This window comes from Xiphophorus hellerii, chromosome 3 (assembly GCF_003331165.1).
Source record: "Xiphophorus hellerii strain 12219 chromosome 3, Xiphophorus_hellerii-4.1, whole genome shotgun sequence".
NCBI classification, from domain to species: domain Eukaryota; kingdom Metazoa; phylum Chordata; class Actinopteri; order Cyprinodontiformes; family Poeciliidae; genus Xiphophorus; species Xiphophorus hellerii.
The window spans coordinates 14,211,644-14,427,389 of record NC_045674.1 but is presented as its reverse complement, the minus strand read 5'-3'; the positions used below and the strand labels follow the sequence as shown (position 1 = coordinate 14,427,389).

General features: G+C 39.2%; 16 protein-coding genes across 28 annotated transcripts; 6 read left to right on the top strand and 10 right to left on the bottom strand.

The window, feature by feature from the left end:
• Positions 1–1,644: 1,644 nt before the first annotated feature.
• On the bottom strand, positions 1,645–8,536 carry prpf31 (PRP31 pre-mRNA processing factor 31 homolog (yeast)). The gene is made up of 14 exons (XM_032559460.1): positions 8,382–8,536; positions 6,793–7,008; positions 6,649–6,709; positions 6,457–6,540; positions 6,266–6,363; positions 5,600–5,706; positions 5,304–5,473; positions 5,047–5,204; positions 3,877–3,966; positions 3,643–3,770; positions 3,283–3,355; positions 2,194–2,322; positions 2,008–2,106; positions 1,645–1,926 (listed from the first exon to the last, which is right to left on the bottom strand). Exons 2-14 carry the CDS (start codon positions 7,006–7,008, stop codon positions 1,822–1,824), a joined length of 1,518 nt encoding a protein of 505 aa, XP_032415351.1. The 5' UTR covers positions 8,382–8,536; the 3' UTR covers positions 1,645–1,821.
• Positions 8,537–9,186: 650 nt separating this feature from the next.
• lmtk3 (lemur tyrosine kinase 3) lies at positions 9,187–35,080 on the bottom strand. Of its 3 annotated transcripts, none has more exons than XM_032558591.1 (16): positions 34,586–35,080; positions 31,333–31,481; positions 29,809–29,956; positions 27,806–27,879; positions 27,484–27,602; positions 26,112–26,199; positions 25,031–25,179; positions 24,852–24,936; positions 23,983–24,104; positions 23,145–23,294; positions 17,200–22,978; positions 16,968–17,125; positions 15,509–15,642; positions 12,978–13,312; positions 12,809–12,893; positions 9,187–10,585 (listed from the first exon to the last, which is right to left on the bottom strand). In XM_032558591.1, the coding sequence occupies exons 1-16, from the start codon at positions 34,674–34,676 to the stop codon at positions 10,455–10,457; spliced, it is 7,797 nt and encodes a 2,598-aa protein (XP_032414482.1). In that variant the 5' UTR covers positions 34,677–35,080; the 3' UTR covers positions 9,187–10,454. The 3 variants fall into 3 exon arrangements, with proteins under 3 accessions (XP_032414482.1, XP_032414483.1, XP_032414485.1); XM_032558592.1 differs by having other exon boundaries at positions 31,348–31,481; XM_032558594.1 differs by having other exon boundaries at positions 16,998–17,125; positions 34,586–35,079.
• A 977-nt stretch (positions 35,081–36,057) lies between these two features.
• leng1 (leukocyte receptor cluster (LRC) member 1) lies at positions 36,058–43,961 on the bottom strand. 3 transcript variants are annotated; one of them, XM_032559344.1, is made up of 5 exons: positions 43,836–43,961; positions 43,356–43,547; positions 38,988–39,167; positions 37,446–37,735; positions 36,058–37,355 (listed from the first exon to the last, which is right to left on the bottom strand). In XM_032559344.1, the coding sequence occupies exons 2-5, from the start codon at positions 43,485–43,487 to the stop codon at positions 37,136–37,138; spliced, it is 822 nt and encodes a 273-aa protein (XP_032415235.1). In that variant the 5' UTR covers positions 43,488–43,547; positions 43,836–43,961; the 3' UTR covers positions 36,058–37,135. The 3 variants fall into 3 exon arrangements, with proteins under 3 accessions (XP_032415235.1, XP_032415234.1, XP_032415236.1); XM_032559343.1 differs by having other exon boundaries at positions 43,831–43,955; XM_032559345.1 differs by having other exon boundaries at positions 43,860–43,925.
• A 480-nt stretch (positions 43,962–44,441) lies between these two features.
• Positions 44,442–53,446, bottom strand: tmc4 (transmembrane channel-like 4). Its single transcript, XM_032558762.1, has 16 exons — positions 53,251–53,446; positions 52,934–53,129; positions 51,657–51,805; positions 51,417–51,581; positions 50,889–50,965; positions 50,469–50,626; positions 50,221–50,368; positions 49,198–49,356; positions 48,970–49,127; positions 48,613–48,733; positions 46,599–46,696; positions 46,014–46,197; positions 45,807–45,937; positions 45,474–45,629; positions 44,978–45,056; positions 44,442–44,858 (listed from the first exon to the last, which is right to left on the bottom strand). The coding sequence occupies exons 1-16, from the start codon at positions 53,279–53,281 to the stop codon at positions 44,772–44,774; spliced, it is 2,097 nt and encodes a 698-aa protein (XP_032414653.1). The 5' UTR covers positions 53,282–53,446; the 3' UTR covers positions 44,442–44,771.
• A 274-nt stretch (positions 53,447–53,720) lies between these two features.
• On the bottom strand, positions 53,721–65,151 carry mboat7 (membrane bound O-acyltransferase domain containing 7). Of its 2 annotated transcripts, none has more exons than XM_032558763.1 (9): positions 65,010–65,151; positions 62,357–62,436; positions 61,718–61,847; positions 60,167–60,293; positions 59,895–60,051; positions 59,311–59,506; positions 58,615–58,767; positions 57,883–58,059; positions 53,721–57,036 (listed from the first exon to the last, which is right to left on the bottom strand). In XM_032558763.1, exons 2-9 carry the CDS (start codon positions 62,430–62,432, stop codon positions 56,634–56,636), a joined length of 1,419 nt encoding a protein of 472 aa, XP_032414654.1. In that variant the 5' UTR covers positions 62,433–62,436; positions 65,010–65,151; the 3' UTR covers positions 53,721–56,633. The 2 variants fall into 2 exon arrangements, with proteins under 2 accessions (XP_032414654.1, XP_032414655.1); XM_032558764.1 differs by having other exon boundaries at positions 56,634–57,036; positions 65,064–65,138.
• A 412-nt stretch (positions 65,152–65,563) lies between these two features.
• rps9 (ribosomal protein S9) lies at positions 65,564–68,456 on the bottom strand. Of its 2 annotated transcripts, XR_004338736.1 has the most exons (6): positions 68,365–68,456; positions 67,314–67,425; positions 67,105–67,227; positions 66,742–66,928; positions 66,483–66,642; positions 65,699–65,827 (listed from the first exon to the last, which is right to left on the bottom strand). XR_004338736.1 is itself a non-coding variant. In XM_032558773.1 (5 exons), exons 2-5 carry the CDS (start codon positions 67,408–67,410, stop codon positions 65,650–65,652), a joined length of 585 nt encoding a protein of 194 aa, XP_032414664.1. In that variant the 5' UTR covers positions 67,411–67,425; positions 68,365–68,454; the 3' UTR covers positions 65,564–65,649. The 2 variants fall into 2 exon arrangements, 1 of the variants encoding a protein (XP_032414664.1); XM_032558773.1 differs by lacking the exon at positions 66,483–66,642 and having other exon boundaries at positions 65,564–65,827; positions 68,365–68,454.
• Positions 68,457–68,841: 385 nt separating this feature from the next.
• Positions 68,842–89,574, top strand: rbfox1l (RNA binding fox-1 homolog 1, like). 2 transcript variants are annotated; one of them, XM_032558772.1, is made up of 12 exons: positions 68,843–69,220; positions 74,086–74,316; positions 83,816–83,995; positions 84,503–84,556; positions 84,636–84,728; positions 84,819–84,888; positions 86,153–86,212; positions 86,306–86,441; positions 87,289–87,328; positions 87,409–87,476; positions 88,583–88,664; positions 88,746–89,574. In XM_032558772.1, the coding sequence occupies exons 1-12, from the start codon at positions 69,134–69,136 to the stop codon at positions 88,788–88,790; spliced, it is 1,146 nt and encodes a 381-aa protein (XP_032414663.1). In that variant the 5' UTR covers positions 68,843–69,133; the 3' UTR covers positions 88,791–89,574. The 2 variants fall into 2 exon arrangements, with proteins under 2 accessions (XP_032414662.1, XP_032414663.1); XM_032558771.1 differs by having other exon boundaries at positions 68,842–69,220; positions 86,153–86,441.
• A 1,296-nt stretch (positions 89,575–90,870) lies between these two features.
• leng8 (leukocyte receptor cluster (LRC) member 8) lies at positions 90,871–101,197 on the bottom strand. Its single transcript, XM_032558770.1, has 16 exons — positions 101,153–101,197; positions 100,880–101,034; positions 100,034–100,157; positions 99,113–99,247; positions 98,377–98,454; positions 97,714–98,134; positions 97,431–97,602; positions 97,193–97,363; positions 96,758–97,006; positions 96,506–96,664; positions 95,675–95,969; positions 95,189–95,290; positions 95,024–95,092; positions 94,805–94,934; positions 94,514–94,721; positions 90,871–94,298 (listed from the first exon to the last, which is right to left on the bottom strand). Exons 2-16 carry the CDS (start codon positions 100,918–100,920, stop codon positions 94,136–94,138), a joined length of 2,517 nt encoding a protein of 838 aa, XP_032414661.1. The 5' UTR covers positions 100,921–101,034; positions 101,153–101,197; the 3' UTR covers positions 90,871–94,135.
• A 5,927-nt stretch (positions 101,198–107,124) lies between these two features.
• On the top strand, positions 107,125–111,758 carry cdc42ep5 (CDC42 effector protein (Rho GTPase binding) 5). The gene is made up of 2 exons (XM_032558672.1): positions 107,125–107,285; positions 107,915–111,758. Exon 2 carries the CDS (start codon positions 107,932–107,934, stop codon positions 108,823–108,825), a length of 894 nt encoding a protein of 297 aa, XP_032414563.1. The 5' UTR covers positions 107,125–107,285; positions 107,915–107,931; the 3' UTR covers positions 108,826–111,758.
• A 2,474-nt stretch (positions 111,759–114,232) lies between these two features.
• grwd1 (glutamate-rich WD repeat containing 1) lies at positions 114,233–127,863 on the bottom strand. 2 transcript variants are annotated; one of them, XM_032558662.1, is made up of 12 exons: positions 127,336–127,863; positions 127,082–127,126; positions 126,882–126,988; positions 126,553–126,624; positions 126,117–126,263; positions 123,797–125,931; positions 123,583–123,700; positions 120,477–120,639; positions 119,549–119,759; positions 118,333–118,478; positions 117,638–117,829; positions 114,233–114,777 (listed from the first exon to the last, which is right to left on the bottom strand). In XM_032558662.1, exons 6-12 carry the CDS (start codon positions 124,017–124,019, stop codon positions 114,469–114,471), a joined length of 1,362 nt encoding a protein of 453 aa, XP_032414553.1. In that variant the 5' UTR covers positions 124,020–125,931; positions 126,117–126,263; positions 126,553–126,624; positions 126,882–126,988; positions 127,082–127,126; positions 127,336–127,863; the 3' UTR covers positions 114,233–114,468. The 2 variants fall into 2 exon arrangements, with proteins under 2 accessions (XP_032414553.1, XP_032414552.1); XM_032558661.1 differs by lacking the exon at positions 127,082–127,126.
• Positions 127,864–129,203: 1,340 nt separating this feature from the next.
• On the bottom strand, positions 129,204–143,230 carry flcn (folliculin). 2 transcript variants are annotated; one of them, XM_032558659.1, is made up of 12 exons: positions 143,018–143,229; positions 142,645–142,851; positions 142,410–142,556; positions 141,044–141,265; positions 140,774–140,940; positions 140,602–140,693; positions 134,352–134,509; positions 134,071–134,184; positions 132,290–132,413; positions 132,093–132,206; positions 130,664–130,766; positions 129,204–130,204 (listed from the first exon to the last, which is right to left on the bottom strand). In XM_032558659.1, exons 2-12 carry the CDS (start codon positions 142,849–142,851, stop codon positions 129,997–129,999), a joined length of 1,656 nt encoding a protein of 551 aa, XP_032414550.1. In that variant the 5' UTR covers positions 143,018–143,229; the 3' UTR covers positions 129,204–129,996. The 2 variants fall into 2 exon arrangements, with proteins under 2 accessions (XP_032414550.1, XP_032414551.1); XM_032558660.1 differs by lacking the exon at positions 129,204–130,204 and adding an exon at positions 130,458–130,570 and having other exon boundaries at positions 130,650–130,766; positions 143,018–143,230.
• A 217-nt stretch (positions 143,231–143,447) lies between these two features.
• leng9 (leukocyte receptor cluster (LRC) member 9) lies at positions 143,448–153,569 on the top strand. 2 transcript variants are annotated; one of them, XM_032558657.1, is made up of 8 exons: positions 143,448–143,509; positions 143,662–143,869; positions 147,518–147,611; positions 148,915–149,051; positions 149,165–149,494; positions 150,549–150,792; positions 151,839–151,962; positions 152,044–153,569. In XM_032558657.1, exons 2-8 carry the CDS (start codon positions 143,725–143,727, stop codon positions 152,668–152,670), a joined length of 1,701 nt encoding a protein of 566 aa, XP_032414548.1. In that variant the 5' UTR covers positions 143,448–143,509; positions 143,662–143,724; the 3' UTR covers positions 152,671–153,569. The 2 variants fall into 2 exon arrangements, with proteins under 2 accessions (XP_032414548.1, XP_032414549.1); XM_032558658.1 differs by lacking the exon at positions 143,448–143,509 and having other exon boundaries at positions 143,599–143,869; positions 149,168–149,494.
• A 902-nt stretch (positions 153,570–154,471) lies between these two features.
• Positions 154,472–184,243, top strand: ttyh1 (tweety family member 1). Of its 2 annotated transcripts, none has more exons than XM_032558655.1 (15): positions 154,472–154,976; positions 163,229–163,393; positions 165,029–165,258; positions 168,242–168,353; positions 170,925–171,262; positions 172,288–172,383; positions 172,488–172,560; positions 174,933–175,008; positions 175,177–175,232; positions 176,348–176,440; positions 176,527–176,619; positions 176,700–176,839; positions 178,552–178,719; positions 182,674–182,752; positions 183,446–184,243. In XM_032558655.1, exons 2-15 carry the CDS (start codon positions 163,259–163,261, stop codon positions 183,527–183,529), a joined length of 1,773 nt encoding a protein of 590 aa, XP_032414546.1. In that variant the 5' UTR covers positions 154,472–154,976; positions 163,229–163,258; the 3' UTR covers positions 183,530–184,243. The 2 variants fall into 2 exon arrangements, with proteins under 2 accessions (XP_032414546.1, XP_032414547.1); XM_032558656.1 differs by having other exon boundaries at positions 154,474–154,976; positions 178,552–178,612.
• A 1,938-nt stretch (positions 184,244–186,181) lies between these two features.
• Positions 186,182–189,535, bottom strand: josd2 (Josephin domain containing 2). Of its 2 annotated transcripts, none has more exons than XM_032558664.1 (5): positions 189,146–189,535; positions 188,927–189,055; positions 187,631–187,756; positions 187,066–187,260; positions 186,182–186,884 (listed from the first exon to the last, which is right to left on the bottom strand). In XM_032558664.1, exons 2-5 carry the CDS (start codon positions 189,046–189,048, stop codon positions 186,773–186,775), a joined length of 555 nt encoding a protein of 184 aa, XP_032414555.1. In that variant the 5' UTR covers positions 189,049–189,055; positions 189,146–189,535; the 3' UTR covers positions 186,182–186,772. The 2 variants fall into 2 exon arrangements, with proteins under 2 accessions (XP_032414555.1, XP_032414556.1); XM_032558665.1 differs by having other exon boundaries at positions 189,269–189,535.
• Positions 189,536–191,803: 2,268 nt separating this feature from the next.
• Positions 191,804–196,209, top strand: ube2s (ubiquitin-conjugating enzyme E2S). The gene is made up of 4 exons (XM_032559459.1): positions 191,804–191,997; positions 193,294–193,441; positions 194,205–194,395; positions 194,706–196,209. The coding sequence occupies exons 1-4, from the start codon at positions 191,995–191,997 to the stop codon at positions 195,072–195,074; spliced, it is 711 nt and encodes a 236-aa protein (XP_032415350.1). The 5' UTR covers positions 191,804–191,994; the 3' UTR covers positions 195,075–196,209.
• Positions 196,210–198,019: 1,810 nt separating this feature from the next.
• shisa7a (shisa family member 7a) lies at positions 198,020–212,981 on the top strand. The gene is made up of 6 exons (XM_032558571.1): positions 198,020–198,498; positions 203,069–205,184; positions 207,669–207,823; positions 208,145–208,210; positions 208,500–208,685; positions 209,683–212,981. Exons 2-6 carry the CDS (start codon positions 204,427–204,429, stop codon positions 210,624–210,626), a joined length of 2,109 nt encoding a protein of 702 aa, XP_032414462.1. The 5' UTR covers positions 198,020–198,498; positions 203,069–204,426; the 3' UTR covers positions 210,627–212,981.
• Positions 212,982–215,746: the final 2,765 nt, after the last annotated feature.

The following is a 215,746-nucleotide window of genomic DNA, read 5'->3' as shown; positions in this document are numbered from 1 at the left end:
GGACACTCTTGACCAATAGCTCGGGGTGAAACGGAGAAGAAAAATATGTACAAGCTGCCTCCGATCTTATAGTACAGTATGGCTGACTACCTAAGCGCGTCCACCATGCAGCAGCTTTACAGTTTGAAATCTATTGACTCATGCAATCAATGTTTAAACGGATTGTAAAGGACGTGCGAACCCTTCACGTGAATATCAAGGTTCCGGCGAAAGGCAGAGTAAGTTCATGTAGCAACAAGTCCGCCTTAGCTTGGAGATAAGAGCTACAGTTAATTTTGCTAGTTCGACAGTGAGTTTAATGTATTTATTTTTATATATATTGCATAAAGGATGGCTGGTTCGAGAGCTTCTGGCTTGTTTATTGTTGGCATGGCAACCACTAACAGCTGCCATGGCAGTGTCCATAGTAATATTGCTAGGGAAATAAAACTATATTCAGCAAAAAATATTACAGAAAGTACCACAGTAAATATCACTGTGGTGAATACCACCGTACTTGGTACTTAAACTGTGATAGTTACACAGTATCACTATCGATCACAATCAAAATTCATAAGTGAGTAATTGTAACGTACTTATATTGTAGTTAGACACGGAGAGAGAGAAATAGCTATAAGTCTAATGCCAACCCTCCTAGAATTAGGGTTTGTAAGGAGAAATGAAAAATTCAAAAATACTTTATTAATCTCAAAGGGAAATTAAATTTGGGTTGGAAGGAGGGTTCGAATTAAGGTTTGAAAAAGGTTTAGAATTAGGGTTTGAAAAAGGTTTAGAATTAGGGTTTGAAAAAGGTTTAGAATTAGGGTTTGAAAAAGGTTTAGAATTAGGGTTTGGTCGTGTTGTTTCGGTAGCATGATAGCAAATGAGTATGTATAATGAGAAGGACTGTTTAAGTACCGTTTCTGCTTGAACTAGGACATTTATTCATGGATCAAACACCTGTTAAGTCTTGCCGTTAAGCTCCTTGTTAGAGAACAGCAAGTTGTGCAAAAAGTATTGAAACACCAGACAGTTGGATATGTGCATTCAGGAGTTTAAAGGTCACAAGGTTCACTCTTAAAGGTTGTACTGTAGTTTTGGCTCATCTGGAAATTTAACCAAAAAGCCAAATATTCTTTTTTTGATGACTTATTGGCTGAAAAAAAAATCCTTAAATACAAATAACCAATTAAATTTCTTTTTTTCAATAAAAAAATGATTGAATAAAATGCAATAACGTATCATTCCTTTAGTGAACGCCTGATAATTTGTAGAAACTAAAAAAATTACTTTTAGTATCAACATGTGAAACACTCTGACTTATGAATGTAGTGTTGACCTTTTTTTCAATTAACCAGTTAATAATTGAAGAGCAAAAGGTGATTAATAGAATTTCTTTTTTCACAGAATTTCAACTAAAACCTCACACTTGAGTTTTTGATAGCAAATATTTAAAAAGTTTTTTAACATTTAATCTTAAATGCAAAATGTACTTTTGTACAGTTTTGGCTTAATTACTGCTTTGAATATGTGGCTCTTTTAGCAAATGGCATATTTTAGAGTTTGTGTGCTGCAGTTAATTGATTACTAAATTAGTTGACAATTATTTCAGTAATCAATTAATCTGTTTAACCATGATCTATTTACAACCATTTCAAAATAAGCTAGGGTTAAACTCTTTAATGAAGATCATTAAAAAAAAAAAAAGAAAATTCAAATTATTACAGTTTACATCATTTTAGACCAAACTCAAGACTCTAAACATTTTATTACAATGGTAAAATAAAAATAAACAGGGTGGAGCACATGGGAGAAAATGACAAATGCACAAGGTTACATCTTTCATTCCTTTTTCACTTTGAGGAACTCTGCCATGTTGGAGAAATATTTCTGGTTGGCTTCAGCCACCTTCTTCTCTGCAGCCTGAGGGTTTACGATCTCCAGGCCCTGCAGGGGAAAGCAGAATGAGCCGAAAAAGGAGAATAAAAAAGATAAAGCGCGCCACTCACCAAAGGTCACACTTCTTACCTGAAGAGGAGTAAAAGCGACACTGGAGCTGGTTCCCGACGAGCGATCTCTGACTGTGGACTTTCCTCCATATGTCATGCTCTGCTTCTGCAGCGTCCTCTGTCGGCGATAAAATGGCGCGCACAGATATGAGAGACAACATAAATCAAGCAGAGCTGGAAGAATAAAGGAGCAGCGAGCGTTTACCTGCAGGGATTTGGAGATCCTCGCCTTGGTGGCCTCGTTGACCTGAGCCTGTCTGACTCTGCCGCTGCCGCTTTTTCCCAGCTGACCCAGACTGAAGCCCAGATCCTCCTGATAAGCATCATCTTCAATCTGCCACACAAAGTCAGAGATGAGCTTAAAGCCTCACCACATAAAGTGACTAAATAATAAATAATGAGCAAAGATAAAAACCATTTTATCTCAACTAAAAACAAACATGCATGTGTATTTAAAGACTTAGCTGATCAATGCATTTAACCCACAAACCTCAACTAGTTTTCACCATTTGAAACTTTTCACATGAGCTAATTAAAAAGCAACAGGGTTGGGTAGAAGCTAGTTAGATTCACTTGGGTAACATTTTGGAAAAATTTTTACTTTTAAGAGTATTTTTACGACACTGTACTTTTTACTTTTACTTGAGTACATTTTCTGGACACTCAACCCAGAAACTTCAGTGAGCAACTTCACTGAACGAAGTACAAAGCTTGTTTTAACAAATAAACAACATCTCTGTCGTGTTTCTCTTAAAGCTTCATAAGTTTTATCTCTAAAGAAACTGATTTTTTAAAAATTCTCTTTTCCCTGACTTTGTAATTAGCTTATTTATATTAATTATTTTCATTTTGGTCCTTAAAATAAGAACATTTTAACACAACTTTATATTTTGGACTGCCTGACGACATAATTTTTAAATATAAATGATGCTTTATGCATGTAGAGTCAAACAGAGGTTATAAAGTGTGATTTTTATATTACCTGACTGCATGTTGAACTCTTTTGACTTTAGCAGAAATTTACCAATGTGGGGTAAAATAGTTTAAAACGATGCAGATTTCTTTTTTTACCTTCCCTTTCCATCTATTAATGTTTTGGCACATTGACGCAACGAGACACTCAGCATGGAGTTTTATTTTTATACAAACTGTTTCCACATTCTCCAAGAGAAATATTTTGTAGTATAAAGACAGAATGTAAGCTGATGGGAAGACGCTGCAGCAAGATTACGAAACAACGCAACAAATCTAAAAACAGAGCCGAGAAGAGAAAATAAAAAAATCACACACACACCTCTGCAAAGGTCATTCTGTTGGCATGTTTCCTAATCTCCGTCAGCCCGAGACGCTCCTTCATCTTTCGATACCTGCAGGGAAAGAGAAGAGAACAGTTAGCTTGGAAATGGGAGCTATATTTATAGCTGCTGGCATTTAAAACTTATAAGTGTGAGTTATGCCAGATGCTTGTCTTTGCTTTCAACGTTCAGGAAGCTTTTTTCATTGGAGTCGCCTGAATTTACTTAACCAGATATTGCCTGATTTAAGGAACATAGGATTATGATTTTAGTTGTTGCTCACTTTAGGGCTTCGTAGCTTTTTATGTCTAAAAACGATAAATTGGTTGAAAATCAGGCCTTCCTGATGGATTCTCTACCTTCTCCCTCCTCTCTTCTTCCTCTGTCCATCCAGCGGCGCCGGCAGAGGTTTGACCTGCTTCACTGGCGGCGGCTCCTGCCATTTATCAAACTTCCTCTCGATCTCTTCTTTTAGATCATACCCAACCTGCAGAAGAAAAATAAAAATAAAACGTTTACAATAAACACAATCTTAAGTCGTTCTTATCATGATTGTAAAGTAAAAATGCATCAACTGTGCATGTTTCTAAGACCTTTCCATCTGAGCTCTCATGAAAACTGTCCACTCGTGAAGCCAGGGTGCATTTTGCTGCCACCAGACGGGCCGCCTTCCTCCTCAGGTCCTGAGTGGAAGGAGAACAGAAAGTTTTAACCAGTTGGACCAGTGGATCATTTTCAATTGACAAACTCGATAAAAAACATCCATTTTTTTATCTGCTTTTGAATTGTATGGGAACAAAAACATCTTCTATTTTAGACTTGGATCAAAAATGCAAAATAGGCCAAATTAGATTTTGATATTTCTTTACATAATGCTGGAATTGCTCTTCATAAACGGTAGGATATTCAGTGATGTTATGGTGACACTGGGTAACCAGCACTCTTTCATTTTTACCAGCAGAACAATTTCTGGGTCACATAAATTTGAGCAATGACATGTAAAAGTCAAACTGGGTCCTGCGGCCGCTCCGGGTACCATTTGTTCAATTGATCATCAAAAATTTTAAAATTAACAACTTGTTAATTTTTCAATTTAACAAGTAAGCTGGAGAAAGGTTTTAAGATGTACGCCTCATTATACATTCACAGATACGAAGATGACTTTTTCTTTCTTTAAACGACTAACATTAATGCTAGTAGGTAACATTCTCTGACATTTTCATTATAAAAATGTAAAAATGTGCCATTCAAGTATCTAAACATTTCTCATCCATTCTTAACGAACAATGTTTTTACCTTATTTTGTGTTTATTTTCAAGTATTTTGCTGTAATGTGCGTTTGTTGTCGTTAGTGTCAGAAACCAAGTAACGGGGGAGATTACGGTTTGGGCGTTTCATAAAAGGTCTGATTTTTGATGTGAGGATAAAATCTAAACTACAAAAAACATCAATGTATTGTGTGTTTTGAAGTAAAAATGAACACTTCTTTTTTTCAAATTTTGACTCTGTTATGAAACAATTGGACAAAAAGTACACAGACTGCAGCCCGCTTTTCCATTTTGTATTTTTGATCTGAGACTAAAATTAAAAATACAAAGACGAAAAAAAGTAGAAAGTAGTCTTGGTTTTTTTTTGTATCCGAAAACAAATAACTTTTTCATTTTTTGTTGTAAATTAAAATCGGAAAGAAGAAGTGATATACAGATTGAACAAAGCTTCAGCTCAGAGGGGAAAGGACCGACGGATCAACACGATCAGCTTACAGGCGGCAGCGACTGCACGACGTCACAGTGGTAGATGAATCCTGTGTGTGGAAGCAGAGACGTGCTGCTGAAGCCAGACAGCGTTCTCCTCTGAGCCCCCAGCAGCATCAGGTTACAGGCCGGCATCTTTGAAAGGTTAGTGAGACCGCCAGCGATTCCTGCAGCCAGGACGAGGAAAACAAAAACATCAGCAACAAGTGAAGGGCGCGTTCGTAAAATGCTTGTTCTGGTTCTATTTGGCTTTTTTCCCCTCTCACCCATAATCTTGGCAGCAGTTGATGCTCCCACGATGATGGACAGGTTCGGGGCTATGAAGGACATTCTGGACTCCACGTACTCGTATATCCTGTGTTTGGATTGGTTCAGCTCCAGCGCCATGTCGCACGCCTCTTCAAGCTGCTTCAGTTCATCCTCAGTCAGCAACGATCTGCAAGCCCACAAAGTTCAACTGAGCTCTTTACAGCATCATTTTAAATAGGAATATTGAACGACTGTGAAGCTGCAGCTATAGAAGCGGGTTTAACGTTCATATGATTAAATATGAGAGACTTGCCCTTGTGTGGTCGAAGCTGTGACGCTGACCACCATGATGGTAGCATTGGTCAGGATTTGCTGCAGAGTCTCATTGTTCTTACATTTCTCCAGATTGTTTCCCAGTTCCTTCAAAGAGACAACAGGAGAGACGAAATGCAGTTAAATTACACCATGTAGAAAAGAACAGCAACCTTTTCGTCTCTCCCTGATGTTAAATCTGGAAAAACTTTTCCTGTTTTAGGACAGACAGGATTATCAAGGCCACCTTCATGACAGGTAGTTTAATTTTTCTACTTCTTTAATTTCAGAACTTTACACACAGTTATTCTGTATTTTCTAGTGTTGCTTTAAACTGTACGACTCGAGTCAAATGTTTTCGGTTTCCTATGCCTGCTGGGATTCTGGCCCGTTCCTCCTGTCAGAACTGGTTTAACTGGGTCAGGTTTGAAGGCCGTGCTGCAGCTCTTCAGCTCCGACCGCAAATGTTCTTTGGTGTTGGGATCAAGGCTTTGTGACAGCCACTCCTCAAAAAAAGGACGTTTAGCAAACAGAAAAATTTTTTTTTAATCCTAACTGATATAAAACAGAAAAGATCTGGTCCCATTTAAATGTGTTTCCAAGTGAAGCCCTGTCAAAGTACAAGTTGAAAATGTGTTTTTTGTTGTTTTTTTAAATCCCGGCGTACCTTGACTGTGCGGATGTAATCCAGAGAATCTGGCACCAAAGACTCGAGCTCTGGAAACCTCTTGGAATATTTGTCTCTAGTGAATTTATGAATTATGTCTGAAAAAACAGGAGACAAAACTCTGATTATTAAAGAGGGACACACGTTTCTTCACACTTTTAAACAATATTTCTCGTTTTACAGAAACTCACTGAGCTCATTGTCGATCTCCACGGTGAGATTATTGGCTGCTACAATCAGCCTGTATTCTGGATCGGCCTCAACTGGACCTGAAACTAAGAAGAACCACAAAAAGATAATATTTTACTTCCAAGTACAACCATTAACAATATTACGCAATGTAATACTTTAACAGTCATTTGAGTTTTAAATATGTCACTCACCGTCTGAGTTTTTGCGCTGCTTTCCAATATATTCTGAGATTTTCTCCATAATGTCTGAAAACTTTTAAAAGACACAACATGATTATAAACCCAACTAGGTTTGTTTACACCAAATATTACTTTATATAAAGCCAAAATAAATACCTGTTTGCTATTGCGGAGCTTAGCGATGGACGCCACGCTCTCAGCTTTACTGTAATCCACCTCCATCTCCTCTGGAATATCTTCCAGCGCTCCCTCCATCCTTCCCTGACTCCTCTCTCCATCGCTATCCCCCTCCTCTTCTTCCGGATACAATCCATCTTCTCCCTCATCTCCGGCTTCCTCCAGATCAGCCAGGAGCTCGTCAGCGAGAGACATCTGAAAGGAAATCGTTATGAAGCAATAGACAGTGGTGAAATAAGGGATGCATTTTAGTGAAAAGCATGAATCACAAAGAGATGAAAGAAAACTGATTTTAGTTTGTATAACAGTTTGCCTTAAAAGTGAATATATAAAGAGGCTTCACCTCTCACCTAATGAAAAATAATTTGTTCAGGGAAGTTGAGGTGTTATTCAAAGTATCACCAAAAATGAATACAAACACACATTGTTAACTTGGCATCTACTTGAACTTCAATAACTTGTTCTTAATTACAATTTTTTTTCATTTGATTCCATTTTTAATTGGATCCAAAACACTTAAATGTTGAGAGATCATCATAAATAAAGTGTAATTTAGTTTTTAATCATTACTTCTCTAATAGTTAAAATACCTTGTCTGGTGCTTTATATATTTTTACATTTCTTAATTTTATTTTTTTAAACTTAGTTTTGCATTTTTAGTGATTGTTGTTTGCTCCTTTGTTTTTAACTTGTGTTAAGCACTTAGTTCTTATATTCAACTGCATTAAAATCCCCCATGAATAAAATCTGATTGATGCTTAAAAAAGATTAAAAGTGGATCTTATCAAAATAGCTACAAATACAGCATAAAGACAAAATTTAAAATATAAAAATATTATTTCAATCACATTGAAAGAATATCTTCTTTCAATTTGATTTTAAAATACTAATCTTACACATGTAGTAGACCAAGTTCAACAATTAAATGCAAATGTGTTTTAAGCATAAAAACAGTTTGTGTGAGAAACTGCATGCAGAGGTGGGTCTACAAAAATCGTAATAATGTTAAAACGACAAAAAAAAAAATTATTAAAGGAATGTATCTAGAGATGAAAATGTTTACCATTAAGTAAATAATGAGCGAGAGCAATTTGAGAAAATTAACCATTAATAACCACCATTAATATACCAAATGTCAGTTTTAAACTGGTCAAAAGTTTAGACAGATTAAAGATTCCCTTCATTCAACACAACAATGCAGGACGAAATTACGTTGCACACGCTCCCATAAAATATTAAAACGTTGGTAAAAGTTAAAATAGAACGAATTAATAAATAAATATTAAACCAGCTGGTAATACATATTATACAAAGTGTCAGGTTGAATAGAAATACCCCTAATCTAACAGATGTTAAATAATGATAACGCCACAGTACCGTTTCCAGCCCTCTGAACCACAATAGAAACACCAAAAATGCCATAAACACCGAGACAAGACTTGATGTTTGCATACAGCAGAAATGCACCAGCGTTTATTCTGGCTGTAACTCTGTTAGCCAGTTAGCTTCAGTAAACGTTGTTGAACGTCACCCGGAGTTTATAAAAATAAAAAAATACATAAACTTACCTCCGAGGCTCAAAATAGGCCCGAATTAGTGACCAAAACGCTGCGTGATGAACCAAAAATAATCTGTTTTAAGCGAATAAGCTGAATGTTTAGTCGCTGCTGTCCTCCTGTGCGAAGTGCTTCAGTTCTGGTCGCAGACTAAATACGTCATCATGACTTCCTGCTGCTTTGTGGGAAATCGAGTCTGTCAGGCACACAAACTCAGATGATCCATTCCGGAGGGACATCACCATGTTTTTGTTGACAGACACGATACAGGCGTCATCCCGTGACTGCCTCCTTTATTAATGTTTTTCTTCTGGAGCTGCGTCTCAATTTATGAGAACTGCGGCTTGATTAGCCCGAGGTGGCAAAAATGTAGTCATCCATATTCATTTCTTTTGGTAAATTATCATTTATATTAACATTCCCATCATTATGTGAACGGATTGTTGATTTAAGCAAATAAAAAAGTAAAGAAAAACAAGAAGAAGTTGTAGAAAGTTTCCTTGTTGCCATGGCGATGGTGTTTTCAACGAGTACTAGATCTTTTTTTGTTGTCATATGTTGTTTTTTAAGCAAATCCAAATAAGTTTGCAGGTGAGCCCTCACTACTGAGGGTGTCATTGATGCCTTATAAACCTCTGATTTAATTTGTTGCCTTCCACGCATTACGTTTAAAGAAAAATTATAAAAATGAAGCACATCCCTGTATTGGACGGGTCGTCTTCCCACAACTTCAACATGCCCCACTGTAATTCTTACTGTAACCCAGAACAGAACTGTTAATTTAAGGGTTAGAAACCATGTCATGAGACAGTTCAAATAAAAGATTCACATTTCTTTCAACCTTTATTTCCCCCCTTATTTATACATCATCCCCTCTGAAAAGCCTTTTTAAACAACACAAGTTTAAACCAACATTTAAACAGATCGAACAAACAGACTAGCAGGACCTCTGCTGCGTGATCGACTGCCGTTAGTAGAAAATGGGATAAATTAACAGATACACAAACAAATGGAGCTAATTACTCATGAGAAGCTTCGATTTGTGGAGCTATAAGCTACATTAACTGTCATTAAACTATACAAAAAAAAAAAAAGGAATGACAAGACTGCTAAAATTTTCTAAAAAAAAAAGTAAATTAAAAAAAAGATACAGGACTTAGATCCATACAGTACAGATTGGCATATATTAACAAGTAAAATTATACAAAATACTTATTTTTTATTTCTTCTTAGCAATTAAGTCGTTTGGGAAAATATTTTTTATTTATTTGTTGTGAAGACCGTAGAGATGGTAAAACCTGGATGCATTCCGTCTCAAAATAATTAACAGTTTATCAAGGTTTAATAAGTTAGACAAATAAATAAATGAAAAATAAATAAATAAATAAATAAACAAACAAATAAATAAAAAGTAGTTTGTTTAATTTTTCGTGCAGTCCAAAGTTTACATCTAAAAGTAAAAGCCCTAAAACAATATTGTATACACTCGCGTTATGGTATTTGTACAAATGCTGAGGAATATTTCTTAAATACAGGAGTCAGTTTCAAACTGCTGGATCAGCTGCTGCAGGAAGAAAAACCTCTTAAATTAGGACTGGTCTGGAATCCAAGCATTTACATGGACAGATGAACGACTAAAGAAAGTGCATCCCCCTCCCCTCTCAGTCGGGGAACTGTACAACAGAATAAAGCAGAAATAGAGAAAGTAAGCTGGTACACAGCAAGATTCCCACTGCATAGCTGTCAGATTTGTTTCACATTTTTCAAAGCTCCAGGTTCCTTTTGCTTTATTTATTTTTGTTTTCTTTTTCTCCCAACGCAAGCAGTCTTTTCCAAAGACGTTTGCAGCCAAAGGCTACGGATAAACTCTGTAAACAGTGACAGGCAGGAGCTCAGCAACCCCCCTTTCATACAAAATCCAGTCACTGGCAAAACCTGGAATGTGTCCAGCTGGTAAAATCAGAGTCTTGTTTCTTTCAGTTCCCAAATCAGTAAAAAAATATCTTCTGGGTAAATGGCTGGCTGTTGGGTGAATTCACTGCTCGCTCTGAGAGTGTATGGATTCAAAGGCTCCCGTTTTTCGCCTCACACCAGATGGGGGTCGTCGGCGGGGCTGACGGTGAAGCGCGATGACGTCACTGGGCCGCTTCCGATGGGCGACCGCGGTTTGATCGGTAGATCCTCTTTTCTTTTCGATTCTTTGCTTTTGTTTGGCCCTGATGGAGAGAAAAACCAAACAACAGTTAGACAAGAAGGCTCAAACATAAACAAACCCCCTCACTAATATCTGGTTAAATTTCTTAGTAAGTGGTATTTCCACCACATGCTTTTATAACTTAATTTTTTAATATTACAGTTTGACCTCACAAATTTCTGTTTAATGATCCTTTCTTCCCTTCCAATCTTCAAAATGCACTTATTGATATTTCCACACACGACAACTTGGTCACAAACAACATCAAGCACACAAAGTTTTTGGATAGGAAGCGTTTTAGTTTCGATTGTTGCAACAAGTTCAGTATTTTTAACTTTGACATCCATAAAGTTTTCATGACTATTTGTCTTTTTATGGTTTGAAATGGAAGGATTTCATAGCTCATATCATCCATGTGTCTTCAAAGGTTGTGGATGGTGAAGTCGCATCAAGTCGGGTAGGAAGAACTTCTGGTAGCAGTCAGTCTCGCATCAAATCTAAAAAAGTCTCTAACTGAAGACTGTTGCTGTACGACAGTCTCATGCTAACAGCTCAACATCTGGGCTGCAGAGATGATATTTCACAGAAACATGTCCTGGATCACATCATTGGTTATTGGCAAGCACTGCTAATCCACCTCATTTGCTTTTGCCACTCCTCTGAACTCTGGCTGCATAGAAAGCCAGGCAGAGATGTTAGAGTTGGTTCTTGCCTGTTACGATCGATAAAAGAAATGGTTTTAACTTCACTTTAGAGTGAGTGTGTGTTTATATTTGAGTCTGGATGTTTAACAAAAAATTAAACCTTTGCTCTAGTTCCTGTTGTTGTAAATGTTATTTACTCTTTTCTCCATGAAAGAAAAAAAAGCAAAAGATGACTTTGAATATGTGTGTAAACTTCTGACTTGAACTGCATGTTCAGTAGCATCAGTTATGCAACAATGTGTTTGTGCAAGAATAAATCTTATGAATCCATGTCTGTTAAGAGGCTTGACACAAAAAAGACACTTTAAAAATAACTCAAAGGAAACATGGACTCTTCTCTCTCTCCCGAGTTTTAAAATCTCCACTCCAAAAAGCTCTGAGAGATGATCTGAGTGTCTAATTTTGGAGCATCTTTGAGGGTAAAAGAAACTCTGAGCTCTGACTTTCATTTTGCTGTGAAATGAGGTAATGAGTTTACAAGATGGAGAGCGCAGTTTAAACCAGAAAATGTGTTGGAGGGGGAAACGCGGCTTAGGACGTGCATTGTTGAGCGCAGGATTAATGTCCCGGCTCAGCTCCACATGCCACAGCATCGAGGGAGACGGTTGATTATGGGAGATTAATTCTGGCTGCACACTGGAATAAAAGATGGGGGGAAATGAAGCTGTTCTGTTTAAAGTGCGAGGAGATGAGTTAGATGTCAGATTTTATTACTATGGTAACCACCTCAAGGTGAAACTTTATTAAAGTGAGACACGTTGCACTGATGTGCGAGTCAGCTGTTGGATTGTCAGCACAGACTGACCTGCAGGGTGACAGTGACCATTTCCCCAGTACCAGAACCAAACATGGGGAAGCAGCATTCAGCTTCTATGTACCACAAATCTGGAACAAACTTCCAGAAAGCTGCAAAACAGCTGAAACACTGAGTTCCTTTAACCCCATAGGTCCTAAACGTAGTGCCGTCGATCCAGCCAAATTTTCAGTACCGTAATTCTGCCACACTTTGCGCTTACTGAAAAATCCCAACGGTTTCTGAAAGACGTTGGACTTCCCAGCCAATATCAGGTTATTACGGTAATTTACGGTAATTTCACCCCCGCCGTAGCAGGAAGTGAAATTAATCTGAGGTGCGCTCTTTTAATAGACGGTAAATTGCGAAAATAACTCGCTAGATACTGAAAGTTCCAGTTTGTTCTGAACAAATGGGAAAATATATATTTGCCCATTGAATTAAGATAAGCAAAAATATCCAGGCAGAGATTTTAAATTTAGGACATAGAGGGTTGAATCTAGATTAAAACCCCACCTATTAAGAGTTGGTTTTCTACCATAATAAATGAAACACTGACATGATGTGTAATGATGGCTAAATGTAATGTCTACTGGTTTTCTCAACTGTTGGCCGTGTTTTATTTTCTATGACTTTGTATTTTTATGTTTTTTATGGTGTAAATAATTTTGAACTGCCTTCTTATACAAATCAACCTGATTGATTTGCTCTGGATCTTTTCAAGGCCATGAGATGTTTATGAGCTCACCATGAAAGTCCAGCTTGCTGCTTTTCACAGAGACTGAACCTGGACTTGTAGGAGCTGAGCTGCTCAACTCATTGGTTGGAGTTTCCTGTAGCAAAGAAACAAACACTTAAATCACTTTTAATTCAAACTCATCATTCAAGGTGTTGACTGTAAAACAAACAGGAAGTACCTGATCAAACAGATAGATTGTTACGTCATCGAAGAAGGACACATTCCTCCCTCTGTCCCGCTCTCTGTCCAAAGGCTCCTTGGGTGATTTTAACAGACTCCTCAGCCCGATCCGTTTGTCCACGTCCGTCTCCGTGACAACAATCACCCTGCGGGAGCTCTCGTCCTCCTGCTCATCCTCCTCCTCCTCGTCGGGGTCGATTCCTGACGACAGGCCCCTTCGTCTTCCGATGCGATTTCCGATCGAACTGTCCCCGAATCCGCCTTTCCCGCTCGGGGTGAGAGGGAGATTCAGAGCGAGAGGAGGGAGGGCGAGAGACAGGCGAGCGAGTTTGGCTTTAAAGCAAGAAAGGAACAGAGTTTAGATAATAAACTGAGTCAAATGGATATGCAAGTTTTGCAGGAATTATCAAAAATATGTTTTACTTGTGGAAATAAAACCAACATTAGCTAAAGATGTATCATTATTATACCTTCGGCTCATAACTCTACAGAAATCCATTCATCTGTTCAGACTATTTCAACTATCTGTTGTATGCTTTCAAAGAACTCTTCCTTTTTAATTGCTTTACTAATCACCTATAAGTGATTTTTCTGCTTCAACTAGTTTCTAGTAGGACAGTTGTAAGACTTGCTATTTAGACAAAAGTTACGCGTTTTGCGCTTTTCTAGTTGAACAAAACCTTTGCAGCTTTTTGCTATGAAAGTGTCATTTTCATAGCAGCTTTTGCCATTTCTTTAGCTGAACAAAAATGTTATATTTTGCACCTTTTTGAGGGAAAAAGTTACTTTTTAAAATATTTTCTTCTAGGACAATGGTTGAATTTGTTAGATGGACAACAAATTCAACAGACTGTATGATTTTGACATGCTTTGTAATTGTAACAATTCCAGGGTATCACAAAGTGTGACCTGCAAGTGTTAAACTTATTGCATCCAAAATGTAAAACCAGCTGTTATGAATTTGTAAAGGAAAAGGACACCTGATACTACTAGTATTTAATAAATACACTAAAAGCTTGCCTTAGAGTTGGCTAGCAGCAGGTTTAGTCCATTAGTCAAATTAACAAATTTAATTTAAACATTATTCACTGATATGTCTACACTGTTGCACTTTTTACTATTTATTGATGTTCAGAGCAATTCTGGCTGCAGTCAGCAGTGATTCTGTAAACCTGATTGAGGACCAGAAGCTAATTAAAGAAGATTGTCTAATTTGTTGGCTTAAATTATTTATATAAGGCTTTATCTAAGAAGTGGATGTGATTTTGACTCGGGCATCAGATTTACTTGGACCAAGAAGCACATCCCAAAAGCTGAAATGTAAAAATTTACATTTTAATAAATAATCAAAGCAGAGAAATTTAAATCAAGTCCACTCTGTTACTATCGTTTACTAAATTAGTAAAACTGGTCAAATATTTTGCAAGGAGTACATTCATTAAGAAAAAATATTTTGAGAAAAAACTGCTTTTTTTACTGTAAAATATTGTTTTTATAAAAGAAAAATGATTCAACAGTAACTCTGTCACAGCTCATGAAGATGCTTTATTAATATAAGAAATATAATACAACAGACTTTACTGCAGGTTAGAAACAGCTGATAATTTACTGCCTGGTCAGATTCACTTTATAAATATATAGTTGCACAACAGTTTATTTTATTTTATGCTGCACTGATGTTTTATTGTCATTATCAAGCATTCCCACCCATATTTCTGCCTAATCCTATTTCCATTTCACACAATCTGTTTCACAAACTTTTCTTTTACCCAACGCAAATCAGCTTACTTGTCTGAGTGGTCAAGTAGATGGGAAATAATGGAGATAAATGATTGTGTCAAATGTAAACTCTCACATATAGGTTTAGCCTAATTGTGTATTATTCTCCTGAAGATTTAAGATTACACAATCGTTCCATCAACTTTGGTTCTGATTTAGACAATTCGACTTTTGACTCGAGGTCAAACCAAAATGTTTCTCAGCAACATTCTGCTGTACAAAATGACCAAAACATCCAAAAGTATAAAAATGTCTGTCACACCTTCATCCTTCAGTAAATGTCACGCCTGGCTTTCTTTACTAATTATCAGATCGTTGCTCTCTCTGTCAGCTACTTTGTGCAGCTTTACTAAAGAGTTTTTTTGTTGCTGTTTCTTTTTTTTGTCTTGTCATTATTCTAAGGTAGAATTATGAAGCTCAATCAGAGGTAACAAAGTAGAAAGACTAAAATGAAAGTATGATGTTTATTTCCTTGTGAGAAACATCAAATAATGAGCACACGTGCATTAAATCTAAACTTAACTCGTCTGTGAGATAACCTGACTTCCCAAGAATAGGATAAGTTTACTTTACGTAACGTTTAACTTTAACTTTGCAGAAACAAGTAGGAGACACAATGTCCAGGTTATAATCTGGTTAAATGAAGAGGAGATTTTAGAAGAAGGAAAAAATTAAAGCAAACTGAAACCATGTCAGCAGAGAAAAGGACTAAAGGAAAAAGTAGCTTTTTGTGTTGCAGCATGACGATACCTTTCATTGCCTGGTTTGCAGCAGGTTGAGATGCAGTGATCTCAGGTTGTTCAATCACAGTGAGCGGCTCAGGTTCAGTTTTATCAGACTCAATGGGAGGAACTTGTTTAAGGGAAGCCTCCTGCTCCTCTTGGCTGTGAAGAAAAATATATATTACACCCTAAATATACCATGACACTGTTTGTTTACCAAGACATTTTTTGTTTCAAGCTTTTAGCAGATAGTTTTAGCTTTATTTATCAAAGTTTTGATACATAAATTTGTAAGAAATTGCACTAAACAATCATGCAAGAAAGCCCTTATTAAAAGGAAATTTCTTATTTGTATTTCCTTTTGACAGTTCAGCTAAAGAACCAAGTCTCAGATGCTGATTGCAGGATTCAAATCTTAATCAAAAGCTGTAATTTACAGATTGTGGGTTGCTGCTAAGGGGTCGCTGCTTCCCACAGAGACACAGAGCGGGACAAATGGGAACATGCTGACTGCAGAAGGAAGGAAGAGCAGCACTTGAAACGAGCAGATAATTTTCAAGATTATCACAGAGTTCACATCAGTGGCATGTGTAGTGCTCTCAGCCTTATATAATACCTCAGACAAAAAACCCATCTATTTTAAAATCACAGAAATACTCTACAAAAGCAATCGTCTTATCATCGGTGTACAAAGTGTTGCAAGAATAATTACATCACTTTAACTTCACATGTTGTCATTGCTAAACTCCACAAACTTCAATGTATTTAGAGGTGATTTCACTTGACAGAGCAACACTAACCACAGCATGATTGTAAACTGGAAGGAAAATGGTACATGGTTTTCTTTATTTTTTGGTAAATAAAAATCTGAAAATGGTGGCATGCGCTTTTATTGATCCCCTCTGAGGCATAATTACAAGAGCAAATACTTTGGGCTTTGTCTCTTTCATCACTGCAAATCCAGAAACTGAAGTTTTTACCATCTCTCGTCGTAAATTAGCCAAAGTTCGGACTGAGAGCATCTGTGAAATTAATTTGAATTTAGGTCAGGACTTGTGGACCTTTCCAGCAAAGTTACATCAGTGTGTGTGTGTTCAGGGTGATGTGCTGCTTGTTTGCCACAAAAAGCACTGTAACTCTCTGGAGTTCCTCCAGAGTTACAAACCTAAAAGAACAGCTTTATGCTGAGTACAAAAAGGTGGCATGACTAGTTAGGTGCTTTCCAAAGGCAGTAAATCTTATTTAGGAGTATTAGAGTTAAAGGGATCGGATGCAAATACAGCAATGTTAAGTTGAGGCAATGTAAGCATATTTGTGCATGTATTTAATTAATCATGACTTTGATTTGATCTAGCATACAAAATAAACTGAAGTTTGTGATGATGTAAAAATATGACACCACAAAAAGTGAAATTAGTCAGAGGGAGTCAAGCGTTATAATCTAATTTCCTCCATTCCTCTGTATGTGTTTCCATCTGCCTTCATACCTCTCATCCTTTCTTTGGTCTTCCACTGACCTGCTGCAGCTTTCCTTGACTTGTTCCCCCCACGGCCGAAGTGTCACGGTCTCTTTCACAGCTGACCCCCAAAGCATGTTTGTTTTCACATTTTCATTGAGGGAGAACTGTAGTCTCTCCTCACACACCTGCAACATCAGAGTAACCCAGTAAGGGAGCTGAGTGAACAGAAACCATGTAAGAAGTTAGATCACACACTCACCTGCATCATGAGGCCATTTCTGGTTGTCATCTTGGATAAAGATCCCTGATCCTTGACATCGGGTGTTTGACCTGGTGACCTCTGCTCATCAGTCTTCTCCACTGATTGTGACAAGATTGTTTGCTCTGATTCAATCAACTTATTGCAGTTATCAGAGACATATTCTGCCTTTAAATCCCCTCTGTCAGCCTCAGGAGTTGAGAAGTCATCACCTTCTTCTGTATCACTGCCCTTCTGATCAGCTGTTTTCTTTAGAGACTCCAGAAGCTCCAGATTCCCCAAGAAAAGTTCCTCCTCATCCCCAGAGATGCAACAGAGTTGTTCGAGTTTTTCAAAATCCTCCAGCGGCTCCTCGTCCAGGTCTTTCCACTCGGATATTAGCAATGCTGGGATGTTTTTCAAGAGATCTTGCTGTGTAGAAGGACCTGCAGGTGAGGTTTTCTGGGTGAAGCTATGACAAACATCTTCAATATCTGAAGTAAAGTTGTTGTCATCGGTCAGTGTTATGTGTACAGACGGGGAGTGCAGGTTGGCGGAGATGCCTTTATTCTGAGTTGTAGCTGGTGGTAGCTCTTGCAGAGATGGCGCCGAGACAGCTGTGCTGTTCGCTGGGGAAATATACGACTCTGTCTCTGGACCAGCACCGAAGTCTTCCGGATTTATGGCAGTAATAAATTCCTCTGCTTCTATAACAGACGGTGGCGGACTAGGAAAAGAGTCATCTAAACTCTCCAGTTTATCATCTTGCACATCGAGGTCTATGCTTGGCGGCGGACTAGGGAAATCAACAGAGCTGAAATTGTCTACCTCTTGATATGACTGATTAAGCTCCTCCACTCCGGACTGAAGGGCAGCGTCTCTGTAATCCTCATTAACTTTTTGGAGACTTTCCTCTGAAGACTGTGTAGCAAGCCATGGGCTATGCTCGGCTTCTTGTTTGAAGCTTGATTCATCGTTTTCTAGGTCGGAGGAGTTACCTTGAGGAGGTTCAGTGATGCTGATGAATATACTTGAGATGTCATTCTGGAAAGAATGGCTGAAGTGGTTCTCAGAATCAACATGTTCAGTTGATGCTTGTCCCTCTCTGTAGAGTTGATTCTGTGTCAATCTGTTGAAGTTTTGATTCTCCTCCATGTCTGTCAGACACCCTCTGTCCTGAATCTGCTTCTCTACAAACCTCTCTTCTTCTGGAGTTTCCATATTCTCTACTTCAATATCACAGATTTTATTCATTGTGTCGCTCTTAAAATCATCAATTTCCGCCAGATTCTCAATATTTTCCTCTTGTTGGATATCTGCTGCAGACCGCTGGGTAACTGGTCTTTCAGAGTCTCTTACGTTTTCACATGCAGCGATATTGCAGCTCAGTTCTTGTGTTTCATTGGTCCCAGTTTCATTTCTGGACTCTGCTGAAGAAGGGTGAGGCTCCCTTCCTGCATGTTCATCGTTTTCTTTAGATTCCCAATACTTCTCCTGAATCCCCCAGTTCCTATTGCTAAACCCCGCAAAAAATTCTGATCTTAGCTCTACTTCTTGTTGTTTTTTCTCTGGAGAAGCCCACTGATTATTTTGTTCTCCTGATTCCATCAAACGGTGGCAGTCAATTTCCCCAGTAACAACTCCAGAGGGTGGTGCTTCATCATCCTCTTCCACAGCACTCCACCAGTCCTCAGCCATCACATCTTGGCCCTCGCAAGACTCTGCAGAGGCTTGATGTATGTCCAACTCCGTTCTGACCTCCCCATCTACTCTGTGGTCTGAGCAGTGAAGGTCTCCCAGCTCATTGTGGTCCAAACAAACCATTTCTTCAACACCTTGCTCAGTACACAGATTAGTCAGACTAACTTTATCCTCTCTGTGCAAGTTATCGTTTAGAAATTCACTCATTTTGGACAATCTGGACTCAGATTCCACTGTTGCATTCCCAGATTTCAAAGACCTTTGAGCAGCGAGATCTCTCTCTGTCATATCTGGTTCAGCAATGCCAGACACGGAGTTGATGGAGTTGATCAAGCTCTTTGTCCCACTGGGACTCTTAGAGTGCAGATTCAAGTTGCTCTTTTCAGACTCTGTGCATTTATAATCCGTTATCTTGGAAATTATGCCATCTGTGTAGTGGCTGTCTATCACATACCCACCACTGTGTGAAAGGTTCTTCAGAGGTTCTTCGTCTAACTTTGAAAACAGCTCATCAATTAAGTCAACACAGTCCTTGACTTGATGATCATCATGCAGCCATGTGGATTTTTTGCTCTCGTTGTGATTGTGAAAAATGCCTGAATCGTCTCTGTGCACAGCCTCTAGCCCTTTGTTTAGTATGTCTTTTTCACAATGTAAGTAGTAAGAGTCATTTTCACAATTCTCAACAGTCTTTTCATTTCCACTTTCTGTTTTGGTACGGGATGCATGTGAAGTACTTCGTAAGGGGCTTTTTTCTCCTGCTTCCCCCTCCTCTTCAGTCTTCTCCTCTATCCCTGTGAGTGCTCCCCGCTCGCCCCCTCGGCCTCCACTTTGTCTGGACCCTGGTCCATCGCTGCTCTTCCTGTTCATCACATCACCCTCTAAGTCATTGTCGGAGAAATAGGCAGAGTCTCTGTGTGGGGTTTCGTTTCCCAGGACCCGTAACCCACTGCCGCTTCCTGCTCCGGTCCAGGAATCACTGGGTGTGAGGCCGTCCACCGAGCTGGAGGTCATGGGTGACAGGACAGAGTCAGTGGGAGTGATGATGTCAGAGGACAGGTCTTGATCTGGAGTGTTCGGAGTTACTTCACAGTTAGTTTCGTTTTGAATGACAGACTTTTCCAGATCATTGTACTTGTGCTGAAAGAAATTTTCCCCATTTCTCTCCAGAGCAGCTGCGTTCCCACCACATTTCCCCTCCGTTTGATCTTCTATCTGAGAACTGCAGACCTGTAGGTGCTCTTTCATCATTTCACCATTCTCTACAACAACAACAGTAGTCTTCGTCTGATTTAAAATGAGAGACTTGTTCTCCTGTAGTATCATAGTGTTGGACTCAGTGGATTCAGAAGGGGATAACTCTGGAGGGTCTATTAGTTCCCCTCTGGCAGGTAAGGCAGGTCCATCTGAACTGTCTTCCTCCTCCTTCTGACATTCATCAGTTTCACTGTGCAATAAACCATTTTTGGGCATTATTTCTGAGAGCACAAACTCTCCAGTCTGGCAGTGATCAGCATTGTTTCCTTGGTTGCACGGTTTAAGCGGTTGTTTGTTTGATCCTATGTGGAGAATTGGGATCTCGGGTCTTATGGTGACCTTAATCTCGCTCTTCTTTGCACGCTTGGTCACTTGTGCATAGATGGCCTCAGTGTGTATCTCTTCTTTCCCCTTGTTGGATGCTCGTATGGAGCTTTCTGACTGGAATGTGATGGTCTGAGCAGAGTTTGGGTCGATGCATATGGATTCATATTCAGGTGACAATGGAGTAGGGGAGAAGGATGGATCTGATTCATCTTTATTTGTGGTAGCGCTTTGTCTGGATATGATTTCAGTCAAAAATGTTTCTGCTGATTGGATCTCTTTCAGGAACTCCTCTCTAGTCATTTCTGTTTTCTCAACAAAATGTATTTCAGATTCTTGTTTCTCCCTCTCGGACAGAAGAGATCGGGATCTCCGTATACCTTTTGTGCTGCCGTCTTCAGTGTCTTTGTTAGATGAAAGGTCGGGAGAGCAGACATAGGGGTGCAAACTGGATCCTGCAGGATACAGGTATTTAACTGGATCGCTTTCCTCATCCTTGTCCGTGTCCATTCTGTCTGTGTCAACCTCTGTGAGGAACAGATCCCCTTGAAGTGATGCCTTGTCCTCCTCAACTCCTGTCCTTTGGAATTCCTTCTCCTGTCCCGATGACTGCCTTGCTGAGTCTATCTCAGTGATCAGTGATTGGGAACGGCGCATTCCCTTGTTGTGCAGCAGAAAGTTCCCCCATCGCTCTCCATCATTCTTTTCCTCTTTCTCCCCATCCCACAGGGTCTTGGACTTGGTCTCACTCGACTCTGTCACGCTCGATATCTCGGTTAGAAACAGGTGCATTGGAGACTTTTTGGCTGCTGAAACTCGTTCTGCCTGAAGTTCGGCGTCTTCCCTCCAAATGGTTGGCAGAATAGTGTCTAGCCGTGACTGGGTCCTTTTCATTCCCCTGGAGAAGAGCTCAGATGTTGCTGGGTCTGCATCTTCTGACAGGCTGGAGTGAGCGACTGTGGTCCGACTGCTGTGTCTCTCAGGGGAGGCAAAAGGAGAGTCATCCTCATCTGAGTAGGTAGGACTAGACGAGGACTGCCTCTCAATCTGGGAATTTGCATGCTGAGGACGGGGTGGGTTTCGATAAATGGGCCGCAGAGGATTTTCCCTACGAATGGGGTAGTCAAAGTCTTTCATACGGGGATGAGATTCTTCCTTGGAGGTGTGGCTTGATGGTGCATGCCTCCTGTCCTGCTCTCTATCAGACATGTCACAGGATAGCGGGTCTCTATTGGATCTCTGCATCTGTATCTTTGTGTATCTTGAGTATCTGTCAGCTGTGTTGTAGCTTGGGATGCTGCGTTGAGGTTTGGAGTGTGGGGGTAGAGGTGGAGGACACATCTGAGGGTAAATGGGATGGCTGGATGGTGGGATGGAGGGGGAGAGAGACGGGGATGGGGGCAGAGTTTGTCGGGACCGATGGAGGCCGAGGTGATCAAAGGTGGAGGACGGGCAGGAGCTCATGTGGAGGGGGTCCGTCTCAATCTTTCCACCGATGGTGTAGTGAGGCAGTCCTCTGTATCCAAGTGGAGGCGCGGGGAGAGGGCGGGAGTGAAGGTGATTGGAAGAGGACATGGACATTGAGCGGGGTTTGGGAGGGAGGACTGGAGCCTGGAGCACTGTGGGAGATTTTTTATCTGTTTCCCTGCTCTTTTTCTTCTCCACATCATCATCATCATCACCCAGATCCACCACTGAGAAGTCTGTCACTCTGCTTGAAGTGTCTCTGAACTCGGCCACTCCTGTGTTGGGCACCTGGATTTTCACCTCGCTAGATCGGATAGTTTGCAGCGTCTTCCCACTGTTGTCTGCAGAGCGATAGGGGACTCGCTCTTTTCCCAGCATTCCACTTCGGATTTCCACAAGCTCCACATCTCCAGGACAAACCGAATCAGATGGTACGGAGGACTGAGATTTGCCTTTAAGAGTTGGAGACTTGTCCTGGGGAGTGTGCTCCTCTAGGCGGATGTAGTACTCACTGGCGAGCGAGGGGCTGCGGGCACTGATCACCGGCACCACAGTGGGCGTGTCTAAAGATTGTCTGTGGTTATTGTTCACAGTTGGGATCGGCTGAGGGGGAGGGAGAGGTTTGTAACCTCGTCTGGCGTGAGCCTTCTCCCAGAAATACTCAAAGTTCAAGCCTTTGCTGGTTTCTGTAACTGTGAGGATGTCGTCCAGTTCAGAGGAGGATGGGGTAATGCAGTTCCCCACAGGGTCCAGCAAAGGGTAGGAGTTGTCTCTGCTGTCCCTGCTGTACTCTCTGTCTCTGTGCCGCTCGTTTGCTGCACTCTGAAAGGCGGGTGGACGAAGTAGATCCCAACGTCTTTCAAATGACTCGTCGCTCTCTCCTCTCCTTCTTCTGCCCTCCTCATACTCTTCATCCTCTTCTTCCTCTTCCCCCATGCTCCTCTTTGACAATCCCCGCTCTGCGGCCAGGAGAGATGAGAGGAGGAGGAAGATTTCGGCTACAGAAGGCCGCTGGGACGGAGGGAGCCAGCAGGACTGCATGATCTCATACCTTATGGGAAAAAAAACAATAAATAAACATGAGTTTGGTTTGTAAAACAGAATTTGGCTGCATTATATCACAACTTTGAATGTGTGAATTAAATCTGTCCATATGATATGATTGCATTGGAACGATTTGTGACATTTATAGATTCAAGCAGCAATTAAGTACTAACCAGTAATCCGCATGTGAGAGTTTAAGTCTAGGCTGGGCCAGAGTGATCTGTCGCTCCCTGATGACGAAGGTCAGCACCTCTTCATCGCTAAGGTGTCTGTGGGGCTGAGCACCAAACTCAAAAAGCTCCCAGATCACCACCCCTAAAGACCTGCAAAAATATTAAAAGTATTAGAAAGTAGTCAGAGAAGAGAGTGATTATTTATACAATCTAGACATTTTTTTTTAAAAACTTTGATACTTTGCCTTTTAGTTTTTATACTTGCTGTAACATTAATTGCCCATTTAGGACACAAATAAGTTGGAATCTGAATCTGTTCGCAACTCAAAAACTGGACAAAATCTCAGGTTGCAATGCAAAAAAAAATTAAAATAAAAAAATTCAAAGAAAAATGTTAGAATCTAAATGCAAAGTTGTTTTTTGTATAACATAACAAAAAAAAGTCTGGAAACTCAAATCATTCTCTAGAAAATGGCTAAATGTCCAAACTTGAACATATCTATATTGAAAGCAATGATTGTAAAATTTAAAGCTGATCCAGTTAGGAGCCGTGGTTTAATTTGCAACCATGAACATAGAGCAGGAAAGCGAAGGACTCCTAAAGGTCATTAATAGAGAACTAACAGCAGTAATATTTCTGTTTCAGAATATGCTGATGCTCAGTAAACAAAATTATTTTGAGGCTTCTTGCACATCTTCAGCCGTGTTGCCAATAAATGTGAAGGAGCTGTAGTGAATTGTTATAAGATGATTGTCTCCAACATGTCAGGGGTCATCAGCTCAGGTTTTCTTTCATACTTTTTTCTTTTCTTTTCATAAAAAAGAAAAGCTTGCTTACCACACGTTGCTGGTTTTGGTTTGATCCGTAACAATCAGGGATCCTCTGTACTCCTCCAGCAGCTCAGGAGCAATCCACCGCAGAGGGATCCACAGCTTGTCTGGAGTCAGGTAATAGTCCTCCTTTAGAAACAAATGCACCAACATGTGTTATTTACATGGTTTAATTTAGGGCTGAAACCAATTATTATTTTATTTACTGATTATTCTGATTAATTGTTTAAAAAAGTTGACACATTCTGCAGAATTTTCATTTAGCCAATTAACCTTATTTTATACAACATTAGAAATATTTATAAATACAAATAAACAAATAATTTAATAATTGTTTAAAATAATAAAATTTTCTAAAATGTGACAACATTGCATTCATTTAGTGATCATTTGTAGCAAAGGAAACATCTGAAACTATCAGATCAACATCTGAAAAGTTCAGCCCTTTCTGTTTGACTCAACATCAATAAAGTGCAGAAATAATCTGTTAACAGTTTCTTTTGGATTAACAGATTCATAATTGGAGAGCTAAAGGTGCTTAATAGGAGTTATTTTTTGCAGAATTTTAGACGGGTGAAGCAAAAACTATATTCTTTGAGGAGGTGTGGGTAGAACACAATTACTGACAAACAAAGGGATTTGTTTTTATCTTAAATCCAAAATGTATTTGTGACCTAATTACTTCTCTGAATATGTTTTCAGAGCAAATGGCCTTTTTTTAGCCTGTATATTCAGTTAACAATTAATTAATTAACTGATTACTAAATTAGTTGGCGTTATTTTATTAATCAATTCATCATGATTAATCAGATTAATTGTTTCAGCTTAGTTTAATTTGTCCACTTCTGAAAAACATACAAACATAGATTAACGCACCTTGTAATGGTTGTGTGAGAGCCCGTAGTCGCCTATTCTGACAGTGAGGTCAGAGGTCAGAAGGCAGTTTCTTAAAGCCATGTCGCTACAGAGAAAACACACACAAAAACCTGATCAGAAATTCCCCCTTCTTCTGCGTTGCTTTAATGAAATGAAGTGAAAGGAAACTCCTGACTGACCTGTGAATGTAGTTGTTTTCGTGGAGATGCAGCAGACCCGAGGTGATCTCGAAGGCCATCCTCTGAAGAGTCAGCAGGTCCCTGGTTGGCAGGTCTGGAGTCATCCCATCTGACTTCCTCTGGGCCCGCAGGTAGCGCTTCAGGTCTCCCTAAGTTGCACAACATTAGCGCTGTACGTTTAGCAGGAGGATGAGTCAGCTCCGGTTTGTTTGTGTGTGTTTTGACGCAAAGTAAAAAGCTGCAGCAATGCTGACTGTGTATGTGAATCCTGCAGTAAAATCATACATTTTTAGACGTCTGCCATCCCAGAGCGTCAAAAAAAAAAAAAAACAACAACTGGGGAATTTGGTAATGAGCTGGCAACCTTTTTAGTATTCATTTGTGTTACAAGAACTGAAAGAGAATAAAATCAGTATGGAGAATATGTGTGAGAGGCAGAAAACAGGAGAGTTTCTTTCTCTTGAAGCCGTCTAAGAGGACTTGGTGTTGTTTGGCTTTTCTCCCTGTTGTCATCAGGATTGATCTGCTTGTGTCTCTGTTTGGCCTGAGAGTCACTCCTAAGGTTTTGCTAATGAGTCACAGATTGTGCCAGCTGAGAAACGGGAAAACAAACCGACCAAAACATTAGATCATCCACAGTTTTCCTGACACGGACACAGCAGAGCGTTCCTCGAGTAATGACTTTAAAAGATGGTTACGAAATGCAAAAAGTGACGTAAATGATCTATAAATTGCTAAAAATAAAATCCAGCGGACCTTAAACTTAAAGACTTCTCTGGCATTTCATTTAAGTTATTTATTTTGTATAAAAAGTATAGGTAAAGTATTCATATCCCTTGTAATTTTTTACATTTTGTCACAATGCAACTCATTTTATTCTATTGGGATAAAAGTATGGAAATATTTGAAGCTGGCTTATTGTGCAACAGTCTTAGTCAGACATCCAACATTGGATCAAAATCTCCCCAAAAACTTACAAATTATAATATAGATTAAAGTTTCTATTTGTGACTAATAAGGTTATGTACTTTCCATGACATCGACGGTAGTGTTTTCCCATTTCCATGATATTTGAACTTACCAGCTGACAAAACTCCATAACCAGGAGGAAGGGGATGCTCTCGCTGCACTGCCCCAGACACTGGAGGATGTTGGGATGCTTCAGGCTCCTGCAAGAAGAGCGTCAGACGAAGCAAAAGAAAAATCTCTTTAAGAGACAAAAACAAAGGCAACAAAGACAAAGCTGTTCATAGATAAATCCCAAATGTCTGGGTTAAAGCCAAAATGTTACCCAGATCTATCACCCTGTAATTACTCAGCTCTTACTGTCAAGTACAAGTTTTATTATGATATAGCTGCAGTAAAAACAAAACTCTGAAGGTTATTTCACTTTCTGGCTGGTTTTATTGATTAATAGTGATGGTGGCTGTTTTTTCTAAAGAAAGGTGGAAGCAAATTTAGATTTACTGCAGTGAGAGTTGTGATGAACGTTAAAAATATGTATCGTATTTCTATTATTTTAGTTTCCCTTCATTGGCTCCAGAATATAAGTAAAGATTCTCCTTCTCATATGTAAACCCCTGAATAATGAAGCTCCATCATACATCAGAGATCTGATGCTTCCTAACAGAGCACATGAATAGAAATTACTTTTTTGTAAAGTACCTTGAGATGACATTTGTTGTGAACCGGCACTATATAAATAAATTTAATATATTAAAGAGTAGAGTAAAACCAATAATTTTTTATCATGAATATTTTTTGTTCCACATCAGAGTTCGATTGCACATTCACACCTCATGTAACAAACAAACAAATTAGAGTTTGATTAAAGCAGACTAAGCAGGCCTGGTTTGAATACACTCCATGTCTCACAGTGGGGACGGCGTCCTTTTCCTGGCTTGCTCCGTTTTTGTGTCTCTGGACATATGTGTCTTGTCAGAAAGCTCCAGTTTTGTCTCGTCTGTCTAAAGGACATTCTCACAGAATCCATGTGGCTTGTCAATATGCATGGTGGCAATTTCAGTCTCATTCATTTCTGCTTTGCTTTCCTCCTTTATTGTCTCCCGTGAAGTCCACTTTGACTCAAACAACAACTGAAGGAGCGATTTAACACTGATGAACCTTGACCTTGGAGCTCATCTTTAGTTTCTTTGGAGGTTGTTCTGGGTTCTTTGGTTACTATTTATATTATCCTTCACTTCAATTTGTCATTAATTGAAACCGACAATCCAGTGAACCTAAAAACTCTGAATAAGTGCAACTGTAATCACAGGAGCATCAAGCCAAATTAAATTAAAGGCATTTTTATTATTATTTTCAGTGACATTTTGCTTCTGCTATGCCTTTTAAGACTTTATTTTCACGATGGGTGACAGTAAATGTGGCCGTGGATTATAAATCTGACTCTGCAGCCTCCAGACAGTGTTGTCATCTTGTGCAGCTGCTCCCACCTGTACGGCTCCGATTCAGCCAGGAACTTCCTCTGCTCCAGGGGGCTGGCGCTCACACGCAGCTCCTTCACCACAGCCTGAGACGAGCCGCAGTCGCACAGCACTTCAGCCAGGATCACCTGCAAACGACAGATGGACCAGGATGTGGAAGAGAGCCAGGAGCAGAAGCAGAGTGGCGATAAACGCAGTCGCCTGACTTATGATTTGTGATCTAATCAGTGGACGGGATTAAACATCAGAGAGGAGAGAGAACGCCGGGAAGGATCAAAACTCGTGAATAACGGAATAACTTTGAAGTGTGAGGTAAAGGCGGTCATCTTACCTTCCCAAACCAACCGTTTCCTATTTCCTGAAGGTAATTTAAAGCGTGCCTTTTAAAGCACTGAGATTTGGGATCTGTGGAAAAAAGGAACACAAACGATTTTATTATACTTTTGCTAGAAACAAAAACAATTTCTGAAATTGATGAAGATATAAGAACACATAAAAAATTAGACATATTTTCTTCTGCAGAACATTGATTGTTATGGAAAATATATAAAAGATACCTACAGTTCAACCTACAGACAAGAAAAATATTTGGTATTTGGTACTTTTAGTGACATTCTGTAGTGGAAATTCAATGTAATTTTTCCATGAAATAATGCTAAAACCCACATTAGTTGTTGCATCTATATTTAAATATTTTGGCTGGTTTATTATTTTTACCCATTATACTAAAAGCCACTGCGTAAAGTCCAAAGAACCATTTTTCAGACCCCTGGTCTAGACATTTAAAACATAAAATATGCATAAATAAAACACAGATAATAAGAATGATTCATAATCAGTACAAGTAATATTATTGCATTCTTCCTGTTAAAGGGGGAGTTTTTCCTCTCCACTGTCGCTGCATGCTGCTCAGTATTAGTGATTGCTACATAGAAGTGTGGGGGATATGGACTTACAGTTTTATTACAATATTTTGTGGTAACATTGTGAAAACGATAAAAGTGTTAGACGTATTTATTACTTTTTTTTCAGGTATCTGTAAGGATGTGGAAGCACGGCACAGCAACAAACACAAATACAAATACTACTCTAAAAAAATCAACATTCAAATCAACACCAGTCTCATAGAAAACTGTAATTTGCATTAACTGCATTAATCATATTTTCAAACTTATAGATATTTATTGATGCACTTTTATTGAACAAACAGCGATAAGGACAATTTTGGGAGGGGTTAAACATCATTAGTTGAAATTTATTGTGACAATAATGAATCAAAATCTTATCATAATAAGAAATTTATCACGATAAATAGTAAATAATATGATCAATGCCCACAGGTATCTGTAAAATCAATAATATAACAAAAGCAGCTGTCCACTGCTCCCCTGGACGGGTCACCGGTCCATCACAGGGCAACGCAGAGACAAACAAACATGCAGTTTAAAGAGACCAATTATCCTAACATGCATGTATCTGGGAGGAAACCAGAGTTCCCAACATCTGGACTTCCTGCAGAAAGGCAGCAACAGTTCTAACAACTGGAAATATGTTTCTCCTTATCATATGTTAAAGGTCAAATATCCAGGTCAAAGTACAATCTTTTAAACACAATGCCCTTTAAAGAAATGCATTCTGCCCAAATGTCTGACTTGTTCAGCTCAAACTGACCACTGATGCAGAAGTTTCCCAGATTTCCACTTCACTTAGAGGTGAACTGGGCGAACTACTGGGTCAGCACTCGCTTTGAGACCTTTGAATTATCCAGCCCAGTGACTCGGGAGACAGCCAACCGTGAGGGAGTGCTGAACGAGCTGAAAAACTTATCACGATTTAAGCGTTTCATATCAGTCGATATCAATAATTATTGTTTAGTCTTTTTTGTTTTAAACATCTGAAATACAGACAAACTAGGAGCGTGACTTTTCCTGTTTTATCCACTGTGTTAAGCAGTTCTGAGGCACACAGCTGCTCATAACTGCTAACTGGACAAGTTGTTGCTAGGTAACCAAAGAGTGAGTGAGTGAGTTGCTAGGTAACCAAAGAGTGAGTGAATCAGTTGATTCCACCAACTTAACTTATCTGGTCATGAGAGGTTGAGCAACTAACGTCTTTCCTCTGCCTACATCTCCCAGAATGCTGTGCGGTTCTGGTTCAGAGTACAGTGACTACTCTATAAAGCGAATATTGAATATTCCAGCTATTGATATTGATCAACGTGTCTCTCGTGATTTATATAGTTATTAATTTATAGTCCAGTTCTAAGCAGGGCCGTCCTCCATCTTTGTTTTCTAGGGATGAAGCGAAAGTAAGCAAGTCCGAAGGCTGCGTTACCTGCTCCGTCCTGCAGGGCGGCGCACTTGGGGCGGTCTCTGACCGGCAGGGTATAAACCTCAGGGAGGGAGGGGCAGGACGACAGGCTGTCCTCCTGGATGGGACTGGAGCCGCCGGAGCATTCCTCTCCATCTGCGTTGTCAAACTCCTGGTTGAGCCGCAGCAACGCAAAAAATGACAACATGGCGACAAGCAAAAATTAACTGTCAAGCACTGTTAGGTGAAAATCACTCAGATTAAAAACTCCTGAACAGGTCAGAATAAAACTCAAATACAAAGCAGTTTGTGTGACACAGAGAGGTTGATTTAATGAAAGTTCATAAGCATTTACATGAATAACAAACAAAACATGACCACCACATTAATAAACTAATAATGTCTTATTTTATGAGAAAGTTTTCCACAACAATACAACCAGGTTTTTACACAACTGTGTCTTTCAAAAGTATTTATACTCCTTGAATTTTGCCACATTTTGTCATGTACACAAATTTCAATGTATTTTAACAGACTGCTGTGTGATAAAAGGTGCTTTTGGTCAAATGCAATCAAAGTTAAACTTTCTGGTCTAAATGCAAAATGCTGGGATGGAGGTTCACTTCCCAGCAGAACAATAATAAACAAACACCCAGAGTTACAACGAAATGTTCACATAAAAATTTATCAATAAAAAAGGGAGTCAAGTATAGCTAATAAACACAATCAAAAATAGAGTCCTACAATATTTTAATTTCAAAATACCAAACTTTTTCAGACTCAATTCTCTGGATAATTTTTTTTTCTAATATTAGAGACATTCAAGTACAAATCAATACAGTACTTAGGCTCTGTTACCAGTCATTTTTCTACAAATCCTGGAACAGCAAATAGCTGGAGCTGGTTTCCTATTTGACAGAGATGCAAATGGTTATTTTACTATTTTTGTGGCATCTGAGCAAACTGGTCAGTTAAAGATATAAAACTGAGACCACAGAGAAGCAGGAACAAACACGGCAGTCTGCAGCTTGTTTATCTCTGAAGTCTGAACTTGGATCCAGTGAAAATTATTTACTGTATTCAACAGTGGCTACAATAAAAATACAAACTAACAGAAGAGAAAAAAAAAAACATTTTCTAGCTGCATCTATGTTTGAAGTTTGAAGCTGCTGCAGTTTTAAAGTTTTGGTTAGAAACTTTAAAACTTTACATGAGCTTCCTGTTTATTTTTGCAACTTTGACATTTGAAATCTCCACTTCTGACGCAACATTTACCCGCATTCATGAATCAAACACGTTACATAGTGATGCTCTATCTCATAAAATCACTGAACTACATTCAAGTTTGTGATTATAATGTGACAAAATGTAATCAAATTGAAGGGGTACAAATGTTTTTGCAACTAAAATGTTTCTGTTTTCAGAAAATGTCAATATGTTTAAGACATAAATGCTGCCAGTTCTAGCTTTGCATGCCAAAAAAAATGCAATATGCATTAAAAGTCAGAGGAATGCACAGAAAGACAGAAAGGTGGATGACTCTCTTACATGTTGAAGACTTACATTGAACCCCACGCCTCCTCTCTTGCAGCACAGACAGGTAAGGAGGAGCAGAACGAAAGAGACGAGCCCCGAGCAGGAGATGAGGATGATGACGTAAGGTGGAGGAGAGAGAGACTCGGCCCTGGTCTGAGAAACTGGACAGAAACAGAAATAGAAAGGAAGGAAAGCTTTAACACAGAAAATATTAGTGCATCTGCAAGGGCAGCCAGGGAGAGAAACAGAAATTTCACTGGACCACAAAAGTGTAAAATCATGTCACACAAGTGTTGTGTTTAGCCATTGGAGCATAATCTTAGCTGCAGGTTTTAGGATACAGCGGAAAACCCCAATGGAGAGTTGGTATCGGGTGGGAGAAGCAAGAAAACAAATTAAGCTTACGGTAAAAATTATTATCTGAATCGGTAGAAAAAGGGAAACAGAGACTGGAATTAAAGTTTGAAAGTGGAAAGATATACCATTCCAGTGAGGAAAATAAGCATGGGGGGGGGAAAGGGAAGATATCAGAAATGGCATTCCACTCAGGAAACACGATTAAGAAGCAAGGGGAGGGTGGCTGGAGTTGTCGTTTAGGTCAAATAAAATAAAGGAGAAAGGGTTGGAAACTGGAAGCTAATTACTCAACCAGGAAGGTTTATTACTCAGGTTAAAGAGGGAGGAATTGGGACATGTGATATTTGTACCTCAAAGTAGATGATTGTGGGAAGTGAACCATCTGCAGAAAAGAAAACGGGCAGGGCAGCGAGGTTAAATACCTTCCAGGTATTCTTAGTTGATTTTATTTCAATTCTGTGTTCAAAAATCCAAGCAAATGACAAGAATAAGTAACAAATGATAAGTTTAGACATCCAGAGTCTGGCTAATACACACTAAAAATGGTAAATAAATTACATATGCATCTTATTTATTGTAAATACAGTGGTTTTATGAGGTATTATCTCATTAACCTTTTCACGCTTTGTCACTTAAACCACAAACTTCAGGGAATTTTAGTGGAATTTAAAGATAAGCCAACACAAAGTAGTGCATAACTGTGAAGTGGAAGGGAAAAGGAGACTCTGATATGCCTAAAACAAGTTAACTAATCAGTCAATCGTAGTGCACTTGTTTGTAATTTAATCTCAGTATAAATAAAACTGTTTCGTGAAGGTCTCAGAGAATAATTTGACAACAATAGAGAACAAAAAAATACAATAAAGACCAAGAAACACAGTAGGCAGGTCAGGGATAAACTTTAAACCAAAACAATATATATATAAAAAAAATACGATTCCAAGTTTGAAAATTTCCCATGTCTGTTGATTTTAACATTTAAATATGAAAAGAATATGCTAAAATTGCAAACCTAACAAGTATATTATTGATCAAAGAATTAGCCAAAATGTTTATCATGCAGGAGCTGCAAGAATGTGATAAATGTACAAATGCAACAATTAATAGTTAACAGCAAAACTATTAATTGTGCACTCCTGAAATTTGGCAAGGAGAAAGTCCTTGTTAGGTATTTGGGGAACACAACAAACATGCTGAAGAAGGTACACTAGTCAGCTAACAAAGAATGTCCCTGGAATGCATGATGGTGGCAGTATAATGCTGCGGGTCAGGAGCCAAATACAAGGCGAAGAAAACCTGTTAGAGTTTCGAAAACATGAAATTGGGGGTTAAGTTCAACCCTAAAATCACGACTAGAGCTGCAACAGATTGATGTAGATGAAAGTACATTCCTGTGTTAGAATGGCCTAGTCAAAGTTCAGATCTAATTTCCAGTTGCTGTGGAATAAAGAATTTAAGCCCCTAGACGTGCCAACCTGGTGGGAAACACACCCAAAAAGGAGAAAAATGTCTACAAAGTATTTAGGAGGGAGTGCATTTACTAAATGCACATAAAGTTTTTCAAACTGTAAACCATGAAAATCATAATTTTCCTTCCACTTCATAATTATGCAACATTTCCAGTAAATTACTTTGACATTTGTGGTTGTAAGGAGACAAAATGTGAAAAATTCAACAGGTATAAATACTTTTTTTCAAGACACAAATATAAATTTTAGAGACGAACATAACCTGCGTGCAGAGAGAAATACAACAATAACACAGTGAAGAGATAATAAACACAATGCCAGAGGTCATATAAATCATAAATTATAACATCTGTCCTTCCTCAAACTGTCCCGGTTTCAATGTCTGACTTCCTCATTAAAATTCAACAATACATTCCTCCACAAGGTCACGATAGTGTAAACACTGCATGCATCAATTTTAAATCATTTTTTAAATAATTTAGCCACTTAAATATCCCGTCCTGCCAAAGAAACCTCCCACCGCTCTCTTTTATCTGCCATTTTTATTGTTATTTTTGCAAACTGGCGAGCGGAGAAAGTGTCAGGATTTGCAGGAAATAGAAAAGCATCGTTTCATCCGAGTGTGGGCTGCTGCACGGCTCGGTCTGTTGCTATTAAAAGGAGTGCGAGTGCACTGGATTCCTCGTCACTTCAAATAAGATCTAGCTCACGAAAGCCTCCAAAAACAAGAAGCCTCTGACTGTGAGGTCCCTCAGAAAAATAATAAAAAAATAAAAAATAAAACCCTGGTGGCTCCGGTCTTGACGCACAGATCCTGAGCAGCGCTATTTTTCCCATCTTTCCCCAGACAGATGTCCAGACAGACAGCGCATATAAATAGGGACCCAACACAGGGCCTTTTCCCACCAGCCTCCGTGCCAGCACCAGCTCTTATCAAAACAATACACCACCATACAATGACTGCACACATTACACAAACACAACACCCTGCCAGCTCTAAGGGGCTGTAAGGCACAGAGAGCGATGATAAGGATCCCAGCGATGGCTAATAGGTTCAACATAATCTCCTCAACCGGAGGATGTTTTAGACTGAAAAACTGACCCGACTGGAGATTTTAGCTTTGCTTTTTTTTTTTATTTATTTTTTCCATGCAATCGATCTGAGGGCCCTGGATCGCAACACCCTGCATATATTTTCACCAGTGCATATAAATATGGTACCCTACCCCTCACCCAATCAGATCCGCTCTTGCGATAATAACTGGCAAAATGACTCAGTCGAACCGGCTGACATTACAGTATTCAATAAGAGGAGGCCTTTATTCCCCTCCATACCTGACTGATTACACCCCGTTAGCGCTCTGCCTTTCATCACTGACAGGTTTTCACCGCCACCAACCCCCCTCATCCATCCATCCATCCATCCATTCTCCGCTCACCTTCCCTCTGCGGCGCTCCGAGGGCTCTCTCCGGGCTGAGGTACGACATGATCCCCGCCAGCGCTACCATCACCCAGCAGTGTGGCCGCATCGTCGCCGCGTCCGGGTCGACAACAGCATCCGAGCGACGCCGCCGAGCCGACCGTCGGTGTCGGTGTCCTCCTCGCTCCCGTTCCCCCCCGCCACGGTCTGTACCGTCTCAGTCTCCTCACCCCCCTTCTCTCTCTCTCTCTCTCTCTCTCTCTCTCTCTCTCTCTCTCTCCTAATAATAAAGAGCGTCTCCTCGCGTCTCCTTGTTCTGCTCTCCTCCTCCTCCTCCTCTTCCTCCTCTAATCCGCAATTAAACACGGAGATGCTCCATTGTGCATCCTCACCCCGCCGCTCTGCCTCAGTCTGCTGAAAACAATGTTTTTCTTTTCATATATATTTATATATATATATAAATCCTCCCCCCTCATGTATCTCTCAGTGTGTTGGAGGTTGTCTGTTTCTCCTCCGCCTGCCTACGTCACACGCGCACGTCGCGCATTGTCATGGTCCAGCTTCATCATCATCATCATTATGGCAACTTGAAGAAATAATTAAAAGCTGCTGTTGGTAAATAGGCTGATATCGATCCACTTTTCATATTATTTTCAAACATGATCAGTTCCGCATTTAAATGGAGACACATTAAATCATGACATTGTTGTCATAAAGAAAATAGTTGGATTCCTTCGCACTTTTCGTGGTGAAATTTCTCAGAGTTCCCGGTTCCTTGTAGATTATTTCCAAAGAAATTCAAAATGCCTTCCTCCCTTCTTAATCTGAATTAAAACGTACAAATATCAGAGCAAAGAAGACGAATGGATAGAAGAGGGTTCAACTTGGTGATGCAACAAAATATTAAGTATTTCTTTTCTAGTTTTTAGTGCAAATATCTAAGTTAACTTGAAATAAGAGAAAACTGACTTAAAGGTCAGTTTTCAGCAAGCTATATAAGCTTGTTTTATGTCAATAATTTTCTATTATACTAAATAAAAAAGTACTAGTTCCTCTGGCAGATTATCTTACTTATAGGAAAAATGTTTTCTTATAAAACAAAAAAAAATAATCTTAGAGTGGAACTATGTATTTTTTTATCCATACTTTTGAGTAATTTTGTGTGGCCCCACCAACTCGAGTTCAAGATTTTTGTAATTTTTTAGGATTAGATTTTCCATCCAAGTTTAAATCTTCCTAGACATAAAATGCAAAGCACAACACAAATAAAATGTTCTCTTTTTGCCTTTAACTTTTTAATTTTTCCTCAAACGTTCAGCTGTGTTTTACTAACAGAAACACAGACACTACTCAATATACTTTGCTAAATACAGCAAACGATTTAGAAGAAAACTGTCATTTTTGTTGGAGGTAATAAACTAAAAACATTTTTTAGACCAACAAAATAGAAAGCAATTAGCCTTAAAAGTTAAATAACTGTGAACAGTAAGGGAAATGTACAACACACATGTTTAATTTAGGGTTGTGCAGGTAAAACAGAAAAAATTCACTGTTATATTAACATTTTTAATTGGGGGGAAAAAAGAACATTTTAGTCCCCTGAATATTTTCAACTCAGGGATTTTAGACATCGGTACAAAACGTTTTTACACCAGTGGAACAGGAAACAAAGTCTGAATCTATAAATATTTATCCAAACCTTTAGGTTCTTGGAATCAAATTTCACAAAGTAGAAACAGTCTGAATATTATTATGTTTTCCTTCCAACTCATCCATTTATTCAACATATATCATTCATAATTACCTGACGAAATGTAAACATCACTCATGCAAAGTGGCACAAATCCAACTTGGTTTTTAAATCAGTAGATTTCATAATGTCTCACTGCAGATATAGTGGAGCCGAAATGCTTTGATGTATCCAAGCGTCTGCGAATAAGTGAGTAAGCATGCTGCCTGAAACCGAGGCGCACAAATGAGGCGCAGTCATGAGTGGGTCTGCAACACGCTGAAATATCTGCTGAGTAAATGCCAGAAACACAAACATGAAAAACACACATCCGGTCCACAAGGAGCAGAGGAGCATCTCCAAACAAAAACAGAGGCATTTTTTCATTACGTGCTGAAAGGATGATCATTTTTACTTCAGCCCACAATTTAGAGAATGTTGTCTTTTTAAAGAAAAAAATAAAGAGAGAGGAAAAGCTGATCATAACTCCTCCAAGTCCAAGGCAATAGCTGAAAACTTATCCATTTAACAAAGAATCACAGTTTAGCAAAATGTGCCAGAGAATACAAACAGAGGCAAAGCCTGGGTTTATATTTGTCAGTGTGATGCGTTCAGACGGTGTGAGCCAGGCTGACAGGCTGAGCCCCCTGTGTGGACAACCATCTGCCCTGCTGATGTGCCCATGAGCAAAACACTGCAGGGGTTAAAGCAGGCTGCTGCTGCTGTTGAACGTGACCCAAGGTCTCCATTTAAACGGGAAACACTAAAAACAGAAATAACATTTCAATTCCCTCTGAACGCTATTCTCAGTTCTTAACTACGTAAAACGTTTCAAGATTTCAGGATTTCAGGATTTCATCCCTCCAGCTCTCCCGGTCGCGCCGCTGCCGCTTCCGGGCGAGTTCTGGGAAGAAGGCGCTGTTGTACGGCCGCTCCCTCTCATTCAGTTCTGCATCCGTTCCCTTTCTTTTACCGCTCCGCTGGTCAAGCAGCGCCTGGGCTCGCCTCCTTTCTTCTGCCTCCCTCTGCAGGCGCTCAGCTCGGAGTCGCTCTATGGAGCTGAAGAAGACAGAAAATACATTTCATCATTTAGTCTTCAACTCATTAACAAGTCTGCTCTTTTTGTCTAAACATGAAGTCCACTCGGACCTCTCTCCTGTGATTTTCTTTTCCCCTTTGTCTCTTCTTTCTTTCTTCTTCTTCTGCTCCCTCCTCTCGTAAACACCCATCGCTTTCTTCATGTCCTTCAAAGGATCCAAACTATCCTTCAGTCTGCGATCCTTCTTCTCTTTCTCCTCTTCAGATATCCCCTTCCTCTGTTCTTTCTCTTTCCTCTCGTCTTCTTTTTCTTGGCTGCTTTTCATGTACCACGGGGTGACCTCTGACCCTGGCTGTGGCCCCAAAGACACGAGTAAGCCAATAGCTCTTTCCTGCTTCTCCTATAAAAATAAAAATGGGGGGGGAAAAAAGGAAAATCAAAAAGGCAAAATATTTATTTTTTCCCTTTTACTCAAAAAAAACAATCGTCAAAATCATTTTTTCATTACAACTGTAAATAAGAACAGTTTGAAACCAACACTTTCTAGTTTAATCAACTTCAATATTTTCTACATATTTACTATTTAAAACAGAGAGTAGTATTTTATGCTACACAAGTTTCTTTGTGATTGAGCTTTAAAAAAAAGTATTTTAATTACTGTAATGACCATAAATTTTACCATCGCTACACATTTTCCATGTAAACAAACAAACTTTTATTTAAATTTAAAATATTTAATATTGAAAATATCATCAAATTTATGGCAGATATTTCTAAAGCTTTTGGAACAAAAGAAGGAAGGAAGGACACAACCTTTAGAGAACAAGATTGGTATTAACGTCTGGAAAAAACAATATTTTATGTCTTTATTTTGGTCTCCAGATCTGAAAAGAAGTTGAATCAATTTCCCAACTTTTCCACACTATGTAGAAAATCCTGTCCAGCTGACAAACATCTTCATAACAACATTATTTCCACATGAATGCTAGTGGACTTTAACACAATTTACCTGCAGCAGCACCAAAGCAGCAGTGTTTCTATGATGCTAATTTGATCAGGACATCGGAACATCTTGACAAGAAGTTGCTTTTTAGAAAACAATAAATGTATTTAAATAGGTATAAATTCAGTCAACCTAAAGAATTGAGTTAGAAATAGCCATTATTGTCCTGCAGAGCTGAAATTCAGGTGTGACATCAGCATGAGATACATAGGTTCACACAAAAAATCCAAACGTGTTAAAAAAATATATATATATTAAAAAAAAAAATATATATATATATATATATATATATAAAACAAGATTAACAATAACAGTAATAAAAATATCCTGCACAAGAAAACATATAGATACTTTACAGTTGTTAAAATCTAAATAACGTACTCACAATCCCAACTGTAGCAATCTAAAAATGGTAAAATTGTTTCTCTAAACTAAACTTGAACTTATTCCTACTAATAATCTAGGAGGAAACATGATGGACAAAGCGAAAAGGTAAATCTTTATTAAAGAAATATTATAAACTACGACAACTTTACTGAAAATTGTATTTGCAAATTTGTCTAAAATCTCAGTTTGATCATGTGTAATCCCGTAGGGATTAAGAACTAAGGAGTGCATAGTAAAGAAGAATAGAAGAAACAGCTGTCACCTTTTCTTCCTTCTTTTCTCTTAGATATTCCTCGTTTCCCTTCTTCTCTGACGCCTCTTCCAGAGGAAACAGATTGAGATGTTCCAGACCGGATTCGCTCCGTTCGACGTCATCAGCTCCTTCTGCTCCTGCTGACTGGAGAGCAGCCCGAGATTTCCTTCTCAGGTACTCGGTACGCGCCTGTGGAGACAAAGAGTTACAAGGAAGTCAGCTAACAGTAATCCAAAAATAGAAAAACACACACAGATTTTCAAATAACTCATTTAACCAAACATTTTCTTCTTTCAACTTTGCCACTTGCAAATGTCCGTACATTTATACAAACAAATTGTGAAACAAAATTGTATTTTTGCCAAATTACATTTTTGGGATATTGTGAAATATTAAAAAAATAAAGTATCTTAAAATCATCTCTGTGAGAACTTTAAGAAACAAGAACATGACAAAAGAACAAAGAGATGAATCACCCTAAAAGTGATTCTTTGATTATTCACAAAGATTTGCAGTTGATCGCTGGTGGCTCAACAATCAAGCAGGTAGGTGAAACTGGGTCTATATTGTTAGTTGTATATTTTCACAAAATGTTTTCTTTAATTTATTTGTCCTCTTATACTTGTCTGTCCTTGCGTTCCTCTGTGCCTGCTATAAGGGGTTTGGTCCTCCAGCTCCACCCTACTTTCTTCTTCTTTTGTTCAGGGTCCTCCAGGGCCATTATAGATATTAAGTTATTAATTTCCTCTTCCCTTTTGTTGCTCGTTCCACTGGGAAGAAATCGGGTTGGAGAACTGGAGCACATGCTATGTGCTAATACTAATTAGCACATAGCATTGTGATTGTGATTGTGCTGCTCTAAAATCAATAGTCAAAAAAAATCCCAGCAAGTCCAGCTACTAATGGCTAAAAAAACCATATAAAATGAAGGTTGTTATATGGCCTAGTCAAAGTCCAGACCTGACTCAGATTAAGATGTTGTGGTATATAACCTTAAACCTCAAATGTGACTGACATAAACAGATTGAAAACCTTTCCACCTTGTATTAAACTTACTGCAAACTTTTAATGTTACAACCAGCTATAATGGTCATTTTTCATACACATGTTAAAATTTAAATATATATATATATATATATATATATATATATATATATTTCCAAATTCCCTTCTCACCCACCGCGGGTGGTTCTTATCCTCTGAGCTCGGGTCCTCTACCAGAGGCCTGGGAGCTTGAGGGTTCTGCGCAGTATCTTGGCTGTGCCAAGGATTGCACATTTCTGGACTGAGATGTCTGATGTTGTTCCTGGGATCTGTTGTAGCCATTGGTCCAGTTTGAGGGTGACTGCCCCGAGGGCCCCGATGACCACAGGCACCACTGTGGTCTTCACCTTCCAGGCCCTCTCCAGTTCCTCCCTGAGGCCCTGGTATTTCTCTAGTTTCTCGTGCTCCTTTTTCCTTTATCTTGCACCCTGCTGTTATGTGCTGGACTGTCTCAGGGGCCTCCTTGCACAACCTACACCTTGGGTCTTGTCTGGTGTGGTATATCTGGGCCTCTATTGCTCTGGTGTTTAGGGCCTGTTCCTGGGCGGCCAGGATGAGGGCCTCTGTGCTGTCCTTGAGTCCAGCTTTTTCCAGCCATTGGTAGGATTTACTGATATCAGCCACTTGGGTTATTTGCTGGTGGTACATCCCATGTAGGGGCTTGTCCTGCCATGATGGTATCTCTGGCACCTCAACCTCCGTTCCCTGTTGTCTGAGATATTCACTGAGCACATTGTCTGTTGGGGCTTTGTCCCTGATGTATTTATGGATCTTAGTTGTTTCGTCCTGGACTGTGGTTCTCACACTCACTAGTCCTCTGCCTCCTTCCTTGCGGCTCGTGTACAGTCTCAGGGTGCTGGATTTGGGATGGAATCCTCCATGCATTGTTAGTAGTTTTCTAGTCTTAATATCAGTGGCTTTTATCTCCTCCTTTGGCCAGCTAATTATTCCAGCAGGGTATCTGATTACTGGCAGGGCATAGCTGTTTATTGCGCGGATTTTGTTCTTGCCATTGAGCTGGCTTCTCAGGACTTGCCTTATTCGTTGGAGGTATTTAGCTGTGGCTCCTTTCCTTGTGACCTCATCGAGGTTGCCATTTGCTTGTGGTATACCTAGGTACTTGTAACTGTCCTCTATGTCTGCTATTGTTCCTTCTGGGAGTGAGACCCCTTCTGTGCGGATGACCTTCCCCCTCTTTGTGATCAGCCGACCACACTTCTCTAGTCCGAATGACATCCCAATGTCCGTGCTGTAGATCCTGGTGGTGTGGATCAGTGAGTCGATGTCTCGCTCACTCTTGGCATACAGCTTGATGTCATCCATGTAGAGAAGGTGGCTGATGTTGGCCCCATTTTTGAGTCGGTATCCGTAGCCAGTCTTGTTGATAATTTGGCTGAGGGGGTTCAGGCCTATGCAGAACAGTAGCGGGGACAGAGCATCTCCTTGGTATATGCCACATTTGATGGACACTTGTGCAAGTGGTTTGCAGTTGGCTTGATGAAGCTGTTTTCCACAGCTTCATCGAGTTTGCAATGAAGGCTCTCAGAGTCCTGTTGATGTTATCTCTAAGCATTCAATGATCCAAGTATGCGGCATTGAGTCATAGGCTTTCTTGTAATCAATCCAAGCCATGCACAGGTTGGTGTGTCGGGTTTTGCAGTCTCGGGCAACTGTGCGGTCTACGAGGAGTTGGTGTTTGGCTCCTCTGCTATTTACACCGATATATTTATCCATGTGTTTGCTTATCTTGGCCGCTATGATGCCTGACATGAGCTTCCATGTTGTGGAGAGGCAGGCCTCTCCATGTTGTGGAGAGGATCCATCAAAGGGTCCAGTCCCACCCAACTGTCGGTAGTTGGGTGGGACTGGACCCTTTGATGGATCCTTCTGGATTAGGATTGTCCGCCCTTCAGTTAACCATTCAGGGTGAGTCCCACTTTGTAGCAGCTGGTTCATTTGGTCTGCCAGTCGCTCATGGAGGGCAGTGAGTTTCTTTCCCTGGTGCTGTCCAGTTTTTCATACCTGAGACTCTTTCTTGGACATCTGTCACAGTGATGGTTACCAAGGCTTGCTCAGGCTAAAGAGGCTAAAGAGGCTAAAATTTAGAGGCTAATTACAACTGCAACGGCTAATTACAACTCACGATTGTAATTGTCATGATTTTCAGGTCAGCAGCCGTCTCGTTCAGCTCTGATGGGGTGGGGGGGGGTGGGGACTTGTAGTTAAGTCCCCACAGTTCTGACATCCAGGTTCCTCCTTTTTGCCGTAGCATTTGTGTTGTATCTCTAGCAGTTGCCGTTTGCGGATGTTGGAACACTGAGCTACTAGTTGTTTAGCGCTTAGTGTTGACTGGGGATGTCGAAGTAACCATTCCTTCACCAGTCTTTGCATGTAACCTCTCTGATTAGGGTTACTTGAGTAGTAGCATTCCAACAGATCCACATTTTCATCTCTCGCCCATTTCCGTCTTGTTCCAGTAGCCCATTTGTCATCAAGGTGCTCTGGTTCCCCAACACCTGACGCAGACCTTGTTTGGCCGGGCGACGTCTGAGCCGGCATGTTATGCATTTTTGTGTCTCTCATGGTATGAGGTAGGCAGTAGCTTGAAGGGTCTTGCCTAAGGATATATATATATATATATATATATATATATATATATATATATATATATATATATATATATATACAGTACAGACCAAAAGTTTGGACACACCTTTCTAATTCAATGGGTTTTCTTTATTTTCATGACTATTTATAAGGCAAGAAATCCCACTTATTAACCTGACAGGGCACCTGTGAAGTGAAAACCATTTCAGGTGACTACCTCTTGAAGCTCATCAAGAAAATGCAGAGTGTGTGCAAAGCAGTAATCACAGTAAAAGGTTGCTACTTTGAAGAAACTAGAATATAAGGGGTATTTTCAGTTGTTTTACACTTTTTTGTTTAGTGCATATTTCCACATGTGTTATTCATAGTTTTGATGCCTTCAGTGTGAATCTACAATGTCAATAGTCATGAAAATAAAGGAAACTCATTGAATTAAAAGGTGTGTCCAAACTTTTGGTCTGTACTGTATACAGACCAAAAGTTTGATATATGAAATGTAGATTTCATATATTAAATGAAATCTACATTTGCACTCTGTATTCATCCAGGACATCTTTATCTGATAAAAAAAAACCAAAAAAAACAATTTGTTGACCTGAAACATTAAAGAGCGACAAAAAGATCGAACATAGGGGGCAAATATTTACCCACGTCACAATATATAACCACCTACATGCTGGGTGTTCTGCTTTTTTTAACGGGAAACGGTCCACTCTCCTCCGTTACCTCTTGCTCCGCTCGCTCCACGCGGCGCTTGGCCTCGCGCTCCTCCTCTGCCGCCTGGGCTTCGTCCCTCCGCACTCGCGCGACATTGTCCTTGTTACGGACGTGCCAGCTCTTCTTCGGGAGGATGTTCATGGTTGCCTTGGAGACCGAGGATTGTTAGCAGCGGGCTAACTGAGATGGCTAGAGGGAAAACTGAGGCGAGAAAAAGCACAAAGCTCGTCAGCAGAACTGTAGAGGGCGCAGCAGATGAACAGATAAAGGTATAAATTATCCGAAATGAAATGTCAGATATGATATGAAAGAAGAATACAATCGTTAAGTCACCTGTACAATTTGTATTTAAGCTAACATTAGCCAAATTTTGCTATATGCCAAATTCGCTTTTCCTCAAAGTGTATCAAAAAAGAGAGACACATAGATATAATATGTACATCCTCAACATTTTGAAGATAAAACAGGGCAGAAATTCTGTTACCGAACTGCTAGGTGAGGAGTTGCACTTGCTTGAGGTTTATAATGGTCCACAGGAACTAGTCCACTCAAACAGGAAGTAAACAATGGCAACATGTTGAATCGATTACAAAACTGTGACACCAGAGGGCGCTAAACCCCTCAAAATGTATTGTTACGTAAAGACACGACGGGGGTAGATACATGGATAAGATATAACCTTAAATAATTATTATTATAATATATAAAACTTATAATCTATGATAGATTCAAAAATAAGATGATTTTTAGACAAAAGACTATATTTCTGAAATGTATAGAAACGTATATACATTTAAAGTTTTTAGACATAAAATACTATAAATGTAGGTGCAAAAAGAGACAGGCAATTTTTGCTTCGTGAATTAAGCTGTTTTTTTTTTTTATTTAAAACTTTAGTCATGTTTATTTACTTGGCTATTTTTGTATATTGATATTTTTTGTCATGTTTGCATTTGTGTGCTTGTCTTTGCATTTTGTCTGCTTTTCACAGTTTACTTAAACACAATAAAATAAATATGCCCTTTTATTTTTAATATGTTTTATTAGCAAGTGGCATTGAAAAGGAAACAAATGGGGTGATAAAAATAAAACGCATAAATATTTATTAGTTTAATAAATAAATGTAATTAGTAGGGAGATAGATAATTTAATATGGCACCATATGAAAGGATTATCAAATCACATTTGAAAAAAATATGATGTTTTATTGGGTACTACTAAGTAACTGAACAGAAATATTTTTATCTCTAGGAAAAAAATACATTATACATTATATTACATTATATTAATCTTTGTGCAGAATTGCCTAGTACAATCCAAAATGCATTAATGACATACACTATTTATGAAAGTATTTCAGTTGCATTCTCAATTTGTGAATGTTTCAAAAATTTCGCAACACAAAAACATAATTTACAGGTAGAGTTAGTCTTGTTCTCCTTCGTTGTGCTGTGGTGACAGAAGCTTCATCTTCTCAATCTGCTTCACCAAGAACTGCTTATCCTGTCCTGCCTGTAAACCAGAGATACTACACTGGTTAAACTGGACACCCGAAACTATTTCAGACAGTTAAGGATGGTATACACAAATTTTAAGAGATTATTTCAGTTATAAATAAAAAAAACACATACCAATTTAAGTTGAGCTCTCAGCATTGCAACAGATTTTCCATAGATAGAGGCTAAAGCGATGAAGTAGCACATAAACACACTGCAGGAGAGGGAAAAAATATGGACCTTTAAGTATTAAGTAATACAAGTGCATCTTAATAAATAAGAATATCATAAAAAATGATTTACGTCAGGAATTCATTTAAAAATGTGGAACTCATATGTTACATAGATTCATTACAGTCTAATAGAGGACTGTCATGTCAGCAGATGTGCAGGCCACAACAGCACTTCTGTCTTAAATATATATTTTTATTGGTCTTACATAATATTCTAATTTTCTGAGTAACAAAATTTAGCATTTTGTCATCAAAGACAACAGAAATAAATTGCAACACATCACTGTGCAATCCATCTAAAATATTAAATATAAAACAACTCCTAGAGGGATATTCTTATTGAGATGCACGTTTAAGCATAATGCCAGCATTTTAATCAGATAAAAAATCAGACTTACCACGATATAGCAAACAGAGGTATGGAGAAAGCTTGTGAGCCAATGAAGAAGAGAAAATCTCTTGCTCCTTCAGGAAGAGTGGAGAAGGACTCTGGAACAATCTTCCACATCCTAAAGAAGGAACGGAAAGGCCCGCAAGCAAATGACGGATGGATCCTGTTTGGAGAGGCAGAATCAATAATCCTTAACGATGCAACATTAAAATACTCAAACTGGTCAATGCCAAAATTGTACAGATTGCAACATGTATAAACTTGGTAATGGTCGCTTTATTACCTGTGAAAGCAGATCTGTTATAATTTTAAAGATAAAAATGCAGAAATCAGCACTCACACAGCTACGCTGTAAATCATTACAACCAAGGCGAGGATCCAGCCGAACAGGAGAACGGCCAGGAAAAAGATGGCGGAGGTTGTGGACCGAAATGTCCTCAGCGCTGGACGACAGTTGTGGAAAAGTGTGATCTGTGGAGAGAAGCAATAAGGATTAAATTAGAAGCCGTTGTTTGAGATCCTGACTGAGTTAAAGCTGCAGATTCACCTTCTTGCAATAGAAGAGGATAACAAACTTGACCGTGTTGATGAGAGGCAGCATGGGGCAAAAGAGAGCTCCAGTCCACACCACAGTCTGACCGTAAACAAGGCCCAGGACGTTGGAGGGAACCACAAACTCCTGCCGGCCCACCCACTGGGTCAACTTACAGGACCAGTGATCCACCACCATCCTAACACAAACAGAAACACCCCACAGCAGCATCATGTCGTCAAAACGCTGGACTGACTCACAGATATCTTCATGTATCAGTCACATCTATTTTATTGGAGTCTTGAAATAATGATGGATGATCGTCTACAGACTTACAGCTGGAATTCCTTGGATATTTGTTTTAGAAAATATACAGGAAAGATTCTGCTTCTTTGATTTTGATGATGCTTTCATATAACAAAGTTAAGGTATAATGAGCTTGTGTTTCTACCTAAACATTTTGGGTCAAGACTTTGTGTTCTTGCCATTCTGTACTCGTTTTGTCTTGTGTGTTTTTTTTTGTTTTTTTAACAAAAACCTTTCCATACAAAAGTATGGAAAGGTTAAAAAATAGATAAATATAAATAAAAATATGCATACCTGCGTGGAAATTCAACCAGCACGAGAAGAGCAATGCTAACAAGGAGGTCAAACAGCGTCAGCTTGTACATCTCCTGTCCCACACTTGTTTCCCAGCACTGTTACGAGACAAACAAGAAGAGATGGAAAGTTTATCAGGAGGTTGGGAGGACCCACACATAGCCTTTTTGTCTATCTGTCTGTTTTAGGTCAGCTAGCATTACCAAAATTATTTCTATGAGAAATGAGAAATATTATTTATTACTTCCTTCAAAGCCAGCAGTTTATATATGAATATAGGTCCTGTATTGACATGCACTGAAATGTCATTCAGTCTAGAAGAAGCCATTATTCCAGAAGCAACATAAAAAGAGAGATTACAGTTTGCAAATACATTTAGGAATAAAAACCTTAGTGCTTGGTAACATGTTTTGTGGTCTGATAAAAGTACAATTTAAGTGCTTGGAGCAAAAAGAGAGGAACTGCAAGTCTGAGAAAACCATAGTTCTCTACTTCACACATGGCAGCATCATGATGTGGGGACGTGAACTGGTGCACCTCATAAAACAGGACACCCAAAATGTTTGACTTAAGTCAGTGGTTCCCAAAGTGTGAGGCGAGACTCCTAGAGGGGGCGCAGTGCCATTGCAGCTGAACAGCTGCAGCTGATCCAGAATGCTGCTGCTCGCGTTCTCACTAAAACCAGGAAGATAGAGCACATAACCCCAGTTTTAAAGTCCCTACACTGGCTCCCTGTAGCTCAAAGAATAGACTTTAAAATACTGTTGTTAGTTTATAAATCACTGACCGGCTTAGCACCACAGTACATTAAAGATCTGCTGTTGTTGTATGAACCTTCCAGACCTCTCAGGTCTTCCGGTTCTGGTCTGCTCTGCATCCCCAGAACCAGAACCAAACGAGGAGAAGCAGCTTTCAGCATCTATGCACCACAAATTTGGAACAAACTTCCAGAAAACTGTAAAACAGCTGAAACACTGATTTCTTTTAAATCTCAACTAAAAACCCACCTGTTTAGAATTGTATTTGAAATGTAACCGATTACAAATTTATTGATGGAACTTGACTTAATGCTTTGTTTTGATTATTGATTCTATGTCGCATTGTGTTTCTGTGTTTGTAATGATGTAAAGCACTTTGAAATGTCTTGCTGCTGAAATGTGCTATACAAATAAAATTTGATTGATTGATTGATTGATTGTAGGGGAGCGTGGGAAGCGGTATGGATGAATGAAAAAAAAAAGGTTACACAAAAGTGTTTCACTGTAAAGATGGTTTGTAGTTTGTTTTGTTGCAACCTGAAGTGTGAAATAAACTTCAGTGGAGTTTGAAAACAAAATTTGTGTTTAGGTTTATGTCTGGTTGAATGATGTGTGTGTCAACTTGATTTTTTTTTTTCTTTTTTGGGGGGGATTTTATTGGAATCCATAGGGGAGCCCAGAAAATCTTTGGGAACCACTGACTTAAGTTATACAAGTTAACAAGCAATTCAACTAAATACTAAGGAAATGTGTGACTATTATGTTAAAAAAATAACTCTCCACAATGTATCCACAAAGAAAAATAAACTAATAATCTATAGTTTAGGCAAAGTATGTCTCTTTAACCTAGAGGCTGTGTAGCACAAGTTTAAAATATTACAAAACACTCCAGTAGTACCCAGTTATTGAATTAAATATTACCACAAATGATCAAAAATATGTTTTTCTGTATTCATTTATTTATTTAGTAGTTGCAGCTTATTCTACTTTTTGTTTCTGGGAAGCTTAAAACAACTGCATCAGTTTCTATGGATACCAAATATTTTTCCTTTGCTCATTAAGTTTTTAACTGAAGCATAAAGCTTCAGTTTGAACTCTAAACTTGAGTTGACAGAAAAACAAATTGAACATATCTGAGAACAAAGCAGCACCAAAGACGGAAAAAGACAACAGCAGGTCTCTTTTGAGTATTGCATGAAAAAGTCTGTTCTGTTTTGGTTGAAGTTGTTTGAGCGGTGTGTTTATTGAGGTTTTACCTGGTAATCTTCGTGGTTGTAGTGACACAGATTACACTTGTCTCTATTTTCGTGGCACATGATCTGTTTCCAGAGGGTGAAGAGAAGGATGCCCAGACTGACGAGACGCAAGACAACTGCCCTGAACAAACAAAACAGGTTTTAACACAGATTCATAATTAAATCAAAGTCTGGTATTTCCTGTTTAGGGGAATGAATGAAAAACGGAAGAATATTTTTTTAAGAAGTCTGTCTTCCACAGCAAAACCAAGTTTATTTTCTCTGCTCTTTTTTCAAAATTTAAAAGCACAGATAAAGTCCTAAAACTGTGGCTTACAGCACTCGGTGTCACAGAGAAATTAAACAAACAGTTCAAACCTTAATAGTGCCACTACCACAGTAGCGCTGGGAGGATATTTTTCTAGCAAAGCAATTTGGTCGCACAGCAGAGGCACCAAGAAGTTCCCTAGGGTGATGACGATGGACGGCAGATACGTATAAAACAATCCCAGGATCCCTGGTACATGGCTGTTTTGCTGTTGGTCAGGAAATGGAGACAAATGACAAACCAACACTTATAAGAGCCATGAGTTCTACACAAACTACCTGGCTGAATGTAGTTGCAGAAGCAATGGCAAAGAAGGTCGCTACGATGAGCCCGACTGCGACAAAAAACATCAAAACACGCAGAGAGTGTAAAGTAACTTTGTTGCACAAAGTGAGGGACGCTGCATGCTTCTTTAGACGCTCCTCCTCCAGATCCACCTGTAGGGAGACAGAAAAGACAATTAGAGAAAAGGTGTCCAAACAGAGGTTTGTGGGCCGTTTGAGGCCTTCAGAGTAATTCTATGCAGCCTGCAACCACAATTCAAGGATGATACAGAAACGGAAGGCCAGCATAATTAATTGATGCACTCCTTTAAGGCAATATATAAGGTGAAGCAAAAATAATTAACATTTTCTAAAAATGGAAAATGTTTGGTACACAAAATAGTGACTTTTGTAGTCAGTTTTTTTTACCCACAAAACACTAGTATGTTTGTGGTTTTACATGCTATGAAATAAAAAAAAAAATCATAGTACTTAAACCATATGATGCTAGCTTTACATTCTATAAAAGTAGGATGTTTCATAATATGTAAAACCACAAAGATTTAGAGACTTGGGTGCAGCCACTGAATAAACTTGGTTATATTCACCAAGCATTTTTGAACTAAAAGTTCAAAAATGTTGCTCATTGTTGCTCTGTTCTGAGCAACAATGGTTGTTGCTCAGAACAGAGTGTCATTTTCTTTTCCCAATGGCAACAATAATAATAAACAACTAACCCACAAAATTTGGGAAATTATAAGCTTGACTTGCGATGCAAACATCCAAGACTCTTTAGTTTGTACATTTCATTTTGAATACTGCATGATAAGTTTAACGCTGAGAAAATAATAAAATGATCAAATTAAAATTAGATCTGAGTTTTAAGTAGAAAAAAGAAAGTCCTCAATCACTTTACAGTTTTGGCTCAATGTGTCAAAATGTTTGGACACGAACAAGAGACAACAGAAACGCGTCACCATCTTCCCAAAGCCTCAGTTGTTCTCATTTTAATATTAACCTGCAGCAAACTCTCCTGACCTGCAGCCGGTAGTAAATGTTCCTCTGTTTTAGTTTGGTGGCTTTGCTTCCCAGGCAGCCGTAGTCCCACCCGGTGAAGACGATCATGCTGTAGCTCCTCACATCGCTGCCTCCGGTCGTCACGGCAACTCGAGCCGCTTTGCCCATTCTGCATTTTGGCAAATGTTCACCTTACCAGACAGGCTAAAACAGCGATAAATATCCTCTATTCAGGAGTAAATCTAGTGAAGGTTTATAAAGTTACTGACCGTACAATGATGCAAATGAGACAAAAGGCAAAGTAGAAGACGGCAGTGAGCAGATAGGCCAGGGGGATGTTGTAGGAAAAGTGGCTGCCCACCAAGGAAGTAACTATAACACTGTTGTTGTAGTATCCATAAAACAAGTATGAATACTCCATGAAACCCTGCAAAGTGTTAAGAGGAGAGGCCAGTTATGCAGGAAGATTAAAGTTGCAGAATGTAACTTTTATTTATTTTTTTATTATTTTTTCATATTTGTCAAAACTGTCATTTAGTGACAGCATGAGACAGTTAATTTGTGAAAATAAATGATCTCCTCTGCCTTTTCCCAGTAACAGGAAACAGTAACCATCTGAAATAAAAACTAATCAATCTGAAACCTGTGTGTGTCAGACATGTTTGTAGGGTTTTGTTATGGTGTCTTACTGTTCCTGACAGTAGATCGAGGAAGAACTCATAAAAGACCACCAGGCCTTGAGGATTTGGGTCATACTTCAAGCATTCTGCATATAAAAAACACAAAAACAACAACAGCTTAAATATCTCTGAATACATCAATTAAATATCTCTGAATACATCAATTAAATATCTCTGAATACATAAATGTGTTACTGCATGTTTCATTACTCTCCTTGGATCATAAAGGTCATGTTGATTCAGAAACAGATACAAAAATTATAGGAAAAGACAATAAAAGGAAAATATAAAACAGTATAACTTATAATGTTATGGACATCCAGCTCATCCACCAGACTTGATATTTAAGTCATATATTTAAATAAAGTTTACAGATATCTACGGTTCACCCCTGGCTGTGTGTGATTGTTGCTTGGAAACGGATTAAACTGAGAGACCTGCTTCCTGTTTTACAAAAATAACCTGCCTAACAGGAGAACACAAGAAATAAAGCTGATATAAAAATAAACAGTAACATGCCACTGAAACCTGTCAGACCTGACGAAACATCAGCTTCGCTGCTCTCCGGTTTGATGCCCACCGATCTGAACACGATGCTGGGGATGAGGACGAATCCAGCAATCAGCAGGAAGGACACAAAATTGAGAATCACCAAGAATCGAAGGAAGATGAAGTAAGATTGGACTCCACCTCCAAAGTTTCCTGTTAAAGAGAGTAAAGTTTGCCATCTTGGCCTGAGCCTCTGTGGCTGTTTGGAAGCATAAACTAGATTCCTACCTCCAATCTTTTGCAAGGTTTTGCCCCACAGTGAGAAGAAGTAGAGAAACTCTCTGACGTTACTTTTGAATTGACGCACAAATTTGATCCTTTTTTGTTTCCAGGATCCTCCATTGAACTGAGCAGGAACCTGCATTTGTTGCACTTGCCTGAAATTGATAGGAGGTGATTTTAAAAGAAGAATTATTGGGGTTTTAAGCAATTGAACGGAAAATAAGAAAACACATATATTCAGTTTACACAAATCATATCCATTAATTTCAAAATATAGCAAATAAATTTCACAGAATCAAGAATACAGAAACTAATTAGTGCTCTCAGATTATCAACAGAGTTTTTAGAAGAATAACATAGGCCTGAAATACTATATGCAATTATTTTTAAATGCAGCTGAGCTTTTAATATCCTTACTTCAAAAGCTATACCATTATGAAATGATGCAGCTATTTGTAGGGTTTTGTTTTGTATATTTTAGATATTTATTCATCACTTTAAGGTGCTCCATTTTAATAATGATGAAAAACTAACACTCCACAACTTTCTGAAAATACTGTCTCCACTGTGGTATATGATGGTGGCAGCATTAAGATGTGGGAATGCATGGAAACGGATCAAAGTTGATGGACAAAGGTAACGAAAGGGCAATTCTAGAAGAAATCTCACATTACAGCAGAACAACAATTCAGTTTAAATTAAAGTTACTTTACTGAGCCAAAAGGGAATTTAAATGTTTTTGTAACTCATAGTACATCAAATTCTTCAGACTCATTGTAGATAGTGATGGCAACATGAAGACCGAGCAGGCCTAGTCAAAGTCCAGACCTAAACCTGATTGGGAATCAGTGACAAGACTTAAAAATTGACACCGAGTTTTTTTTCTATCCAGCCTGACTGAACATAATCTACATTACAAAGTATAGACAACACTCAGATTTGTGTTTGCTTGATTTTTCTTCCAATTATCTTCTTCTATGTGTTGGGAGTATTGCATAATCCTATTAAGAATCACAGAGGTTTGCTGGTTAAAGTGCCAAAATGCAGGAAGGTTCAACTATTATGAAAACATAATCAGTAAACATATTCAGGGATGACAGACTGGCGACCTGTCCAGGGTGACCCCGCCTCTCGCCCGGAACGTTAGCTGGAGATAGACACCAGCCCCTCTAGACCCAACTAGGGACAAGGGTGTTAGAAAATGGATGGATGGATATTCAGGGATTATTTTTGGATGCTATTAGGTCTCTGTTGGATCCCCGTCCACTAAATCATTTTCTTACCGTGCAGCTTTTTTCAGAGCCATGGGGAAAACTGTGTTCCTGAGCTCCAGGGTCGGCTTAGAACCGCTCTGTTCCTCCTCCTGTGCCAGGCTTGTGCTGCTGTTGGGTTCATGGTAGATCTGAGTGGACATTCGAGAAGAAACCCGGCGAAACCTGAGCGACTCCTGGTCAGTAGGATGACCGCTTCCTGAGAATGCTTGAACACAAAACAAAAAGGAGATTCATGAACCGATTCAATACAATTAAATGATCCAGATCGCTTTTCAGTTGAGTTTTTGTCCATTTAAATAATTTAAGTTTCTAAAATACCAGCTTACCCGAGCCTTGTCTTTGCTGCTCGATGGTCATCCTGGTAAACTTTAACAAAACTTCAGTGGAAAACAAATATGTGAAGCAGCGGTTGTCAACAGGGAAGTGTTATGTGCGATGAAGGACTTCCCTGTTTTCTCCCGGTGTGGACTTTACCCGTCATATAAATGATCCCACAGGAACTTCCTTGAATGCGTCACCTATTATCCCCAAAATTATTTAGACTGTACTTCATAATCAACCAGGAGATGCAACAGTAACATAACCAGAAGTAAAATGTTTTTGCAAAGCATAACTGTGGTCAGAAAGGAGAACGTTTTCCAGATAAAGGTTGTAGAAATGTATTAAAACGTGTTAGCTGAACAGAGTGGTTATTGTCAGAAAGAAAGCAACTCTGTCTGACAACTGGACCTCTTTCTATCAACACCCAGATGATCAAAAAGGTTTAAATTCATAAAGATAAAAGAAACAAACAAGATACAAAATGGCAGATTTTATATATAATTCTGTTTCCAAGCAAGAAGAATGGTTTAAAACACAAACACAAGGAGGAAAAATAAATACCCAGGGTTAGGTTTCTTACAGACCCAAAGTGTAACAACCATCAGTATGAAAACAAACTGTCACTGTGTGGGTTTTAAAAACTATTTGCATTTCAAATGACCCTCCTTCCAAACAGCAGAAAAGATTCAACAACCTGCAGTACAAAACAAACGTACGACAAAATGACACAGTTTAGGTCAAGCATGAATGAAACACAAAAAATATTTCTAAACAATATATTATCAAACGTATTTAGGGCTTTTCTATAACTCTTGGTTATAATTTTTTGGGACTTATCCATATTAAAGATGGTGAATCGGGAAAAAAGATGCAAACTTTGGTTTGTTATCTTTTTTAAATCACAGTAATGCTCCCATTGGAAAACAAACCTTTTTTTTAAAACATTGTAATATATACTCACCTTAAAAAAAGAAATAAAACCATTATCTTGATTTTGTGGGTGTTGCTAGGCCACACAGTGTTACTATATACAATATTGGCAGCATAATGGAACAACAAGAAGACTAGAAACCTTTTAAAAGTTTAGTCCCGACCCTGAATGGTGCGTAGCGGCAGTGCAGATATTTTGGCAGTAAATGGACATTAGCAGTATTTCACATGGGACGCCACACAGTGGAAACAACACGGCTGCAGAGGAGACTGGATATGTTCATCATTTCATCTGAAGTCCTAACAGCGGGAGGAAAATGAAGGAATAAAGATCCAACTATACCAACTTTTTGAGTTCACAGGATCCAAGAAGTTGAAGAGCTGAAATGTTAATATTTAACACTTGCTTAATGCATTTTGATAGAAAAACATCTTGTAAATTCCTTTCTTCAGCATGAACAAATTTGAATTAAACATTAGCTGATTTAAGATTTACATTTAAGAATATGTCCAATTACAATATATAATATTTCTTGATACATTCCTAGCATTTGTCTGTTTGTGATATTTATCACATTTTTATTCGACAGTTCCTAAAAACCAAGTCTAGACTTTTGGTCTCGATGTATAACTTCCTACGTCACTGATACATTCAACAAAATAAAAGCAACATTCACTCTCCCAGTTCCTCTCCCAAGATTCACTGCATTATAGGTGAATCTACAGTCATGGCCAAATGTTTTGAGAATGATTCAAATGTTAATATTTACAAAGTCTACTGCTTCAGTTTTTATAACGGCAATTTGCATATACTCCAGAATGTTATAAAGAGTGATCAGCGTAACAGCAATTAATTGCAAAGTCAATATTTGCCTCGAAAATGAACTTTATCCCCCAAAACACATTTCAATTTCATTGCAGCCCTGCCTTAAAAGGACCAGCTAACATCGTTTCAGTGATTGCTCCATTAACATAGGTGTGGGTGGTGATGAGGACAGGGCTGGAGATCAATCTGTCATGATTAAGTAAGAATGACACCACTGGACACTTTAAAAAGAGGCTGGTGCTTGGCATCATTGTTTCTCTTCTGTGGACCATGGTTATCTCGAAAGAAACACGTTCAGTCATCATTGCACTGCACAAAAATGGCCTAACAGGAAAGAGAATCGCAGCTAGAAAGATTGCACCTCAGGCAACAATCTATCGCATCATCAAGAACTTCAAAGAGAGAGGTTCCATTGTTGCCGAAAAGGCTCCAGGGCGCCCAAGAAAGACCAGCAAGCACCAGGACCGTCTCTTAAAAGTGTTTCAGCTGCGGGATCGGGCTACCAGCAGTGCAGAGCTTGCTCAGGAATGGCAGCAGGCAGGTGTGAGTGCATCTGCACCCACTGTGAGGCGGAGACTCTTGGAGCAAGGCCTGGTCTGAAGGAGGGCAGCAAAGAAGCCACTTCTCTCCAGGAAAAACATCAGGGACAGACTGATATTCTGCAAAAGGTACAGGGAGTGGACTGCTGAGGACTGGGGTAAAGTAATTTTCTCTGATGAATCCCCTTTCCGATTGTTTGGGACATCTCGAAAACAGCTTGTTCGGAGAAGACGAGGTGAGAGCTACCACCAGTCTTGTCTCATGCCAACTGTAAAGCATCCTGAAACCATTCATGTGTGGGGTTGCTTCTCAGCCAAGGGAGTCGGTTCTCTCACAGTCTTACCTAAAAACACAGCCATGAATAAAGAATGGTACCAGAATGTCCTCTGAGAGCAACTTCTCCCAACCGTCCAAGAGCAGTTTGGTGATGAACAATGCCTTTTCCAGCATGATGGAGCACCTTGCCATAAAGCAAAGGTGATATCTAACTGGCTCGGGGAACAAAACATAGAGATTTTGGGTCCATGGCCTGGAAACTCCCCTGATCTTAATCCCATTGAAAACTTGTGGTCAATCATCAAGAGACGGGTGGACAAACGAAAACCTAGGAATTCTGACAAAATGCAAGCATTGATTGTGCAAGAATGGACTGCTATCAGTCAGGATTTGGTCCAGAAATTGATTGAGAGCATGCCCGGGAGAATTGCAGAGGTCCTGAAGAAGAGGGGTCAACACTGCAAATATTGACTTGCTGCATTAACTCATTCTGTCATTAAAAGCTTTTGTTACTCATATGATTGCAATTGTATTTCTGTATGTGATGACAACATCTGACATACACACATGAAAACCAGAGGGCAGCAGATCATGTGAAAATATAATATTTGTGTCATTCTCAATACTTTTGGCCATGACTGTACAGAAACAAAAACAGCTTTAGTAGTTATTTTTAACGGAGTTCCACAAGTGACACTCTTAACTGCATTTTTAATAAAACGGACTTTTCTAAGAAGAAACCGTCTTGGACCGATGTCATGTCTGTTGGTAGAAACATGACTAAAAGCTAAAAGCAGTCCTTTTCTGTTCCTCCATTCATTCTGATTTCTGTCCAGTTTTCATGTGTTCAGTCATCTCCTCATTTATTCGCTCCTTCTCCCCTTTCTTCCCGTCTCTCCTCCCCCCCTTCAAGACCTTGCCCACTATTATGCAGCCGACGGCAATGACATGCATGGTGAAGTAGATGGACATCCAGTAGTTGATGGTGTCGGACGCCTTCAGCAGCACGAAGCCCATGCACATGTAGTCATAGGCCCTCATTTTCAGGAACCAGTGGATCCAGTCGAAGACGTTCTGTCCGGTGGGACCCAGTTTGGATCTGACGGCAGACTCCATGGCAGACTCTGCTGCCATGCACAGCGGGATGGTGAGGAAGGAGAGGTAGTAACCTGCGTGTAATCCGTGCCAGTAGGCACTGATGAACATGGTCCATCCAGCTCTGAGGAGCACAGAGACAATAGACAAGAACTGAAGTCCAAATATTGTTTTATGTCCCATTACTCACCATAATCTAGAAATATTTGTTCTTTGTTAGACTTTCTTCTATTTTTGTGAGTAAAATCTTAATTTTGAACAGACAAACTTTACACTAAGAGCCAGAATTAGCAATGAATAGGATGTTTTTCATTTAAAGGGGCAGTATGATGTGTTTCACAACCACATAGTGACATTTTATAGCACAATGAAGTAACCATGTTACCTTCAGGTGTTTTAAAAATGCTACATATCAAAAAGAAAACTGACTTCATAACTCTAACGCCTTGAAATTGGGCCTCTGTCTCCTTAAGAAACTCTTGTCCTTTCTGACACGGCACTTTCATGAGGTCATCACAACATCGCTCCTCTTTTAAAAAACAATGTTTTTACCCCACAGTGTTTTTACCAGCGTTCCAATGAGAAGCAGCTCATATGATGAGCACACTGATGCACAGTTCTACCAGCTGTTTGCTAATTGCTGCTGGCTAGTCTGAAGGAGCAGAGTGGGGGAATGCTCTGTGAGGCGGAGCTGCGACTCGAAGGCGGAGCTAGGTCCAACAAGCGTTTTATACAGCTGAATGGTTGCCATGGAGTTTAAATCATGCATGAAAAAAATCCAAACAAAACTCTAGGTTTGCGTTTGATGAGGAATAACATTATAAGATGATGTCAAGCTCAAAAAAGTACATTTTACATAATACTGCCCCTTTAAAAATTTGTTTTTAATTAGTTTGCACAGGAAACACAGTTTCAGGGTTTAAGATCTCCCAGGGATCTGTTATTGTTGCACAGCAGGAGTAAGTCCTACCTGAGTGCGTAGGACTTGAAGGGGGCGTTTGGGTAGATGTAGTGGTGCAGCCACCACTGCACCGTCATGTTCCAGTAACGCATCCCGTGTCGGACCTTCACACAGAAGTCCGTGTTGTAACAATCAATGTTCTGGATGGTTTTGAAGTTGTATTTCTCTTCAGTGCTGGGATCAGGGCTGCTCAAAAAGCGAGGAAAAATACATTTATTTTCTAATGATAACAGAAAGTATTATACAGTTATTTTTGAAAAGTACTGACACCAATTGCAAATAAACCTTTTCATACTATTTTATGTTACAACCTTGAAAGTATTTTATCTTGATTTTATGACGGATCAACTCAAAATGTATACAATTATAAATCAGATTAATGTGAGGTACATTTCTATTCAGCCTCCTTCGGTCAAACTCCTTTTAGGGACATTTCTTCACCAGCTTTCCACATCTAGACAATATAATATTTGCCAATTTTTCTTAGTGAAATAGCTTAAATACAGTCTAGTAGGATGAGAAGCAGCTGAGGACATTATTTGTCTTTCCGCAAAGTCTTAAATGTGTTTTGAGGTTTAAAATACGTTTAATTTGATTATTTCCCTATAATTAGTTCCACCTGTCTTCCCATCATATCTAACCAGCATAATAAAAGTTCAACTTTGATCTAATCTGATCAGATCCTTGCTTTCCCACTTCTGCTAAATGGTTTGTAACAAACTTCGATGGTGAGGTAACGACCTGTAGTTCACGGTGGGTCCTCCTCCAGGTTTTGAAAGCGCTTTCTCAGGATAGCAGCCGAGACCTGCGCTGATGCAGCCTGCCTCAGCGCCACACCACGCCGAATAGAAACGCATCCTGAACACAAAAAACACTGCGACCATGTAGAATAACCTGGTGACACAGAGGCGGAAGAAAAAACAATCGTTCAGCTGACACAAAGAAAATCATTTTTCATCTGATAAGATTTTCCTACTATGGAAAACTGCAGCCAGACTCTCCCTTTGTTGCCATAATGTACAAATATCTAAATACAGGATTATTCAAATTCAATTAATTTCCCAGTGGGAAATTAAATGTTGTTGTCACTCATATTAATTCAAATTATTTAAAGGGTCACTGTAGATAGTAACGGCTCTTCTCAGAAAATATTTCCTGTAGCAGTCTGTATTGCAACAAATTTGAAGAAGCCTCTGACTGAAGACACAGCCTCTTGAAGAGGAAGGTCAGGGCGGTCCATAATTTTCCTGATTTTATAAAGAATCCCTCTTTATTTATCCTAATTTATTTGTAGAAATGTAATTAGGACTTTGTTTATTTTCAACTCATCAATTTACGTGTTCAATTTCACCCGTGAGTTATATTATTACAATGATAAAACAAATCTACATACAAAAGATAAATTATGCACTGTGAAGTCACTGTAGTAAAATTTACCTGAAGAAAATGTTTTGGTCCAGGAACTCGTCTGTGCGGACGTAAGAAAGTGGAAAGTAGTAGTTGACGGTCACAAACAGAACCCCGAAAACTGGGACCATCTTCAAGCGTTGTAGACAAGGTTCCCAGCTGGGCAGAGCCAGCGGGTTCGGCTGCTTCAGCCAGTCCATGTATGTTTGGAAGCGGAAGAACGGGCCTTTAGGGAGTCAGGGTAATGAGACAAAGGAGAAACCACAGCGGTGAGAAGAGAGGGATCAATAAAACAAGCAATAAGGATGATGCAAAAGACAACGTTGGAAAACAAGGTGGTGCAAAAGAAGGAGGAAAGAGGGGTGGGAAAGCAAAGACAGCAGAAATACATATATGAAAACTACAAGCACAGAGAAATAATATCAAATAATATGGACTCACAATGTTGGACAAGTGGCAAGAAGTGAGACAAAGAGAGACATTGGTTATAAATCATGCAAAAGAGAATGAACATCGATTGCAACATCAGCGCATATGAAAGCTTAGGATTTTGCGGTTAAATATCAAAGCAGATATAAGCAAGTTCATTTAGAGAAGACTTAATGTTGACTTACCGGTCATTATACCAACATAACAGTAACTATAGGACAGAATGTCGTAGAGGGAAGGTTCTTGAGACAGACCACCAATGACTGGAGACTTAGCAAAGGAGCTCACATCTCTCTTCTTCTCTACATGGAAGCTGTGCACCTCATTGGCAAGACTGACCATCTGAGAGAAAAACAAACATCATAAGTTAAACACATGAAATGTCAAGAAACAGGACACGTTTTTGATATACAAACAGACGATGTTACTGTGCGTGAGTGTTTGTGGGTTTTTCTACCTTAAGTGTGAGGAGTAGCTGGACGGCATTGGCAAACGGTGTTGGCTGGGGAAGATTGAACCAGGTGACCAGACGGAAAAAGAGCAGGTAGAGAAACGTCCAGCTGAGACTCAGTGCTGGGGCATGCCTGATGAGCAAAGGCAGGTGTAATGAGTCCACAAAATCTACACTCACTTAATTCATGACGGTAATTATACCAATCAAGCATAACGTTACGGTCACGGACACTTGCAGGTCCGATACATGAGCCGACGACTGAACAAAGTGTCTTCAAAGTTGACATTTTGGAAACAGGAAAAACGGACAAATGTACAAATTTGAGCAGGTTTGACAGAAGACTTGCTGTAATGGCTTACAACTCAAACAGAGCATGTCCAAAGCTTTAGCTCTTGTGGTGTGTTCCCCACCTGCAGTGGTCAGGATCCAATCAAATGGAAGGGAGATGAAACAGCTACTGTCTTTGCACATGGGGAACAAAGGTTGGCCCAGGTGTAAGATCCAAGAGATGATCTGCTCCAAAGACTGAAAAAGCTTATGCTGGTTCTGACAGAATACACAGTTCATTGCAGTCCAATCAGTGTGTTCATACTATCCACCACTGAAAGAACCAAGAATGGGGAGGTAATCTTCAGAACCAAACCAGGACGCGATGGAAGAAGGTGGCCTGGTCTGATTTTCTTTTACATCCTGTGGATGGTGAGGTGTGTGCGTCATTTAACTGGAGAACACATGAGACCATGATGCATTATGGGAAGAAAGAAGAGGCAGTGTGATGCTGCAGGTCCTGCTATCCATGTGGCCCTATCTGAGTATCGCAGTGCAGGTTCACATTTTAATTGAGGCAGTACTCCCTGATGGCTGTGACCTCTTTTAGCAGTTTAATGCTGCAGCTGCAAGGAAAAAATAGTTCATGGATGCTTTGAGGAGCAAAACTGTGAGTTTGATTTTCAAGCTTTGATTCTATATGCCAAAGATCCATATCTAATCAGGCATTTGTAGGATGAACAGGACAAGTAGGTCTGATCCATGGGTCTTGTTGGTCTTAAAGGATCTGCTACTCACAGTTTTGAGAGACCAAAACAAAACAGGTCAAGGTTTTTGCAGCAAAAAGAGGGATAGCAGGCTTTCAGGCAGGTGGTCATAATGTTCTGATCAGTGTATTTTAAGAATAATGCAAAACTTAACAAACATGTACCTTTCAGCGGAACACCGCGTTTACGTTACTTTTTTTTGGCTGCACATTTTTCTAATGTGCAGCCAAATGTTAAAGGACGTCAACATGTAAACTGGTTTCCCATTGAGATGAACCACAGGAAGATTATTCTATAAAATAAAGAAACAATCCAGGCAATGTTTTCTAAAAACCTCAGTAAAAGTTATGTTCTGGTAAACATTTATTGCTGGACAGTTTCAGATACATATCACCCTGCCTTTGGGTTTGGAGCATATTTACTAAATAACATCTCACAGATCACTCTAAGCTGCAGACTAATTATGATCAAGACTTAATTCTACTTACATTTTAAAAATGCAAAGAGGGTAATCACTCACCGCCAGCTGCTCTTAATGATAATCCATGTTCCTATCACCGTCACCAGGGAGTGCAGAGTGTGGATGTGACACAAAGCGATGGTGATGGACAAACCCAGGAAGAGAGATGCCACCTGCTTCACAGACGAACCTGAAGCAAAAGAAAACCAGAGTTTTATTGGTAAAAACAAAACAACAACAACAACAAAAAAAAAACACCTGACACATGATTTCAAGCTTAAATAAAGAAGCTTCCAACTACAATTGTGGAAGATGTTCATCCTGCTATTGAGGTAAATCCTGTAAATTCTTTATCTCACACCAGCAGCAATTAGCATAGATCTGTTCTCTTGATTAACAGATGTCTATTACCCACAGAGGGGTAATAAACATTTATGGTGGATTTCAAACAAAATAAATGTCACAAGTGTGTAGGAATATAGATGGAACAGAAGTGATAAAAGTGTAAATAAAAAGATTTTTTTCCCTTCAAAGATATAAAAGTCCTGAGTATCCAGATCTACGGCTACAAGTGACAGCAATTAATATAGAATTTGGACAATTTTCAGTCGAAAAATAACATCAGGAAATTAATGCAAAACAACAACTGTAAAATTTGGCTCTGACAATGAAACCTAGGCAGCTATGCAAAATACTCACTGAGATAGCGAAAGAGGAACCCAACAGGGATGGAGGCAGCAAGGACGCCCAAATATACCAGCTCATCGGGAGACATGTTTCTGCAGACAGGAAACACGGATCAGTGTGTTAAATTCACATACAACATGTCTAACATTGAGGGAAAACACCGTACCAATGCAATATGCCTTTAATTCTAATATGTCTCATGATTAAAGATACAAACAGAAGTATTTTAAGATGGAAACTGTTAATAAATCCAACTTATATAAGATAGCCATATATTATGGTTGTCTTAGATTTTGTATTTTTCCAAAGTAACATTAGAGATTTGCTCTTAAAAGCATTTATTATATACTCAATTACAGCATAATAGCTAGAGTGGATGCTAACATCGATCTAAACAGTAAGTGAGCGCAGACAAGTTATGCCAAGGTGTAGAAGAAAAATCATCTTTCATTTTAGGATTTATATAATTGATTTTTATCTTTAATTAGAAATATATATTTTAGTCTTTGCACTCCTTTTTCAACCTATTGGAGATAGATATAGTAGGAGGTTTTCTCCAACTGCGATGGAATGAAGTGAGACATTTCTAAAATGGTTAAGCAGATTTCAAGCTTTAATTTTGTACCTGTACTTGATCACAACAAAGAAAAATGTAATTTGTCCTTTATTAAACACATGACTACTGCAACAATTGGTTGAAAAAAAACCAATTATACAAAAAAAGAGCTGAGAGATACCTCAGGAAAAAGTGAGACTGATAATATATTAAGCCAAATTGTTTATTTTTTCTAAATTCAAGCAGACTGAACTTTGAATCAGGTGTTTTTGTATATTATAATATTATGAAATAGTAAAGTTTTTCATGTTTCCCCTGTCCTCACTAAATTCATCACGCTTATTCAGGTTCTTTCCACAGACATAAGACAAATGCATTACATTAACTTTTATGGCTTATTGGCCTGTATTACCTTATACAAGTTTATCTAGGTTTATTTTATAGCTGCCTCATTATTTTTCTCTGTTTTATATCACAGATGACAAGAGAACCACATGGAAATAAGCCATGGTTTTTGCCTACAAATCACTTTGTTGGTGCATGAATACGACTTAAAAATTAATTGAAAAAACGGTGTGAATCTTATACTATTGTTGGATATTACTAAGATGACATATCTAAAATCCTCTCTTTATTTTTCATTATATCACACTTACTCTCTGACTTCAAAATCTAAGACAGTCAAATGTAAGCTAAGCAGGGGCTCAAACACAGAAAAAGTTCATTTAATTAGCCACATGTAATACTAGCATGCAGGATGTGAAAGGAATGAACTTTCAGTATAACAGCCTACCAAATATTACATGCAGCCAATTTTTGGCATGGCAAAAAAGACACTCATCTGTATAATGAAGATGAAAAAATATGTGACTTAATGAGTCTAAGTGTTCTCCGTTTAGTATTTTCCATCCTCTATCTAAGGAAATAGGGAGAAATCATATCTTTGCAACAGAAACAAAATATCAAATGATACAGTCTAGCTTGTTCTTTGATAAATTTACTGTTGCACATAACAATATTGGTTCTTTGCACTTTTGAGTGAAGTCTGTAGCGAGATCAGCGTTAAAACAATGGGATTAACAAATTTAAGAGAGACTAGCACTGTATGTCAGCAGATTAGGAAATTGCTCATTATTTCAACAAATAACTTTTAATATGGTTTATTTAGCTACTTGTCGCTATGAAAATTATAGACAGCAATTTGTTAAACAATGCATATGTTGGAACAACTATGAGATTATTTATTTTAGTTCACTGTTATAAATGAAGCTTCCTATTTAATGTCTGAACCCTAAAGAATCATCTTACTCTTTAGATGAGACATGGTGAAGCAGATTTAAAAAAAGCTCTTATCTGTCTTAAGTGGCATCTTAAATTAGGGATTGTAATCTAAAATTTTTGCAGATTTATGTACAAAATTTGCACTTTGATACCTTCTAAATAGAGCAGAATGACAATATTGTTTTGAGCAATACTTCTACAATCGCAACAGAATAACTGGACACATTATTTCATTATTTGGTGGGACATTATATTTAAATGCCTTCCATTCACATTCTACACATCATTATGTTTGCATGGTTGAATAGACTCTGCTCTGTTTCAGGTGAGGAATGTTGTCAGCTTCAAAATGTGCTCAGACGTGTTGGTTTTAATGATTTAACGCAGATTAAAAAGCGCCTACGTCAACCCGAATACTTCATTTCCCACTGTTGTGGCAACAGATAGCAAGTACACTCACGTATTTCACAACTTATGGCCACAAATGAAGCTAAAACTTTCCCAATTAGGGTCATTTCCGATTACAAATACGGAACCACAATATTCACTACTGAATGTCATTTTTGACCGTTAATGGCTACAGGCAGATAAAAAGATAAAACTAGTCAAAAACGCTGCGTGCAACAAGCTGCTATAAGGTGAAAATAGAATCATACCTTATATTTAAGGTTTTAAATGGAAAAAAAAACTGCCTAATTTGAAACGCACTTTTTTTTCACAGAAAGCAGCGAAAGCTTTGCAACGTTTTAGCAGTTAAGCGTAAATTAGGTGCTTTTTAACGGCTATAAATGCTGCCGACGATCAGAATTGCAGAATTTATGTACTTACACTCATAAAAAGCAGAGTATGCCAAAAAATAAAAATTTCTATCTCCGGTTTAACCTGCAAGTTCCATGAAATCCGTCCCTCGTCGCTCATTCACGCCTAACCGGTGGAAGAGTTCACCTCCGGGTTTGTCGTTGTACATCCAGCGTGGTGACGTCATGACGCAAGAGGATTGTACCATTCTACTTATGCGAGTCGGGACTGTACCAAACAACCTCATACATTGAAAAAATAGGTTGATTCCATTTAAATTAGTTCCTGGTTGAACAAATTTTAATCAAGTGAATCTATTAAGCTGTCAAATTAAGCTTAAAATATAATGTATATAATATAAATATATAGTATAAACTTAATTCAATTCCTTGTCACCAACTAAATGTAATTTTGATCCAACTTTCACTTAATTCAGTGTAGTTACAGTAGCTGCCCTTAGGTAACTATTTATCCCCCTCGACTTTCTTACAATTGTAAAAATGTAAGTATTAATGGTCTAATTACCTTAAACTTTTAGATAAAAATAAAAAATTAATAAAATAAAGCCACATGATGCAGTGCAGTGCAGTTCTTTGGTCAAACCAAATATTTTTATTAGGAATTTAACAGAACAGGAAGTAAACAAAACACTTCCTGGAATAAATCCTTTTTAATCTTCCTCCTCATCATCAGCTCCTCCAGCTCCACCCTGACCCTTCTTGGCGTTCTTTCTCTTGACGCGGCCGGGGCGTCCTCCGCCGTACGGGGACCTCAGAGAGAAGTCGATGTGCTTCTGGCTGTCCAAGCGAACCACAAAGGAGGGGATGTTCACTACCTGCTTGCGCACACTGCCAACACAGAAATAAAATGGAGGTCAGAGAACTTGGATAAAACGATAAACTCTCAAAAGCTCTGATTTCCAGTCTTTAATTACCATCACCATCAGGTTTTCTAAGTGCCACAATCTCAAATTTGTTCAGTATTTTTAAAGATTCAGCTATTCTGTTTAACTTTTATCTGAAGTTAATTAAAATTAAGTGATAGATTTTAGCTGCCATTTTCCACATTTTACCAATTTATTTTCATTTTATCTAATTTTCTATTCATAATTTACTAGTCAATTAATTTTTCACCTCTAAAAAGCATTGTCATTTTGTTGAATACCAGAGATTTAATCTAATTGATGTCATTATCAATGTTTTAGTTCATTACAAAAGGCATGTTGAGTTATTTAAAAGAAATTCAATTACGCATTTGTTTAAAGCACACATATTTAACCATTTATGCAATGAATTGTAGCACTTTTGGCCCGAATATTTCACAGATTATGACTAACAATTTACACCACTGTAAATATAAACCAGGCTTCATTGACGAGGAATTCTTGACACCACAGAAAATCTGCTCGTAAATCTTAAATCACCAGCCCGAGTGTTCGGTAGCTCACAACACAAGGTGCAGTGAGTACCACAATTGCCCGAGGTGCAATCCCCCTTACCTTACCTGACAGCCACCACGTCACCGTGGCACAGTCTTGAGCCAACAGACGGCAGGATTGGCTCTGGGCAATGTCTACTGACAAGGTATACGGCTTTGATACCGAAGTGACCTTGTTGAAATGCTTAAGAGATCTCAACGCAGAGTGCTACAGGTTGGTGGTCCTCTGATGGAAGAGGAAGCAGCAAGTTTCTCATGAGTCCCTAAGCAGATTTTTAGACCCTCTTGTGTTTACTTGAATTCTTCCAGAGGTCTGAAAACTCACCGAATGTGCCTCTGGCGGATCAGGACACGAGCGTGGTGGATACTCTTGGCAAGTCCGAGCTTGAAGACTTGAGTCTGCAGCCTCCTCTCCAAGAAATCCTCAACCTTCAGACCCAGGATGTAATCGAGCTTCATCTTACCCTCATCCAGCACACCGATTCTCACCAGACGCCTGAGCAAAGCATTACCTGGAAAACACAAAAAAAAGCGCAAATTTTAAAAGGAACATGCTATATGCCTCTGAGTTTCATACAGGAACAATAATGGCCTCATTGACGAGGAATTCGTGACACCACAGTGAAGTCTGAAAATGTATAATTAAATCATCGGCCAACTTCAACTATGTTCAAGTTGTTCCTTATACCTTCAAACAGACGTTTGGGGTCCTTCTCGTCCAGAGTGAGCAGCTCTCTGGCAGCTTTACGGATCTTAGCCAGGGTAAACTTGACCCTCCATACCTCACGCTTGTTCCTCAGACCATACTCGCCTGGAAAGAAAGATAATCGTTCAAATAAACTAAAAAAAAATTTTTTAAAAAAAAGTCTGTTGTAATTTAACAAAATCAAAGCATACCAATGAGTTTTAACTCCTGGTCAAGACGGGACTTCTCGAAGGGACGGCGTGGGGTGACATATGTCTTACGACAAACCCAACTTCTGGCAACGGGCATGGTGGCTTATAGAGCCTGCAAAATGAAAATAATGAGATTAGCCAAAACTTAATGTATGTGACAAAAAACAACTTTGTCAATGATGCCTGGCATCTTTGCCAAAAGCACATCAATTATGGACTTTATTTCATGTCAAAGAGCCGATGTATGACAACATTTAGTACTTAATCTAAACATACCCAACATAACGTTGCATTCAAAAAAGAGCTGATTGGTGTTAGAGATAAATAATGGGATTGGTAAAAAAACAAAAAAATTGCAGAACATCAGCGGTGCATGGTAAACACAGCAAGTGCTCTTAATGTTAATCAGTATACTTTTCCACACTTCTCAGCATAAATATATCTGACACAAAAGAAACAGTAAAATACATTTCACAAGATAAATGTAGTTTTTATTTATTTTTTTACTTGGTAAATCCATTTCTGCTGGATGTAAATGACCAAATCATTCAAATTGCAAAGAAATCTAAACAATGAAATATAGATTCGTTAACAAAATGGGTTTCTGGCATCAAGTAATTTGAAAAAAATTATGTAAGAATTACGGAGTTTTACAAAGCACGCGTTTTTTATAGCTTTAGCCTCAAAGCTAAAGACCTATTAACTTTCCTTATGTTCAGTAGAATAAAGGCAATTATGAGATAAAATATAACAATTGTAGGATCTTAAATATGCAAAGAAATGTTGGGTTTAACTGGAAATAAAAGTAAAAAGTGCTGAAAATCTTGTCCATCCATACTACTAGGCCTTAGCCGCATCGCACCACGTTGTTTAACGAGACGAGCTAGCATTAGCTTCCACAATACAGCTAAATCCTCAAATTCGCTAAACATTAAATGTGGGAAATTTAAGATATTTATTTTGAATATCTGTATTACGTATCAGCGACTGAGCATATCGTAGTTCGAAGTCACAAATTCGAGCCTGTTAAGCATGAAGTAGTGGGCCGTACCTGTCTCGCTCAGGCTCGCTTGGTAAAGAGGAAGAGAAGCGGAGTTCATGCTATTTTATACGGCAGACAAAACACTACATGTCCCATCATGCCTCTCGCCCTTAAAACAGAATATAACTTGATTTTGTGCTGCCCTCTATTGGTCAAATAGAGAAATTGTAAAACAGATCAAACTTTTTTACGGGTCTTAGCGTTCTGTCGTTTCTTTTGTCAATTTGATTTTTCCAATCAGTCCTCCATGATAAAACGGAAACATAACTAAATTACTAAATCATAAAAGTTTGTTTCTGTGTTCATGTAACTAACTTTATCTCAAATTAAACAATGGCAATTTATTGTGCATATTCATGCTAATAATGTCTCGTCTTACATTAAATGGTGCATAATTGTGAAGAAGGTAGGGTGATAAACTCAACCAGAAGGACATTGCTATTTTTATAACTCTGAAAGGGGACCCCCAGCATGTGTTTCTGTCTGTCATCCAGCATGATCAACTGATGAACACACAGAAGCACACTTGTTTTCTCTTTCAACGCTCCATACACTCTCTTTTCCTGACTAAGGAAGTTTCTTTGTATTTTTTTTAATTACCTGTCAGGTGAAGTACAATCCTAACCCAGGAGGATCTTGTGCTACTTCTGTTTGGGATTTTTCCTCTTTTTTTTTCTTTTTTTTTACTCCAGTTTGGTTGCCTGATCTTCCGTGTGCATACAAACCTTTTCCTTTTCCCTTGCTTTCCTTTCTCCTTTTCCCCTCCACCTCCCGGGCTATGCTCTCCTCACCCACTGTGATCCTCCAGCCTTACGGACTTCCCGTCTATCCACAGACAACCACATGCTACCCCAGCCTAGTTCAGGTAACGCTTGATTTATTCTGCAATTTCACAGTGTCATACAGACGTTTGTTGATCTTTGACCTAATGACTCAAACTAACCTTTGATTAAGAGAACAGAAATAAGCTAAGCAATGAATAATGTTGCAATAAGAATACTCTGAATGAGCTGCATAAAGTAGTAATGTTGGTCCATGCATGCGTTGGTCATTTGATTCAAAAACAAGTAATGAAAAACAAAAAATATAGTACTTAAAATACAAAGTATTTAATTGAAATACAGTCAGTTTTTTTCAGTGGAAATTTAAACCTGGTTTAATTTTATTTTTTATTTTTAAAACAATAAAAAATAAAATCACCAGAGAAGAGAAATGACACCTAATACCATCATACACTCTGACTGTAGGAGGCGCTGTTTCTTCTGTAAATCCTGTAATTTCTTTCACCACAAACACAAACAAATATATAAACAGTAACATTTGTAACATATGCAAACATGTATAACCTTCTGGTGAATCTAGATGAGGATAAGTAAAGCGTAAACATTTGTCTTATGAGCGTCTGAAGCAGAATCGCACTCCTACCGTGAGTGAGGTGACGTCACGGGATGAAGTATTTGCTCGCTCATGTTGACGTCTGACAACTTTCAGAGTGTAAGAAATTTGACTAAAAATAAAACAATCTTTGTCTCTTTGCCAATAATTTTGTTATGTAATTTAAAACTTGAATAGACAGACTAATTGTTTTAATTTCGTAAGAGAAAATCCAAATTTACACAAACTGGATTTCTTTCTTTTGACCATTATAAAATTGCTATTTTAACATTTTAGCAAATTATTTTAGATTCAAAGCAGTTTTTAGATGTTTGGGGGGGGGAAGACAAACAAACAAAAGACTCAAAGGTTAAAGTTTTTTGCTGCATTCTGTCAGAGAAAGATTAGAAATAAATCCAGAGAATAAAGGAATAACATTCTGCAGTATCTTTTCTTTATCTAGCTAAGGGGACACTATCTTTAGTCCTCTGGTCTGAGTGATACCAGCAGCAAGTGTCCCTGACATACCAGTAAAGCCACAATGCTTCTGGTATTTCTCTGCCTTGTCACTGAGCTTCACACTAGTAGTATTTTTAGTCTTCTTCTCCTGAACCGACAATTAGAAGAAGAGGTTCTGTTTCCTGTGTTGTGTCATTTGCAGCCAGCAGCACTGAAGACAGTTGTAAAACCTGTGTTTACATGTGTTCAGTTTAACAGCAAGGATTAAATTTACATTTAAAGTGGGGGTAAATTTTATAAAAATTATCATTATTTTAAATATTTGTTAAAACTGTCACTATGTCCTGACAGTATAATATCAGACGAACAATCTATGAAAAAAATTAAATGTTCTGCAGTCACTTGGTTCTTGCGTACACAAACATGATTGACAGCGCTAAGACCCTCCTCTTGGCTCTGATTGGTTGTTTCTGACTGGAAGCAGTGGATGTTCAAACTGCTTGAACGTTTTTTAAAGTTATCTATTGCAGCTTTAATTGATCATTTGATCAACATAAATGGGAGATTGCAGCAAAAATACCTCAAAAGTAAGATGTTGTTCATGTAAAAGCCTAAAGAGTGAAATGCTTGTTCTTAAAGTATCTTAGAGCAATTTCACCTTTAAAGGATTATTTTAAAGTACAGTTTAATGTCACCAGTTTGGGCTGAACATCCACTGAGTCTCAAGTTGCAACAGCTGTGCTTTAAAGTCCACCGAGGGACCACTGACACATGCCTCTCTTTGTCTTCCCCCTTCTCTCCATTTCCTTTGCCTCACTCTTTTAGAGCCACATTTATAGTTTTTTAATCTAAAAATCAAAATACACAACACAAATGGAGCAATAAGTATCCATTTTCCCCAAACAAGCTGGGTATTGCTGTAAGACTTGTTCTTGAGGGCCTCTGAACTGCCAACATCTGCAGTCTGAGTGGCCTTGTTGTGTAAATCCTGTGGCAGCTGCCACTGTGAGCACCTGGCTCCGAGCTGTCGGCCTCTGATTGCCCACTGACAGCTGAAGAAGGAGAGGAGAGAAAGAGCGAACAAATGGGGATTTTTTTTTTTTTTAAAAAAAAAGGTCTGTGTGTTTGCATCTGTTGACTGAGTCAGGCTGGGAGTTAGAAGGAGGAGTGTGTGGCTGACAGTGATATCTAACAGACTCTTTCATCTTGCTTAATCTCTCTGTTTATATAAAACAGAGACAGAGACAGTTTCTAAAGATAAAAAGCTGAAATACTTGTAAAAGTGAATGGTACAGGAAAAATCTGCATTTAGATGTGTTAGGGAATCAATTAAGCTCAATGGTAATAGCAATAATTTGAAATTCTGTCATAAATCCTTTAGAGATGATGCTAAAGAGTCAGCAACTACAAATATAAACATAATCACTGATCATATTCAGTGAAAAAAGTATTTGTGCCCTCTAACACACGTACACACGTACAGGTTTCAGATAATTAAACTAATTTCAATATAAGACAATTATAGGCTAAGTAGTAAGGAAGTAGTGTGTACAAACTAAGTATAGTAAAGTTGTGCTAGTAGGGCACATGCATCATGATCCTAAAGCATCTTAGCTACATGACTAGGTGTAAACAACAATCTGCTGATTCACCTACCACATCTTAAAATGTTTTATTTTCAACATAACAAGAGTAAAAAGGTTTTTCGTCAGTCTACAAATACTTCACGATGCCTTAAATTTATCTTGGAGGTCAGTACTTGTGAAAAACAGTGAGATTTGCATCCTCTGACAAAGCTACCTACAATTTATCCAAGTTTCTAAATGAAAATTCAACAAAAACTCTCTGAAGGGGAATTTCTGACAGGAAAAGTCTGAATCTGAGCTCAATAACCAATATGGCTGCCATTCATATAAAATGCACTGAAAGTTACAGGATAAACTATTACTATAAACTGTTTATTAAAGCTTGTGATAGTTTTTATCTAATCTAACTGAGTTACACAGGGAGAGTTTTGATGTTTACGATGCAGAGAGATGCATTGCTTTCAGAACAATTACCAAATCCCAATGAAGTTCTGACTTGTGACCTTTAACCTGGTATATCAGATATATTTCAAATAAAACTAAGCAGTAGCAACACAAAGCCTTGGCATTTCTCAGCATTTTATGCAGCAATTTGTTTACTAAAGGTTGAGAAGATATAAAAGATAAACCATCGGCAGTTTCTTTCTTTTCAGCAGCGTTATGTTTTCTACCTTCAGCTGCCATATTGATTTCTGATGTCATCTCTGATGAATTGACTCAGTTTTTTCAAATCAGAGTTTAGATAAAAGAGGCTTTGAAATTGATTTTTGAAACCTGAAACCTTTAAGTTGTCTTTATCTTAATTTAAAGGGCTGGTTTAAAGTCGTTTAGAAATTGATTAGGGACTTCTCGTCTCGTGAAGAACATCATCACCACAACCAGCATTTCAACACAGATTTAATGGAAATTGGTAGATCTATTTGTAAACAAAACAAGCTCAAACACAAAGAATAGATTAAACTCTCAGTATCATATCAGAACTACATAAACACAACAAAAAAGATAATTTTTTTTTTACACTTTTAGAAAGTAAAATAGCTAACTCTTCTTAACTTTTACACACTTTAATTTTAAACTATTTAAAATCTTTTGATTGACACGTGTAGAAACCATCGAATCACATCTCATTTAATAGTATTTTTATTTTCAATGAAGTCATATAAACATCCACTTATGGAATCCCCCTGATGTTCCAATGATGATCAGAACAATCAGCGCAGCGTGCTGCAGCTTCAGGAGTCATTTCGGGGTGGAGGAGACTGGAGCTGGTCAGGCGCTGATTGGATGTGATTGGTTGATGAGAGGCAGTCATGCTGTGGTGGGCGGGTGATCCGCCGGCATTAAAACATGCAGCAGTTGTTGTAAAATGCATCAGAGAGAGAACCATCAAAGCGGGGTAAGACAATTCCTCTTTAACTGTAGGATTTAGTTTGATTTCATTATAAGTTTGAGACTGAAAAGTTTCTGACACTTTCATTGTTTCTGATTAGACTTGAAACCTCAAATCAACTGGTTTTAGATATTTTATCTGGAGGAGTAAAAAAATAAAATAAAATAAAAAATGACATGTCAGTGAAAAACAGGTTTTTAATTTTTTTTTTTAATTAAAATTGTACAATTTATCATCTGCATATCTTGCCGTTTATTGATAGGTTTGTTACTGTTTTTAGTATATTTTATAAATAGAACTTTATTTGAAAAAGGATTTAACCATTTCCACAAATGACATTTTTATGCTAAAACTAAAACATAAAAATGTCATCTGTCATTTTGTATTTTAAATGCCTTTTTGAAATACAAAACACATTTTAAAAAGACTAAAATGGGATAAAAACTAAAGAAAAACAGGAAAATACATGAAAACTGAAAGACAAAATGAACTGAAGGTATACTCATCTAAATGGTCAAAATGCAGAATATTTTTCTTTGTGAAATTTACACTGATTTTATGATGGATGTTTCTTTCAAACAAGTCTCAAAAACAATAAACAAACAAATCATTGTGCATTTCAGACTAGTTCTTTATTTGTCTTTTATAATGTTTTTAATATAAAAGAAGTTTGTACCTTGTATTTTCCTTTTGTGGTAAAAGTTACCTGTAAAGATTTTCTACACTGTTTCCACAACTTATTTTATTGCCATATGAAGAGAACTGAATCTCTTTATTTTAACATTATTGCACATTTGTCTGTCATTTTAACATATTTTCTCTGCTCTATTAACAGTTTGTTGCAGAAGAAGAGCATCATGTGGTTTATTTGTTTACATCTTTGAGTTTTTTTGTGACCAGAGACTCATCTCCTCTCTCCAGGGGGGGCCCGCCCAGGAGCCCGGAGCCGGCAGCGCAGACCCCGCCCTCCCACAGGTTTATGCTCCACCGCCTTCGTATCCTCCGCCTACTCAAGGCCCACCAACATCTGCCAGCAGGCTGCCCACTCTTGATTTCAGCTCGCACAGCTCCGACTACCCTGAACACCCCCAGCTCAGGGTCTATCAGGGCCCCCAGCTCGAAGGGGCCGACACCCTGACCCCCAGCAACACGGTAAGAGAGGTTTGTGATAAAAACTGGAATCAAGTCCCAATAAAATCTGATCTTCAGTAATTCATTATCCAATGTAGGTCACAGCAGAGCTCTGAGATAAAGTTTCTCTCTATATTTAGAGGCTCGCCTCTGTTATGTCCTTGTACGGAGCCCATGGGGGACAGCTGACGGCGTGTTTGTTGTTGGAAATAAATATCTGCGTTTCCTCTGCGTCTTTTTTAGCTGCTAGTAAAACAGGTCACATTTCAAGATTGCAGCATTTTCTGTTTTGTTTACATTTTATGTCAGCTTTGGAGAGCAATCTGCAGGGCCGGATTTAGAAGGATATGGGCCTCTGGGCTGCACCAGTTTTGGTGCCCTATCCACTAAAGAAAAATTATTTTACTATTGCAAATTCCAGTACATTAGTCATATACATCAGCAGGTATGAAATGATGCATGGTAAGTTTGATAACATGGAGGTTCATGTTGTTCCCAAAAATATTGACTATAACTACACAATAATTTTAGAATGTGTGAATATTGATTATATTCATAAAAATCCCAAAATAGTACAAGTCACCTGATTTGTGTCTAAGAGTTTGACATGAAGTAAAATGTCTGCAAAAACACACATTCATAAAAAATAAATAAATAAATCTGTAAGCCCTTTCTAAAGTCTGACTGTTAAGAAGCAATAATATTTTTCTGTAACATTTAAATTCTAGAATGTGTATGTGATCCTTTTGTTTGTGAAATGTTTGTTACCTTTTGGGTGTGTCCTTGTAGCGGCCATCTTGGAACCTACCAAAGAGGAGGCCCGCCTCAAACCCAGCTCTTTTATAGAAAGGCCCATGTTTGCCGGACTTTGATTGGCTGGGCAGTTAATTGAGAAGGTGGGGACAACAGTATATAAGAGGACTGTTGGCTGAGCCAAAAGGGGGGGAAGAAAGCTTGAGAAGATGTCATTTTGTCTTGTCTGTGAGCCATGCTGTGCTAAAGGAGGCCTAATAAACCACCTTTGTTTATGCTACAGCCAACTTTGAGGAGTTTTTTCTTCCACACCACACCTCTCAGTGTAACAGTGGTGTCAGGAGTGGGATGGTTTACGCCTGTGAATGAAGGAAGACGACAGGCTAAATGAGAGGAGTAGGACGTGGAAGAACTCGTGGGACAAAGAAAAGCCCCCTTTCTGAGATGGAAGAAGGACAAAGCGGAGGACCAGCAGAGCCGGATTCATTACCTGAAGGAGCCATGGCTGGTGAAGACATTTTTGAACCGGTTGTGCGGCCTAAGCAGACTACAGTTGGTGCTGTGAGTAAAGAACATTCTGAATCTGACATCTTTGATGAAATAAGAGAATTTATGCGACGTTCTAAACGTACAGAAGCAATACTGTTTGATCAGATTAAACAGTTGCGCAGTAACATGCCAAAACTGCGAAGTGATGTTTATGCTGAACATGAGCTGTCTATCGAGACTGGCATTTCTACAGAAGCAGCTTTCCCAAAGCGAGAGACTAGGACACTGTCTCAGCTGTCTGCAACAGAGGAAGTCCAAGGAGCCTCTGATTACCAAGCTGAACCTCATTCTCCATCTCAGCCCCAGCGGCATATAGCACAAGGAGCTCCAGCACAAAGAGTGGAACCAACCCGTGGAGGTGATCCGAGAATACCTGACTTTAAGGAGGGTGAGGATCCTGAAAGTTTTTTCATACGTTTTGAACGCATTGCTAAAACATGGGGATGGCAACCAGCTGATTGGGCTGCTAGAGTGGTCACATTATTGACTGGAAAAGCCCTTGAGGCATATGCTGGAATGGATGAGGACCAGTCTGACTCTTATGACGCTATTAAAGCTGCTGTGTTGTCTAAGTTTAATGTAACAGAAGAGACCTACAGATTCCGGTTTCGAAGCATCAGTGTTCCAGTGGGAGAGAGTGTACGTGAAACCTATGGTCGGATAAAGGGACTCTACAGGCGATGGATGCGGCCTGACAGTCGGAGTAAAGAAGAGATTGGGGAAACAATCATTTTGGAGCAGTATCTTCGTGTGCTTCAACCAGACGTCCGCACATGGGTGAAGGAGAACAATCCAAAGACTGGAGAAGAAGCGGCAGACCTGGCTGAACGTTACCTGGCTGCTCACAGAGAACCTTTTAAGTCAAGAGAGACTGAGAGACCAAGGTCTATGGAGGTAAAACCTCCAGGTGCAACTAATGCTGACAATTTGGACAAGAGGGGTGGTAAGAAGTATACACAGTCTGGACTAAAGTATGGTCTCATTTGTTACTATTGTCAGCAGCCTGGTCACAAAGCTTCTTTATGTCCATTAAGAAAAAGTAAGTCAGTAGAGTTATGTGTGGTACCTTCCAAAGAACATAATTATGAACTTTCTGATGACGTGATTCCACATAAACATGTAGTTGATGTGGTGATAAATGGCAAAGCTGTAAAAGCTCTTGCAGACACAGGTAGCTCACAAACTCTGGTGAAATCATCTTTGTTGAGTAATGTACTGCCTAACTTTAACAAACCGGTAAACATTACTTGTGTTCATGGATGTCAGAAAGAGTATCCAACTGCTGATGTCACTATTAATGTTAAAGGACATGTTTTTATGTTGACTGTTGGAGTTTTGAATCAGTTAGCATATGATGTTATCCTAGGAGAAGATTTACCAATCCTAGACAGTTTGGTTCAAGAAAACTCGGTGGCTTATTCCTGTGCTGTCACCACACGTTCCATGAAAAAGGGTTTAGAACCTCTGCCAGATGTAGATGATGATCTGTATGAAGTAGGAAATAAAATCAGGAAATCAAAACGACAGCGTAGACAGGAGAAAAATAGGAACAAAAGCAGGTCAAAACACCCTGAACCTGCATTGCCATTAACTCCATGTATTGATTTCCAGTGGAAAATTCCTAATAACTTTAAAGAGAGACAAGAAAACGATCCATCTTTGAAACCTCTCTTTAATAAAGCACATAAAGATGGTGGAAAAGAGAGTGCTGCTGAGTTTAAAAGTTTAGCAGGAGAGCCTTTCATTATAAGGGATAAACTTTTGTATCTAGCAGACATTGATGAACCCAGACTTGTTGTGCCAAAAGAATACCGTTCAGTAATTCTGCATTTGGGTCACACTATACCATGGTCAGGGCACTTAGGACAGGCAAAAACTTATAATCGTGTTGCCCAACGTTTTTATTGGCCAGGATTATATAAAGATGTAGTTGAATACTGCAAAACATGTCATGACTGTCAGTTGGTGGCCCCTACTAAAGTTTCAGACCGTGCCCAGTTGCAGACATTACCTATAATGAGTGTTCCTTACGAGAGAATCGCCATGGATATCATAGGTCCTTTACCTAAGAGCAGTAATGGCTATAAATATGCATTAGTCATCTGTGATTATGCAACCAGATATCCAGATGTTTATCCATTACGTTCTCTGCAGGTTAAACACATTGTTCGGTGTTTAGTGGACCTTTTCTCCAGAGTTGGTATCCCAAAGGAGATTCTGACAGATCAGGGTACCAATTTCATGTCACAAGTGATGAAAACTCTTTATGATCAACTGGGTGTAAAAGGTATTCGTACTACTCCATACCATCCAGAAACTGATGGTTTGGTAGAACGATTTAATGGTACATTAAAGCAAATGTTGAGAAAGTTTATTGATGATGCTGGCAAAAACTGGGATAAATGGTTGCCTTTCCTTTTGTTTGCTTACAGAGAAGTACCACAAGCCTCAACTGGTTTTTCTCCTTTTGAGTTGCTTTATGGAAGACAGGTTAGAGGCCCTTTGGATATGCTGAAGGAGAACTGGGTGGCTGGAGTGGCATCAGGGTCCAGTGAAGCGGCTTCACCAACAAACATCATCTCCTACATACTTCAGATGAGAGACAACCTGGAAAAGTACAGAGAACAAGTTAAAGATCATATGGAGAAGGCTCAACATAAGCAAAAGGTATGGTACGACAGACGTGCCCGTGAAAGAGAGCTGAAGACGGGCCAGAAAGTCTTAGTACTCTTGCCCAGTGGGCCAAGTAAGTTGCTTGCTAAATGGCAAGGACCCTACACTGTGGTTAGAAGAGCAGGACCAGTGACTTATGAAATTATCTGTCCAGAAAAACAAAAGTCAAAGCAACTGCTTCATGTAAATCTATTAAAGGAGTATCATGAAAGAAATGTTCCAGAAATGGATGTGAAGCAGATCCTGATGGTACAAGATGTTCAGCCAGAAGATAGTGCTGTGTTGAAAGATGGGGAAGCTGAAATGAGTCCATGCAGAGAATTGACCAAATCTGAAAAGGCTCCTAAGCATCTGACTCCTGATCAGTGGCAACAGCTGGGTGAGATTAAACAGTCTTTTCCATCCCTGTTTGCAGATGTACCTGGGCGGACTGAAATTATAACACACAAAATAACTTTGAAAGATACAACACCTGTTCGTCTTAAGCCTTACCGGATTCCAGAAAGAATGATGGATCCACTGAAAAAAGAGGTCCAGATGATGCTGGAAATGGGAGTTATAGAGCCATCAAGAAGTGAGTGGTCAAATCCCATTGTGTTGGTTCCTAAAAAAGACTCAAATCAACTACGTTTTTGTTCTGACTTAAGAAAGTTAAACAGCATTTCCTGTTTTGATTCTTATCCCATGCCACGCATTGACGAGCTACTGGAAAGACTGGGGAAAGCCAAATACATCACAACATTAGATTTATGTAAGGGTTACTGGCAAGTGCCTTTAGATCCATCCTGTAAGGAATACACAGCCTTTCAGATTCCAGGAATGGGTTTATTTCATTACACGGTTCTACCATTTGGTCTTCATGGAGCACCAGCTACCTTTCAAAGGTTGATGGACATTATTCTTAGTGACTGTTCCACGTTTGCTGCCGCCTACCTGGATGATGTTGTGATCTACAGTGAAACTTGGGAGAATCATCTACAACATCTAAAGGTGGTAATGGCAAGGATCCAGAATGCTGGTCTCACTCTGAATGTGAACAAGTGTGCATGGGCACAAGAAGAAGTAAAATATCTGGGCTACCTTGTTGGCCATGGACAGATAAAGCCACAACTTGAAAAAATAAGAGCCATTCAAACAATTCCCAGACCTCAAACAAAGAAGCAAGTGAGATCATTTTTGGGCTTAGTTGGGTGGTATAGAAGATTTATACCCCATTTTTCAACTTTGGCAGCCCCTCTGACTGAGTTGACAAAAAAGTCTACTTCTAAAATTATGTGGAAGGAGGACTGTGAACATGCATTTCAATCTTTAAAGAAACTGATTTGTCAAGCTCCTGTTTTACAGAGTCCTAACTTTTCCAAGCCGTTTATTGTTCAAGTGGACGCTTCAAATGTTGGTCTTGGAGCAGTGCTAGCTCAGGGAGAAGCTGGTGAAGAGAAACCTGTCCTTTTCTTAAGTAAAAAGCTTTTTGACCGGGAGAAAAAGTACTCCACAGTAGAAAAGGAAGGACTTGCAATAAAGTGGGCTTTGGACTCTTTAAAATATTATCTCCTAGGAAGGGAGTTTACTCTGCAAACTGATCACAGACCTCTGAAGTGGATGCATTCCAAGCAGCATCAGAATGCCCGTATATTACGTTGGTGCCTCGCCCTTCAGCCATACCAGTTCACCATACAGCATTGTCCAGGTAAGAAAAATCTTATTGCTGACTACCTTTCTCGTTTACCTGAGTTTTGTAAACCAGAGGGGGAAGAAGTGAGTAAATGTTAAGAAGCAATAATATTTTTCTGTAACATTTAAATTCTAGAATGTGTATGTGATCCTTTTGTTTGTGAAATGTTTGTTACCTTTTGGGTGTGTCCTTGTAGCGGCCATCTTGGAACCTACCAAAGAGGAGGCCCGCCTCAAACCCAGCTCTTTTATAGAAAGGCCCATGTTTGCCGGACTTTGATTGGCTGGGCAGTTAATTGAGAAGGTGGGGACAACAGTATATAAGAGGACTGTTGGCTGAGCCAAAAGGGGGGGAAGAAAGCTTGAGAAGATGTCATTTTGTCTTGTCTGTGAGCCATGCTGTGCTAAAGGAGGCCTAATAAACCACCTTTGTTTATGCTACAGCCAACTTTGAGGAGTTTTTTCTTCCACACCACACCTCTCAGTGTAACACTGACCCAGCCTATCTGATACAGTACTTTAAAAAGACAACAACAAAGTTTAGCATATGGAAAGAAACTTGTTTATAAATCACTACTGTTTAATGGGTTGCAGTAAAATATAAGGAAAGAAAACCTGATTTTCAAATCCTTTAAAAAGTAAAGACTTTCCTGACTGATGAAGTGATTTAAGGGTATTTATTATAAATGAAAATGATGAAGCAGGTTGAAATGGCAGTGTTGCTGTTTTCCTTCATTGCAGTTCAGTCATGAAGACATGAGCTGTTTAGTTTGATTTGTGTGGCACTTCGGCTGTGTGTCCTGCTGCTTGTGCCGCAGATATCTCTTCGTCCTCTCATAAATGGTGTTTTTTGTGGCCCCCGTCTATATATTTTATCGCTATAGAGCCCCTGACATTCTTGGGTCCGTGCTGAATTTCGGGGGAAAGCTGAGACGTCGCCTCGGAGGGAGGGGGTCAAAGTGGGGAAGGCTGACCAGATGAGAACCCCTCCTCCCTCTCCCCGCTCTGAAATATCGCTCAGGTCCAGAACACAAATCTGCATCGTGACGCGACACCACCACCCGGCTCCCCCCGGTCCCCCCGCCCCGGCCTGTGTGTGGGTGTGTGTTTGAGGGCGGATGTGATGCTGTCTGCTGCAGTCAGTCACAGAAAGCCAGTACTGTGAGCCTGTTATGCCTCCCTGGGTGAATGTATCCCTGAACCTTTTCCCTGCCACCATCTTATTAATGTTGCCCCTTGACATTTTACATTTAACACTTGGCAGAAAAGCAGCACCATGACCTGAAACTGACCCCTCGGTTCTGATCCCCCCCTTTGCCTTCTTCTCATCATCCTCCTCATTTTAAGCTTCCTGCGCACCATCTTTGCCTTGTTCCTTCTGGTTTATTTCTGTCTTTCACTGCTGCACTGAGGCCTCTTTTCTCCTTATCTGCCTCCTGGTACTAGAATGCTAATTTTCAAATCTTTAAAGTGCAATTCCTTCTTGTATTTTCATGCTTTCTTTTCCTTCTCCTTATTATGCTCTCTGTCCATCCTTTTGCAGCTATGATAAAACTTTTGTATTTTTAAGATCCTTCTTGGGCTTTTATTTTAAATAGTTTTAACACTTTTCTTGCAACGATTGATGATCCTGCACCCAGTGCATATCAGCGCACACTCCAGCATTGTGGTGCATTGTGAGACCATGAATGTTTTGGTTTTGGCACATTACTCTCTGAATTGTTCTGCATGAGGCAGTTTATACACACAGGCCACACAGCTCAGGTAGGAAGTGCAACTCGTGCAACAGAGGTGAGAACATTTTTGTGTTGCATCACATGAAAATCAAATAATTCAGATTTTTTATTAGCTTTTAATAACTGATCACTTTTACTGTTAATCAAAAATAAATAGAGTGCCTTGTTAAAGTGTTCACAAACATTTCCGCTTTGTCACATTTTGCTGCATAATTGTGAAGGGAAATGAAAAGAAAAGCATACATGGTTTTGAAGTATTTTACAAATAAGACTTGAAAAGTGTGGCAGGCATTTGTATTCAGCCATTTTGCTCTGAAACCCCTAAATAAGATCCAGCGTAGTGAATTGTCTACAGTAGTGACCTGAATAGTGTACGCCACATGTGTCAAACTCAAGACCCGGGGGCCAAATCTGGCCCACCGTAACTTTTTATGTGGCTCTCCAGACTTCAAATTACATCAGTAAGTACCTCCAGTTTTTCACAAATCCTCAAATTCACACAAAATCAACAGATCCCCACATTTTACCCCAAAATTTTCTCAAAATTGGTCAAAAACGTTGGGCTTAACTGACTGCTGTCTCAGCCTTATGTGGTTGTCAAGTTATAGACCGTGATTTATGTAACCAGTAATAACAAGTCACATTCAACATCATATGTTAGTGCTAATATCACATTAATGTCTTACAAATATTAACACCACAAAATCCTATTTATTGACAACAGTTTAATTGGTTTTATCAATATATTCTGGCAGAACCAGCCCTTTGAGAACATTCAGATTTTTGATACGGTCCAAAATGAAACTGGGTTTGCTGTCTGACTCTGTTTAATTTAATTTGAGCCAGTAGGAGAACAAACCTAAAGCTACAAGTGAATGATCAAAGAACATTCATGTGTTATAATGGCCTAGTCAAAGTCCACAACTAAATCCTACTGAAAGTCTGTGGCAGTACTTTAATATCAACATTCACAGATACTTCCTATAACCTGATTGAGCTTGAGATGTTTCATTAAAAAACATGGACATTTTTATTCTCTAGATTGGCAAAACTGAAACAGAACGCAAAAAAGATTATTATGTAAATTATTGACTCAGGGGAGCTAAAAACAAATTCCTGCCACATTTTTTCAAATTAAAATAAAATTTGTAGACAAAGTAACAAAAGCATGTATGGCTTTTGTTTTACTTTACAATTATTTAGTATTTATGTAGGTCTATTGTGTAAAATCCTAGTAAAATAGATTAAAGTTTCTATTTCTAACAAGACAAAACCCTTTGGCAAGGCACTGTAATTCAGAAGAACTACTGAATAGTAAAAATACACAATTAGACAAAACAAATACAACTGCAGCTGACTTTTTTTTTTCTAACTGCATGAACATTGCTTAAAAATTAACCACAGGAACATCCACCCGTTTTTAAAATATAGGCTTTAGCTTTCTGTTTGCATGTTTACATCATGGCCAAGCCAAATAAAGATGTATTTTATATTTTAAGAACAGCTGTAACTAAAAATGGTTTTAGTCGTTGTAGTGTTTTTGGATCAGCCTTCTGTCCACCATGTCAGCCCCCGCTAATCAGATCAGATTCGACTTTATATAATACAAATGTTTACGTTTGCACAGATTTAAATGGTGATATTTGAGTCATGTTGCACATCTGTGTACTTACTTATGTTGTACAACTGCATACAGTCTGAAGTGACGGTTAGCTTTACTGCTGTAATCTGTGTTTTTAGATTATTAGTTGTCCTCCTGCAGGCATGTATTTCCAGACACTTTACTAGTAAATTCACACACCTGCCTTACCTTTGCCTGAGAGGCACCACTGGTTGCTGAATGCTCGCTAAACACGGTTTGGACCACTTGAGCTCATGAACATGATCTTTGTTGAATGTCATGTGATGCTGACATGATGTAATCTTTACAGTTTTTTTCTGAAAGCTCTCGCTGAACTTGCTGACCTGATCATCAGAAAATCTTGATTTGCTTTTTCCAGTAACGCTGCTCTCTTTGTCTTCTTCCGTCTCATCTCATTCATGCCCTCTCCCTCTTTTGTTTTGTATCTTCCTGTTTCCGTCTGTACCATCACGTCCCCTTTCGTCTCGTCCTTTCTGCTTTGCTTCTTCTCTGTCAGGAGGATGCTTTGGCCAGCGTGACCTCTGACCCCCAGGCTCTCGGTGTGTCTGTGTCGTCGGGGGCAGGAGCGGGAACCGGAACAGAGGAGGAAAGCTCAGGGAAGGCCCAACCAAAACGCCTGCATGTCTCCAACATCCCTTTCCGCTTCAGAGACCCCGACCTCCGCCAGATGTTTGGGGTATGACATTAACTCTTCTTTATCAATAGGTTGTCTCTAAAGTTGACCTATTGTGCTTCCTTGAACAAGTTAAGATTTCATTTTTAAAAAATCATCCTTTAATGAGATTTTAGTGTGGTCAGTTCTGCTTAATTTGAGCTCTGTTCAGAATGAGCTGTTTTAGGTCTCCTGTCACTTTAAATCCAAATAAGCTGCTCCTAGAGGCTTTGCTTGGGTTGCTAGGTGATGGGCTGGTCTTGCTGGGGTTGCTAGGTAACACTGCAATGTGACACCACAATTAGCTGATTTTTGAAAGGGCTCATTTTTCAGACACCAAAAAACTTTAAATTATTGCCAAAAAACATGATTAAGCTCTTACACTGTTTTTAGAAGCAGTTGAGACAAAAATAGAAATATAAAAATAAGCAAAATATGAATTATGCATAATAGGTTGCCTATTTTTAAATGTTTTTTAAAGTCTTTCTCTAGGTTTTGGATCACTATTTCACTTTATTATGAATTTTGCAGCAATTTGGCAAAATCCTCGATGTAGAAATCATCTTCAATGAAAGAGGGTCAAAGGTGAGCGACAACACAAAACCACTTCATCACAGTTAAAACTGCCATCAAAATAAATTTTAATAAAATGGATGTTGTTCAGGGTTTTGGATTTGTGACTTTTGAGAGTGCTACGGAGGCAGACCGAGCGAGAGAAAAGCTAAATGGGACGATCGTAGAAGGGAGGAAGATTGAGGTGAAGAGTTCTTACTATTTGTAGATTTCCATATGAGCATCCCATGAAATTAATTTTTGTTGAGTTTGCTGTTTTTGTCGGTTTTCTCAGGTCAATAATGCCACTGCAAGAGTAGTGACCAAGAAGCCTCAGACACCTCTTATGAATGGAGAAATATCAAGTAAGACAACTGAATGTAGCCTTGTTTCATTGCTATTATAGCTGTCTGAAGCTTTATTAATGCTCAAGTTATCCATCAAAATCAATCTGAGGATTATATCCTGCCTTTTCGTGGATTTAAATTTATTTAGAATAAAGTTAATATTCCCATTAAATACCTTAGGAAGAATCAACAAGAGCTATTTGTTAATACCATCAAGAATTAAATTTATTATTAACCTAATATCTAATCATCAGTGAATATTTTCACAAAAATAAACCCTACAAACAAATATAAAGGTTAACAAACAAGGACAATGTAATTGTACACTATTGTGACTAAAGGGGAATTTTATGGCCAGGTAATAGACTTTCAAAATACTAACAAAACTGATTAAAATCTAATATTTACCAGGAACCTATGATGTTATTTCATGTAATGGGTTTTACATCTTAGCTCTAAATTCGGCAAGAAAAAGGCGGCAAGAAAAAGGAAGATAAACCAGTTTTAATTTGTCAAATTAAACTGCCATGATGTTACCAAAGTATGCCTTACTTTGGTAACATCATGCTGTTCTGATACCAAAGGAAACACAGATAATAACAATTACTGTGATGCTGTAAAAATGTCTAAGGTGTATGGAGGGAAAAAATTATCTTCCATAAAAAGACACACAAAACACAGCTATGATGCAACAAAAACATGTATCTCAACCAAATCTCTGCATATTTCTGGGTTGGTAGAGAAAGATACGGCCCATCGAGGTTTATTTTCTGAGTCTAAAACCTGACTCAGTGGAAGGAAATATAACAACGGATTAGCCAATCAGACGTGGACTTGAGGTAAAATAAAAGCTACGTTTACCAAAACAAATGAATTGCACTTTTTCCTATCACCAAATTCAGTCTGAAGAGAAACCTCTCTAGGCTGCTGCATGTCAATTAATCTAGTCATAGTAAATCATGATTGTAACTATTTTCATATTCACCTTTTTAAACATTATATTCAGTAAAATAAAGCTTCACACTGAAGGTTTGACATCAGTCATAATCAATGGTGAACAAAGTATTTCAATGTTTATTCTCAATTAGCAAAACAGAATGACTTCAGTAGGTATGAACAGACATTCAGAAACAATTTTGTAAACTTTAGTTACCAAGATCAATAGCCTCTGATATCCTGGTCACCACCTGGACGAAGAGCTGCTTTGACTAGACCTACGCCATGATTAAGGGGTCCGTTTATTTATAGGTGGTTCTCATTTATTCTTTTTATTTTTTCTCAGCATCTGGTTGGAAGATCAACCCTGTAATGGGAGCAATGTACGCACCTGAGCTTTATACAGGTGGGCTGATTTATATTCCTACATCAGTGAGAGCCTTTATTGTACATTTCACTGTGAAAGAAGTTTATTTTCTCTCAATTTCTATGTTTGTAGTTGCCAGTTTTCCATACCCTGTAGCGACTCCTACCTTGGCCTACCGGGGATCTGCACTGCGAGGTCGGGGTCGTGCCGTCTACAACACCATTCGTTCTGCAGCCGGCGCGCCTGCTGCTGTTCCCGCCTATCCGGGGTAAGACCCTGGGTTCAACAATCACTGGCGGCCCAGGACTCACAGCTGGCTAAACATACCAAAAACTAAATGATTATTATGTGACAACAATTTGTAAACAGGACATAAACCGTCTGATGACCTTAAAATAAAACACACAGGCGATAAACTGGCACTTCTCTGACTTCCTGTAGCAACTAGCGAGGCTGCAATGCTAATGCTAGCTTAGTGTAAACAAGAGCTAGTGGAGATTCAGTTTCAGCTTATTTTATATAAAAACAACTTTGTGAAAGTGCTAACATTTTTAGCTTTTCTGCCTATAAAAACAATCTCAGTAAATTACTATATTTTCAGGTAAACCTCTAATCCCTACGCTAATCAATATACAAGTTCATCTATATTTTATAGTTTTTTTTAATATTTGATTGTTTCGGGTTTTTTTTCATTTGGAAGTAGGAAAATCCCACATCTTTCCCATCCTCAAAGTCATTCCCAAATCTGAGCTTCAGCTTTCTGGCAAAGTAATTGGATTGATGGGACCTATTTTTAAACACTTATAGAATAAGTGTTATACTTTGTTCTTTCAGTTCTTTCTGTGTGCTTAACATTAATTTGCTTCACTTAAGTGTTAACCATCCTTTTAAAAAGTGATATTACAATGTAAGTTTACAACCTTGATAAAAATGGATAGAAACCGTATGAAAAACATTTGACTCAACTTGTAAACATTATATTGAATCAGATAAAGTTACATAATTATTGCTTCATAGTTTCACCAATACACATTTAATAAAAATCAAAGGCAAGTTTTACTTAACTTTTTGTTTGAGTGTGTTTTTGTGACTTTTTTTTTTTTTTTTACCCCCAGGGTTGTATATCAGGATGGACTCTATGGAGCAGAAGTTTATGTAAGGAGCTGTGTTAAAATTAACATTTTTCAAATTAGTTAATCTTTGTATGACACTGTATCAATGTTATTTTATTTCAGGGAGGTTATCCTACAGCGTACAGAGTGGCTCAGTCTGCATCTGCTGCTACAGCAGCCTACAGTGACGGGTAGGCCCACCTGTAATAAATGTGTACTTAATGACTCCACAGATATGTGAAAATATGTAAAACTCCTCTTCATTTTCTTTAAAATCTTGTTATTGTTGTTTTTTTTTCTGTGGGGGGAACGGCCCAAAAGATGCCCCCAGCTCCAGAACACTATAACTCCAAATTAAAAATCAGAGAAACTACTTTTATTATTGCTGTCAGATGTTTTAACATTCAAATATTTCATCTGCAAACAAAAGAATGTTCTTGAGAAAATCACTGTGGGCCTATAAAGCATATGGTTCACATTTTCCTGTTGCCTTTGGGGGTTTCTCAGACATGCAGCGTTCTAAAAACAGAAACACAAAATTGTTTCAAGATTTTTCACTCAGAAAAGATTGCAAAAGTTTCTCACCTTCTCAAGTAAATAAATCATTTTATTGTCCAGTAGAAAGCGAGGGAGGCACTTACGATACAGCAGTTTTATAAGTGAAAACATCTGTAAAATTTTTCTCATCAGTAAATTACTTTAACTAAAATAACTAGGTTTTACTTTGATTAAGACATATTATTTTTGAGCTTGGGGATTTAGAGATAGTTTGAATTTAATTTACTATTTCATAATCCTACATTTCTTAGTCTAATTCAAATATTGTTCTAATGAGATGTAACTGTCATGCTGGAAATTAAATTAAAAAAACATTATTGAGAAAAACGTGAGATATTAATCATTTGAATAAAAACTTCCTAAAAGTGTCTGCTGCTTCTTTTTTTGCTTGTAAATTGTACAACTGCATGATCTGCGTTCATCTGACTGCAACAATATGGTGGAAAATGTAAATATTTAATGTTCTAGTTACAAAGCAAACGACCTAATGTCGCTCTCTGAGGTACGCCGACATCAACATCAGCCTTTGCAGAAAATTTGCTGTGATAGCCTGCCAATAAAAACCTTGATATTACTAGTATCAAAGGTTTCGTCAAAAGTTTTCATTCATACATCACAGTTAGCCAGTATTTGTCACTTTTAAAAATCAGAAACAAAGATGTTTGAGAACCTCTTTAGTAGGAGGCTGATTTTACCCAGAGGTCTGACACTCAGACCTGCTTCACATCTTCCTCACCAGATACGGACGGGTTTACGCCGCAGCTGCCGACCCTTATCACCACTCAGTTGGACCAACAGCCACATATGGAGTCGGGACGATGGTGAGCTCAGTCCAGAAGTGCAGAGCCTCTGGTATTTACTGTCCCTCTGCTTACACCTTCCAATCCTGCTTCTGTTAACAGGCCAGCCTGTACCGAGGAGGATACAACCGCTTCACCCCCTACTGAGCCTCCCAAATGTTTGCATCTGTCATGAACTCTGGGACTGGGATAGGTCATGATATCTTAAAGCTTGGAAATGTCCGTTTTCTTCCACAGAGACGAACCAGAGTGTTACTGTGGATCCCTTAGGACCCGTTTATCTGCTGAAGAAGAGGATCTTATGTAATTTATTAGGCCTTTACCTGAGTTTGTTTGAGTGAACTGATTCTACAGAGACATTGGCTGGTGTTAAATGCCGTGAGACTAGTTGTTGTGTTTTAAAATCAAAACATTTCAGGGGTCAAAGTGTACAAAACAACATTTTGTACAATGTTAAATGACTTATTTTTGATGGTGCCCTGTTTTTGAGTGTTGGTGTGGGAGCACACTTTGTTGTGCAGTGACAGTGGACAGACAGAGACACAGCTCTGACGTTATGATCTCTATCAGGGCTGTTTGTCTGGATGCAGCTGGAATCAAGTCTCTTCTCACCCTAACCATCTACCTCTCAATCATTTTTAGTTTCATATAGCTGTTGGGTTGAAGTATTTGGGAGATTTTATTTTGTTTTTTTGTTTATCGTACACCTTTTCTGTCCATGTAGCCAAACTAATTCATTTTATTTTCCATTAACCTTTCTGGCTTTCAGTGGGAGAACTAATATTCTGGGGATTTTCTCATCCTTTGCTGCAGCTCTTAATATTACTTCCTGTATTATTCTTTTTCTGCCTGTCTTTTGTTCCTGTTGTGCTCTTTTTTTTCCTGCTGTTTGATGTTTACCTCTGAATAAACCTGATTTTCTTCTCTTTTCCTCCTAGTCATTTTTTTTTTAGGTTGTCTTTCTCTCATTTTCCTACTTTGTTCCTGGGTTGTTTTTGTTTTATTTTTTATTATTATTATTATTTTATGTGTCCTGACCAGCAGTCAGGGCCAACAGATTTACTTTCACCAGTGGAGCGTGATAACTTTCAGAAACAGAGAAGGAAAAGAAAGAGAGAAAGGGGAAAAAGAAGGGAAGAGAGGTGGGTAAAAGGTTAAAAAGGAAGATAAAAATAGAGGGGAGGAAGAAGGAGAAAGAGAAAACAAAGGGGCTAAACTATGATTTAATTTGTTATTAAAGGGGGAGGAAGCAACATGATTCTGTAAGAGAAAGTAAATGGACCTAATAAATTGTTGCATAACTCAACAACTGTTACCAAATTTATGTCACCCTAACCGTCTATCTCTCGATCATTTTTAGTTTCATAATAGCTGTTTGGTTGTAGTATTTGGAGTAGTAGTATTTACTCAGCACATCATCGTTTAAGTGACAGGAAAGAAAAAAGAATAAATCTGTGTAAGGAAATGTTTTCACACTACGGTGTGAAATGGTTTCAGTTTTTTCAATAATTTTAGCTGTTTAAACAGTAAATAAGGGATATTTAATGTAATTCTAGCATTTACCTGAATTGTGAAGATCTCCACACACCTTAATGCAGCTTGATTGGTTTACAGGAGTTATTACAGGTGCAAAGATTTAGTATGAAACAAATATTTATGTTTGTCTTTTACCCACTGAGAAATGAAGATTGACTTTTTGTTGTTTCAGTCAGTGGTACTCAGATAAAAGAGAAATACATTTTCACTAGAAAATAGTTTTCAGTGAAAACTCAAGATTTTGTAAGATTTGCCACAAAAAGATCTTTTTTTTTAATTTTTGTTTGACCAAAACTTTAGAAACTGAAACAACCTCTTTATAATGTTGGTTTTTTTCCTCTTCCTCAATTTTACTTTTTTCTGAACTCTCCTTATTCTCAAGTTTACAGGATATGATTAATTTTGCCAGGGTCTGTCTTCTTTTATGCATTTCTTTCCTCTAAGCATAAGGCACCTTTTTCTTAATTTTTCTGAATTAATTTATTGTAGATATTCGTTTCTTCTTACACCCACCAGCAGAACACTAGAGGACCTTTGACGCTGACCTTTCCTTTCCTCTATTCACCAAATTAAATTTGTCTCATTTGAATAATTCATTATGGTATTCTTTATCCTTGTAGATTTATCTTTTAAGTCATTACTTGTTCACCAATTCATCCATCTTTCAATAAAAAAAAAAGCATGGACCAGATGCCTTTTATTCTTTACTTTTATTATTTCAAAAATTGTTTACACAATATATACAAAATGGCAACGTTCTCAGATCTGTATAGGAGTGGGGAAATGGGGAGAGGGGCTTTGCAGATAAACCTCCAGCTTGTTAGTGCGCTGCAACATAAACTATTAAAGCACTGCAGATGTCATACAATACTTACTAGTCAGGGTGACAAGTTGCACACAGCAAATGCTCACAAACAAATTCGACATAAAAAAGGGAGAATGACGAGAAATACTGGTTAGATGTTCAGTGAGGAGAGAGTTTCATGCAGGGGTGAGAAAAAGAGTGAAAGGCGAGAGGAAGGAAATAAATCTAAACGGACCAGCTGGGAAGAAATGGAAGAAAATGAAAAACTAAGCAAGAGGGAGACGAGAACTGTGTGTCAAGGATCAAGAAAGGAGTTTATGAAGGGATACAGTAACAAAAGAGCAAAAATAAATAAATGAAAACATGAACATGACTGACTAGGAAAAAAATAAATGAAAGTGTGTTCAGTTAGTTATCAAAGGATGGATTCTCTTTAGACTGAGCCTTAGATCTGCACAAGTGAAACCTGTGTAGAAATTTACATCAAACGTTACAGATGAAAGTCGTTTCTTATCCTATGAGCACATTTCAGAAACCTAAACTTAGAAATCAACGTTCTGCATGTCCAGACACATTTTAGATAAGGGATCTCAATTAGATTTCAAACTTAACTCTATCAATCTTACAAAACAAAAAAAAAAAAAAGGAAAATTAAACCAATAATTGTACACAGATTAAGCAAACAGAGCAAATGCACCTGGACAAACAGAAACCATCGGAACAGGGTCATTGACAGGTCATCATCTTTAAAACTAAAACCCAACATCTTAAATATTTGGATTAGCAGCAAAGAACCACATCAGCAGCAGGGCATGTTTATACATTTCGATAAGAGAGGCTCCCTTGTTTTCAACCAGCTGCACGGCTGCAGTGTGGGCAGGTCAAATCAGGACTTGCTCACAGCTTCACTCTCTCCGGCAGCCTTCTGGAGGAGGTGCACCCACTTCCTCACTCCGTGTGCTCCTGCAATGCAGCAGCGCTACAAGCTGAAGAACGAGAGGCGTGGCAGTGCGTGGGAACGGGGAGTGGGAGGAGGGGGAAGGATGGAGGGCAGAGGAGAGGGTGGATGAAGGGGGAAAGAAAAGACAAGTTGAAATCATTGTCAAAAATATCTGTAGTAACAACGATCAAATTACTGCGACCCATTCACTTGTTAATGATTTGTCACATTTCCCACACATCATGGAGTCTTAGCTTGACATCTTGGAACGTAGTATTTTGATTTCTTATTCACTGCAGTAAAAATCGCCACAACGCGTAGCACAACCACCACCACCACCCCACAAACATCCGAAAGTAAGTCGCATAAATCATTTATGAAAATAAAGGAACTCTCAAACTTACCCAGGAGTAAACAAAAAAGTATTCACTATTTAAATAAAAACAAAATTTCAAACATGACAATATTTACAATATTTCTCATCGAGCTTGTACAACAAGCCTGCAGCTCCCCTTGTTGTAATACAAGTCTAATACACCGAGGTTAACATCTGCTCTGATCATTCCATAATACTGAGCTGAAGTTTCCCCATTTAGGAGAGCAGGAGAGACGAGCTTGAGAATAATTTGACAAGCAGCAAAAGACATCTGTTGTTTGGTTCTGGGGTTCATTTACCACAATAATGAGACAAAGCTTTACCCAATTAGAACTTCAAAGTTCTCCATCACCGGAACTAACTACTGGCATTCTGGATGGTAAAAAACAAAAAAAATATATATATATATAAAGCTCCCTAATTATTGCTGAACATTTCATGACAAAGTGAAAAACATCCAATTAGACATATCTTCCATTTACAGTTAAAGTTTTTAAACTTTTTAATTAGTTGAAACTTTTATTTTACAAATTTCATAGAAACAATGACAGTTTGGCAAAAGTACTAATCTGCACTTGGTTCACTGAACTCTTAAATTACTGTCTACATCTGTTTAAAACTTATTTTGCAAACTACATTATGCACTTCTCAGACAGTAGAGTGCATGTGTGCTGTAAAACTTTTTTTTGACATTGCTAAATTATTAGAACCCTTACTGTGCAAAAATCTACCTGTGAATTTTCCCTGAACCCTGACACATTTCATAATTCTTCTGCCATTCTATGAAAGAAAAGCCAATACTGCTGTCCAAAGAAGAAGAAAACAAAACCAAAGAGTGAAGACGCCTCAGCTGTGCCACCATCCAGCTCCTTCCAGAAGTTCCTCTTTCTTACCAGCGTTGCAGACACAGAGCAGCATACAAACCAGTCGGTTCTCCTTGGCGGCCCTGTCAGGATGCAGATTCTCCGTAGCGGCGTTTCTGTATAATGGCTGCTAAAACGTCCCGATGGATGCAGAAAGGCCTCGTCGCTACGGTCCGGCAGAAAGGAGACATGCTGGATTCCAGACGCCGGTGGGACCTTTTACCTGACGCCAAGGGAAGCAGAACCTCATCCAGTGGTCGATCGAATCCGCTTCATCTTGATGAACGCTTATCAGAAATAAAGTCAGTGCTCCTGAAACTTGGGACTTCTTTGCAGTGCTGCTGTGTTAGAGCCCATCAGAGAAGCTCAGGAGCAGCGATTCACACCTCAGTCCTTTTCTTTCAGGTTGACGCCACAGGCAGACGGGACGCCGGACGGGAGATACAAACCACCAGCTCTTCTTCCTGAAATAGAACCGCCATCTTCTCACAGTCTTTGCGAGCAACCAGTCGCACCGGGGCGGTTCTGCAGGCTCCAGAGGGCAGAGAACGACTTGACGGGTACCCGTTTGAGACTTGGATCTTCAGGTCTTTAAGCTGTTGACTTGAGGAAGGAAAAACATAACAGAACACTGTTAGCACTAAAATCTGCGAGGGGAGAGGGAAAGGATCCATGAGGGTCCCTGACCTAGATGTGAATGCTTAGTGCTTAGATGATCTAACCCCACTTATAAAACTGTTCCCTCTGTTGTTCAACCAATTTAGTGTGTTTGGACAGTCTTTAATTATTAATCTGCTGTTTTCTAAGACAAGGTAATGTCTTGAATGGATGTGTAAAGACTGAGTGTACTAGTGAGTATCTATATGGATACTACTGCCTGCTTCTACACTCTGAAGGGCTTTGCAAAGAAAGTAAGGATCTATGCTGATCCCTCTGTCTCCCTCAACAAGGTCACCCTACCACCGCCCTCCCTCAAGAAGCAGCCAAGCAGGCTGTACTGGCTTTGCAGTCTATCTTTTTGGGGTCGGAGGGGGCGAATGAAACACCTAGCCCAGTTAAAAAGGCCATACAGGAGTCTAAACACGGAAAGCCCAGAGCTTTCTGCACATATTCAACAGGAAGGTCGGGTCTGAATCTGTGAACACAGAAGAAGAGAGAGGAAGACATGTCAGCTATACATGAAGCAACTAAAAGTGTGAAATACTCGGGCGAAGCCATATAAGCATCAATATAAAAAAAAAAAAAAAAGTTAAACTTGCTGAGTGCCGCATTTCAAGTGTTCACTTTTTGTAACTTCTATCATTATGGCTTCCAGTTAATGAAAATCCTGATTTCTGGAGCATAACTCACGTTTTGACAATGGCCCGAAGAGCGAGCTTTCTCTCTCTTTCTACAAACTTGTCAATGAGATATGAAGCCATGCGTGGCGCTTCCTGGTAGAGCTTAAAGAAACGATGGTAGTTCCCCAGCGCCCAGGCGGCACGGAGTGCAAGAGAATGAGCGACACACTCATCCGCTCGCAGAGTCGGGGTCAAGTACACCAGCTCGGTGATCTGATCTGGAGGGAAAGGGGCCAACATGAAAACGCTGAAAAATGTTGCCTTTTTTTAGACCAATTATGACACAAAGATGCAAGCTTACCTCCAGAGTTTTTAGTGAACATGTAATACAGCAGTCTATAAGCTGTAAACTCGCCAATATTCTCTGAGGGATTATCCTTGTACAAGGCCTTCAGCTGAGTCTGGCACTGGTTGAACTCCTCATGATCTCCCTAAGAGTCCAAACAGCAATAAGATAAGCTTAGAAAACACACCTTCGCAAAAAATAAGCACATACACAAAAACACAAACGAAATCTCACTTTTTCAAGGGCGATGCGTGCATGACACTCATACACTTCCACTGTGAAGTCAGTTCGAATGCCTTGGACCTGGCAGGGACACAGTAACAAAAGTTATTTTTTAGTTGATATTTTTTTCTGTTTTAAATTAGGAGACTAAAATGACAGCAGGCTAATTCAACGCACCGTGAGGTCCTGTCGTATGGACTTCATCTGCTCACATGCATAAGCGTAGTCCTGCTTAGTTTTCCAGTGGGCCTTTACAGCTAGCAGGGACTTCCTTAGCACCTGACAGAAGACAAGAATGGAAACAGTTCAAACGTGAGATCTTTAGTCTCTGAAGGCTGCAAACATTGTCAACATTTAACTCTATCATTTTAAAAGAACAGGTCAAAGATGCAGAAGAAGTACAACCGGATGCAGTGAGGAGCTTTTTATGAAGAAAAAAGCTCCTCACTACTTCTTTTCTTCTAGGTCAGACATTGGGGGGAAAAAAGGAAAAAGAACTCTAGTTGGAACATGATGTGAAGTTATGTAGAAATTTGTTAGACTCAGAGGAATTAATTTTCAAGTAAACATAAATTAAACTACTATAGATCCAAAATTACAAACTGTCCAGTATATGGGTAAAAACTGAGGGGAATTTGTGTTTGCATCTTCTGAATGGCATACCTGTACGGGGCGGACAGTGGAAGGGTCGGGGGCACAGGTGAGCCTCAGGTAGGGCTTGGTGATGTCGTGACATGAGCCCACGATGGGGCAGTCCTCCCAGCTGAGGCTCTCCTGGGTCCCATCAGGCAGATCCAGGGAGTTGATGGAGAGAACCAGCGGCTCAGAGCGAAGCTGCTTCTGAAAACGAGCTGCTCTGCTCTGCTTCTTAGCTTCCCTGTTTGGGTCATGGAAATCCATACCAGCGCTTCCCCCTTTCCTCTTTTTTCCAACAGTTGCATTTGAATCATCCATGTTCCTAAAAGACACATTTTTAAAATGTAAAGCTTTTGTAAAACAAAAGCACATTAGAGATGCATTGAGAAACTGGCTAGTGCTTTCAGCTTGACTGCCCCGGATTAAAACCTCATTATTTTTCCTATCAGTGAATAAATAATCTCGACACACAACTACATTTTACTAAAGACAACACTCTTCAGTGTGAATGTCATTGCAGAAGAAGGAAAAGCAGAGGTTTACCACAGGATGTCAATTTGTGCCTAACAAATGTTTTGTCAAAGTGGTGGTTTAACTACACTACAGTAGTTATAGCAATTCATGCTCATTACCAATATAAAATGCTAAAGGAAACTGTAATTTTAGAGTAAAATATTACTTTACAACTCTTGAACACACAGTAGGAAGGGCTGCCAATTATAGCTCTTAAAGAGAAAATTGGTATCAGATGATAAAGCTTTACAAAACTGAGTCCCAAATATCACATTTATTCACCACTTAAGAACAGGAATGATAAATAAATCAATGACTAGTAAATTCTAGAGATGTTCATCCTACCGTCTTCCTCTGTTGGCCTTTCCTCCTCTTCCTCTGCCTCTCTCTCCACGTCCCTTGTCCCTGTCGTTACCGCGACCGCGCCCACCTTTCTGTCCTCGTCTTGACAGCTGAGGCTGCAGGTCGCTGGACATGCTGCTGTCTGACTGGGAGCCAGAATCACTGGACAGGTAGGTAGACATCAGACATCTTAGCAATCAGCATACAGGACACTTCAAGTATTCGAAGCAAAGGAGGGCAAGACTTGAATCTTACCTGCGCCTGTGTCTTTGGTTGCTTCGATCTCTGTGTCGGCCGTGAGAAGGCGAAGGAGAGCGGGAGGAGGATCGCGATGAACTAGACGATGGACTCCTTTGAGAAAAAATGTTCCTGTAGTTACCTAACCTGTGGCCAATTCCTCTGCCCCTGGAAGCAGCCCCCATTGTACTTCCTCCACGCATCATGGAGTTATCTGATGTTCTCTGGGGTAGAACAGTTTCCCAACGAGACTGCTTTATCTTTAATCTGTGGAAAACAAAAGCCCAGCTTCAGACAAAACTTTACTGATTCTTTGCTATGAGAACACCTCCTTAAGAGAGCAATTAACTCACAAGACTGGTCAAAACCAAAAAGAAAATAAAACTAACATCTTCCTGGCAGTAATTAGCTTCTACTAACAATTTCAGTATTCAAAGCCAGAACTGAACTCACTCTGGTAACGGCTCACGGGTCCAGTCAATTGTGTAGGCAGAACCATCCTTCAGCCGCTCCTGGAGGACTTCCTTTAACACCTTCTCGGTACGATCCTTGTCTTCCTCCGTTTCGCAGGCGGTGAAACAGCGTTGCACATACTCTTTCATCGCTTGCGGCCAGTCCTGGGGTCTGGAGAGGAATTTAAGGTCATTACCAGTTCATCTGGTTGTTAAAGAATGAGTAAAGCGAGTCTGACCTCATCTGGGCCGCTCCGGGAGCAGTGCTGGCAGTAGCTGGTGAGGAAGGAGCCTGATTTAACCCGGTGGGCTGCTCACCTGGTTGGAAAGTCTGACTGGAAACTGGGGAACACTGAACCTGATAGGGCCTCTTGGAAATATTAAATTTAACCGGTGCTATTCCTGGTGCCTCTGTGAGAGCAAAAACATTTAAAGCAAACAATTATCACCGTTTTCCCTCCAAGAAAGCAACATAAAAACTAATGATGGAGAAGCTGTAATGTGAGAAAAAGAAAAGCTCACGTTTCATGCGGTGCCAGATCTGCTGTCCTTGTTTTTGGTTTTTATTGGCCTCTCCGCGGCCCGGCCCAGGTGAGTACTGACTCTGCAGCTGTTGCTGCTGGGAATTATTCTGAGAACTCTGGTAGGAGTTCGGCGCCTGGAAACTCTGGCCATAGTTTGGTCTGCCCTGGGAGTGATTGTACACTTGCATTTGGTTGGGGTCACTGGGCGGGTATGACATGCTATTGTTGTTGCTGTAAGAATTTTGCGAAGCAGGCGGGGCGTACTGGGAATTGGGGAGAGGGGGGATAGGTGAGGGTGGCGGGGGCGGGGGATTCTCTGAGGTGGTTGGGCTCTGGGGAGGCTGGGGGGTGGCGGGTGGAGGGGGCTGTGGTTGGGAGTAGTTTGGGGTCTGGTCTTCCATTCCAGGCACAGGGGGAGGCTGTGAAAACAAAACAGTAGAATCAGGAAAACTTCCACACAACTGTGCATCAAGCAACAACAACGATAACAAAACCAAAAGAAAAATCCACTGGTTTCTAATTTAATTTATAAATTTAATCATATCTTGACTGCTTCGTCAGAAGATCTGATTTTGTTTGTTGATTCCAAAACAGTCACTACCATAACTCATCATCTGAAAGTAATTTAAAATTTTACTTCAAAGAAAAATACACTCTATACCTGTCCATTAGAAGTTGGAGTTCCTGGATATGCTCCTTGAGGCACACCATACTGATTTGGTGGGTATGCAGCGCCATACTGAAAGAGACACAAGAACAGGAAATCTGACTTATTTCTTTGTCAGTTGTCATTTTACTGAAGACCAGAGATATTGTTTCAACTAAACAATCAAATCTCATCAAGCTGTGAAACATGATCAATGATTCTAAAGAATTTGTTTGGTGCAATAAATGGCAGGCTACTAGATGCATTTATGCAATCACAATAATATCACAGTTGCACTTTTGTTTTTTAAATTAAGCATAGCCCGACACTGTACATTTAAAATAGCATTGTAGGATGTACAGCCTTGGGTAAAAACAAATTTGACCCGTTGCGCCATAATTATGTCCATGCACATATCAGTTCCCCTTTAATTGATCAGCACCGTCAGAGCAAAAGATTAAAAGTTGTATGCCACAATCTCTCCACAAAACTGGGGAGTTTGGCAGATATAAACAGACAATTGGCTAACTTTGCTTCTTTTCTTTAATGGTAACAGTGTAAAACTAATAGTAAAAGTCTACTTCAGTATTTTATTGAGTCAAGTGTGTTTAAACAAAAGTAAAAGCAATTAGGAAAAATTTTTCCAATTACTCTGATTATAGACACATAAAAAATAGAATACACCAATTTGTTGGTACAAAATAAGCCTGCTAAACACAATCTATGAGCAATTTGTTTCCTCTGTACTCACAGGTCCCATTTGGTAGTAGTAGTTGTAGGGGTATGTGTATCCAGGATAATGCTGCTGAGTTTGCTGGTACCATGGATAGTACTGCTGCTGCTGAAGAGCAGCAGAGTCACCAACTGCTGCCTGAAACTGGCCTGCCTAAAATTACCAACACAACAACAAAATCTTTTGTATTAACAATAATAAACAAGCATTTAATAGGAACAGAAGTCAAAGTAAACTACAAGATGCTTTAGCAAAACCCAAAGGACAAGCACTAAACAGCTTAATTAAGACATATCTGTGGTAATGTCCTTCACTGAAGTTAAGAGTGGATCGATATTTACTGATCAGAAGTGGCAAAGGCCTTAAATTACACAGTGACAGATGCAACCATTTGATTTAATGTTTCTTAACATTAAGGATGGGCAATATGGACTTAAATGTGATTTTTTTTCTTTTGTGATGCTGACAAGATAGACAATAAAAAAAGTTTTTAAAATCATTCAATCATTGTCATTATAAAATGCATAGCTAAACAGTATACAATAATCGAATATTAAAATATATTGATTTAAATGATGCCCTTTCAGAACCAACAATGAAAAATGATTATTAACTTTGGTGTTTTGTAGACTTAATCAATTGGACATAGTTGTCAAAATAAATATAAACGCTTAACGTTTTCCATGATAATGAGTGTCTTAATTGCACTTCTTGCCACATACATGAGAACACTTTAAAGTAAATCTTGCATGTGAAACAAAATTTTAAATAAATAAATAAAAAGTGATTGCAATCATAGCAACTCTTTAAAGTATTACCACTGTGTATCAATAACAATTCTAGGCTTGAAATGAAAGCATCTGAAGATTTAGTACACCCATAGGTTCATAGATTCTGTAGTGTGAAACAGGTAAGATGCAACAAAGATGAAACACAAACCTCGGCCGTGTTTCTGTTATCTTGTGAATTCTTAGAAGTTTTGTTGATTGATGCGAGTGCTTGTCGTGCTTTTTCCCATTCTGGATTTTCATGCACATGGCCATCTGCAGCAGGGCCGTAGGACCTGCCATCAACAAAAATACAAATACTTGGGATGAGTTTGCCAGATATTTTTGTTAGAATTCAAAAACTAACTGGATCAGGACAACAAAGTCTCAAAATGTCTTCATAACATAAGGAATTACCCCACAGATTAGGGTTTACCCAAACACGTCAGGTCAGGAGCAGTAATTTCAGTATTTGCTTTATTTGCATCAGCAACACATTAGGACTGGCCCAGCTCAAAAGCTATGATATTTAATCTCTGCAAACGTGAACTAGATTACCGTACCCTTTGCTTTCTAGCTGTTGCCACCTCATTTTTCGAGAAATGCAACACCCTAGAATTTATGAAAACAAAAAATACGTTTTTATTTTCATATTTTTATTGGGGATGGATCTCAACTTTTCATTTTTAAAAACATTGACAAGCATCGAGTTTCTCCGTTATTAACCCAGCATAATATGTTTGACCTATTATCACGTTGTCAGATACAGAACGTTTAATAAATTGCATTTTTTTAAAGTTACATTTTAGCGAAATAACTGCAACTAACGCGTTACCCTTCCGTTAGCCGTATCAACGGCCTACATACAACCCTGCACATTTCCTGTAAGCGAGGCATAAACCTAATGCCATTACCGGTAATGAAATAAAACAAAACAAATTAAAGACATGATGTATGTTCATCACACGATATTTACTTGAACTAAATTAACGTTCTTGTTTTAAAGAGTGTGACCTACCAGTTGGTTGTAGTGGTCGCCTGAGCCGTGTTGGCCGCCATTTCACTACAGATTAGCCGTTAGCTTCAGAAAGCTAACCAGAAAAACTAGGCTAACGCCGTTAGCCTTAGCTCCTCTAAAATCCCTCAGAAGGTAAACAACACTAAAAATCCAACCTGAAATGTAAATTACAGTGGGGACAATCAGTTGATAGCGAATACAATTATCTAAACAAAGAAAATAAACGTTAATACACCCTAACACAAGAGGTAAATTAAAAGAAAACAAGCAGACATTCATGTATCTGTTCCTTCTGCGTTGACGAACAACTCGGTCTGAGCAAACTACAGAGCTACAAAATGGCAGATAAGTTAAACTGGCCAAGTCGGCCAACGGCCTCCCCTTGTTTATTTCCCCCAGCGTAGTGTCTTACAGGCAGAACTGCGACACGAACTGCGCTCATATAATGTCCTGTTTCCCGTTCCCCTTAGCCAACTACGTTTAGTGTTTAAGTTTACTTTGAAACAGTATTTGTTACTTGTTCTGCCCATAAAACAAAATAAAGCGACTTCTTTATGCCTTAGCAGACAGGCGCAGGGTATACTTAGCCAAATATGTCTTGTCGCAGTTAGTCACTTTCTCACCTGAAAGTTCAGTGTTGGAAAGGGAAACAAAGCATTAGATTTACAGCATAATAAAACGAAACTGTACTTTTATATATCTATATTTCTCTTTTCTGTTGTTAATAATGTTATACGTCCACTTTATTTTGAATTTTGTAAATAGCTTACCTATACGACAAATATTGGGAAGATTATTTCAGTTAACAGTTAAACCACTGTGTTGGATATTTTTGTGTTGCAAACCTTGCGCAGCGGGGGTAGACTTCAGTCCAATTATCACAGGTTTATACTTTAATTTTTTTATCAGGTATTTTCATCTGAATTTCGATTGTCAAACAATTAGAATCCACATTTTATAATTTTTTTCCCCAAAGTTTTATAATCTCAAACCTGAGCTAAATTAACATATTTATTGACAAAAGTTTTCACCTTTCAAAGTATTGCCTTGCCAGGACTTTACCATCACTGTTAAATTTACAATGTAAATGAGTGAGCTTCCAGCAGAGTAAGAAAACAATTAAACTTCTGCTAAAACAGAGAAAGCTTGGTGATCTTTTGGTCCAAACCGCTGAAATTTGACCAGAAAGCCCAACTATTTGTAGGAAAACAAAGAAAAACATTGGTTTTAAACATTTTCAAATACATTCATACTGATTTAAAACATATTTCATAGTTAAAAGTGGCACAAAGACGTATAAAAACAACAAACCCTGCATTTAAATCAGCATTGATGTGAACTTGTACATAATAGCAACACATTCTAGACACTTATTCCCTAAATATGAATGCTGATTATTTTCCTCTTTAATTTTATTTATTTTACACATTTCCAGTTGTGTTATGAAGAAATAAGTGAATGAAACAAGTAGGAAATTATGAAAAGTAAAAAAGATCAGGTACTTCTCACAAGTGTTATTGCTCCGCTTGTTGGGTCAGTTCCTCTGTTATCTATGTGTACGCCTCATTCTAGCCTCTGTTGTCTCTTGTAGAGAGTTTTGAAGCAAGAAACATGCAGGAATTTGATAAAGACCTTATCTTTATGGTAACAACTCAGCTGTAAACATAATGATCTGATGTATAAATCTGGAAAAGAGAAATCTGGACCAATCTATGGAAATCTGGAAATCTATGTGAATAAATAAAACAGAAAGCTCAGTAAGTATCCCATTCAAAATTATTAATAAACAGTTAATAAACCATTAGCTATGAAATCTCTGAAGACTATATGAGCCACAGTTACGGTGAATTAAAGTTTTAAATTGTATTTTTTTTTGTTTTTGCAAGATATTGACTCTGTATTAGTGTATGAAACGTGCCTTATGGCTTCCATTTAACTGTTTTTTTGAGGATTAGTAAAGTGTTTAATGAATATTTTTATGTGGAAATCGTTTATAAGGGTAATAATGGCATAATAAGAACGCTTTTAGTGCTGACTGTCCAAAGTAAGTACATCTACGGTAAAAACTTAGAGATACAGTTTTATATCAAGAATAAACTTTATGTTTCACGAATGACTAGCCTGCATACACATACTTTCCCTCAAATGGGAAGTAGAAAAAGCACAAAGACCTGTACTTTCCGTCCTTAAACTTTGACCTGGTCAGTCGCCAGTCCTGGTTCTTATCTAACTCTTTATTACTGTTGGAGGAGAGAATTGTTTATGTCTTAGTTAACATATAATTTAAGTTTATACTTGTCAGAAGTTCATATTTGAAACCAGAAAATAATTTCTGTTTTCCAAATACTACAGTAACTAGAATGAAAATGCTTAAAATTCAAAAGCGAATGAATAAATGAAACTCTAATAACATCAAGAAGGTGCAACAATAAAGTGAAAAAAGAAACAGAGACAGAGGAAGAAGAAATCTGTCAAGTCAGAGTAAAATGTACTTGTAAGTAAATGGCGTCATTATTATTATTATTGTTATTATTACTAAACAAAAAATCAGTCAATATTAAAAAAAAGGCCCAAGAACGAAAAGGCCAAAGAACTATCAGCAGCACTTAAAAACATTGGGATATAAATATTAAGATGTGGAATAACTGAAGGCTTTTGAATGACAGTGAGAAGAGCCAGTTGTTTAAAGCTCTGTAGATCTTAGAGCTCTTCTCCCTCACTGCCTTCCTGTGGAGCTTGTGCAGCTGCAGGATGTGTGTGTGTTTGTGTGCGTGTATGCGTGTGTTGGCGTGTGTGTGTGTGTGTCACAGGGAGGGGAGTCATTTCCTGCCAGAGTCTCTCCCACACTAATCCCCCAAAACCTTCAAGTCATTTATAACTCCTAATGCCAAATGTTGTTGTAGAAATACTTGTCTTATTTTCTGCCAAGTCCAACAAAGAAATATTCCTACCATCAGATCCCTAAGCTCTACATTTGTTATCGTGTGTTGAGTATGTAAGTATATATGTATAATTACCATTATAAATGCCCTCTGTGGGAGCAACGCTGTCTGATTTTAGTGGAGCAGCTTTCGTGTAATTTCCTGCCTGTTTCACAGTGACTGACAACATGTGCCTGGGGTATGAATGACTGGTTGATATTGTCTTGTCGACTACATCATCACACAAGTATGCTGAATGTTTGCTACAGGATCCAACAAACAGTGACTCAACACCCAGTACCATTGTCTGAATACCTGGGATTTTTGTTTCTTTAACCCATGGAAGGAAGCTTGAAAGCACAGGACAATAGATAAAAAAAAACATCTCAAAATGTTGGTCCACTTCCACATCTTTTTCTCAGCACTCTTGAGGAAGGCCAGTGAACTTTTAGGCTAAAGGGTACAGCTAACAAAATATGAAGCAGCCACCCTTAAAAAATATGTAGTCAACTAGGTGTGGCCGTGTTAAAACCTCGACGTCTTCGACATGCATTCCATGAATGTCAACATAATTGCAGTTTATTTTTGCTCCAGTCCTTCGTAATATTTCACAGTGTAATTAAATGTGTTTGCTAAGCTTGTGTTGCCTAATCACAGTCTGCATATCTGTGTTTAAGACATCAGGGGAACCCACTGAGACTGAGTTCCTCCTCTCCCAAATATTTTATTTCGGATCTTTTGCATGTTTTTATTTAAATAACATATTCACACACAGTGCAGGTTAATTTAGCAGCATACAGCTTCAAATGCTCTCCGGGTTGAGTACTGTTTTGTAAAAAAGAAAAAAAAAAAGGAAATACAGATAAATCAAATTTTATATCCAGGTATGTATTTACAAAGTGTGAAGTTTAAAAAAATACAAAAATACATCAATCTTACAGCTAAATCAAGAGCTGTTCAGTAGATTTTGGAGAAGTCGCAGTCAGACTGAGTGATGAGTGAACTCACTCTCAGTTTATTTTAGATCTGGACTTTGACTGGGCCATTCTAACACATGAGTAAGCGTATGTCTAATCAATTCCAACGAAACTTTGGCTGTGTTAAGAGATTTTTATCCTGCTGGAAGTTTAACTTCCACCCCAGTTTCATGTCGTCTGCAGCTTCTAACAAGTTTTATTTTATTTTAAGCTCCATCCACTTTCCCAACAACTGTGACTTTTATGTCCCAGCTGAAGAAAAGTTCACCCACAGCATGGTGGGTCCACCACAATGTTTCACAAGGAAATGTTTGATCTGCAAAATGTGCAGTTTGCCTCCACACACAGTCTTTTACTTGTGGGTCAGAAAGTTCAGTTTTGGTCTTATCTTACCAGAGCACCTTCTTCCACATGTTTGCTATGTCCCCAACAGCCTATTGGAAGCTGCAAACAGGACTTCCTATGTCTTCCCTCTCACCACTCCCCAATGAAACCTAAGCAGATTTGAGCAATTGTTGTTTTCCACGTAACCTGCAGTTTGAAATCACACGGGTCTCTTCAGAACCGTGGCCCAAAGTGATAAAGACCTAATGAGTGTTTTAAAATACGAAGCTTATAAAAAGGCAAATTCTTTTTATGTTTAATTTGCTTAAAACTTCCATTACAGATATGGAGGACCAACAACTGCTTTTATTTTAAATGATGTCAGTTTTGGTCATCCATTAACAGAATTGTGTTAATTATGAAAGCAATGCGTTTTTTACATAGTCCTTCCTATTGATCATTATGATGCAAACTACAAATTTTTAATTAAATTTCTAAAATGCGGGATGCTTCATTTCAGTACATGTTTACATTGCCTCTCTAAAAGGTATTTATGTTCTAAAACCCAATATTAGCGGTTGTCCATGTCTTGGTAGGTTTGATATTTAAATTTTTGAGCAGAGCTCTGTGAGATGTTCAAACCTTGGATTATTATTTTATTCTATAAACCTGTTTTAACTTCTCCTAAACCAGTCTGGTGTGCTTTTTGGTCATGATGCTGTTTATTGACTAATATTCTCTAACAAATCTTTTTCATTCAACAGCTGGATTTAGGCGTAAATTACACTCAGGTACATTTAGATGTTTTTGACTAGATGACTTGTGTAGGAAATTGTTACACTGGATCTTATGTAATAGTTTGTAGGAGTAATGAGGTCTGGATATAAATACACAGAGCAATTTTCACATTTTTATTTGTAAAAAATCTTGAAAACCATGTCTCTTATGCACTACTTTTCCATGTTCTATTACATAAAATTAAAATAAATGCATCAGAGTTTGTGGTTTTAACATAACAAAACAATAAAAAGTGACTGTGGTTTTGGGTTTTATTAACAATGAATAATAACAATACATATATAACTGATGATTTTACAATTTTATTATTCTTTCAAGTTTATTTTTATATCTAGGCCACTTTTCATTAAATGAAGGGGCATCAGGGTAATCGCCTACTATGCTAAGGAACAATGCAAAGTTTTAATGTTTTACCCCCAGAGGTCTCTTTGTTTTGTCCACCATGTGTTTCCGCTGGACAAACAAAACTGCTATTTTAAAGATTAGCATGGAAATATGTCTAAATATACTTTGTCTTTTGTTTTTTAATAATAAATGTCTTTTGACCTCACCAGAGGTGATGATGTAGTGAAACAAGTCTAACTTTAGCTCCAAACTAGATGTTTTTATTAGGGTCAAAAACATTAAATTTGATCCATTTTGTTTCTGCAAAGATGCTAAAAATCCAAAAAGTACTGTACATTTTCTTCCCGTCCAATACATACAAACTTGTAGACTTCAAAACATGTAAAAAAAAAAAATTACATGATAGTGGAAAACAAAATAAAGGAAACACTGAGAATGGAGAAAAAACAAAGAAAAAGAAAAATTAAATTGCAGTGGCAGTGTATTAAAAACAATGCAAGAAAATGATGAAGGGACACCAAATGCTCTGTTCAATTTAAAAGACATTTGATGGAAAAATTTGCACAAAAAATACTCAACTTGGTCAAATTGTGTACATTTTATGAGTTTACCGCAGTTTTATAAAATAATAAAGTACAAAAAAACAAATACCAAGGGATCCAAAAGGGATAAATAAATATATTTGATTAAGTTAAAAAACAGACTCTGACCTAAATAAAGTTTTTACGCACTGATTTAACAGCGCTGAGATGCGTTTGAGTGCCTTCTAACTGTCCGGAAAGTCCGGTTTAATCCAGCTGCTGCTCCTCTCTCTTCGCAGTAAGAGAGAGATAAAAAAAACTGTCGCGTCACTTCCTCAGTCCATGCCCATCCCTTTGGAAAGGAGGAGAAAAAAAAGAAAAAGAAAAACTAACACAGGCATACGACGGCGAGAAAAGAGCGAGGGAAAAGTTGGGAAGGAGGAGAGGAAAGCGAAAAGACAAATGAAAAAGGTGGACTCTGCAGCGGGAGCCAGGAAAAAAGAAAGACAAACTATTTGAAGTAAGTTTTTTTTAATCGCTGTATGTAAATCTTGGTTAACTCAGTCGATAAGCGGAGTTTTGTCTTGATCCAAACGTTTCTCTTAATACTTTTAAGACCAATTCTATGTGTTTTAGAATCTGTTTATGCAATTTATAGATGTTTTTAAGTGTTAGGAAACCTAAAAAGCAGCAGAGGGCTAGGCCTTGAAGCCCCTCTACTCACTCAGTCCCACTCCCTCTTTACTCTATATTGTCCGTCAGTTATTTTAGGTTATTAATTATAAGAAAGATATAAGTTAACGTTAACACCCACAGTTTTAACTATTGGTTAAGCTATTTTAGGGGTTTACCTCCGTTTTTTCATGGATGTAAAACTTTTAGATGTCTTCTATTTTGTAGAGAAGGTTACAGTCTTGTTTTTGTCTTCAAGCAGCCCTGAGGGCAGAGAAAAGTATGTGCTAACGCTGCACAGTGTGCTTCAAGTGCAAGTCTCAGCATGGCCTTCACAGCCGGACCAGTGCCAAAAGGCTCATAGGTTTCCCATACTGCATTACACAACTCAGCCGCGTCTTATCAGGAAGTGTCTGTGTGTTATGTCTCATTTAGCTCGGTCTTCTTTCCCCTTATTTTTTCCTTTTCCACCCACAGTTTTCCCCTCACAAGCCATGCCACTCCACAAACCATCCCGGGCCCACCGCCTGGACCCCACCATGATCTCCGCCCCCCTGGGAGACTTTCGCCACACCATGCACATCGGCAGGGGAGGCGACGCCTTTGGAGACACCTCCTTCTTGTCCACCGCTGGTCCCAGTCCGACCACTTCCGAGCTGAGTGGTTCTGGGATCTTGCCGGCTGCTGACCCGGAGGCGGCGGTGAACCACGGCGACCTTCGGGAGGATGCTTCACAGAGCCCACAGCTTCAGCACTCGGAGTCCGTGTCTTCCTTGACCATGGACCTGGACCTGGATCTGGATCTGGGTCCGTCTATCCTTGGGGACGTTTTAGGGGTGATGGACAGTTTGTCGCTGTGCTCCAACGGGGAGGCCGTGCTCAGCCCAAGGAGTGACACATCAGTGGTGGAAATGAAGGCGATTAGGGGGAACATGGAGACGTCCGTGAACGGGAACGGCTTGGATGAAGACGGCAGGATACCAGACGAGAACGGATTGAAGTCCAGGGGGCTAAAACCGAAGGTGAGGTTCAGCGACAAGCGAGAGGAGATCATTCGCCAGCCATCTGAAGAGGAGGAGGATCAAACCTATGACCTCCACGACGATGAGGATGATGATGATCAGCTGGGATGCCACAGCCCGGCGAGAGACGACAGCGGGAGGAGGAAGAGTCCGGCGGGAGAACCCGAGTTGAGCAACCACAATGCAGATTTGCCTCCCAGTCCTTCTTCATCGCACAGCTCAGAGTTGGACGGGGTCACCGAGCTGGACAGGAGGAGGTCAGAGAGCGTCCACTCAGAGACTGATTCGGAGGAGGAGGAGGAAGAGGAAGAGGAAGGACGGGGCTACTCATTTGAAGACGAGTCCGATGATGAAATCGGTCTATAGGGGACAGGTATTCACGTTCCATGTGAACAGTTTGAAAATACAGTCGAAGCCAGATATTTACATGCACCATAAAAAGAAACATAAACTCTTTTCTCACCGTCTGACTTTAAATCAAACCGTTTCTTTCCAGTTTTAATAACTTTGGTTGATAATAATGGCATTAAAAACAGCAAAAGACCATGTGGAGATTTTGACTGAAGCTGATCAAATTAGTATTATAATTCACAGTGAAAACGGTCCCTTGATCAGCTTAGGGTAGATGAATGGGCTATACAAAACATGTTTATTACATTTTTTGCACAAAATCATTCTTAGATAATGAGATTTTAGTCTTATCAGTTCTGTCTATTTTGAGCAGAATGAGCTGTTTTAGGGCCTCTTGTTTCTTTAATTCAGAATAAGCTGCTGCTGGCCACGCCCCCCAAAAATCTATGTTTACACATACGTGAAAATGTCAGAAAACAGATTAGCAACTATTCAGTCGTGCAGCTTTGAAAAGCAGAAGTAGAGCCTTCTGTATAACCAATGAGAATGCAACAAGTGGTTTCTGGTTGGCAATCTACAACAAAACACTTGTCTTTTCCAGCAGCCATTGTACAGCAAATACAGCTGTAAATCCAGCTGACCAAAGGTGCTGGAACTCAACTTGGGTTGCTAGGCAATGGGCTGCTTTTGGCAGGGGTTGCTAGGCAATGGACTAGGCTTCACTGGGGTCGTTGAGGGGCAGTAGCCGCTGATTTGTGATGTTACATTCAGAAGACTTTTGAGACAGCTAATTTTTCAGACACCAGGGAACATTAACATTTTACTGGACATTTTTTTAAGTGCTTATTCTGTTTTTAGAAACAGTTAAGACCAAAATAAAAGTACAAAATGTGAACCTTGCATAATAGGTCCCGTTTAAAGAGCTAAATTATAGTTTGCCAAAGCCCTGAGGGATAAAGAAACTAATCTTTGTAAAAATGTCCTGTGGTCTGATGAAACTAAATTTGAAATGTTTGGCCTGAATGAGCATCGTAACGTATTACAGAAGAAGGTGGAAGCTTGCAAGCCTGAATTATGGAGGTGACAGTGTGATGTAAGAGTGTTTACTGGAGGAGGGACTAATCTATAAAATAGATGGCATCGTGAGAAATGAACAGCATGTGGAAACATTTAGACAGCATCTCAAGTCATCAACCAAAAGGTCAATGCTTGGGAACAAATAGGTGTTTCAAATGAACAATAGCAGCCTAATTAAAAAAACAGGGTGAAAGAAAAGAAAGTCAATGCACAGGAGTAGTCATCACAAAGCCATAATTGTATAGTTAGTGGGAAGAGCTGAAAAGGTGTGTGCAAGTAAAGGTGTGTGCCTCAGTTACACCAGTTCAGTGAGGAAGAATGGGCCCAAACTCCCAGCAAACTGCTGTGAGAAACTTGTGGAAAGAAGCCAAATACTGAGGAAATGTATGCAAATGTCTGAATTTGAAGCGGAAAAAAACGTCTAGTCTGATTTAATGTCAGATAATGAAGGGATAAAAGTTTGTCTCTTTGTCCAGTGTCTGTAAAAAGATCCAGTTTCCACTGTATTTACAACATATTCCTTAATTTACCACTTTACAGCTGAATGGGAAGCAGAAACAATCTGAATGTAAAGCTAAAATAAACCAAAAAAGGTGCACAAGTTAACATGTTGCTCAACTGGAAAATACGGTATTACTATAAACAAAGGTAACAAGACTTTGTATCATCTGCTCACTCAAACAGCAGAGAGTTTGTAGCACTTTGATCCGCTTCATTCAGCTGGAAACTTTGCTGTCGGACTGAAGCTCTGTGGAAGCTTTGATTCAGGATAAATGGATCAGGTTGTTACGATTAAATCTACTCTTTTATATCCAATTTATAGTCTGTATGCAGTCGGCGCTGTGTTTATGGACCTTTACCTATATGTGCCTTAAAGGGACTTGTATCCTTTGCCTTATTGTACTCCATACTGTGCTATATCCTTGTCTTATTTGTCCCGCATTGCGTGTTTAGAAGAGCCTCCTTGGCTTTAGCATTGCAGCCCACAGAGGCGTTGTTGATAATGAGTTACTGTGAATTTGTCACATTCCATATCTGGCAATGTGAGGCTTTCTGGTTCCGACCAAAACCACATCTGAGATGGTTTTATTTTTAACTCCCCAAACTGTCCTTCAGGCTGTAGCGATGGTATTTTTTTTCTAGTTAGAGGAAGACAATCATGGGACTTAAAAGGTTGCTCATAAATCAGGACAAACTGTGTATTTTTGTACTTTTTGCTTGCGTTATTTTCTTGACTTAAATGCTTGCTGCAAAATTCTGTAAAAGGGAGATACCATTTTACCTTTCTGCTGAAAATGCTGGTTAAAAAACCCCTCAAATGTCACCCTGTGGTTTAATAAACATTACAGTAAAAACAAAAGTTATTATTGGCACCAGCTTTGACTGCCTCTCTGATGCAAGGCTTGGGTAATATGAGGGTTTGGGATGCTTTCTCAAACTGCTCTACACTTTATTAGGACTCTGCTATTTTAATTAGGCACTTTGACTGGGTGGCTACAAACCAGGTTTCCTGCCACAAAGAAAGGAAAGGCCTTGTAAAGTGTTACCTCCAATTAAAAATGAGCAGTTATGTAACTTTATTTGTAGTGCAACGTGATGACGGTCATCACCTTGCACTACAAAACAATTTCCTTCTCTTAAATGATTCTTGTGTTCTTATTTTAGTGCAGCACCTTAAATTATTCACTCAGTTTTTCCTCATTTTGTCACATTCAGCTTATTTCATTGAGCTTTTGATCAACAGAAGTCGTGCACTAGTGAAATGGAAGGAAAACGATGCATGATTTTCTAAATTAATAAAAATCTGTAATGTTTAGCATGCATTTGAGTTTATTACAATACCCTTAAATAAAATCCAGTGCATCCAACCACCTCAGAAGTTGTTAAGCACGCCAACGGTGTCCAGTTTAATCTCAACACAAATCCAGCCGTTCTGTGAAGATCTCAAGGTTTCTTAAGAGAACAAACACAGCAGACGGGTCAGGCAGAATGTTATGGAGACGTTTAAAGCAGCTAGGTTAGAAAACAACACTCTACAAATCTCTCAGAGCTCCGTTTAATGCAACATTACAAAATAAAAACAGGGCCCAACTGGAAATTAATGGTAGCCATGGATGAGCTGCAGAGAGCCACAGCTCTGGTTGGAGAGTCTGTTAACACAAGTCTGCAACCGAGGGCCTGGAGACAAAGGGTTTTTTGTTTTTTTTTAAACCAATTTTCTAAATATATCTGCATAAAGTTTCTACAACAAAATAACCCATAGTGCAATAATTCATTTTCCTTCTGTGTTTTTTTTAATCAACCAAAATCCTTTTAAATTCTGTTTACCACAGTGCAGGAAAAGTATTTATGCTTCGAGGTTTTTCTTTGAACTCCTGCAAATAAAATAGTTCTTTAATATGACCATAAAACAGACAAGCTTCAAACGTAAACTTCAAGGCCATGCTGATTTAGTGGCTCTATACAAATGTTATTAAAAGCTAGGACAGAAATGGCTCCCTGGATTTGTAAAGGTAGCTGAGGTCCGTGGTTACAGGACAACCATTAATTGTGCACGATGCAAATCTGACCTCTGTGGAAAAATGGCAACTAGAAAGACATTACTGAGAGAAAGAAGGAAGGAAGGAAGAAAAGATTCTGAGCAAACGTGGAAGAAAGTGATCAGATGAGAACAATAAACTGTATGTTTAGAGAAAAACTAACAGTACACATGACCCTGAACTCACCGTAAAACATGGTGGTGGCAGAATTATGACATAAATAAATTTCTTCATCTGATCAGAGATTATGACTTTCTATATGGAGATAAATATGATATATGCCCAGAGAAAACTCTTCTATAGACTTGAAACTGGGGGGAGATTCACCTTCATGTAGAATAATGGCAGTGGGACGGTTTAGATAAAATTATACTGTATGAAATGGTTTGAAAATCTATGTTTATGAAAGCATGCCAATCATTCAGCCCCACAATCTTACTGCAAATGAGGTAGTTTGTAAAGAATTAGCAAAAGACTCAGTCACTAGATGTGAAAAGCAACCAATCAGAGCAGCTGTAATCACAGCAAAACCTGGTTCTGCAAAGTATTGACTGAATACAAATATTTAAGGCAAGGCAACTTTATTTATATAGCACCTTTCAGCCAAAGACAATTCAAAGTGCTTGTACAAAAAAGTTAAAAATAACATACAAGAAGATAATAATAATAAAATTAAATTAAAAATCAAGCAGATTAAAAATAAACAAAATAAATATTACAATTTTGAATATAGTTAAAAAAACAAAAATTTAAGAATAGGCAACGTCAAATAAGAAGGTTTTTAATCTTGTTTTAAATAAACTCAAGGTAGGGGCAGTCTTACAGTGAGCAGGAAGCTTATTCCAGCGTGTTGGAGCATAAAAACTAAAAGCTGCTCCACCGTGTTTAGTTCTGACTCTCGGAACGGTTAGAAGGTTTGATTCTGATGATCTTAAAGGTCTGAGTGGTATATATGGTTGAAGAAGATCAGAAATGTAGTCTGGGTTTCTATTATGAAGTGCTTTGTAAACCATTAAAGAGATTTTAAATTCTATTCTTCGAGCAACAGGCAGCCAGTGCAGGGATCTTAGAACTGGACTGATATGTTGATCTCCATTTGTTTTAGTTAGGACTCTTGCAGCAGCATTCTGGAGAAGCTGGAGCTGTCTTATTGCTTTTTTTTGATAAGCCAGTAAAAATTCCATTGCAGTAATCGAGTCTACTAAAAACAAAGGCATGAACTAATTTTTCAGAGTCGTGTGATTTTAGCAATATTTTTTAGATGGTAGTATGATGTTTTTATGATAGATTTGATGTGGTTATTAAAGTTCAGATCAGGATCCATGATCACCCCCAGATTCTTAGCTTCATCAGAGCATTTTAATCCAATGGACTGAAGGTGGGTGGTTATATTTAATCTATGCTCTTTTGGTCCAAACACTAATATTTCAGTTTTATTTTTATTTAGTTGGAGAAAATTTTGGCCCATCCAGACATTAATCTGCTTGATACATTTAGTGAGTATTTGAACCTGACTGTAATCTCCTGGTGAAAGACTAATGTATAGCTGTGTGTCATCGGCATAATTGTGGTATTCTATCTTATTATTTCGTATAATTTGAATTAAGTATTACAAACCCCCCAAAAGATTAACCAAACACACTACTGTGTGTTGGTCTAGCCACCAAAATCCCGATAAAATATTTTTCTGCTAGATTATGCCAATCACTGATGAGGCAAATTGACTAATTTCTTCTCCTCTAATTATACTATGAATCATTTTTAGCATGAAGTAAATTTTTATTTAAGAGTAGAAACAAAGCAGATCAGAATTTAAACTGTTTATTGTTAGCGTGGAAGAGGAAATGTCTAAAACGGTTTGCACATCTGTAGAACATACAGAAAATTCATTATGCGCTTTTCTCTGCCAGTAAATGTCAGAAATAGAGTTCTTACTTACATAGCCATGTTATGTACATTATTACAAGCTCCATTCACATATTTACGACTAAATGCAAAACACACTCACACACACCCACACGCACACACACACCTCCATGCCCTACACAGATATAGTCCTAAAGACGTTAAACCCTGACAGGGCCGTGGAGATCATCACGCCGGGCATCTGCGGGTGCCAGTGGATCTCCTTGATCTCCGACTGACCCTGGTGCAGGAACAGCAGCTGCGGGGGCAGATCCTTCACCCCCTCCACCCTGGCACCCACGTCGCAGGACTCCACGGAGAGGTCCCACTGGCTGACGACGTCGTCCGCCCCGGAGGCGGCGAACACGCTCGAGTCCACGGGGCTCCACTCCACGGACGTGACGGGGCCGCAGTGCTGCTTGAAGCTGGCCACCGGACGACCCGTCTGCAGATTAAAGACCCCGGTTAATGTGGGACGGCCATTTTATTACCGCTCTTTAAAAAGTTTGACCTCCTGATTCTGAATTTGGCCGATACCAATTTTTTTTGCCTGAAATGTCACTAAATATAGCAAGAAAGTCGCTGATTTGGTAACAGTGGGGCGACTATTGTTAACTGCAAATATGCAGATGTGACCTGGTGGTCCGGTCTGTCAGTCGAACCTCTCACTGCAGAGCAGAAAAGGACAGAGGCCAATTTTTAGACTTTTGCTGAGGTACATAAGATTCTGGGAAAAGATCAGCTTTACATGCAAGTATCGGCCGACCACCAATCACCCTTAATTAAGGAAATTGGGGCCGATGAATTGGTGCACCCATACATTTTATATGTCCACATTTGGCCATATGCATGTTAACTTTGTTTTTGTGGCAGCATTAATGGTTTTGTTTGACTCCTGGAACTGCAGCTCAGTGCGTTTCCACACGGATTAAAAGGAGGGCGGTAATAATCATCTTAATTATTGTTGTAAAGTTGTGTAAAATGGAACAAAGGTCTGCGGTTAGTTGAAGCTGGATAAATAACAAGGCTGCAGACAATCTGATGCAACACACAAACCTATAAACATTGTTTTTCATGTAGCAATGATAGAAATTTCCTCAAGTCTCAGTGGGAATTGTCTGACGTATACAGGAATAATTGGAAAGTTTATTTACTTCAGTAATTCAGTTAAAAAGCAGGAGGCTGATGTAAATTCCTGGTTTCTGTCTGTTTTACTGATCATGGCTCACAGCTAGTGAAAAAACTCAATTTAGTTTTTAGTTTCTTTCAAATATGAAAATCGCAATCAATGAAACTCACCAAACAGGAAATTTAACAGAGAAATGTCATTTAATGGGCATGAAATGACCTGCAGCTGCTTGTCTTGCAGGAAGTCATTGATACCAAAGTTATTTGCTGAAGAAGCTGCATATTAATAGAAAGTTTAGTTTAAGGAAAAAGTAGTGCAAAAGGTGGAAAAGCAACAAGGATAACTGCAGCCTGGATGACATTATGAAGCAAACCCATTCAGGAGCCAGTCTTCAGATAAATATTATGTTTGAATTTCATTTGGAAATCACAGTCCAGAACTTCTCCACTGGAAAAACAGTGGAGAAGCTCAAAATCCACACAGCTTAAAGTCCAGTTTGAAGTTTCCACAGTAAGCGATGACCCGGGGAGCTGCTGGTGTTGCTCCACTGAGATTTATCAAGTTTAAAGTGTTGTAGATTCTATCTTTTCCTCTATCTCTTGTAGCCTCTTTTAACTGCTTACACGCACACACTGCAACTTACTTAACCATGTTTATGTGTGACTGCCGTAAACAGAATGAAACTGATTAGACTACCCTTTAGGAAGGGTACAGATTGCAGAGAAGAATAAAAAGCTAAACATGCGCTACAGTCTTTGCCTGACTTGGTTTCATCCATAAGGTAAGTTTGGCCCCAGCGCTGGACGGTGAATGTAACTCTGTATGACATGTATGGCTTTTGTATGACATGTATGGCTTGTAACATTTGATCATTTTTCGGCATTAAAACCTGTTTTATACATATATAACCAAATCTCATTATTTCTGAAGCTAATTTAGAAACTCAGGGGTTCTGGTCGGGTTCTGAAACTGGCTAACGGACCTGGTGGAGCACAGAGACAAAAATGAATGAACTCCAACAAAAGCCGTCTACCAGGACACTTCAGAGCACCTCATGCTCCCCTCTGCAGAGAAGCTTTATGGAGGCGCTGATGTCATTTTTCAGCAGGACTTGGAACCTGCCCACATTAAGCCTGATGCAATAAGCAATTAATCACATGACAAATGAAAATGAGCTCAATAATTTTGTTTACAGAGACTTCACAATCTACTGTATTTTTGGTTTTGGTTGTTGCATGGCTTTTATTTCTATTTTACTTATTGTTTTAGATATGTTTTATTTGGGATATCTAAGAAGTCTTTTAAGTGTTTTGTACAAAATCATGGTTCATTAACTTGCAGTATTATGCTATAATCAATATATTACGTGACAATGGTCTCCAAACAACAATATAATCATTTATTGCAATAATTTCTTGAACAATTTATCGTCCAGAAAATTTTTTATTGTGCCCACGTACCAACACCTGCTTTAGTGATCATGACATCACTGTGATTTATGGACCAGCAAACGTGGACATAGTTTCCAGTCAGTCAGCTTTTCTGTAAAAAATACTTTAATTGGTCTTGTGTAATAATCTAATTGCCTGAGAATTTTGAATTTAATCAGCTGTAAGCCATAATCATCAAAAGGTAAAGAAAAGAACACTTGAAATACAGTACAGACCAAAAGTTTGGACACACCTTCTAATTCAATGGGTTTTCTTTATTTTCATGACTATTTATAAGGCAAGAAATCCCACTTATTAACCTGACAGGGCACCTATGAAGTGAAAACCATTTCAGGTGACTACATCTTGAAGCTCATCAAGAAAATGCAGAGTGTGTGCAAAGCAGTAATCACAGCTAAAGGTTGCTACTTTGAAGAAACTAGAATATAAGGGGTATTTTCAGTTGTTTTACACTTTTTTGTTTAGTGCATATTTCCACATGTGTTATTCATAGTTTTGATGCCTTCAGTGTGAATCTACAATGTCAATAGTCATGAAAATAAAGGAAACTCATTGAATTAGAAGGTGTGTCCAAACTTTTGGTCTGTACTGTATATTAATCTGTACTTAAAGTCACTGCAATATAGAAGTATTACTTCTCAAATTTAATTACAGAAATAAATTCAGTTCTATAAGTTATTCTAAGGTATTGAGATCTTTCTGGGTAAACTGGTGTTGGTTCCCACCTTAAACTGTCGCAGGTCCCAGACCTTCAGGAGCCCGTCGTCCCCTCCTGACAGCAGGAACGGCTCGCTCCTGTTCCAGCTGATTACGTTGATGTCCGACGAATGAGCCTCGTTGGCTGAGAGCATCGAGTTTGGCGGGGCGCGGATATCCCAGATACGGATGGACTGATCAACAGAGCAAGACGCAAAAACCTAGAGGAAGAAATAAAACGTTTCAACTGTTTAAACCTCAGTAGTGAATCACATACAACATAAACCAAGTCTGAAACAAAGCAACTACTGTTCTTTTTTTTCCTTCTTCCTCTTTTTGGCAAAAGGCTCAAGCCAGCCTCAATTTGCAAGCTGCTCACTTCCAAACCTCAAACAAGATGGGGAAAGTTTCGATTTTAGCTGCAACCTTGTGTTGCGACACAATTGCAGCGCGCCAGGTGCTCCTTTACATTCCTTCATCCACTCAGTGATTTCGCTCGACACGCCCTGCGCTTTGTTTGTTTTTTGTGTTTCCCACAACCAAAAACCTGCAGAGCACAGAGCAGGTGAGCTCAACGCGACGTCATTAATGCATGTCTAATCAAAGCATTCGTTTACTCATCGTCAACTCAAAGCCTTCACTCCTTTCATCGGAGAGGAGGAGGAAGAGAAGAAGCATCCAGCCCTGTGAGTGTGACCCGCAGTGTCTTGATAATTGCACATACTGTGGCTTCGGTAGGAGACCACTGCAGATCCTCCACCGACTGGCTGTGGGAGCTGAACGGTCTCTGGTCAATCTGCCACGAGGCTCCACCCTCGCGAGGCTCCCACACGTGGATGTTCTTTCTGCAGTCGCCGCTGACGAGGCGACCTGGTGAGGAAAACACAGGAGAATCCATTAAAAATCTAGTCTTTATGTTTTTTTATATAGTTCTGATAGACTGGATAAAAATATTAGGCTTTAAGATAAATTTCCCTTCATTCTGCTGCACATTTAGTGATCAAAATGAAATATATTATCCTGAAATTTCACTTTAATAAAGTGTTTCAGTTTGATTCTTTAATGAAATCAGTTTAGGTTCTCAGATTTTGAATGACACCAAAAGTAACTCGGGATGAGCCGGGTAATTTAACGTATTTTATTTTTATATATATCCTATCATGTCCAGTATGCCTTTAATTAACTGGAGGCCAAAAGGGATAACAACAAAAAAGTATATTTCACTTAAACTTTGATATCTCCTTTATAGAAAGTTATTAAACTGATCAATTATTACACAATCGTTTAGGCTGGTGGAAATCACAGAAGGTTAGAGCTCTACTTAACGTGCTGCAAAGCAAACCGTAAAATCTCATTTTAGAGACATAAGAATCCAGAAAGAGACACCTGCAGAAATCCTCCTGGAATCACATTAAAATAAAAAATAAAAAAAGAAAGTGTGAATGCTTTTGCAAGGTCCTGTACTTATTGATCATCAAGTAGGGCTGACCGACAGCAGTATTTAGTATCTATGCAGAAACTTATGTTCCTTTAAATAGCGCTTTTGAATTTGCATTCTTAGATTATCCAAGTTTCTCTGGAAAAGATGCACCGTTCCATTAAAAACCAAAGGAACAAAATCAACCAGGGATCATTTCCTGCCACATTTTAAAATCTTCAGCTTACTGACACTCTTACATTTCCTCCATTTCAAATGTTATCCATATTTAACTTTGTAAACATTCAACTCAACTGAAAACCCTTTTTTCTTTTCTGTCATTTTAATGTTTCTACATCCTGGATTCATGCTTGGATTTGGTTACCAGTTTTCCCTCTGAACAGGATCACAGCGTGAAATCCAGCTCAATTATAGCCGAAGTCTTTGTTATTTTTGGCCTGCAGCAAAAATTATTATTTTTTTTTTTTTCTTCCTCCTGTCTACAGGAGGAAGTTTGACTCACCTGGGACTTTAGGAGACCAATCAATTGCGAAGCCTTCACTCATGTGTCCTGAGAAGCTGAACAGTGGTGTAGCTTCTTTCTGCTGCTGGACAAACGTCGCCATGGCAGCAGAACTGTGGACGGCCTCCAGCTGAGGGCGAAGGTCGAATATCTCTACCTGTCCCTTGTCCGACCACACTGCAGCCAATGGGAGCTCGCCACACTGGGTCACCTGGAAAATCAATTCAATCAGTCATTAAAGGGGGCCTGTTATAATTCATATTTTTTATACTTCCATTTGGGTTTCAAATGCTTCTAAAAACAGCTCAAGAACTTTAAAGACAACAACAAATAAATAAAATCCTCCTCGTGTTTTTACAAAATAAGTTTATGTTTTTGGTTGTGTGAAAAATGAGCCATTTTAAAAACCTTCCAATGGTCAAGTCATGCTGTGGCGTTACCTAGCAACCCAAATGGAGCACCAGCATGTCAGGTTAGCTGGTTTTACCGCTGGGCTGTACAATGGCAGCTGGAAAAGACAAGTGATTTGCTGTTGACTTACCATTCAAAAAGCACTTGCTGGTTGCGCAGGAGGCTCTGCGTCTGCTTTTCGAAGATGTACGATTGTATAACTGTGTATTTATTGCAGCCATTTTCACGTGAGAGGGTAAATGTTGAGTTTGAGGGCATCGCCAGCAGCAGCTAAATTGGATTTAAAGTTACAAGAAGCCCTAAAATGGCTCATTCTGAAAGGAGTTCAAATTAGGCAGAACTGACCAAACAAAAATCTCATTACTGAAGAACGATTATGTGCAAAAAATGTAAAAAAACATATTTTGTAGAGCCTACAGACCTGCCTACTAACCTGTTAAATAAAGCAAATTAGTTCTCCTTTAAAAAGATTTGTGCCCCAATTATAATTTGCTTACATAAAAAATGACAGACTTACTCTAACTCTGTTAATCCCTCCATAGTGAGGCATCATGGCCAGCTCCAGCTGTGGCTTCTTATCCTCTTCCTCCTCCTCTTCATCGCTTTCCTCATCGCTGCTTTCCTCCTCTTCGTTTTCCTTCTCTGTTCCATGAAGGTTGTGCATGCGCATCACCAGAAGTCTGCAGCGAGAGGAGCACATTCGCCAGAAAGGTGAACACGGAGGAGCTTGAGAGTGAAAGTAAAAACCACCCACCACCTTCTAACGGACTCGATTTTTATTCAAGTTCTGACAGATTTTCAGTTAAATCCTGACTGGCAGGTAAAGGATTTACACAAGAGATAACCTGAAATTCGCATGAACAAGTCTGCTTTTATCTGGGTGTAATGTCTGTTTTTACCACTGACAATCATTCATCAATGTAAGGGCTTACGTCATAAAAATAATATTTCACAATATGAAACAGAGCCAAGAGGAACTGTTCAGAGATTTACTAATGCGTTAGTTCAACAGACGTCTCTTACTGAGCTTAAAATAATCACAGGAGGCGTGTTTAGTTTATTAATAAGGTGACTTCTTAACACAATAGGTTGGATTTTATTCCGGTTTTCAGAGTAAAGGGGTAAATATACAAATGCAATTTAAGATTAGTGAGTATAACACTTCCTTTTCCTTTTATTCCTTCTCAAAAGTTGAATAAAAATGTATAAATATTAAATTTCTATTTTTAAATTTCTTTTCAGTTACTTCAGACGCAAATATAGACATAAAGCTCAACAATTATTTACTTCATTTATATTATTTATGGATATTTTCCTCCTATTTTGTCATGAGGACACTTCATTACTGTGATAAGAAAAACACAAAACATACAAAATCTTCCAATAATAGGTCGCAAAAGAGAATAATTGGTATGGAGTGATTACAACTATGACTTGACAAATGTTAAGATCAATAATTTAGGTTAATTACTGGTTAAGAGAGAAAAATAAAATGCATTTCTGCAGTAACTTCAACCCTGAACATATTCAGAGCCTTTAAAAAGTATTCATCCCCCTTGGATGTTTTACAAAATCAATCACAATCATCACTTGGTTTTCCTGAGGAAAAAATAAATAAAAATACAATAAAAATATTTTAATGTAAAAAAAAAAGGCTATTAAATAACATGAAACATAAAATAAATGTTATTTATAATTTGTTTTGTCAAAAAAGCCTAGCTTTGTTGATCATTGAGCTGTTAAAACAGTAAGACATATTTTTTAAAGGCACTGTACAATATGAATATAAAACATACTGTTTTATATGTTTTATATTCATATTGCGGTCTATCACGTTAAAGGTTTTGTGGTTGGATTGCAACAAAATGTGCAAGAATGCAAAGGAACAAAGAAACGAGCTTATGCAACAAATTTCACAATGAATAGGCTTAAGACAAAAAATCTAACACAGATACATCAAACTTCAGTAATCTGGCGAAAAGCTGCACAAGCACATTTTAGAACATTTAACAAAACAACAGTTTTACGGATTTAGCTTCAATCTGTCTGAGAAAAGAGTAAACAACTGACTTGGAGTCTAAGCAAACATGTAATTTATTTTTTAAGTGCGTACTAAAACTACAACCAGTCCTGTTAACTTCATGTAAACATTTGCTTTCCACTCAACTAAACAAGCACAGAGAATCCTTTGCCATGTCTATGTCCCAACGCAGGAACAAAGCTGGATCAGATCAGCTGGATGAAACACATGAGCAGATGTAACATTTCTGTTGTCTCTTGAGACTCTCTTCCCACTCTTTCCTCCTCAACAAAAAAAGAGCAAATTGTTAAGACAAATACTACCTGCAGCTTTAAAAAGTTGTTGATAGTATCGCAGATGGACTAGAAACAAAGCAACACTGATCAATGCAACTGGTGCTTCTGTGAGGATACACAGATTAATTTAAGCTAAGCTCCAGTTCTTTGTGATGCATTAATGTGAATTTAAAATGCTACGGTCACCTTAACTGCAGTAAATCAACTGAAGCAATCAAGATGGAAGACAGTTTGACTAGTGATTATGTGAAAATGAGAGGAGAAATGCAGCCAAATGCGTCCCATTAGAAACTATGTTGAGTTGGTTTAACTTGTGAGAGAACATTGTAACAAGGCTTTTCACTAAACCTGCCACAATAACAAATTTTGTTGTCCCAGACGTTACTGCCATAAACAGCAAGATTGTTGCTTTTTATATTTACAACTAATAAAATGACAGTGGCATAAGAAAGCAAGACCACAATCTCAAAGATCGACAAACTTTAAATTCTAATGAACATTTAACCCTGGAACTGGAAGACATTTTAAATATGCAAAATAAACAAAACAACAAAAACGACTAATAACATTTATTTTGAAGTCTCTACAAGCAAAATTTCAAACAAACCATAGCACCAGATTGAAGACTTTCATCATCCAGGTTTTGGTAGAAGGAGAAAAATAGAAAAGAGACAAATGATAAACCAGGCCAATGGATATTATTGAGCTCATTTTAATTGATCACATCCATCCATCCCTGGTGCCCATCTCCAGCGGTTAATTAATTTATTGATTACTGCAACAGGCCCGATAATAAATGTTAATAATGATTAAAATAATGATAAATTGTCCCCAAAATGATTGCAGTAAACAATAACATTGTTGTTTTGAGACCATTTTCAAGTAATATATTGGTAATGACATAATAAGGCAAGTTCGCCCTCTCAAAGACTGTTAACCTTTAACTTTGTACTGAACACTGGAAGCAGAAGATATCTTAAATATTCAAAATAAAACACAACTACACACAATAAATAACGTGGATTACGAAGTGTGTGTGAACAAAATTGGTCTTAAAAAAATACTATTCATCGATATGAAATCATCGAGATTAATTTAATGCGATTAATTGTTTATTACAGAGTGTAAAAAAACTTGTTCTCAATCACCTGAACTAAAACTACAAAACAATCACCAGAACAAATAAAGTCTGGTATTTTAGTTTGCAAATTATTTCCCTTTTTTTTTTTTTTTTGTAACATAAATGTGCAATAGTAATCTGGAAGCTCTAAACCAGTAATATAAAAGTGAGCAGCAGTGTGTTGTACCTGTTTTGCAAGGCTGTTTCCGCCTGCGTGCCCGCGCACAGCAGCATGGACAGGGGGAACTGCTGCCTGCAGTCTCCGTCTCCATCCTTCATCACGTCGAAGCTCAGGCACGGAGCACCTGAACGAAAAGTCAAAAAGGAAACCCTTAGATCCGGGTTTGAGCTCCTGCAGTCTGGCTTGAGCAGCACATTCAGCAGGCCGGGTTTGAACTCGCCTGTTTGGCACTCGTGGTACACGCGGTACGCAGAGCGGTCCATCTCCAGCTCCTCTCCGGGCTGAAGCGGCTCGATCCCGGGGACGTACACCTTCTTTCCCCCGTCTCCGTCCGCTTCTTCGTCTTCCATCTCTACCCCTTCGTCCTCCTCCTCTTCCTCCATCTCTGCCATCTCGCCTTCTTCTCCTCCTCGGTTTAACGCGTGCTCATCGGGCGCAGACATCTTGGAAGGGCACTTCCGGTCTATGGAGCGACCACGTGGTTTGAGCGTCCTCCCCCTTCATCTTCCTCCTCCTCCTTCTCTCCCCTCTTTCTCTCTCTCCCACCCTGTTTACGGGAATTCAGCTGGTCTCTTTGGCGCTTGGCTCCCCGCTGCCAGGAAAAAGCAGTCTTTGAAAGATTTCTCTCGAAAATCAGCCAGACTGTTGGCTGTATTGTGCATGGTCAACCTGACCTCTCCAGAACCCCCCCACACCCCCCTTATGTATATGTGTGCTTTCTTTTCTTTCTTTCTTTATTTTTTTTACTGGGGTTATCTGTATTCGGTGACCCACCCAAGACAAGGTTTCAGTGAATCACAGTTAAGCCTATTTACGGGAATTATGAAACCTCCAGACATTAGTACCCCTGTCACAGACTGGAAACCAGGACTTATCCCTCCAGACAGGCAGACGTCTTAAAATATTTATGCGTCAGACTGGAACAGGTACAACGAAGGAGTTCACGTATTAAAATGTAAGTGTTTCCGTCCCCATTTGTACAAACATGTTTGTTCCTCCTTGCAAAAATCTTGACACAAATTCAGTGTAAACAAGGACCATGCAAAACACGGTGCTTCCATGGCGACAGCAAGGACAATGGTACACATTACATGTCTGGGTGTGGGTGCAAGCAGAGGCAAGTGCTAGCGTAAAGATTTCACTTTTATTCCTCATATAGTTTCAGACAGAAGCCAAGCCGCAGCGATGCATTCCTCCCCCCCGTCTGCAGCTTATCTTTGAATTTTTTTTTTTTTTTTGCTTTCACCCGACATATCCACATCACAGTTCACCTCACATGAATAGATAAAGGAATCCAGGGGCATAAACAAAAGCATCTCAACGCTGAAGGGACCACCAAAGCATCCGAGTGATCTCGCATGAACAAAAAGTAACTTAATGACCACTTTGTTCAAATTAAGCAAACAAAAAAAACCTCAAAGACATGGATAAAATCAAAGGTATGAAAAGAAGCATTTTACTGTTTCAGTAACAGAGCATTAATCCATGCAGCAACATTTACTGTCTGATAAATGCTAAACTATTGCCCTCAGATTTTCAGCTCATTCACTAGAGCTAATGCACTCTTCCAACTTAGACAAACAACAAAAGAACCGTAATAATAAATATAAGTTACTGGATCACTCTAATTTAAACCAAATGCTACTATAGCTAAAAGTCTTTAACTTACATTTACTTACAGGAATAAGCTCTCACAACATTCATTTGTAAACAGTGAGGCAACCACAGAGAATGGCTTATGTGCACCGACTAGCTCAGTTTGGATCTCTTGTTAGCAAGGAAAGCACAATTAGCTGGAGCATGTGGCTTTTTTCAACCAAGAGAGTGACTATAAGGTTTAATATATACTTGATATAACAAGAGCAAAGTTAGCTGACTTTTGGCATTTAATTCAGCTTATGCATATCACTTCATTTTAGTAAAGCTTACTGCATCAAAACTCAAAAATAATTCATTCAGTGCCAGGTAAAAGTTTCATTATTGTGCAATAAAAAAAAAAGGTTGCTACCAGTAGAGTCCAAATAACAACAACACTAACAAGGGGCTCCAGAAAGCTGCAGGACAGGGCCGGGATCGAGATCTTCCGCAGGACGATGGAGGTTTATTGTCTACCCTTTTTTCAGGCTGGTCTTCCTCGCGTCTGATGGCTCGAGTGGTCAATAGTTTGCCCCTCACCGGACCGTAGTCCCTCCTTTCAAAAAACGGGGGCAACGTGGGCGGGAAACAAGTTTCAATTGAAGGTGAGCAACCCACCTTGAGCCACCGAGCAAAAAGTTCTGACGTTAGATTTAATAGTTCTTCTGGGGAGGAAGACAATAATGGGTACGGCTTGAAATCCGTCTCCTCCTTGAAACTCTGAGAAGAGGAAATGACACAATTAGAGGCTGCAGAATTATCAGAGAAACAACTCAAGGCAAGTTGTAAAAGCTGCGATACGTATATCTCCAACTACTATAGTTTACAAAACTCATAAAATTTAATATGTCAGAAAATTAACAGATATCCTTCTCTTTTTTTATTGCAAAGACTAAAAATCCTACCTCTATATTTTTGTTCTTTTCAACAATTCTATCCAGTGTCTGCTTCAGCTCTAAGATGAAGGTGTAATTGAGATGCTGATCCCAGAGGTTTGTGAGGAGCACATGCCAGGACTCTACGAGAACCACTGCTGCCGAGAACACGCAACACTGCAGGGAGACCTCAGAGTTAGCATGCACAACACATGACGGATCACCACAAGAACCACATCAGTGGCACTCGAGTGCAAGTGACACTAGAGAGCACCTGCTGTAGCAATCTGTTCACAAACTCAGTTTTTTCTTTCTTTCCTAAGATCTGTAAATGAGTGAGGGAGAAAGGTAATAATTATCCAGGTTATGGAGTCAAACATTATCCCAAAAGAGGAGGTTGATTTCTATAAAAGGCACAAGCAGTTTTATGACATGTGAGACTCTGATAACTGATGACTAAACTCACCGGCTCGGTCTCGCACAGCATGCTTCGAGTGTAATGGTGCACTACGCGATAATCTTTAGGGAATACAGACCGCTGGAGGAGAGAGAAGTAAAAACAAAGATCAGAACTGATTTAGCTTTGTACTGAAGTTGATAAAGTGAGGCATATCTTTTGTAATTGTTACAAATCTACAAGGTGACTAAAAAATGCAAAGCATGACATAGTTTGATTTCCCTCTCTGATCTGATACGCTTACTCTGAATCATCTGACAAGATGCTATTTTCTATTCCTTCACATCATTACATCACATCCTCGAAGGTGTTGATTTAAAAAAAAAGTAAAGACTTACAAATCCATTTGGATTAGAATCGATTGTTGCCTTTATGTTTCCAACACCCTTCAGGTCAAAGTCACATCCACCACATTGGACGATGAAGAGCAGCAGCAAAAGTAGACCTGTTTGACACATGAGTGAGGATGAGAGGAGCAGATGACATTCAGATAATAGGTGGAAACTTTCTGTGGTTTCTATCTTCTCGAGCTGCATACCTACAGAGAAACGTTTCAACATATCCTGTGTCAATTTAGCCATTTCTGCAGAAAACAGACGAAAATACTCTGAGCTGCGGTTGTATCACCAACTCCAAGTGTATGACATTAGTGTGGCTGAGATTGTAGCGACACATGCAGTCTGCTGTAATACCTGAATAAGCATGAGTAAGAGTCTGCTCTACAAGTTCTTCAAGTGCGCACATAGAAATAAAAGCTAAAGTAAATCATTGGACGATGTTCTTATTTCTTACCTGGCATTTTATCTTTCTAAGAATGGACACTTCTCCATTTCTCTTGTTGACAGCAATCACTCTTCAGCTGTGTCACTCTGTGAAAGGCAAAGTTTCCCCCTCTGTGGTTTGTTGAGGTCTCTGACAGAGCACGCTTCTGCCTTTCCTCTCTCTTAGCGGTCGATGTTCAGTCCCCTTGCTCACATCCCTCAGTGCATTTTCTTCTTCTGGTTTCCTCTGGTACTTTCCAAAATATGACCCATTAATCTCCACAAGCCATCATTCTCTTTCACTTTGGATTTTCCCTCTAAATCCCAGAGTGGCTGCAGCCTTCTTTCGTTTTCAAGAGCTTTTTTTTTGTCTCCCCTCCTTTTTTTTTTTTTTTTGCACTACAGACCTTGAATCTTCCTAAATTTCAGTAGCTCCTGGGTTCCTTAATGGATAAAGCGGCAGAGACGCGGGCCACCCTCCTCTCCCTCTGGTCACTCCTTGTGTTCTCCACTCAGACACAGGCGCCGCTCAAAGTGAAAGTGCTACGCTGGATTGCCTGCCCCTGTTCCCTTTAAGTCCCGGCCCCTCCCACGCCACACGTTTTACCTCACTATTGACTGACCCGGCTCCCTCCCCCCCCCTGCTCCCCACATTCCCTGACACCCTCACCCCCTTCCTCCCCTTCCAAACAGGGGCTGAGGAGGCTTAGTCATGCAGTTGGAGCGTATGTTTCTCATTTGGAGTCTCCCCCGCACCTCTTCGCCTGCAGATCTGCCTGTCTTTCTCCCCTCAGATTCAGTATCATCCTGATTAATCGTCACATGGGCCGCTTTTCTTTCTGCTTTAAATAATTCCTTGTCAATCTGGCAAGCAAGATTGCAACACCCCACTGCCAGAACATGCAAGTCATTCTTTGTAGAGCAGCTCTTCGCAGTCATTGCCATCAAAAACAGCTTCACAGATGTGCCTCATCTGATACTGAAGTCCAGCACTGTGAACAGCTGTCAACATCTTGTCTGTAACGTGTTGATGCGAGGCCTCAGGTCGTCTGCAGCATCCTGTTGCTTCGGATTTCAGCGACGTGTCATGAAGGAGGTTAATTACTGCTGAAAGGAAGGAGGAAAAAACTTGTTTCTATTTATGTTCTTTCTGATTGAAGGTCAAAGGAAAGTGGACCGGTTGCTCTGCTGAGGGGGAATGGAAACTACAGAGCAGCAGCAAAACCCGCCGTACGCAAAAAAAGCCCCGCTCCAAAACTCTCGGAGGCCTCATCAAGTGGAAACCTCTCGACCTTTACAATGCGCTACAATGACAGTTGTAAATATTCAGCCATTGTGCCGTCTTCCTGCTTCGTGCATCACTTGCATGTTGAGAAAATATGCAAGCAATTTGGAAATAATGTTCTTTTGGATCTAGCAGAGAGTCAGAGACCAAATGAAATCCAGATTTTAGTTATGAGAGGAGAAGCATAACACCAGAAGAGTTTAGTCAACACATTGCATCGAGAACGAAAGCTCCGGTCAATCCAGTATTTATGAATTTCATCTTGCAGCGGAGCATGAGTCCAAACGTGTTTCATTGCACAGAGTTCCTACACATGTCAAAATCCCAGACTTCCCGGTTCTTTTTTGGCTAATATTGAGATGTTAATAGAAAACATGACTGTGGGTTTATGGTCAATAAAATGATTGATAAGTTAATGGGTGGATGAACACAACATTTTGATAGCAGGACAGGAAATTAAGTCTGGCAACCGAAATCTTTTTCTCTTGTGTTTTTTCCACACTTATTAAGACCAGGATCCATAGTCTTTCAGACTGTGAAGGAAACCTGGTTGCACAATCATCACATAGTTTCAGGTCAAGTAAAACCAATGGAAAAAAGAAAAATCTACCAGGTTTAAACAGAGCCGTATGTTGCCGGATTTTATTGACCGAAGTCTGCGGACCTCAGCAAAGCAAGAGACGCTTTGGACTTACACAAAAATACAAAAAAAAAAACAACAGAAAAAGCAGAGAGGATCAGCGTGTGACTGGCTCGTTAAGGAGCCAAAAATGTGCAAATGCCGTGGCCCTACTAGTGAGAGTACTTGTTATGCAACCATTTTGTACAACTTTGAGTTGCAGAAAACCTTAAAAGTCTTGTCTTACACCACTTGAGACTTGTTGGCTGAGCTCCAGTCAAACAAGTGAGTGGGAGCTGGAGGAGAAACACTCCTTCTGCACTTTCACTCCTTTCATTTCCCCACTTCACCACCAGATGGAGCCAATTTGGGAATAAAGTGCATCAGAGTGAGTTTATTTCTTTAGGGACGCATCTGTATTAATAAACAAAGTGGAAAAACTTTTAGTAATAAGTTAAACTTCACATGATGAGAGGTCCTATAGAAGAATTCCCTTTAACAAAAAAGGCCCCCATGCTTTATCCAAAATTACTCCATGTATTAATCTGAGCAGGATAATCATCAGAGGCGAGTACACAATAGATTTCTCATTACTTAAAAAGACAATAATGGATGAGCAAAATCATTTCTGTCATCCATTCACAGTGCTCCTTCATTCAACACTGAATCCATACAGTCAACAAAACTACCCATGAAAAGACTCGCTCTTGCTTCGTTTAGCTTTAGATATTATTGCTGTCACTTTTCTTTTCTTCACCACGTCCCGCCTCCTCCTCCTCCTCTTTTTATCACTGGCTGGGGCTTCTCTCTCCTCCTCTAACAGCTGTCATTAAATGACTCTTGTAGGTTTTGCTCAGTCCAGTCATCCAGTACTTTAACAGCCTGACGTTGTCTTCCTCGCCGGGCCCCGTGGCGCCGAGAAGGGCCAGAACCTTCTGGGTGTCCTCCCTGCCCCGACCGTCCACTTTGGAGAATTTAAACAGCACTTTGACTTTGCTGAAAGAGTGAAAGCCTGCTCTGAGAACACAGAAATCTTTCCCACATCTATGTTTACCTTACACTGCAAAAACAGAAAATCTTCTTATTTTTAATCTAGTTTATACTGCAAATGTCTTTCTACAATTGAAAGGAGCTTGTTTTAAGTAAATTGTTCCTTAATATTGGTGAAAACCTACTAGTTATAAGTGAAATAATCTGGCAGTGGCTCTAGTACGTTTTCATCAATATTAAGGAATTATTGACTTAAAACTTGCTGAAAAGTTACTTGTAAGTTAATTCTGTCTTATTTCATGTATACTAAGATATTTGTACAAGAAAGTGGAACAAAAATACTTAGTTAGATTTTGTGTTCTTGCACAAAATCTAACCAAGATTTTGGTTAGACAGATAGACTTTCAGACCAACTTTTTTCAGAAAGTTGGTCTGTCTATTTCAGACCAACTTTCATTTACTCACTTCATCCACTCCTCCTTCAGGCACAGCAGGCAGTGAGACACAACATCCACAGACAAGTTCTCGTTAGACAGAGCCACCTCAAGTTTGTTCAGCAATGTTGGACCTGGGGAAAAAAAAGCACAGTAAAGATTCAATAAATCTTAGTTTCACAGCTCGTCGTACAAACCAGATTACACAGGTTTGCCTCTTATGTGTGCCGTCTGAACAACTTGCTTACAGAACAATTTTGAATTCAAGCTGAGAAGTCTGGGGAGAGTCAGCCACCAGATAATTACTTTCTGACATGGAGCCAGATCCTTAAAGTTTATTTATGCGCTGAACAGTTTCATAACTTGCACAACCGCTGCTCTGGCTTAAATCACAATTAATGAGTAGCTTCACATAAACTTGTCCTGTTCACAAATCACACTGGTTAGACTCCAAAATACAGAATAACAATTTATTTTAAGGCTCAACGGAAGGTACCTTATATTTTCTATTATTTTCTAATATTTGTGAAAAAGTATTAGTTTCACCAACAGATTAATTAATGTTCTAAGTTATTTTTCCCATGTTACAATTGTCTGTATGACTTTAGATTTTCAACTTTGCTTTATATCTAGTATTAAGATTTTAGACTCTAGTAGAAATGAAGCACATAAGAACACAATTTTGTGTTTGACTGGCCTTGACTGCTGAAAACTAAAACTAAAATGAAATTTTTCTTCCAAACACAATGCCTACCAGGTTACACACAACCTGGTAGGCAGATTGTGTGTAACCTGCATAGATTGAAAGTATCATTTCAATCTATGCAGGGTTCTATTATTTATCTGGCAGAAATATCAGAATCAAGTTAAGTTGTTTTCTGCATATCAGAACTTTATTAAATGGTAATAAATGAAATTTACCTCCCAGATTTCACAAAATTATATCTATAACCTCTTTTTTTACACAGTCATATTTAAAAAAAATTGAGGTTTTTAACCTCTGTAAACGACAATTTACAGAAATTTTTTATTTTAGTAAATTAGAACAGCATTCTGAGGTTCGCTTGTCAAATTAAAACAACTTTTACGCAGGTGTTAAACATACTTTTCATTAAGTCCACATTTGTGTTTTAAAAATGTTTTCTTATTGGTCTTATTTGTAATATTTTAACCTTAAATGTTGTGTTTTCAGTAGCTATAAGCAGAAATTCATCAGTCTGTGTGTAATTAACCAATATAATGTGTTTCACTTAGCGAATGTAGATACTGAAATAAATGAACTTTTTCATATTTATAGAATATGGTTGTATATGCAGTCATAATGTTATCAAACAACACTTTTATTAATAAAAGTGCTGCGTTTTGTCCATTCTACAAGCAAACAAATCTAAACAAGACGCTCAATAAAAACAGCAAATCAAATACTCTGATCTCTACCAGCTTACGGCATGTAGCCTCACCTCTGTCTGTCGGCTGTGTGTTGGCGCTGCTGATGATGAACTGATAAAGTGCACAGATTTCATCTTCGCCTGCAGCTGAACCCTTCAACATAACGTCCACCAGCACTGAAAACTCTGCATGACAAACAGAGCAGATGTCACACATTCATCCCAAAGTGGCCTGCAGGTAACTTTGATATCAGGGGGTCGTTTTGTACCCGAGGAGCTGACGTGGGCCGGGATAGGAACGTCTGGGCTGAGACCCAGGAAGTTGCATTTGTAGGCCTCTTCGTACTGAGCGCTGTATGGGACGGAGCGCACGCAGCCCACTGGCAGCAAAGACTAACAGGAGCACAGAGATTCACAGGGTAAGCTGTGTTGGATGCGCAAACCAACTGGTGACCAGAACTGGACCAGTGACATTCTGTCTATTTCAGATTAGTGAACCCATCGTCACCCATCAAGGTGCCACCGAGTCGCTGACCACATCAGTCTTTGGTGAAAATGTTGTTACTAAGTGAAGCAAACTCAAAGTTGGTCATTTTCAGCATCAGTGAGTTAAAAAAAATGAAGAAAGAAGAAGCACAATGATGTAAAAAACTAATTCATGTCAATTACTCATTCAGGCTGCAAGAGAGAGCAAGGCTTTCAGCTGATAACAGGAAGTCTGAGCATCTTAAAGCAAGGGATGCACCAAATATAACAAATTTACAGATATTTCAACAACAAAGTATGGGCTATACAGGGTGGGCCATAAGTTTCCATACATAGGAGAATGTTAAATGTATATTTCTTTTATAATACAGATGCCCAAGAAGATGCGTTTGACAAAAGAGCAAAGAATTGAAATTATACTGATGGCTGGATTGGGAAGCAGTCGGATGGTTGCATGAAGCTTTAACAGAAAACATGGAACGAGCGTCACACACGACACTGTGGCAAAACTTATTTGCAAGTTTCAGAAAACTTGAAATGTTGCAGATCAACCACAAAGTGGTCCAAGACATACAGCGATTACACAAAGTCCCACAAAAATAAAAACGGTTGTCCAATATAAAATGTTTATTTTTTCTATGTATGGAAACTTATGGCCCATCATGTAGACATCATCAAGAATGTCATTCAAGAATCCAACATTTATTGGATTGCAATAAATGTTAGCTAATTATTTAAGTATCATGCATACATGATACTTAAATATCACTTTATTTAGAGAAACTTGTCATTTAATGGAGCACAAGTTTTAGAAGGTAAAGAGGTGCCATGGTGGTAAACACATACAGAAATAAAAAGTAATTTATCTCTATGCCAATACAAAAGGCATCAGTCAGAAGCAACTTTTCAATAAAACCTTATTGTTTAAATGGAAATAATTAATTGTATTTAGTATTTTTAACAGCAGTTGGACAGGCTACTCTTTCACTGTTTGCTATGAAGCCAAAACAGAGAGACACAAAAGCTTTTTAATTAATTATTTATCAGAAGTCATATTGTATCACAGCATCCATTAAAGTGATCACATTTCACAAGTTCTCCTAATGTCATGCAGCCCTATGTACTGCAACATTATTTTATCATTTGGAGCTTTCAACCTATGAATGTAATGGAAGATGATGGGTCTATAAATTTAGAGATCTAAAAGTTTCTGGCTTAACTTCACTGACTCCAGACGTGCAAAGAGCCTGCTGGGAAATCTAAGAGATTAATGTGGAGTTGAGATGTACACTTAGTAAGGCTAACAGTGATGCTAATGGCAGTTTACTCAATATTTCTCATTTGAATTCACTTAAATTCCAGGTAAGGAATAAAATATGCATTTTAAATACAACAACAGCTCTAAATCTTCCTTCTGTGGTATTAATGAAAAACCAACAAATAAACTGAGGGAAAAAGACCTTATTTAAGAAGTGCTATTGATGTGGATTGTTTCTTTTAATTATTCTCATTTTATTGGACTCTATTTTAAGGTAAGGGTTAAAAGGCTTGCTAGCTGAGTTACCTTTAGCACAGTAAATGCTGACTGGATGAGTCCGGGGTCTGCACTTCTCCATATGACCTGATTTCCCATGAGCACATGCCATGATAGCTGTCGAAAGTCATTCGCCCCGAGGACCTGCAGACAAAAACACAAACAGCAGCTCTCAGACAGAGTGTAGTCCATGACAAACAAACATCTTTTATTTAACAAAAAGCTTTTCTATAACTTTCATTTTCATTTATACAATCTCAATGTCCAGTGATTATGCACAGCAAAATTATGTTTCTTTTAGACATGTTTACCTGTCTCAAGTGTCTCAATGATTTAAATTTTGGACCAGGCACATCATCCGATTTTGAAGCTTCACACAGCAGACCCAGTTTGCTGTCGGTTTGGAGTAACTGTGACTCTGACCTGCCTCCTTCTGCTCCTTCCCAGCAACTCATTTCTTCTTCTTGCTCTTTGGAAGACAAACAGTGACACGAAAACAAAAACTTGAAAACTTAATAACTAAAACAACTTGGGGAACTTTCACAGGAAATTATTGTGGACAGGTCATGCTACTCCGCATGACTCCTCTGATTTTGTGTTTCCACCAGTGCCTCCTCACTGTTCACCAAAGAGTTTCCTAATTGCTTTTAATCATCAACCGAACCGACGATGCAGGTTAAGAGCAAATACTGTGTGCTACAGTGTTTGTTTGTGTTTTGTACCCACGCAACTTTTACTCATATCATTAAGACCACAATACCGTAAGGGACTTTCCATCATTCAGGGGGCTTTCCATCTCTTTCTATATGGATGGCAACAAAACCAACCTGTGGTCAAGATACATCTATCGATCAACAGATTTAAATTTCTCACAAAGGCTTTCTCACTGTTGCGAAGTAACTTCCATTTAATGACAGATCACATATCTAAATAAAAAAATAAATATACTTTATTGTGGATGAAAATCTGTCAACATATTTGCTTTTGATAAAGATATTTGCTTTGTACAAGCCAATATTAAAGTTCTTGCAATGATACGAATGCAGAAGTTAGCCTTCATTCAGTCCTAAGGTTGTTTTTATGCATAAATAAAATATTAAAATGTTTGCTTTGCTAAGAACACACTGGTTTCCACATTTTTATATTTTGAATCCCATCAAGGGAATCTTTGCATCTTAAATCTGGATTTTAACCAGTGGGTCTGATTTGTATCTTTAAAAAAAAAGATACAGATACAAAGATACAAATACAAGCATTTTCAGTTCTCTTTATACTCTTTTTAACACAGCATTTACTAAAAACGATTCCAAATTACCAGACTAAGCTACAAGCACATTTCAAACTGCAGGATAAAAAGCAGATATTTTTCTACATTTGGACAGGACCAGGAACAGTGTTACTTAAATTCCTTAATAAACAGAGCAGTTCATCAAAAAACTGGCAGTTACTGTAAGACTACAAAGTGATAACTCTCTTCTCTGTGGTGAATCATATTACAAGGGAAAATTCTTCCTGCTTCCCGGAGGCTTAACGTTTCTTGAGACAGGAATAAAAAGAGCCTCGTGTTTTTTCAACCTGTTACTGCAACAACCCTCCACCCAAAAAGCAATCGTGAAACTGACAGAGTTATTCAGTATTTACCGAACAGCTCAGTTCAGAGGGTATTAAAGAACGCTGACACATACCAAAACAGAAACTCAGACCCGCTGGTTAAAATCCAGGACAAGAATCCTAAAAGCTCCCTTTTATCCCCACTCAAGTCTTTAAGTCATTGTAAATGATGCAATTTAATGTGCAAAGATAAAAAAGTAACAATAAAATAATAGTTTTATCTGCGGCCAGGAAGGAGTTCAGTGGATGCATTGATCTGTAAAGAGATGGCAGGTCATTTTGATTTAGGATCATTTTTGTGATTTAATAAACTAATTGCTCCGACAGTAACAATCCCACTATTGTCCTTTTTATTCCATTTTTGAGGATTTTTCTAGGATTGGATCATAGTGAGGGGAGTATATTCTTCTTTGAAAAGCACTGAAGACAACTATTAAATTTATCTAACATTACAAAATCCCAAACAAATAAATACAGAAAGAAAGAAAATGAAAATGTATTGGTTTAATAGGAAACAGATCAGCAATATGATTGGGTCTATAAACAGCTTCCAGAGAAGTGCAGGGCTCAGGGGTAAACATGTGGGCTGGTTGGGGGTGGGTGGGATTGGTTCAGCACAGAAACTCTGTGTGCAAATCTTCAGAAAGCATTGCTCAAGTCAATATAAAACTTCGCTGAATTTGGGGATTGGAGTCATTTATGGTCCAGAGATTTATTAAAATAGACTGAGGTTATGCAGACATGTGTTCCATGAAGCAGCAGGACGGAAAAGCCAGTAAAATGCAAACATGATGCAGAAATAAATTTCCTTTTTTTTCACTTTCAACATCTGATATGACTTTGTGTTTTGGCAGATTTTACCTGAATGCTGATTCTACACAAACATTAACATTGTATTCATGGACATTTCAAGTTCATCAAAGTTTTGGAGCACACTTCTACTGATGAGTATGAATAGCACAAAGTGTTATTTTATTGACAAACGGCACACTGGTTAGTTTGTGTTTGCCTCTATATGTTATATTTCTAGCTTGAAAACCACATTTATTTGTACCTTCAATGAGCACGAACCAAAGTTTTCCTTAAATGAACCCATTTCTCAAAGTTGCTGTAATAAACTGAACCTGACACTGCTGTATTCTGTCTAGGATCGAGCAGGAAGGTATTTCTTACATCTGAATCAGTCTGTATGACTGGACTGAATTAAAATGTTTGTATTGTGAAGTGCCTGGCGGTGACTCCTGCTGTGAACTGGTGATGTTCTGAACTGAAAACAAAACATTACAATGTTTCTGATGTAGTTTGGTTTGATATTTTTTTCATTCTACCTAAGCTTGAATCCAAACAAAGTAAGTCGTCTGGATTCTGTTTATATGAACAGGGCAGAATAGTGACCTAGTGACTGCTAACTTCCTAAGTTGAGATGCTAGAGAAAGTTCAGGACCAACTCCAGTTTCCTTCAGTAAAACAGCACTCCCTCACTCGTTGCTGCATACTGCTGGTCAGCAGTCTGAAACATTGCTCTCCAATAAGAGAAAGTCAAATTCAGCTATTTATAAATATATTTGCCAGAGTTACAAATAACTCAGAGAGTCATGATGTGGTAATTACAGGAGTGCCACCTATCACGCGTTTAAAGAAAACTACAGTAATAACCAGCTGATATTATTATGTTATTAGTATCACAAAATACATTTTAAAAGAATTTACTGTATATCATAGAGCACCAAAAAGATAAATAATTTTCAAATGGTTTTTATAAATAAAGATCTCAAAAGCATGTTGAGCAGTTTTATTCAGCCCCCTGAATTATTGCTTTGCAAAACCACTATTTAGGCTATGTCTATAGCAGCTTTACACATCTAGACTGAAATCTAGATTTAGGCCAAAGCCATTCTAATACATAAATATATATTATGAACCATTTTACTGCAGCTCTGGATGTTCACTTGGGGTTGTTGTCTTGCTGGAAGGTGGATCTTAGCCCCAGTCTCAAATCGTTGCAGCCTTTAGCAGATTCTCTCTCACTATTGCCCTAATATGTCTGACTAATTTCCCGGATCCTTCTGCAAAAGTATTCAAATCAGGTATATTGATTTTTTTTTTTGATGATTTATTCATCTAGGTAAACCACATGGAGACATGATGTCTCATTTTCAAGAGCAACTCTTTTAAAGAAAGCTATTTGAATATAAAATGTTAGATGTGTTAACTTCAGAAGTGTCAGGATCTGTGTTTTTCTGTGTTTATTTAGAGTTTTCTGTGTCCTTAAGTCTCTTCGTTGTCCTGTCCTCCCCTTGATTGTTCCCAGGTGTGTCTCGTTTCTGTGATTACCCTCCCGTGTATTTAACTCCACCTGTGTTCCTTGTTCCTCGTGGGGTCCTCGTCAATGTCTAGTCCGTTCGTTGTCAGTGTGTCCATGTGCCTGCTGCTCATTGTTTGGACTGAGTTTTCTTCATTAAATTTCATTATTCATCATACCTGGGTCCGCTGCGTCTGCCTCACCACCCCTCACCACACCGTTTCATGACAGAAGGACCCGACCAGACCGATCGGTGAGGATGCTATTATGGACCCAGCTGGAGTGAGGTTACCTCCTAAAGGGCAGAGCGGCCCGAGGCGGAGGTCCGGCAGGGAGGACAGGGCGCTGGCTGAAGCTCTCGCCGACCTGCAGCGGGAGCTTTTCCGGGGAACAAGGCTGGTGTTAGCACCCCCCGGATTCGGCCCCGGTCGATACCTCCGTCCGGGAAGCCAGCGACCAGAGCCGCCGGTGGACCCGGCCCCTGGTCGTCTTGTGGGAGAACCACCTCCGCTGCCTACCCGGAGACAGCGACGTGAGCCGCCGGCAGACCTGGCCCCTAGTCGCTTTCCGAAGCCGCCACCTCCGCTGTCAGCGAGGAGACAGCGACGTGAGCCGCCGGCAGACCCGGCCCCTCGTCGCTTTCTGGGAACACCTCCTCCGCTGTCTGCCCGGAGACAGCGACGTGAGCCCCCGGTGGACCCGGCCCCTCGTCGCTTTCCGGAGCTACCACCTCCGCAGCCGGTTCCGAGGCTTCGCTCCGGCTCACCTCCGCTGCCGGTCCCGAGGCTTCGCTCCGGCTCACCTCCGCTGCCGGTCCCGAGGCTTCGCTCCGGCTCACCTCCGCTGCCTGTCCCGAGGCTTCGCTCCGGCTCGCCTCCGCAGCCGGCCCCGAGGCTTCGCTCCAGTTCGCCTCGGCTGCCAGCTCCAAGGGTCCACTCCGGACCACTTCAGACTCTCTGCGTTCCTCCCGAGATTCCCAGTGTTCCTCCCGAGACCCTCTGTGTTCCTCCCAAGACCCAGACCCTCTGCGTTCCTCCCGAGACCTTGACCCTCTGCGTTCCTCCCGAGACCCTGACCCTCAGCGTTCCTCCCGAGACCCTGACCCCCTGCGTGCCTCCCGAGACCCTGACCCCCGCGTGCCTCCCGAGACCCTGACCCCCTGCGTGCCTCCCGAGACCCTGACCCCCTGCGTGCCTCCCGAGACCCAGACCCCCTGCGTTCCTCCCGAGACCCTGACCCTCAGTGTTCCTCCCGAGACCCAGACCCCCTGCGCTCCACCCGAGACCCCGACTCTCGGCGCTCCACCTGAGACCCTGCCTCTGGGTGCTCGTCGTCGCCGACTGTGGGCGGCCCCCGGAACTCCTCGTCGCCACCTCCAGCGCCGCGGACGGCCGCCGGACCGCCTCCGTGGTTCCCGCCTCCAGCGCCGCGGACGACCACCGGACCACCTCCGTGGTTCCCGCCGCCGTGGACGACCGCCAGACCACCTCCGTGGTTCCCGCCTCCTTTGCCTCCGCCCACCCTGTGGGTAGTTTTTTGTTGTTTTTGGACTCTTGGCCCTTCCTGTGTTTCCGCCCACAATGGTGGGTTGTTTTTTGTTGTTTTTGGACTCTTGGCCCTCCCTGTGTTTCCGCCCACAACGGTGGGTTGTTTTTTGTTTTTTCTGGACTCTGGCCCCCCGTCCAGCGCCCCTCCGCCCACCCTTGTTGTGTTTTTGTTTTGTGGGCGTCTGGTAGCCGCCCTTGAGGGGGGGGTACTGTCAGGATCTGTGTTTTTCTGTGTTTATTTAGAGTTTTCTGTGTCCTTAAGTCTCTTCGTTGTCCTGTCCTCCCCTTGATTGTTCCCAGGTGTGTCTCGTTTCTGTGATTACCCTCCCGTGTATTTAACTCCACCTGTGTTCCTTGTTCCTCGTGGGGTCCTCGTCAATGTCTAGTCCGTTCGTTGTCAGTGTGTCCATGTGCCTGCTGCTCGTTGTTTGGACTGAGTTTTCTTCATTAAATTTCATTATTCACCATACCTGGGTCCGCTGCGTCTGCCTCACCACCCCTCACCACACCGTTTCATGACAAGAAGGTATTATCACCTGCCCAAGGGATTGTAGTCAATCTTTGATACTCAGAAACTATTACTTATTGATTAAATGTTCACTATGTTCATGGATGTCAAGTATTTTGTGATACTGTTAAAACATGGAGTTTCTTACTTCTGTCGCCGTATGCATTTGCCCATTTGTGATCCTGAATTGTATAGAATTGACTATTAAGATGGTTGATCTAAAAGCTGCACTGGACTCAGAGACTTTTCTGTAAATCTTTTACCACTTTATAAATCTTGACCAGAATAGGGCAAGCTCTGTCAAGAGAGGACAAGTTATCTGAGTGTCGTCATGGTTTTCTGGCTGCAGAGACGGAGTTCTGAGCGATCCAGTGAGTCAGGTTTTATCAGGAGTGTTTTCAGACCAGAAATACTGAAACCAACCAACACTGAGCAAACATGTGGCATTGACTGAGAGCAACCTCTCTTTAAGAGAACAATGCTTTACCACATTATGCTACAGCTCAATAGTTTACGATAAAGGTGAATGTAACAAATATTTGTACTGCAGAAAGGTTAAAAGAAAATGTGCTGGTTGAGAGAAAATATTGTACCCGTTTGTCTCTCTATAAGCACCAGTGTGTCTTCAGTGGGGGCCCCCTCAAGAAGCTTCTCTGTTAGACGACTGCCACTAGCTTTCAGCAACCTGGAAAAACGATGGAAAACACAGATCAGCATGACAAAAGGAAACTGTCTGTCCCAGTGAGGTGAAGTTTTTCAACTCACCAGCTAAAAGAGCAGTGCAGACTAGCCCAGAGATTGGGGTGCTGGGTCAGTGAGGTTAGCGATCGAGCCGCATTCCCACTCCTCTGGTGTGGAAAAACTGCTGGGGAAAATACACTGTTCATCCTCAGAGCTCTCTGGGGACAACCTCCTTGCTCACTGTCAAACACCTGATGGGGAAAAGACAAATATATATGAGCAGAATGGGGATAATTTATCTATACGTTTAAAAAACAATACTAAAGGAGTACAGCATCCATGACATTGATCTACCTTTAAAGCTGTGCTTTGAAGACTATGTATTGTGAGCTTGAGGTGACGTAGCAGGAAAGGCCAGGAGTTGATAAGGTAGATCCTGTCCATGGCCACCAAAACTATACTGTACCATCGCTGAAAACCGCGGGCCAGGCTGTCTTTGATAAAGAAGGTGTGTGAGAACACAAATCCATGCTGCTCATCGCCAAAAAAAATGGGCCCCTCACGGCCAGGACACACCTGAAAACAAAGGACAAAAACAGGTGCAAATAAATTTAAAATGAGATTGTTCGAAAAATAAAGAAAACAGAGAATCAAATTAAGTGTCGTGCTTAAAAGCCTAATATCTAGCAGCATATGACATTTGCCCTCTTCAGACTAGCTATGGGGCAGTTACTGGTGTCAAGATATACCTAACTTTGAAGAAGTTATGTTTTCAAAACTACAAACATTTTCCGTCATGTCAGTCCTACATTTTAAAGGGAAGTGCTGGAGTGACCAGAGTTTTCTACAGCACCATGGAATATAGTAACTCAGCACTGCTCCTTCCCCACTTGTTGCTTCACAATACTGGTCAGCTGGCTGAAAGACGGCTACTACACATTTTCTTTCATAAAAGGAAAGACAAATTTGTCTTTTTGGAATTGGCCCCAATTGTGAAAACAAACTTAAGAGAACAAAAACAGTATTTCTTTAGATAATATATGATTTCCACCTCTTCCAAATTTTCCCTCTTCTACTTTGAGATTTTCATACCAGTGCTGTATAATTACAACATTGGGCATAAGCATTTTCTCATAATGGGTTTTCTAGCTGCGATGGTTAATTTTCAACTAGGTATTTATGGTGTTATTAATGGTTTCAAAATGAGAAAAACCAAAAAAGAAGCTGCTCTGACTTAAAAATGCATTATTTCTAATAAGATCACCAACACTGCACAGAAGGAACAAATAAAACGCTGTAATTTATGAAAATTATCTTCTCGAGTCAAGATTTCCTTTGTTAGCAGGACAGACTGTAAAGTCTGACATCTCAGATAGAAAAAAAAAACTAAAATATTTTCAAAAAAGGCACACACTGATGATTTTCCACTGCAAATTACAATATTTTCTCTTCCCAGTAACCCATAATGTTTCCAAGTATATTGTGGGAGTAATTTATGCCTCTTATATTGCTTACTGCTTGTTTCTTTTGGCAAAGTCTGAAACAAATATAATATTTGAGTACTCTTTTTAAACTATTACGTTTGATCCTCAGACTATAATGTAAATATTAAATTCTACTGCTATACTTCTTCATGTATGGACTGATTTGTTCACTTTTTCTGACTATCTATCCAAGATAACTTCTACTTTAAAGTCTTTGTGGAGTATGGTTAATTTACCTCACAGCTGAGACTGCGTACACAGGCCTGTCTGACCACACTGAAAAGCTGGGACTGCCTGGGATGCTGATGGCTCAAGAAGCGAATGCCTGTTTCATCATCGATGCTCACAAAGCCAGGATGAGATGCAGGTAGAGATCGACAACCCTGTGAGGAAAGAAAAGGTGGCCATAAGTAACTTTGAAACAGACTGCAGAACTTCATTCTCAAAACAGCAGGCTTTCAGTCCACTCACCTCACACATCTCTCCTCTCTGTGTTGCTGAGCTGTTGGCCCTCATAGTCAGACCTTCACCCTCCCGGTCACCATCCCTGTCTCCTGCCACAGGGGTTCCCATCTGAGACGAAGGGTCTGGGGATGGTGGGTGTAGCGCCTCGGTGCAGAACAGTGTTCGTGGGCCATGGAGCTCACAGAAATGACACAGAGCCACCAGCGCGTTCATCTGAGAAACATTTAATATATGTAGATAAACTATTGAATAAAAGCTTAGATGTCGTACAATTTACATCCTGTGGATCATATTTGTTTCCAGCCAGTACGTGACTTTACAATGCTAACGCTTCTTTTAATACGTTGTCATAACAACAAGCTAAATCGGCGAGTCTTACCTTCAGCGAAAACACAGCTGATTCCGTTGGTCGTGTTTAAAGATATAAAGACGAACAACGGTGAAAGTAAAAAAAATAATAATAAAGAAATCTTCTAAATCTTTAGCAAAGACTCATTATTGAACGAGAGTAAATGGATATTTGCACCACTTCCCCCGTTTCTGTTTACATGATGTTAGCAAACAACAGAGGAATCACATGACGTTGAGGCACGTCGCACGCGCTTGCCTTCTCACGCTGACTCATTGCTCCGACGGTTAACGTCTCATCACAACTTATAAAGACAAAACTTTATTTAAAAAAAATAAATAAAATATGCTCTTCAGTTTTTTTTTTTTGTTTTTTGTTTTTGCTTTTGTTGGTAATATTAAGTTTTCATTTGTACATCTAAATTCGCTTTGCCTACAGATATTTTTCAATGAAACTGCATTAACCATAATTCCATTCGAGGATTACAGACTCGGTCAAAAGAGTACTAAAGAGAGCGATCACGTCGGTGAACTTCATTTGGCTTCTTTTCTTTTTCAATGAAAAATAAAATTGCATGTATATATATTTTTACTACCATGCAAATCTAAGTTAGCCGGAAGGCTAACTTGGAGCACCGGATGGCTAACCCGGGACTTCCGTGTTTGTGTTTCCAGGTGACCAGGTAGCAGAGACAGTCTGTCAGTGAAACGCTACAGTGATATCTCTTTGATTTGGAAATGGCGTCAGGCGGTCCAGAAGTTTCCTCGGACTCTATGGAGAACCAGAGGATCGGAGGTGAGAGCCTCATGTCGCCCTCCACCCTGAATTACTCACCGGATCTGAGTGCTGCTGGGGCTAAAACTGACCGGAAAGATACGGGAGGTAAATGTCTCAGTGTCATTCTATTGCTTCATGTCATTGGTCATCATTTTTACAGATAGATTTGTTCTAGTTACTCTAAAAGTCACAGTTATTAAAGCAGAATCCCAGTTCACCTTTTGCACACTTCATTCTTAGCCCTAAACCTGTTTTTGTTTTATAAGGTCTAGGGCATGTTTACATGCAATAACTAATGTTAAAAGTTCTTCTTAATAACACAAACACTCTTTTGTGGAGTAGTGAGAATGTTTAGGGACATGGTTATGAAAAACTAAGATATGTTTTGCGCTTTCAGGTCCTTTCCTAAATGTAGATGTTTTCTTGGTTTGGTAACTAATGTTTAATTGAAGAGTTCCAATTCAAAACATTTGACATTAATGCCAATCAACATAAAACCAGCAAAATTAAATATTTTTCTTCCCTAACAATAAATATATTATTATTTAGTCTGATGTATATCATGTGTTCTGTTTGGTATCTTATTTTGTTTTATTTAAAACGCCAACGATGAATAATACAAACAGGAAAAAAAAGTGTTTTAAGTATGTCACAAGAAAGAAAATGCAAAACCACTTCAATGTTTAGTTATATGCATTGTGATAAATTACCCTAGTAAAAAAATACATTCACTAAGTATGAATAATTGAAGAACAAGTATTAAAGATAGATTAACACTGCATGTTGTATCACAAGTATTATTGAAATATAACTGCAATAATTTTTAGAAAGCAAGGTTTCCCCCAGTGTATTGCAAGCCTGGCGGGCCACCGGGCTTTACTTGTAACCCCACCAGGCTAAGCATTACTTATTTATTTAAGTCTTTTTAAAATGTATGCAGCTTTTCTAAGATTTTATAGTTGGTGTTCAGGTGTTAATCTTCCAATCTTTCAATAATTATCAAGTGATATTTTAAAATTTCCTGTTAACTTTAAACATTTTTTAACTCAAAAACATGGCGGGCCGCTGGATGAATGACTGCCCTGGCGCTCAACCATCGGGTTTAGCGAGTTTTCTGGGTAAAATCTTGGAAAGCAAAGAGGAAGTACAATAGTCATGTTTTTAAGAAAAAAAATGCCAAACATTAGACTTTAGCCAGAAGCAGCTATTGAGATGGAAATAATGTTTTTTTTCTGGTTAATCCAGTATCTGTACAGACTATGTTCTATGTTAGCTATGAACCTAAAGCACAAAGACATAAAATAAACACTTTTTATTTATTTGTTCATTGCATGTCATTTCAGTATCAAAAGACTTGCCAACATTATCTCATGTTTCCTAATATCATGGAGCCCTAATATACATTATATATATATATATTTTAGTATGCCAGCAGTACATGGTCAGAAACCTAAATCTGTTTTTTTTTTTTTTACATTCAGATACATTCAGTATAGTATGTTCTTCCCTAACAAGTATAAAACATAAATCATATAAGCTCCAGGATTTTAACTTCCTACCTGCAAATGGGAGCTTTCGGTCATGTACATTTGTGGAAAAACAAATGTAAGAACTGATGATGAATCAATGTGTTGCCTGTAATTTAAAATAATTGTATCAGTGTCGCATTTGAACAACTATTTTGATCAATTTTTAATGAGTAGAGGTAGGACAAAGGGCAGAAATAACAGTAAAAAGTGTAATTCACCTTTGAACCTTTGACTTATGGACTAGACACTTCCATTAAATGACTGGATGATGAGCAGGCTCCTTCAAAACCACAAAATGGCTAGCGAGAAAATTCAGCAATATTTCTCCGAACCCATTTAAATCACGCAGGAAGTAAATTACCGGACATTGTTTGCTGAGGACTAGAATTGCCCCCTTATCTAGTAAGATTTTTTTTCTGTCTTTAGCTTAATTTTGAAAAAGGTTTTAATTAAATTTTGAGTCTTCAGATAAAATGTTTCATTTAACTTCACCTTGGTAACTTCACCTAATCTGAGTCCCTCATTGCCCTTTTCATAGAGATTTAATTAGAAGGAACTGATTTCAATTTCTTTTATGCTTACACGCATATTGATAAGAAATGTTTTATGAACTAAATTAGTTTATTACTGCATAGCACTGGACTTTGTGATTTTAAGTCACAAAGGATTAGAACATGAAATTCTGTTCATTATTTTTTATTATTTATAATTTTACTTACCCTTTTACATTTTGCTTCATAAACTAACTTCTATGTAGAAACTGCATATTTGACCAGAGTTGCTGTCTCTTTATGCAAAAAACTGTGTTATCAGAATTATAATAGAGGTATTTGATAATCAACAGTTTTTGACTCTTTTTGATGTAAATTCACAAATTAATTGATTATTTTTTATATTTTTAAATTAGAGTGCACCGATTGCAGTTTTCTGGCCGATCGCTGATTAAAATCCTGACCTGCCAATTCTGATTTTGGCCGATGGCGATTTTTGTTGCTAAATATTGTAAGAACGTTGCTGAGTTGATGACAGTGGGGTGATTATTATTGACTGCAAATGTGCAGACATGACCTGGTGGGTCAGTCTACCAGTCAAACCTTGATCACTGGAGAAAAAAGAGGACAGTGGTTGATTTTTAGACCTTTGCTGATCAAGGTAAGTATCGACTGATCACAGATCTCCCAAAATTAAGGAAATCGGCACTGATAAATCAGCTGGCTAATAAATCGATGCACCCCTATTTTTAAATACGACTAAAATATTGCATTGAGATATGTCCTTTCCACTTATTGCAGCATTGTAATAATGCAGTTATGGAAACAAACCCTTCAGTGTCTCGCTCTCTCCCAGAACAGTATCACTTCTGGTAAGCTGTTATCATGTGTTTAGACCCTCACACACAGACAGAGGCAGCTGAATTCATGGAGTAGTGTGGTGTAAGTTTCTCACTTCCTGACAGAATGTTCTGCTGGATCAGTTCCTGGCGTCAACACATGACTCAATCTGACTCTCAGAGGAGAGAGATTCCTCTGTCTGCTTCAACATCTGCATCTATCATTTTTAATCGCGGTAAAACTCCTAAGGAACAAGTACCAAAAAAAAAGCACGTCCTGTAAGTTTTCGCGCCTGGATCCGGGCCAGAAGGTTTTGTGCCAGCTGGAGTCATCTCAGTTCTCACCAGAAAGACATTACAGGTATAGTTTAGGTATTTGGGTTGAGAGTTACATTCAGTTCTGTCCAAAAATAGAAAAACAGGAAGTGTGGTGTGAAATCTTGGATGACTTTCCAGTCATCTGGATTGAATCATTACCACCTGTTGCAGGGTTTGTAGTGTTACTGTGTTGGAGGGAAAATATAATATCTGGAGTTCTTTAGTCTGGATCTTTACTTGTAATGTAAACATTATACAAACAAATAATTAATGATTAATAATGGTGGATTTTAGCATGTCTGCACTTAGAGTTTGCCTGCCAACATGCATTCATCTTCATTTCAAAGAAGTATTTTCATTCTGCTAGAAAACGGCTGCATGATGTTCATACAAAAACAATGCCGGTCAGTGTGTTTACATGCAGAAGCCACAGAAACACCAGACATGACTTCATGTGTTGTTTAGCAGATTTCTCTTTCTTTTGATGACATATTAAAGACAACATTACTTAGACTTTCATTCGGATTTTACTACCCATCTTCACTCTCTCTTCCTTATTGTTGTTCTAATTTATAGAGTCTTCAAAACAGAACAAGGATGGATTAAAAGTGTGCCAGTTTTTCCAAAAGGGAAAGTGCCACTTCGGAGGAAGGTGTCGTTTATCACACAGGTTTGTTCAAATCCACTTGCCTCTCGTTAGTAACAAGAAGGAGGTCTCTTATTCTCTTTTTGCATTTTTTCACTATTTCACAGTACATAAGTTTCCTATTTATATAGGTTCAGTTAGAGAGTCAGAGACCAATCAGGATTCAGAAGATTTTCAGCTTAATCAGCTCTGACTGATGACTGGTTGATGGCAAACTCAAACAAATTATTCCCAACACTAAACACACCATATAAGAACCACAGTCTGGATTAGATGCAGTTCCAGAGAAAAGAGGGAGTCAGAGTCTTGAGTTTTGAGTCAGCTATTTTCAATGTCTGAGGCGATTAAAGTCAGGAAGGAAAAATATGTAAGAAACCATTTAACATGAAACATGTCCAGACATGTCTGCCTTTCTTTCAGGCGGTGAGGAAGGGACAGAGAGCAAATCTTTAGCAATCTTTAATAAAAGTATTACCACAAAGTTGAACTGGGTTTAGAAATTTTGGCAGTCTTTTGGAAATGACAGAATAATGATAAAAATCTTCATTCTCTTTTTACACACAGAGAGATTATCGTTTTGCTACTGGCGACCATGGTAATCTAATATGAAATGCTAAAGTTAAAATGTCAACCTTGATTCTTTTTTAATTTTTTTTTAAATGTCAAAATCCAGTTTTGCAGCAGCTGGGCTCTCGTGATCTAAAAAATATAAATGAGAAGCAGAAAAGCTACAAAAAACACTAAAATTATGTTTTCTTATGTTATAGTCAAGGGGGAAATGTAATCAATTAAAATGGTAACCAGCAGGTCAGAAATAAGGAAATGACATATTTTCTTACCCTCCAGCACAGAGTAAGAAGAAGAAAAGGCTCGATGTAGTTTTTTATTTTGTGAATGAGTAAACCATTCAAACAGATTTATTTTCCTTTTAGATAAATAAAAACATTATTACAATTTCCAGTTTTATTTTGTTCTCATTTTCAAAGTGAAGATCCCTGTGAACTCAGTGTTCCTGTGCATTTTCCTGTGTTATTTGCCTTTTTAGTTTATTTGGAATTTTTTTATGTTGGATTTCATTGGGAAATTTTGATATTAATCTGCATTTAGATGCAAATAATTCATGACATATTATGTATTCTTATTCTTCTTATTATTAATTGTGGAGCAAAACTTTTTCTTTAGATTTTTCTTTAATTTCATGTAAGCTTTTATATTCTACGTAACATCTGTTTTAGATTAATGTAGGGCTCCTGTCTTTTTAATTTGTCATGATTTGTGACCATATTTTTACTTTCCCCCCTGCTGCTCTTGCTCTCATTTATTTCAGTGACCCAGCACCACATGACTCAGCGGTTCTGTCCCCTGACATGGATGACAAACAGGATGAAGAAAAGATGGATAAACACAAGAAGAAAAAAGGCGCTGTGAGCAAAGCGGTGAAGCCTAAAGACAACGAGGGGAAAGGTCAGTCTTTATTTATTCATGTTGACGTTTCACGATTAATCTGAAGAGACTTTTATGTGCTTATCTCTCTCTTTGTTCTCTGTCTGAATGGAAACGATTGAATTCTCTCCAAGCAGATGTGAACAAAAAGCCCCGCATGCGCACAGCAGATGAGGTGATCTCTCGCATCTTGTGGGACACATCAGTGGACGCTTCAGAGTTTGTGGTGGGCTACGTGGATCGCTTCCTCGGTGTGCTGGAGCGCCCTTTCTGTGACTTCAGCTGGGACACCAACCCCTGTGACTGCGACTACACCACAGAGCTGGCTCTGCCCAGACACCGGATCCAGTACTTCGCCTACAGAGGGCACCGCGTCTGGGACCGCCACAGCAGAACTGACAGGGTTTTTGGCTCCACCGGTCAATCTCTGGCTCCCCCGTTTGGAAAGGAGGAGGAAGTAAAAGGTGAGACCTTTCTCTGCCTCCATCTGCACAAAACAAAATAGTGTGCCTTTGTCCCATCTCAGCCACAAATTAAAATGTTTCTGCTGGGAAGTTTTGCAGAAGATCATCATAAAGTCGGACACATTTATGAAGTTGGTGAAAACTTACACAAGGTTTTATGAATTTAGTTTGCAAGCAAAAATCTGCAAAGTCTAGGATACATGTGGAGGCTTCAGATGTTTGTTTGAGAACATTAGATGAGGGTTTAGTTCATTATTGTCACAAGCTTTAAACATCTGACAGAACACTTTTGAGTCGTCTGAAAATAGAGCCATTATGCTGTGAGGATTGTTTTCCACATCAAGACAGCCGGTTGACGCTTGATGGGGAAAATGGGTGATAATGGAAATGGATGAAGTCATATTTAATAAATGAGAATATGTTTGCAAAGTTAATTCATTTCAGTTATCAAATTCACAAAGTGAAATACATTAAAGGCATTAAGAAGACAGATGATTTCAAACATTTCCATTAATTATCGACATTTTCCTCTTGCAGAGAATGAAAACACATTTCATAATAAAATATTACATCAGACCAAGAGAAGATTATATTACAATACAGAAATGTGAGCTTAATTTAAAGATATTTAATATGTGCTTAAAGGCTGATATTTTCAAAAGCTGCTTTTAATCTTACAAACAAGCTTTGTTGGAGTCCATATTCTGATTTACTGAAAGACTTGATCAAGTTGTTCAGAGATTCAATCAGACTGAGTTTAAACTATTTTGGAAAGAAGCACTACATGTGGAAAACAGCTTTAGAAACACTTTAAGACTTGCAGTATAAGTGGTTTTACAAAGTATTCACTTTGACGGCCTGAATACAAATACCTACCATACCGTTTAGATTTTTTTCCCCCTGTAAAACATTTACAGAATTGTGTTATACACAGTTATGCACTACTTTGTATATTTGTAGTTGTAACACAGAAAAATAGGGAAAAGCTCAAGTGGTAGGAATACTCTTATACATCTGTACAATTTCTCAAACTAAAAATTATCCTTTGTTTCAGATGGAAGCAGAGTAAGGGATCCAGAGCAACAACAAGACCGTGGTTGTGAAACAACAACAGAGGAGCAGACAGGTGCTGTGGGTGGTCGGGATGAAGACTGCGCTCGTACCAAAAACAGACATGTGGAGGACGAGGAGCTGAATGAGATGAATCACACCTTTGCCCCCACACAATGTGGAGGAAACACTTCTCAGGAACAGCAGGATTCTCATGGATTATGTGTTGAAGAGGAGGCAGCAAATAGGTCTGGTGGTTATTCTTACTGCAGGTTTTATCTTTAACTCATTGCAGACAAAATGCCCTGTGTGAAAAATCCCCACATTTGAGTAAAATGTGTGTTTTAAATACATCGGTTTGGATAAAATGCTCAGAAGTACACAATGCAAGGCCTCTTTGAGGATTTATATCAGCTCCTTCAGGATCAAATGAGTTATAGATGCTGTTTTAAAGGGAACCTATTAAGCAAAATTCACATTTTCTACTTCCATTTATGTCCCAAATGGAAGAACAAAGCGCTTTAAAAAAACTCAGAGCCATTTTTGGCAATAAGTTTATTTTTCTGGTGTCTGGAAAATGAGCTGTTTCAAAAACTTTCTGAATGTAGCGTCACAAATCAGCAGGCTCCGCTTCTCACCTAGCAGCCCCAACAAAGCTCAGCCCATTACCTAGCAACCCAAGCTGAACTCCAGCATGTTTGGTCAGCTACTTTTACCGCTGTATAGGCTGTACAATGGCTACTGGAAAAGACAAGTGTTTTCTTGTTGACTTACCATCCAGAAACGACTTGCTGCTTGCTTGTTGGTTGTGCAGGAGGCTCCACTTCTGCTTTTTAAAGATGTACAGTTGTAGAATCGTGCATCTGTTTGCAGCCATTTTCACATGCAAGTGTAAACATTGAGTTGGGGGTTTACTGCTGGTAAACGTTGAGCAGTAAATTTTGTTTTAAAGTGACAAGACGCCTTAAAATGGCCCATTCTGAAAATGTCTCAAAATATTCAGAACTGATCAGACTAAAATCTCATTTTCTAAGAATGATTTTTTTGCAAAATATGTTCCGTATAGCCCATAGATCTATTCTAACCTGTTCAAGGAAGCATAATATGTGAAGGAAGCATAATATGTTACCTTTAATATTTAGACGACAACTGATATAGTTACTAACTTTTCCAAAGCAGGTGAATGAATGTTTTTCATCTTAGATTTCAGACAATGTTTTTGTTTTGTTTTAATAAAGTAAGTCATTTTTATTCTGCCATATGTATTTATTTTCCTTTCCTGGTTTCTATTTAGACTCCAATCGCTAACGGAGAACAATTCCTCATTTCAAGAAAATGACCAGGATGTAAGTGAGGAAGGAGAGGAGAAGCATTTTGAAGACTGGGAGGAAACCTTGGAAGGTCACGAAGACACACAGGTGTGGATGGAAACCCTTCTTCTGACGGACATCGTCGCAGTTAGAGTTTATATTTATCTCGACTTTGATGCTCCTCCTTAGGATCCGGCACCGGAGCAGGCAGAAGAGAAATGTGACGGGCGTCCTCCTAAGAAAAAACCCACTCACTTCATCACCTTCCGGGCCAACACTCCTACGATCCTGTCCTGCTTCCACCAGCTGCAGGAGGAGCTCACCGCCCTCCTCCCCTCCTCTGCTCCTCACTGGCAGGCCGCCCCCAAGCTGCACGTCACCCTGTGCCTCCTGGTGCTGCGTGGCCCGGCCGAGGTGGCGGCCGCGGCGGAGATCCTCCACCGGTTCGCCCAACTGGACCGCAACCCGCCCGTGGCCGTGACCTTCCCGGTGAAGCTGAAGCACTTCAGCGGCAGGGTGCTGTACCTGAGCCCCCAGCCTCAGCTGCGCCTCCACCAGCTGAACTGCGGCCTGCAGGAGGCCTTCAGGAAGGAGGGCTGGCTGCACCGGAGCTCCTACAACCCGCGGTACCACCTCACGCTGGCTAAGGTAGAAGACGCGGCGGGGGAGAGGATTTTTGACGGCGTGTGGGACCTGAAGGTGGGGAAGGGGCTGAATTTTGGCCGGCAGCCAGTTAACACCTTACACCTTTGTACCGTTAGCGGCGCCGAGGTGAACGGTTTTTATGATATCGTTTGCACCGTAACTCTTCGATAATGTAGAAGTATCTCTTATCACCTGCACTATTCTACATGTATCTAATAAATAGTGCTGTATATCACTAAACAGCACATGACTTGGTGCAATAAGATATGTTTACTCTTAAGACATATTTATTACTTCATTAAAACTGATGCTAAGGCAAGGTTTTTGGAATTTATTGAAGCAATAAGTCATAAATTCAAAGGGATGCAGTTCTCTCACATTGATTGTGCTTTACTATTTTTCATATTTGCCTTAATTTTACACACTTTGATATTTTCTGATCCTCTGGGGTCCATTCATTTACCCAACAGTGTCCATTGGGCATAAGAAATACTTTTATAAAGACTGCCATAGGAATGTTATATATTAGTGTTTTTGTAATCATTAATTTTAGTCCTCACCATACAGAACCGATTTCTGTTGTCTTAAATGTATTTCAATACAACATATTGGAAAAATAAATAAAACCAAATCAAATTGTAATGATGGTATACAACCACAGATTGTTTTATCTGATTTCAAGGCATGAAAATGCATAAAACCTGGTCAATCTTTCTTTTACAATTTGCATGGGCACATTCAATAATACAAAAAATAAAATAAGTTTATTGGTAGTTTAAGTTTAATAAGTCTCAAAAGCTAAATTATTGAAGCAAATGCAACTCATCTGAATCATCATTGTGATAAATGAATGGTTGTTAAAGGTGTACAAGCTTTTATTGTCTTGATATTGTAAAGCTGTAAGGGTTTGTTAGCTACTGGGTTCGTTCTCTGCTGCCTTTCATGATTAATTCGATCATGAATATTGAATGTACTGTGTTTCACAAGACCGATCACTCTGTATTCTTCTACCAATTATTATGACCGCTAGTTTGCTTTTACAATTAAACTTTAAGCGGATGATTTAAAGAGCTGTGAGTGGTGATTTTTCTCTCATCGCTGATGTGACGGATGCTCGCTCCCTAAGCTGAGGTCTTGCACACATAATGAATCTGTTTGTTTTCTTCCCCATTTTCCTTCCAGATGCATACCCACATTTACACTATCCATAAGCTCAGTGAGTGTGTGAGTATGCGCCCTGCTTCTCTACTGTTTGCTCCCTTCGCTTGCATTATCTCCCCTCCCCCACTCCCTTTCAGTGACACAGAAAAGCCAACGCCGCCGCCCCCTCCCTCTCCTCTCTCGAGCCTCTGCCCCCTTTTCTCCAGTGAAAGGCAAACACTTTTTGTTGATGCCGTTCACCTCCATGTCTTTTCTGCACTCTTCTTGCTCCACTCCCTGAGAGGGCATCTCTCTGAGCGTGCACTCATCACATCAGTCACGTCGTTACATGTCCTCCGCCGCCTCCCCATCACTAAATCGGTGTTGATGCTGTCCTGCAGCCTCCACTGGAAACTGCCTTCGCCTACAAATCCACTGCACGCTGCTTTGCCCCTTTCTGTTCATTGTTAGTTGCTCCATCTCTCTCACCCTCCCTCCTCTTTCTCTCAGCATCCCTCCATGGGAACCTGCATTTTTATTCTCCTCAGGTTTTCCTGTTCTCTGCATCCCCCTTCTCCCTTCCTCATCCCCAAATTCATCTCTGTGTGCCTCTTCGTGATTCTTCCTCTGCTTTTTTTACCCCTTCAGTTTTCATATGTGCACAATTTTTCACATAAGGAATGAGTGGTGTGCTAAAGCTTCCACCATAATTTTCCAGTCAGTACATTTTTACAGTTTGCCTTGGTAACCTGGGCTGGATTCACTCTGGTGGTCTGGGCAGAGATTGGTTGGTTGGATGGGCGAGCTTTTAGATGTTCAGTGGGGGTTGGCGGTAGAAGGGAGCGAGTGAGGGGTTAGACCCCACTAATCCGCGTTAACAGATTAATTATCTTGGAGCAACATCGTGTCAGTGCAGCGTTTTGAACTCGCTTGGGCGTTCAGCAACGAAGGGCTACAATGCAACGATAAAGAATCCCTCAGGGGTGTCTCCTCAATCCTAATCCCTCCCTCTCTCTCTCTTTCTCTCGTTCGCTAACCCCTGCTCGCCGAGAACTCCTCGCCCATCCATCAACACAAGCACCTCTCCACTGTCACCAGACAACCACACAGTTATTGACCATTTAATATTTCAGCAGCTGTTACAGTTACCGCCTTCGTTTCTCACCCCGTCTCACGTTGGCATGTCTCTGAGCCGTTTCTTTGAGGATGATCAATTTTCAAGCGCGTCCAGCGTTGACGACAGACACTATAGCTCTCTGAGTGGGTAAATATTTCACGGACACCGGCAAAGAGAGAGAAGACAGAAGGAGATAGAAATCTCCCAGCAGCCGACTGAGGTAAGAAACTGATCCCTCGCTTGTCGCCGTGTCTTAATTGCTGCTGTTGCTGTGGGGATTAATAATCACTGGAATGAAACATTAGACGATGTAGATATGCATCTCACACAGAAAAAACAATGCAGTTTTGTTGCACTTGGGGTTTTTTTGTGCTAATAGTCTTTGTGGGACCATTATCCTTTTTAGTTGTGGGCGGTTCATAAATCTTATAGAAGCAACCACTAATTGACATTTACAGAAGATCCAGTTACCCTGATAACATTGGACATGGTTAGATTGCATCCAGTTTTTTTTTTTCTTTCTACAAATTCAGGCTTGCTGAAAGTCATTTGATTTTGGTCAAATAGGGAGGACACATTTTGTGCCCTCTCCCTTTCAACTTCACATCCTGCTGGACACTTCCTCTACTGCTCCGGTTTTTTAAGGGTTTCACTTTTTGGATTTAAAGCTTTTACATGATGTCTCATAAATGAAGCTGTAAGAAAAGCTGCTGGGGATGTAATCGAAACTGATTTCATGAGGCAAAATGAAACATGCATCACTTTGACTGCAGATGCATGTTATTGATATCGTCTGTTTCAGAGCATCGGTCTCGGTGAAGGAGGTGGGGGAAAAAAAGGTGCCAATGATTTTTCATGCGCTAAAGATGATCCTAAGTTCAGTTGACAGGCAAAGCTTCAGCCCCGTCCCCATTAGCTGCCTCACAAAATGGCCCTTTTTCTTTACATCATGGAGTCTCAGTATGCAAAGAGTTGTGTGTGAGCTTCAAGCACAAGCAAGACAACAGATTGTATTCTTTTTTTTAATTCCTTCAAGCTCCTCTGGAGCCAATGGGTTTATTCCATCTCTCTGCTGGTGTTTCCCATTGTTGTCCCCTTTGACTCGCTTCATTTATTTGTCTTCAGTTATGCAACAGTAACAGGCATTATAAGAAGAAGCTGGCGAGAGATATCATGTCTCTTTGAGGTTTTCTATCTGTGACAGCTGTTGAGTAAACCCCCTGCTCCACAACGTGTTAAATATCCTCCATTTTTTAAGGTTTGGAGGAGAGTCTCAACCTTGACTTTCACATGAAGTGTCATAAATCTTCAACTCTTCAGTCATGTTAATGTGCAAAATAAGATGGAGGCTAAAGAAATGTTTTATGAACTTCCTGAAGTTCTTAATTTAAGGATCTACTTTATGTTGCATCTTCTTGTTCTTACATTAAAATGCACAACATTGCATTTTTCCTCAATAGGTGAAGAAATATTTCTTTCATTTTTGCATTCAGTCGTTCATTTTTCTTTGTGAATTTTTGTTATAAAAATAAGCTTTTACTAAAAATAAATACAAAACTCCACCCCAGATGAAAGATTTATATTACATCTTACATTTATTACATTTAATTACTTCTTCACACCGCATACGCACTGGTATATTTATTACAAATTCTTGTTTGCAATAAGAACACATAAGATCGAGCAGCACACTTTCACAGTTATCAAACATTAGCAGCATTATTGAGGTCATAAAACGATAAAAACAAGGCTGAGGTTAAAGGATAGGATAAATATTTTAGCTGAAACATGTGCAGGTTTCAGACTGTATCTTCTTTAGAATGTCTTTAAAAGTTTGTATTGATACAAAGATGCTCATTTTTAATATTTACTTAGTGTATGAGATGCAGTTTCACAATTAGATCCAAGAAGACTGGGACATGTCGCCATAATCTTCCACTAAAGGAAGGCAAGCAACCAAACGCAAAAAAACAAAAGAGAAAGAAATGGGTCAGATGATAATTCAGCAGGCGCACCACTGACATGAAGACTTGAATGAAATTTAGGAAAAGACTCCAGAACTCATCAAATTCATCATATTTACTGTTTTTATTGGAATGAATCTTTCAGCACTGAGACAAAACAAGAAGTAAAGGGTAAAGGCTCACATTCTGGGCTTCATACAGGGTGTGAAAAACCTTCCAAATATGTCATGAAGCAGAAAATGTCCAAAGCAAATGGATTAGAGTTGCTTTTTCACAGCCACACCTGTTACTGCAAGAATCCAAACATTTGTGCCATTTGGTTGGGGCTAACTTGAATCTGAACAGGTGAGCTACCTTAAATTACCATCAAGAGTTTTGAGTCCAGTATGTTGGATTTACAAAGAAATGGACTAAATTTAAAACATTTAAAACTGAGAGGTTTATGTCTTAATCCCACAGATTTTTTTTTTCTTCTCAAAAGGCTGGAGTTGTTCAGCATGTTTTGGGCTGCAGAGAGAGATTTGGGAAGCGTCTGCTTTGTGGACAGCTACTCAAATGATGCTCGTTTGTTCTGTCTAAAAATCAATCATTTTAAAGTGGATTACACTGGCTCCATGACAAACATGAAAATGGAATGTAAGGTACGATAAGTGGATCAATAATACAGGCCTTTAAAAGTCAGAAACTGTGAGAACAGACGTGTTTGTGTGTTTTAGGGAGTGTTTGATCAGATCAATAACTGGTCTATAGGTTTATCAATAGAAAAGGACTCTAGCACAACTCCATCACAGTCAGTGGCCACTTTAAAAGGTACATCTTGGTACTACTGCGTTAATTATTCGCAGCTTAGATTCAGCAAGGTGACGGAAACATTCCTCATGATATTTTAGTTCATGTTGACATGGCAGCATCTCAGTGGCTTCATATTTAACAAATGCAAATCCATGAGTCCAATGTGGCCAACTGGATCCAGATCTGTTGAAGCAGAGTTGGGCAGTAACTAGTTACATTTACTTGAGTAACTTTTTAGTTGCACCGTACATTTTACTTTGAGTAATATTATTATGAAGTATCTCTACTCTTACTTGAGTAAGATTTCTGGACACTCTACCCATTGTGAGTAACTTCACTGAATGATGATAAAACAAAAAATGCATCAGATATAGACACGCCTAGCTAAAGTTAAAGTGGGACTTCTTGTTTGTGTACAATGTTTATTTTTTGTTATTTATATCTGTTGAGACTGCTGTGCCATTTGGGTCTGGAAGTACTTCCCCCCATTTTGGCATATTGCATTGCGGACTGGTTTAATATATATATATATATATTTAAAAAGTGCTGCTTGAATCTATAATCCTTCAATCACGTTATCTATTTGATTTTTATTTATTTATGAATTTTAACGTTTAAAATACCAAAATTTGGACACAGCTTAATATTTTTGTGTGTACGATGGCGTTATATATATAAAATCAGTTCTAATCAGTTACTCAGCTCCTTGACGTTTAATGAAATACTTTTCTACTCTTACTTGAGTAATTTCTTGGACGTTTCATAAAAATATGTTGAAATGGTGTTGCTCTTTCGGGTATTCTAACCAGCTCTGCTGTGTGAAGGCTATTGTCAAGTCCAAGAAACCAGTTTGAGATGATCTGAGGTTTTTGACAAAGTGTGTCTTCCCGCTTGAGGTACTCTGTGGTCACAAAGAGATGGACAAAATACTCAGGGAGGCTGAGGCATTTAAGTGATGCTCACTTGGTACTGAGGGAAGAAAACCTCCCACACTGCCAGCAGCCTGAACCAGTCAAACAAGGCAGGACGGAGCCATACTTTGAGTTCCTCCCATTGTGGTCTCCTGCTGCTGTAGCCGATCTGCTGCTGTGCACACAGAGGATTAACGCGGTTATTTCAGCTGCATTTTCATCTAACATCCAAATGATATCCACACTGGGTATCATTTTTATTTAACACCAACCTCTGCAAACCTTCAACGCATCTAAATAGCTATAAATAAATCATCCAAGTTGCTGCTATGTGAATTTGTTTTAACAAGCAACTGAACAGAACAGATACAGCCATAAGGAGACCAGCGCCGCTCCGTCCTTGCTTTTAGACGTATCTGAATGCATAGTAGGGTTTAGGATTTTCCAAATCCATGAGTCTAACGGGAACACAGTCACAAAACAGTAGCGTCTTCAGCGCCGTCTGGTCGGTGAAGTGTCAACACTTCTGATAAAAGAGGTCCAGTAAACTTTCCTGCGTGGGTAGTCTGGTTGTTGCTCTCCTACGCAATACGCTGGATTATGATCTCACTTCACTGCTCCGTCTGGGTTTCCTCCCATTAAAGGGAATTTCTCCGGTAAAATTTTAACCGGGACATTCGGGGAACAGAAGGAGGAGTTGTGAGCGATGACGTAGTTTTTCTGCGCCGTTTTTTAGAATTGTGCTCTGCCTGTAGTTTTAGCAATAGCAGCTTTGTTTAGTCCAAGTTGGTCACTCCTCCACTATTTTATTGTCACTTGTTAATAATAAAGTTTATTGGAAAGCAAAGGCTGCTTCCAAATGTTGAATTAACAGCTGAGTGGTTTTGCGCAGTGCAGGGAATTTCATTCAGCTTCCTCACATTGCATATGAACAAATGTTAGCTATTGGAAAAAATAAAATAAAATTTTAACAAAGTCCAGAGCCTATAAAAAAGGAGGAGTAAATGTCCACAAAAAAGCTCATGTTTTGAGATTTATAATTTCTAGAAAAAACTTGAAAATTTCTAGCTACAAAAATATAACATTTGCACAAAAAAAAGCTGAAATTTTAAGATTAATCTAAAATTTTCTAGAAAAGGTTTGGAGTTTTCTGAGCTCCAAAAATAATACAAATTCAATTTTTGAAACTCAGAAAATTTCCAAGTGTCAAAAAATTTTTGACTTTACGAGTTCAGAAAATGTCCAATTCTTTTCTATAAGGTTTCTGACATTACTCTAAATATTTCAGAATTTTCTTTTGGTGGAAATGTACTCCTTTAGTCCATCTACAATTACCCTAAAACGCCATCTATACAAAACGAAGCGTAGAACTAGCAGCACAATTAGACAAAACCAAACTGTCTTCTGCGATGAAACAAACTGAGATGACTGAATTTGAAAGATTGAAAGAAAATATCACTTTAACATGAATTAATGGGAGATTATTGCACCTCTTCCATGTTTTCCTGCTCAAAGTTTAATAAATGTCTCTCACAAAGCTTTAAGTGAAATAATCTCATTAATTCATCCATCATGTTTACACAGCAGAGCGCTCACGTGTGTTTACACCGCTGAGGTATGGGTGGATGGATGTGATGTCATTTGAGCCAACATGTTCGGCACAGATTTAATACGAGAAATGGAGTGCTGGCAGTGATTTGATTTGTGACAGTTGGGCTGCTGGACCCATTAAGATGAACAGGCTTACTGTAATGGGCTTAGAGCGGGCCCTGTCTGGCCTGTGGGCGATCTGTTAACTTGTTCTCGGCCAGTAACCCAACCCAAATCTGAATGGTGACACTGTTGTGGGCGTTGTTGATTGTGACAAGTGGCAGAATCAAAACTTTTACCATGCACTGCATTGAGGTCTGGCCTCGTCTGAGCCGCCACTGTGTGAGGAATCAATAGGAACAGAAATAAAGTAGAACATTGTGCATGCTGAAAGTTTTCTTTATTGAATGATTTGTTGCTACTTTGAATACAGCTTAGTGATGTTGAGCTGTACAGTTCAGAGCTCTGTAACCCTCTATTTGTACTGTTGTTATAAATGGTTCTCCCTGTTTTCTCATCTTATGAAATCCCAGTTTGCGGTGGTGTTTTACCAGTCTCCTTCATGCTCTCCTGTTGCCTCCATCTTTATCATCTCTGTGTTTTAATTAACCGGGTTCGACCTCCCTACTTGCCCCCATTGACCAGCTTTGGGATGATATGTATGCAGAACATTGTAGAATCATTCTGTATCATTTATTCTTTTCATTATCATCTCACCACTAAATTCATAAACATCACTGGTTTTATGAACCAGTGAACCTGATTTTGTTTCCTGTTGGAAAAAGGAAGGACATCGTAACTACACCGTCTCAAGGATTTCAATGGAAACAGAGGTGAATAAACAATGAACCAGTTATCTCAAAATTAAGAAAAAGAGTCTGAATTTGGATAAATTGGAAAACCGGAGATTTAAACTGGAGGTGTAATTTGAATTTTGTGTTTATATTGATTATAGCTGATTGTAATTTCTGTTTAAAAGCTATTAAAATAGCATTACAAATATTATTTTCTAGCTATCCTGAAATATGAGATCCTAATTTGTTTAGGAGCAGAGGTGACACATTGTGTGTGAGAGAGCAGTTATTGTGAAGCAAGGTTTTACTGATATTTTAAAGGAAATACAGAATGATTTAGCATCTTAAATTGACTATAGACACTTTGGGTTCACTTAGCATTACTAAAACAATCTCTGTGTATCTTATTTAGTTACTATAAATGAGATTTCCAAAACCTTACCAGCATGCATGTCAAATGCAGCTCGTTTCTTTACACAATGTGAAAACTCAAATGGATAATGGAGATTTGTTTTATTCTAAAGCATCTCATTGAAGTAGCTCTTTGCTCAGCAACAACTTCTCCCATTCTGTCAGCCCGATGCTGTAGAGCTTAAATATAAAACTGGATATTTTCTGATTCAGACTGTCCAGTTACCGCTAATCAATCTAAAAAAAAAACAACATTTGGTTCCTCTCACATCTCTATCCAAAGCAAATCTATCTACTAACTTCTATGAGGATCTTTGAATTTTCTTGGTATCAGAGTCAGAACAAGTCAAGGCAGATGTGGAAAAACCAATGACAACTAATCCGATTGGGGGTTTCTAGTGCCAGCTCTGTTCGGATTGTTCTTACCTGATCTGTGTTCGTTCTGTTTGCTTCATAGTCAACGTAAAAAATTGCGACATGGATGCACAGGAGGTGAATACCACAAAATGATATTCCATGGCTGGTCCACCTTGGAAGGTAATCATGAAGCTGTAATCACTGCAGGGAGAAGGAGCAGGTTTCTTTAAGAGGATGTTGTAGGGATATGATACAAACACAGACAGAAGCAGCTCCAGGAAGCACGGGGTTGATGCACATTAGTTTTTTTCTTGTGTTTAAAGCACTGAATCTGCTAAATTTTGCACAGTACAAGCATATTGAGTTGTAAGTTACTCCCCTTTAAGTTTTGTGATTCCAGCTGCCTGCTCTGAAACGTGACCTGGGATCTCGCCAGTTCAACTTGCAGTAAGGGTCTGACTAAATGATCCATAAAGGAGGAGTTCATGATTTCAATTTTAATTCATAGAGCTGAAAGGAGCAGTAGTGGGTAGAAACGATGAATTATATATTATTATATAATTTCTGTCAGGGTTCTTAATCATCGCTGGATATCAAATTCACATGATTACAACACAAACAGCGATTTTAAACATCTCAACTTAGGAAAGCATTTGACAAAAAGTCTCTAAAATGAAGAAGTAGTCTTTCTCAATTAAAAACTTGGGAAATACAGATACAGATTAAATATGCTGCAAAACACACATGTTCTGCTGCTGTAGCATTCAAAGATTTCACTTGATGGATAATTTGCAGGTCTCTGCAGAACAACAACCCGTTGAAGTTAGAAGAACCTCTAGTGTTGGAGCAACAGAAACATATACACCAGCTTTTATACCAGCTCTGTTCAGTGTGCTTTAATCGAACTCTAGCGCATTTGTCTAAAAAGTCCAATTTGTTTGGGTGGGTGTGAACACACAATTGAACTCAGGTCTGCCTACAACCTCTGTCTCGTTTCGGTTGAAGTGAACTCAGGTGCAGTTTGAATGCAGTGTGAATGCCAAGTGGACCAGAGGTCACTTCAAAAGCAGGAAGTGGACTAAAGTGCATGGCATTCTGGGTAAATACAACCAAAGAAAATGTGAGAGTCTAACTCTACAGGGAAAAATGGCTTAAAGCCTTTTACCAAAGACAAAAGTAAAATCCTACAACTGCTGAAATCTAATGCAACTACATTGTAGTTTACATTTCATGAAGAAGGAAGTTGCACGCTTGTCTTCTTCAGAGGTTTTTGTGTTGTTTTCTACTGTGGTTCTTGAGGCAGCTCCACCACAGGCGAGGAGGTAAACAGGTTTTTCAAAGGTTTTGATTTGTTTGACAAGGTGCGGGGTGAAATCAAATCACAGTATCTGAAAATGTAACAAATATTGCAATTTTGGTCCCGAATTGAACAGATTCTACCAGACTATCAGATGTGAAAACCTCCCAAAACCTTTCAGTCCAGTTGATCACCTATCAGAACGAGTTTGAGATGCTAAGACCTCATTGGCTCTGCAGCGTCGCATCCAAGATGCACTTAGGAAAACCATCCCGCCTGCAACTCCCTTTTCCCCTTCTTTTTAGTTCTTACCTCACATCCAGGTCCAACTGACCTCTGTGTCTTCCCTCCTGCAGGGTGGCGGAGGGGACCGCTGGCAGTGGAAAATGGCCGCCATGATCACAGTGCCCAGCTATTCTCCTTCAATATGGGTGAGGATGTGTCATGCCCTGCCCCGGCTGGACCTCAGCATGCAGATGAGGGACAACATCTTCGCCCCCGACAGCTGGGAGTACCAGCAGGTAACGAGCTCTCACCACAACCACCTTGTAAACCCACTGTTTCTGTGTATGCAGGTACAGTTTGGTACATGTTAGTGGGATGATGGACTGTTTGTCCAGCAAGACTCTTAATTCCTCCATAAACACCTGCAGATCCATCACAGCAACATTTAAAGGCATTTAAACCTCTTGTCCTTGTTTATTAATGGACCCACTTACAGGAGGGAAGATTACATTGAGCCATGCAATTACCTCTCAACTCTTGCCCAACTCTTCTTTGCTGATATATTGCAGCGTGTCTGTGCAAATTGGATCTATGTAAAGCGATTTGAGGCTGCATGTTTCCATAGTTGCTTTTGTTTGGATGATAGAAGTATTTCTGCAGTAAAAAAGCAAAATTTCAATCCTTTTGTTTCAGCTTCCATTGTACAAATAAAGGAGGTGGGCTGGGGAAGGAAGAGCAGAAATTATTCTGCAGAACAGAAAGACAAAAGAGACCAAAAGTGCTTAGAGACAGAGAAATAGAGACGGAGAGAGAGAGGGGATGAGAGTGGTGATGAGTAATACGTGGAGGTTGATGAGCGGAAAACTGGGCAGAGAGGGAAAGGCGAACAGAGTTAGAGCGGGGAGCCAGAGAGAGTGGCAGCGAATGTATTTAAGTAGGTCACAGATTATTAATAGAGATTCAGTGGTGTGGATAGAAAGAAGGAAAGAGACAGCAGAGTGGGGGGAGAGGAGAACGAGAGCAGGAGAACGTGAGGGAAACGGCTGGGGCGGAGAGGGGAGTCTGAGAACAGGAGGTGAGACAGAGGGAGTAAGGTGGAGGAGTGACAGACGGGCAGATGGATGAAGGATAATGCCGCGGTAATGTGTCGGAGCAAAATGCCTTTCAGTGATGTTGACTTTGTGACATGGAGCCTGGTCAAAAGCAGAGTCTGATATGGCTTAGTGGTGTTGAAATCCATCACAGAGCGGAGAGAAATCAAGGTTTTAGAGCTGAAAGCCTCTGAAAAAAGGATAGGAGACAAAGAATTACCTCAAGTTTGCAGCATTTTTAAAATCTATTAAAGTATTTACTTTATTTGTTTGAAGTATACTCCTGCTGATCTGCTCTAGAGTTCAACATTCTCAAATTAATCATCTTTATTACAATAGACCAGGCTAGAATACACTAGACTCGAATAGAACAGAACAGCATAGAACAGCATAGAATAGAATAGAATAGAATAGAATAGAATAGAACAATTACTCCATCCAAGGTGTTGAATATTAGCAAATACAAAAATAACCATAAGAAATATAACATTTATAAAAATATATACATAAGTGTGTTAGTCAAATATGTCTAAATATAAAATAAATGAAATAACAAGAATACACATGGAAATACTGTATATTAATCTATAAATAAATCTATAAATGAGAGACTTAAAGACTCAGTTGGGTATTGTTTAATCTGATGGCTACAGACAGAAGTGATTTCCGATTTGTGGTGCGTTTTGTTGCTGTTAGTCTCTGGCTAGTGTAGCCGGCCAGCACGTTATAATAATTATTAATAATTATTTGGATTAAAATGACTTTTTTTTCCCAAACGCATCCCAGTTCATCTGCTGTTCTCACCCTCTCCCTCTCCTCTCCTCTTTTTTTAACCCACAGACTCTGCTCATTCTGTCCAGTCTATCGGCCATCGCTCTCGTCATCTCCCTCCTGGTGGTCCTGTCCTTCCTTATACATTACTGCTGCTGTCACCGCGGGGACCGGAGCGAGGGTTCAGAGGAGGAGGACGATGATGAAGACGGCAGCACGGGTCACGGTTACAGCGGGAAGAAGGGGAGGGGCATCTGCTGCGTCACCTGGGTGGCGGTGGCGGCTGTTACGCTGTGCTGGTGAGAGGCGGGTGCTGGGCTTCATCAGCACCACAGAGATTTACAAAAACTATTGCGAGAAAAAGTCACACATTTATAGTGGTTGTTTTTTTTTTTTTAACAAAGTGACACATTTTACATTATTAAATGAGGGAATACAAATTACAATACGCAACCCAGCTGTATTTTTGGAAAATACAAAGAAACAGAAAGATTAAACTTGGAAATCTGTGGGAGTTTTTTAAAGAGGACCTATATGAAAAATTCACTTTTTGCATGTTTATATGCTTCCAATTGGGTTTTAGCTCCTTCCAAATAAATTCCTGGACACTTAAAAAAAAAAAAAAACAAGCTCTTTTTTTGACAATAATTTAATGTTTGTTTGGTGTTTGGAAAAGGAGCTGTTTCAAAAAACTCCTGAAAATTAAGTCACATTTGGCAGGCACTGCCCTGTTACCTAGCAACCCAAACAAAGCCCAGTGCTGTTACCTAGCAACCCAAGCAAATGCCCAGCATGTCTGGTCAGCCGGTTTTACCAGTGTATGTGCTGTACAATGGCTGATGGAAAAGAGTTGTTGACTTATTATTCAGAAACCACTTGTTGGTCGTGCGGGAGGCTCTACTTCTGCTTTTCAAAGATATACTGTATGATTTCCGTGATGTAAGAATGATTTTGGGCAAAATATTTAATGAACAAGTTTAGTATAATCTAGAGACCTCTCCTAACCTGCTCAAAAAAACATAATAATTATAATCGGATAATTTCCCATTTAAGAGCAGATGTAATCAGTTTTTCACCCTTGGGTTGCTAGGTAACAGCACCCAGGTTGTCTTTTTGTCTTAAAATGCATATATAATTAAAAAATAGGGTTTTTGCTAGATCTGGTTATCATCATGTGGAATCAGCTATTGTTTACACTGAAAAAAACCCAAAATCTTACCAAGTAACTTTGAGTTTCAAGTGCAAATATCTTAGTACACTTGAAATAAGACAACACTATCTTATAAGTGACTTTTCAGAAAAATATTGGAGCTTGTTTTCAGTAAACAGTTCCTTAATATTGACAAAAAGGTGCTTGACCAGTGGCAGATTATTTCGCTTATAACATGGGAAAAATGTCTCGTTAAATAATCTTCTTCATCAACATTGAAGAACTGCTTACTTAAAACAAACTTACAAGTTAGCTATAAATTAATTTAGTCTTATTTCAAGTGTACTAAAATACAGTATTTGCACTAGAAACTAGACCAAAAATACTTGGTAAGATTTTGTGTTTTTGCAGTGTAATTATATCACTTGAGCAACAAAAGAAGCAAAAACACATTAAATTTGTCAGGGGGATAATGCTGGTACTTTTTTAATAGTACATATCTTTCTTAATGCCAATCCCAAAGCTAACAACAACCAATTGAGGATGTGTTGCAACAGAAGGAAACAGGAACTGAAGTCACAATAATTCAGAGCCAATCCTTCAGTGGTTTTAAATTGCTTTTAATGTTATCACAGTGCCTGGCTGTTCTTCAGCATTGCTGCATAACTGCATAAGCAAACATTAGCACTGTTAGAAGCAGCCACATTGTCTGGAACGTGAAGTCAGTGTGGAAGTATCTCAAAGTGCATTAGCACTAAGCCTCATTCAAATAGTGTCAACTTATTTTTAGTCGATGAGTCACGACAGACTCATTGTAAGCTGAATTTCCTCTTAAATTCTCTTTGATCAGAGTGACAGAGCGAAACAGCACGCAAAAAAATGAGGAAATCCAAAAAAAAAAAAAAAAAAAGCATGACATTAAGCCGTATTTAGGTGGTAGAGATTATACTGAGCAGTAAAAGTGCAAACATCCGACTGTGAATCACCGGTTGCACATCATCACTTCCATCATGTGGTTTCAGTTTTCCACACAGTCATGTTATTTTCCTATTTCCCAACCACAGCCTGCTACAGCATTACGTGTGCGGAGCGTCCCAGCGCAGAAACCGCTGGTCCTTTACCCACCAGTTGTTCCCCCCTGCCTCTCTGCTGATTGTGCTTTCATCGAGTCTGCACATTGTGGTTACCGTACAGTGCTCAGAAATACTGCTTGACATCTGTCCAACATGCGCCTCTTCTATAATGGAAGAATGAGTCACTCAAGGGAAGCTCTGCTGTACATCTAAAGCTTCAGCCATCTGTGTGGTGCAAGGAAATCAAAGTGCACTTTAATGCTTTTAATGCTCATTAAGTTCCACTTCCTGTAATTTTATATGCTTTCAGACTGTTATATTATTGTTACCCCGCTATATTGCAGGGGGGTTAATGTGCAGCAAATTTGATTTCAGCTGCCATAATGTTGTTCTCATTTACACACTGCAGTATGATAGAGTGGTTCGTGTCTCCCCCTTATGGACTGCAATGAAATATTAGGGCCTCATCCTCACTGATGCTCAACATGAAAGCTCTCTGTGCATGAATAGCAAATATAATGTTGAATATGCCTAATATGAGCCCTCAGCTGCTGGCCTTTGCTTGGATCTTGCTGGCTTGGTTGACATTTGGCAGCTTGAAATGAAAAACACATATTTCTCCATTTCCCCTGCTTGCTTTCTAATCTGGGTCACATACTTTGTGGGGGATTGGGTCATACCATTTCTCCTGGGTTCGAGGGGATTTGATGAACATCTGGCCCGTGCCTTAATCTGAATATTTGAATAACGGAGAAATGTGTAAACACTATGTTTAACATTTTGAATATTTTTTCCCCCCTCTCCCCTGGAGCTCATGCGTTAACAGCTAGGCGCCTGATTTCGTGTTTTATTGCTGCTGTCATCTGTTTATTCCTTTCCCTTTTGCTTCACTCTTGGTACGCTCATCCAAAGCACTTCACATCTTCCCCCGTGTCACATTCATTTAAAATGTACACACTGAATTAAACATTGCATTTATCTGCTCTTCTGTCCTGCTTTCTGCCTGTCACCCTCCAACAATGTTCTCATGCTTTTCTTTACCCCCTCCCCTCTTTGCAGTGTTGCCATAGGCATCGGTTTCTATGGCAACAGCGAGGCTCACGATGGGATGTATCAGTTGACCTCGTCTCTTCTCACAGCCAATTACACGCTAGCTTCCATCGATCTGCTGGTGAGTGCTGCTTGCCCCCCCCACCCCAGGAAAATGTCATTCGGAGTGTTTATCTGCGCTGCTTGATGTTGTCTGTCTGTCTGTTTGTTTGTTTGTGTGTGTGGGAAGGAGGGAGGGGCAGATTCACATGTGGTAAGCCTCACAGAGGAAAAAAGAATCAGATGCAAACTTATTGATTTGTCCTGTGGTCTGGCAGCGGTTTGTGAGTCAGACTGCTAAATGTCACTCCTCCATGAGGTCAGGATAATGATGCTAATACGGCTGCCTTCACACCGCAGCCCGAAGTGACCTAATTCCGATTTTTCTTTTTTTTTTTGCTTTAATACGACCTGTAGCTACAGGTCGTATTAAAGCAAAATACGACCTGTCTGGCAGGTCGTATGACCTTCTTCTTCTTCTTGTTTTTTTTTTATGGCGGTTGGCAAACAACTTTTAGGTGCATTACCGCCACCTTCTAGACTGGAGTATGGATCAGATGTAAAGTCACTATAATCTTCCCATAATACCTGTTCTCCTTAGAAAATTAAAAATACTATTAAAAACTACGTCCCCCGATGATCTAGGTCGTATGACCTGTCTGTATGACAGTCTGAAAAACAGGTCGGATTTTTTTTTTGAATGCGACCCAGGCCACTTGCTGAACGTCACTGACACTCGACAGACGTCACTATTCTGCGTCCTGATACGCGCAAGCGGGAAGAAAAAAAGACAACCATGGCGGACAATAAGGAGGGCTATCCTTATTGTCCGCCAATAAGGACAATCTCCTGGCTCCAGTCGGACGACACCTTTAAAACCGCAAGCTTACGCTCCACCGTTAGCATCCATGTTTACTTCCGCAAACACTGAGCACGCTCTCCGCGTGTGACGTTACTGCGTCCTCCACTGCGCATGCGGGACACTTTCAGTTTCGTTTGCAGTTCACATTGAAGATTACATACAGGTCGCATATATTTGGAAGCGTGGCCACGCCAAAAAAAAAAAAAAAAAAATCCGATTTGATAAATAATCGGAATTGAGTCAATTCGGTTTGGAGTGTGAACGCAGCCTAAGTGACAGCAGAGGTGAATGTCTAGAAGTTACAGCAACACAGAATTTATTTGGGATTTTCATTTGTACAGATATATTTATGTGTGGCATTAAGTTAAAAAGCTGCAGCAATCTAAATATGGTCTGAGTAACAGCAAGGTGACCTTTTCATCATGTGATTAATTATTGAATGTGCGATCTTTGCAGTGAATCTTTCCTCTATTTGTGATTTCTACCTTGAGCAATTTGCTCCATAATAGAAAAAATACAGTATGAATTAACTAAATTAAGGTCCTTTCACAAAACATATCAATGTTTGATTGATTTCAAAACATGCACTACAGGAGCAGGAATGAAAAATAACACTGAACACAAATTTCTAAAAATATTTTTTTCTGGAATTGCAGCAGCATAATCTCACTTTTTTGAAATCCCTAATCTGTAGTTTTTTTAATGGACACTCCTTCACCTTTTGGCACTCTTAAAAATCTATGAAAAATGGAACTGAAACACTTATTAATGTATATTTGATCATTTAAAGTTGGTCCGAACTTTTAACCAGAAATCTATCATTTTCTGTTTTCTCTAAAAGTATAAGTTGATAAAGAGGCCCACTTCTTCCAGCCAGTCCTCAAAATGGGAAAGACAAATAGATCACGCAATTCTTGTGAGACAAATGGGTTTTTGTTTTGCAAGAAAATACTTTCCCACCTTAATATACCTATATTTACAGTCAAAATAGTTTAAAACAACCGAAAATGTGACAAACCAGACTGAATGAGGACCCAGATTCATGTTGTCATCATGGACAGGGAGTAGGATTGTGAAAAAGGTTAATAAAGTTGTCAAAACTCTGTGTTTTTAGCATGAGAGTGGTCTCCTTCAATAAAAGATTAATATTGTTTCAAGGCTAATTACACATTTTCACAAGCGGCGTCTGTAATCTGGTGAGTGCTGCAAATATAAACATTGAGTGTCTACAATTTGAATCATAAATAAACTAATTTACAGGAATCTAGATAAAAAAAATTACATTTAAAAAACAAAAGCTTCCATTTGTGACTGTAGATTAATCTCCGTGGGGAGGGATTCAGACAGATGACAGATTGAATGAGACACAGAGTCTGTTGATGTGCTGACTCTGTTAGAAAAAGTGTAAATGCAAATCAATAGAGATCAGCTTGTAGAGATCACATTCCTGTCTAGCAAGGAGACGTTTCTTTCACCATGATCAACACCCGGCTCATAGTTTTGATTAAGTTTGACTCACTGAAAAGTTTTTGGGGACTTTAGGGACTTAATTGATTAAATCTCCTGGCTACAGAAATGTGCAGAGTCCTTTTTTGGTGCTCTGACTCAGACGTCCCCTTCTTAAAGGGAGCTGCTATCTAATCTATTAGCGATGTTTTAGGTTATAAGTGCATTAGAACTGTCTCCTTCTCTATGCAGCAATTATGTGCAATTATAAGCATCACTATGCTTGTTTTGTGGTTTTTATCCCACTCAGCTTGCCCTCACGCTCTTCCTCTCCTCCCCTCATAGATTTCAGACACCATTACTGGACTGCAGCTCTCCGTCTCTGGCCCTCTCAGCTCCATGGAGGAGATGTTTTCCGGCAGCAAGCCGTTCCTGGTGTCGACGCGGAACTGCCGGAGATTGTCCGAGAACGTGATAAACCTCCTCTCCTCCATCTCCCTGGCCCGGTCCAGCGTAGAGGCGGGGCCGGGAAACGACAGCAGCGTCAGCGGGGCTTCCATCACGCCCCTGACGCCCGTCCCGCCCTCTGTGGTTCCCACGGTGGTGCCCACCAGCAGCTTGTTGCCCAACCCCTTCACGCCTGGCTGGGCCGCCAACACACTGGTAGTCAATGAGGACTACAGGTAAGGTTATTTATCATAGTTTAAAGAGATTTCTGTGGATAAATATTTATTCAGTGGAAAATTATTTTAAAAAATGTGATCGTCTTTAACAACACACAGATAAATACAATTTATGCAAAAATGACAATGTACAATTTCACATTATTAAAAATAGCAAATATAAATAGTTAAAATTGCAGGGTTATTTTAATATTTAGTGGCTAAATATAAAAAATATAACATAATGATTGGCTGAAGTTAAGTTGAACCGTGACAAAAACAAAACAGCCTCATTGATGGATATATAGTTCATTTATTGACTGTCTTCACATGAGACATTAACACATTACTGCCAAATTAACTTGGGCCTTGAAGATTAATTACTAAACTGTGGAATCCTGATTATTTTTTGTTTAATTTGATTTATTTTTATTTCAAACAATAAAAATAAAATGATTGTTTACTTTTAGTGATATGTTTATTTGACAAATAAAATTTTTGATCAAATTTGATTTATTTGATATAAAATTTTGATTTGATAAATCAAAATGTATTAATTCTGTTTTGATAAATACAAATTGATCAAATTCTAAACATTTGATACATTTTATAAATAATTTTGAGAACAATGTATAATTTTGATAAGTTATCATTTTGATAACTTATCAAAATGATCAAGTTTGCTTTATCAAAATACATTTTTGGTAAAATTTGATTTATCCATTTTTTTTGCTTAAGTAAAATCAAACAAAAATTAAACAGGATACCAAAGTAAGACAGTAAAAAATATTCATTTTATGCTTGCCATGATACATGACATTTTACCAGTTGTTTGAAATAAATATATATTTTATTTAATACCATCATATTTATTCATCTTGATTATGAATTTTAATTTCACCCTTCATGTCTTGTGATACAACTTTTAATACTTAAAGGTTGAATGTAATTAACTCAACTGATATTTTCTTTACTGCATTGCATATAAGGAGAAAATTGGTTCTGCTTGTTTGATCACTGATGTGAAAATCTCCGTGTTTCTTTAGGTGGCTGTCGTACGTGTTGCTGCTGCTGCTCGACCTCATAGTGTGTCTGTTCATCCTGCTTGGACTGGCCAAGCAAGCCCGCTGGCTGCTCATCCTGTGAGTGAACTCAGTATTTTATCTCCAGACTGAAACCGCTCTGGCCTGATGTACTGAGTGTTCCTCTGGCTGAGCAGTGTTTGCTTTCCCCTCCCTCCTCACAGGATGACCGTGCTGGCATGGCTGGCTCTCTTCCTTAGCTGGGGCTCCCTGGGTTTGGAAACGGCTACGGTGGTGGTGAGTATGGATCCAGAAAAACTGGGCAGAAACAGGAACGATACCAGGGACTGTCAGTGAAAGGCAGCAGTTGAGAGATGATGGATTAAGGAGCCTTGGCCCCTGATGGCAGGCCTGTGTTTAATTTCTGTCTCCATTGTGCTAAACTGTGAAAAGCCCAGCCTCGTAGGGAATGCTGCAGTCATGGCAGAGAATCAAGACGGCAGGAAAATGGGTCAGAGATTAAAGATTCAATGAGCGTGTGCACGCTTGTTAACAAAGTGCATTTGTCCACCGGAGTGCTTGTTCCTGCATGCAAGTGTACTCGCAAGTTTGTGGGCGTTTGGCTTGGAGAAGTAAAGATAAAAGATGAAGAGAAGTGCCTTAAGCAAGAGTGAGAAGGGGACAGGAAGAGCTGGGGAGTGCATTTTAGGATCAGGAAGCAGAAACAATCAGCTTGCTGTCAGTGGGATAAGCGCAAAGCCTTTGCTGCAGCTTGACATATTGGGTAATAAAACCAATGTACATTTACAATTTTGGGAGCAAAGGTCAAATCCTGCTGTACTGTTTCACCCTAAAAATTCCAGACAGGCTGACATTTATGGAGCACGAAGAGCCTGTTTACATCTGTGGCCAAAGAATGTTCGTTTTTAGTTGTAAAGTGCGGTCATTGTCTTGGAGGGTGGGGGGAGGTGCTTTCATCTGTCAAAAGAGTCGAATATGTGGATATATTTTCTATTCAGTTTCCCAGTGTCATGTGGGGCTGGTGGGAGATGTCCCAAAGCGTGTGCGTCCACACAGAGCCACTCTGTCCTTGGTTACTGACAGGGAAACAATGGAGCAGCTGTGATGCGGCCCAGTCTGTGCTGTGTTGGGTCAGTGGTTCCAGTCTGTCAGCTTGTGTGGGGCTCTCACTCCCTCTTCTGGTGGGGCGATCTCAAGCTGTGACTTTTTTTTTTTTTTTTTTTTTTTTTGTGGTCTAGCACTTGAACGTTTTCAGATTTTATCACATTCTTACAATAAACTTCAGTGTGTTTTATAGGGATTTTTTGATTTAGACCAACACAAAATGGGGTTTTACTGTGAATTGGATGAAACATGGGAACTATGATGTACATTTGCATTTAAGCCACTTTGTTTTGATACCCTTAAATAATATCAGATTAAAATATCATATTCACCTAAACAGGCAGGTAGGGTGCATTAATCAGAGAAGCAGCAAAGACACCCATGGTAACTCTGGAGGAGCTGCAGAGATCCATAGCTCATGTAAAATATCATTTAATTTTCCTTCCACTTCACCAACTTTTTGTGATGATCTGAGGGACGATGTGGACTTGAAGTTCTATTGCCATATTCTGTGCTGCTATTGTGATAACAATATCGGCGACCAAGTTGTTAGCTATCTCAATAGTTACCGTACCAGCCGTCTGAGACTTGCTTCTGGGAGCGAGAAGAGGTGTTAGACTGAAGATCGCTTGCTTGACGTCAGGCATTTATAGTGCGAGGAAGCCCCTCCTCCTGGAGCCGCCGTCACTTCTACCAGCCACTCCAGACTGGCGTAATGAAATAGAGCTTCTGGGGGACAGGCGCTGGGGTCATGTCCCATAGTGAGATACCGAAACGAATGTTGAAAGAGAACTATTTATTACTTTTTTAGGCAACTATATCACTGTGAAGGCTGCAAAACTTGAGAAATGTGTAAAACACTTTTTTAGGACACCAGTTACATAAAAAAAAGTTTGATTAGTATTACAATTCACGCAGTAACTGCATTCAGTCATGTTTTCAAATTTATTGATTGAACAAACAGTGGAGGAAATGGTTAAAAATAACAATCCAGACAGTTTTTTTTTAAAACATTATTAGTTGGAATTTATCATGACAGCAATAAATCAAAATTCTTAACATGACAAGAAATTTATTATGATAAACGAAATAATAAAAGATACAATAAATGCAGACTCCTAGTTGCTGTTACACACAATAGGCTAATAAATTGCAAACCCATTTGTGGCTGTAATGTGAGAAATGTTTCACAGTTAGAGCAGTCTGAACACTTTAGCAAATAACTGGATCTTTAAAGTGCATCCAACTCAAAATAAGTTCAGGAGGGAAAGCACTAATTAACCTGTAGCCACTGTTACATGAATAGAGATTTTAATCGCTATGGGATTTTCCTGGTGAAATGAAGATTAAATCAAAAATAAAATAAATAGAAAATAGATCAAAAGACAGGAGGATTCAACATAACCGAACCAATGCTTGCTATAAAGTTTGGGCTGCAGTTAGATATGTTAAACATTTCAACTGGCCAATGTTTCTACTAACATCTGCTGACATCATTCCTTTCATATCATCCCATCTTTCTCCGTCTGTGGTTCCTGCTGCAGGCCCTCAGCGACTTCTGCTCTGAACCAAACACGTTCGTCCTCAACTCCACCCAGATCACCACCGGCACCAGCTCAGGTATAGATGGTGCAGCTTCTGGAAAAATAAAAAAATAAACCCTTGCCCTGTACATGATCTTCTGCCCTAAATGTGCCTCAGATAGCAGAATCAAAAACAATACCAGATGAATGTTCCTTTCTGTTGTGCGCTGATCTTTTGTGTGCTGCTGTTTTGCTGGCCATTCAGACGTGTTGGATTATTACCTGACCTGCAGCAGGAGCATGAACAGTCCATTCCAGCAGGTAATGTGATCGCTTTCAGTCATGTGGGCATGTTTCAGCACATTAAACTGTGAGCACTGAGTAGGAAAGTGGAATGTAAAGCTTCCCAGAAGGGCGAGAAGTATAGACGTTCATGTACGGCCAGTTTGTTTACATAAACTCATCAGATCAAACCAACTGTGATTATTTGAATAAATCTGCCTCATCCAGCTGCGGAGAAAACAAACCACAAATTAACAACAGAAGAGTTTCGTGGTTGGGAAATTTACAATCTGCTAAATATTCTACAGTCAGTTGCCAGCAGTATTTCAATGAAGCGACTGGGGGTGACGGCAACTGAGACAGAATGTGGACAGAAACGTGAAATCACAAAGCGAGATTAGTGGAGGCTGAAAGGTCTAAATCAATAACAATACAGATCAATAGCAATCTTTCATAACTGTTTTGGGCATTTTTTTCCAGAGAGTCCACAAAGACCAACCATTGTTTAGCTTATGCCTTGTTAAGTGTAGAACTGCAGTGTAATTTTCTTTATGGAAAACTAATAAAACTCAAGTCAGAAAGGAAAAAAAAAAGTATCAATAACAATATCAATAAATAATATGACTGATAGAATCTTCAATAATTTCACTAAACTCTCATCCAGAACTGCACAGCATTTGTTCCAATTTTACTTGATTTTACAGCGTTTACACGTCTTCCCCTTCTCTCTTAATCCCTTTTTTCTGTCTAATTAATGTGGAATAAAATCCACTGGTGCCAAAATTAAGATTTAAAAAAGGAAAATGTATAGATTATGCTTTGTGTCATAACACAAAGGCCTGTGTTATGATGAGATGGAGGGATAGTCTGTGACAGGAAACCATCTAATGCTTTTTTTGATGATTTCTCTGCAGTGTGATATAGCTCATCTGCTGAATTATTAATGTAGAATTATTTGAGCATGTCTGCATTGAATAAAATACACAAAATATAAAAACAATTGCATAAGAATGATTAAAAGTCTCAATGATGAACATCGTACTGTAGATTACTCAGATTAGCACTTACAGTCATAAGAAAACAAACAAAGTAAAAGTGAAAATACAAATCAAAAGCATGTGATGGCACTGACCTCAGTGAATCTCTGGGTTTAGCTGCTGACCCAGTCTCAGAGGGCGCTGTCAAGCATCCACACACACCTCTCCAGCCTGGAAAGGAATGCTCTGCCACAGTTCCCCAAAGCCGAGGTAGGCAACAGCTTTTGCACAGAAAAATGCAAGTAAAAGACTCGACAGGGAAATTCTCACATTTGTCCACTTTGTGCCACTTGCAGAAATCACTCAGGGAGGTTCAGCAGATACTCAACACCACAGAGGGCAACTTTCATCAGCTGGTGGCACTGCTGAACTGCAGGATCCTTAATAAGGTACTGCATTAAAACCAAGCATTCCCAAACCATGACCTCCAAACTTTCTGAGCATTGTATCCCTTTTTTTCTCCTTTTAGGACTACATCGACTCACTCAAAGGCCTGTGTTATGACGGAATGGAGGGATTGCTCTACCTCTCCCTTTACTCTTTCCTCTCTGGCCTGGCCTTCACTGCCATCCTTTGCTCTCTGCCTGGAGCCTGGAGAAGCTTTCCCAGGTGAACAAGAAACATCATGCAGGCATTTGAATGGCTCAGATATCTGTTACTCTTTAACATTTACGACTGTCGATGGTGAACATTCCTGCTTTAAAAGCAGAAAGTATTTATGTCAGGATGAATTTGTTACTCCACTGTTTCACAGTCCATGCCTCCTACACAAGCTCATTATGACAATAAACATCACAGATTTCTGTATTATATGCAATACTTCTCAACATTTAGTGTGCGCAGAAACACTGGAGTTAATTTTAAGAGTATACATACTGTATAGGCTTGGCTGATGTGGTAATAGTAGCTAAATATTCACAACAATCCTTAAATAAAGAGTTTTATAAGGATACTGAGAGATTTTGCTATGTGTGATCGTTGAAGATAATCATACCAAACACTTTAAATGAGTTTCTAGTGAAAATATCTTAGTACAATGGAAATAAGACAAAACTAACTTATAAGGAACTTTTCATCCAGATATAAAAGCTTGTTTTAAGTCAATAATTTCTTATTATTGATGAAAATGGCTCATTCCACTGGCAGATTATTTCACTCGTAACAGAGAAAAAAGTTGTAGAGCCACAGTTGTGAGAAACTCCATCAGGATTGACTCACTCAAATTTTTTGCAGTGACGTACATGTGAGGTATGAATGGTTTGTGAAAGCTGTGGCACTTATGATGGAGAATATTTTGATATGGTGTTATCTTTTCCTGCGTCATTACATCCAAAGGCATGCGCACACTAGCATGTCCAGATATTAGAGGCCTAGTCCACATGCAGTAAAAACTAATACATTTTATGCGCTTTCAAAAACGCAGTTTAATTTAAACTAAAACCAACTATTTATAAAGACTCTGACAGAGATTTGAGAATATTCGCATTTGTTTGCGTGTGTTCATGGGAAAACGGAGATTTAGCGTCCAGCGCATTACAGTCTGCGACGCATATGTGGTTTTGACAAGATTTCCAATCAACATCGCCTTGTATTTTAATAATTTTATATTTGAAAACGCTACTTTAAAGTACTTCAACATATATATCTCTCCACGCAAATGAACCTTCTGCCGCCATGTTTAATTCCGAACAGGAAGTCGTGGTTATTTTGAAGCAATTTGAGAGACTTACAGGTTTTACCTTTGTGCTATGCTGCCCCCTATGGGTTTGGCATGTTTAAAACAACATAGAACAACGTAGAATTTTGCAAGTTTGTGGATAAAAACTATTCTGAAACTGATCTCATGGGTATGATATTATTTTTTTAAACGATTGGCAAAGATATTTGTTTTTATAAAGACCCAACTACATGAGTACAAGGTGTAAGGTTCTGAGCATCAATCAGTCCAGGTCCAGGTGCTCCAGGAAAAGAACCTCATGCTCAGTCTCCAGTCAGTGGAGGATTGTGAAAAAAATTTGACAGTGACTGAAAATAGAGCATCAATGGGTTTTTCAACTACATAATTCTCCAAAATTTATGTCAGGTGTGCAAAATATTGTTAGCAAAGGTACCAATAACTGAAAAACAGTAGTGCATGGATTCCTCACCAATTCATAATGAACAGATGTACTAAAATCAAAGGTGGGTTCCTATAAATGTGGCTGACACTGAATTTACTCAATCTACTGACTATAACTAATTACAGAGACTCAGTGGTTTCCATTTCCTTGATCTTATGTTTCCCCGTTTTTGCTTTTTCTCTCTGTCATGGACGCCAACAGTGAATCAGAGGAGTACGACGACTCGGACAGCGAGAGTGAGGACCCCTTCACCTCCCATCAGGCACGTAGACAGGCATCCTCGGGGTCTCAGCGAGGGGCAATGGCCCCCTTCTATAATTACCCGGGGGCCGGGTGGACACCCCCGTTTTCTAGTGCGCCGCCCCTCCCGTGAGTAACACAGACACTCAGACACACAGACAGACAGACAGACAGACAGACAAAACATGCTGAATGTTTTCAGACACACATCAACCTTGTGATTCTGTCGCCACATCTGGACCATCTGGCACCTTCACACTGCTGACCCCCATCTCAGACCAGGGTCCATCAGGAGAGAAACACAACACAGAGTCTGAATCAATGCTGAGAAGAAAGCTTTGAGCTAAAATCCTAGTCCATCATTTCAGATTTACACACGTGTGATGTGATTTATACATCACACAGATTTATCACAGTGTTAGCAAGCTACGCTCATCTTTGCTCAAAGAAAGGCAGATTAGACACGAGGTGACGCCAGTAAATTAGAATTTCTTCTAAAAACAATTCCAGTAAATTAATTTAAAAAGGTGAAACTACATTTAGAGTGAAATATTTCAGGAATTTGTTTCTATCAATTTTGATGATCATGGCTTACTTACGGCAAAAACCTAATGCTTGGATTTTTAGAAAGCAAGAAAATTACACAAGACCGGTAAATGAAAGCATTTTGATACAGAAATATTACGTTAAAACTAGGGCTGGGTGACATAGTTTTAAAAAGTATCACAATATAAGCATTTCATATCGGTTGATATCGATAATTATACTGGTGGTGTGACCTTTTCTGTTTTATCCACAGTTTTCACCCCACATGGTTGTCTGTTTTTAAGTAGTTATGAGGCACAGAGGTGAAAATTTAAACTGCTGCTGTGCTGTGTCAGTTGCTCAACAAGTTGTTGCTAGGTAACCAAAGAGTGAATAAGTCAGTGTAAGCCACCAACCTTGCTTAGCTGGCTGTGAGAGGTTGAGCGGCTAAAGTCTTTCCTCTTCCTACATCTGCATCCAATACTAACAGAAAGTTGAGTGGATGGAAAAAGCACTTTGTAGAAAAATGTGTAGTTTTGGGGAAGATTCAAAATAAGTGGACTTTAATTATAGTGAAGCATCACACACTGACATTTCCAGGGCTTGGCCTAAAACTGTGGGGTTCGTTGTGTTAAGCATGAACCAGAGACAACATCGATAAATGCTAAAGATGGAGAAAAGTTACTTTTGCCCGGTGTACCAAAGTTCTCCTTTTGTTTGCATTTCATTTGGATATTAATGTAGCAGAGTTTGGATAAAGAGTAGAGAGCCACAGAACACAAGAAGAGTCAATGATGATTTGGGGTTCAGGATTTTGGAGAGTTATCAAGTCCAAAGTCAGCACATGTCAGAGCAGTTCATGGTTCTCTCTGCAGATGAGCTTTAATCCACCCACCATAGTGTCACTATGCTTTATTGGCCAGAATACTGTCCTGACCTCAGAGAATCTATAGAGAAATTGTTAAGAGGAAGATGAGAGATGCCAGACCCAACAATGAAGGCTGCTTTTAGAGAAAGCTGGGCTTCCTTTACATCTCAGCATTACCAAAGGCTGATTGCCTCCATGCCACACTGCATTGATGCAATAATCCATGCAAGAAGCCCTGACCAAGTACTGAGTGGACTTACTTTACCATACATGAACATACCATTCAGCAGATCAACATTTCTGTATTAAAAACATTTTTTCATTAGTCTTATATTCTATTTAAGTTTTTAAAGGGGACCTATTATGTAAAATTCACATTTTACACATTGTTGTACTTTCATTTGGGTCTCAACTGCTTGGAATAACAGCCCAAGCATTATAAAAAAAAAAAACAACAATAATTTTTTTTAGCAATGAGTAAATGTTTTTTGGTGTCTGAAAAATAAGCTGTTTCAAAAATATCCCAGTTGTTAAGTCACATCTGATGGGCACTGCACCATTACCTAGCAACCCCAACGTTTGGTCAGCTGGTTGTACGACTGTATGCCCTGTACAATGGATGCTGGAAAAAAAAAAGAAGTGTTTTGTTGTTGACTTAACATCCAGAAACCACTTGCTACATTCTTGTTGGTTGTGCAGGAGGCTCTACTTCTGCTTTTCAAAGATGTATGGTTGTGTAATTGCACATCTATTTGCAGCCATTTTCATGTGTGAGTGTAAACGTTGAGTTGGGGGTGTGGCCAGCAGCAGCTTATTTGGATTTAAAGGGATGAGACGCCCTAAAAAACGGAAATCTCATTTTCTAAGAATAATTTAGTTTAAAAACTGCAATGAACATGTTTTCTGTAGCCCATAGATCTACAGTAACCTGTTCTAGCCCTTTAAGAAAGTTAATTTTGGGTTTTTGATTATAGTTGTAAGCCAATATCATCAAAATGAACATAAATAAAAACTTTATATATATATATATATATATATATATATATATATATATATATATATATATATATATATATATATATATATATATATATATATATATATATATCACTCTGTGCAGAATAAAGCTACAAGGAATTAACTTTTTGAATTTAATTAAATAAATAAACTTTTTCTGATTTATTGCGATGCAGTTGTAGTTTCAGTGTCTACATATACTCATGCACATACACAGAGCTGCCAGGCTGAGCACATGAACTGCAGACAGACACACAGACAGGTCAGTGTGAACTAGAGTGTAGGCAGAGAAACAGACACAGCTCCAGAGGTCGGTCGGTCTGTCTGTCTGTCTGTGTGTCTGTCTATCCGTCTGTCAGGTGTTTTCAGGACAGACAATGTAGTGCCGCTCGGGACATTTCACAGATCTGGTTACAAACGGCCTCCTGTCTCCTGGACAGCAGTTCAGGTGCACTGCTGTGCCGGAGGGGGAGGGGGGGCGTCTCTGATGAGGCTGCGCTCGTAAAAATCTCCGGCGATGTGAGGCTCAGGTTGTCAATAGGTAAACCCTTCGGCCCCCTACTCTCCACTCCTGCATCATCGCTGTCATCCATCTCCTCACTGTGGTGTTCGGATCGCTCAGGTTATTATCTCCCTGCAAACTGTCCTGCTGCTTCTCTCTCTCCAAGATCCTTCTGATCCCCGTTTGGTTCCCCTTCTTTTACGTTCCCCCTCCCCTCAAATTACTTGGTGCTATCTTGCTATAAATTACTCTGATTAGTCTCATTGATGATGATATCACACAGATACAAATATACTGACATAGCTTAGGACGAGAGCAAGCACTATAGCATAGTCCACTCATTTTAAATTTACTCAGATCTCTGCAAAAACACAAAATCTTACCAAGTATTTCTGGTCTAGTTTCTAGTTCAAATGTCTTTGTACTCTTGAAATAAGACAAAAGTAACTTTTAAGCAAAATGCAGGAGCTTGCTTTAAGTAAATAATTCCTTAATATTGATGAAAAAGTACTAGTTTCCCCAGCAGATTATTTCACTTTTAACAAGACATATTCCCATTTTAGAAGTGAAAAAAATCTGCCAGTGGAACAAGACATTACAACTTATGATATGGGAAAAAATGTCCTGTTCATATGGCAGATTATTTCACTTATAACTAGTAAGTACAACTATTTTTTTTAATCAGTATTAAGAAATTATTTATATAAAACAAGCTCCTATTTCTTGCTGAAAAGTTACTTAAGCTAGTTTTTGTGTATTAAGACATTTGCACTAGAAACTAGACCAAAAATACTTGGTAATTGTTTGTTTTTGCAGTGTGCAAGTCAAAGTTTATTAGAGCAATAACATTAGAGCTGGTATATTGGTGATGAATTAGCCTTAAATGCAGGTTTCTGTATGCATCAGGAGTGGACTGTGTGCCTGTCTGGCCCTCGCAGCTCTTCCCTTGAGGGCCAGTGGTGCTTATAGTTACACTAAGTGCTGTGCTTTTCTGCACTTTATTTCTAATCTCTCTCTTCTTCTTTCCTTTTACCTGTCTTTGGGTCCCGTCACCCTGCGGCCCCCTCATCCCCCGTGTCATTCTGATTGTGTCTCACCCCTGCTTCCCCTTCTCTTCCCGCTCCTTCTCTCCCTCCCTCTTCTGTCCTTGTCTCTTTCTGTCTCCATACAGGACTCCAAACGTTTCCTCCAATGGCAACCCTGGCTATGAGAGCCTACCCCTGAGTGACAGGCAGTCCCCACCCCCCTCTGTGAGTTCCTCTGTGCCCATGACGCCATCATGATGTGTTTCATTTTTCCATTGCGGTCCGCGCTCATGCCAGGGACAGAGACGCACCGATCAGAATTTTGTGGCTTTGATCTCCTGATACCAATTTCCCTTTAAGAACTATATAAGTCATTATTATAATGATTCATTGTTTATATGTGAAGCGGATATGCTGTCACACTGTAAAACGTGATTTTACATTGATTTTTAAACTGACAAAACTATAACTTGTAATTTTAGCTTAAGCTTTAGCTTAACTCTACGACAGTGGTGTCCAGAATCAGTACTAAAGCATGTCTAATGCTGCGTTCCAGTTGTACTCATCTGCAAAAACACAAAATCCTACTGTCTTTTTTTCTGGTTTCTAATGCAAATATATTAGTACGCCTAAAAAAACAAAACAACTAACTTACATCTAACTTTTCATCAAGAAATATGAGCTTGTTAAAATCAGCAACTCCTTAAAATTTATGAAAAAGTACAATAGAAGCATTTTAGTGATCCTTTACGATGATTTAAAGATGTTTAACGTGTATTTTATGTTTGGACTGTTACCAAACTTGAAACTTTTGTCATGTTTATCTTCACATGCCTGAGTAATAAACGTCTTTTCTTCTTTTTCTCCTCTCTGTGACATCTCTGGACCATCTCGACCTCCTGTTTTGTGGAAGCGCAGTACTCTCCCAGCATGCTGACTGGTTACGGGGGAAATCAATCACACCCCAACCCCTCCCATTCGAGGAACCTGTATTCACGTTAATTCTTCTTTTTTTTTGCTAGAAAATGTATAGAAAAAAAAATGTTTAGTTTTCATATGAATGGACACTTTAATGAAATGAAAAAGAAACTAATCTAAATAAAATGAATGCTAGATGTGAATCAGTACCACAGGAAAATATTATTAAAAGCACTTAAAAAGGAAGGGATTGCTGACGTAACCAGCTGCGACGCTGCTGGTTGTTGGTGCGAAGCTAGGAATCGACGCCTCACGGTCTAACTTCTTCCCCCTTTGTCTGTTGGAAATCTGTGTAAACTGTGAACAGTGACGAGGCCAGTCTGAACGGTATCAATGCTACAAGCGTTGTAGTTTTATATTCTTACATGTATCTGTACCACCCGTTTATTTTCATGTTTTTATATGAATATTGTGTAGAGAAAAAAAAAGGGAAAAAAACCACTGGCTCGTAGCAAAACAACTCATTTTTTTCTGTGAATGGTTATGCAGTTCCTTCACTTGGTATACATTTTTTTTATTATTATTACTTTTTATAGGTGGCAGTTCTGTCTTTTCCTTGTACTACTTAATGATGCTACTCTGTATATTTCACTGTCGACCGTATCTCAGTATTCATGAGCCTTTGTCTAAAAGGAAAAACAAAAAAAAAAGGAGAAAAACTCTACCTTGTTTAATGGAGAACTACAACTGCCACTCGGAGTGGAAGAACTACAAATCCCACGCAAATGACAGCAGGTACATAGCAATATGACCCTTGCTACTGGTGCTGCAGTAGCTCTACCGTAACAAGCAATAATAACTATGTATAGCATCGGGTTTCTGGGATCTCTCCAAGATGTTTTGTGTATATATGGTATGATTTGAGATTTCATCGAATCCCCCTTCCCTGCCAACTGACCCTGTTAATTGAGTTTGTATGGTTACCAATGCTCCTTTTGAATGGCATCCTTTTACACTCCAGAGTCTAATATAAATAAAAACAACTTCAATAACCTGTAAACAGCCTTTGCTTTCTTCTTATGAGTGGATAACAAAACAGAGCATGCGTCGCAGTAAATTAAAACAAGAGGTCCACGTTTATTATTATAAATAAGCATCAACAACAGGAACTCAAGAGGTTCAGGATTAGTCACTAGTGTCCATCAGAGACGGCGCTCCTACTTATTTGAGTATGCATAGTTCAACGGGCGAGACGAAAATACAAACATACAGCATCCAGTCACAGAACAGCTTTGTTTTTGCATGTGTTACAGACAGCTGAAAATAACCTGAATTTATCTGATGATTCATCAAAATAAACACGAACTCCACTGCAGATAAGACTCGCCTGCATTGTCACATCTTATTAGGAAAATAAAGACATAAGATGTACATTTTGATGATGACTCACATGGGAACTATGAAGCAGGCTTAAAACACTCAAGAATATTAATGTGTTCTGGCTCGATAACTTCAATCCTGCAAAGCTGTGCGGCGCTGCTTTTCCTAATGGATCTATGTGGGAGCTTTTTAGAAGAACTATCGTCCCCTAACAGGCTTACTGAACACTCAGTGTGTGACATTTTCTAGTGGTTAGATCTGTCGTCTGCAAGTACTTTATTAATTTAGGTTTCCTTTTTTAGGCATTTGACAGTTTCCAGGGTGAAAAAAAATCTAAAAACTCTAAAAGGTTTTCAGAAGAAAAATTGGGAGCACATAATAATGCACAAAAGGGCCAAAATTATATCTCTGGATTCCAAAATAAACATACAACCTCACTAATATTTGGATAAATATTTCTTTGCAATTAGTAGTGCCCGCAGTTTTGTTTAGTTTAGACAAATATTTGCAGAAAATTACAAGACTTGAAAACCAAGTAGTTGGAGTACTGTGCAGTCTCAATATTATAATACAAAAACAACCGAAAAGGAACCAATACTGTCTCAATCTGGGAACTGGAGGAACACCAGTCTCAGAAAACTGGTAGATGTTTCAGTGCAATGGAGACTGGAAACTACAAGAAAAACTGCAATGAAAGTCTTCTGAAATGTAATGATTTTCTTTCTGATCCCACATCTTAAATGTCAACAAGAACTAATTTAATAATCCAATCAGCTGTTCTCCCAGATAGAAATCTAGATGTTTCATAATGATTCTTGTCTGGGAAAGCAAGAGGCAGCAGAGCATAAGAAAACACTTTCATTTAGTAGAAAAAGTTTTCTTTTTCCACTGAAAATGATTAGCAGGGAGTTCGATTCCCGGCCCGGGGTCTTTCTGCGCAGAGTTTGCATGTTCTCCCTGTGCATGCGTGGGTTCTCTCCGGGTACTCCGGCTTCCTCCCACAGTCCAAAAACTTGACTGTTAGGTTAATTGGTCTCTAGGAGTGAGTGTGTGTGTGCATGGTTGTTTGTCCTGTCTGTCTGTGTGTTGCCCTGCGACAGACTGGCGACCTGTCCAGGGTGACCCCGCCTCTCGCCCGGAACGTTAGCTGGAGAAAGACACCAGCACCTCCCGACGCCACTAAGGACAAGGGTGTTAGAAAATGGATGGTTGATTAGCAGATGTGTTTATGTGTATGGATTTAATCCCAAGCAAAGTCAATTGCCTACAGCTCAGGTTAACAGGGCAGACAAGAGCCGCCATTGTGACGATATAAACTCACAGCAGGCAGAGTCACAAAGTTTCCTGATTCATAGCCGCAGATCCTGCTACATAGTTCAGCCATCCTGGTACGTGTGTGCCTGAATAAGCACAACCAAACACATTTACACCTCACAAATCCCACTCCGCAGTGCATAGAAGAGAAACGACAGAGGAAAAAGACAACGCAGCTGCTTCACCGGTACGTTCTGATATGTCCAAAAATCACCCAAATCTGAGACGACGACAAAGAAAATCACCTCAGAACACGTTTACCTTTGTATTTCAGTAATTAAGGTACCATTAACATGGCTGTTCAATCATTAACACAGCCTGCAAGTAAAACTGCAAACAGTTCAGTCAGTTCTCATAAGCTTATTTGTCTCAAACTAGCCCCACTTCAGCTTCTTCCTTGTTTTAAGACACGGTCAGACCAGAGGGAAAGCTTCAACAGCTGTTACAATCGGAAACTTCTTCATTTCAAGAGTAAACTTCACCCTCTGCTTCTCTTTGGATTTTCCTTTATGTATCTGTTAAGTGTATTTTAGTGCATTCCCTGAATACTTTTCTTTAATGAAGTGTTTAAAAAAAAAACAACAAAAGTCTGTAATTTTCCCCGAGGAGCTTTGTGTTTTGATACAAAATGGATCAATTGTTTGGGCTGTCGGGGTTTAACCATGACCCGTCCTCCTCCACGTCCCGCTGGACCACCAGGAGCATCTCTGCCACTTCATGGGACAGCTGCTCGCTGAGAAATGCTCTGCAAGAAAGCAAGAAAGGAAAGTATTAGAAGAAGAATGCAGAGTGTAGAAGCAAAACAAAAGGAGTGAAGTAAGAGCCTTGTGATGGCTCGCATGGGAGTGACTGAGTCACTGAGACGAAGTTCAAGCAGGGAACAAAAGCAAAGATTTAACCTAATCCAGAGCGGGCCACATTCCTACCGTAGCTCTGCTTCTCCCCCGATGCAGGCGGGACCCTTCAGTTTGGAGTCCAGGTTGTAGTACTGTCCGTTAACTTGCCGGACGGCCAGCCAGTGCCGCCGCCGCAGCGGAAGGGACACGATGCCCAGAGACACTCGGGAGGGAACGTTGAGAATAAAACCCTGGACCTTTGACATGCAGAGACTCTGAACCGTCCTGCAGGTTTACAAAAGTAGCGATAAATAAAAACACTCAGTAGTTCAGAAGAGTCAAAGTCCAGAACTAAATCCAATTGAGAACTACGGCAAGTCAGACGTTCAAAGCTAGTTAGAAAAAAAACCCCAAAACGGTTCGTGCCTAGGTTTTTCTAACATTATAGATGTGCAAAATCCTATGTCCCTTTCCATGCCACTTTGCATTAGTTTGTAACAGAAAATGCCAATAAAACACACTGAAGTTTGTGTTTGTGATGTGTAACAATAAAAAAATATTAAACTGGGAATTAAAACTGTTGCTATCCAGTACTATAACATAGTGATGGGTTGCTCATGCAAAAAGACATTTCATGACGACTTTAACCACTCACCTGCGTTTGTCCCACCACACGGCGGCCAGGTCTCTGCTCTGTAGTGCTGCCATGATCACATTAACGTCATAGTTTCCTGTGCCTAATACTGACCGATGCGGGTTTACCACACACTGTGGAGCTAACCTGTGAAGAGAGGAATTAGTGATGAATAAAAACAAGTTTTTATCCATTTCCGGTTCTTCTTTAAATAAGTGTTAGTTGCTTGTCAAAAACCCACCAGGATCATGACTCATTCTGCATCATGCTCCTTCAGGCTGAAGACCAACAATGTCAGCAGTGGTCTCTCCAGCCACAATGGCTTCATTTGTGCAAAGCAGCATCACCGTTTTCCCTGAAGGTTCCTCTTACATTTTCATAACAGTGACTTTGTCTAAAATGTAGCAAATCCATTACAGCAAACACCATGGTTGTCCACTTAGTGGAGAGACAGGCTGGCATTTTCGCCAATTTAAGGGCTGTCACCTAATTTACTCTCTGTTTGCTGTCCAGAGTTTGAGCCTTTAACACCAGAATGTGGATTACCTGGGAAACACAACATCTTTTTGTGTCAGCAGAACTAGAATTTTGAACCCAGAAAAAGGAATTAGAACAAACTTGGAATCCAGAGACTCTAGTTTATTAGTCACGCTTTAGCTTATTTTTTATTTTAGAAACTATAGAGTACTCACTATTTAGACCAATATTAGATTAATTTTTAGATTATTATGCAGAGAGACTCCTGTTATTGCAACCCAGAAAAGGAGGCTTTATTTATGAAGAGCAGAACCAAAGAGAAGAAAGAAGATCATACAATTTTATCCATTGGTGATATCCTCAACTTCAACATCACTCTGTCCAGCTTTCTGGACACTTACAGACATTTAAAGAGGAGCGGCAAAAGCAAAAAGATGATTTTAAAGTGCTTTCCAACAGCAGATGGTGTCATCCAGGAGACATATCATCTCTGATGTCTGGAAATTGAGCTGTCGGCATGTCATGACATGTCATACAGCAACAGTCTTCAGTCAGAGGCTTCATCAAATTTACAGCAACACCGACTGCTACCATAAATGTCTCCTGCCCACAGCATCACTATCTACACTGACTTAAGATAACTGAATAAGAGTTACAGCGGCATTTAATAAGGTACTGTTCAATTTGAACTGAATTTTGTTTGTTGTTTTATAATGTTTATGTCTTACAACTTAGGCTTTCAGTTGATTAAAACTGTCGTTCGTTGTCACAAAACGTCAGCTCTGATGTTTGTGTGTAGTGATGAAGTGTCCGCGTGCCAGGGTGAAGGGATTGGGTTACCGTTTACAGATGTCATCGGCCGTCTCCTTGGTAAACACCCGCTCCTGGAGCACGTTGTTGAGCGCATGTATGGCGCACAGCTCCAAGCGCTGCTTCTCGTGAAACACCTCCCCGTCGCTCATACTAAAACTTCAAACACACAAAGAGAGAGAAAAAAGTTACGTTTTCGAGAAGCGTTACACGTTACAGCTCTTCTCATGCTAGTTAGCATCTGCTTACCCTGACGCGGAGCCTACTTGTGACAGCCCGCTGATTGTTCTCTGTTTTCGGCTGCAGGCAGTCAGGAAAACAGCAGCAGAGTGGACTATTATTATTCAACAAAAGCCAAATGAAACCACTGACCTGCTGATAAAGCAAATCCCTCAAATGATGCTGGAGTCTAAAACCGGAAGTAGGGCTCTTGTTGTTGTTGTTGTGATGCTGCTGCTGCTGCTGTTGTTGAGAGATTGTCACACCCCCCGAACACAGTGGTAAAATAAACTCCCCCAGTGTTAAATAATCGATTTAACCCAGTGGAATAAAAAAAAAAAAAACTATAAACAGTCGATGAAGCTAACTTAGGTTGCAACTCCAAAGAGGGTGATACTGTGTTGTAGTGCCCTCTAGTGGTGAGCCTTGTGAAGTGACAGATTGCGATCACTTGGAAAACAACTAGATAGATAGATAGATAGATAGATAGATAGATAGATAGATAGATAGATAGATAGATAGATAGATAGATAGATAGATAGATAGATAGATAGATAGGACGTCAGAACAACAAACTATGTAAAAATAAGATAAAACGAAATAGAAGAAACATTTATATGGAGAAATTCTTGTGTATCAACAGCACATAAGCACATAAAGATAATATGTTATGTATGCTCTATTCTATCCTGTTTTATCCTATACGATCTATTCTAGTATTGTAAATTGTAATTTAAAAACTTCACTAGAGTCCAAATGTGTTAATTTAATCTGATTGGATATGATTTGGAAGGGAACAGTCTTATATAAAGTCTTACACGCAACAGTGGATATCAGAACAGAAGCTGAGCTACAAAGTCCCAGCCGTTGTCTGTAGACATCTGAGACAGATTTGTCCTTTCACACAAGAATACAGACAACTCCTTGTGTTGTTAGTTTATTTTTCGATTACTTTTTAAAAATAGCCTCTTTTTTTTTTTTTTTTACCTTTGTGTTATGAGGCACTATGCGTAGAACTTTGATGAAAAAAATTCATTGAAAATATTTTAGAATAAGGCTGTAAGTTTATTTATATATATAAGATTAGGTTTTTTTTGGCAAAAAGGCTCACTGCAGGGCTGTTGGATAAGATTATGAAACACTGGACCTTTTGGTACAGGTGTGGAAATGGACCTCTGCTCCTTTTAATGAGTGCAAAGACACCCAGACTGAGTGGGAAGTAAGATTACAAAACCGAAACCAGAACCCTTACTGCAACTCTATGACTTAACTCTTATTCACTCTTATTCTTATTTTCACATTATGTAATTTAAAAAAAATCATCCTTCTCAGTTGCACATCTCTTGGATTATGAATACAATATTTCTCTTCTAATAACGGCACAGTATTTTAGGTTACAATCTTGCTCAGTACATTAGTACTATCATTGTTGTTATTGTTAATCTTGTTTTTGATCTATTTTTAACACTTTTTGAGCTTTTATCAATATCTTCAAAATGAGAAATAATTTTACATAACTTCTGATTCTGAAGACATTAATAAATAAATATGTGATATATTCTTTCTCTCTCATGGAAATGAGCAAATATAAACATTTTTAGTAGTTATTGCTGACCTAAAACAGGATAATTAGATCTAATTTAACTTCATGCTTTACATGTATGAATACATCTATTTCTGATCATTTTTTTATTAGTAGCTTGTATTTATCATAGTAGTTAGGTTGGGCATTTAAAACTAATCTCATTGATTTTCAAACAAGTTAGGCAAGGAGTGACATAATTTTCAGTTTTAAGTTCCGACTTCTCCAATTCTTCAATAAAAAAAATTCTTTATTTATCCCAAAGGAAAATGAAATGTTGTTGCAACTCATTTAATTCAAATATCTTCAGAGTCATTTTGCATTGTGGGCAGGAAGGATCTCCAGTAACAATCAGTCTTGCAACAAATCTGAAGAGACCTCTGACTGAAGACAGGTGATGTGAGACAGGTCATTTTCCATGCAGCAAAGACAATATTCACAGTAACATGTCCTTGATGGCACCATCAGTTGTTGGTAGGCACTGCTAATCCACTTCACTTGCATTTGTTGCTCCTGTTTAAATCTCTTTTGGGGCGTATGATCAGTGATTTGATTCTTGCCCATTATCATTTCTTTATAGTTCAAAGAAATAATTTGAACTGTAAAGAAACACTGGCCCCCGGTAAATTTGAAGAATCGCGTCTACTGTTAACAGTTGCCACACATTAAATCTTATACAGTTATACAATATAATCAATTAAGATTTAATGCGTTGTCAACTGCATAATAACAACAACACCATGTGAAAGGAATAATACAAGTTTACCACTTTAGAATGCCACATATTTAACAAAAACAAATATTTTGCCTGTTTTAAGTAAATAAGTAGAATACTGATGCTTGGTTTTAAGATCATTGGCCTAATTTAAACGGTATGTAGACTCCACACTGGAGATTTTTGGGCGCCGCTAACTTATGCTGGTGTTTAAATGATGCTGACCCTGTATTGATCGGGGTTTGTAAGATTTTCAAAAGAACCAATGAGTGGAGAGTATAACTCATGATTTTAACTTTCTGAAGCTGATAGGACCGTCCTCTGTGATGAAACGATAATTCTGCACCCTGATTGGCTAAGCCTTTCTGACGTATCACGTCACCAACCTTATCATTGGTCAGCGGCAGTAGGTTAAACCGTAGTACGTATTTTTGTTCCTGTGTCAACGTATAGAAGAAGAAAAGAAAAACAATAACGTCCGAGGCAGGCTTAAGTTTTTATCAGAGACATTTATTATTAAAAAATAATAGAAAAGTTTCTTTATATCTGACACACGCCATACATTCGTCGTCCTTCTCGAAGATGGTAAGATTGATGACCGAGTCTATTGCTAACAGCTAGCTGCTAGCTTGATCCGACATTTACTCGTCGAAGGCTCTCCTGAATATTTAATTTTTTTGTTGAAATGTGTGCTTTAATAATAGGATAACTTTTTCATTTAGTCAAATCAATAAGGGAATTTACAAAGAAACTGGTAGTTTTCCAGCTGTTAAGATCTGATACTAACTGTCCTAAGCTATTGTTTGCAATGCTAACCGTTTCCTATAATTAACTTTCTCTATGAGATGCTCAATAAAATACTTTACAGACAACTTGCCTTTAATGCGGAATTGTAATGTGTTTTTCCATAAAAGGTAAGAGCCAAATAAACAGATAAAGTCATTTTAATCTTTTGAAAAAACTTTGTCTTGACCGCTGGCACAAGAGATTCCAAACTATATCCAGCTCAAGATTAGTGAAAATGCATTGAGGTGTAAAACAGATTCTGTAGTCAAACTAAATTAACTAAAGAGTACTTAAGGAAAAGGAGTGTAATGAAATGCTGCTGATAATTTATTTCAATATGGCATGAAATAAATTATCACTTGAAAAAGACGGTCTTTTCAAGTGAACTGTCAATGGAAATACTTTTTAATTAGGAAAGACTGTGGCAAAATCAGTGTTTTTGAGAATAATTTCTGTTAAGATCAGTGGTTTTGATAAAAATGTTTTTGCTTTTTAGCATCAAGTGTTTCGTACTCAAAATTTGCAAGCTCTAAGGAACAAAATGTTAGATCTTCTGTCATGTCAGAGACAGAAGTCATTATATTGGCTTTTGCTTGTGTTATCTAATGGACATTTAACTACATATGCACAAATCAATTTGTCCATAAATCAAAATTGTCCTGTTTGTTTAGTTGATTGATATGCTAAATGCTAAAAAAATTAAATATTTTTTAAATCTAAAACTTCATCGATCAACAGCATATACTTTCAATATTTTTTATTTCAGCTTAATAAAAATAGATTAAGGTCAGAGCCATATGTTGTAATGGCTCTGACCTTAATTTTCTGTTTGATTTTGAACTTGAACCTTTATGAATCTGCAGCATATTCCAAAGGGTGGTTCTTAATCCCAAGGGTGGTTCTTACTTCTTAATCCCAATTTAAATAATAGTAATAATAATTTTTAATCTAAACGACGTTGCCTGACCCTACCACTTGCCCACCAAGGTTATAAGTTCTTTAGGGATTTTAAAAATGTATTTACTTGCTTTCTAATGGGCTTACCTTATTACACAACTTCTTGTTTGCTAAAGATTTAATAATCTTTCTCTTCAGAACTCTAATGTAGAGAATTTGCCCCCCCACGTTCTGCGGCTGGTCTATAAAGAAGTTTCCGCTTTGGCTGCAGACCCCCCAGAGGGCATCAAGATCTATCCCAGTGAAGAAGACATAACTGAACTTCACACGTCTATTGAAGGACCAGGTAAAGTTTGGAATGTAACTTCTTCATAGAAATAGGAATTTTCTGTTTGCATTTATTTGTTTAATTGTTTGAAATTCTTCCCTTCCCCTTTTAAGGTAGCCATAATCTTTTTCAGATTGTGTATAATACATCAGCTTTGATAATGGCTCATAGAAACATGCACACAGACATGGAGCTTTCAAGATCTAGTTCAATCAGTTATTGCAGAACAGGAAAATATCAGACATAGTATTATTTATGGGTAAAGTGCCTTGGTAGCAAAAAAACTAGCACTGCACTGATTTTTTTATTTTGTTTTCCTTTGCAAACATTCTGTGCAAAAAAACGTTGCGATGACGTTAGTCTGAGCAACACAGACACACAAAAAAAATAATACTACCATTACTCTGCTCCTATTTTTATCATGTAAGTACTTAATTGGTGTTGTGTGAGTCAGATTAAATAGATGAACGACAGTCAGTGGCCTCCATGTTATCTCTGTGCGTTTATTTTCCTTTCCCCCGTTGCTTTGGACCAAGAGGAGGCAGATCAGGTATTTCACTCCTTCACGCAGCATTCTGCATCACTCTATTTGTAAGTCTGTGATGCAGAAAGTGATATCAGAACCTATAACATTATAGGTATTTATTATTTGTGGTTGATATTGTTTTCCCCTCAGCTGCAGCTTCGTGAGCCTATTTTTTTTGGAGGGAAAAACATTTGTACAGACTTGACACAGTAATGAGATACATGCTCATGGGATGAATTCTTTATACTCTGACAGAGGGAACACCATTTGCCGGCGGCATTTTCCGAATGCGACTGGTCCTCGGGAAGGACTTCCCTGCTGTTCCACCCAAGGGGTATTTCCTGACCAAGATTTTTCACCCAAACGTGGGTCACAAGGGAGAGATCTGTGTCAATGTGCTGAAGAGGGACTGGAAGGCAGAGCTTGGCCTCCGACACGTCTTACTTGTAAGGTTTACTTTTTTCTTTTTTCTTTTTTTAGAACCTGAAATGAATTTACAGTGACATGACAAAAAAGGAAAAAAAAAAAACAAGGTTCAATTTGCATCCTTCGCTGTCATGATCTTAAAAATTTATCATGTGAATAAGCTTGTTCGCGTGTGACTCCTATTTTAATTTCTTATTTAATGGGAACACGGCTATTGTGAAATTGCTTTTTCAACATTAGAAAATAGATGAGGACCTTGCATACATTTGTAATGGAAACAGATCTACGACATAATTATAAATCTTTTACTTTGTTTTTTTCCAAAAAAAGACCATCAAGTGTCTTCTCATCCATCCAAACCCTGAGTCTGCGCTAAACGAAGAGGCCGGCCGCCTGCTTTTAGAGGATTATGCCGAGTACGAGTCCCGCGCCCGTCTCCTCACAGAAATCCATGCGATGGGTGGGCCGGGCGGGACCTCCGGGGCTCCTCAGGACCCTAACGACGGCCCTCAGCCAAAGAAGCACGCAGGTGACCCTATGAAGAGATCGGAGCCCAGCGTGGCAGCAGTACCAGCAGCTCTGGGTAATGGAGCTAATGGAGCCAGTACCACCAGCAGCAATAGCAACGGTAGTAGTAACACCAATAATGTAGCAGGGAAAAAGAAAGCAGATAAAAAGCGAGCTCTGAGGCGACTTTAATACCTCTGCAACATTTCTGTACGTATGAATGCGAGCGTGAGTGTAAATATAAATATTGAATTGTGTTGACCGAATTTTTTGTTGTTTTCTTTTTTTTCTGACTCTTACTAGACTTTCCCTATTGTACCTCTGTTTTGCCTCCAGTTTGTTTTATCCTATTGGCTGTACAGGTTTGTTAATTACTTCCATACCTGAAGACACTGAAAAGCTTCTGGATACAGATTTTCAGCAGAATAATTCCAGTTATCTGTATTCTTCCTTTGAGCCAGTCTGACGGAACTACATCACTGAAATATGGCATTTAATGTCTATTATTGACGCATAATTCCTATTGTTTTGGACTTTATCAGGTATTTTTAAAGTGTTTCTTGCTGCTGTGGTGGTACCGTGTACTGCACAGCCTGCCTTGTTATTGAGTCTGAACTAGGACAAAGTTTTCAAATTGAGCTCAAGGGATTTTTATGGAAAATTTGCTAAAAAAAAATTAAAAGTACACATGTTCACTATTGGGATAGAAACGATGCTACTGCGCAGAGCTGAATTTTTGTAACCTGTATTTTTCATATCATGGTCTATATGTGATAAAGGTATGGAAGAATTAACACTGGATTATAAGAAATCTGTCGTCTTCTTCTTTTGTTTTTAAGAAAGAAAAAGAATATTTTCACTGTCCAGTATTTTCAAATCTTTGACATGTCCGCACTTGGCTGTGTTGTGGTTGTGCGTGAAGATGTAGAGCAGTCACCATGAGGGAGCAGGGTAAGCTGGTAACTTTTATAAAAACATGCAAAACAAACAACAAAAAAAAATCAGATTGATTTACATCCGGTGAAGTATAGCAAACATCTGCTACCTACTCTTTCCCACTACTGAAACTTCTGTAGTTTCCTTTCAGAAACTGCAGAAGGCATCCATGTTGGCTCGAGTTTCCTCCTCAATCACAGCACTGGCAGCGTTTCTTAGGCAGATTTTGTTCTGTTCTAAATGCATGTGAGGTCCACAGATCCGGAGAAAATGCTCTGAAAAGACGTTTGTGAAACTCCGTTAATGGGGTCAGCTGACGGCTGGATATTTTGTGTCCATTTTAAATTATTTGAAATAATAAAACATTGAAATATGACAAGTAAAAATTAAATCGAGTCCCGTTTGCTGTTTTTATTTTGTTCCAATGTAAAACAACTGAGTGTATCACCAAGGTTTTGAAAAGTTACAGATGACTTTGTGCCACTAAGCAACAGTCCAGATGTTTTTCCTCCTGGCTCAGGGAAGAGTCTTCTGCGTCGTTTGTAGCCTGTGTTTTGGGTTCGACTGTGCGTTATGGTTCTTAATGTGCTGACTCCAGACTTCATTCCTAAATCTACAAATTCCTCTCAAGACTGTGGTTCTCTGTTGCAGGTGGATATTTTCCTTCCACTCCACTTTCTTTGAATATGCTTGGATACAGCATATTAATTTTGATGTGACACTGAGTTTCCAATATTTTTGTAGTATTTCTGAAACACTGAATGTTTTTATCAGTAAATCAAAATTACAATAAAGTGTAACTTTATGAAATGAGTGACAAAAATATAGAGCTTGTTTTATATTTTGAATTAAAAAATACTTTATTGATCCTAAAGGGAAATTAAATACATTATGAAATGTATCTGTGTGCCATGAGGATTAAGCTCAGCTGGTTTGACATGATACTAGCAACGTGTCCAATTTTATCTTGTGATAACTGCCCATCATACAGGTCCATTCCTCCTAAGTAATGTGTGTAAGAGAGATATTTTCACTGTCTGGCAATATAAATTAGCGCTCTGTTTTTGTTTAGAGTGGTCTCCTGCTCTGATGGAATAATCATTATGAGGAAAAGACTAATTGCATCCACCCCTGCAAACTAGCCAGTGAAAGTGCACCCGGCAGAGCGTCGTCATTGGACCATAATTGCGGGCTCCACCGGCCTCTGCCTCAGACATGCAGCAGCCCACCCACCTGTGTAGAAATAGCAGCCTACCATGCAGGTAATTATCAGGCCCTTCTTAGGCACCTGGGGCTCCACATATCCCCCATATACAACCCCCTGAGCTCCGGTTTTTGAAAGTGCTTACCTCTTCCACCAGCTGGTATCCACCTCCTCTGGATCCTCATGGATAAACCCGGGGGCCCACACCTTTTATTTCTGGAATTATTCTAATCAAGAGTGATACTGTAGGCTGGATAATCTATTTGTTTTAGTATCATGACTCATCCAGCAAGCCTGATGCAAATTATTAGTGCACATGCCCCCCTCCCCTCCTTTAAACATATATATTTTTAAAGGTATTTTCATTCATCTTTCTCAGGATCTGATGATGGCGAAGTCAGTTTCACCCACTGCCATTTCCGACCAGTCTTCCCCTTACTGGTTTTCCAGGCTCTCCCGTCCCACACTTAAAGCAATCTGAACGGTCGGTGTGGAACTCAGAGTCTAATTGACAGTTTCGTTCACGCTCCAGTGTTAAAGCTTTTGCGCCAGTCCTCTCCCCGCACCTCACCCGTTTTCATCGCTTTCATAATTGCCACCAACATAATGACACAGTTGCTGTGGCAACCGTGCCTCTCTGTGTCTCTTTTCTTCCTCTCCGCCGTGCGCACACACACACGCAAAGCAATAGAAAATAACGCGCAAACACAATCTCTGGATCTAGATTTTATTTTATTTTTATTTTTTACCCCTCCCCCCCCCCCACTCGCTGGAGTGCATCTGATTTGTTTTATTTTTCTTTAAACAACAAGAAAGATTTAAAAGAATAAAATTTAAAAAAAAGTTTAGAAATAAAAGTGGTTTTCATGTCATAGGGTCACGTAGTTCAGTATGAGTTAATTAAATGAAGATGAGCCAGTTGAATGGGCCTGCTGACGGTCAGCATCCAGCAGCCTGGAGTCGGGTCTCATCAGCGTTCAGCCTGACGGACCAATCAGAGCGCTCCGCCACTGACGGACCTCCGTGAGGCCAGGCGCAGTTAGTTAGGCACCGATACCAGAGGAACCAGCGTCAGTCAGTCAGCTCCAGGTTCAGAAAGTTAAATTCACACTTTTGCGCGTTTTCCCCCCCCTTGGATAGTTATTCTAAAATTTCCAATCCGGAGTTTAGATGAACTGTCACATGTTTGAGAACATCTCGGTGTTTTTTTTTTTTTGCCCCCTCTTCTTTTCTTGTCTACCTCTGGATTATTAACAAGCCTGCTGGAGAGGGAAGAAACCTGAAATCGGAAGAGCTTTTGGAACAAAACAAAACCAAACAAAAAATCTAATCAAATAAAACAAGTGGCACATCTAGCAGCAGCGGTTCAATCTGTCCTCATCATCTTCTGCCACGATAACAGGCTGCCATCAGAGGAGCGCGGAGATGTACAGTGCGCAGGCTCTCCACAGCATCAAACCCCAGAGCAGCGCACAGGTAAGACACGACATTATGCACATTTTATTACTGCAACACCACTTAACGATTAACATCTTTGAAAACGACTCGGTACTTTCTGTGTCTTTGTATGCGCACGAAAATGTGAGTTTGTGCGCGTCTGTTAGGCTGTCAAAAAATAAATAAAAATAAAAAATACAAAGAACAAGAAAAAGCATTTAGAAAAAAGCTGCGCCACACTCTCACATTTTCATGTTTGCTTTTATTCCATGTGTGTCTTTTTACATCATTTGAGCGCATTAATCGACAGCACTGCGGCGTTATGAACATATTAAAAACCATTCATAAGACGCACACACATGCACGCACACACACCGGCACGGATACACCCCCGCACTTTTAGCCTGCGCTGAATACATGCAAGTCATGTCCGTGCAAGTTGCAACTTATTAACCTAATGAAGGCTGGAGAGCTGTCTGAGGAGCGGGGTGTCCAGTTCAATCGCCTGGTGATGCACAGGCGTTGCGCAGCACGTATTCACTGATATAGAGTCCCTCATCCGCGGCTGTCACTGTAATTAAACGTCTCTCAGATGCACAGTGATTGTATTCAGGATGTTTTCACCCACTGACATCACAGTGCGCTCTATGTGAGAACGAGGGGTATGGGGGAAAGTGGCCATTTTGTTTCGTTCCCAACAAACACCTGTTGAGAACATTGTATGCTAAGACGTGCAGACGCTCTCTCCTGCAGTGGAAAGGATGGAGCCCCTTTTGCTGTGTTGCAATTTAAACGTGAAATGTTTTTGCAACTGTTGTAGCTGTGCAAACTCAGTGGAGGAGGAAGAGGAGGGGGGGGGGGGGGGGGTGCATCTTCAAGGCTGTGAATGTATGTGCACCTTACAACCTTTGGTTCCCATCTACTGCAGCACCCAGAGGAAGGCTTGAGTCACTTCACTGGAAAATAGCACAGCGAAAGACTTGAGGAGGTGCATTCAGATTTATAAGATTAAGTTTGAGAAAGAAACATCTGTGCAGCTGCAAATGCACATTTTCCTTTGAACGTATGGTCTGTCGCAAATGGAGTTGCCGCGACAATGTGATCATGACATGGGTATCATCTTTTGAGAAAAAGATAGATAGATAGATGTGACTTTGGAGTCTGACTTTTTTAATTTTTTTTTTTACTAATAGGTGTAGATTGGACTCTGCCTCCTTTCCCCCACCTTTCAATTCATCCTTCACTCACACACAGACAGAGCTGCATTGCTATTCTGAGAGAGTTAGCTGCCTCAACCCACGCACAGAATCTGAGAAAGAGAGCGAAAGGCAGAACGAGGGAGAAAGAGGGGAAGGAAGGAGCAGGAAGAATAAAAAGAGAGGCAGAGACTACATGGAGGTTTACAGAACGCCGACTGTATCCTTCACATGCAGTTTCAGGTTCAAACCCTTTCGATTGTTTGAACAGGAGCCGATGTACAGTTCTGATTACCACTCTCCTCCTTCTTGCGTGTGGCGTGGACTTGCATTAGCAGATCTGTTTGGTGGTGCTGTTTGTGTGATGTGCCGTGTTGTATTGGTAAGTGCTGGGAGAAATGTACTTGATTCTGTGCCACCCACACACCGCCCTCCCACTCATGGTCGTCTCTGCATCTATACCTCTGGCTCTTCCCGCTCGCCACAATCTCTTTGCTTGTTTAAATCCTTACCCTGCATTTATCCCTCTGGACTCTTTTCCATCACTGGCTTTTTCAGGAGATTCAGTGTTCCTTCCTGCAAACCAAACAAGCACACTAATATGCAATCCGCACTCTCCTACAATTCACGACATGTACATCGCCCCAAAAATTAAGCACACTCAAGGGTTGACAAAGGTGTGCAGGGCAGGAATCACGAGGTTGTGGCCCTCTGGGCAAACTGTGCTTTCGGTCAACTACCCACACAAGTTTCTTTAATGCCTGCAAGTCACAGTAGATTGATAGTTAGTCTCTCTGTTTTTTATTGCTAAAATTTCCTTTATTGCTAAAATGTTTTCATTCATACCTAACATACCTAAGTACCGATCCCAAACGTCAAAGTTGCAATTTGAGGCCTGTATGTGGCAGTTTGACCCATGTCACTGAACTGAAAACAAAGCATATCGTGCCCTTTAAACTAATGGTTCAGATTTTTTTTAATGATCAGGAACAGCTTCCTTAGTTGCAGTAGAAAGACATCAAGTTGCGATGTGTTTGTCAAAATGTGAAGAAATCCTCAGAGGTGGATGGCTAACAGCTATTACCCTGTTTTAGTTATTTTACCAATATGAAACAACTCAAGCTGAAAATGTTTATTTCACTAAAGACTGTTTATAAGTTCTTGTTTTCTCAGTTGAACAACATCTGTAGACTGGTAAAAATGAACACCTTGTTCTACGCTATTTGCTTTGCACAAAGGGTCTGAACTCTCAGCTATTTTAAAAGGATCGCTTGTTGGAAGAGTAAAGTCTATTGAAGTTTAAAATTTTACCCAGTCGTTAGCCTTGCCACGGCCAAGGCTAACATTTGGCCGTGACATTTGTAATGCGCTAGTTCAATGCTATGAAGCTTACCAGAAATTGGATGTGCTGTAAACAACCATCCTCCACCGTGAACAGGGAAGTACTGAGCTGAAAAAGACAGCTGTTAATGCAAATTCAATGTTTTGAAACATGGCCAACATGGACTGAATGGCTTTGTTCACTTCCTCCACTGCCGTTGCTGAAACTACAGGCAGACTATGATTCTAAAACAGAGCAGAAAAACGTTATTGTTCACAGCTTCTCCTTCTGTTCGCTGATTCGCCAGGTTGAAATTCTGCTAGAGAAATTCCCTTTAATGGGAGAAAGCCCAGACGGAGCAGTGAAGCGAGATTAGAATCGAGTGGAAAAGAGCAGCAATGGTCAGGCTACCATGACAGGCTGTAAAATTGGTTTTGTGTGACTATAATTATGTACTTGATATCTAAAAATGTATTTTGACTAGACACAATTTCATTTCGACTATCCTGAATTGTAATTTAAGATAATATGCATTTACATTCTGACTAGTAAGAATAATAATTCAAAATATCTTCAATATTATGTCAAAACGCTCTGCTTCAATATCTGTGACTATGTGAAACTAAATCCAGGCGGAAACTACTGGATTTATCATTCCTATGCATCATCATCATCATTGTGGGTGTAATTGTGAGGCAAATTTTCTATGTTCTAGTTACCTGGGAAGTCGGAGTTCGGATCTCACGTTCCCTATTAGTGGGTAACAATCCAACACTTGGTGAATTCTGCTTCACAATGATAGGAAAGCAACAGCGTTCCAGTTAGTTTTAATTTCAACATGGTGACACCCATAAACATTGTTTTTAATAGCTCTTTCAACCATCAATTTAAACCTTACATAAGCAAACACCACTTTTAATTTGTTCAGCTTAGAATTGCGGGCACTTTGTGTCACGCTGGTTTTAGATGCACACATCTTACCACTGTTGATGCCAGGAGCGGCCATATTGAAAAGTGAAGTCCACTTTACAAGTTGTAACTGTGAATAATCAAAGTTGCTCCCAGTGGGAAATCTGAATTTAGAGGGTGTTCCAGTTGATTTTTACGACGGGGAAGTCAGAATTTTCCAGTTCTGAGTACAACTGGAATGCAGGATAAGTGTGGATTGATTAGCTTTAGCGTGGGAATATACAGACAGTGCCTTGCTGAAAACAATCTCGTTCCTTTGGCATAGTGTTGTATTCCACAGATATGGATATTTTTGATTTTAAGTTGTATTTCGTATCTATATTTGCAAAAATTGGAGGTCCATCAGACTGCCTGTACACTACCGCTGTTGTGAGGATTTATGCAACCATCACTATCAACCTACCTTTAGCATAGCTGATTTGACTTATAAATCAGCAACAAAAATATGCTAAAGTGTCGAAATGTAATATCCACTAATGTAGTGTTTATATTTTAATTTATATCTTTATTTAAGTCACTAAAATTTCATTAAATCTTCAAGAACCAGTAGCTGGCAGTAATGCACATCTAACGTTTCTTGCTAACCGCCAATAAATAAAAAAAAAAAAAAAAATCGAGAAGAAGAAGACACGTAACTCGAGAGGCCGTCTGTTTATCTACATGATTTGCTTTTAGTAACACAGACGTTTTTTTGGCTAAAGAAACGTTGACTAAGTGTAAACTTCATGGTATCTTAGTAAAGTGTAGGTATTTAAACTCTGCTGATATAACTTTGAGTCTTATAGATTAAATGATTTTCAGTTTGAGTGGCTTTAATTTGTTTAAATTGGCTAAATGATGAGCCCGTCTGAGTAGCTGTTTGCCTTCCATCACTGATTTATTTGGTAGGAAATCTTTCAACTCCAGATAATAACTTTAAAATCTGATCTATTCTTTTAAAACTTACTGTTAACTTGAACTTGTTTGACCATGTCTAACCCGAGGCTCAGGTTACATATGATGTCCTTGTTTTCAGATACGTAAAAATCCAACAAATTTAAACATATGTGATGTGCGTTTGCTCTTCCTAAGCCACAACATTTGCAAGACATCTGTTAATTTTTTGTTCTGTTACATGTTGCAGATCTGATTGTCGACCTGTTAACCTGGAGAGCGTTTTGGCCATCAAGCTTTTTAAAGACAACAAGAAGAGAAACACCCCCCTTGGAATAATAGTCAGTGGACAAACTGCTACTTTGTGGGACTCTTTTTATTTCACACCCAAACCCTCCTAAGAAGGTTAGAGGAGCATGTAAATGAAACAAGTGGAGCCTTCGGTGATTTCAGCATTCTGTCTCCCCCATCTGTGCCTACATTCTCTGCTACAGATAGGGACGTTTTGATAATTACATATAATTATAATTTCTGTGGGAGACAGATCTGCCTCTGTCTATTATTGCCAACACCTCCAGTACAATAACTTCACACATTTACATATCTCTCAACAAAAGTGATATTCTCTGAACCCCCTGGAGATAAATCAGGAATAATTCTGCTCCGACTGACATGTCACATGCAAAAGCAATGTGCCATTCATCTCATATCTATTTAAGGATACAGCTGAGTGACAAGGGTGACTTCTTTTTTTCATAAAAATCTGCCTGAAAACCATGGCATTTAGCTCTTGTTGCTGCACGTTTTAAAAGGCCGGCAGTCATTCTTCTGCTTCATGTGTGCTTGTAATTTTTTCCGCCTTCTAGCACATAAGCAGAGCCTTCCTCATTATCACCCACAGTCCAGTCACAGTAACGGCTTGTGCCAGGCGAGCGCTGACCAAACTGATCCCGATGGAGTCCTCCGAAATGAGTCTGCATTAATGGACAATATTGATCCACATTGTTTGATGGGCATAAAATCCCCAAATTGGTTAGAGCATTATTCTCATACATTTCTTCTGATAGTAATAGCTGCCTACAAATTAATTAGGTCTTGAATGTAGAAAGTGCCAGATTGAACTAGTTAGCGGAAGATGAATAGAACAGACAAAACACTCCCTGTGAACCATTTCTCAAGTGCCAGAGTCAGCAGACGAATGTACAGGAGTGTCTTGTTTTATTGAATCAATTTGGAACTCATAAAGGACTATTGGGGCCAGGAATTGAAACCGTATCCAACAGGGTATTTTTAAGAGAGATGAGAACAAAGCTAGTATGCTTTCGGGGCCCTTCATAAGACGCAATAAAAACAATTTTATTACCATTACCATTAAATACTAACACACACACACTAATGCACTCATAAATTGACGGAAGTAGGCTTTTTCTTTTAAAAATGATATTATTTAGCATACCTGAATGAAATCCGTGATACATCTTTGATATCCAGAAGGCTGTACATTAAATTCTTCACATGGCGTTTTAGTGGGTTAAGCTGGAAAAGCGGATAAAGCTTTGTAACTACATTGACTCAACAACAGAAAATAGGTGTCTTAGTCATGTAAAAATGACGCCCACCACCTATCTCCGAGTCCTCGCCGTCTCCCTGCTTTCCCTTTTCGCTGCCCCTCTTACCCGTGCAGTGGAGCCCTCTTCGTCCCCTCCTCCTCAGCATGTAGACCGCTCAAGGAGGCCGTTCACCGAGCAGCCGGACGCCGATTCCAGCTCCTCTCTCCTGCTCCTTGCCCTCCAGGCCAATGCCAGGCCAGCGGCTCTCCGAAGCAAACCTAAAGCCCCCGAGGAACCTCCAGACACCTCAGAGAGAGTTCTGGAGCCGCTTCCCAAGCCCCTGGCCCAGGTGACTTTTCCGAAGAATGCGACCTCTTCTGAAGGTCTAGGAGACCATTTTGGAGCAGCCCACATCCCACCTCGCATCATGGATGGATGGACAGATGTTTGTTGGGGTTACTACGATGTGATGGGACACTTTGACAATTCTTTCAACTGCTCCAAGGACTCCTACATCTACTGCTGCGGAACATGCCACTACCGCTTCTGCTGTCCAGACCAAAGCCGCAAGCTGGTGCAGGACCTCTGTACAAACTACAACTCTCCAGACTGGGCCAAGCCACAGACAGAGGCCATGATGATCCCAGAGGAGGTGGGTCCCGACCCGGACTACGATCCGCTGAAGCAGCAGAGCCACAACACGGGATTTGTCATCGGTGGCGTTGTTGTGTTCATGGTGGCTGTCGCTGTGGGTATCAAGGTGTGTTTCAACAAGGTCCAACAGGAGGCCAACCAGAGAGACCTGAATATGCCCAGGTAAGGCTTCCACATCCTTACATTTCATCATTTTAGCTGAAAACGTGTCTTCAGGTCGTGTAGAATAATGCTGTTAATTGTCACACTACATATAGTTGACCTTGTTTATGTAGCTTCAGTAAAACTCCTGGTTGCTCCAAGTTGGCTATGAGATTCTCAGTAAGTAAAAACAGCATGAATTCATAGCATCAGGGTATTTTTTAGAAACATTTTAAAGAAAAATGTATAACATAATTTATTTATTTAAAATGGAAACTAGCAATTATTCCTACTACTACAAAGATATTAGAACATACTGATCATGATGATAATGTTATCTATTGAATTACTGTATTTATATAAATCTAAAACCTTTTAGGATATCTTTAATAATGAATTTATTGTATTTTAATTCCTATAAGTTTAATTTGATAACATAAATGTGACAAATATGCTTTTTCTTTATTTAAAATAGTAAATATGTGATTTTAAAATAATTGTTATGTTTAATATATGAATGTTAAAAAATATATAGTTTTTGATTTAATATGTAAAACAAATGTATAGAATTGATGTATTTTTATTTATTTTTTCCAATCACTATGAAAATAGAATATAGTAGCAGTTAACAGTTTAGATTATTACTTTAATCTAGTGAAAGGAAATTATTTAAACTACTTCTAAATTAAAAGTAGTTCAAGTAAAAGTGTTTATCCTGAGTATTAAACTGTTTCAGCATAAAGTAACACTTGGACTCCAATGAACTAGCATTAGCTGCTTAACTAGTGGAGCTATCTGCTAAGGTAGCCAGCCTCTAGTTAGTTCTGTAGTGGACATGCTAGTCTTAGCTTACCAACTCTAGTTTTAAACGAGAAACCGTACGTATTTACAATCAGCTGAAATTATCTTTCTTCTCCGCAAGGAAAAGGTGTAGAAGCCTTTTTTTCAGGCAGCTGACCAGCAGTGTGCAGTAACAAGTCACATTGACACATTATCTTGCCTTTCTTTTAAAAGGTGTTTAGGAGGAACAGTGTGATGGTTTTGTGGATGACGTATTAAATTGTAAGTTGAATCTATAGCCTAGAAATATTGCAGTTAATATTTCTAGGCTTTAATCAAGCCTGTCACAATAACCAATTAATCAATTAATCACATGATAAATTAAAACAAGCTCAATGAGTTGTATTTTGGTGATTAATCATTTTTCAAGGGCAATTTTGTTTACAGAGAGATCATACTCCATTTTATTTGTGGTTTCTGTTGTGTGTGTTTTTATTTTTGTTTTATTTGTTGTTTTTGGTTGTCGTGTTTTATTTTGGATATTCAAAATGTCTTCCAGTTCCAGTATTAATATCTTTTTACAAAATTTACAATTATTGGTTTTTGAGAGGGCAGTATTACTTGAAAATGGTCAAAGAACAATTATTTTTTTTTATCTCAATAATTACTGGGGCAACTTATCGCCAAGCAAAATGTGCTCTTATGACAGCCCTAAATATCATATTTCAAGTGCCATGAACAATAATTAATTTATTTGGGGAATTGGGTGGATTTTTACTGCCTTTTTAATGGTGACCCAGATGGTAAACTCAGGGAGCATAATGATGACTGAGTGATTAAAAATGGGGATTAATTACAAATGAGACTCTCATGTCTCATGTGTTCCTAATATGCAACCTAGGGCTGAACAATATGGCTGAAAAACGTATCACAACATAAGAGTATCATATCAGTCGATGTAAATAATTATTGACTTGTTTTTTGTTTAAAATGTCTGACATTCTGCCAAACTGGTGACGTGACATTTACTGTTTTGTCAACAGTTTTCATTCTACGCCGTTGGTTTTTATTTTTTAGCAGTTATGAGGCCTGGTGGTGGAACCTTGAACTGTTGCTAGGTAACCAAAGAATGAGCGAGTTGCTAGGTAACCAAAGAGAGAGTTAGTTGATACCACTAACTTTGGTTAGCTTGCCGAGGTTGAGCGGCCAAAGCCTTTCCTCTGCCTACATCCCCCATAATGCTGTACGGTTCTGGATCAGAGTTTAGTGAATATTCTACAAATTGAATGTTGAACATTCTATCAGACATATTAGCTATTGCTATTGATCATGTGCTATCACAGTATATGTTGTCATTGATTTATTGTCCAGCCCTAATGCAACTGTAGCCTCAAACCAGTCAGAATATTTGTTTTTGTCTTTTTTTAAGAGGACACTGTTGTCTATCTTTGCAAACAGCACTGGATGATGACCGCTATTGAGCTACATCGAGTGTTTGTTTGTCTCTTAGATGTATTATGTGCACAGTTGCTGTAGGTCATTTTGAAATGCACTGCAAAAGCTCTTGTCTCTTCATCAAACTGACATTATTTTCCTGCCTACAATTAATTACATCAAAAATCATTAAAACTGCTCTCTGGCGATTTGAATGCTGAATTATTGTTAGTGTGAAGAGCACACTTGGTGATCTGTGGCCGATCCCCCCCGTCTCTTGTTTCCCACCAGAGCCCTGGTTGACATGTTGCGACACCAGTCGAGTCCGGTCCAGCAGGATGAAAGAAACAACAGCGTGGCTCTGACCGTAGCGGACGGACAGGGGACGCTGGGAAGAGCTCCGAAAAATCTCTACGCCCCGGGAGTGCCCAGCAAGGACAACAGATGTGAGGGCTTCTTGCAGAATTAGAGAGTGCTTTTGTAACAGCATCTTTCATATGCAGAGGGGGCTCATCTGTGTATTTTTCTCCCCTGCGCCCCACCACTGAGATTTCTCCATGATTAGATAGGACACAAAAATCCCCTGTGGTGTTGTGCTTAAGAATGGTTGCAGAAACAACTTACTCTGGCTTAAAAACTGCTAAATGAACATGCATCAGGAGGTTTTCCTGCGCGGGCCTCATTGTTTTTGCTAAACCGGCATTCATCTTCAAACTGCCTGACATCCATTTTGTGAGCTGATTACCTTATTTTTCTCTGACTTACAGTGGGCAATCTGCAGCACAATTTCATCCACCCATCAGGCTCCAGCCCCAAACACACTGCGACTATCGGTAAGGCAGCTGCTCACATCATGGCTTCCATGTAAATCACATCCAATCACCCAGATTCTTCATTTACTTCATTCACCTACATTTTAAGCTCAGATGTAGGCTCATTCAGCCGAACAATAATAATGATTATCACAGCTCCGGTTTGCTTGTGTCTGTGCTGAAAGCAAGTTGGAAACCAGTCTCCCTTTTTCCTAGTGAATGTTGGAGGATTCACACCCTGCGAAAACGCAGCGCCAGAGGAGCAAATCTCATTTAACACACAGTCGTTTTCTCCCTGTGGTTTTTGTAGAACGCACCCCTCGGATGAACAATGCTCAGCTGGCAGCTGGAGGCACCCTGCTTCCCAGCAAACACAACAACACCAAATCCCAGCCGTCCTTCCACCACTCCCTGCACAACCTGGCCCAGCTGCCGCCCTCCTACGAAAGTGCCACCAAGCCCGAGCTCAACAGATACTCCTCACTCAAACGCCTCGGTGAGTGTTGCCATCTCCCACAAATGAGACGCCTTCTTACCCCCCTTACAGTGCTGCTCCTGCAGATGTTTCATAACCGCTTCAGCATGGCGACACTGTTGGAGCAGAATGCATCGTTGTGTGGTCTTGTTTTTGCAGTGGAGCAAAAGTATTTGCACCCCTTGACCTTTTCTACGTTAGGTCACATTACAACCAATCGAGTAATCAAATTTTTGGTTTTTGAAGATTTAATTTTTGGAAAATGTGGATTATTTTTCCACTAATGACGTCAGAGTGATGTCAGCACGCCCAGGGTCGCCATCTTGCTTATAATGTTGCAAGAATGCAGTCGTAAAATTAGAAGGAGCTAGTTATTTTATGAGAACTACACGAAAAATAACAAAAAATGAATAAAATGAGGAATGTTGAGCATCTTGTGAAGTTATTCTTTGGTACAGGTTTTACAGATATTACTTATGACTTGTCAGAAATACTTTTAACACATCAGCATCAAATTATTATCAGTAGCTGATTTTGCAACAATCATTCAAACAACTGTGTGTATTTCAAGAAAGGGGCTACTCAAACTGAGATGCTCATGTCATATCTTGATAACTTTATTGAACCTTTATCCTCATTAAACATTTTTTTCTCATAATTTTAAGACTTTTTTTGCTAAAGTTACTACTACTATAACTATTTTCTTGCAATTAAACAAATTCTCATAGCCTAATACTCTGATGTACAACTCACTGAAGGGGTTATTGTAATTGCTTTGTAGAAACAACTTTGTGCAGTTACAGCTGCAAGTATTATGTGGTTATTTCTACCAGTTTTGCACATTTAAAGTTTCAAAGATTTGCCTAATTTGCTTTTCAGGGTTGTATTGAGATCATCTGCCAACATGAATTGACAAGATTCTAACGTTGGCGATTGTAGTGTTTTTATCTGTAGACTTATCCTTTGCTACAAATGATTAATTCACATCTTTTAATGTACGTATTGTTTTGGCTATCAGAGAAAGGACTCGATGAGTACTCGTCTGGTTACTGCACCACCAAGCGCCGACCCCACACGGCTCAGCCGGCCCTCCAGTCCTCCCAGCACCACCTCCACTGGGGTGGGGATTACACCCTCAGTGGGAGAGGAACCCTCCCCAGACATGCCATCCGTCCCTGGATCCCGCCGCCCCCCTCTGGCATGCCTGCCTCTCCCACTCCCAATCCTTACCCTCTGGACCCTCCTGAGCCCCAGTACAATCCCAACTACGACACTCTGTCCAAGCCTCCGAGGAAAGTGAAGTCCTCCGATCAGCTGCTCAACATGGGCGACGTCCCCGGCAACACCGGGACGCTGTCTCGGATGTCCAAGAACCAGCAACACCAGTACCACAAAGCCATGGCGGCCTCCAACAAGAACACCAACATGCAAACCCTGACCAGGAAGACGAAGGACAGGCAGGAGATACAGGAGAGGCAGGAGAGGATGCTCATGTCCCCGGACCACTTGGAGGACAGGATGGGGGTCAGCGGGATGGGAGTGGTGGATCCCTATGCCCACACAGGAACCGGCATCGTCCCCACGCTGCCGCGGCAGCAGAAGGCCCAGTCCCAGCAGAATGTGTGCGCCACGCCTTCCCTCGACCGGCACCACATGATCAAGATGAACTCTCACCCCACGTCTGGCCGGGAGCAGGAGAGGAGCACGGGCATGACGAGTCACGTGAGCGGGGGCGTGGGCTGGTCGGGGGAGGTGCCCGGAGCCGGGGTCGTCATGGGAACGGGAACGCTGGGGGGCCACAGCGCCAGGAGGATGGCTTTCGCAGCGAAAAGGCAGAACACCATCGAGCAGCTACATTTCATACCAGGAGGAGGAGGCGGCAGCGGCGGTGGTGGGTCTGCAGGAAGCGCAGGAGGCAGTCAGGGGATCAGGACGGGGAGTAAGAACGAGGTGACGGTGTAAGGTAAAAATCCCTTAGACGTAGGGGAATAGATCACCCTTCTGAATTTAACTATTAGATACAACTACAAATAAAACTAGAAGTATTCAGTAGTAACAGTAACGTGTTTAGGCTATTCAAATTAGTTTTCTCTTTAATCAGATTAGCTTGAATATGACTACCTGTAAAACTAAAAGTTTAGGTGGGGACACCTTTGTGATAGCCTACATCAGCCATATTTTCTAACCGATTTTTGCCATATCGCCATATACAGCAGTGCCATTACTCGTAGAAGGACTGGTGAAACAAAACCAATAGAGGAATAGTTCATGATTTAGTTTTTCTATATCTATATTTAAATATATACATACACGCACACACACACACACACACCCCCACACGCCTACATATATATATGTATATATACATATATATATATATGTAGGTGTGTGTATATGTGTGTGTTTTTCAAGAAGTACTCAGGAGCCATATTAGATATAAAGAATGAGACATTAAAAACTTGGTTTAAGGAAACAGAGGACTTCAGAGGAGAGAGCCAGCTGCCTGGACTGATGTCAACGTGTTAGGCTGAGGAAACCAGATCAGTCTCAAAGACCATTGTGCCTGCATGGTGAAACATTTTGGATATTTTACATTCTGCAGAACAAAACCTCATCCTGACACAAGGAGACTGAACTGCGCTTTTTGCTTCCTAATTTGGTGGACAAGGCTGTTTTCCAGCAGGTCTCCTCGCCTGAATTTCAAACCGAGGACGGACCCAAAATTAACAATCCGACACCTGGGTTGCCTAATTTTCCATGTGACCTTAGATTTTAAATCATCAGAGGAACACAAACTCTGACCACAGCGACCCTACAAGAAAGCCGATATTCAAAAATGATACAGGGTCATTTTTCGGGGGCTGTCGTTTTCCCCTGCTGTTTCCATTCACAGATCAGGCCCTACCAAATAATACCGAACCATCTGTTTTAATATTACCCAAAAAGAAGAAGCATGTGTTCAGTTTTCCTCCAGAGAGGCGACTTGCTGTGTAATACGTTTGCATACAAAGAGCACAAAGAGGATGCACTTACACAACTGTCCTTCAAAGCCATCTTTTTGGAGATACAAAGGAAGTATTAATCCTGGAAGCTGGTCTGACAATCACCACTTAGTTATTACCACAAATGATACAAGCCAGTGATGTTTTGTACAGTCAAAGGATTGTCTTTGGAGCGAGCCGGTGAGAAAAACATCCTTAGAGTCCGGAGTGGGGGTGAGAGACTCGGACGGTTGGGAAGCCCTTCACATCTTCAAGACAAGGAACTTGCTGTATCATAATGCACTTCAGCCAGTATGAGTTAGAAAAAAAATATATATAAAAAAAGTAGAAAAAAAATCATCAATAACAACGCTTATCAATACTAAGGGCTATCCTATCCTATATACTGTAGTATGTGATATCTGTGGTCCATATAAAATGCTCTCTCTTTCTATCGATTTTGTGTTGATATTGTCATGATGTATCAAGTATCAATGTGTACGAACAAAACAAAAAAACTACAAAAAAATAAAACGAGCAATTTAAGCACAGTTCCAAGAGAAACACAGAGACAAAACTTTGCACAAACCAAGTCCCCTGATATTTGCACCAGACACGAGCACGCGCCGTGTCGTGTCCTCAAGGTTTACATTCTGCACGAGCTCGGCCGATCAGAGCGCGACTCATCCATGGAAGAGGGTACTGCATTGAGAGAGGGTTTATTTTTGTTCCTTATTTTTACTTCTGTTTTTATCGAGTGAAATCAGAGGTGCGGGTGACGGAAGCAACGTTTCGGCCAGAGGATAGAACGAGGCGAAACGCTGAAGAGCAAAAACACACGACTCCATTTGGACAATCTTCCTATACACAGTGCTAAATGTAGTTGTTATAAATTTGATGGAGTGTTATTATTAATAATTATTATAACTGTTATGGTTATTATTAACAATTATCTTATGATATGTGACGTTCTTTTACTTGGTGGGATTTTAAGTGTTTATTGTTTTTAGATGACTTTACATTTTCATGACTAGTTGTTTTGTTTTATTTTTTATTTTTTCTGGTCATTAAGATTTTGAGAAGACTCCAAACCTCGATGCATGCCAGCTCCATTTCATTGAGAGGCATTGACAAAAAGCATGCCTGGCATTTCTAAAGGGTCGTCAATGCTTCGAATGGCCAACCCTCCAGCTGTATGTACCGTGCCTAGACATCAGCCTTATGACTTCTTTGTCTCAAGTGATTACTTAAGGTTTACCACTCGGGTACAAAAAAAAAAAAAAAACACGTTTCTAAAAATTCTGCAGCCTTCTAGCTAGACGTGCGGCGAGAGAGTTTCTTCTGCAGCAGCCTGACCGGCTAACTTATGGCAGGCTGTGCGCACAAAACCCTACGATGCCATAATGTTTGTATGTTCAGATGAATGTTGATTACAGAGGAGCTAGAGGTCTGAACAGAAACTCGAACGCTTTGAAGTGCAGTGTCTTTTTTCAGGGAAATAGGACAGACAACGTAGAAGTTGTATTCGATTTTTTTTTTTAAATAGAGCCACAAAAAGGTCTGTAGCAAAGTCTGTAATAACTCACAAGCCATATCCATTTAATACTCATCACAGTTTTTATAAATGGTTAATCTAATTTGTGGAAGTATTGTATTTTGTATAGCTAGTACAATCAGAATATTTTGAGTGATCTCTTCAACATTAATTTGAGGATACAAAAAAAACAACCTTACGTGTTAGTATTTAATGAACTGTACAGTGCCAAACTCATAACATTTTGTTGTCTTTTTATTCTCATAGCATCCTCCTATATAGGGGTTATTTCTTTTTATCATAAAGGAGAAGTAATTCGCAAGCAGGTACACTGAGAAGCTTGTTTTATTTGGAGAGAAATGAATGAATATGGTGTGCATTTTTACCATGATGAATTCATTTAGAAGGGAAGATGCATAAAAGCCACCTGAAGCGGACAGGGAGAGTGTTCAGTAAAGGAAATTTATGGATTTATTTTCATGCTGATAGATTTAAATACAAAACCCTTTTTTGTTATTGTTGAATGCATTGATTCCCTTGGATACGACAGTGACAAAGAATTTGTATAATAAAGTTGGTGGAAAAAATGTTTTGTCCTTTTTTTAATTTGGAGTGTGAGATTTCTCGCATAGGAGATTGTTGGATATTGTCACGGTTTGCAGTAAAATCAGGAGATAATCAGGAGTTTAACTAATTTCTTCAGTTGATGCATACATGCAGGGACGCCGCCTGCATGAATGATGCACTGGATAACCTCCTCCACCATAATCTAGAATAATCCACTAGATTTTTAGAGTGTTGCATTACTGAAAACCAACAGAGAAGCACTGATTGGCATTTTGTTCCTTTGTTTGAGGACCTCACCGAACTTAAACCAGAAAACCTTCCTCAATGCCTAGACTAATTTTATTCTAGATTTACTTTTATTCTCTAAAGAAATCAGCAATCTTGACGTATTACTGACATACCCACAGTTATTGGCACTTTTGTTAAATTGCATAAAAAGACATGAAATTCATTTTCTTTTGGAGTAAAGCTGAATAACATACTTCAGTTTTCTAATAGTGAATGTTAGAGATTATTCTCTTTTACTACCCTTAACTAATTCCTCACTGAAATGAACTTGCTCCCTCGCTGTGCTTAGTTTATGAAAGTTTCACTTGTTCATGTGTTTTCCAGGCATATAGTTCCATTATATAACACAACAAAGTAACTGTTACCTTCAGTGTTATAAAAATGCTCTATATATCAAACAAGACCTAAAAGAAATTTGACTTCACAATTTAGCGCCCTAAAATTGGGTCTCTGTCTCTTTAAGAAACTCCTTCTCACTCCCACACTCCACTTTTCGGAACAGCAGTGTTTCTAAATTAAACCTTTAACTACGTTTTACCAACATTTTCTAAGGTCATCACTTAAAAAGCGACCCTTATATAAATTTCCCACTGTGACATTATATTTAGAGACAGACACTTTGATCAATTAATAAAAGTAAAGCATAAACGAAATAAATATGCTTCATTTATGTGTATTTTATGGTAATTGTGATAAACCTGGATGTTCCTCGTCTCTCAAACACTCCAGGAGAAAACCTGCAAGGAAAAGCGGGCATAGGCAACGAATGGATGTTTCTGATAATCTATTGTTGCCACCACTGAATAAATATACTAGAGCTAAAAACTGTATTTTTCTACTTTTTTCATGTGAGATGATATAGTGGCAATGAAAAATGTATTTACTTAAAAGGCTTTTTACACTAGGGGTGCTTAAACATAGTTGGTATATAGAAACTACTACCACATTCACTTTGAATCAAAGTGTTGTTAATAAAAAAAAAAAAGTAGTTTCCAGGTTTTCTACTAAAGCTGGTTAGCGGTACCTTTAACATCCCTGACATGTCTCCCAATATAACATTTGAGTCTTTAAAAAACAAACAAAAAGAAACTAAACAGAACAACATTGAGGCCAGGAAAATCTAGCCAAGTTTGAATACAAAATGACAAAAACCAAGAGTTTATGCTGTGTTTTTAATGATGACTAAACCAAAGAGAAGCTGAAAATTCAATATCCTATATTTGGTCCAATGCTCAGACTGACTGTTAACAGACCAGTCTGAGAGATGTTTGTGTAAACACTTCAGACACAAGAGGCTTGCTCAGCAGTAATATGTTATGAAATGGGCTTTCTAATAGTAGCAATCAGAAAACAAATTAATGTTGTATAAGGGGTCAAAGCAGAAGCTGCAGCTACATTATATTAGCAGAAAACGCTTCAGTCGTCTGTAGATTAGTAAACAAACTAAAGCTGTACATCACCGAGGTGTGAGATGTTGTATAAGGCACATTAAAAGCCACGGAGTGCTACTGGGAGTGGACAGCTGTACTTTTAAATGAAATCCACTCCAGATCATCTGAACGCAGAGTTATATCACACCGCACCTGCTGGATCATCACAGCGAGACGGAGACTGTGCACTTCATATCTTCAACCTCCTGTGAATACATTTATTGCTGTGAGAACAGTGAGGGTTTAAATGAAAGAGCAGTCGGCAGCTCACGTCGTTGTGGA

Excerpts from the sequence above, each read along its gene's own strand:
- tmc4 (XM_032558762.1), bottom strand. The coding sequence starts at position 53,281 with ATGACCATCGAGCAGCAAAGACAAGGCTCGG. Across the intron at positions 53,130-53,250 it reads GCAGCAAAGACAAGGCTCGG|CATTCTCAGGAAGCGGTCAT; the intron begins GTAAGCTGGTAT and ends TTTGTGTTCAAG. Across the intron at positions 45,630-45,806 it reads ATGATTTACAGCGTAGCTGT|GATCCATCCGTCATTTGCTT; the intron begins GTGAGTGCTGAT and ends CTCTCCAAACAG.
- grwd1 (XM_032558662.1), bottom strand. The coding sequence starts at position 124,019 with ATGTCTGCGCCCGATGAGCACGCGTTAAACCGAGGAGGAGAAGAAGGC. Across the intron at positions 120,640-123,582 it reads GAAACAGCCTTGCAAAACAG|ACTTCTGGTGATGCGCATGC; the intron begins GTACAACACACT and ends CTCTCGCTGCAG. Across the intron at positions 117,830-118,332 it reads GGTCTCCTACCGAAGCCACA|GTTTTTGCGTCTTGCTCTGT; the intron begins GTATGTGCAATT and ends TTCTTCCTCTAG.
- ttyh1 (XM_032558655.1), top strand. The coding sequence starts at position 163,259 with ATGGCCGCCATGATCACAGTGCCCAGCTATTCTCCTTCAATATGGGTG. Across the intron at positions 172,384-172,487 it reads GCCCGCTGGCTGCTCATCCT|GATGACCGTGCTGGCATGGC; the intron begins GTGAGTGAACTC and ends CCCTCCTCACAG. Across the intron at positions 175,009-175,176 it reads CACCACCGGCACCAGCTCAG|ACGTGTTGGATTATTACCTG; the intron begins GTATAGATGGTG and ends CTGGCCATTCAG.
- mboat7 (XM_032558763.1), bottom strand. The coding sequence starts at position 62,432 with ATGTCTCCCGATGAGCTGGTATATTTGGGCGTCCTTGCTGCCTCCATC. Across the intron at positions 61,848-62,356 it reads GTTCCTCTTTCGCTATCTCA|GTTCGTCTGTGAAGCAGGTG; the intron begins GTGAGTATTTTG and ends CTTTTGCTTCAG. Across the intron at positions 58,768-59,310 it reads GACCAAAACATTTTCTTCAG|GTTATTCTACATGGTCGCAG; the intron begins GTAAATTTTACT and ends CTGTGTCACCAG.
- flcn (XM_032558659.1), bottom strand. The coding sequence starts at position 142,851 with ATGAACGCGCTGGTGGCTCTGTGTCATTTCTGTGAGCTCCATGGCCCA. Across the intron at positions 140,694-140,773 it reads CTGCACTGCTCTTTTAGCTG|GTTGCTGAAAGCTAGTGGCA; the intron begins GTGAGTTGAAAA and ends TCGTTTTTCCAG. Across the intron at positions 132,207-132,289 it reads GGCCCACGTCAGCTCCTCGG|AGTTTTCAGTGCTGGTGGAC; the intron begins GTACAAAACGAC and ends TTTGTCATGCAG.
- shisa7a (XM_032558571.1), top strand. The coding sequence starts at position 204,427 with ATGACGCCCACCACCTATCTCCGAGTCCTCGCCGTCTCCCTGCTTTCC. Across the intron at positions 205,185-207,668 it reads AGAGACCTGAATATGCCCAG|AGCCCTGGTTGACATGTTGC; the intron begins GTAAGGCTTCCA and ends GTTTCCCACCAG. Across the intron at positions 208,211-208,499 it reads CAAACACACTGCGACTATCG|AACGCACCCCTCGGATGAAC; the intron begins GTAAGGCAGCTG and ends TGGTTTTTGTAG.
- josd2 (XM_032558664.1), bottom strand. The coding sequence starts at position 189,048 with ATGAGCGACGGGGAGGTGTTTCACGAGAAGCAGCGCTTGGAGCTGTGC. Across the intron at positions 187,757-188,926 it reads GCCGATGACATCTGTAAACG|GTTAGCTCCACAGTGTGTGG; the intron begins GTAACCCAATCC and ends CTCTCTTCACAG. Across the intron at positions 187,261-187,630 it reads GTGTGGTGGGACAAACGCAG|GACGGTTCAGAGTCTCTGCA; the intron begins GTGAGTGGTTAA and ends GTAAACCTGCAG.
- leng1 (XM_032559344.1), bottom strand. The coding sequence starts at position 43,487 with ATGAACATCCTCCCGAAGAAGAGCTGGCACGTCCGTAACAAGGACAAT. Across the intron at positions 39,168-43,355 it reads TGGAGCGAGCGGAGCAAGAG|GCGCGTACCGAGTACCTGAG; the intron begins GTAACGGAGGAG and ends TTGTCTCCACAG. Across the intron at positions 37,356-37,445 it reads AAGAAAATCACAGGAGAGAG|CTCCATAGAGCGACTCCGAG; the intron begins GTCCGAGTGGAC and ends TGTCTTCTTCAG.
- leng9 (XM_032558657.1), top strand. The coding sequence starts at position 143,725 with ATGGCGTCAGGCGGTCCAGAAGTTTCCTCGGACTCTATGGAGAACCAG. Across the intron at positions 147,612-148,914 it reads AGGTGTCGTTTATCACACAG|TGACCCAGCACCACATGACT; the intron begins GTTTGTTCAAAT and ends CATTTATTTCAG. Across the intron at positions 150,793-151,838 it reads GAAGAGGAGGCAGCAAATAG|ACTCCAATCGCTAACGGAGA; the intron begins GTCTGGTGGTTA and ends GTTTCTATTTAG.
- rbfox1l (XM_032558771.1), top strand. The coding sequence starts at position 69,134 with ATGCTCTCCTCACCCACTGTGATCCTCCAGCCTTACGGACTTCCCGTC. Across the intron at positions 74,317-83,815 it reads CCCTGACCCCCAGCAACACG|GAGGATGCTTTGGCCAGCGT; the intron begins GTAAGAGAGGTT and ends CTTCTCTGTCAG. Across the intron at positions 83,996-84,502 it reads ACCTCCGCCAGATGTTTGGG|CAATTTGGCAAAATCCTCGA; the intron begins GTATGACATTAA and ends TGAATTTTGCAG.
- lmtk3 (XM_032558591.1), bottom strand. The coding sequence starts at position 34,676 with ATGCGGCCACACTGCTGGGTGATGGTAGCGCTGGCGGGGATCATGTCG. Across the intron at positions 25,180-26,111 it reads TTATGGAGTTTTGTCAGCTG|GGAGACCTGAAGCGCTACCT; the intron begins GTAAGTTCAAAT and ends TGTGCAACTTAG. Across the intron at positions 12,894-12,977 it reads CAATCTATCTGTTTGATCAG|GAAACTCCAACCAATGAGTT; the intron begins GTACTTCCTGTT and ends TCTTTGCTACAG.
- rps9 (XM_032558773.1), bottom strand. The coding sequence starts at position 67,410 with ATGCCCGTTGCCAGAAGTTGGGTTTGTCGTAAGACATATGTCACCCCA. Across the intron at positions 67,228-67,313 it reads CCAGGAGTTAAAACTCATTG|GCGAGTATGGTCTGAGGAAC; the intron begins GTATGCTTTGAT and ends CTTTCTTTCCAG. Across the intron at positions 65,828-66,741 it reads ATCCGCCAGAGGCACATTCG|TGTGCGCAAGCAGGTAGTGA; the intron begins GTGAGTTTTCAG and ends CTGTGTTGGCAG.
- prpf31 (XM_032559460.1), bottom strand. The coding sequence starts at position 7,008 with ATGTCTCTCGCTGACGAGCTCCTGGCTGATCTGGAGGAAGCCGGAGAT. Across the intron at positions 3,771-3,876 it reads ATGAGAGCTCAGATGGAAAG|GTTGGGTATGATCTAAAAGA; the intron begins GTCTTAGAAACA and ends TTTCTTCTGCAG. Across the intron at positions 3,356-3,642 it reads AAGAAGAGAGGAGGGAGAAG|GTATCGAAAGATGAAGGAGC; the intron begins GTAGAGAATCCA and ends CTTTCCCTGCAG.
- leng8 (XM_032558770.1), bottom strand. The coding sequence starts at position 100,920 with ATGGCGGCCAACACGGCTCAGGCGACCACTACAACCAACTG. Across the intron at positions 95,970-96,505 it reads AAGGCCAACAGAGGAAGACG|GAACATGGATGATTCAAATG; the intron begins GTAGGATGAACA and ends TGTGTCTTTTAG. Across the intron at positions 94,935-95,023 it reads CACGCATCGCCCTTGAAAAA|GGAGATCATGAGGAGTTCAA; the intron begins GTGAGATTTCGT and ends TTGGACTCTTAG.
- ube2s (XM_032559459.1), top strand. Across the intron at positions 193,442-194,204 it reads CACGTCTATTGAAGGACCAG|AGGGAACACCATTTGCCGGC; the intron begins GTAAAGTTTGGA and ends ATACTCTGACAG. Across the intron at positions 194,396-194,705 it reads GCCTCCGACACGTCTTACTT|ACCATCAAGTGTCTTCTCAT; the intron begins GTAAGGTTTACT and ends TTCCAAAAAAAG.
- cdc42ep5 (XM_032558672.1), top strand. The coding sequence starts at position 107,932 with ATGCCACTCCACAAACCATCCCGGGCCCACCGCCTGGACCCCACCATG.